This window comes from Phyllobates terribilis, unplaced genomic scaffold (genome assembly GCF_046119375.1).
Source record: "Phyllobates terribilis strain yellow unplaced genomic scaffold, ASM4611937v1 Scaffold_2__4_contigs__length_985480577, whole genome shotgun sequence".
NCBI classification, from domain to species: Eukaryota; Metazoa; Chordata; class Amphibia; order Anura; family Dendrobatidae; genus Phyllobates; species Phyllobates terribilis.
The window spans coordinates 120,858,506-121,146,863 of NW_027362762.1; the positions used below are offsets into that span (position 1 = coordinate 120,858,506).

The 288,358-nt window shown below is 45.5% G+C and overlaps 3 protein-coding genes across 4 annotated transcripts; 1 reads left to right on the plus strand and 2 right to left on the minus strand.

Annotated features, from left to right (window-relative positions):
* Positions 1 to 53,228: 53,228 nt before the first annotated feature.
* On the minus strand, positions 53,229 to 84,352 carry ALG5 (ALG5 dolichyl-phosphate beta-glucosyltransferase). The gene is made up of 10 exons (XM_073662560.1): positions 84,090 to 84,352; positions 71,831 to 72,002; positions 69,153 to 69,199; positions 67,389 to 67,457; positions 61,707 to 61,799; positions 59,665 to 59,778; positions 58,314 to 58,373; positions 57,583 to 57,734; positions 55,884 to 55,969; positions 53,229 to 53,741 (listed from the first exon to the last, which is right to left on the minus strand). The coding sequence occupies exons 1-10, from the start codon at positions 84,153 to 84,155 to the stop codon at positions 53,626 to 53,628; spliced, it is 975 nt and encodes a 324-aa protein (XP_073518661.1). The 5' UTR covers positions 84,156 to 84,352; the 3' UTR covers positions 53,229 to 53,625.
* Positions 84,353 to 88,443: 4,091 nt separating this feature from the next.
* Positions 88,444 to 118,365, plus strand: EXOSC8 (exosome component 8). Its single transcript, XM_073662563.1, has 11 exons — positions 88,444 to 88,631; positions 95,820 to 95,856; positions 97,078 to 97,141; positions 99,234 to 99,307; positions 99,493 to 99,538; positions 106,587 to 106,692; positions 106,954 to 106,999; positions 110,213 to 110,309; positions 111,550 to 111,670; positions 113,275 to 113,381; positions 118,133 to 118,365. The coding sequence occupies exons 1-11, from the start codon at positions 88,615 to 88,617 to the stop codon at positions 118,246 to 118,248; spliced, it is 831 nt and encodes a 276-aa protein (XP_073518664.1). The 5' UTR covers positions 88,444 to 88,614; the 3' UTR covers positions 118,249 to 118,365.
* Positions 118,220 to 217,661, minus strand: SUPT20H (SPT20 homolog, SAGA complex component). 2 transcript variants are annotated; one of them, XM_073662561.1, is made up of 25 exons: positions 217,505 to 217,661; positions 202,617 to 202,707; positions 201,106 to 201,141; positions 199,078 to 199,136; positions 197,147 to 197,213; positions 194,134 to 194,260; positions 193,708 to 193,811; positions 192,361 to 192,477; positions 186,565 to 186,618; positions 179,627 to 179,766; positions 178,021 to 178,180; positions 177,878 to 177,934; positions 176,205 to 176,276; positions 154,495 to 154,652; positions 147,597 to 147,629; positions 147,303 to 147,420; positions 147,104 to 147,209; positions 142,538 to 142,693; positions 141,026 to 141,332; positions 136,687 to 136,853; positions 135,736 to 135,791; positions 130,007 to 130,132; positions 126,011 to 126,116; positions 120,421 to 120,548; positions 118,220 to 118,745 (listed from the first exon to the last, which is right to left on the minus strand). In XM_073662561.1, exons 1-25 carry the CDS (start codon positions 217,606 to 217,608, stop codon positions 118,644 to 118,646), a joined length of 2,751 nt encoding a protein of 916 aa, XP_073518662.1. In that variant the 5' UTR covers positions 217,609 to 217,661; the 3' UTR covers positions 118,220 to 118,643. The 2 variants fall into 2 exon arrangements, with proteins under 2 accessions (XP_073518662.1, XP_073518663.1); XM_073662562.1 differs by lacking the exon at positions 120,421 to 120,548.
* Between the last annotated feature and the right edge of the window lie 70,697 nt (positions 217,662 to 288,358).

Sequence of the window (288,358 nt, forward strand, 5' to 3'; positions counted from 1 at the left end):
TAGCCTTCTCCGTTTTTGTAGTTAAAAGGGCATTTAATTGTAGTTTTGTGTCTAGGATGCGTTATTTCGATGTTTGCGATTGGTTCGCTATTTCATATCTAGCTAGTTGGGTTTCTAGATTCCTTTGTATTTGGGATCTTTCTTTTTTTCTATGTGCCGCCAATTTAATTAGTGTTCCTGTTATGTATTTTTTGTGAGCCAGCCAAATGGTTCCAGGGCTAATGTCTTCCGTACAATTTGTGGAAAAATAAATATCCAGGTCTTCCTTAATTTGAGCTGCTATTATTGGGTCTGTAAGGATAGCCTCATCTAGTCTCCAAGAGAAAAGCCGTGTTGTTGGAGTATTAAGTTTGAAAACTGTTAAAACCGCATCATGATCTGACCAGGAGGAAGGGATATGTCTAGAGTATAACATTGTTGGTAGCGTACATGAGTTTGTTAGGATCAGGTCAATCCTAGAGTAGGTTTTATGCACTGGGGAGAAGAACGTATACCCTCTGTTAGAGCTATTGGATTCTCTCCAGGTATCAGTTAGTTGGTTGGATTTAATAAGGTAATTGATCCTTTTACGTTCTATTTTGGATAAATCCGCTCCGCCAATGGCGGAGCTGTCCAGGCTAGGGTTTAAGGTCAGATTAAAATCCCCGCACATATTAAATGTTTGAAGGTGAAGTTATTGAGCTTAGTAAGAATCATTCGAAGTAATGAAAGCTGTTGACCAGCTGGGGTGTAGCTATTAATTAGACATAGGTCTAAGCCCTGCAATGTTCCCACTAGGATAACAAAATGGCCCTCTGGGTCAACTAGGGTATCGCTCAGTTGGAACGGTAAGCTATTTTTAAGGAATATTGCCACTCCTCTATTTTTTTTGTCATTAGTTGCCAAATAAACCCTATTGTATGCGGAATTAAAATATGAAGGGAATGACGTGTTAGAGAAATGGGTTTCTTGGAGGCAGATAATATCAGGATTATGCTTAGCATAGTCAGTGAATGCCTTTCTTCATTTTGACGGGGAATTAAATTAAATCCCCGGACATTATGCGATAAGACCCTACACATGGTTATGGTGTGTGGGGGTGTAGAGTGGGTGTTAGAACTCTCCTGTTAGGTTTTTTCTATTTTGCTGGTCACATGACCTTATTTGCCTATTTAATCCTGCTCCGCCCTTCTGGCCATGCTGGACTTCATTGTAATTTCTACTCTTAAGCTAGCCAGGTGCTTTGTAACCTTTCTCGTTCAGTTTAGCTAGGTCTTTTGACCTCTATGTTCTATGTGGTTTGTTTGTCTTTTTACTGCTACAATTTCTGCTAGGAGGTGTCCATCTTTCTCCCAGTCCCTAGTTCTTGTAGGGATCCCTCCCTCACATCTATAGGTCTTCGTTCAGACTAGCTGAGGACTTTAGCGGGTCTGATCGCAGGATCAGGTTCCCCGTTACATCGTAGGGATCTAGCTTAGTTCTATTGTAGGGACAGATCTCCTGTCTTTCCTTAGTGCTTGTAGCCTATCATAACAGTGGGTTACCTATTACAAATCGCCTTATATTCAATGTTCGTGTCGGTGGTTCCAAATTGGCATGGTATATCAGGAAAGGATCTGTGGACATGGTCGGAGAATCTGGATCATAGGAATAAAAATACATACAGTACAGATGAAAAGTTTGGACACACCTTCTTGTTTAAAGATTTTTCTGTATTTTCATGACTATGAAAATTGTACATTCACACTGAATGCATCAAAACTATGAATTAACACATGTGGAATTATATGCTTAACAAAAAAGTGTGAAACAACTGAAAATATTTCTTATATTCTAGATTCTTCAAAGTAGCCACCTTTTGCTTTGATGACTGCTTTGCACACTCTTGGCATTCTCTTGATGAGCTTCAAGAGGTAGTCACCGGAAATGGTCTTCCAACAATCTTGAAGGAGTTCCCAGAGATGCTTAGCACTTGTTGGCCATTTTGCCTTCACTCTGCGGTCCAGCTCACCCCAAACCATCTCGATTGGGTTCAGGTCTGGTGACTCTGGAGGCCAGGTAATCTGACGTAGCACCCCATCACTCCTTCTTGGTCAAATAGCCCTTACACAGCCTGGAGGTGTGTTTGGGGTCATTGTCCTGTTGAAAAATAAATGATGGTCCAACTAAACACAAACCGGATGGAATAGCATGCCGCTGCAAGATGCTGTGGGAGCCATGCTGGTTCAGTATGCCTTCAATTTTGAATAAATCCCCAACAGTGTCACCAGCAAAGCACCCCCACACCATCACACCTCCTCCCCCATGCTTCACGGTGGGAACCAGGCATGTAGAGTCCATCCGTTCACCTTTTCTGCGTCGTACAAAGACACGGTGGTTGGAACCAAAGATCTCAAATTTGGACTCATCAGACCAAAGCACAGATTTCCACTGGTTTAATGCCAATTCCTTGTGTTCTTTAGCCAAAACAAGTCTCTTCTGCTTGTTGCCTGTCCTTAGCAGTGGTTTCCTAGCAGCTATTTTACTATGAAGGCCTGCTGCACAAAGTCTCCTCTTAATAGTTGTTGTAGAGATGTGTCTGCTGCTACAACTCTGTGTGGCATTGACCTGGTCTCTAATCTGAGCTGCTGTTAACCTGCGATTTCTGAGGCTGGTGACTCAGATAAACGTATACTCAGAAGCAGAGGTGACTCTTGGTCTTCCTTTCCTGGGGCGGTCCTCATGTGAGCCAGTTTCTTTGTAGCGCTTGATGGTTTTTGCCACTGCACTTGGGAACACTTTCAAAGTTTGACCAATTTTTCAGACTGACTGACCTTCATTTCTTAAAGTAATGATGGCCACTCGTTCTTCTTTACTTAGCTGCTTTTTTCTTGCCATAATACAAATTTTAACAGTCTATTCAGTAGGACTATCAGCTGTGTATCCACCAGACTTCTGCACAACACAACTGATGGTCCCAACCCCATTTATAAGGCAAGAAATCCCACTTATTAAACCTGACAGGGCACACCTGTGAAGTGAAAACCATTTCCGGTGACTACCTCTTGAAGCTCATCAAGAGAATGCCAAGAGTGTGCAAAGCAGTCATCAAAGCAAAAGGTGGCTACTTTGAAGAACCTAGAATATAAGACATATTTTCAGTTGTTTCACACTTTTTTGTTAAGTATATAATTCCACATGTGTTAATTCATAGTTTTGATGCCTTCAGTGTGAATGTACAATTTTCAAAGTCATGAAACTACAAAAAAATCTTTAAATGAGAAGGTGTGTCCAAACTTTTGGTCTGTACTGTATATAGGGTGAATAAGACAAAAAATAACATAAATACAAGGATTGCTTTTTTTAAATAAATATTCCTAATCTTTGCATCTACTTGGAGTGCCAAATTCTTCATCTGTATTATACTTGGGCACCTGTAGTCTACCCTTGGTATTTTATCTGAATACTGGCATCCCTCAGAGCCAAATGGAGAACCACAGAGCTTTAACGCATGGATCCTGAGATTCCAGCTTGGTAGTCTCTCCCACACTCCACACTTCTAACTAATGGCTGGGAGATTTTCAGGGGATTGCTCACCTTCCTATTAGCTTACTCACATTAGAAAACTACCATTTCAGGCACAGGATTAGCCTTGCTACCTTGTCCTCCCTCCCAGCAGCTCTGACCACTTGGGTTTACGCCCATCACCTCCTGCGGTGGTGTCAATGCAGATGGTAAATACACAGACACCATTTATCTCTCACCCACAAATAATCAGCCAAATCTGCCACTACTAAGATTTGGCAAGACGTAGCAATCTTCAGGTAGCACTCTGTAAAGGCCCCGTCACACTTAGCGACGCTGCAACGATCCCGACAACGATACGACCTGTCAGGGATCGTTGCTGCGTCGCTATGTGGTCGCTGGTGAGCTGTCAAACAGGCAGGCTCACCAACGATCAGGGGAGCAGCGACATCATGGAAAGAATCTTTCCACGATGTCCTGCTGCTGGTTACGAGCCTGCTGAAGCAGGAGCAGGCTGGTAACTATGGTAAACATCGGGTTACTAGGGGCACACGCGCACCTAGTAACCCGTTGTTTATCATGGTTACCACTCTGCTACGGTGAGCGGGAGGTTACCGCTCACTTTAGCAGGCTGGTAACCATGATAAACAACGGGTTACTAGGTGCGCGTGTGCCCCTAGTAACCCGATGTTTACCATAGTTACCAGCCTGATCACTGCTCCCGCTGGTCACACACAGCGATGTGTGCTGACCAGCGGGAGAGCAATGACCAAAAAATGGTCCAGGACACTTTGCAGCGATCAACGACCTCACAGCAGGGGCCTGATCGTTGCAAAGTGTCACACATAGCGACATCGCTGGTGAGGTCACTGTTGCGTCACCAAAACCGTGACACAGCAGCGATCTCGCTAGCGATCTCGCTATGTGAGACGGGGGCTTTACTCCCTCATTTATCTATACAGAATCAATTTTAGCACATATACAGTGGTGGCCAAAAGTATTGGCACCCCTGCAATTCTGTCAGATAATACTCAGTTTCTTCCTGAAAATGATTGCAATCACAAATTCTTTGGTATTATTATCTTCATTTAATTTGTCTTCAATGAAAAAACACAAAAAGAATTGTCCTAAAGCCAAATTGGATATAATTCCACCCCAAACCTAAAAAAAGGGGGTGGACAAAAGTATTGGCAATGTTTGAAAAATCATGTGATGCTTCTCTAATTCGTGTAATTAACAGCACCTGTAAACTTACCTGTGGCACCTAACAGGTGTTGGCAATAACTAAATCACACTTGCAGCCAGTTAACATGGATTAAAGTAGACTCAACCTCTGTCCTGAGTCCTTGTGTGTACCACATTGAGCATGGAGAAAAGAAAGAAGACCAAAGAACTGTCTGAGGACTAGAGAAACCAAATTGTGAGGAAGCATGAGCAATCTCAAGGCTACAAGTCCATCTCCAAAGACCTGAATGTTCCTCTGTCTTCCGTGCGCAGTGTCATCAAGAAGCTTAAAGCCCATGGCCTGCCATTAAATGCTGTATTCCATTCTCTCTCTATGACTACACTCCCAGGGAGTTGAAGGAAAATAACTCTCACTGTTCACTCCCTATTAAGATCCTGTTCAGGACAGTGGATTTCCAGTGCAGCTATGATTGACTCTGGTGCAGGGGGCAATTTTATGGATATTACATTTGCCAAAGAACATGGTATTGAGATACAGCGAAGAGCCTCTCCAATTACCATGGAAACAGTGGATGGGTCACCTTTAATCTCCGGGCCTGTGGATCAGGAGACTGTACCTCTTAAGATTTTGTTGGAGCCTAATCATCAGGAGCAACTTTCTTTCTTGTTAATTTCTTCTCCTCATTTCCCTGTGATTTTAGGCATCCCTTGGTTGCGTTCTCAGAACCCGACTATAAACTGGGAGACCAAGGAGATTATCTTTCCGACTAGGAGCAACCCAGCGATAACTGAAGCTGTCCGAGTCCACGGTTACAAAATCTACTGTACAGGTATTCACTTTCCCTTCAGCGTATAAAGCATTCTCTGATATCTGTGACAAGAAGAAGGTGGATCAACTTCCTCCACATAGGCATTATGACTGTCCCATTGAGCTGCTTCCTGGGGCGGCTATTCCTTTTAGCAACGTACAGTGGTGGCCAAAAGTATTGGCACCCCTGCAATTCTGTCAGATAATACTCAGTTTCTTCCTGAAAATGATTGCAATCACAAATTCTTTGGTATTATTATCTTCATTTAATTTGTCTTCAATGAAAAAACACAAAAAGAATTGTCCTAAAGCCAAATTGGATATAATTCCAGACCAAACCTAAAAAAGGGGGTGGCCAAAAGTATTGGCACTGTTTGAACAATCATGTGATGCTTCTCTAATTCGTGTAATTAACAGCACCTGTAACTTACCTGTGGCACCGAACAGGTGTTGGCAATAACTAAATCACACTTGCAGCCAGTTAACATGGATTAAAGTTGACTCAACCTCTGTCCTGTGTCCTTGTGTGTACCACATTGAGCATGGAGAAAAGAAAGAAGACCAAAGAACTGTCTGAGTACTTGAGAAACCAAATTGTGAGGAAGCATGAGCAATCTCAAGGCTACAAGTCCATCTCCAAAGACCTGAATGTTCCTGTGTCTTCCGTGTGCAGTGTCATCAAGAAGCTTAAAGCCCATGGCACTGTGGCTAACCTCCCTAGATGTGGACGGAAAAGAAAAATTGACGAGAGATTTCAACGCAAGATTGTGCGTATGGTGGATAAAGAACCTCGACTAACATCCAAGCAAGTTCAAGCTGCCCTGCAGTCCGAGGGTACAACAGTGTCAACCCGTACTATCCGTCGGCGTCTGAATGAAAAGGGACTGTATGGTAGGATACCCAGGAAGACCCCACTTCTTACCCCGAGACATAAAAAAGCCAGGCTGGAGTTTGCCAAAACTTACCTGAGAAAGCCTAAAACGTTTTGGAAGAATGTTCTCTGGTCAGATGAGACAAAAGTAGAGCGTTTTGGGAAAAAGCATCAACATAGAGTGTACAGGAAAAAAAAAAGAGGCATTCAAAGAAAAGAACACGGTCCCTACAGTCAAACATGGCGGAGGTTCCCTGATGTTTTGGGGTTGCTTTGCTGCCTCTGGCACTGGACTGCTTGACCGTGTGCATGGCATTATGAAGTCTGAAGACTACCAACAAATTTTGCAGCATAATGTAGGGCCCAGTGAGAGAAAGCTGAGTCTCCCTCAGAGGTCATTGGTCTTCCAGCAGGACAATGACCCAAAACACACTTCCAAAAGCACTATAAAATGGTTTGAGAGAAAGCACTGGAGACTTCTTAGGTGGCCAGCAATGAGTCCAGACCTGAATCCCATAGAACACCCATGGAGAGATCTCAAAATGGCAGTTTGGAGAAGGCAGCCTTCAAATATCAGGGACCTGGAGCAGTTTGCCAAAGAAGAATGGCCTACAATTCCAGCAGAGCATTGTAAGAAACTCATTGATGGTTACCGGAAGCGGTTGTTCGCAGTTATTTTGGCTAAAGGTTGTGCAACCAAGTATTAGGCTGAGGGTGCCAATACTTTTGTCTGGCCCATTTTTGGAGTTTTGTGTGAAATGATCAATGATTTGATTTGTGCTTCATTCTCTTTTGTGTTTTTTCCTTGCAAGCAAATTAAATGAAGATAATAATACCAAAGAATTTGTGATTGCAATCATTTTCAGGAAGAAACTGAGTATTATCTGACAGAATTGCAGGGGTGCCAATACTTTTGGCCACCACTGTATTTATTTTAGAATACAAGACAGAACTTATTATATTTAATTAGAACATACCACAGAAGAGTCCACATCATATAGCTAATGCACTGCCACACTGGAGGGACTTATGGACAATTAGAGACAGGGCATCGCAAGAGAAAAATGGAAACAGCAAAAGGAAAAAATCGCGACATAAAGCCCATAATTATAATTGTGAGTATAAAAATGTAAATCTTTATTAAATAAATTTCAATAAAAATCAATTAGATTACACACGGAGTATAAAGCACCAATGACCATGTACTGTACAAAATTGAAAACGGACATATCACACGACCAGCACGTATGGCCCAACAATGTAAACCATAGCTCAATTATTAAACTCCAATCTCCAATATTACTCTAAATTGCCCATACATCTTAAGATGGTTTATAAGTAGTGTTGAGCGAATATGCTCGACACTGCTCGGTACTCGCCCGAGCATCACGCTACTCGGGATGTTCGGCGAGCACCGAGCATTTCCGGGTTACTCGGGCGGGAGCTCGGGTCTCCGCCCCGCATGTTCGGCGCTCTTTACAGAGCCAATGAACATGCAGGGATTGCCAGCCAGTCACTGTAATGCCGCAGCCATGTTGTTTGTGGGCATTACAGTGATTGGCTGGCCGCACAGCGTCACCTCGAGTATTTAAAACTGGGCGCCGCCATCTTGGACACAGTCGCTCCGGATCAGACAGTGTAGGGACAGCGCTGCTGATTTAGGGAGAGATATATCCTGCAAAATAGTTAGTGTAGGGTCTGTAAAGGCTGCCAGATCAAACAAACAGTCCTTCTCAGGACTAATATCCATCCCAGGTATATCAGGCAGGCTGTATAGGAGACGCAGTGGTTATACCAGCAAACGCTGCATTACAGTCCTGTGTGCTGCTCCTGTTCCTGAAATTGCTGGACTTAGCTCCAGGTCCCGGGGGCCAGGAAAAATCCTTTTTTTTATCTAAATCCTCTTTTTTTTTTCCTCCTTCACAATGTACAAATACCCATCTTATTAACCCCCCCCAAAAAAAAGTGTGCCTCTGATTTTTCAGACACAAATATATCTGTTGAAAATAGTCTGGTGTAGGCCAGAGAGACAGAAGTGTGCTTTTGCTGTTCCACGGTAAAAAATCTCTATTATCCTGCTTTTTGCATTTTTTGCTGTAAAAAAAAAAAAATAGTGTCTCCCTGATTTTTCAGACACAAATATATCTGTTGAAAATAGTCTGGTGTAGGCCCGAGAAATACAAGTGTGGTTTTGCAGTTCCACGGTACAAACCTCTGTATTATCCACTTTTGGGCCATTTGTATCTAAAAAAAACAGTTTGAGTGTGTCGCTCACTGTTCAGCCGCAAATATATATATATTTTAAAAATCCTGGTATACACCAGTAAATTATTACTGTGGTTTTGATGTTCCACGGTAAAACATCTCTATTATCCTGTTTTTGGCATTTTTTGCTGTATAAAAATAATAATAGTGTCTCCCTGATTTTTCAGACACAAATATATCTGTTGAAAATAGTCTGGTGTAGGCCAGAGAGACAGAAGTGTGCTTTTGCTGTTCCATGGTAAAAAAATCTCTATTATCCTGCTTTTTGCATTTTTTGCTGTAGAAAAAAAAAAAAAATAGTGTCTCCCTGATTTTTCAGACACAAATATATCTGTTGAAAATAGTCTGGTGTAGGCCCGAGAAATACAAGTGTGGTTTTGCAGTTCCACGGTACAAACCTCTGTATTATCCACTTTTGGGCCATTTGTATCTAAAAAAAACAGTTTGAGTGTGTCGCTCACTGTTCAGCCGCAAATATATATATATTTTAAAAAGCCTGGTATACACCAGTAAATTATTACTGTGGTTTTGATGTTCCACGGTAAAACATCTCTATTATCCTGTTTTTGGCATTTTTTGCTGTATAAAAATAATAATAGTGTCTCCCTGATTTTTCAGACACAAATATATCTGTTGAAAATAGTCTGGTGTAGGCCAGAGAGACAGAAGTGTGCTTTTGCTGTTCCACGGTAAAAAATCTCTATTATCCTGCTTTTTGCATTTTTTGCTGTAAAAAAAAAAAAAATAGTGTCTCCCTGATTTTTCAGACACAAATATATCTGTTGAAAATAGTCTGGTGTAGGCCAGAGAGACAGAAGTGTGCTTTTGCTGTTCCACGGTAAAAAATCTCTATTATCCTGCTTTTTGCATTTTTTGCTGTAAAAAAAAAATAAAAAATAGTGTCTCCCTGATTTTTCAGACACAAATATATCTGTTGAAAATAGTCTGGTGTAGGCCCGAGAAATACAAGTGTGGTTTTGCAGTTCCACGGTACAAACCTCTGTATTATCCACTTTTGGGCCATTTGTATCTAAAAAAACAGTTTGAGTGTGTCGCTCACTGTTCAGCCGCAAATATATATACATTTTAAAAAGCCTGGTATACACCAGTAAATTATAACTGTGGTTTTGCTGTTCCACGGTAAAAAATCTCTATTATTCAGGTTTTGGTAGTTTTTTCCGTAAAGAAAAACAGTAGTGTCTCCTGACTATTGTGACACAAAAATATATCTGTTGAAAATAGTCTTGTGTAGGCCCGACATCCCAGTGTGGTTTCGCAGTTCCACGGGTCAAATCGCTGTACTATCCAGTTTTGGGCCTTTGGTATCTAAAAAAAAGCTGTTTGAGTGTGTCGCTCACTGTTCAGCCGCAAATATCTCTATTTAAAAAAGTGTGGTATACCCCAGTAAACAATAACTGTGGTTTTCCTCTTCCACGGTTCTAATCTACTCTTTATTACCCTTTTTCCATTGATAGTGCAAGTGTAAGCTATTTTACTTCATTTACAATGGGCAAGGCGCGTGGCAAGGGACGTGGAAGTGGACGTTCTGGTGATGGTTCGTGCAGAGGACGGGGCCGTGGCCAAGGTGAAAATGTGCCACAACCAACAGCCACATCTTCTCGCTCCCACTTCTTGACCGAATTACTAGGGAAGCACAGAACAACACCAGTATTGAGAACTGATCAGTGTGAACAGGTTATTAATTGGACAGCAGACAATACTTCCAGTTACCTGGGCACCACCACCTCCGGTCTGTCTTCCACACGGTCAACTCTTAGTAGCCGTGAGTCTCGACCGCATACTCCTCCTCACCCTGATGCTCCTTCCTCCCACCATGCCAAGTGTCGTCAGACAGCAAGTGATCCCACACTTGGATACTCTGAAGAGCTGTTCACTGGTCCATTTCCATATTTGGGCCCCTCGCCTGATACGCTCGAAGTGGTGGAAGAGGAGATCCCATGTTGCGATGCCCAAATATTTGAACAGCCACGGCCACAGGAAGTCGACGTTGGCAATCTGTCACAAGAGGTGGACGATGACGAGACACAATTGCCAGGAAGTGAGGAGGAGGATCGTGGTGCGCAAGTGGAAGAGGAGGAGGTGGTGGATGATCTAGTAACTGACCCAACGTGGAAGGAGGACATGCAGAGTGAGGCCAGCAGCACACAGGGGGAGGGAGGCAGAGTACCCCAACAGGCAGGAAGAAGCAGTGTGGTGGCCGCAGACAGAAGGCAGGCAACCGTTCCCCGTAACACCAACACGAGGGACGTTGCCAGAACAAGCGGTAGGTCTTCCAGAGTCTGGAATATTTTTAAAGACTCTGCTGATAACCCCAAAAAGGCCATATGTTCCACCTGCCATGCCAGCATCAGCAGGGGTGACAAAACTACCAGCCTGACCACCACCAGCATGATCAGGCACATGGCAGCAAAGCACCCGACTTTGTGGGGCGAAACCCAGGGTCCAGGAACAGTGTCAGCGGGTGTCACCACTGCTTCTTCCACTGTTGTGCGTGCAATAGAACCCTCTGTTGTGTGTGCAAGGCAATCCCCTGTCCATACTGCATGTAAAGATGCCCCCTCCTCTCAGTCTTCACTTGTTATGGCAGTTTCTCAAGAAACAGCATCAACGTCCACGTCCCACCGCAGCGTTCAATTGTCCATATCCCAGACCTTTGAACGAAAGCGGAAATTCGCAGCTAACGCCCCACAGGCCACAGTCCTAAATTGGCACATTTCACGACTGCTTGCATTGGAAATGCTGCCTTTTAGGCTGGTGGAGACGGAATCTTTCCGCAATCTTATGGCGGTGGCCGTCCCTCGGTACTCGGTCCCCAGCCGACACTATTTTGCCCGGTGTGCCATCCCCGCACTACACAAGCACGTGTCCCAAAGCATCTGCCGTGCCTTCAACAACGCAGTTACTGGGAGAGTCCACCTGACAACGGACACGTGGACTAGTGCTTGTGGCCAGGGACGGTACATCTCTCTGACGGCACACTGGGTAAACATAGTGGAAGCCGGGACCCAGTCGGACCTTGGGACGGAACACATCCTCCCCACACCGAGGATTGCGGGCCCTATGTCAGTCAGAGTTGCCCCCACAGTGTACAGCTCCTGCGCATCCTCCTCCTCCTCCTCATGTTCAGCCTCCATCTCAGATATCACCACATCAGTTACAAGCTGGAAGCATTGCAGTACTGCCTCCGCCAAGCGGCAACAGGCTGTGCTGAAACTCATAAGCTTAGGTGATAAACCTCACACTGCTTGTGAGTTGTGGACAGCTGTGAAAGAGCAGGCAGATCTGTGGCTGAGACCGCTGAACCTACATCCCGGCATGGTCGTGTGTGACAATGGCGGTAACCTGGTGGCGGCTCTGAGGCGAGGTGAGATCACACACGTACCATGCCTGGCTCATGTGCTTAACCTCGTGGTTCAGCGGTTTCTTAAATCGTACCCCGAGTTGCCAGATCTGCTCGTGAAAGTACGCCGCCTGTCAGCTCATTTTCGCAAGTCGGCTACAGCTTCCGCCGCCCTTGCTGTGTTGCAGCAGCGTTTGCAGCTTCCGGCACACCGACTGGTGTGTGATGTCCCCACAAGTTGGAACTCTACCCTCCACATGTTGCAAAGGATTTGTGAGCAGAAGAGAGCAGTTGTGGAGTACCAGCTGCAACAAGGCCGTCGATATTCAGGTCAGACTCCACACATAAGACCTCAGGAGTGGACCTGGATGTCTGACATATGTACCATCCTGACAAACTTTGAGGAGGCCACCATCATTAGTGTCAGCATCCCACTTGTCTGTCTTTTGCAACGCTCTCTGCAGAGAATTAAAGAGGAGGCATTGCAGCCAGAGTATGATGAGATGGATCAAGAAGCCGTAGCGGGCGATTACACACAGCCCAGCCTCATCTCATCCCAACGTGCATTGGGGGACAATGAGGCAGAGGAGGAGGAGGAGGAGGAAGAACAGGAGCTGCTATCATGCGTTGTAGACGGTAGTACCTGTACAAGTGTCATACCGTCGGTTCAGCGTGGGTGGCCTGAGGACAGGGGGGAGGAGGAAGAGGAGGAGGAGGAGAGCATGGTCAGTCGTCATCTTGGTGAGGACATGGAAATCTTGCCCGTTACCAGTCTGGCACGCATGGCTGACTTTATGTTACGCTGCCTTAACCGTGACCCTCGCGTTGTCAAAATGTTGGGTGCCAGTCATTACTGGTTGGTGACACTTGTAGACCCCCGCTACAAGGAGAACTTTCACTCTCTTATTCCTGAGGTGGAGACGTCTACAAAAATGGGGCAATACCAGAAGGCCCTTGCTGCAGAACTCTTAAAAAAATTCCCATCTGAACACGCTAGCGGCAGAGGTCACAGTTCGTTGCCCAACCAAGGCGTACAGGCGAGAGAGATGCAACTCCAATCCATAATAGAGGATACACTCACCAGTATAGTCACCACGGGACGCTCAAAGGGGGGGCAGTCTTGACAAAGCGAACTTGCGAAACGCGCGTCGAGGCCCGCAGGTCCCACACTGGTCTGCTCCTGCCTTGTCCCCCTGCCCCCCCTTTGAGCGTCCCGTGGTGACTATACTGGTGAGTGTATCCTCTATTATGGATTATAACTACTCTTGCCCCACTCAGTATTATTTGAATCCTTCTACATATACCTCTCCTACTTTGTCATCAACTTACATATGTTACCCTTGGGTCGCTCTTCCTTCTCCCCCTCTTTTTACTATCCTGCTACATTTTTTAGCTGTGGATACTTGTTACGTGTTTTTTTTGCATCCGTATCGCCTCCCTATCTGCATCCATCTATTATACATGTAATATTATGTATTTATACCTTTACTAATAAAGTTTTTCATATATGCCGTACACTCAGCTTTTTCTTGTGTTTTTACACTCATTTTGAGTAGGCAGTTTTTTCCTGCGATTATGGGGTGTGAGTTGCAGTTCTTCCGCATTCCATACTCATGACCTCTATTACGCTGGCCGAAGTGTTTACTACTAATCCTCGGAGGAGGTAGGATATGCGCCAAAACGTGGACCACCTCAGGCCTAGCCGCTACTACATACATGCGCTTGCATTCCAAGAAAACAAAGCTGATGCTAACTTCTATCATCATCATCATGCTCCTCACCTAGGCACTCTCAACTCCCCTGATGGAGAAGCCAGGGCCCACCGGAGGAGTCTGGTTCTCTGGTGGGCTCGTCCAATGCTGCCCTAAAGCAGGCCAGGCTAAGAAAAGTGTGGGGGAAGGTGACAGGAGAAATCAGGGCGGCTGGGGACCGAGTATGGACACCTGGCCGCCACCTGGCGGCTGGGGACCGAGCGTGGACACCCGGCCGCCGGGCGGCTGGGGACAGAGTATGGATACCTCGCTGCCGAAGCGGCCATGAGGTAGTGGTCAGCTTCGGCCTCCTGCAAACTAAAAGGCCCCATTTCAAGTGAAAGCTAGCAGTATGGTATTGCAGCCTGCGGGTGGGTGGGTGGTTGGCTGCATATTTTCGCTTGCATTGCAAGGAATGGGGGAGGTACAATTGAACACTGCCCTGGGACAAGGACTTGCACGGGGATAGTTGCAAGTCTGCATCTTCTGATGCGGCAAGGATCACTTCTGATGGGCACACTTTTAGACAGTGACCTGGGGGTCAGAGATGCTTCCAGGGGTCTTCCCCATGCTGATTCCTTGTCTTTTCAGCACTGTATGCATGTGTCACACAGCACATGGCCAGAGAAGGTTGTAAAATGTTAAAATGACATTTCCCGGTGAACGCATTTGTCACGGTTGAAAGCAATACAAAAGTGCAAAAACGCATGAAAAATGCTACTTGTGAACATAGCCCAAGGTGTGGAGGAGTATTTTTGTTTTTGGTTATTTATTTTACCTTATACACAAGTTTTTACCCTGGAAAGGAAATTCCTTAACATATTTCACAGGAAAACCGTTTCAGTTTCGTTTTTGAACGTTTTATTGTGAGCCCGCAAAAGTGGCTTAATACCTCTGACCACGTTGTTGACAGCAGTGACCTGGGGGTCAGAAATGCTTCCAGGGGCGATCCCCATGCTGCCCCCGTGTCTTTTGAGCACTGTCACTATCGTTTTGGGCACTTTTTAGGCTTTCTACAGACTGCCGGGGGTGCTGCCGCAAAAATGCTCGGGTCTCTCATAGACTAACATTGGGCTCGTTGCTCGGGTCGAGCACCCGAGTATCACGGTAAGCTCGGCCCGAGCTTCGAGCACCCGAGCATTTTAGTGATCGCTCAACACTATCAGTCGTCATCTTGGTGAGGACACGGAAGTCTTGCCCGTTACCAGTCTGGCACCCATGGCTGACTTTATGTTATGCTGCCTTAACCGTGACCCTCGCATTGTCAAAATGTTGGGTGACAGTCATTACTGGTTGATGACACTTTTAGACCCCCTCTACAAGGAGAACTTTCACTCTCTTATTCCTGAGTTGGAGAGGTCTACAAAAATGGGGCAGTACCAGAAGGCCCTTGCTGCAGAACTATTAAAAAAATTCCCATCTGAACACGGTAGCGGCAGAGGTCACTGTTCGCTGCCCAACTAAGGCATACAGGCGAGAGAGACGCAACTCCAATCCAGCAGAGGCAGGGGAACACTGTCAATGTTCTAGGACAGTTTTCTGAGACCTGCCCAGCTTACAGGCCCTGAGGCGCAGGGTACTCTCACAAGGAGTGGAAAGTTTCAAAAGATGGTGAGGGAGTACCAGCATCCTCCGTGATTCCTCTGTGCTTTTTAATTATTGGGTATCCAAGCTGGACACTTGGAATGAACTCACTCTGTATGCCTTGGAGGTCCTGGCCTGCCCTGCCGCTAGCGTGTTATCGGAGCGTGTTTTTAGTGCCGCTGGGGGAATTATAACTGATAAGCGCACTCGCCTATCAACTGACAATGCTGACAAGCTGACCCTTATCAAAATGAACAAGGGCTGGATTGGGCCAGACTTCTCATCACCACCAAATGACAGCAGAGTAACATAAAGTCAAATCCACTGTGTTATTTCGGGAGGTGTATTCCCATGCATCGCTTCACACCCACACATGGGTATACGCTTCCTCATTTCGGCTGTTTTTTGCTCTTCTCCTTATCCTCATCCTCAGCCTCCACGACCACTATACCACCAGGGTGACCGTGGTCCATGTTGCCAGCATTGCAAGTTCCACTGTCCTAATTTTTGGCAGCTTTTGCTTGGAAGGCATAGGCAAAGACTATGGGAGACCCACTCCCCAATAATGGGAATAATGTTTTTAATATGCTGTACTGCATGGCTCTTGTAAGGGGCATTAAAATCGTCTTGTTAAGCTACTGTGACCTCCACGTCTCTTCCAAGGGTCGTTACTATTGTCTTTTTATTCCACTGCGACCTCCACCACTCTTTCAAAGGGCATTAAAAGCGTCTTGTTAAGCTACTGTGACCCCCACGTCTCTTCCACAGGGCGTTGATATTGTCTTTTTATTCCACTGTAACCTCCACCACTCTTCCAAGGGGCATTGATATTGTCTTTTTATTCCACTGCGACCTCCACCACTCTTCCAAGGGGCATTAAAACCGTCTTGTTAAGCTACTGTGACCTCCACGTCTCTTCCACGGGGCATTGATATTGTCTTTTTATTCCACTGTAACCTCCACCACTCTTCCAAGGGGCATTAAAACTGTCTTGTTAAACCACTCTGAACTCCACGTCTCTTCCCAGGGATCATTAAAACCATCTTGTTAAGCTACTGTGACCTCCACATCTCTTCCAAGGGGCATTAAAACTGTCTTGTTAAACCACTCTGAACTCCACGTCTCTTCTAAGGGGCATTAAAACTGTCTTGTTAAACCACTCTGAACTCCACAGCTCTTCCAAGGGGCATTGACATGTTGTTTTTAATTACCTCTAACCTCCACGACTCTTGCAACGGGCATTGCATTTCCTCCTAATTTTTGTCAGCTTTTGCTTTTCAATGCATAGGCGAACACTAAGGGAGACCCACTCCCCAATAATGGGTAGAAGGTTTTTAATACGCTGTAATCCACGTCTGTTTCAAGGGGCATTGCAGTGCCTAATAATTTTTGGAAAGCCTTCCATTCCCTGCTTAGGCCAACAGTGTACGGAGACCCAGTTGCTATAAATGGAAAAAACGGTTTAGTAAAGGCCCTCTGACCTCCATGTCACTTTCAAGGGGCATTGGAGTGCCTCGAAATTTTTGGTAGGCATTGCATTCACTGTATGCCTTATAACTGTGTAGCTGAACCGCTCCTTTTGGTACGGAAACATATCCTACAAGACATGTGTGGTTGGCTGGCCTGATATTGATGTGAATGGTCCCTGTTCCTCCTGCTCTTTCTCCTTTGCCACCACCTCATCCATCATTCATCACCTGAAGCTTTGTTTTAACGGGAGTCATAGAACTGGGATAGTAGCAGGAAAACATCCAGCAATCCTCGAAGGAGGTAATATGTGCCAAAACGCTGACCACCTCAGGCCTAGCTGCTACTACATACATGCGCTTGCATTCCAAGGAACAGAAAGCTAAGGAGGTGGATGGCCTCATGATCATGAATAATTTACTCGTTGTGTAGGAGGCCGACCACTGCTGCTGTCTACCTTCTGAACTTTGTGTTGAAGCCTGATTGACCCAGGACCCCCAATCCTCTATGTCTGGAGGACGTGTTGCATCCCAGTGTCCAACTGTGTCCCGGCTTCCACAATATTAACCCAGTGTGAAGGCGTCAGTGAGATGGACCATTCCTGGCCACATTCACTTGTCCACGTGTTTGTGGTTAGGCTGTCCTTCCCACTAAATGCACTGGGGAGGGCACAGGTAATGTTTTGGTATGCGCGCTTGTATATAAGGCGCACCGGGACAAATAGGGGCGACTGGGGACCGTTTATGGACACCCGGCCACCCCCACGCGGCTGGGGACTGTGTGTGGGCACCCGGCCGCGGGGCGGCTGGGGACTGAGTATGGACACCCGGCCGCCCCCTGGCGGCTGGGGACCAAGCGTGGACACCCGGCCGCCGGGCGGCTGGGGACTGAGTATGAATACCAGGCTACCGACGCAGCCATGACGTGGTGGCCAGATTCCACCTCCACATGCCTAAAAGGCCCAATTTCAAGTGCAAGCAAGCTAGCAGTATGGTATTGCAGCCTGGGGGGTGGGTGGGTGGCAGGCTGCATACTTGCGCTTGTATTGCAAGTTATGGGGGAGGTACAATTGAACACTGCCCTGGGACAAGGACTTGCACGGGGATAGTTGCAAGTCTGCATCTTCTGATGTGGCAAGGATCACTTCTGATGGGCACACTTTTAGGCAGTGACCTGGGTGTCAGAGATGCTTCCAGGGGTCTTCCCCATGCTGTTCCCATGTCTTTTTAGCACTGTATGCATGTGTCACACAGCACATGGCCAGATAAGGTTGTAAAATGTTAAAATGACATTTCCCGGTGAATGCATTTGTCACGGTTGAAAGCAATACAAACGTGCAAAAATGCATAAAAAATGCTACTTGTGAACATAGCCCAAGGTGTGGAGGAGTATTTTTGTTTTTGGTTAGTTATTTTACCTTATACACAAGTCTTTACCCTGGAAAGTATGTTCCTTAACCCCTTTCCGACCTGGTCAGTAATAGTACGCACCAGGTCGGGAAGGCCGGTTCAGCGGGGGCTCCGGCGGTGAGCCCGCACTGAAGCGAGCACATGTCTGCTGATTATTGGAATCGCAATCTACCCACGGCTGTTAATATGTTAAATCTCTGACAGTGGCATTTAACTCGCGCTTCCGGGAGTCCTAAGCCCCGCCCATCAGTGACCCCGTCACGTGATCGCGGGTCACCAATGGGTGGGCATGACAACTCAGGGTCTGCAGCAGACGCCTGTGGTTGTCATGTCTCAATTGCTATGAGCGCCACCTAGTGGTCAGCGCTCATAGCAAGTGAGCATTTCTCCTGCATACAAGCGATCTGCTCATCGCTTGTATGCAGTAGAAGCAATCAGACAACTGCTGCTTCTAGTCTCCTCTGGAGACTATAGAAGCAAGCAGAAAGTGTAAAAAAAAGTTTTTAAAAAAATAAAAAAAATAAAAAATATATAAAAGTTTAAGTCACCCCCCTTTCGCCCCATTCAAAATAAAATATATATATATATAAAAAAAAAACCACATACACATATTTGGTATCGCCGCGTTCAGAATCGCCCGATCTATCAATATAAAAGAAGAATTAATACAATCAGTAAACGGCGTAACGAGAAAACAATTTTAAACGCCAGAATTAAGTTTTTTTGGTCGCTACAACTTTGCAATAAAATGCAATAACGGGCGATCAAAACATCGGATCTACCCCAAAATGGTATCAATAAAAACGTCAGCCCGGCACGCAAAAAATAAGCCCTCATCTGGCCCCAGATCCCGAAAAATGGAGAAGCTAAGGGTCTCGGAAAATGGCGTCATTTTTTTTTTTTTTTTAGCAAGTTTGGATTTTTTTTTCACCACTTAAATAGAAAAGAACCTATACATGTTTGGTGTCTATCAACTCGTAACGATCTGGAAAATAATGATGGCAGGTCAGTTTTAGCAATCTGTGAACGTGGTAAAAAAAGGACCCAAAAAACAACTGTGGAATTGCATTTTTTTTGCAGTTTCACTGCACTTGGATTTTTTTTCCCATTTTCCAGCACACGATATGGTAAAACCAGTGATGGTGTTTAAAAGTACAACTCGTCCCGCAAAAAATAAGCCCTCACATGGCCATATTGAACGAAAATTAAAAAAGTTCTGGCTCTGGGAAGAAGGGGAGCAAAAAAGGAAAACACAAAAACAGAAAGACCCATGGTCGTTAAGGGGTTAACATATTTCACAGGAAAGCACTTTCACTTTCATTTTTGAACGTTTTATTGTGAGCCTGTAAAAGTGGCTTAATACCCCTGACCACGTTGTTGACAGCAGTGACCTGGGGGTCAGAAATGCTTCCAGGGGCGATCCCCATGCTGTCCCCATGTCATTTGAGCACTGTCACTATCGTTTTGGGCACTTTTTAGGCTGTCTACTGACAGCCACCGCAAAAATGTTCGGGTCTCCCATAGACTAACATTGGGCTCGTTGCTCGGGTCGAGCACCCGAGTATCACAGTGAGCTCGGCCCGAGCTTCGAGCACCCGAGCATTTTAGTGCTCGCTCAACACTATTTATAAGTCATAATTCCAATAAAAGCAGAGTATATAACTACCTTAAGTGCAGGAAGCAGAGAATGAGCCAAGCAGAGCGTATAGCAACCCTTGGTACAGGAAGCAAAGAATGAGCCAACGGCTGGAGGGTGTACGTCCACCCCAACGCGCGTTTTGGCGAACCTTCGTCAGGGGGTATGTGTCAGTATGCGTGTGGTCCCTTTTAAATGTGCCCACGTCAATCGCGGCACGTGTCGGAAGCCGGCTACTTCCGGTCTAAACAGTTGTCTTGAGGATCTTAGATGACGCTTACCGTGTCACGATAGGCGGAGCGACCCGCGGCGTCGGCATCACGTGACGAACACGTCACAGTCAGCTGACCGCGACGCAGGTCCTCACGATAAGATGCCGAAAGCTGGGGGGCGTGCGGCCAGCATGACGCGCAAGCGTGCCCGGTCTCCAAGGCAACTGTGCAGGAGCCAATCAGATAGATTGCCATAGGTAAACCTTACCACCAACGCAATTAAATCATGATTAAATCGTACCCATCAACCTAATGAGCATAACCTATCCACAAACAGCCAAAATAAGGCCGATCATTAGACATATCTTCACATAAGTTCCCTTAGGCTGTGTGCCCACGTAGCGTTTTTCAAGCGTTTATGCTGCGGAATTTCCGCAGCGGAAACGCTTGTGAAACGCTAGGTAATCCGCACCCCATGGTCCCCAAGGGGATTCCGCATGTTCTATGCACATGCTGCCGATTTTTCCACAGCGTTTATGCTGCGTACAAAAATCCGCAGCATGTCATTTAATTTTGCGGAAGTGCAGCGGAACTCCCGCCATTGACTTGCATTGAGACGCATAGAAACCGCGACTGTACATTTTTACAAGCGGCTTCTATGCGTCTCTATGTGCGGATGGTACCCAGTTCTGGAGGAGAGGAGACTCTCATCCAGACCTGGGTACCATTGTACCTGTAAAAAAAGAATAAAATAACAAATAAAGTTTATACTCACCTGTCCGGCGTCTTCTCTCTGAATGCCAGCAGCGCTGAAGGACCTTCGGTGACGTCACAGTCATGTGACCGCAGGCCCTTCACCGCTCTGTCTCGCGATATGCCGGCAGCCGGGAACCAGACAGGAACGAGCGCTGCAGCCACGCTGGGGCCTCGGGGGTGAGTATAGCTTTATTTGTTTTAATTTTTATGGTTCACACTGTATAAATCCATGCTGTTTGCATGGATTTATACAGTGTGACCTAGTTGTCAAGCACTTTCCAAGTGATGCTATCGCCTGGAAAGTGCTTGTCAATCTGCATGCGGAAACGCATGTGAACCCGCATGTGGATCCGCATGTATTCTGCAGGAAAAACGCATGCACAATCTGCATGCGTTTTTTTCTGCCAGGGAGATGCAGAAATGCTGCAGAAATTTTCTGCTTCATTTCTGCATCGTGGGCACATAGCCTTAAAGGGAAGATATAGTGCTACATATATAGATTGTGACAAATGAGGACAAAACCATTTTTAACATTTCCAACATTACAAATCAATACACGTTAATCATTTGTCACACACATGAAACATCTTTTTCTAAAACAATACTTAACATCACATAATATGTTGCCAATTACAAATTCATCATATTACAGTTTTTACTTTTATAGCACTAATTCTTCAAAGCCTTGATGAAAGATTGTAAATACTGGTATCTTCTTGATTAAAAGTGTGGCATACGCAAAGGCAGCTCCTGCGTTAATTGCATAAGAATGATGGAACTATGCGGGCATCCAGAATAGATCAGAATCAGACATGTCGATAGACGTGTGAACATCTAGGGATAATTAAAATAAATGGCGTGAATAAAAACACTTAAAACAATACAATAATGCACATGTATTTGCAACGGGTGATCACAAAAATGGGACAAAACTCAGGTGTTCATTCAACCCCTTGGGATGGACAGTATCCAAAGTCCAAATCCAGCAGGCTTCTAATTGTGCCAAACGTTGGCTTATCTTTCCACCTCTAGTAGTATTACCAAGTTGATCTATACCTCTTACTCTAAGTTGTGTACTATCACAATCATGATAAAGTTTAAAATGACGGGGTATGGTCCTGAGCGTGGATACATCCGAGTGATATCATATGTAGTTTAATATGACAAAAAAAGTCACAATGCTTAATGAATACAAAAAAGAGATGACAAATGACATACAGTAAAAAGATGCAAACGTCTTTTAAAATAAAAGAAAATAAACCAGAAACCAACTCTTGTTTTCTGTATAGGATCCAGTGCCTGGGGGGAAACAGAAACCGGGACAAGTCTTTAATTTGATTGACACACTCACCACCCCCCTTCAAAAAAAAGTTCAACATTCAGTGTTACACACATTTTTAAAATTTGGTCCTTTGATGCCCATCCTGAGATGTCACCTACAGGTCTGGAATTTCATTGATCTCCATGACATGCGGTCCTTTGCCCACCGGTGTTCAAATGTTATAGTCTATTATAACAGTATCGCTTCAATATGCACTTATGGGTGTGACTGGGGGTAACCACTACTGTGATGTTACCTACAGACCTGGGTGAGGGTTAAGGTTAGGGTTTGGGATGTGACTTATGGGTGTGCCTGGGGGGAACCACTACTGTGATGTCACCTACAGACCTGGGTGAGGATTAGGGTTAAGGTTAGGTTTCTGACTTATGGGTGTGACTGGGGGAACCACTACTGTGATGTCTTACAGCGAGGAAAGTGAAAAACCTGCACCACCTGCAAGCAGCTGCAATAGTCAGTGCAAAGCTGAACATGTACAATGCAGACACCTAAATAGGACTTGGTAACATTTCAGGTGCAAAAGCTCATAAAAAAGTTTAAACAGTCCAAAATAACCATAAGAAATAGAAATGAGCTGCACTCACCAGTCCTTAAAAGCAGTATCTTTATTCCATGAGGATAAAAAGTCCGGCAAGCAGGGAGAGCGGGGAAGAAAAAAGCAGACAACAGTTGTTTCGCGTGAAGACACTTCAACAGGTCTGTGTTACGACCTGTTACTTGGGGTAACCACTACCGTGAAGTCACCTACAGACCTGGGTGAGGATTATGTTTAAGGTTAGGGTTTGGGATCTGACTTATGGGTGTGACTGGGAGGAACCACTACTGTGATGTCACATACAGACCTGGGTGAAGATTAGGGTTAAGGTTAGGGTTTCGGATGTGACTTATGGGTGTGACTGGGGGTAACCACTACTGTGATGTCACCTACAGACCTGAGTGAGGATAATTGCATTTTAGGACTTTTAGTTGATGTTATCCCCCACCTTTAGGCTGTGATAAGTAACTTCAAAGAAATGCAATTCCCAGACCCAATGTGAAAAATAAACAGTCCACAAGGGAACTTTTACCAATGGACATTATTGCTGACAATTATACTACATTTTCCTTGATAATGTGTTTATTTCCTCAGAAGTAGTGATGAGCAAGCATTAAAATGCTCGGGTACTCGTTGCTCGGGTCGAGCAAATTGGAATACTCGGGTGCTCGACCCGAGCAACGAGCCCAATGTAAGTCTATGGGAAACTCGAGCATTTTTCAGGCGGCTCTCCCTGGCGGTCTGCAGAGGGCCTAAAAATTGCCCAAATCGATGGTAACAGTGCTCAAATGACATGGGGAAAGCATGGGGAAGACCCCTGGAAGCATTTCTGACTCCCAGGTCACTTCTGTCAACAACGTTGTCAGAAGTATTACGAAACTTTTACGGACTCACAATAAAACGTTCAAAAACGAAACCAAAATGGATTTTCCTGGGAAATATGTTAAGGAACATCCTTTCCATGACATGTACAATGTATATAAAGCAAAATAAATAACCAAAACCAAAAATACTCCTCCACACGTTGGGCTATGTTCACACGTAGCGTTTTTGATGCTTTTTTTCACTTTTGCATTGCTTTCAACCAAGACAAATACATTCACCAGGAAATTTCATTTTAACATTTTACAACCTTATCTGGCCATGTGGTGTGTGACACATCATCAGACACATGCATATAGTGCTGAAAAGTCATGGGAACAGCATGGGGAAGACACCTGGAAGCATCTCTGACTCCCAGGTCACTGCCTAAAAGTGTGCCCATCATAAGTGATCCTTGGCGCATGCAAAGATGCCTCCTGCCATGAACCTGTTGTTGCAGACTTGCAGCAATCACCGTCCACGTCCTTATCCCACTGCAGCGTTCAGTTGTCCCTACCCCATTCCTTGGAATGCAAGCGCAAGTATACAGGCAGCCAGCCACCCACCCACAGGCTGCAATACTATACTGCCAAATTTTTGACAGCTGCTTGCATTTGAAATGTGGCCTTTTAGGCTCGTGGAGGCAGAAGCTTTTCATAACCTCATGCCGGCAGCAGCCAGGTGTCCATACTCGGTCCCCAGCTGCCACTATATTTCCCGGTATCGCCTCCGCCTTCCACAAGCACAGGTCCAACAACATTACCCATGCCCTCCCCTGTGCACTTACTGGGAAGTACCGCCTAACCACAAACACGTGGACAGGTGAATGTGGCCAGGGACAGTACGGAGCCAGTAAGTCCTGTAAAGCTGCTCTCACTTGAAATGTGGCCTTTTAGGCTTGTGGAAGCGGAAACTTTTCACAACCACATGCCCAGTGCCGTAACTATAAACTTCGGGGTCCCGGGGCAAAACTTCATAGTGGGGCCCCTCAACCTTTCAATCACTAGAGGTTGTGCGGAGCGTGGTGAAGCTGCTACGCATTGTTGTATACAACACACAGGCTTCACCACGTTCCGCAAGACCTTTAATAGATTTTGTTGTTTATGATACAAGTTTTAGAAGTTAAATATTCAGTGAATATGTTTGGAAAATTAATAAGGTGAATAATTCCAAATATTGCACAATTTTCAAATAACTGTATATGTTTATTAAATAGCAGGGCTTCTCACAGTTTGTCACAGAGCTATTTGTGTCTGCTGAGACTGTCTCCTCTCAATGATGCTGAGAGTTTGTTAGTCAGTGTGCACTGTGCCTGCCTTGCCAACTCTCTGTGATCTCCAGACTAACATATTGCTATGAGACTCTCCAGGCCAGTGCAGGTTTCCATTCATTGACAGCTGGCAGAGCTCCTGGAAATTATTGAAATGATAGTCTCTCCTGTCCTCCGGGTGACATTGTCTGACGGGAATATAGGAGCTGGGTATTTTATGAGAAATTAAAGTATTAAAATACAATTTTTTACCATCAGTTTGGGGCCCCTTGGGTGGTTGGGGCCCCTTGGGTGGTTGGGGCCCCGAGGCAGTGCCCCGGCTGTAGTTACGGCCCTGCACATGCCTCATGCCTCGTGTCCATACTTGGTCCCCAGCCGTCACTATTGCTTCCGGTGTTGTCTCCGTCTTCTACAAGCGCGGGTCCCTGAACATTACTGCTGGTACTTTTCTGTGGGAATTTGCTTGCCTCCTACCAGCCTGGAATATTTCCAGCAAACTATGGTACAACGCCATGGTATTAGCACTGCCCCTAGTACCAGTAGCAAAGCCATCCCCAATTTCCTTCTCAGGAATTTTATTTGGTAGACTGAGTGGCTGCCCAAATACATTTTCTCACAAAGGAGCTGAAGATAGAGTGGCAGTAGGTGCAAGTTTCTCCAGCCTGTTAGATATTAGAGGGTGAACGGCAGCATATTGGATCAGTGGTTAGCACTGAAGCCTTGCAGCGCTGGGATCCTGGGTTCAAATCCCAGCAAGGACAACATCTGCAAGGACTTTGTATGTTCTCCCCGTGTTTGCATGTGTTTCCTCTTCAGTAAAAAAGCAGCCATAGAGTGTTCTCTCCGGGAACCTTTACACACACTTTTCTTAGCCAGGACTGCTTTTTGGCAGGGTTGGACGGTCGCACCAGAGAATCCTCTGGTGTGCCTTGGCTTCTACCTCAGGAGAGTTCATGATAGCGCTAACTTCGCAGCTGCTATGGGGCTCTTGAGCGGGGGAGAAAGGATAGCCCTCAGAATCAAATCCTCTGGTGGGCACAATGTTTTTCAATCTGAAACAGCTTCTCAGTGGGAGTTGTATTTCACCACAGCCATATTCTTTAGCTAGGTGAAAGGACTGGCATAGAGGGAAACCGTATCTAACCCGGCTGTCATTTCTCTGTCACCAGGTTCCGCCCATTGTCACACACGACCATGCCTGGCTGTATGTTCAGCGGTGAGAGCCACAGATCAGGCTGCTGTGTTATAGCTTTCAACAACTCTGCAGAGCTGGGCGGTTTGTCAATTAAGCATTAAGCATGTTATCTTCAGCACAGCCTGTTGCCGCTTGGCCAAGGCAGTGATGCAGTGCTGTCAGCTTGTGACTTATGTGGTCATTTCGGAGATGGAGGAGGAGGTGCATGAGCTGAACAATGTGATTACATTGTTGTTAAATTGGTGACGCTGTTCTTTATGCTACAGAAAGATCCTATTGTTTTGTTTTTTTTACGTTTTTTTTTAAGACAAATGCATTTACCGGGAAATGTCATTTTAACATTTTACAACCTTATCTGGCAATGTGGTGTGTGACACATCATCAGACACATCCTGTTTTATTTATGATGGAGGGACTCTGAAAGTCATAAAGCCTATTTTTATAGGGACATCAGATGGCCCTTACTATTCTTAAAAGGCCAGCAGCCGGCCCTAGCTATTGTTAGAGAGCCATCAGCCAGCTATGCTTTGTTGTTCCCATTATTAACAAGTGGGTCTCCTATACTGTTACTGCGTATCCAGTGACTGCAAGGGCTGCCAAAAATTTGGATGCAACCCAATACCCCTTTGAAGAGACATAGAGGAGGGTCTCAGTAAAAAAAAATGTTCCCATTATAAAGGAGGGGGTCTCCCATAGTGGTAATGCCCATGCTGTGACTGCAAGGGCTGCCAAAATTTGGGAAAAACCCCACTAAGAATTTAAAGACACATAGAGCAGGCCACAGTAACAAGGTACGACATGTTCCCATTAGAAAGGAGAGGGTCTGCTATACAGTTATTGGGTATGCAGTGAGTCCAACGGCTGACAATTTTAGGAAAAACCCCACTAAGAATTTAAAGACACATGGAGCAGGGCCACAGTAACAAGGTACGACATGTTCCCATTAGAAAGGAGAGGGTCTGCTATACAGTTATAGGGTATGCAGTAAGTCCAACGGCTGACAATTTTAGAAAAACCCCCACTAAAAATTTAAAGACACACAGATCAGGGCCACAGTAACAAGGTATGACATGTTCCCATTAGAAAGGAGAGGGTCTGCTATACAGTTATAGGGTATGCAGTGAGTCCAACGGCTGACAATTTTAGGAAAAACCCCACTAAGAATTTAAAGACACACAGAGCAGGGCCACAGTAACAAGGTACGACATGTTGCCATTAGAAAGGAGAGAGTCTGCTATACAGTTATAGGGTATGCAGTGAGTCCAACGGCTGACCAATTTTAGGAAAAACCCCACCAAGAATTTAAAGACACATGGAGCAGGGCCACAGTAATGACAAATTCCCATTAGAAAGAAGAGAGTCTCCCATAGTGTTGGCCTATGCAGTAAATGCAAGGGCTGCCAAAAATTTGGAGGCACTTCAATGCCCCTTGGAAGAGACATGGAGGAGGGCCTCATCAAAAAATGTTCCCATTAGAAAGGAGTGGGCTTCCTTTACTTGTAATGCCCATGCACTAAGTGTATGGGCTGACAAACATTTACCCCTGGGGTGTATACATGAACATACTGTATACATTTTTCTTTTTACGTGCATCATGAACACACTTTAAAAAAATTAGGTGGGTGTTCACGGACCACGGTCACCCGGGTGATATGGTGGTGGAGGATGAGGAGAAGGAGGAGGACAAGAGCAAATAGCCAAAATCAGAAAGTGTATACCCATGTGTGGGTGTGAAAAGGTGCATCATTCGGTGGTGTTGAGAAGTCTGGCCCAATCCAGCCCTTGTTCATTTTTATAAGAGTCAGCCTGTCAGCATTTTCAGTTGACAGGCGGATGCGCTTATCAGTTATAATTCCACCAGCGGCACTAAAAACCCACTGTGATAAAACGCTGGTGGCAGGGCAGGCCCTCCAAGGCATAGAGAGCCAGTTCATTCCAAGTATCCAGCTTGGATACCCAATAATTATAAGGCACAGCGGAATCACGGAGGACGTTGGTATGGTCGGCAAGGTACTCCCTCAGCATCTTCCCAAACTTTGCACTCCTTGTAAGAGTACCCCGCGCCTCAGGGCCTGTCCAATGGTAGGGTCTGAGAAAACTCTCCCAGAACTTTGACAGTGTTCCCCTGCCTCTGCTGGATTGAAGTTGTGTCTCTCTCGCCTGTACTCCTTGGTTGTCCAACGAAGTGTGCCCTCTGCCACCAGCGTTTTCAGATGGGAATTTTTCTAATAGTTCCACAACAAGGGCCTTCTGGTACAGCCCCATTTTTGTAGGCCTGTCTGCCTCAGGAATAAGAGATATAAAGTTCTCCTTGTAGCGTGGGTCTAGAAGTTTCACCAACCAGTAATGACTGTCACCCAAAATTTTGAGAACGCGAGGGTCATGGGAAAGGCAGCGTAACATAAACTCGGCCATGTGTGCCAGACTACTAACAGGCAAGACTTCCGTGTCCTCACCAAGAGGATGACTGACCATACTCTCCTCCTCCTCCTCTCTGTCCTCTGGCCATCCATGCTGAACAGACGATATGTCAGTTGTGCAGGTAGTACCGTCTATAGTGTATGAAACTAGCTACTGTCCTTCCTCCTCCTCCTCCTCTTCCTCATTGTCACCCAATCCACGTTGGGATGAGATGAGGCTTGGCTGTGTGTAATCATTCTGTATGGTTCCTTGCTCCATCTCATTGTGCTCCACCTGCAATGCATCCTCTTTGATTGTTAGCAGAGAGCGTTTCAGAAGACAGAGAAGTGGGATGGTGATGCTAATTATGGCGTCATCGCCGCTCACCATTTTGGTGGAGTCCTCAAAGTTTTGGAGGATGGTACATATGTCTGACATCCATGTCCACTCCCGAGGTCTTATGTGTGTAGTCTGAACTGAATACCGACGGCCTTGTTAATGCTGGTACTCAACAACTGCCCTCTTCTGCTCACAAATCCTTCCCAACATCTGCAGTGTGGAGTTCCAACGCGTGGGGACATCACACACCAGTCTGTGAGCCGGAAGCTGCAAACGCTGCTGAAACACTGCAAGGGCGGTGGAAGCTGTAGCTGACTAAAATGGGCACACAGGCGGCGTACTTAACAAGCAGATCCGGCAGCTCTGGGTAGGATTTGAGAAACCTCTGAACCACGAGGTTAAGCACATGGGCCAGGCATGGTACTTGTGTGAGCTCGCCTCGCCTCAGAGCCGCTACCAGGTTCAGGCCATTGTCACACACAACCATGCCTGGCTGTAGGTTCAGCGGTGTGAGCCACAAATCTGCCTGCTCTTTCAGAGCTGTCCACAACTCTTCAGCATTGTGCGGTTTTTCACCTAAGCATATTAGCTTCAGCACAGCCTGTTGCCGCTTGGCCGAGGCAGTGCTGCAGTGCTTCCAGCTTGTGACTGATGTGGTCATTTTGGAGATGGAGGCTGAAGAGGAGGAGGAGGCTGAGGAAGATGAGGAGCAGGAGCTGTAGACCGTGGGGGCAGCCCTGATTGACCTAGGGCCCGCAATCCTTGGCGTCAGTAGGACGTGTTCCGTCCCAAGGTCCGACTGGGTCCCTGCTTCCACTATGTTAACCCAGTGTGCAATCAGTGAGATGTACCATCCCTGCCCACAAGCACTTGTCCACGTGTCCGTGGTTAGGTGGACTTTACCGGTAACTGCGTTGTTGAGAGCACGGCTAATGTTTTGGGACACGTGCTTGTGTAATGCGGGGACAGCACACCGGCAGAAATAGTGATGGCTGGGGACCGAGTACCGAGGGACGGCCACTGCCATCAGGTTGCGGAATGCTTCCGTCTCCATGAGCCTAAAAGGCAACATTTCGAACGCAAGCAGTCGTGAAATGTGAGAATTTAGTAGTGTGGCCTGTGGAGCATTGGCTGCATATTTGCGCTTGAGTTCCAAGGACTGGGGTTTGGACAACTGAACGCTGCGCAGGGACAAGGACATGGACGTGCTTCCTGATGCTGCTACTTGAGAGTGTGCAACGACAGGTGCAGGGCAGCAGGCATCTTCGCATGCACCCTGGACAGGGGATTGGCTTGCATGCACAACAGCGGAAGAAGCAATAGTGCCACGCGCAGACACTGGGGTTCGGCCCACAAAGTTGGGTGCTTTGCTGCCATGTGCCTGATCATGCTGGTGGTGGTCAGGCTGGTCATTTTGCCACCCCTGCTGATGCTGGCCTGGCAGGTGTTGCAAATGGCCTTTTTGGGGTTATTGGCAGAGTCTTTAAAAAACAACCAGACTCGGGAAGACCTAACAGTTGTACTGGCAACTTCCTTCGTGTTGGTGTTACGGGGAACGGTTGCCTGCCTTCTGTCTGCGGCCACCACACTGCTTCTTCCTGCTTGTTGGGGTGTTCTGCCTCCCTCCCCCTGTGTGCTCCTGTCCTCGCTCTGCATGTTCTCCTGCCAGGTTGGGTCAGTTACTATATCATCCACCACCTCGTCTTCAACTTCCGCACCCTGGTCCTCCTCCTTACTTTCTGGCAACATGTGTCTCATCATCGTCCACCTCTTGTGACACTTTCCCACCGTCGCCTTCGTGTGATCGTGGCTGCTCAAATATTTGGGCATCGCTGCACGTGATCTCCTCTTGCCCCGCTTCAAGTGGACCGGGCGAGAGGCCCGAATCTATAAATGGAAAAGTGAACAGCTCTTCAGAGTGTCCAAGTGTGGGATCAGTTGTCTCTGGGTACTCAGCATGGTGGGAGGAAGGAGGATCAGGGTGAGGAATATTCGATCCAGACTCACGGCTACTGAGACTTGACCGTGTGGAAGACAGGGTGGTGGTGGCTAAGTGACTGGAAGCATTATCCGCTATCCAACCAACAACCTTTTGACACTGCTCTGGGTTCAATAGTGGTGTGATGCGGTCCCCTAGAAATTGGGACAGGAAGGTCAGGCGAGAAGATGTGGGTGTATGTTGTGGCACAATTTCGGCTTGCCCACGGCCTTGTCCTCGGCCTCTGCATCCACCATTACCATCACGTCCAGTTCCCCATCCCTTGCCATGTGCCTTGCCCATATTAAATGGAGGACAGTATCTTCCACGCTCACTACAAATAACTGAGTTTGGAGCGAACTTATATGTGATCCGTGTGACGGAGAAAACAGAGTTTTAAATACCTGGCCTGTAGGTAAGTAGTTTGACCAGCAAACTGCTGTGAATTGCTTCAATGACACACTAAAGGAAATTTTTAATGGAGGCCAGAAATGGCAGTATTTTCTGACAACGTATATGTGATCCGTGTGACAGAGAAAACGCAGTTTTAAATACCTGACCTGTAGGTAACTATTTTGAACAGCAATCTGGTGTCAATTGCTTCACTGACACACTGAAATTTTTTTTTAATGGAGGCCAGAAATGGCAGTATTTTCTGAAAACGTATATGTAATCCGTGTGACGGAGAAAACAGAGTTTTAAATAGCTGGATTTTTAGCGCTGTAATATGGAAAGGACCTGGCTGTATTCTGCAGTGCCAACAAGCAAATGGCGCAGAAAAACCGTGTTCTCTGGATTGCTTTTTAAGCAAATAATGAGGATTAAAATGCAAAAAAAATTATTCCTGGCCCCTGAGACCTGGGCATTTGTATAGAAATATCTAACAGCAGCAGAAGGCAGAACTGGAATGGAGCCTCTTGTGCTATATGCACTGCAGCCTGCTATATACACTGCCTGCCTATATACACTGCCTGCCTGATATCTCTGCAGATGGATTAGTCCTCAAAAGGACTGTTTGTTAAGATGGATATGTGTAATGTATGTTTTTTCTCCCTACACTACCTAATACACAAAATCCTGCAATAATGTCGTATACGTGTTGTGTGATTCAAAGTTATTATTTATTATTTATTTTTACTTATTATTTATTATCATGATCATCACTATATAGCCCTATGCCAGTTGGAGAGGATATTTGAGCATTTTCCCAGTTTCTCTATTAGCTTTATTTACATATTTACACTGTATTAAATTGCATTTTTATTGCTCAATAATTATGTACCTTGGATGATTCATGATTTAGTTTGAATCACACAACATCATTGGGACATTCTTGTTTATATGATTTGCTGGGATGTATAGGGTGTACGTTTTACATCTGTATATTCTTAGGTTGACATATGACTGCCTATGTCGTCATGATAGCTTAATTGAATACCCTGTCACAATATGTGGCCGACTGGACCTGTGCGCGTGCGCGCTGCCGGCTGTCTCGGCGCTCCTGTGGTGTCGGCGTCTCCATGCAGGACCTGCGGGATCACGTGGGCCCACGTGATCTCCGCACCTCCCATTGCATGACGCTGACATCAGGGATTGGCCGGACGGCCGTGACGCTACACGCGTCATCTAAGGTCCTTGTCCCATCCCTGATTGGTTGGGCAGCATATAAAATAACACACCTCCGGAGGTGATTTATGCCCCCTGAAGAAGGCAACGCCGAAACGCGCATTGGGGTGGACGCGTGGTCCATCTGTGAGTCCCCACACGGTCCTGTCCAGAGTCCAGGTGTCACACTGTCACAGAATACTGGAGGTAGGGGGCCTAAGCTGACCCTAAGCTGGGGCCCTGACTAATCCCTCAACCTGGAGGTACTGTTAAAGGTACAGAGGTCCAGGCCGCCAGCGTAACCCCTACCTCCTGAGGATCCCTGCACCTCAGTAATCTAGTCCTGAGAAGGACCCCGATCACAACAATTGGGAACCAGAAATAATATGCCCACACACAGTATTTAGACGAACGAGACAGTACAAGGGAAAAACCAAAACCACCTTGCATACAACTTCTACACAACTACAACAGAGGGAACACCAACGGGAAAGGAGATAAATGATAAAGCGAGGAAAGGGAAAAAACACTTCCAAATACACTTATCTCAGCAACTCCAAACACCACGATCCGCTCTGTAAGTCTGAATGAAAAGCTTTCACCGACACCTCCCAAACAGACCTGCAGGAATATGAAGGAGTCTCACTAAAGAAGCATTGATTGCAGCTGGGCGAGGCTGGACCTCAGCTAGCCCAGAGAGAGAGAGAATTAACTCCTTCACTGCCGAAAAAACACAAAGCACCAACAAGTCAGCTGCGAGAAGTCAGGCTGTGTACTCGTGACGATCTTCGTGGCAACACACCCGTGACAGTACCCCCCCTTCTACGAGGGGCCTCCGGACCCTCAGGGCCAGGTTTATTCGGGTGAGTCGTGTGGAAGGCCCGAACTAATCGGTCTGCGTTAATATCCGACGCAGGAACCCACATCCTCTCCTCAGGACCATACCCCTTCCAATGAACCAAGTACTGAAGGGACCGGCGATTAAAGCGTGAATCAATGACCCTCGATACCTGGAACTCCAAGTTACCATTGACAACCACAGGAGGGGGAGGTAAAAGTGACGGTACCACCGGCGCCACATACCTCTTAAGCAATGATCTGTGAAACACGTTGTGAATTTTAAACGTAGGGGGGAGGTCAAGACGGAATGCCACCGGATTAATAATAGAACTGATTCTGTACGGCCCGATGAACCTGGGACCCAGTTTCCAGGAGGGAACCTTAAGTTTAATATTCCTGGTAGACAACCATACCTGATCGTTCACACTTAGGTCCGGACCAGACACTCTCCTCCTATCAGCCATACGTTTGTATCGGTTCCCCATAGTATTCAGATTCTTCAGCACCCCTCTCCATACTGAAGCGAGAGATGAGGAAAATCGTTCCTCCTCCGGAACCCCCGAAGAGCCCCCCCTACTGAAAGTACAAAACTGGGGGTGAAAACCATATGCCCCAAAAAACGGGGACTTACCAGTGGACTCGCTCCGCCTATTATTGAGAGCAAACTCTGCCAGAGGTAGGAAAGAAGCCCAGTCCTCCTGGTTCTCTGACACAAAACACCGAAGATATGTCTCCAAGCTCTGGTTCATACGTTCCGTCTGACCATTGGTCTGAGGATGAAAAGCCGACGAGAATGACAAATGCATCCCCCGCCGTGCACAAAACGCCTTCCAGAACTTGGACACAAACTGAGACCCCCGATCAGACACCACCTCGGAGGGTACCCCGTGAAGCCTCACAATCTCCCCAATGAACACCTGCGCAAGAGTTTTAGCATTAGGGAGAGCCGGAAGAGCGATAAAATGTGCCATCTTGCTGAACCTGTCCACTACAACGAGTATGACCGTTTTACCCGAAGACGGAGGGAGGTCCGTAATAAAGTCCATAGACAGATGAGTCCAAGGACGCTCCGGGATCTTCAAAGGTAAAAGGGCCCCAGACGGACGGGTATGTGAGGTCTTAGAGCGCGCACAAACCCCACAGGACGCGACAAAAGTTACCACCTCTTTATGTAAGTTAGGCCACCAAAACCGACGCGAGAGGAGATCCACAGTTGCTTTACTCCCCGGGTGTCCTGCAAAAACTGAGTTATGGTGTGCCTCGATCACCTTATGTCGCAACTGATCTGGAACGAACAGTCTCCCCGGAGGTCCAACAGGGGCGTCCCCCTGAGCCTCCAATATCTCCTCCTCCAGCTCAGAGCATACTGCCGAAACCACCACCCCCTCCTGAAGAATAGGAATCGGGTCGTCCGTATTCCCGGCCCCAGGGAAACTACGAGATAAGGCATCCGCCTTTACATTTTTAGACCCAGGACGATATGTAACGACGAAATTAAACCTGGTAAAAAACAATGACCACCTAGCTTGTCTGGGATTCAGACGTTTAGCGGACTCCAGATATAGCAGGTTCTTGTGATCGGTGATAACGGTGACTGGATGAACTGCCCCCTCCAAAAAATGGCGCCACTCCTCAAAAGCTAACTTAATGGCCAAGAGTTCCCTATTGCCGACATCGTAATTCCTCTCAGCGGACGACAATTTTTTAGAGAAAAAGGCGCACGGATGCCACTTACCAGGGGACGAACCCTGTGACAATACTGCTCCCACCCCTACCTCGGAAGCGTCTACCTCTACAAAGAATGGCTGAGACGCATCAGGTTGAATGAGTATGGGTGCCGAGGCAAAACATTTTTTCAAGGAGGAGAATGCTTGACAAGCCTTGTCAGACCACCTAGAAAAATCCGTCCCCTTTTTAGTCATGTCTGTGAGAGGCTTAACCATGGACGAGAAATTACGAATGAACTTCCGGTAATAGTTAGCAAACCCCAGGAAACGTTGTAGTGCCTTAAGATTCTCCGGCCGATCCCACTCAAGAACTGCCCGCACTTTCCCAGGGTCCATACGAAAACCGGACGCTGAAACCAGGAAGCCTAAAAACTGGAGTTCCTGTACGGCGAACACACACTTTTCCCACTTGGCATACAGTTTATTATCCCGCAAGATCTGTAACACCTGTCTAACGTGCTCCTGATGAGACACCAGATCCGGCGAGTAAATTAAGATATCATCCAGATATATGACAACAAACTGTCCCACCAGGTGGCGAAAAATATCATTAACAAAGTGTTGAAACACCGCCGGGGCATTAGTCAGACCGAATGGCATGACAAGGTTCTCATAATGCCCCTCCGGAGTGTTAAAAGCCGTCTTCCACTCATCCCCCTCCTTCATCCTAATCAGATTGTACGCCCCCCTGAGATCCAACTTAGAGAACCATTTGGCGCCCACGATCTGATTAAAGAGATCGGGAATAAGTGGGAGCGGATACGGATCTCGGACCGTAATCCGATTAAGTTCACGGAAATCCAGGCAAGGGCGTAGGCCTCCATCTTTCTTCTTAACAAAGAAGAACCCCGCGGCCACCGGTGAAGATGAAGGTCTAATATGCCCCTTAGCCAGACTTTCAGAAATATAATCCTTCATGGCCTGCCTCTCAGGACCAGAAAGGTTATACAACCTAGCTTTAGGTAACTTGGCCTCAGGGAGCAGTTTTACAGAACAGTCATACTCGCGATGAGGAGGTAGTTCCTGACACCCATTCTCCGAGAATACATCCTCAAAGTCCGCCAGAAATGGAGGTAAGACCCAAGGAGTAACCGCACCGATGACCGTGTTCATGCAGTTTTTATTACAGAATTTACTCCATTGGCTTATCTCTCTGGTTTGCCAATTAATAACCGGGTTATGCTTAGCTAACCAAGGAAGGCCCAACACTATAGGAGTGGGAAGACCCTCCAACACGTAGCAAGACAACAGTTCTTTATGTATTGCCCCCACTTGAAGTTTTACGCCATGCACAGCTTGCAAAAAACTTCCCTGACCGAGAGGCCTGGCATCGATCGAGAATATGGGGATGGGTTTAGCCAACTCACTCAATCGCATACCTTGAACCCGGGCAAACCGAGCATCAACCAGATTAGCCCCGGCCCCACTATCCAGAAGAACAGATATCCTCTCAGTTCTCGCACCCACCACCACCTCCGCCGGTACGAGAAACTGAGACGAACCTAGGGACGAAATACCTACTCCCAGATTGCCGTCCACCACACAACCTGGGATCAACAGTTTTTTCGACGACTCTTTACTCTGCAAGGGACGGGATGGACACCCCCCAATAAAATGTCCCTTTTTCCCGCAGAGGAAACACCTTCCTGTCTTATGGCGCTCCACCGGTCCCCTTCCCCGAAAAGATGTCCCTCCTAATTGCATAGGCTCCTCCGGACTGACCAGGGGAACCACCATATGAGGGGACCTTGAAGGAGGTGGAGACATTACAGGGGGTAGAGTTATCCCGCACCTCTCCCGAAGCCGTCTGTCAACGCGAATGGCAAGGGCCATAGCGGCTTCCAGTGACGCGGGAGAGTCATACTGTGCCAACACATCCTGTAATTTGTCGGATAAACCATGACAAAACTGGCTCCTAAGAGCCGGGTCATTCCACTGGGTGTCCGTGGCCCACCTACGGAACTCCGAACAGAATTCCTCCGCCGGACGATCTCCCTGCTGAATCCTACGTAACTTAGACTCAGCAAGGGAGATCCGATCTGGGTCATCATATACGAGTCCCAGAGCAGCGAAAAACCTATCCACTGACTGGAGAACCGGGGAGCTTGGGGGAAGAGAGAACGCCCAAGATTGTGGGTCCCCTTGTAGGAGCGAGATGACAATTCCCACCCTTTGTTCTTCGCTGCCCGATAACCGAGGCCGCAGCCGAAAGTACAATTTGCATGCCTCCCGGAAAACAAAAAACTTGTCCCGCCCCCCAGTGAACCTGTCAGGGAGAGCTACTTTAGGTTCTGGTCCGGCTTGCTCCAGAGGATGCAAAACCTTGGACCTAACGTCCGCCAGCCCCATGGACAAACTCTGCAACTGCCGAGCTAGACCGGCTACTGGATCCATGGTAGCTGGAGAAAAACTAAGTTGGTCGGTGAAAATGTCACACTGTCACAGAATACTGGAGGTAGGGGGCCTAAGCTGACCCTAAGCTGGGGCCCTGACTAATCCCTCAACCTGGAGGTACTGTTAAAGGTACAGAGGTCCAGGCCGCCAGCGTAACCCCTACCTCCTGAGGATCCCTGCACCTCAGTAATCTAGTCCTGAGAAGGACCCCGATCACAACAATTGGGAACCAGAAATAATATGCCCACACACAGTATTTAGACGAACGAGACAGTACAAGGGAAAAACCAAAACCACCTTGCATACAACTTCTACACAACTACAACAGAGGGAACACCAACGGGAAAGGAGATAAATGATAAAGCGAGGAAAGGGAAAAAACACTTCCAAATACACTTATCTCAGCAACTCCAAACACCACGATCCGCTCTGTAAGTCTGAATGAAAAGCTTTCACCGACACCTCCCAAACAGACCTGCAGGAATATGAAGGAGTCTCACTAAAGAAGCATTGATTGCAGCTGGGCGAGGCTGGACCTCAGCTAGCCCAGAGAGAGAGAGAATTAACTCCTTCACTGCCGAAAAAACACAAAGCACCAACAAGTCAGCTGCGAGAAGTCAGGCTGTGTACTCGTGACGATCTTCGTGGCAACACACCCGTGACACCAGGTATATATATTGTATACATTCCATTCCTAACTTTTTTGTCCTTTTGGTTGTGGCTGGCTGTATGCTTATTAGGCAATGAATGGTTAATGCATAGCTAGCCACAGTAGATAATCAGATTTCTTGGACATCTGTAATATAACCTCTTTTAGACTTTACCTGTGACCATGTGAGGTATTGGAGATGAATTTATGGGCCACAGTGCCATACTCTCACAGTATGAACCTAGTTGGTCCTTCATTATGATGGATTTTTTACATTGTATGTGTTTTGCACCGCCTTTGTCAGATATCTTTTATCTTATTATATTTAATAAAAGCTAATTTTTATATCAATTACCTAGTTCTTGGATTTTCCTGATCGCGTGTTTTTTCTCTATTTTGATTTTCATGTTGGGCGATTTTCCCTTACCATTATCCTAAGGTGTGAATTATTCTACTTTTGAACTTTAATTAGTATGCACCAGTTGAAAACTGTATGTATACCTAATACACAAGCTAATCTCTCCCTGACGCAGCAGCAGCTCTCCCTACACTGTCTGATCCGGAGTGACTGTGACGAGCATGGCGGCGCCAGGTCTGATATAGACCTGATGACGCAGTGCGGCCAGCCAGTCACTGTAATGCCCACAACCAACATGGCTACGGCATTACAGTGCATGGCAGGCAATCCCTGCATGTTCATTGGCTCTCTAAAGAGCGCCAAACATGCAGGGAGGGGACCCGAGTTCCCACCCGACCAACCCGGAAATACTCGCCGAGCTTGTCGAGCACCATGATGCTCGGGCGAGTACTGAGTAGTGGCGAGCACGTTCTTTCATCACTACTCAGAACATATTGATATAGTTCTGTATGCCACGTTACTCAAAAAGAGCTCTTCGATAACCACATTGTAATCCCATTTCTAGTTTATGTCCGCTGTTATTTAATATTTTCATATGTACTGTATATTTTTTATACATCTGTATATATTGAGATGAATATGTATACCTCATTTACTACTGCTCCATTTCTTTGCTCTCAACCCCTCTCCACCCGGGTATCTTTTGTTTGCACTTTAAATGGATCATGTATTTTGTACAGATTTTCTGTGAAAAAGACCAGATAGGTCGACTAAAATAAAACACAGTAAAGCATTTGAAAATAATTGTGTATCAACTTTATTTTGCTGGGATGGTAGGAGTACCCGGCAGGGTTGCCAACCGTCCAGAAATTACAGGACAGTCTAAGAAAAATATACCACTTTTATGCCCTGTTCGTAAAATAAAAATTGAGGTGTCCATGATTTTTTGAGGATGAGGAAACGTATACAGATTTTTTTTCACGGTAATTATCGTTATTTTACTGTTTACAGTGAATACAGTGAATTTCTTTATATCAGAATTATGGGCTGTTGACATAGATCACTTATAATCATGATTTATTGTGGTTTTCCAATGTGTCCATTACAAAATATTGAGTGTCCACAAAAAGTAAAAAGTCAAGTTAGCAACCGTGGCCAACGAAGAAGGTAGTCACTACTTCCAAATATATATTACAAAGAAACTAAAAACTGATCAGCACCTCTGAACGGAATGTGTAAAAAGGTCCAAGGGGCGGTGACTATTATATACAAACCAAAGAATATACAGAAGCACAGGAGGTATAACTCCCTTCTAAAGAGAGCCTAAACTGGGGTTCAAGACTGGTTCATCTTTGTTCTTTGACATAATGGTCAGTCACCAACAAAAAAGCTTTTTATATATTATAGCATGTCTAACAGCTACACCATAAAAGTCTTTGTTTGAAGAATCAGGAGGGGGATTTTCCACTTTTACAGGTTTAAGGAACAAAGTTTGGAAGAAACCAAAAAGGCAGAAGAATGAAAAAGGAATTAAAAGCCCACTTCTTCATTCAAATTAATGATAGGATAGTAGCACAGGCTTGTACTGTTAGTGACATTATTGTGAAGTAAGCAGTTCCTCTACGACAGTTTCCCAAACTCCAGTCCTCACGACCCCCCACAGGTCATGTTTTCAGGATTTCCAGTGTTGCACAGGTGAGAGAATTCCTGAGGCCTTGATGATACTTCAATCACCTGTACAAAACTAGGGAAATTCTGAAAACATGACCTGTAGGGGCCGTGAGGACTGGAGTTTGGGAAACACTGCTGTATATGGTATTATATATTACACATATTTTAGACAAAAATATTGGGACAAACTTTAATCACCAAATTCAGTTTTTACATTCACTCTCATTAGTACAGGTGTAGAAGATCCAGCCCCTCGTCATGCCATCTGCCAAAGAATGGGTCCATCTAAACAGATCTCTTATATAAGCATGGTCCTGTAATAGGTAGTCATCATTATAACAAATCAGTTTATGACTTTTCTTCCCTCTTAAATATCCCATGATCAACTATGACTTGCTTTCTTGAAAAGTGGAAGCAATAGGAACAGCAACAAAGTGGAAACCATGTAAAGAGAGTCGCCAAGTGCTAAGGGGCACAGTGCATAATAGTCACCAATGCTATGCTGACTTAGTAACTGAAGAGTCCAAACCTCCTCTGGTATTAACATCAGCAAAAGAACTGTTCTCCCTGGTGGTTTCATGGCATGAGTTTTCATGGCCAAGCAGCTGCATGCAAGCCTTACATCACCAAGCACAATGCCTAGTGCTTGGTGTAATGTACTCTGCCACTGGACGGACAGTGGAGCAGTGGAAACAAGTTTTATTGAGTGATCAATCTTCTCTATCTGGCATCTAATGGACAAGTCTAAGTTTGGCAAATGCCAGGAGAACGTTACCTGCCTGACTGCGTTGTGCCAATGGTAATGTTTAGTTTAGGAGGGATAATGCTAGGAGCTTGTTTTTCAGGGGTCTCTTGGTTCAAGTTAAGAGAAATCTTAATGCTTCAGCATGCAAGACATGTTTGGCAATTGTAGCTTCAATGTGTTCCTGCATTATTGAGCCACAGTGCACAAAGCCAGGTCTATAAAGGTATGGTGGGGGAGATAGGTGTGGAAGAACATGACAGGCCACACGGAGCCCTGACCTCAACCCCATTAAACACTTTGGGATGAAATAAAAGACATACATTAAACAATGTATGGGGCTGCTTTATTCCGCACTGTGCATTGCGTATATTTGGCAGGAGCAGATAAAAGCTAATCAGTGGGACTGCAAAGTGTCGGAAACTCACTGATCTCATATAGATGACCTATCCCACAAATAGGTCCTCAATATGTCATTTCTGAACAATCCCTTTAAGCTTAGTTCAGAAGAAAGAATATTAGCAGATACTGAGGCAGATAAGGTCACTGTAAATGTACTGTGAGACATAGACGCTGTTAAAACCAAAAATGATCTAACATTTTTAATTAAACCCTGTAGCAAATGCATTTAAATAAAAGATTGCCCCTGAGAGTGTTTATAATCTTTAAAAAAAAAAATAATAATATATATAAATATATATATATATATATATATATATATATATAGAAACCTTTACATTGGGTTGTCCTATCTGATGCTGTTGTCTTTGGACCAGATTCAACAGGAATTCTTTAGAGATCCAAGTCTTATGGCAACACAACTGTTTTGGCGGCACATGGGGAACCTACACTATACATTCCAGTATGTGTGGTGACAGTTTCCACACGTACTAGAGACACTGACACACGCAGACCCATTCTAATCTATGTGTCGGCGCACATGTCAGTGTGTTTCCACAGACCATGTGTCTGACTCGCCCCCTGGGCCGTGGGGCACTCGGAACTGGGCTTCAGGGCAATGCTGGGAGTAGTAGTGGCGACCCGGTCCCGTGGCTCAGGGTGGTCAGACCAAATGCTGTGGCAGTGTATTTGTAGGTTTTTGAAAGTCCGACTACGCCACCCGTGGATTGCGGTCAGGGATAACCGCCGCTGCAAGGCAGACCACTGAGGCTGATGTAGATATGCAGCACAGGGATAGGATAATTCCCCACGGGAGGAGTGTAGCCTCAGGGCAGTGTAATAGGATGTTGGGGGTGATGGTGCAGGCGCCGCAGTAATCACACAGAGTCCAATAATGCAGTCCAGGGTCTTTTACTGCAGATCTTATTACAGACAAACCAGGAGTACAGGGTAGGAATGGGCCTGGGTGTCTGAGAGCATTCGGGCGAGCTCCACTGGTCAGGGTGAGTGGGTAGGCCTACCGTTCTCTCTCTGCCCTTGCTGACTATCTCCCCCTTTAGTGGTATGATAGCCCACGTCCCTGAGCTTGCCGTGTACTACGCCAGTATGGCTTGCGACTCGGGCCTTAGGTACCTGTAGCTTCTCCGTGCTGTACCGGTCCCTCTGTGTGGCGGAGCCTCCAGGCTTCTTAGGCCAAGGGACCTAAAATCCCTCGCAGGTAGGTGATCTGCTGCCGGGCTTGCAACCCTGACAGCCTCGGACCCCAGTGTCCGGTTATGCAGTTCTCTCTCAGCCAGGACCGGCTCTCGTCGCCTCTGTCCCTGGCTTTCTGTTCCTCCTTTACCTCCTGGACTCCTCAGCTGCGGCTGACCTGTCCCTCTCTTCTGGGAACCCTTCTGGATGCTTCAGAAGTGGGTCCTGGTCTCTCTAACCCTGCCCTCAGTTCCAGATTTTATAGGGGCAGCCTGCTCCCCCTACTGGCCAGGGACAGGAGGTGCTGCATGCAAATGGTCCATGACCAGAGAACCTTCCTCCTGCTCTCAGACACAGCCTTACAAGTTTGTGGCATCCAGGCCTGGGGTGACACATGTCCATGTGCTCCACACACTGACATGTCCGTTTTTTGTGGATGCGGGGTCTGCAAAAGTGTCTCATGCTGAACACACACGGATGGCATCTGTGAGTCATCAGTGTGACACGTACCGGCGCCTGGTAATCAACGCTACAGTTAGCGCTGCTCCCAAGCGCCGGGATGCTGAATGCTGCCCTCATCATCGTTCCCTGCCGGTACTGCAATCAGCACCAGCAGGTACAATGATGAGGGTAGTAGTGTCTGCTCCCGCAGTGTCCACCTGTGAAAATAAGAGTAAAATAATATAATCCCTATACTCACCTGTCCTAAGTGTCCCCTGCTGTAATCCTCTGACCGCTGGGGAGCTGTGGAGAATGAGCCGCTCCAGCAAGTGGGCCCCAGAGCTGAGATCAGTAGCGGTGTCCTGTCACTCACTGAATGCAGCTCCGGAGCCGCTTGCTGGAGCGGCTCATTCTCCCCGGCGTCAGCGGTCAGACGATTACAGCGGGGGACACTTGGGACAGGTGAGTATATGGATTTTATTTTAATCTTATTTTTACACAGGGACACTGCAGTAGAAGACACTACTACCCTCATCATTGTCCCTGCTGGTGCTGATCGCAGCACCGGCAGGAACCATGATGAGGGCAGCGTTCAGCACCCAGCGCTTGGGAACAGCGCTACCTGTACCGCTGATTCCCAGGCGCCGGTCAGTGTGATCCTGATGCAGCACACTGTTGCCATACGTGTGACACATACAGGACACGGATATCTCCACTACCGGAAATATATGGACGTGTGAAACCGGCCTAAGGGTGGACTTTCTAAGCAATATATCTAGACATTATTGTTCTGCTGAGGCAGCAATTCCATTTTGAAGCAAGCTAAGCATATCAGTTTTTCTTGCCGACATTGATTAGCAATGTAAGAAAACCAATGTGTCCCTCTAGCTAAAAAAACAAATCAATTGTTTGTCTAGAAATTATTTTAGGTTATTAGATTATTTCTTGCCAATAACTGGATGTTATAGTAATGTTAACATTGTAATTTCTGGATGTGATCATACCAATCACATTTGAGCTGTACTGCTGTGAACGTCAAGAAATGTCATCATGTAGATACATATCTGAAGAATAGCTATAAATATTATAATACAGGTTTGTTCTTTCAATTATTGTAGCTACCGTAATTATTATTATTTTTTTAAAGTTCCCTATTGGTGGCCCTCCCATCCTGTATTGCCTCTATACACAGCACAGCAGGTGGCATGTGTGAATGCGCGTCAAGGGTCAGAAAAATGTCCCTAGACTTATATAGTCTCTAAAAACAGATGGAGAACAACCACCTCCAACCGAGACCAGAGAGCATCCGATGTATACATAGTCTTACATGCGAGTATAGCATTACCATCTCACCTTCAGGTGCATTTAGAGGAACTGACAGTCAGAGAACGAGCATTTGAAAAAACACTTGTTCTTGTTTATCAGACCGTGTAAACATGCTGGCGATAGCCCAACAAAAGAACAAAGTGCTTGTTCATCCAATGATTGGATCGTTTATGCTGGCATTAAATAAAAAATCACCGTTATCAGCAGCACATCACTTGGTGTAAACAGCTCATTAACAGCACTGTCCTATCAGCCCCTCATCGGACCGCACACTGGACCAAAAATCCCAGAAAGAGTCGAGGTTTAAATGATTAAAATACAAGTTACTTTGGAGCTTTTGTCACAAAACTATATATCAATCTACTCAGCTTCTCCGGCTCTGGCTCTATAGTATAACAAAGCTAACAAATGTGTTGCGTAAAACAGGAAATATCAGCCACATGTGAAAACTGGAAGATTTCAAGACATCTTTTAATATGGAAAGTCACCTTAAGAAAAGAAAAAATATGTGTGTGTGTGTGTGTGTGTGTGTGTGTTTCTACATATATTATACATACATTTTTTTTAGCTGACTTTCCATATAAAAAGAATTCTTGAAATACTTCAGTTTTCACACTCTGTTATATCTCCTGTTTTCTCTCTCTACATATACACATACAGTATATATATATATATACATATATATATGTACATATATACACACATATATCTCACATATACACATGAATATATATATATATATATACACACACACATATATCTCAAATTATTCCAGCAGTAGTTAATCTGCATTACGGTGCAGTTAGACTGCCGTATTACTCGCGAGAGGATTGCATCACGCTGCATAGACTGGCCGGCGGTTCTCCTGAACTGAGCATGACAACATGTGTTTATATGCAGCTGTCATGCTCAGGACAGAAGAGCCGATGGGTCAGTCCAAGGATTTCGATGCGATCCTCTCGCGGGTAATACGGCCAATCTGACTGCACCCATTGTCTAAGCTTCTGCCAATTAAACCTGACCTGTTGTTAATCACTAGTCCGCAATGAATAATCTCTCCCTGGTGATGTTCACCATCTATTGTGCCCATTAACTGTATATCATGGCAGAAATGGTTACAAACAGTTCAATGCGCCTTCTCGATTAGGTGTAGAATAAGTAAAGGCAGTATATATTGCATATACTATGCCTTTACGACGTTGTCCATAGCTAGCATATTAAAGTGTTGATGTAATTGCTTGGTAGGGCCGTGTCCATGTTTGTTGCCCTCACACGCATTTATGCATCAGGTCCATAGTGCGTACTACTTACATGTTAATTGAAAGTAACAAGTATCATCAGAATAGTGGGCTACTAATTATGAAACAAGAAAAAAAAATGTTGGTACTGTGTTAGCCAGTTGAAAAAGTTTTGATAGTTCTCAGTGGCAGAAACAAAATAATAATCTTGTAGTTATGATACCTTTTAATGGCTAACAAAAATAAAATAAGTGATGTTACAAAGTAAGCTTATGAGACTTCTTAGGTCTCTTTATCAGGCAAGGTATATAAAGTATCTGAAGAAACACGAATATATGCACAAAAAGAGAAGAGACATGACATAACAAATGGACATGTAAATAGCGAACAACCTGAGCTCAGAGAGTGAATCCTTAATTAACTTAGTGGAGTGGTGAGAAAATTTTATTTACAGGACACCAGGGACTTTTTGAAAAAGTCATCTACAATAGGTCCCCTCATAAAGGGTGCAATCTTAGCCACTATAATTGTGGAATCAGTATACTCTAACATCCCACATGAAGATGGACACACCGCCTGCCAAATGTTTCTTGAAGCCAATGGGATCCCTCCTGAGTCTGTATTAAGGCTCGCCAGATTTATCCTCACGCATAACTTTTTCTGTTTTAGTGAGGAGCTATAGCTACAATGCATCGGAACCTCTATGGGCAGCAAAATAGCACCTCAGTATGCCAACCTTTTCATGGCTAAACTGGAAAATGACTTTTTAGCATCCTGATCCATCAAACCCTTGGCCTATTTCCACTAAATCGATGACATCTTAATAATCTTGGCTGACTCTGAACAAGAATTTATAAAATTCCATGAAAGATTCAATACCTTTCATCCCACCACAAACTTGACATTGGACCATTCTAATACAGAAACCAACTTTCTGGATACCACCATAAGTATTCAAAATGGTTCAATCCAGACATCCATGTATATCTGAAGCCAGTTGACCTGTCCACAAACCTGAGATGGGACAGCTTCCACCCAAAACACATTAAAAGGTCCATTGTCTACAGCCAGGCCCACAGATATAATCGTATCTGTCCCAACCCAATAGACAGGGATGAACACTTAACTCATCTTAAAAAGACATTTTTAAATCAAGGCTACCAACCCACCTCCATTGATGATCAGATCATTAGAGCCACAAGGATCCCTAGAAGTCAACTACTTCAATATGGAGAAAAAGAGGAAAACAATTGTGTATCTCTGGTGGTGACCTACAATCCACAGCTTAAAGTGTTGAGAAAAACTGCTAAAATAACCTTCACCATATCCTACACAAGGATGACCGGCTAAAAATAATATTCAAAGATCATCCCTTACTGCGCTACAGAAAACATCCAAATTTAAGAAATATCATGATTAGAAGTTCAATGCCTTCTGATACACCAAGAGGAACCTATCCTTGCAATGTGAAGAGCTGCAAAACCTGCACTGATGTAATGACCACAAACCGGATACAGATCCGCAATGCAAGGCAGGACTATAAGATTTTTGGGACATTCACATGTTCTTCTTCCAATGTGGTGTACTTAATTCTGTGTACTAGATGTCTTACTGGGGGTCTCTATGTTGGAGAAACAGGACAGAAAATTAGATGAATGAGGTCTCATCGCCACATGATTACATACAAAAAAAACCACATCTACCTAGGACTAAACATTTCTGTGGTCCAGGACACAATATAAACAATATGGAAGTTGTCATATTAAAAGGCAACTTCAAATCACAAAAACACCAAAGGCTCTGGGAACAAAAAATGATGAGTCTTTGTACCCTCCACACAGGACTAAATCTGTCACAAGGATTTATGACTCACTAGAAAATCTGAGGAATCTGCTCAGAAACAGTGAGGGCATCAGGTCTTTGATGCTACATGGATATTGGGACAATAAAACGGTCACACCACTAATCTAAGCTAATTAAGGATTCACTCTCTGAGCTCAGGTTGTTCGTTATTTAAATGTCCATTTGTTATGCCATGTCTCTGATCTTTTTGTGTACATATTTGTGTTTCTTCAGATACTTTGATGTAAATACTTTTATGCCCAAAAATGACAAAAGTATTCTCAGAGTGATACCTTTATTGGCTAACCAGAAAAATAATATACATTCGCAAGCTTTAAGAGCAGAGAGGCTCCATCCTCAGGCAGATTTGTAAACCTGCCTGAGGAAGAAGCCTCTCTGCTCTGAAAGCTTGCAAATATATATTTTTTCTGGTTACTCAATAGAGGAATAACTCCGAGAATGCTTTTGTCATTTTTGGGCATAAAAGTATTTACATCGGTTTTCCTGGCTAACATTGTACAATATAACTTTTTTATTGTACATTCAGATACTTTGTTATACCTTGCCCGATGAAGAGACCTAAGCATTCTCGTAAGTTTGCTTTGTAACATCACTTATTATATTTTTGTTAGCCATTAAAACGTATCATAACTACAAGATTATTATTTTCTTTCTCCCACTGAGAACAATCAATCTAATTAGGGTACATGACACAAGGGTTGTGGACACTTGTTGTTCTCCTGGCTTCCCTCTAAGGCTCAACTCTTCTGAAAACAGACGTGTCTGGAATTTCCAAAATGTTTGCATGAATTGTCATTGTGTATGCTACTAAATTTCTTCATGTGTTTGGATTCCAAAATGATTTATGCTAGCGCCACAATATCACTGGGAGTGAGCAAAGGAATGAAGATCGTCCCAAAATATACAAGAGGCGTATTACATGGGCTAGATAGACTCTAAGATGGAAAACACATAGATGTCAAATGTATGCACTTTATTGTAAGGCTTTTATCGTACTGATGTATGCGGTAAAGAACACTCACTGGTAATTGTTTTTCTTCTTGGGCCTATTGCACCACTATAAAGGAGATCATGGATGTTCTGGGGATGCCAGGTCAGTTTCTAGCAAAATTTATGGACCTGCTTATAATTGTTAATATGGATAATGTGGAAAGATCCACCCAATTCATGACCCTAAACCAAAGCTATAAGCACCCTGTATAAGAAGGAGCAAGAGGAAATTAATGATATCTTCAGCCCAGAAGAAGTGCAGGAACTTGTGGGCTTGAGGCTTTAGTGTAGACATTAAAATTCTTGACTATTATGGCTGTCTAAAAATCGCAACCCTTTTATGACTGGGCACTTTTCCGTTTTTTCATCCCCCTTCTTCCAAGAGCCATAACTTTTTAACTTTTCCGCCTACATAGCCGTATAACGACTTTTTTTTTTACCGGACTTGTAATTTTGAATAACACCCTTCGTTTTTATCATGTGATGCATTGGAAAGCGGGAAAAAAATTCCAAGTGCATTGAAATTGCAAAAACAGTTCAATGCCACAATTGTTTTTTTATTTTTTTATTTACCATGTTCACTATATGGTAAAACTGACCTGGCAATATGATTTACTGCTGTCGGGTGTTTTCACCTGTTTCAGTATTTACTATGCATGATCATGACATTTAGTGATTGGCAGTTATACGAATTATATTCCAGTTTTATTTACTGCTTCCCACCGAAATTATTTATTGAACCATTATCATAATGGTCCTTTTGATTATAATTTGGTTATCATGTATTATGCTGCTATTTAATGTTGTGGGTGTTATATTAATTGTGTGTTACCACTACTTGATCCAATTCTTACTATATACCCCCTACATTTTGATCCACCTGTGGGATTTTTTTACTCTGATTCCATATTTTTAATTATTCTGACTCTAATATTATTATTATTATTTATTTATATAGCGCCATTGATTCCATGGTGCTGTACATGAGGAGGGGTTACATACCAAATACAGATATCACTTAGACTGGTACAGAGGGAAGAGGACCCTGCCCGCGAGGGCTCAAAATCTACAAGGGATGGGTGAGGATACAGCAGGCGAGGGTACAGCTGGTAATGCAGTGGTATGGTGGAGCGATGGTTACTGCAGGTTGTAGGCTTGACGGAAGAGGTGGGTCTTCAGGTTCCTTCTGAAGGATTCCACGGTAGGCGAGAGTCAGATATGTTGGGGTAGAGAGTTCCAGAGTAGGGGGGATGCACAGGAGAAATCTTGTACGCGATTGTAGGTAGAGGAGATAAGAGGGGAGTAGAGAAGGAGATCTTGTGAGGATCGGAGGTTGCGTGCAGGTATGTACCGGGAGACTATGTCACAGATGTATGGAGGAGACAGGTTGTGGATGGCTTTGTATGCCAGGGTTAGGGTCTTGGCTCTAATAAAGTTGTCTTTAATCTAGCATTATTGTTGTTGTGTATGTTCGTAGGTGTGACTTTTTTTTTGCGGGACAACTTGTAATTTTGAATAACACCCTTCATTTTTATCATGTGATGCATTGGAAAAGCGGGAAAAAAAATTCCACATACATTGAAATTTTTTATTTTTTTATTTACCATATTCACCGTATGGTAAAACTGACCTGGCAATAAGATTCTCCAGGTCAGTACGATTACCAACCACTTCTAGTTTTTTTTTTTGGTTTACTTAAGTGGTAAAAGAATATGTTTTCCGAGGCCTGTAACGTTTTCAATTGTCGAGATATGGGACCGGGTGAGGGATTATTTTTTGTGTCTTAAGCTGATGTTTTTACTGATATCATTTTGGGGTAGATATGATATTTTGAGTGCCTCTTATTGGATTTTATTGCAATGTTGTGGTGGTCAAAGAAAAAGTAATTTCGATTTTTTTTTCTCGTTACGCTGTTTACCAATTGGATTAATTTATTTTAGATTTTGATAGATTGGACTTTTCTGAATGTGGCAATACCAAATATGTGTATTTTCTTTTTAAGTTTTAAAGGTGCGTTTTGGCAGAGCCTTCGTCAGGGGACTGAAACGTGCGTCGGGGTGGACGCGTGTCCATCAGGGATCCCACTGTGTATGAACATCTGAATTGTAAAGCGCTGCGGAATATGTTGGCGCTATATTATTATTATTCAAGGTCACATGCACAAAGTGTATAGAGCCAGAACACCACAGCACCATACATGGTGTAGTGGTCATTCTCAGGTACTGCACTAAAAACTCTTGGTTCAGTCTAATGATATCTTTGCTGCTGTACCTGAAAATGGCCACTGCACAGTGTATGGAGCCGTCGTGTTCTGCTTTTACTCAGTGTTCATCCGACCACTGGGGGAGCTGGTGTCAGGTGTTGGACATGTACTTATTTCGATGTTGACAGGCCATCAATATCTAAATCCTGGACAAACTAACTAAGGTTAGGCATTTTATGTATTCTCTGTTGAACAGATATTATCAATCAAAGTATTTAGCACTTAATGAGTTAAGTTTTGTTAAGTCCAACTGGGAATTATCAGACAGTTCTCTGGCAGTAAATTTTCAGACAGTACTCCTTTTATGATGTACTCACACTTACAGTGGTTTGCAAAAGTATTCACTCCCCTTGGCATTTAAAGAACATGCCTACAACTGTGAACATTTGATTTTATTTTTATTGTGACGCAAACAAAAAAATAGGACAAAATTACTGAAAACTTCAGTGTGCATAACTATTCAAACCCTAAAGTCAGTACTTTGTAGAGCCTCCTTTTGCAGCAATTACAGCTGCAGTTCGCTTTGGATAGGTCTCTACGAGTTTTCCACATTTTGCCACTGGGATTTTTGCCCATTCCTCAAGGCAAAACTGCTCCAGCTCCATCAAGTTAGATGGTTTCCTCTGATGAACAGCAATCTTCAAGTCGGACCACAGATTCTCAATTGGATTAAGGTCTGGGCTTTTGACTAGGCCACTCAAAAACATTTACACGTTTCCCCTTAAACCACTCGAGTGTTGCTTTAGCAGTATACTTTGGGTCATTGTCTTGTTGGATGGTGAACCTCTGTCCCAGTCTCAAATCACTGACAAACAGGTTTTGCTCAAGAATATCCCTGTATCCCCGCACCATCCATCTTCCCTGTCGCCGAAAAACATTCCCACAGCATGATGCTGTCACCATGTTTCACTGTGGGGATGGTGTTCTTGGTGTAATGAGCTGTGTTGGTTTGGCGCCAGACATAATGTTAACTTTGGGGGCCAAAAAGTTTAACTTTGGTCTTATCTGACCACAACACCTACCTCCATACATTTGGGGGGGGGGGGGGTCTCCCACGTCTTTTGGCAAACTCAAAAGGAGCCTTACAATTTTTTGTGGGTAAATAAAGGCTTTTTTTGTGCCCACTCTTCCATAAATGCCACCTCTACGGAGTGTATAGCTTATTGTGGTCATATGGACAGATACTCCAGTCTCGGCTTGGGAACTCTGCAGCTCATTCAGGATTACCTTTGGTTTCTGTGCTGCCTCTCTGATTAATGCCCTCCTTGCCCGGGGTGAGAGTTTTGGTGGGTAGCCCACTCTTGGCAGGTTTGTTGTTGCACCATGTTCTTTCCATTTGATAACAGATTTGATGGTCTCCGGGGGATCCTCAGAGAATGGGATATTTTTTTTACATTTTTTTTTTTTTATATAACCCAACCCTGACTTGTACTTCTCAACAACTTTGTCTCTGACTTGTCTGGAGATCTCCTTGGTCCTCATGGTGATGTTTGGTTAGTGGTGTTGCAGCCTGTGTGGCCTTTCAGAAAAAGTGTGTACATACTGACAGACCATGTGAAACTTCGATTGCACATAGGTGGATTTTCACTAAGAATATGCCTTATGAAGATAATTGCTTGCACCGGAAATTTTTAGGGGCGTCATAGCAAAAGGGGTGAATACATATGCACATGACAATTTTTAGTTATTTGATCCCAGAAATGTAATTTATGCCTACATTTTTCTCACTTCACAAACTTAGACTATTTAGTGCTGAAGCATCACACACAAATCTGATTTCAACCTGTGGAAATATTTTTGGAATGTAACAAAGTAGGTAAAAAGCCAGGGGGGGGGGGTGTGAACACTTTCACAAGCCACTGTATGTCTGCTGTTCAAGCAATTTGTACTTATTCTACAATGAGATCAGGCTGTCATTACATGTCACACAGGAGAAGTCTGCTCTGGGCTACTCCTGTGTGAGATGTAACGATAGCCCTGATCTCACTGCAACGGAAGAACAAATTGCCAGAGCACAACAGAAATAAGTCTGATTACTGACACATCTCCTTACAAACAGTGTGGAAGACGGGCAGTACAGCAGAGCTGACAGTGCTATGAGAGGAGAGGTGATAGAAGGATTTGTAATATCACACCGCTAAGCTCAGCTGTTCAGCCCCTCCCCCACAGGAGCCTTATCTGAAAGGCGTTCATTTATTTTAATCACGCAGGAGGTTAGACCAGGAAATCAGGGCGGTATCATACATTTTACACACCGAGAAACCTGCTCTAAGCTAAGGTGGGGGCGTGTTCTTTTTCTGCTGTGTTGCTGGCCGCTTATGATTGCTCATCATCATACAGAGAGAAGTACACACCCCCAGTGAAAAATATCTGCTAACACCCACTTCGAATTAACAACCGTTAACGCATTAGGTGCCAAATAATTTGATTGCTAAAAATGTATTCTGCTTTGCAACCACTATTACATTGTGTGTTAAGTTCAACATATATTAAAGAGTTTATTTTTTACAACAAAGGAAATGACCAGGGAATCCAGGAATCAGCACTTCCTGCAAATTGCTGCTTTTCTGTTTGCTGCCTTGCCTGGTCAGACAAATGTAGGATTACAAGCCAGCATATTAGATGCATAGTCATCCACTTAATATATGGACCTCTTCAGCCGGCCAGTGCAGAGTCCTCTTTTACAGAACAACAATTTTTTTTTTGCCGATGGGGAATACCCTTTTATTTATGCCCTATTAATTTTATTAACTGAAGACACGACAAATTACATTTCACCATCATGCCTATTAGACCTTAAAAATAAACAATGGATAACAAATATATGTAAAAAGGGACATTTTTATTAATGTGTTTATGCCATTAGACAGAATTTAAATTATATGTTAAAAAAAACAAAACCAGAAAACAAAAACAAAAATATGACAACCATTTGAAAAAATGTCTGCCATATTTCACCTTTTTACCCGGCTTGATAAACTCGTCAAAAGTTTGGCCTGAAAAAAGTGGATTGTAAGTCAAGTGGTCCTCAAACAAGGATGCCTGCACCAGCTGTAATGATGTACGGCTGTCGGTCGGGTACGCTACCACCAGAGATTATGAAACACGAGATTATTTCAGGATACCATAAAATATAGTCCCATATCAACCCAAGACCTCCAGAGTTGTCCATGAAGTTGGACACTTATCAAATTAAAGTTTCCATAAATTATTATGAAATTTAATCCAACTTTCTAGTGGTATCCAACTTCCAGGCACCGGTGAGATAGCGCAGCCGTATAAAGAGGAGGTCTCTTCCCATCTGCAACCAGCTCCAGAAAGGCACCAGTTTAGATCCTGTATGTAGACAAACAGATTTGGAGCAATGTACTAGTTCATTCATCTTATGCACAAACATAGCAGTTTATTTTGATGAAATGGCTTTATTAACCCCTATCCATCAGAGTCATTTTTTAAAATACTTTACTGGTTCAAAACTTTGTAAAATAAATAAATAAAAATTGGTGCAGATAAACGTAGATTGCTCTTAATTGCATTATTTTTATTTTATTTTTTAATCAAGTTCTGTCTTAATGAGAGAGCAGTCTTAAAGTTCATTCACTTTTGCATGACCGTCTAATAATCCAGAATATATAATCTGACAACTAAGGGTAAATTTCTGCACAGCGAAAATGCAGCAGTTGTTCCACTGGATATTAGCAGTGTGAACCTCATAACTGAGAAGAGCTGCAGAGTTGAGAACCACAGAATGTCAATTTATGCATCGGACATCAGTGCGAAATTCCACCTTTTGCAATGCAAAGGGTGAAGTGTACGGCTTGTTTTACGATACCTATGGTGGTAAGTACTGCTGTGGATGTCACTGTGGCATCTCTGTGGGAAGTCTGCAGCAGAGAAGATACATGGGAATGTACCCTAATAGATCCACCAATCACTAGATTAAAGGAATCTGACTCATGATTAACTCTTGCACTAAATAAAGCCATTAAGAAGCCAAAATAAAGCCTTCAACAAGAGCAGTCATCAGTATTTTTCAAGGGGCAAAGAAGAAAATATGTGGCTTCCAGACTGGACTTCAGAAGTTGTTAAAATGGCCATAATCATATGTAACTTCTAGTCGAGAGAAATTTGACCTGCACTTATGAAAAAAATCCGGATTTATTCCCCCCTCCTTCCATCAACAACCTTGGTAATGTCTGGAAGTCCACATAAATATTAGTTTGCTGAAGATCCAGACATTTGGGGTTTGATGGCATAGTATAAACTCTGATTGGATGAGTTAATATATATAGTGCCTGCTGATCACATATCCCATTCACTCCTTGAGAAAGCCAAGGGCGAAACGTACGTCGGAGTTCTGGGATCTTGATTTAAATGCTGCTGTTCTCCTTTAATGGTATGTTTTCAAATCAATATGTGCAGTTTACCTATCTTATAATTAATTACCGTATTTTGCGGATTATAAGACATCCCAAATTTTGGGAAGAAAAAGGAGAATTTTTTATATTTTTTTTAAATTGTGGTGCGTCTTATAGTCAGTGCGTCTTATTGCTTACTGGGGGTGCGCTGGAGCGGGGTCCCAGGGTGACTGCTGCAGGAAGCTGGACATGGCAGGAGAGGGGCGATGCTGTGGGCCTTAGACTGGGTGGATGGGGTGTTCGGAGATGCAAGGGGATGTTTCGAATGTTAGGCGGTGTGGGGGCTCAGCCGACATTTTGTGAAAGCCCGGACCCCCCGCACTTACATGGTATACAATGTGGTGGACTCTGGGGAAAATGGCCGTCGTATGCGCAGATTGAGATCTCAGCACCAAGATCTCTGGAGACAAGATTTCAGCACCAAGATCTTGTCTCCAGCCCGCAGCGGCCCTGAGACCCCGTTCCACCACAGCTGGTAAGGTATATTCGCATAAGACGCACCCCTATTTTCCTGCCAAATCTGAGGGGAAAAAAGTTCATCTTATAAAGCGAAAAATATGGTGCTTATTTGTTAATTGGATATATATCTGCTCTATTTCACTATACATATTAATATCTTACAGAGAACATAACAGTATTTTTTGATTAACCCCTTCCACATGTGCTGTTTTGATACATTTGTCGTGAACCTTCTTATTTTACTCCCCACAATTTTAATGTTTTTTAACTTCATGTAATAAAATGTCTGACCATGAAGAGCAATCTGTTAGAGGTTCTCAACAATGGCTAGAAAAAGAGATCCCCACCTATGACGTCTATATGTCACAACAGACCCTATTAAAGAAGCTCAGACAACCCCTTTATATGTTGAAGGGTGACTTTCCTCCTCCATTTAGTAAAGTGGACACCATCATGTTTCCTGTTGTCCTCCCCCTCCCACCATCATGTCTGCAGTCACGCTCCCATTACAGTAATGGTTTCATGCCGTCCGCTTTAGGCTTATGTAGTCGGTCAGGTTTGTATGGTACAACATAAAGCAGCGGTAGAGAATTCATCTTACCTTCAATCTCTGTCCAATTTACTGCAATTTCTGCAATCGGGATCTTTAAACATTGAGCTATATATAGCAGTTCCACATCAAACGCCCTGCATAAAGCGGAGATACAGCATATTGATCCGTGCTTTACAAAAGCTACTGCAGATGTCATTACGGCCCTGTGCCGAGGCCACTTACAAATCATGTGGTTTATCCGATCACAACCATCTTCTTAGAAAAGGAAGGTTAATTACATAGATGAGAAGGTCAATGCACCCTGTGGTCTAATGGCAACTTAATCAAAACAGCCATCAGTCTGGTGGACAAATACATGCAGCCAAAACAATAGAATATACGTGAAAAGGACATTTAAAGGGGAAATTGCATAGATGGTGGGACCCACATTATGCGGAGATGGGTTAGAGCGGTGGACTGCAGCATCCAGGTGGAGAGTAAATGGAGAGATGGTTGTGATTGTGTTAGGCTCTCTCCATTCACTTCTAGCAGAGTTTGGTCGCAGTGATACGGCTGTATAAATCGGACCGAGATGCACGGACTGGCTGGCGGCTCTCCTGACCAGAGTGTGACAGTTTCATGTATTGTAATCCTATGCAGCTGTCACACTCGGGTCAGAGAGCTGCCAGCCACCGCGTTCAGATCTGCCATCTACCTGCGCTGAATCATGGCTTCTGGGCTATTACCAAAACTCTAGTAAATTAAAGAGAGAGATAATCTCTCCATCCACCTGGATGACCGCAGTCGCCTCATTAGGTGAGTTGGTGATCGAGGAACCCCTGTTGTTCACATAGGTGCAGGCATATCCCATGGGCAAGTCAAGGCAGTCCAACGTGGGATACCCATTTAAGAAAAAAAAAAAAATTCTTGACCCTATCAACTATACATACATTTAATTCCAACATCCTGGAAACAGTCAGTAAGGCTGTCAGCAGACATGTCCCTTCCTAACAGATGAATGGGGTTATATGGTATAGAAAACCGATCTCCCGATACCATATCAGAGAACTGATAGCTAGACGGGGCTTCTGTACAAGATGGGAAAATACCTGTTTAATATAGTTATTAAATGTATAGTAGATGTGATTCCCAAAGACCCGCATCAATCTTGGGAACAGGACCACGCTGTGCGCAACAGTCATTTGAGAGGTGGTCAGAATTCCCATACAGATGAATGGAGAGTGAAATGCATGGGGATTCCAACCACCTCTCCAGTAACAGTAGCGCGCGTCAGGACCCCGTTCTCACGAAACTAATGCTTTCTCCATAAAATTACTATAGATTGCCTGGTGTAAATGGTTAGCCTTCCGCAGTAAGCTAGGTGCAGACACGGTCACTAAATAGTACTCGGAGTTCAGCTCTGAAGCCTGTAGGTGATATAATCTTACTGATTATTGTGGTAACAGCTGACATCTGAATGGTGCACAGTGCAGGATGTCTGAATACATCCATGTTTAGATAAAAGGCTGCGAGTCACCTTCTGGAGACAGAAAAGTTCTTAATATTTAGAGAATACTTGCACACGATAATCCCGGGGACAAGGAATGCTAACAATTTGCTAGTAAAGATAAAAATAAATTCATGAAGCTTCAACTAGAGCCCAGTGACCCGAGCAAGATAAAGAGCCTTCATTTATGATAAGCTCCAGTGTTGGGCTGACCTTACTTAGTATATTAGGAAAAAAAATATAGAAAATGGGAGAATTTACCAGCGATCAACGTGGAGAGCGGTGAATGTGTGCGCAGCGGCTTCTCGTGTGAACAGCTTGAATCCGCACTGTGTGTCCTTAACACCCCGGACACACAGGAACCAGACGAGGGAATGAAACCCGTACATGAGGAAAGTTCTGAACAGGGAACGCTGGCAAACAAATATTGACAAGATTAAGCCTTTAACATCAAGACTAAACAATTTATGGGCCTGGAAGTTATTTATTTTTTTTTAATTCTCCAATTTTAATTCTAGGTTTAAATCTCCAAGTGTAATATTCAGGGTAAGGCCTTGTCCTAATCTCCAGTAAATAAGTATGTTCCATGCAAAATAACAATCCGACCCCATCTTTTCTTATAGCTACGTGTTGTGCCATTCCTTTGTTATTCCACCTAGAAATGTATAAATTAATAAATAAAAAAATATATAGACAACTGGGTGTTACCAACAGGGGGTGTGTCCTTTTTCAGGCCGTATGTAAAATAAAAGAAAGTGGTAAACCGCTTTAGCAAGCTTTTGAGGAGATATGTTTTATTTACTTGATACCATCTATGTAAATATTCATTTAAAAGGGTTGTCCAGATTAAATAAGAACGAGACCTCATCACTTCTTTTAGACCATTTACTTCCTTTTGGGGAATTTTTATCTTCTCGGACAACCAGTTTAAAAATTGGGTATGCTTATTAAAATGTACGTGACCAATGGCTGACGTGGAAACTAATATTTACCTTTGCTATGGATTCTTTCTCCAGATGAGCTCGTGATCCACATGATATTGCCAGATTATCCTGAAACAAGGAAACAAAAAAATAAGAACAGGCCATTATATAACTTGAGCATATTATTTACATTTCAGAAAAACAAAATGTTTAAAAAAAGTGAAATAACTACATTTAAAAGGAGCACTAGATTTAGGACTCCAATGGCATGGACCTTGTACCGCTGAGCATGGGGTTCAAGAGGGATGATATTACATATGTAACAGTATGCAGAAGAGGCTCAGTGTGGGCCATACAGTTCTAGGGGCACCGTATTGGCAATCTGTAAGACATGTACGTGTAATATATCCGTGTGCATCGGGCATTGTGCTCCCCAAGTGTAAACCCTAATATGTTAAACTTTGTTGGATGTTCATGGTGTGCTAATAAGCATCAGGTCTGGAAGTTAAAGTTGGTGGGAATTGATTTGCAGTAACTGGTCCATTGACCACGTCAGTAATCTTTGGCTACTGGACAGGAAACCTGAGAATAGCCTGAAGGCATCTGCGGCTCTTCTTTAGATTAGCCGGCCTGGCACAACATCACATGTCCATGATGTTCATCATCTCACGGCCTGATGTTGCACCAGGCCGGCGAATCAAACCAAGAGTTGTGGGTGTCGGGAGGTAAAAAGTGCTTCTCAGAGGTCCTGTTCAGGGGCCAGAAATGACTGAAGTGGTCAATGGACTTGTTCCTGCGAATCGATTTGCACCAACTCTAATAGAAGGGTACCCAAATTCTGAGACTGGAGCTTCAACTAATTATGGTGTTTAACGGGAGTTTTATAAGGCTGGGTTCACACATATAAAATACTCCTGTTGGAATCCGCCATTTAAAAAAAGTCTCTGGCAGAGTCATTCGTTGTTATAAGACCAACACAGTCAACTCGGACACTGTTTTTAAGTCAGTCACATTTTTTGTGCATGTCTGAAAAAGAAAAAACACCATTGGGATAGAGGCTGAACAGAGTCCAAAGTAACGCCTTATAGTAATGAATGGAGCCATTGGAGTTTGCGTTGGAATCCCAGAAAAACAGGATTTCGATGGAAACCCCAATGCAATGCTCAGCGGAGAGCACTGTATGTGTGTGAACACAGCCTAACAGTCTCCCCCCTAGTGGTGGCTTTATGTAATAATTGGAAAACGCAAGACAATCAGCAGAAATAGCATTACACGGCACCAACGGACTAGATGAATAAATAGGATTATCCTGTCCTGATGATATCGGCAGACTGAGCGGACAGTCCACCTTTCCTCCTCAGACCTCTGAACCACCAGCAGTGCATTAAACATACTGCTTCATAAACAGGGGACATCTTACTGGCCAGGGCTTCAGACCATCAAGTCCAGCTTCTACATGTTCTAGATCTGCAAACTTGGTAGCTCCATCTGCATCAGCCATCAATATCGTCTTTCCCCTCGATACAAGAACTCCCTGATGAAACAATACAACGGAAAAAGCAGATGTATAAAAAGTATAACTGCTGACATTCACGACATGCAGGTATGCACAGGGCAGACACAAGAACCTCGACAATATTCTTTAATTAACCCCATAAAGACGCAGAACAATTTTAATTTAAGTTTTCATTTTTTCCTCCCCTTTTTCAAAAAGCCATAAAAAATGTTTTCTTTTTCCATCGAGATAGCCGTTATGAGGGCCGAGGGCTTGTTTTTAGTGGGACAAGGTGTAGCTTTGAAAGTCTTCATTTTACTATATAGCGTACAGGAAAATGGTAAAAAAAAAAAAAAAACAACTGCAGATAAATGGCAAAAAAGATGCAATTGTTTTTTAAGGTTCCATTTTACGGCATTAATTGTGCAGTAAACACGACCTGACAACAGGATTCTCCAGGTCCGTCCAAATGTGGCGATAAACATTGGTATTTTTATTTTTACTACAATAACAAATTATATGTGGCTTGGGTCACCATTTTCCGAGACTTTTTCTATTTTGTCGTGAGATGGAGGTGTGGAGGCCTTGTCTTTTTCCATGGCGCGTTGGCTTGGTGAAAAACTCATTCCCAAGAAGACTCATGGCTGTACTAGCTCAAAAGGGTGCTTCTACCCAATACTAAGCAGAGGGTCTGAATACTTATGCCCATGTGATATTTCAGTTTTTCTTTTTTAATAAATTTGCAAAAATTTCTACATTTCTGTTTTTTTTCAGTCAAGATGGGGTGCAGAGTGTATATTAATGAGAAAAATAATGAACTTTTTAGAATTTACCAAATGGCTGCAATGAAACAAAGAGTGAAAAATTTAAAGGGGTCTGAATTCTTTCCGTACCGACCGTACGTGTATTTTTTACTACAGGCGGGGAAAAAGTGTGTGTGTGGGTCGGAGGGGTTAGAGGGGACGGGTGATTCCGATCTTTATGTATCTTTTAATTTAATTTTTTTTTATGTCCATATAAGGGATTTGAACCTGCCATTACTTGTTCACTTGCACTATATGCAGCAATACTATGGTATTCATTCATGACATGTCGCACCGGCCCAGCAGACCCCTGCTATTCTTCCATAGTAGGTACTTTGCCGTGAGTCGGTCTTTCCATGATTGCACCGTCCTCACTGGACAGCGTGAATATTTATGTGCATATTTCTTATAATGGACACTTCCTATATAAAAATACATCAAGACCAGCATTGTGGGCAGGAGATAGACGCTCCTAATTCATTAAGAGGTGCATGCCTCTCCATGAATTAGGTATGTTAGACGAGTGTTGTGCAACCCCTGTGCGCGCCTCGCCACAAATCCTACTCCAGTCCTTGCTGGAGTAAGTTTTGTGTTGCAGCAAATGCAGCCACACGTTATGAATTTGACGAGTGACGTTTGCCATGTCCCCGTCCCATCTCCTACCGCTTTCTCGGAGTAGGGCGAAAAGTCGAAAATTTTAGCGTAGTCTCAAGTTACGCCAAAATTTTGAGACTTTTCAAAGCTTTCATGCCATAAAACTGGCGCAAAAGTTTTGATGAATCTGTCAGCGCTGACCAGTGACAGATCACAGGTGGGAGAGCAGGGGGCCTGGAGAAGCAGCAGGTGGTTGTGGGAAATGTAGTTTACAGGGGTCACATAGGTAGCACTGAAGGACCTCCAAGTTCACGCAGGCACAATTATGAAGGTGCTGGAGCCAGAAAAAAAAGATGTGAGAAATTAGCCACTGAGTGTATAAGATGGTTGGGGTATTTGAAAAAAAAAAAAGAAAATCTGGGATAACCTCTTTAAAGATTAAATAGATGACAGGATGGTGCGAAAGCATTATCCTGCAGGACCAAGAATGACCCCTACAATGTCAAAGAATATAAAAATTTAAAATCTGACTTCAAATGGTTAATACATAGAAACTATACATTTGCGCACCATCCGGACGGCTCCACCTTTGCCTCGATTCTTCACCAGCGTTAACACCCGAACTTTATCACTTCCATATTTCTTGGAATAGTTCAAGGCAACCTACATGGAAAGTGAAAAATAAGATACTTTGGAGAATGTGCCAGATTTCAGAAAAGACTGACAAATCAAAGCAAATAGTGCTGTAAAACAAACATCATAAAAAGGGGACATACATCACCTTCCTAAATCAGGCCATCTAACAATGTAAGGAGACAGGTCATACGTGGATTGGAGGCTAAGGACAGGTCATCGAGTCCTCCTCTATTGTGTAGATAATGAATTGCATTCCTTACAAGTCTAATTTATTATGATCTAGTGTGAAAACAAATAATTGATCTGGATATATAGTGTTCAAACCTTCACTCAAAGGTCGACACCCGATGGTGGAGGACGCCTGTGGCGAATGCCTGACATTGGCATCTGTCACTCAGAGTCGGGTGAATATACTTAAAGGGAACCTGTCACTCTATTCATGCTGCCCAAACCACAGGCAGCAGGACTCAGAGCCTAGCTACACAATTGCAGTCAGGTATATTTTTCTCCGAAATGGTCTGGTGTTTCAGAGGAAATATAGTTTAAAGTTCCAGCCAGAAACTACAGGAAAAGACCTGAAAAGTCGGGCGCTGCCCCAGGGTGGCTTTTCCCTGGGTCCCTCCAGGTGACTGACAGATTTTTCACACATATATGTACATAAGGAGAGACCTGTCAATGACCTGGAACAATGCAAGGAGAAGCCAGCTGGGGGTGGTGACAGTCTATTCAGGTCTTTTTCTATAGCTCCCGGCCAGATCTTCAAACTCTATTTTCTCTGAAACGCCAGAACATTTCAGCGAAAATAAATAAATAAATAAATAAATAAATATATAATATATATATATATATATATATATATATATATATATATATACACACATACATACATACATACACACACACACACACACACAATATATACTGTACTTGGCCGCAATCATGCAGCCAGGCTCTGATACATGCTGCCTGTGGTTTCCTTTAATGTGTATACAGTTAACACAAGCACCTGGAGCCTGGGTTTAAATTATATTTATTTCTTTTTTAAATGTGTAGTTTACACTCTGGCCATGGAACCTAATAAGTTGATAATTCCCCTTCACTTTTCAGCAGTCTCATTATCATCAGAGGCAGGATTACAAAGACATATAACACCACTATACACTGTGTGCACAATTTTTAGGCAAATGAGTATTTTGATCACATCATCATTTTTATTACATCTGTTTTAACTGCAAGCTGTATAAATGTGAATGCTTATTGGATGAAGCAGATCAGGTGATGTGTATTTGTGTATTAATGAAGGATGTGGCCCTTTTAAAAGCTTAGGAAGCCTTTGCAGGTGTTTATTATTTTAATTTACTAAGATAATGACTTTTGTGTTTTCATTGGCTGTAAGCCATAATCCTCAACATTAACAGAAATAAACACTTGAAATAGATCACTATGTGTGTAATGACTCTATATAATATATGAGTTTCACTTTTTGGATTGAAGAACTGAAATAAATTAACTTTTTGATGATATTCTAATTTTGTAAGATGCACCTGTAGATACTGGTGTCGCAATTGACAGCGGTATTTAAGGGGTTAAGTGGCTTTGATCGGTTCCAAAACCGTCCGGGGCCGATACCACAGGATGTCACCCTTTATCAAGCTGTGCAGAATAATTAGGAACTTATTTTCCTCAGGCAAAAAAAGATTTAACTGACTCTGAAAAGTCAAAAATTGTTAAACGTCTTACAGATTAATGCAGCAGTCTTCAAATTGCTAAGATATTTGGACACGATCACAGAATTGAGATGGGAAAATTTAAAAGCCTAAAATGATGAGACAACGATGGAACAGAGACCAGACGGAGTCCAAACTGACTCCATCTGCCTCATAAGTGAGTGGTCCCGTCGGGGGCTTCGTCTGAATCGCATTTTTTTGGAATTTACATGGAAACCTCAAGTAAGTGCTCAGCGGAGAGCGCAGGATAAATGTGAGCCAAGCCTTGTTCTGATTTTTGTGAGGCAGTATGAGCAAATAAACAGCAGTACAAATATAGTTCTTAAATTTTATTTTTGCATGGTTCTTTGTGCGGTATAACTGAAAAGGCGGATTTATTCTTCGGGTCGGTGCGATTACAGCAATACCAGATTTATATTTTTTTATGTTTTGCTGCCATCACTCAGTAAAAATGCTTTTTTTTTTTTTTTTTTTTTTTTATAGAAAAAGGTTTTCGTCACCATATTCTGAGAGCAGTAACTCATTTTTTGGCGAACAGAGCAGTATGAGGGCTTATCCTTTGCACGACGAGTTGCAGATTTTTTTGGCACCATTTTGGGGCACAATGTTTTTTGATTGCTTTTTGTTCAGATTTTTAGATGCAGAATGAACAAAATCCAGCAATTACCGTTTTTTTTTTTTTTTGCGCAGTTTACTGTGCGGCAACAGTGATAAGACTGATTTGTTTGTCGGGTGGGTAAAAAATACAGCGTCCCCAGATTTATATAGTCTTTTTATGCTTTCCTACTTTTACAGAGTAATAGCAATATTTTAAAAAAATGTATTTGTTTTTGAATCGCCATATTCTGAGAGCTGGAATTTTTGTATTTTTTTGCCGAATGAGCCATATTGGGGCTTACTTTCTGCAGGACAGTTTGGAGTTTTGATTCCTACCATTTTTTTTTTTTACATATGACTTTTTGATCACTTTTCATTCATTTTTTTGCGAGTCGATATGATGAAAAAGCGCCATTTTTTGGCGAGATTTTTTTACGGTTTTCCTAGTACGGAATAAATAACGTGCCAGCTTTATAGATTGGGTCGTTCCGGACATGTCGATTCCAATTATGTGTACTTTTTTTTTTGTATTAACGTCAACGTTGCGTTTTTAGTGACAAAACTGCTTTTCGTGCGTTTTTTTAACACACATTTTATGTGATATTTTTCTTCCACTTAGTCCCAACTGTGGTCATGTATGTTTTGTACTTTGATCATTGGTCTCTGCAGTGACTGACACCTGTCAGTGTCTCACTGAGTCAGCCTGTTAGACTCTGAGTCAGTAGGGGGAGTGGGGACGATCCTGTCAGAGGGGATCTTTTAACCCACTCTTAACCACTTACAGGTGCATATCACTAAATTAGAATATCATCCAAAAGTTTATTTATTTCAGTTCTTCAATACAAAAAGTGAAACTCATATTACATAGAGTCATTACAAACAGAGTGATCTATTTCAAGTGTTTATTTCTGTTAATGTTGATGATTATGGCTTACAGCCAATGAAAACACAAAAGTCATTATCTCAGTAAATTAGAATACTTTATAACAACAGCTTGAAAAATGTTTTTTAAAATCCAAAATGTTGGCCTACTGAAATGTATGTTCAGTAAATGCCCTCAATACTTGGTCGGGCTCCTTTTGCATCAATTACTGCATCAATGCGGCATGGCATGGAGGCGATCAGCCTGTGGCACTGCTGAGGTGTTATGGAAGCCCAGGTTGCTTTGATAGCAGCCTTCAGCTCGTCTGCATTGTTGGGTCTGGTGTCTCATCTTCCTCTTGACAATACCCCATAGATTCTCTCTGGGGTTAAGGTCAGGTGAGTTTGCTGGCCAATCAAGCACAGTGATACTGTTGTTTGTAAACCAGGTATTGGTACTTTTGTCAGTGTGGACAGGTGCCAAGTCCTGCTGGAGAATGAAATTTCCATCTCCAAAAAGCTTGTCGGCAGAGGGAAGCATGAAGTGCTCTAAAATTTCCTGGTAGACGGCTGCACTGACTTTGGTCTTGATAAAACACAGTGGACCTACACCAGCAGATGACATGGCTCCCCAAACCATCACTGATTGTGGAAACTTCACACTAGACCTCAAGCAGCTTGGATTGTGGCCTCTCCACTCGTCCTCCAGACTCTGGGACCTTGATCTCAAAATGAAAATTGGAACTCTGGGACCTTGTGGAATTTGTCAATGACTGCCTTCTGGACATCTGTCAAGTCAGCAGTCTTCCCCACGTTTGTGGAGCCTACTGAAACAGACTAAGGGACCCTTTTAAAAGCTTAGGAAGCCTTTGCAGGTGTTTATTATTTTAATTTACTGAGATAATGACTTGTGTTTTCATTGGCTGTAAGCCATAATCCTCAACATTAACAGAAATAAACACTTGAAATAGATCACTCTGTGTGTAATGACTCTATATAATATATGAGTTTCACTTTTTGGATTGAAGAACTGAAATAAATTAACTTTTTGATGATATTCTAATTTTGTAAGATGCACCTGTAGATACTGGTGTCGCAATTGACAGCGGTATTTAAGGGGTTAAGTGGCCTTAATCGGTTCCAAAACCATCCGGGGCCGATACCACAGGATGTCACCTGTCATGTACAGCTGTCACCCATGGAATTTGCGCCCGTTGCGTGGTGCTATTCACTTATTTCTGACCGCCGTTTTAAGATGGCAGTAAGGGGTTAATAGTTGCCCAATATTATTATTTAATATAATTTAAATTCTCTTAAAGACAAATCTTCATTTTTACCTTGCTGAATTTTCAGGTTTATTAAACTTTTGGACTGACTGACAGCCCTGTAGTAGTTCAATGATGAAATTAATCATCAAAAATACAAATTGTCTAATAACTGTGCACACGGTGTACAGAATCAACCAACCATAATAGGTGATGGTCACAGCTCACCTCCTCCCCCTCCTTACACAGATCATACCCATGAAACAGTTTCCCAAAGAAGTCAATAAATCTCCGGTTTATTGTTTCAATGAACATGAGGCTGCCACACCAGAAACCATTGAATGCTGTGCAAGCTATGATCGGTGTAGGCAATATGGCCGGCCTCTTCTCCCTGCCTGGCTCCATTAACTGCTTGCGGTGCGGTTAATCAAGACGACCCAGAGGAGAGAAGTCAGGGGGGAGCCGGACATCAAAGTGAAGCATAATTCATTGTAATGAGTCCGTCACTGCCTTTGGTTACGGTAGCATGAATCTGCTGACTGATGCCATATAATGAGTTAAAAGGTAGAAATCCAAAAGTTTTGTATTGTTCCTCAACTTTTCCTTTTAGGGTAAAAGTTTTTTTCTTTATCCTATGTTCACACTCACTTTCTATATAATTAGGGTCAGATGTCCTGCACAGAAATAACCTCATTGTAAGAGAAGGTTCACAAGAATGTATAAAAAAAAAAAATCCTTCAATTTCATCCAGAAAAGTGGGATTATTTTTTTCTCGCACCCATAGACTTGAATGGATGGGTCTCATCTCCTTTCCAGAGGGATATCGTGCACACTGTGATTTATCTCACATAAGGGATCAGTCCGTGAAAAAAAAAAAATCGGTCATCTGCACCCATTGAATAACATTGGCCTGAGTGCGATCTGTTTTTTTAACGCACAGCACCGAGACCAAACATACGGTCATGTGAACAAGCCCTAATTGGCATGTTAGGTAATAAAGAAAAAAAAATAATGGAAATTTTAGGATTATTTCATAGCTCACAGTAAATTCTGCTAATGTGATCATATAAGTATCAGAGCTATAGACATAAATTACCCATTTAAAAAGAAAAAAATATATAAAAATAAAACAGATAATAAACTATTACCCCATGAAGTCATCTTACCTGAGTTGTTTTATCAGAACTCCCATCATCTACAACGATGACCTCGTACTTGAAAGACGACCGCTGCTTCTGTGCAACAGGAAAAAAAAAAAATGATCATTTTATTTTGTGTTTCATAAAGCACCAAAATATGAAACATCTTATTATTTATTTTTTAACCTGACACTGAAGCAAAAGATGTGCCTAGAAAAGCAAAGCGGTGCTGGGATCCTGCAGTCACAGATAGTGGAACACAAACACTATTAAATTTCTTACAGCAGTTCTACTTTATTGCAATAACATTACTGCCCCCTAGTGTTGGTTACAACAAACGCAGGCAGCACTATGGACTGAAAATTAACTTTATTCTCCCCGGCAGCATTCCAGCTTCAGTCACCACTTTGAATGAACTTAAAGGGGTTTTCCCACGAACAAAAGTTAATTTTAATCAATAGATCTTGGAATAATAATAATTTCCACAATCGGATGTGTTTAAATAAAATGTTCCTGTGCTGAGATAATCTTATAAATGTGCCCCTGCTGTGTACTGTGTAATGGCTGTGTCTGACCGTGCAGGAACATGGTCTGATCATACCACAGCTCCTGGGCAGGGGGGAGGAAAAAAGTATACAGATATTACAGCAGGGGATCACAGCTGATTCTTTCTTTGAGGTAAAACATTGTTTAAAAACAGACAGCGAAATGTTTTACCTCACAGAAAGCAGCAGCTGTGATCCCGTGCTGTAATGTCTGTATACTGTTTCCTTCCATCCCTGCCCAGGAGATCTGGTATGATCAGACCATGTTCCTGTATGGTGAGAGACACAGCCATTACACAGTACACAGCAGGGGAACATTTATAAGATTATCTCAGCACAGGAACATTTTATTTAAACACATCCAATTGTGGAACTTACTATTATGCCAAGATCTATTGATTAAACTGAACTTTCTCCCTCAGCGTTTGGCTAAGTGCAGATGCCGGGCAGGTTAGTAACGCTATTGACCTCCAGATTAACCCCATATCTGCAGGTTATTAGCATTTTTTTTATGGTGGCAGGTTCTCTTTAAAGGGAACCTGTCACCATGATAATGCAGTGCAATCTGCAGGCACCATGTGATAGAACAGGGGGTGATGAGTGGATTGATGTATAGTTTTGTGAAAAAAATATTTAGTATAACCTGTGATTTATTCAGTTAATCCTCTGCTCTTTCTGGGACTTTTGGTCTAGTGGGCGCTCCCTATCAGTGACTGACAGCCATCTCTCTTTACACACTTATAGCTGTCAGTCACTGATGGGACTGCCCACTGGACTGAAAATCCCAGGCAGGGAACACAGTGTGAGGCAGCGCCCCAATGTACGTCCAGACACATGTATACAGAACTTTTAAAATGTGATTTCTTGCTGCTGGAGCAGTGCTTGGGGGTCGTAAAGGGATCTGGCTAAAGAGTTAGACAATCATATTAATGAATTGGGAAGGATAAAAGTTTCTGACAGGTTCCTTTGAAGCTAAAAATGCAGCTAATGTTGATTGATCATTTACCCATACTGAAGATTAAGGGGATGATAAACGGTCATAGCAATGATAATCACACTTATATTTGTGCCCCATGTGAATGTGCTCGGACATGGATGGCCGTCACTTTCCCTCGGGGCACCCATGCTCTTGGGTTCCTGAGGTAATGCACACGGCACAAGCAGGTAGGAGCTTAATGAACGGCTCAGTGATAATAAATTATTAATATAATAATACAACAGATGCAGGGTTATATTTCATATATACCTGTCTCTTTTCAAGAAATTCCAATGCCTCATCCATCATAACAGGTACTGGAAGAGAGAAAAATATTGTTTTACATGATAAAATACAAACAAATTCCATGAATTATGGATTTACCTCAACCCCAATCCTTACTCATCCATTTATAAGGCAGCAGTCCGCTACGACTGGTGGAGACGAATAATACTAGTAGAGATCTACACCAAAAGGCGAGTGTATGAGACAAAAATAACAGATAGCGATCGTCTAAGGTCCTGTTCTATTACAGACAGGAACCACCATGCAGTGCCAGATCTGACACAAATCAGGCAATGACGACATCTGACAGGACCCCCGCTACAACATTGGGGCTCCCCAGGTTCAACCAGGATGTCTGTCATTTTAAGTGGAATCTAACAGTATTTGGCATCACAGTGGAACAATCAGGACCCCAATTGATTATCAAGTGGATGCAGACTGCTAGCCTTCCCAAGACTCCCTACCCTGGCTGTGTTCAGTGGTGTAGCATGGGTTGCATAGAGGCAAGGCAAGCATTAAAGGGGTTGTCCACTACTAGGACAACCCCTTCTGAATCCCTGTATTTCCCCCCCAGTGAAATAACACCTATACCCCCCTTCAATGCTGGTGCCGTTTAAGCGGTGTCGGTACTGGCTCTCTTGTGGATTGTGTGACATTACTATGTCACGCAATCCCTGTGGCAAATCAGCACTAGCTTCACTCTCTGGATGGCAATTAAGTCTGTAGGAGAGGAGAGTGAAGCCAGTGCTGATTGGTCACAGGGATTGTGTGACATAATGTCACGCGATCCATGGGAGAGCCAGTGCCAAAGGCGGCGGTGAAAATAAGTGTTATTTTACTGGGGGAAACAAGCATTGAGAAGGGGTTGTCCGAGTAGTGGAGAACCATTTTAAGTCCCCTCTAGTCACTGAATCCTTAGCACTCCTGAGTCCCTCCGATCAGTCCAGTATTGAACCCCTGATCACCCTAGAAAATGTATTTTAGGAAAATACTGACGGAATTAAATGCATTTAATGCTAGTATATTCAAATATATTTAAAAACTGCCTGCTTATAATTTTTGCAAACTTTTCAAAAACAGAATTGAAATCTATATTGAATTCCAGGGATGAAGGGGTTGCAATATTGGTCCTCCTGCATTATACCCTAAGTGCAGCAGCTGAGATGACAGTCCTCGGCAGCTCAACACGATTCAATACTTCATTATGTTAAGATCAGCCTCTGTCATCTAGTTTGCTCCTCATGCAGAGCACAGCAGTAGAGAAGACCTTCTTATTCCTTCTGTGCTCAACACAGGCTGCGACTAAGATGACAAAGTTCAGTGTAATGAAGTATTGAATGTAAAGAAATTGCACACAGTCAATGCTTCACTATACTGAGCTTTGTCATCTCACTCAGAGCACAGCAGCACAGCAGGTCATGACAAAGTCTTCTCTTCTGCTGCGCTCTGAATAGGCAGCAACAAAGATAAAGAGTCTGCTGCCTCACTCAGTCTAATCGCCAGGGGAACAAGGCACTCACTGCACCACTTTCAGTGGGTGAAAAACTGGTGCTTTCAGCTTAGTGGATTTCTCCGCCCTAAATCCTTCGACAGTGGTGGGGGCTGTAAATTTTGCACTCCCAAGAATCTGGCACACAGGGATGACCTCCACTATGTCACTGGCTGCGCTGCAGCTTCCTGCACTGTGGGTGATGTTGACAGAAGAAAAGAGAAAAATATCAGCAGATCTACTAAACTGAATTCATCATCTTTCCACCATCTCATTTATCCCCCCCCCCACCTGAGCTATCTATCAATGTCAATGGCTGTTCACTCTCCCCAGTCCCGCAAGCTCGCTGCCTTGGGGGTAACTCTGGACTCGGATCTCTCCTTCAAACCACATATCCAAGCCCTTTCCACTTCCTGCCGACTCCAACTCAAAAATATCTCCCGGATCCGCACAGTCCTCAACCACAAATCTGCAAAAACACTAGTGCACGCCCTCATCATCTCCCGCCTCGACTACTGCAACCTCCTGCTCTGTGGCCTCCCTTCTTACACTCTCGCACCCCTCCAATCTATCCTAAACTCTGCTGCCCGACTAATCCATCTGTTCCCCGGCTATTCCCAGGCCTCTCTCCTCTGTCAATCCCTTCACTGGCTCCCCATTGCCCAGAGACTCCAGTTCAAAACCCTGACCATGGCATACAAAACCATCCACAACCTGTCTCCTCGATACATCTGTGACCTAGTCTCCCGGTACCTACCTGCATGCAACCTCCGATCCTCACAAGATCTCCTTCTCTACTCCCCTCTTATCTCCTCTTCCCACAATCGCATACAAGATTTCTCCCATGCATCCCCACTACTTTGGAACGCTCTACCCCAACACATCAGACTCTGACCTACCGTGGAAATCCTTAAAAGGAACCTGAAGACCCACCTCTTAAGACAAGCCTACAACCCTGCAGTAACAACCGCTCCACCATACCGCTGCACGACCAGCTCTACCCTTACCTACTGTATCCTCACCCATCCCTTGTAGATTGTGAGCCCTCACGGGCAGGATCCTCGCTCCTCATGTACCAGTCGCTGTCACGTTTTGTTCAAGATTATTTTAATTATTTTTGTATGTATACCCCTTTTTGACATGTAAAGCGCCATGGAAGACAGAAAGCACTTACATCGCTCTTTTTCGTTGTATGCAGGGACAACAACAGACAGATCTTTTTCAGGCCGGTCGTGAATACTTGGGAAAGGCTTCTTTTCTCCATTACTGGCAACAAAGAACTTCTCTGCTTCGTGGCGATGTAGATTTGGCATTTTTCTGGCAGTCACATGTGCTATAATTGCAACCTGTTGAAAAACCCCACAAAAAATACAAACAATGTTGAAATATAATAATAGGTAAAAGGATTAATAAGCATATTATATACCGCGAGGAAGATACAGCGGGTGAAATAGAAAATTGGTGTTGTGTTCAATACTTAAGTAATTATATTTCTAAAGGTGCTATTGACATGGAATTCTCACGAGATGTCGGTAACAACCCATCCAATCCACACAGGCAAAGAAATCACAACATAGATGTCCATAAATTATGTGTAATTATGAGAAATGACACAGAAAAAAAATAGAATTAGACTTACCGGTAATTCGGTTTCTAATAACCCACCATGACAGCACACAGCAGGATGTAACCCCACCCTAATAGGGACAGGAAATAGGAAGAGGTTTAAATAGCCCCTCCCACATCCTCCCTCCATTGTTATTACAAAGGACCACAAGAGTATAGATGCTTCAAATTAATTTTTATTTCTACTGATCAAGCTGTCGTAGAAACAATAAGCGAGGGGGAGGGAATTACCCATGCTGTCGTGGAGGGTTACTAGAAACCAAATTACCGGTAAGTCTAATTCTATTTTCTCTAATAACCCCCCACGACAGCACACAGGAGGTATACCAAAGATATTCTAGGGAGGAGCAATAGCCTGAAGGACCTTCCTTCCGAAGGCTAAATCTCCAACAGACATTAGGTCTAGTCTGTAGTGTTTGGAGAAAGTATGAATTGAGGACCATGTGGCAGCTCTGCAAATCTGTTCGATGGATGCCCTGGCTTTTTCAGCCCAGGAGACAGATATCGCCTTTGTAGAATGGGCCTTGAGCTTTGCTGGAGGAGGTAGATCCTGGATCTGGTAAGCCTCCGTAATCGCCCTCTTAATCCAGTTGGCTATTGTGATTTTGCTGCTTTCTTTCCTCTGTTTGGACCTTGTGTATGAACAAATAGGTTCTTCTCTTTCCTGCCTTCTTCTGTTTCCTGAAGATAGTGCAGTACTATTCTCTGAACGTCCAGAGTGTGGAATTCCATCTCTTTTTTGTCTTTTGGGTTGTCACAAAAAGATGGAAGGATTATCTCCTGAGATCTGTGGAAATTTGAGACCACCTCAGGTAGAAATGAAGGGTCAAGTTGGAAAATTAGACGATCTTCCAGGATTCTCAGGTAGGGTTCGTTAACCGAAAGGGCGTGTAGTTCACACACTCTTCTGGCTGTAGTTATTGCCACCAGGAAAGCCGTTTTCCAGGTCAGTCTGTCCAGTCTTATGGTTGATAAGGGCTCAAAGGGTTAACCCTTTCAGAACAATGTTATGGTCCCAGGGGGGGACCAGGTCTGTTACTCTAGGGTGGATGCGGGTGGCTGCTGTCATAAATCTTCTCACGTACTAATGTTCCGCTAGTCTTTGATCGAAGTATGAACTTAACGCCGCTACCTGGACCTTAAGAGAACTAGGTCTGAGACCTTTGTCCAGACCTTCTTGTAAAAAGTCTAGAATCTGAGCCACATCAGCCCTATGAGGGTCTGGGCGAGTGGGTGCACACCATCTTAAGAAGGTTTTCCAAATCTTATGGTAAATGGTGTTCGTTACAGGTTTCCTGCTCTTCTGGAGAGTTTTGATGACTTTCTCTGAGAGGCCTCTTGTTTTTAATATCAGGAATTCAGAAGCCAGGCAGTTAGGTGTAGTCTCTCGGAATCTGGATGGTGAATCGGTCCCTGGAGAAGGAGATCCTTGATGAGAGGAAGGATTAGAGGGGTCTCCACACTATTTGACCCCCCCTGAGCCACTGCGAATCTTAGGAACCTCCGTGAAGTGGATGTATGGGGATGTGGTAATTTGCATCCTGGAGGTCGATTGTGGCCATGACATGGTCCTGTCCTATCAGGGGGACCGTCGACCTGATAGATTCCATCTTGAATCGTTGGCAGTGGATATACTGATTCAGTGGCCTTAGATTGATTATAATTCGGTGTGAGCCATTTGGTTTTTTTTATTAGGAAGAGTCTGGAATAATAACCAGGGATATCACCCCTGAGGACAATAGGTCTGAAAGACCGGATATCAGGGTGGCCTGACGACTCAAAGGAGAGCGGTGTTAACCTTATCCTGTCTGGAGGATAGGAGGAGAAATTTATTTTTACTCCGAACTCAACAACCCTCAGGACCCATGGGTCTGAGCAGATTTCTTTCCACGGAGGGAGAAAATCCGACTGTCCTGACGTCATGGTCTGTTCTGACGTTGGTTTTGGGAGAGAAAAAGATTTTTGCCTCCTCTACCTTTTGGGTAGCTCCATCTTCCTGTTTTGCCATTACCCCTATATTGAGGGGTCTGCTCTTTGGAGGGACGAAAAGGCCTCTTCCTCACATTCCTAGGTTCCGGGAGGGCCTTCTTCTTGTCTGAGGCCTTCTCTAGAAGATCATCTAGGGCTGCCCCGAACATGTATTTCCCCTTAAAGGGGGATGGAACACAACTTCATTTTTGATGCCACGTCGCCGTTCCAGGATTTCAACCATAGGGCCCTTCTTACAGAGTTTGATAGCCCAGATGCTCTTGCCGCCACTCTCATGGATTCTGCAAGGCGTCTGCTAAAAACCCTGTAGCCTTCTGTAGAAGCGGTAGTGATGCCAAGATGTCTTCTCTGGGGAGTGCCTGAAACTAGGTGTTTCTCCAGTTGATCTAGCCAACGAGCCATTGATCGAGCTACGCCCGTAGAGATTGCGTTGGTGCTTAATAGTGTTGCCGAGGTCTCCTATGATTTTCTGAGTAGTCCCTCCATTTTGCGTTTCAAGGGGTCTTTTAATTGAGAGGAATCTTCAAAGGGCAGTGTGGTTTTCTTTGCTACTCGTGCAATTTGGATATCCACTTTTGGGACTTCAGACCAGCATTCTGCCGTCTCATTGTCTACAGGAAATCGATTCCTTAACTCTGTATGGGTATTTAATCTCTTTTCTGGAGATTCCCACTCTTCTAAGACTAAGTCCCTAATACTCTGGTGTATAGGGAACACCAATTTTTTTCTGGAATGTAGCCCCCCCAAACATCTGATCCTGTACGGTTTGGGGCACTTTTTTCTTCCTCAACCTCCATAGTTCTCCTTACTGCCATGAGGAGTTCCTCCAAACTATCTGATGGAAAATAATATCTCTCTCGTTGGGAGTTATCAGGGGTTGGACTTAGTTCACCTTCCTCTGGAAGATCTTCTGAGATATATATCTTCTCTTGAGAGTCTTCCTCCCCTCCCTCAGGCGGGCTAATCTTCCTCTTTTTGGCTGCTGAGGGAGTAGATGTAGAACCCTGACTAGGTGAGGGCGTAGGGAGAGTGACCGAGGCTAAGGAGGATTTGATCTCCTGACGTACAATCCCCTTTATCTCCTCCATTAAGGAAGTTTGTTCCAGCCTGATAATCTTCTCCGTACAGTCCTAGCATAGGGGCTTTCTATGGGAGGACCATAGTTTTTTTTTGTACAGATGGGACATCTGCGTGACGGTTTAACTTTTTCTCCAGATGCAGGTTTCTTGTCCCCCTACAAGAGAGGGGAGAAGGGGAGGGGAGCTATAATCACTATTTCCTGCATCTGGGAGATGGACTACCAGTGCCATACTTACTGGGACTGCACCGGCGCTGGGCTCTACAGATGCAGAGCGAGAAGCTTCAACAGACATGGTTTTGTCCTACCTGCAGATGTCTTCCTGTCCAGGACTCCTTTTATGGGCGACCGGACCAGCGCCTCCCTCTGTTTAGAGGGCTCCTCCCCCGGTATCCAGGTGAAGATTTCTGATCACCGGCGGCATTCCGCTCTTTTTCCCCCATAGCTTTTTGATGTGGTTCACAGTGGAACGCAAACTGCCGGAAGTGATGTCATCCACCGCCCGGCGTCCGACATCACTTCCGGCACCGCGGCGTGCGCTCCACATCCGGGAGCCGGCATCGCCCACGCATCCAGAGGGGGAGGAGATGGACCGGAGAGCTCAGAGAGGCCTCCGGTCAGAAGATCCTGCAGACCTTGCCCGAGAGCGCGGACTGCAGGAGGGGGGTCCCGAATCCAGAGGAGACGGGAGCAGCGCCCTGAGGAGGAGAGGTAAAGACCGCTCGATCCTCCGCTGCCCGGCTAGTAGCTTTCCCCCAGTGCCTGTCCCCGGCCCAGCACACCGGGGATGACCTCTTCATCCCTGATAGGGACAGGAAATAACACTGGAGGGACTATTTAAACCTCTTCGTATTTCCTGTCCCTATTAGGGTCGGGTTACATCCTCCTGTGTGCTGTCGTGGGGGGTTATTAGAGAAAAGTATTGAACACATGAAGAAAGAGGTGCAAAAAGCCATGGAAAGTCATGACACCAACTGAAATCTATCAGAAATTAGAAAGCAATCCTGCCACTTAGTTAGAAATAATATCAGCTGGTTCAACTGATGGTCTATAAAAAGGTATCTCATTACCAAGGTGAAACACAAGAAACATCTCATGATGGGTAAAACCAGTGAGCTGTCTCAAGACCTTTGCAACCTTATTGTTGCAAAACATACTGATGGTATTGGTTACAGAAGAATTTACAAACTACTGAAGGTTCCAGTGAGCACTGTTGGGGCCATAATCCGGAAGCGGAAAGAACATAATTTCACCATAAACCAGCCACGACCAGGTGCTCAGTTTTCAGACAAAGGAGTGAAAAGAATTATCAGAAGAGTTGTCCAAAAGCCAAGGACCACGTGTGGAGAGCTACAGAAAGACCTGGAACCAGTAGGTACAACTGTTTCAAAGAAAACTATAAGTAATGCACTCAGCCTCCATGATCTGTATGCACACTCTCCACGCAAGACTCCAAGACGCGTTTACAGTTTGCTCAACAACATTTAGACAAGCATGTGAAATACTAAGGGAATATAGTCTGGTCACATGAGACCAAAACTGAACTCTTTGAATGCCATAATGCACACCATGTTTGGAGGCCAAAGGGCACGGCATATCACCCCAAAAAACATCATACCAACAGTGAAGTTTGGAGGTGAGAACATCTTGGTGTGGGGCTGTTTTTCAGCATACGGCACCGACAAACTTCATATGATTGAAGGAAGGATGAATGGACAAATACCGAGTCATTCTTGAAAAAAAATCTGCTGCCATCTACCAGGATGATGAAGATGAAACAAGGGTGGACATTTCAGCAAGACCATGATCTTTAACACACAGCCAAGGAAACTCTCAATTGGTATCAGAAAAAGAAAATATAGCTGCTGGAATGGCCCAGCCAATCACCTGACCTGAATCCAATAGAAAATTTATGGAAGGAACTAAAAGGTCAGAGTTCATAGAAAGAGCCCACATACCTTCAAGATTTGAAGGGTGTTTGTGTGGAAGAATCATTCACACCTGAGCAATGCCTGCGTCTAGTTTCTCCATACAGGAGGCGTCTTTAAACCAGGGCTGTGGAGTCGGAGTCGGTGTTCATTTTGGTGGAGTCGGTATAAAATGGACCGACTCCAACTCCTAAAACATATAATAAATTGGGTACAGTAGTACAATGCAGTTTGTGGGGAATATTTTTTCCAAAGAATTTGGGCAAGTTATGAAATGTGCTATAAATGTCTGTCCTATTCCTGATCTAAGGGTCTAGACCAGGGGTCTCAAACACGCGGCCCGCGGGCCGCATGCGGCCCCTGAGGCTGCTTTATGCGGCCCGCAGGCACAGACCCCTTGATGATCCCGACCTGGTCCAGGAGGAGCCGCCGACAGCAGCGCTGCATTGCCGCACAGAGACTGTTTCCCAGCACTGCATTTCCAATGCCAGCCGCTGGCCAATCAGAGGCCAGCAGCTGATATCTGCGTGTCGGCGCAGCGAGTATGACGTCATTGCCATATGCAGATGTCAGCTGCTGGCCTCTGATTGGCCGGCGGCTGACATTGAAAATGCTGTGCTGGGAGACAGTCTCTGTGCGGCAATGCAGCGCTGCTGTCGGCGGCTCCTCCTGGACCAGGTCGGGATCGTCAAGGGGTCGGACTCTGTGGTGCCTGCGGGCCACATCTGCAGGAAGGCCGCCGAGGGAACGGAGGACAGGTGAGAATCATCTTTTTTTTTTTCTATTTTATGTGTGTGAAGAACAGCACAGGGGGCACAGAGCCAAAAGAGGGGACCTGGATGGGGCACATAGCCACAAGAGGGGACCTGGATGGGGCACATAGCCACAAGAGGGGACCTGGATGGGGCACATAGCCACAAGAGGGGACCTGGATGGGGCACATAGCCACAAGAGGGGACCTGGATGGGGCACATAGCCACAAGAGGGGACCTGGATGGGGCACATAGCCACAAGAGGGGACCTGGATGGGGCACATAGCCACAAGAGGGGACCTGGATGGGGCACATAGCCACAAGAGGGGACCTGGATGGGGCACATAGCCACAAGAGGGGACCTGGATGGGGCACATAGCCACAAGAGGGGACCTGGATGGGGCACATAGCCACAAGAGGGGACCTGGATGGGGCACAGAGCCACAAGAGGGGACCTGGATGGGGCACAGAGCCACAAGAGGGGACCTGGATGGGGCACAGAGCCACAAGAGGGGACCTGGATGGGGCACAGAGCCACAAGAGGGGACCTGGATGGGGCACAGAGCCTCAAGATGTGGACCTGGATGGGGCACATAGCCACAAGATGGGGACCTGGATGGGGCACATAGCCACAAGAGGGGACCTGGATGGGGCACATAGCCACAAGAGGGGACCTGGATGGGGCACATAGCCACAGGATGGGGACCTGGATGGGGCACATAGCCACAAGAGGGGACCTGGATGGGGCACATAGCCACAAGAGGGGACCTGGATGGGGCACAGAGCCACAAGAGGGGACCTGGATGGGGCACATAGCCTCAAGATGTGGACCTGGATGGGGCACATAGCCACAAGAGGGGACCTGGATGGGGCACATAGCCACAAGAGGGGACCTGGATGGGGCACATAGCCACAGGATGGGGACCTGGATGGGGCACATAGCCACAGGATGGGGACCTGGATGGGGCACATAGCCACAGGATGGGGACCTGGATGGGGCACATAGCCACAAGATGGGGACCTGGATGGGGCACATAGCCACAAGAGGGGACCTGGATGGGGCACATAGCCACAGGATGGGGACCTGGATGGGGCACATAGCCACAAGATGGGGACCTGGATGGGGCACATAGCCACAAGATGGGGACCTGGATGGGGCACATTGCCACAGGATGGGGACCTGGATGGGGCACATAGCCCCAAGATGGGGACCTGGATGAGGCACATTAGTACAAGATGGGCGCCAGGATGGGGAACGTTGCCACAGGATGGGGACCTGGATGGGGCACATAGCCACAGGATGGGGACCTGGATGGGGCACATTAGTACAAGATGGGGACTTGGATGGGGAACATTACTACAAGATGTTTTCCATTATTACTATATGATGCTAATTGTAAGACAATATTACTGTATGTGGCCAATTGGGGGAAATAAAATTGTAAAAAAAATAAAAAATAAAATAAAGCATGAAAAAATATTGGGCACTAAAAATGCTGTTTTATATGTAAACTAAAGTAAACACAAAAAAGTGCACGTTTATTATCGCCACATCCATAACGACCCAAGCCATAAAAAAATAAACACGGCAAAAATGTTCAAAAGGTGTATACAAAAAAAATGGTATCACTAAAAATGTCACATTGAACAAAGAATGCGGCCCCCCAAATTCAAATTGTTTCCATGTGCGGCCCATATACCCAGCCGAGTTTGAGACCCCTGGTCTAGACTTTTAGTTGAGATGAATCTGTGCTACAGTAAATTTATCACTAAAACATGAGCTGTGTATGAGGGAGTCTGAGTCAGTGTCATGGAAATTGAGGAGTTGGAGTCGGAGGTTTGGCTTACCGACTCCACAGCCCTGTTTTAAACTAACATCACCAAAGACTTTTGAACGAAGCGTGCAATAAATTTCAGTAAGCGTGTTCAATACTTTTTCCCTGGGTCATTTCTCATTATTTCACATAATTTATGGACATCTATGGTGATTTCTTTACCTGTGTGGATTGGATTGGTGAGAATTTCACGTCAATGGCACCTTTAGAAATATATTTACTTATAAAATTGGTGATATGTAAAATACGGAGGAGCTGAAACAGAATAAAACAATATCCTCTAGCGCTGCACATCTGTATCAAGTGATAGACCGCACTAATGACATCGCATTCACACATCCCTACCAGGAAACGGAACCCAAGAGGTATGTGCAGACTCAATGTCATCAACATCGCTCACCTCCCGCATAGAAGTGAATGGCGCTGTGCAACTTCTGCTCGCACAGTATTAAAATAAAGGATTTACTCTTGTTTTTCCCCAGAAACAGCACCCTTATTGTACATGGGCCGTGTCAGCTATTGCCGCTCACCACACTTCACTTGGATTGAATCCTAGACACAACCCACTAACATCTCCTCACCCATTTTTATAATCTTAGACACATAATCTAACATAGAATTATCACACATACAAATGGGGTGCTGTCAGAAATTTTCCTATATATATTTATAGCGAATCTCTATATAGAAACTCAGTAGTGAAAAAGGCTCAGGGGAAAGGAGAGGGCAGAGTTAGGCAGGTGACTCGTGGTCTGTGTCAGACTCATTTCTGAGAGGCTTAGTGACGATATATCCACTGTACACCCACATTGTGCCTTAGGGAACGTACTATTAATATGACATCTGTAGGACACAATCACTATTTACTTCCTGAAACTTGATATCATAAGTATAAGCCGACACTGAGAAAAGCAAAAAGAAAAATGGTGAGAAGCGGATCTCTGCCTGCAGCGCAGCCCGACTGGCCGGGAGCAGCGACCATTTAGTCAATTGTCTGAATAATTAATATAGCGACTAACACCCCGATTCATCAAAGCTGTTCTGCCAGAACACTGGAGTAAATTGCTTTAAAAAGTCAAAATATTCTTGAATTGCCAAAGCTGCAGAAAAATTAGTCAACTTCTGGCGTTTTCAAGCCAGTTCCGACAAAGTGGGCGCAGGCGGGAAGACGCAGGGGGGAGACGACGACGACGGACGGGCTCAGGGGTCGGGGGGAGACGACGGACGGGCGCAGGGAGGGTGGGGGTGGGAGGACGACCGAGGGGCGCAGCGAGGGTGGGGGTAGGACGACCGAGGGGCGCAGCGAGGGTGGGGGTAGGACGACCGAGGGGCGCAGCGAGGGTGGGGGTAGGACGACCGAGGGGCGCAGCGAGGGTGGGGGTAGGACGACCGAGGGGCGCAGCGAGGGTGGGGGTAGGACGACCGAGGGGCGCAGCGAGGGTGGGGGTAGGACGACCGAGGGGCGCAGCGAGGGTGGGGGTAGGACGACCGAGGGGCGCAGCGAGGGTGGGGGTAGGACGACCGAGGGGCGCAGCGAGGGTGGGGGTAGGACGACCGAGGGGCGCAGCGAGGGTGGGGGTAGGACGACCGAGGGGCGCAGCGAGGGTGGGGGTAGGACGACCGAGGGGCGCAGCGAGGGTGGGGGTAGGACGACCGAGGGGCGCAGCGAGGGTGGGGGTAGGACGACCGAGGGGCGCAGCGAGGGTGGGGGTAGGACGACCGAGGGGCGCAGCGAGGGTGGGGGTAGGACGACCGAGGGGCGCAGCGAGGGTGGGGGTAGGACGACCGAGGGGCGCAGCGAGGGTGGGGGTAGGACGACCGAGGGGCGCAGCGAGGGTGGGGGTAGGACGACCGAGGGGCGCAGCGAGGGGGGGGTAGGACGACCGAGGGGCGCAGCGAGGGGGGGGGTAGGACGACCGAGGGGCGCAGCGAGGGGGGGGGTAGGACGACCGAGGGGCGCAGCGAGGGGGGGGGTAGGACGACCGAGGGGCGCAGCGAGGGGGGGGGTAGGACGACCGAGGGGCGCAGCGAGGGGGGGGGTAGGACGACCGAGGGGCGCAGCGAGGGGGGGGGTAGGACGACCGAGGGGCGCAGCGAGGGGGGGGTAGGACGACCGAGGGGCGCAGCGAGGGGGGGGGTAGGACGACCGAGGGGCGCAGCGAGGGGGGGGGTAGGACGACCGAGGGGCGCAGCGAGGGGGGGGGTAGGACGACCGAGGGGCGCAGCGAGGGGGGGGTAGGACGACCGAGGGGCGCAGCGAGGGGGGGGTAGGACGACCGAGGGGCGCAGCGAGGGGGGGGTAGGACGACCGAGGGGCGCAGCGAGGGGGGGGTAGGACGACCGAGGGGCGCAGCGAGGGGGGGGTAGGACGACCGAGGGGCGCAGCGAGGGGGGGGTAGGACGACCGAGGGGCGCAGCGAGGGGGGGGTAGGACGACCGAGGGGCGCAGCGAGGGGGGGGGTAGGACGACCGAGGGGCGCAGCGAGGGGGGGGTAGGACGACCGAGGGGCGCAGCGAGGGGGGGGGTAGGACGACCGAGGGGCGCAGCGAGGGGGGGGTAGGACGACCGAGGGGCGCAGCGAGGGGGGGGTAGGACGACCGAGGGGCGCAGCGAGGGGGGGGTAGGACGACCGAGGGGCGCAGCGAGGGGGGGGTAGGACGACCGAGGGGCGCAGCGAGGGGGGGGTAGGACGACCGAGGGGCGCAGCGAGGGGGGGGTAGGACGACCGAGGGGCGCAGCGAGGGGGGGGTAGGACGACCGAGGGGCGCAGCGAGGGGGGGGTAGGACGACCGAGGGGCGCAGCGAGGGGGGGTAGGACGACGGACGGGCGCAGCGAGGGGGGGTAGGAGGACGGACGGGCGCAGCGAGGGGGGGTAGGAGGACGGACGGGCGCAGCGAGGGGGGGTAGGAGGACGGACGGGCGCAGCGAGGGGGGGTAGGAGGACGGACGGGCGCAGCGAGGGGGGGTAGGAGGACGGACGGGCGCAGCGAGGGGGGGTAGGAGGACGGACGGGCGCAGCGAGGGGGGGTAGGAGGACGGACGGGCGCAGCGAGGGGGGGTAGGAGGACGGACGGGCGCAGCGAGGGGGGGTAGGAGGACGGACGGGCGCAGCGAGGGGGGGTAGGAGGACGGACGGGCGCAGCGAGGGGGGGTAGGAGGACGGACGGGCGCAGCGAGGGGGGGTAGGAGGACGGACGGGCGCAGCGAGGGGGGGTAGGAGGACGGACGGGCGCAGCGAGGGGGGGTAGGAGGACGGACGGGCGCAGCGAGGGGGGGTAGGAGGACGGACGGGCGCAGCGAGGGGGGGTAGGAGGACGGACGGGCGCAGCGAGGGGGGGTAGGAGGACGGACGGGCGCAGCGAGGGGGGGTAGGAGGACGGACGGGCGCAGCGAGGGGGGGTAGGAGGACGGACGGGCGCAGCGAGGGGGGTAGGGGGACGGACGGGCGCAGGGAGGGGGGTAGGGGGACGGACGGGCGCAGCGAGGGGGGGTAGGAGGACGGACGGGCGCAGCGAGGGGGGTAGGAGGACGGACGGGCGCAGGGAGGGGGGTAGGGGGACGGACGGGCGCAGGGAGGGGGGGGTAGGAGGACGGACGGGCGCAGGGAGGGGGGGGTAGGAGGACGGACGGGCGCAGGGAGGGGGGGTAGGAGGACGGACGGGCGCAGGGAGGGGGGGGTAGGAGGACGGACGGGCGCAGGGAGGGGGGGTAGGAGGACGGACGGGCGCAGGGAGGGGGGCAGGAGGACGGACGGGCGCAGGGAGGGGGGGGTAGGAGGACGGACGGGCGCAGGGAGGGGGGGTAGGAGGACGGACGGGCGCAGGGAGGGGGGCAGGAGGACGGACGGGCGCAGGGAGGGGGGGGTAGGAGGACGGACGGGCGCAGGGAGGGGGGGGGTAGGAGGACGGACGGGCGCAGGGAGGGGGGGGTAGGAGGACGGACGGGCGCAGGGAGGGGGGGGTAGGAGGACGGACGGGCGCAGGGAGGGGGGGGTAGGAGGACGGACGGGCGCAGGGAGGGGGTGACAGATGGAATTACTGCCGGCTCAGACTACACTGGCTCTGTTTCAGTTACTATGGAGACACAGTCTGCACAGGAGCTGCGTACACATTACGCTACGATATTTTTTCCCACATCTATCTGTACAGTTAGCAGCACAATATCTGAAGCCGCTGCTGTGTATGTGCCAACATCTACATGCCCAACGTGTGACCGTGACTCACCAGGACGAGCAGGACCGCGGCCAGAGCAGCCAGCAGCTGCAGCAGATCACACAGGCAGCAGAGCATGATACCCGCACCATGCCCGTCCTCACACAGCTAAAGCCGAGCGCTGTCAGCAATGTCTACAGCCCGGAACCACTGTCTTCCGGTACCCAGCAAACACCAGCGCTGCATCTGCCGGAACCTATAGCACAGTTACACCTATGCGGAAGTGAGGCTGTCAACGTTCTACTGCAGGCTCTGATTCAAGAGCGAACCGCTCATCCTCGCCGCTAGTCCAGCTGCTTGCCAGGAGCGCCACCGTGCGTCCGGAGGCAGTATAGCGGCTCCAGCATTTTCTGCTCGTGTAGCACATATGGAACACGGCGCTGTGCGGAGCTGGACATCCCCCAATAATCACTGCCAGACATGGGAGCCTCAATGTTCTGATCGCGTTCAGTAAAAGCACATGGAGTCTCAGTGTTAGGAGCGCCTCACTGGCCCCATCCTATGGGGGGATAGTGCATCATTAACCCCTTCCTGCACTTTCGTTTTTTCCTCCTAGAACTTTTTTTTGGGTTATTTTGCAGGAAGAGTTTGTAGCTGTGAATGACACCATTCACTTTACTATTATTGTACTGAAAATCAGGGGAAAACATGACAAGGGAGGGAAATTGGTGAAATAAAATGCAATTCCACCAATTATTTTTGCGTTTCGTTTTTATGTTATTTGTGCTGTAGAAATGTCTGAGAACCGTGATTCTCCGGCTCGGCGCGGTCACCGCCAGACCAGACTTTGGAGGGTTTTTTATACTTTAGTGTCTAAAAATAAAGTCAGGACTAGGAAAAGTTTCCCATCGCCATTTTCTGAGGTCTGTAACTTGTTTCTTTCTCGGGGGATGGATCTGGCGAGGGATGGTTTTGTACTCGGCGGGCTGACGTTGTTATTGGGACCATTTGGGGCATAAATGGTTTTGATCACTTTGTATTGCAATTTTTGGGAGGGGTGCGGAGACCGTAAAATGACAATTCTGGATTTTCCATTCTGTACGGGTTCATTAATGTTATATTTTCATATATCGGACGTTTAAGGATGAAAAATACCAGATATGTTTATAGTATCCGAAAAGGCAACAAAAAAACATTGTATTGCTTCTGGCTACTAGGAGCTCAGAAGGAATATACTGACTTAGGCCTTCATTCACACGTCCAGTTTTTCCATGTACGAGAACAACGGACTGATTATTCTGGTCAGAGTATGATCAGAGTATGGTCCAAGTGTCATCCCATTTTCTCATACATGGAGAAATAAAAAAAACACTTTCCACCTTCTCCTTCCTGGCAGTTCATGAAAATCAGATCTCACTCTGATGTCGTCCAAGTGCGGGCCGCTTTTCTCACGGACCCATAGACTTGCAATGCCGATTTTGATCTGACACTCGGAGCAATATCGGACATGTCTCTGTGATTTTTTCCTCACCTCTCGTGTGAATGAGGACTTATACAGAATCAGGGTTTTTGTGGGTTGCGTGCACTCTCGCTCCTCAGGGCGATGGACGACAGCTTGGGGATACGTACATATGTATATATAATGGCCGATAGATCAGCACCCCGAGGGGCTGGAGGAGGCGGGGGGATCACTTCCCTCATATATACTCTGGACTCAGTCTGCAGTATAGTCTTTCAGCCCTCGTACTACCTAAACACTAGAATACTAGCTGTTTTGGCTACTAGAAAAAATTTGAAGAAAAAAATGTGTTTATGTCGCCGTTTTCTGAGATCCGTAACATTTTTTCTTCTGTGGATGGAGCTCTGTGAGGACCTGCTCTTCTGTGGATGGAGCTCTGTGAGGACCTGCTCTTCTGTGGATGGAGCTCTGTGAGGACCTGCTCTTCTGTGGATGGAGCTCTGTGAGTACCTGCTCTTCTGTGGATGGAGCTCTGTGAGGACCTGGTCTTCTGTGGATGGAGCTCTGTGAGGATCTGCTGTTCTGTGGATGGAGCTCTGTGAGGACCTGCTCTTCTGTGGATGGAGCTCTGTGAGGACCTGCTCTTCTGTGGATGGAGCTCTGTGAGGACCTGCTCTTCTGTGGATGGAGGTCTGTGAGGACCTGCTCTTCTGTGGATGGAGCTCTGTGAGGACCTGCTCTTCTGTGGATGGAGCTCTGTGAGGATCTGCTCTTCTGTGGATGGAGCTCTGTGAGGACCTGCTCTTCTGTGGATGGAGGTCTGTGAGGACCTGCTCTTCTGTGGATGGAGGTCTGTGAGGACCTGCTCTTCTGTGGATGGAGCTCTGTGAGGACCTGCTCTTCTGTGGATGGAGCTCTGTGAGGATCTGCTCTTCTGTGGATGGAGCTCTGTGAGGACCTGCTCTTCTGTGGATGGAGGTCTGTGAGGACCTGCTCTTCTGTGGATGGAGGTCTGTGAGGACCTGCTCTTCTGTGGATGGAGCTCTGTGAGGACCTTCTCTTCTGTGGATGGAGCTCTGTGAGGACCTGCTCTTCTGTGGATGGAGCTCTGTGAGGACCTGCTCTTCTGTGGATGGAGCTCTGTGAGGACCTGCTCTTCTGTGGATGGAGCTCTGTGAGGACCTGCTCTTCTGTGGATGGAGCTCTGTGAGTACCTGCTCTTCTGTGGATGGAGCTCTGTGAGGACCTGGTCTTCTGTGGATGGAGCTCTGTGAGGATCTGCTGTTCTGTGGATGGAGCTCTGTGAGGACCTGCTCTTCTGTGAATGGAGCTCTGTGAGGACCTGCTCTTCTGTGGATGGAGCTCTGTGAGGACCTGCTCTTCTGTGGATGGAGCTCTGTGAGGACATGCTCTTCTGTGGATGGAGGTCTGTGAGGACCTGCTCTTCTGTGGATGGAGCTCTGTGAGGACCTGCTCTTCTGTGGATGGAGCTCTGTGAGGATCTGCTCTTCTGTGGATGGAGCTCTGTGAGGACCTGCTCTTCTGTGGATGGAGGTCTGTGAGGACCTGCTCTTCTGTGGATGGAGGTCTGTGAGGACCTGCTTTTCTGTGGATGGAGCTCTGTGAGGACCTGCTCTTCTGTGGATGGAGCTCTGTGAGGATCTGCTCTTCTGTGGATGGAGCTCTGTGAGGACCTGCTCTTCTGTGGATGGAGGTCTGTAAGGACCTGCTCTTCTGTGGATGGAGGTCTGTGAGGACCTGCTCTTCTGTGGATGGAGCTCTGTGAGGACCTTCTCTTCTGTGGATGGAGCTCTGTGAGGACCTGCTCTTCTGTGGATGGAGCTCTGTGAGGACCTGCTCTTCTGTGGATGGAGCTCTGTGAGGACCTGCTCTTCTGTGGATGGAGCTCTGTGAGGACCTGCTCTTCTGTGGATGGAGCTCTGTGAGGACCTGCTCTTCTGTGGATGGAGCTCTGTGAGGACCTGCTCTTCTGTGGATGGAGGTCTGTGAGGACCTGCTCTTCTGTGGATGGAGCTCTGTGACGACCTTCTCTTCTGTGGATGGAGGTCTGTGAGGACATGCTCTTCTGTGGATGGAGCTCTGTGAGGACCTTCTCTTCTGTGGATGGAGCTCTGTGAGGACCTGCTCTTCTGTGGATGGAGCTCTGTGAGGACCTGCTCTTCTGTGGATGGAGCTCTGTGAGGACCTGCTGTTCTGTGGATGGAGCTCTGTGAGGACCTGCTCTTCTGTGGATGGAGCTCTGTGAGGACCTGCTCTTCTGTGGATGGAGCTCTGTGAGGACCTGCTCTTCTGTGGATGGAGCTCTGTGAGGACCTGCTCTTCTGTGGATGGAGCTCTGTGAGGACCTGCTCTTCTGTGGAGAGCTGATGGTTTTATTAGTACCATTGTGAGCTACATATGATTGTGTGATCGCTTTTCATTGCATTTTTGGGGGACTGAAAATTGACAGTTCTGGCGATTCTGTTTTTTTTTTCTTTGCTTTATGATATTTACCGTACACGTTAAACAGTTTTTAACTTGATAGATCGGACTATAACCAGACTATTTTATGGGCGTGGCGATACCAAATATGTTTATTTTTAAACTGGGTAAAAGAGGGGGATTCAGATGATTATATGTTCTTGATAGTTCTCTTTATTTTTTAGCGTTCTTGCAAGACTTGAACTTGTGATCATATAATTGCTTGTTCTACATAGTATGTCAAGAAAATGATAGATATTGTAGATAGATAGTGTAGCTAGATATTGTAGATAGATAGATATGAGATAAATAGATACTGCTGTACAGTGTGAGAGATAGATATGATACACAGAACAGTATGTGATAGGTAGGAGATGGCTAGACAGACAGATGTATAGATGGATGATGGACAGACCTCAGACACCAGCGGATAGCATGGATTCCCTTGCACTGTGTTGTGGCGACGCAGTTCCTGCTTGTGTCCAGCAGAGGGAGCAGTGCGGCGCAGGATATGTTTCCAGGCAGCAGCACACGTGCGGTGACTTCCTGTGAGCCGCCGCGGCCGCTGTGTCTGCACAGTACATGTAGCGCCTCCACATACATGTCCTCTCCTCACCCGCATGTTCTCTGCTGCTGACACATGTTGAAAGTGAAGAGATGGCTGCCGGATACAAGTGAGTGACCACCTGCAGCGTTACACGGGGAGTCTGTGCTGGGCATGATGTGGGCGCACAGGGCAGGGTACAGCGAGAAGGGGGTCTGTGCCAGTAATGACTGATAGGTCAGAGGTAGGCAGTGCCTAACATGGCCCCTACTGACTGCAGCCCCCCCACAGTCCACATTGCTGCTGCACCCAGTGATGCCACAAATAGTAAGTTTTCAGACCCCAAATCCTCGGTCCTGGGATGATGTCTCATGTAGATCTCCAATTATAGGCTATGTGCCCATTCTGCATCTCCCTGGCAGAAAAAAAACGCATGCGGATTGTACATGCGTTTTCCTGCCAGGGACATGTGGATGTGAAGCGCTTTCCAGGCGATTTTAGCATCACTTGAAAAGTGCTTGACATCTCTGTCACACTATATAAATCCATGCAAACAGCATGGATTTATATAGTGTGACCCGAGAGAATGTCAAAAAATAAAAAATAAACCTATACTTACCCTCCGATGGCCCCCGGAGACTTGCTGCGCTCCTGTGCTGGCTGCCGGCATCTCGCGGTACACTGTACTGAAGGTCGTTCAGTCCTGCGCAATCTGTAGGCTAGCACAGAGAAGGAGTCCGGGGGCCGTCGGAAGGTGAATATAATCTTTATTTTTTATTTTATTCTTTTTTTTCACAGGTTCTATGGTACCCGGGTCCGGAGGAGAATCTCCTGTCCTCCACACCCGGGTACCATCTGCACATTAGAACGCGCCAATTACGCAAGTACAGATGCAGTCTTGCGGAATTGGCGTGTTCTAATGCAAGTCAATGGCGGCAAAAATGCAGCGCTTCCGCAAAATAATTGGTAGTGCTGTGTTTTTTTCCGCAATGATAATCCGCAGCGGAAATTTCCGCAGCATGTGCACAGCGCAGCACAGCACATGCGAATTATCATTGGGGGACATGGCAGGCCTTCTACCATGCGTTTTTTAAGCATTTCTACGGCGTTTTTGCCACTGCGGAAACGCTTAAAAAACTCATCGTGGGCACACAGCGGCAAAAACGCTGCAGAAACGCTTAAAAACGCATGGTAGAAGGCCTGCCATGTCCCCCAATGATAATCCGAATGTGCTGTGCACATGCTGCGGAAATTTCCGCTGCGGATTAGGCTGAGTGCCCACGTAGCGTTTTACAAGCGTATATGCTGCAGAATTTCACAGCATAAATGCTTGGGAAACGCTTGTTAATCCGTCCCCCATGGTCCCCAATGACAAGCCGCAATGTCAATGCCCATCCTGCAGATGTTTCCGCAGCGTTTATGCTGCGCTCAAAAATCCGCAGCATGTCCATTAATTTTGCGGACACGCAGTGTAATCGCCGCCATTGACTTGCATTGAAACGCATAATATCCGTGTCAGTAAATTTGTACACACGGATATTATGCGTTTCTATGTGCGGATGGTACCCAAGTCTGGAGGAGAGGAGACTCTCCTCCAGACCTGGGTACTATAGAAACTGTAAAAAAAAGAATTTAAAATAAAAAAATAAAGTTTATACTCACCTTCCGATGTCCTCCCGGTGTTTTGTCTGCTCCGTCCGGTCTCTTGCAATGCTCGCGCTGTTGTGAAGGACCTGCCATGACGTCAATGAGTCATGTGACCCATCACATGGCTCAATGACGTCACCGCAGGTCCTTCACAACAGCGCGAGCCGCCCAACACACCGGACGCAGCGGAGATAACACCGGGAGGACACCGGAAGGTGAGTATAAACTTTATTTTTTTATTTTTTCCCATTCTTATTCTTTTTTTTTAACTAACTTTGTCACACTACTATAAATCCATGCTGGTTGCATGAATGTATATAGTGTGAACAAGTTGTCAAGCACTTTCCAAGTGATGCTAAAATCGCTTGGAAAAGCGCTTGATAACCTGCATGCAGAAATGCATGCAAAGACGCTTGACAAACGCTTCTACCTGGCGGGAAAAACGCATGTAAAAAACGCATGCGTTTTTCCTGCCAGGGAGAAGCGTAAAAAATATGCAGCATTTCTGCATCGTGGGCACATAGCCTTATCATTGCGGAAAAAAACGCAGCACTACCAATTATTTTGCGGAAGTGCTGCGTTTTCGCCGCCATTGACTTGCATTGGAATGCGCCAATTCCACAAGACTGCATCTGTACTTGCGTAATTGGCGCGTTCTAATGTGCGGATGGTACCCGGGTGTAGTGGAGAGGAGGGGCTCATCCACACCCAGGTACCATTAAAAAAACTGTAAAAAAAGAATAAAATAAAAAATAAATGTATACCTACCTTCTGGCGGCCCGCGGTGCGCTCCTCCTTGCTTCCCGGCACTTCGCGATGGAATGAAGGACCTGCGCTGACATCAGTCATGTGACGGGTCACGCGACGCTGATGTCGGCAGGTCCTTCAGTGTACCGCTGCTGGCAGCCGGGACCGAGCGAGTCAAGACAGCGCGGGCCATCGGGGGGTAAGTATATATTTATTTTTTTACATTCTCTCGGGTCACACTATATAAATCCAAGCCGTTTGCATGGATTTATATAGTGTGACCAAGTTGTCAAGCACTTTCCAAGTGATGCTAAAATCGCTTGGAAAACGCTTGTCAACCCGCATGCGGAAATGCATGTGAAGAACGCTTAACGTCCGCTTGTCCCTGGCAGGAAAACGCATGTACGATCCGCATGTACAATCCGCATGCGTTTTTTTCTGCCAGGGAGCTGCAGAAACGCTCAGGAAAAAATCCGGAGCATTTCTGCATCGTGGGCACATAGCCTTAAGGGAACCTGTCATGTCCTGCTGTGACGAGCGGCTCCCCGCGCACGTGCTGTGTGTAGTTCCCAACTTCACTGTGCGCAGCCACTCATCACAGCGCATGCGCGGCTCCCAGATCAACAAGTGCGTCTGGCCAATATACACACTGCGCAAGCGCGGCATAGTGACGTCAGCATAAACCGGGGACAGAATTCAAATGGCGTGGGCAGCGCCAGCCCTGACTAAATGCGAGGAATCACACCTCTATGACTAAACGAGCAGGTATGATATAAACATATAAACTTCTTTTTACACATGATATTAGCACCGATTTTAATGAAAAAAGCGTGTTAGTGATGCACACTGCATCACTAACAACGCAATGGGGGCTGTGTAGATACTACAAAGGACAGGACAGGTTCCCTTCAAGTGATACAATCGTTACATGTTGTGCAGCCGCAGAGGATTTATACAGGGTGATGGAGTTGGTATAAAATGGACCGACTCCGACTCCTAAAATATATAATAAATTGAGTACAGTAGTTCAATGCAGTTTGTGGAGAATATTTTTTTCATAAGAATTTGGGAAAGTTATGAAATGTCCTATTCCTGATCTAAGGGTCTAGACTTCTATCCCTTAGACATGAGCCGTGTATGAGGGAGTCGGAGTCGTGGAGTTGATGTCATAGAAATTGAGGAGTCGGAGGTTTGGCTTACGGACTCCACAGCCCTGGATTTATATGCAGAAAATCCTTGTTGGATACAAAATGTGTCCCATATTTCAGCTTTTTTTTTTGCAGATAAGCCGTTTTGTAGTGAAATCTGCCAATATGGAGGTCACAGAGGGGCTGCCTGCTCGGGATGCTTCTCTATAGATTCCACCGGAGCTCTTCATGTATCTTAATGGCCGTCATGTATTTCCCCTACAGTGGTGACTGCAGGTTGCCACATCCCGTGGTTAAAATTGGATGTTTGTTGAAAAAACTCTTTAAACCCCTTTAAAGGGGTTGTCCAGGCTTGGGGAACACATCTGCAGTCTCTGTCTTACTGCAGATTTGTGACTCCACACACTGCACACTATGAGGATTCTCCAGTTCACGTTCGGAGTAGACGTGCCCGGCCTCGCTCAATACACTCGTATGCAAATCACATACGTGCAGTCACTTACCCACCGGCTCCTGGAGAATCCTGATACTGCTCGCTGTGAGGATTCACAAGTCTGCAGTTACATAGAGTAACTGCAGACTTAAAGGGAACCTGTCGTTTGAAAAAAAATGCTATTAACCTGCAGATATGGGATTAATAGCATTCTGAACCTGCCCAGCACCTGCACTTAGGGGGCTCCTAAATGCTGGCGCCAGGCAGGTTCAGAACACTATTAACCTGCAGATTAACTCCATATCTGCAGCGTTTTTTCACTTGACAGGTTCCCTTTGAGGACAAATTTTTCTCTTCTTCTTTTTTTTTTTTTTTCTCCCCTCACTTTCATTTTTTTTGGCATCAATCTATAGTTTTAATGATACCATTTTGGGGTACGTACAATGTTTTGATTGCTTTTTAATGCATTTTTTTAGAGGGAAAGGGAGGTGATCCAAACTAACTTAAATTCGGCCATTTAATTTTTTTTTTTTCCGTTTTGACATTCACCTTACTGATAAACATTCATATTTTATTATTTTGGGTAATTTCTCACTCGGCATGTACAACTATGTAATTGTTTTATTTTTTACATTTTATTATTTGCTATTGAGGAAAAAAGACAATTTAAAACTTATGGTATATAGTTTTTTTTTTGTATATACAGTACAGACCAAAAGTTTGGACACACCTTCTCATTTAAAGATTTTTCTGTATTTTCATGACTTTGAAAATTGGACATTCACACTGAAGGCATCAAAACTATGAATTAACACATGTGGAATTATATACTTAACAAAAAAGTGTGAAACAACTGAAAATATGTCTTATATTCTAGGTTCTTCAAAGTAGCTACCTTTTGCTTTGATGACTGCTTTGCACACTCTTGGCATTCTCTTGATGAGCTTCAAGAGGTAGTCACCGGAAATGGTCTCCCAACAATCTTGAAGGAGTTCCCAGAGACGCTTAGCACTTGTTGGCCCTTTTGCCTTCACTCTGCGGTCCAGCTCACCCAAAACCATCTCGATTGAGTTCAGGTCTGGTGACTGTGGAGGCCAGGTCATCTGGCGTAGCACCCCATCACTCTCCTTCTTGGTCAAATAGCCCTTACACAGCCTGGAGGTGTGTTTGGGGTCATTGTCCTGTTGAAAAATAAATGATGGTCCAACTAAACGCAAACCGGATGGAATAGCATGCCACTGCAAGATGCTGTGGTAGCCATGCTGGTTCAGTATGCCTTCAATTTTGAATAAATTCCCAACAGTGTCACCAGCAAAGCACCCCCACACCATCACACCTCCTCCTCCATGCTTCACGGTGGGAACCAGGCATGTAGAGTCCATCCGTTCACCTTTTCTGCGTCGCACAAAGACACAGTGGTTGAAACCAAAGATCTCAAATTTGGACTCAACAGACCAAAGCACAGATTTCCACTGGTCTAATGTCCATTCCTTGTGTTCTTTAGCCCAAACAAGTCTCGTCTGCTTGTTGCCTGTCCTTAGCAGTGGTTTCCTAGCAGCTATTTTACCATGAAGGCCTGCTGCACAAAGTCTCCTCTTAACAGTTGTTGTAGAAATGTGTCTGCTGCTAGAACTCTGTTTGGCATTGACTTGGTCTCTAATCTGAGCTGCTGTTAACCTGCGAATTCTGAGGCTGGTGACTCGGATAAACTTATCCTCAGAAGCAGAGGTGACTCTTGGTCTTCCTTTCCTGGGGCGGTCCTCATGTGAGCCAGTTTCTTTGTAGCGCTTGATGGTTTTTGCAACTGAACTTGGGGACATTTTCAAAGTTTGCCCAATTTTTCAGACTGACTGACCTTCATTTCTTAAAGTAATGATGGCCACACGTTTTTCTTTACTTAGCTTCTTTTTCTTGCCATAATACAAATTCTAACAGTCTATTCAGTAGGACTATCAGCTGTGTATCCACCAGACTTCTGCACAACACAACAGATGGTCCCAACTCCATTTATAAGGCAAGAAATCCCACTTATTAAACCTGACAGGGCACACCTGTGAAGGGAAAACCATTTCCGGTGACTACCTCTTGAAGCTCATCAAGAGAATGCCAAGAGTGTGCAAAGCAGTCATCAAAGCAAAAGGTGGCTACTTTGAAGAACCTAGAATATAAGACTTATTTTCAGTTGTTTCACACTTTTTTGTTAAGTATATAATTCCACATGTGTTAATTCATAGTTTTGATGCCATCAGTGTGAATGTACAATTTTCAAAGTCATGAAAATACAGAAAAATCTTTAAATGAGAAGGTGTGTCCAAACTTTTGGTCTGTACTTTATATATTTTTAAATATTTTTAATGCCTTTTTAATTAGTCCTCTTAGGTGATTTTATCCTGTGATCATTTGATCGCCTATAAAATACACTGCACTACTATAGTATTGTAATGTATTGTGAAGTTGCCGATTTCCTATGAACCCCAGCCACAGGCTGAACTTCTCAGGGCGTCTGACTCGGCAGTCACTGTGGCCCCCGACTTCTATGGCAGTTCATCGACACCCTGCGATTGTGTTGAACAGGGAAAGGGCAATGGTCGTCAGTAGTGAAGGTCACCATGTTAAAGCTTTTTACATTCTGCTGTGACTCTTGGCGGCAGCATTTAAAAGGTTAACCTGTTGCGACCTGAGCTGGCTCTAATCGTATCGGTTACACTTGGGGGGCCTCGATCCTGAGCCTGATCCATAGAACAATGGCAGCGGTCACCAAAAGCTAAGGGGAGTTTCACAGGGAGCAAGCCGCTACCAGACATCCCTGGCGCTGATATATCTCCCATGAGAGAAAAAACATTGGGCAAATTCCCATTTCTTTTCTCGGCTGCCATCTCCCATAGCCATTAGATAGTCAGCCCACATGCCTGATTGTGCGCTCCCACCTTTGTTTTTATATGCTTATGATGGTAATTCAGCATTAATCAGCTCAGTCATGTTGAGTTAAAGGAATTTTACCCAAGTTTAAAGTAAAGATTTCACAGCACAAACTGTTTAGATTATTAAATAGATCTTAGACCTGATGAGGCTGGTGTACTCACTTTGAAAATCCATGTCAGAATGTCTGACATCCTTTTTCGTCTTATCGCCTAAACGCCATCTGAACTTTTAAAATGTTTATTTTAATATACAGCCATTCTAACATAGATTTGCAAAGTAAGTACACCCATCTCACTGGTTCTAAGGTTTTAATAATGTGTGCAGTTTATATTGTGAAATCTGGATCTGCTATATTGCTGCGTATTCCTCCTGCAGGGATGTACATGTCATTTCTAATCTCTCATTGTCTTGTCTCCAACAGAACAGTGGAGCCGTTAGAATATTACAGGAAGTTTCTAGTAAGTACAAAGCATTTTTGTTACTGATATAGCGGCAGCATACTCCACAGCGCAGTACAGATATTGCCACCACTTCAGGCCCTGAACCATAAGGGGCTCTATGCAGAGACGGGGAGGACGGAGCTATCCCAGGCAGATGATGTCCTTGGTCGGACCCCAGCGCTGCAAGGCTGCAGTGCTGACCACAGTGGTGGAGCTCGTATATTGGGGATACGAGTTTGACACAAATTTCATCTTCTGCAAAAGGTGAAAACTACAGAATAAGTTGAAATTCTGCAGAAGCCCCTGTACTGTGCACATCCCTACATGGGTCAGGACCTGGAGCTGATCACGCTCCATGCAGCTCTGTCAGATAGCGGCCACCCGAGAGTCACTGATGCGATTGGAGCCAGCACTGACCGTTACACTTTAACCTCTTTAAAGGGAATCTGTCAGCTGTTTTTTTTATATATAATCTGAGTACTGCATGAGGTAGGGGTTAAAACACAAATGTGTCACTTATCAGGCTGTGTGCTGTTTACTTACACTGAAGGTTTTATCACCTGGTGATTATCATTGCTGGGACTACAGCAGAGGTGCATGATAGTTCACCTTCTGTGATAAGCAGCGCACTGTCTATAGACTATGTATATACGGAGGCGGGGGCAGCTTTCTGAGATCTGCTACATGTTACATCTAAAAGCTCTGATTGTATCACAACAGCTGCACCTAGTAAGTAATACATCGTTGGAATCCGGGTCTCTGTCCCTACATTATGGTGTTCTCAGATGAGGTAGCAAAAAACCTGGTGACAGATTCTATTAATGATGCTGTCAAGCATGGCAGAAGCATTTAAAATGGCAGCTATAATTTCTGACGGCCATCGCCGCCTCCACCCCTTCGCCCGTGTCTGCCCTGTTATAACTTAATACTAAATTGTCAATTTCATAATGCATTGCAATATACAGTATGGCAGTCTATTGTGTAGATGATCACACGTTCAACCTTCTTTGGGAGACTAATGACAAGTGTCAAAGACATTGCAAAATAATCGTAAAATATGAATGAAAATAAAAACTTCAAAAATATGAAAGTTTAAACAGCCCTCCCCCCATTTAGCGTTGCTGTTTATGGCAGCCTGTGTCCTGTTTATGGAGCCGCAGGTACAGAGCGGCTAAAAATGAGGCCGTCAGGAATATGCTCGATCAGAGCCTGAACTTACTCTAATGCTCTGTTTTACAGAAGCAGAATTGTCGGCCGGACGGACGGGATGTGAGTGAATTTAGGACAACCACGATAAATGTTGGTGAGTTTGGTAGGTTGTAATATGGCCGACAATATGGGTACAATAGCGAATTTAATTTCACCATTCCTGTTCTTATTATCTGATGGGAGCGCTCCTTTGGAGCATTGCTAAATGTGCTAAAAAAATGTTAAAGGGAAAAACAATATTAGATGACATACTGGCTAATCAGCGGGCAAGTCACTGGTGGTCGGACAGGCAGAGACCATCAGAACGGCAGCGCCGAAGCTGGGAAAGAAGGGCTGGGGGAGTAATGCCGTCTTTTATTGTTTTACCCCAAGGCCTATCAACAGGGAAACTTACCTATTGAGCAGAGGACCCCTTTAATGGAGAGCCTTGAGAATATCTTTACATTGCTTGTTTTTGACACATTTATTTTGAATGTTTCACCCATAAAAAAAAAGAAGTGCTGCTTAAAACATCATTGTGATGTGATCTGGTCCATATTAGGGATTTCTACCCTTCCATGCACCCTGTTTATCAGTCTACTCGTTCCTATGTTTCAGAATCCTGTCTAGACCACTTTTAAGAACGCTACAATAGAGGGGATCTATTGGGCAGTCCCAAAATTCATGGTGCTCGCGCCTGGGGATGGAGTCCCATAAGCATATAGGAAATGAAGACTGCAACTCACTTTTCACAGAACTTTCATTGTCCTTTTCATTCAAATGAATGAAGCATCATGTAATGTGACGCATTTCGACTCCACCTTAGGGCTCATTCAGACGTTCGTTTTTTCTCGTATGAGTGTTTTTCACAGCTAGCACTCTTACTGATAGTCTATGGGGCTGTTCACATGTCTGATTTTTCTCCTCGGACCGACTGGTCCATTTGAAAAAGCAGAGACCTGTTCTGATCAAAATTGTCAGTGCAAGTCTATGGGTCCGTGAAAAAAAATTGGACTGTACTTGGATGTCATCTGAGCGCAGTCCGATTTTTATGGACTGTCAAAAAGGAGAAGATGGAGACTTTTTTTTTTGCTCCATGTACGACAAAAACCGATAACACTCGGACCACACTGTGTTCAAAATTATCGGTCCGTATTTCTCGTATGCGAAAAAATATGACTTCTCAATGAGACCTTAGCTGTTTTCATGTGAAAGAAAGGCTCGAGTAGAGCCGAAAAGCGTCACATTATATGAAACCTCCTTTATTTGAATGCAAATTACAGTGAAAGTTCTGTGTCTGATATGTAAGTTACAAAGGTTGAAAAAAGACACTGGTCCATCAAGTTTGATCTTTCTCCACCAGTTATAACTCACAATGCTATTTGTTGTGTGAAAAGTTTCTGGCCCTTTTTTAAGACCTGATTGCCACTACTACCTCTTGTGGTCGGCATTCCCCACAGTCTGGCTGCTCTAACTGGAAAGAAGCCTTTCCTATTTAGCTGCCAGAATCGCCGGCCCTCCACATGTAATGAATGTCCCATGGACTTTGTAAGGTCCTTGACAATGAATAAATCATATGCCGGCCCTTTGTATTGACCACACATGTATTTATACATGTTGAAAGATTCGATAAGTTCAAACTTGTTGCAAAATAATTAAATGAGACCGTAATATATTAATCCATTGCTCGACAGTCTGGGTTTGGGTTCCAAACATCTATATCTTTGAGCTTTGACATTTCATACAGATGGTTTCTGAATGGCAGCCATAGAACCCAGCTTTGTGAAGTTTGACCTAACCTTCGTGGGACTCTTGCCTAAAAAAATTACCATCCATACACAAACGTCCTTCAATAGGTTTTAGCGCCCCCTATGTAGCAGTGCTGTGCCAGATATTCATCTTCTGGTTGCATCTACGTAGCCATGCAATATTTATGGCTAAACCATGCAACTTTTTATGCCACCATGAGCTTCAACTCCATGAACTTGAAGGCTTAATCCATAAATTCCCAGCATTATCTTGCAAACTGGTGGAACCAAAAGGTCAACCAGGATCTGTCATATCGTAGATGAAGCATTCATCCCGCTCATTTATTTGTAATATTCATGTGAATGTGAGACATCTGTGGTCACCGCAGCGTTTAGCACTTTGTGTCCTATGTAGTTTCTGGTCGCAGAAATGGGCTGATATATTTAATCTGATTACAGGCTCCATCACCACAGCAGATGGCTCAGCTCTCGTGAAGCTTGGGAACTGCACAGTAATATGCGGCATTAAAGCAGTAAGTCCTGTGAAGTGCGGAGAAGGGAGTATTCGCTCCTCGGGGACCGGCCCGAGTTGCCAGGATGTGTAATCTGCGGCATTATACTCGCTGAACAGTCATCACTGCTCCTCTTCACACCTTACTTTCCTAAGTTCTTCATAAACTTTATGAACTCATTGGATATTATTTGTTTTTCATTTTAGGAATTTACCAGCCCCCCAACAGATGCTCCCAATAAAGGATATATTGGTCAGTAAATGTTATATCTCCTAGACTTAGTAATACACAAATGCATGCACACATACACGTAACACACACTATACTGTGCAGGAGGCTGGATTCTTATGGCCATACAAAAACCTGGGCTAGTCACGTCCGCCAATTGTGGATGTGTGCCGGAATTGCCTGCTATTTACATGCATTAGTCTGGTCCGTATGTTGGACTAAAGTAGTGCATGCTGCAAAATATTTTTTTTTCCCCCATGCAGACCGTTGTTCTGAGCAGAAAATTGACCATGTGCTCTGGCACATTGGCTATAAGGAGTGCTTGCGCTCTCTGTGTGCCGTCCGTGGTGCATGTTCATATAATACGCTCGTCTGAACGAGCCCTTATGCACGTAACACACACATAATTATGTACTGTATTTATTTTACTCACTTATATAGCGCCATTAATTTCACAGTGCTTTACAGAGATCAGCATCGCTGTCTTTTGTGTAGAGCTGTCATATCTCAGAAGAGCATTGGAGAGGTCAGCAGAGGACAGAGCCTTCCTGCAGACTCCCTACCTTTACTGTCCATCCAGACAAGATCAACTTACAATAGCAAATTGCTTTTGATCCTGCGCCCCCCTCCACATCTCTACCTGAGAGCAAGTGGACCGCTATACCCACCCGTTTGGCATTGGTCCAGTAAACAGAAAATCACAGTATTTTTCTGTACTCTACAGATGAGGATTGTAAAGTATAAAACACTTCTAATAACGGTAACTGACATATTAAAGGGAACCTCTCACCTGAAAAAACGCTATTAACCTGCAGATACAGGGTTAATCTGCAGGTTAATAGTGTTCTGAATCTGCCCGGCGCCTGTACTTAGACCCATGTTACCAGGAGAAAATTAATTTTATTCCTCCTGGCACCGTTCGGGTTTAGTCACCGCTCTGAGTGTAGAGAGTGGCGGCTGTAACCATGCCCCTGGCACTGATTGACAACCACCCTAATCCTGCTGTCAGTCACTGCCGGGTGCACGGTGACACAGAGCGGTGACTGATACCACCCGGCGCCGCCCCCGTGACAAAATCGGAACGCTACTGAGAGGAATAAAGATAATTTTTTCTGTCACCCATGACTGCACAACGAGACAGGGGATCCGCCCTTCAAGGACAGAAAACCTTCAAGATAAAAAGGGCGGCGCCTCTCCCCGCTTCAGTGGTTTCCTGTCCTTGATGGGGGACCTTCCTTCTCGTCGGGCGCAAGGATGACCGCATCAGGATCATCTTACCTGGGCCGGGGTCGGTCGGGTTTGGCAGGGCACAGTCTCTGCTGCGGCCAGTCCCGTGAATCCTGGAAGCGCCGCGGGGGGCGCCTGCATGTGGTCTCCCCGCGTGCGGGCGGTGGTTTTGCGGCACCTGCACAGCATGGTGGCCGACAACCCCGCGTCCCGGATGTGACGTCACGGGGCGCAACAGGAGATGACGAAACCGGAAGTCGCGCCCCGATGACGCGCGCCGGGACCTCCTGACCCCCTTCCGGGGGCGGTACCGGAAGCTGCGGGGACGCCGGCGGTGATCTCCCTGGCACAATGGATGTACTTAAGGGTAGATCACCGGCCAGGCAGCGGCGCAGTGCAGCGTAATGGCCTCACAGCAGCCCTCCCCACCTCATCAGCAGCAAGAGCAGCAGTCCATGCTGCAGCTGCAGCAGCACGAGGAGACGGAGCAGCCACAGCAGCCTCGGCGCCAGAGGCGTACCCAGGAGCAGCGTCCAGTGCAGAGTAGAAGCAGTGGACGTTCTGGGACACGCAGCGCCAAGGATTCCAGATCCAGCCGGCATAGCTCCAACAGGGTTGATGATTCCGCGGTCTCCAGAGGAGAAGTATCGGATACCGTCCTGCCTCCCGTTCCGGTACCCTGTCGACGTATTAATGTAGACTTTTCTGTTTTGTCTCTCTCTCTGCCTCTCCTTCCTCCGGTAATGAGCAGGATGTCCCTAAGAAGTGTAAAGGGAAGTCCAAGCATAGAGTATGTGCCCTGTGTGAACGTGGCCTAACGAATGATTGGCCCAAAAGGTTATGCCAGTCCTGTATTGAAGAGACAATTGAGGAGGAAGTCCCAACTTTTTCTTCAAATTTAAAGACTCTGGTTAGGTCTGAGGTAGAGAGATCGTTAAAATCCCTTTCCCAACCATCCCAGGCCCATAGAGCAAAAACTCCACCCCCACTTTCAGGCTCTGAGTCCGACGAGGGAATGTTGGATGACTCCACTGACTCTTCTTCCTCGGATAGCGGAGCAGGGCCAGGTCATTGTTTTCCCCTGAAAAGTGTGGATGGCTTGGTAAAAGCTGTCGGGTCCACAATGGGGTTGGTTGACCAGAAAACAAAGAAGTCAGTGCAGGATATTATGTTTGGCACCTTGGATCGCAAGAAGCAACGAGTTTTTCCTGTTAATGATAAGGTGCAGGGTCTTATCAGGAAGGAGTGGGATAGGCCGGATAAAAAGGGCCCCCTTCCATCGTCCTTCAAAAGGAAATATCTATTTAGTGAGGAGGATACCGCTTCCTGGAGTAAGGCCCCGAAGCTGGATGTGGCAGTATCCAAGGCTTCTAGGAGATCTTCCCTCCCTTTTGAGGATTCGGGGATGCTGAAAGACCCGCTGGACCGGAAGGTAGATACCTTCCTTAAGGGTACTTGGGAGTCGGCAGCGGGGGCATTGAAGCCAGCCATAGCGGCAACTTGTACAGCGAGGTCCCTTATGGTATAGTTTGACAGGTTAGAGGACCAGATTAAAAGCAGTGAGTCACAGGACTCCATTCTGGCCTCTCTGCCGGTATTGAAGGGAGTGGCGGCCTTCTTATCAGACGCCTCGGCAGATTCCGCCAGACTAGCGGCAAGATCTGCGGCCCTGTCTAACGCCGGCCCTAGAGCGGTCTGGCTGAAGTGTTGCCCAGGGGACATACAGGCAAAAGGAAAACTATGCTCTCTTCCATGTGAGGGGGATTTTCTGTTTGGTACCTCTCTGGACTCAATCCTAGAAAAAGCGGGAGACAGTAAGAAAGGGTTCCCTAAGCCTTCCATCCCATCCTTCAAGCAGTCCTTTCAGAGGAAGAAATTTGGCCGCAGGAGGACGTCCGGGGAACAATCTAGATGGGAGGATCATTCCAGGAAAGGGAAAGGATTTTTGTTCGGCGGATCCTCCCAGGATAGTCGCAAGCCGCCGAAGTGACACTCTATCCCAGGTGGGGGGGAGGCTCTCTCCCTTCCAGCCTGGGAAAAGATCTCTTCCAGCAGGTGGATCCTCAACTTTGTGAAATCAGGGCTAAAGCTAGAGTTTCGGAGGAATCCACCAAACAAGTTTATTCTGACTGCCTTAAGATCCTCTCTACCGGAACAACGGGCACTAGAGGAAGAAATATCAGTTCTCCTACATAAGAATGTCCTGCTAGAGGTGTCTCCACAAGAAGAAAGAGGGGGGTTTTATTCCCCCTTATTCCTTATAAAAAAAGCCGGACAATTCATACAGAGTCATCCTCAATCTGAGAAGGCTAAATGCGTTCCTGAACATTCCATCATTCAAGATGGAGACAATAAAATCAGCTATAACCCTTCTATTTCCCGGCTGCTACATGGCAGTGTTGGACCTAAAGGACGCATACTATCATGTGCCGATCCATCACAATTTTCAGAAATACCTCAGGGTAGCCGTAAATATGCAGGGAATTATCAAGCACTTCCAATACAGAGCGCTTCCCTTCGGACTGGCAGTGGCGCCCCGCATATTCACAAAACTGATAGCGGAGGTTACAGCCCATCTCAGGGAGGAAGACAGACTGGTCATTCCGTATCTGGACGACTTCCTGATAGTGAGCAAAACATACGATCACTGTCTGGGCCAGGTCGATCAGGTATGCACCATCTTAGAAGACTTAGGATGGTGTTTAAACCTAGAAAAATCCAAATTGATCCCTCTCACTACTCAGATCTTTTTGGGCCTTACGCTGGATTCAATTCGGCAAGAATTCCGCCTCCCCGACCAAAAGAGGGAGAAAATAAAGAATCTAGTTTCGGCAGCAATAGCGGACCCAGTCATGACTCTCAGGGGGGCAATGTCTCTGTTGGGATCCCTCACCTCCTGCATCCCCCGCGGTACCCTGGGCCCAATATCATTCAAGAGAGTTCCAATGGGACGTACTAAGAAACGAAGTGATCCTGAGGGGACATCTAGAAAGCAGGCTAACTCTCCCCCAGAATGTGATTCAGTCTCTGTATTGGTGGTTGGAGACAAGCACGTTCCAGACAGGCATTTCTTGGGTTCCCCAATTCACCAGGGTGATTACTACAGACGCCAGCCCCAGGGGGTGGGGGGCGCACTTGGACAACCACCTGATACAGGGGACTTGGTCTCAGGAGGAGAGTCTGGAGTCCTCCAATTTGTGGGAGTTACGGGCGGTAGAGAAAGCACTGATCAGCTTCTTGCCCCTACTAGGAGGTCATCACGTGAAGATCCTGTCCGACAACCAGGTTGCAGTAGCTTATGTGAACCACCAGGGGGGAACCCGTTCAAGGTCACTAATGCAGGTTGCGGGGAGAATATTTTCGCTGGTGGAGGGAAAAGTTCTCTCGTTAAGGGCCCTTCATATCAGAGGAGAGGACAACATGAAGGCCGACTTTCTAAGTCGCAGGCCATTATTACAGGGAGAATGGGCTTTAAATCTCTCGATCTTCCGCCAGCTAGTAGCCATGTGGGGGTCTCCAGAGGTCGACCTGTTTGCAACCCGTCAGAACAGCAAGGCAAAGAAGTTCTGCTCACTGAATCCCTTAGAGAACCCGCTAGTAGTAGACGCCTTCCAGTGCAGGTGGGATTTCAGTCTGGCCTATGCCTTTCCCCCAACGTGCCTAATCCCAGCAGTGTTGAGGAAAATTCGGGAGGATCAGGCTCTAGTGATCCTCATAGCCCCCTTCTGGCCCAAGAGGCCGTGGTTTTTCTGGCTAAGAAACATGTCCATCACGAACCCCTGGATTCTTCCAGAGATTCCCGAACTTCTTGCTCAAGGGCCTATATTCCATCCTCAGGTGAAAGGATTGCACTTAGCGGACTGGAACTTGAGAGGTCGTTGCTAGAAGGTAGGGGTTTCTCATCAAATTTAGTCACTACTCTTCTAAAGAGTAGAAAGCCAGTCACTACCAAGATTTACAGTAGAGTCTGCAAGAAGTTTTTGTCATCATCTCAGGGAGTTTCCCTGGGGGGGGGGGGGGGGGGGTTCCCATTACAGCCATTTTAGAATTTCTTCAAAAGGGGCTAGAAAAGGGTCTAGCAGTGAGCACCTTAAAGGTCCAAATCTCTGCCTTGGGAGCCTTATACAGTTATAATCTGGCCGGTAACAAGTGGATTTCCAGGTTCGTGAGGGCATGTAGTAGAGCCAATCCAGTCCCTTCTTGGGATTTAAACTTGGTGCTAAACACATTAACAGGTTCTCCCTTTGAGCCCCTTAGCTCAGGGTCCATAAAACTACTCACCCTAAAAACAGTACTTCTGGTGGCCTTAACATCAGCACGGAGGGTTAGTGAGTTACAGGCTTTGTCGGCAGATCCACCTTTTACCCTAGTGCTAGACGATAGGGTAGTTTTGAGACCAGACCCTGCTTTCCTACCTAAAGTGGTTTCTAGGTTTCATATGTCTCAGGAGATAGCCCTACCATCCTTCTGTCCTGAACCCAAAAATAGCAAGGAGGAAAGGTTTCATACCTTGGATGTCAGGAGATGCCTTATGCATTATTTAGCATCCACAAGCTCATGGAGGAAGGATAGGTCTCTCTTTATCTCCTTCCAGGGCTCCCGAAAGGGATTAAGGGTCTCAAAAGGCACTCTGTCAAGGTGGATCCGGGAAGCCATTGTGAAGGCCTAAACGGGGTCAGGCAGAGATCCCCCTGACAATTTGAAAGCCCACTCTACTCGGGGCATGGCTGCTTCCTGGGCAGAAAGGGCGGACGTGCCCATTGAGCAAATATGTAAGGCGGCCACATGGTCATCTCCGTCCACTTTCTATAACCACTATAGACTTGACCTTTCTGCCTCCTCTGATCTCACATTTGGGAGAAGGGTTCTGCAGGCTGTGGTCCATCCCTCACATACTTGGTTCTGTGTAATTCTCTCGTTGTGCCATCATGGGTGACAGAAAAACACGTATATTACTTACCGGTAATGTGTTTTTTCGGAACCCATGACGGCACCTTTATATTCCCTCCCTGTCACTGTGGTGTAAACCTTCCGGTGGGTGGGTGTTGAGTGTTCACATGGGTGAAATTCGTTATAGTTATTAAAATTATGTGCTCTAACCGGAGAGTCCTCTCATGCTCTGTAATCCACTGAAGCGGGGAGAGGCGCCGCCCTTTTTATCTTGAAGGTTTCCTGTCCTTGAAGGGCGGATCCCCTCTCTCGTTGTGCCGTCATGGGTTCCGAAAAAGCACATTACCGGTAAGTAATATACGTGTTTCTCCTGGCAGCGGGGCTCTTAAGTGCAGGCGCCGGGCAGGTTGACAACGCTATTAACTGCAGATTAACCCCATGTCTCCAGGTTAATAGTAGTTTTCAGGTGACAGGTTCCCTTTAACATACTGTTATCTTATTAATGTGCATTCTGTGCCTTGTTTTCAAAGGCATTATACTTTGATGAGCAGTTGCAGATACTGGACCATACCAGGTTATACTTGGCGTTGTTTCCTACCACATTACTGGAGCAAAAGTGGCAAAACACCTCTATGAATCGGTTGCAGTGTGAACTCATTATTTTTCATATATTCATCATAGGTCCCAACTTTTGTTGACCCCTCAGTGTTTTAATAGGTTGCAGTATAACCAATTACTGTAGTTGCATTCATTGCTTTTAATGAACCCAGTAACCAGGGTTTAGGGATTTGGATGTCATTGTGAAACAAGTAACAAACCAGTAACATCCGGTCTAATCTTATTGTTGATGTATCAGATGAGAAGCTAATATTTCTCTGCCATGCAATAAAGTAATCCTACATTGGACCTGATGATTACGAAGCTTCTATTCAGACTTACATAATCCTATTTTTAGTACCTAATGTGGATCTCACACCGCTGTGTTCTTCACGGTTTCGTCCCGGACCGCCAGGAGAGGAGGCACAGGTCGCCAGTCAGTTCATAGCGGACGTCATCGAAACGTAAGACTCAATTCAGAATATAATGTGAAATGAACCTAATGAAGTGGTCTTATAAGTGGTGGCAGATCTGTAATTTACCCACATGGCAGAGACAGACAGACAGATAATACTCATATCTATCTATCTAGTCCCTTCCAACTCTAACATTGTATGATTCTATATTTATGTTATGTGGAGTTTGGGTAGGAGAAGATGCCAGTGCATAGACTCATGTGAAAATGGTAAAATGATCCATAATTGACCATCAATTTATGTGTTTAGTTCACAGATTATACAGAAAGAAGACCTGTGCATTGAAAGCGGCAAGGTATGGATTTTATTTTTTTGAATATTGATTTATGCAACACCAAACATAGAAATAAAGGGCAAACGAAAACCATTTTGCCCTCGCTGTTTGTCAGTGTGCAGGATTTCTTGTATGTTACTTAAAACCTGCAGAGAAAGCACAGGTTAAAACCGCATCTTGTCACCCAAAAAGTCCTTTCATATATCTCTGTTGTCGGCAAATGATTAACCCCTTCACGACCTTGTGATTTTACATTTTTGCGCTTTCGTTTTTTTCCTCTTTTTCTTCCAAGAGCCATATTTTTTTTTCAATAATATAGCCATATGAGGGTCTGTTTTTTGCAGGACAATATAAAAGTGCAATTTCACAACAGTTTTTTATCTATGTTCACTATATGGTAAATCTGATCTGCTGTTATGATTCTCCAGGTCAGTACAAGTGCGCAGATGCCAAACATGTATAGGTTTGTTTTTTTGTTTTTTATTTAAGTGGTGAAAAATCTGAAATTTGTAAAAAAAAAAAAAAAAATAAAAAAAAAAAATTTTTTTTTGCTTAATGTCGCCATTTCCTGAGACCATATTCATTTTCTTTAGCAGCGGGCACAGTGTTGGCTGCAGGAGCCGGCTCCTGTGCACCGCTCCGTGCCTCCCCCCCCGAAAAATACAATGTGTGAAAGAACAATTATAAAAATTTGCCAACTGACACTAAACCTGACTTAATTCAGTAAAAAATACCATAGTAGATGACGATTACTACAGTATATTTTTACTGTCCCTAATCTAATACTATCAGCTAATCTAAATTATTTTATTCAATTCTTTTTTTTTTTTTTTTTTTTTTTTTACAAAAAAAACAACCGGAGGTCGGTCAGTGATGTTCGTCACCGACCAGCACTCGAAGGCTGTAGGACACACGCACGGATGTGGGGTTAAAAAAAAAAAAAAAAAAAGTAGTGGAAAACAGCGAGCACGAGTGCGGATTAGTGATTTGCGTCACTGATCAACGCTCGGCAGCTGTAGGATGCACACATGGAGGTGGTGCAAAGGAGGGAGAAGAAAAATGGATGGACGCTAATCAGTGATCTGTGTCACTGATCAGCGCTCAGCGGCAGCAGGATGCACGAAAAACAAAACTGAAAAAAATCGAGCGATCAAGCATTGATCGGTGCTCAGTGGCAAAAGGGGGATTGGGGTGGATTAAGAAAGATCAGGGATCAGGAACTCTTCTTTCTACAGCAGCAGCAGTAGAAGCAGCGATGCGCAGGCAGGGGGAAAAGCACAGGGCGGTCACTGCAAGGTCTGCACTCTGATTGGTGCGATCGATCGATGACATCGATCACACCAATCAGAGCTGGCCCTGGTGACGCCAATGTTGCTAGGCTCCAGCCTGTGATTGGGGCTCTTACAGCACTTATCCTAGGCTGGACATCAGTGTTTCAGGCAATGTGATTGCCTGAAACACTGAGAAACGCTGCGATTGGCTGTTCAGAATTGAACAGCCAATCACAGCGATCTTAGTTGTGGGGGGGAGGGGCGAACCAGGACGACGACGCCATGTTCCCTGATGTGAGAAACAGCAGGGACAATCATGTGATCACCTTGCTCTTAGTCACGGTGATCTCTTGATTGACATGACGTATACATACTGCATTGGTTTAGAAGTCCGTCCCGACTATGACTTATATACTGTATACTGCAAATGTCGGAAAGGGGTTAAACAGGCAGGGAAATATTTTACTTCACAGAAAGCAGCAGCTTTGATCTTGTACTGTCCTGTCTGTATTCTCTTTTGCTTCCTCCCCCCCCAGGAGATGTGGTATGATCAGACCATGTTCCTGCACGGTCAGACACAGCCATTACACAGTACACAGCAGGGGCACATTTATAAGATTATCTCAGCACAGGAACATTTTTTTTTTTAACTCCTCTACTTGGGGATATTATATTATTATTCAAAGATCTATTAATTAAAATGTGCTTTGTTCTTGGGAAAATCCCTTTAAAGCCAAAAAGATTACATGACGGTGCTGAAAAAAAAAATACAATAAGTTGATCTAATTTGACCAGGTTAATGCTTTGGGCAAGCTTCTTTGCCTCACACTTATTTTTTATGACTTGCAGACATAAAATGTTGACTGTTCTGCCGAGCGCACAAGCTCCTCTTACTATGTTCTTTTAATCCCTTTAAACCACCTTGGTTTTTTCTGTGTTTGTTTTTTGCTCCCCTTCTTCCCAGAGCCATAACTTTTTATTTTTTTATTTTCTGTCAATATGGCCGTGTAAGGGCTTGTTTATTGCAGGACGAGTTGTACTTTTGAATGACACCATTGGTTTTACCATATTGGGTACTGGGAAACGGGAAAATAATTTTAAGTGCGGTGAAATTGCAAAAAAAAGTGCAATTTCCCTTTTTTTATTTTTTTTTTCCCACGTTCACTATATGATAAAACTGACCTGCCATTATGATTCCGCAGGTCATTACGGGTTCGTAGATACCAAACATGTATAGGTTCTTTTTTTATTTAAGTGGTGAAAAAAAAAAAAAAAAAAAGATGCAAAGTTTGCAAAAGAAAAAAAAAAAAACCTCCCCATTTTCTGAGACCTGTAGCGCCTCCATTTTTCGGGATCTCGGGCCGGGTGAGGGCTTATTTTTTTTCGTGTCGAGCTGACGTTTTTATTAATATCATTTTGGTGTAGATACAATCTTTTGATTGCCTGTTATTGCATTTTGTTGCAATGTTGCGGCGACCAAAAACCCATAATTCTGGCGTTTTGATTTTTTTTGTCGTTACACAGTTTACCGATCAGATTAACTTTTTTTGTATATTGATAGATCGGGCGATTCTGAACGCGGTAGGGCAGTGATTTAATATATATATATATATAATATATATATAATATATATATATATATATATATAATATATGGGTTGTTGTGGCAGCGGTGTCATGGCCGGCTGTAAGCTTTCTTAAAGAGATGGGATTTCAGGTTCCTTCTGAAAGTTCCGAGTGTGGTAAATAATCTGACGTGTTGGGGCTCAGAATTCCAGAGGATGGAGGAGGTCTCGGGAGGACCGGAGGTTGCGTGTTGGGAGATTAGTTCGGAGATATACAGAGGAGACAGATTACCTTCCCTTTTGTCAGAATGTGTATGTAATGATGGTTCGGAGATAAGCAGAATGACCAAACATTGCGCACGTCACTTATAACCTTGGTTGTATATTTTCTCTTTGTAGCTGGCATGGGTTTTGTATTGTGATCTCATCTGTTTGGATTATGATGGGAACCTCCTTGACGCCTGTGTATGTGCATTGGTAGCTGCCTTAAGAAATGGTAAGTTATAAATTATAATTTTTAATGTAGATCCATCATTTTACAGTTTCTTAGCTATGTATAAAGCCGAGTAACTCTAAATCTTCCTATGTAAATATGCGTTGGGCGACGTAATGGTTTATGCCGGCATAGTAATCATCGTTATCGGCAGGAGATGTGCTGTCGACAGCCCAATGCTGAATTGGGACTTGACAGTCCTTCTGCTACCATCAGGCCAGTGGAGCAGCACTGATCGACTTATACGTAGTCGATCGGCCCATCTGAAGGCATTTTACAGTTATTCTGCACAGCTGCTTGTTTAGTGTCTGTACCGAGCTAGCGCTGGTGATTTGGGTTTATGACAGTATAGCTGTCACCGGGTATTATACCTTATAGAAAACTGCTAAACCCCTGAGGACACACTCCTCTGGACCAGGATGCACCTTATCTACCAAATGGGGCCACGGGACCCTCTTTCTCCTAATGTATGGTGGTCCCAGTAAGACATTTGTCACATAACCTGTGCATATGCCAGAAATTCCTCAGATGGGAATATCTCTTTTAAAGGAATACTTTGGGTTAAACTGAAAATCTAGAGCTGGGCTGAAAGATTTAAAGGGACCCCATTCAGGCCTGTACTGGGCATAACACAGGAGCAGTTTTGCTTAGATTACTCCTCTTAAATTGCTTAAAATCAAGCTTATACGGCCCCACTGTGCTCCCCTTTATAACGCCAGATATGCAGCGGCCCACTACTACTTACCGGCCCCCGCTTCTGCGTGGCATACTGCTTCTCCTTCCCAGATTTCGATGATGCATTTTTACCACCACCAGAGGTCGCTCACATGTACCTTCTCAGATCTGCTGATATATTAGAAAATAAAGAATCTGTAGATTTCACCTGTTGTGGAGCCTTATTAGGAGGTGTCTGGCCGCATGTTATGTAACCGCAATTGTTTTATTGCTCTTTTTTATAGGAGATCTGCATAGCTTGGAAAATGGCACAAGGAGATTTGTTCTATTCATTTTTTAAAAGCATTTTATCACCTAACCAGCTGAAACTTTTACAAGAGGTTTACAGTGCAGCACATTATTTAATTTCTTGTGAAACACAGAGGTCATTCCAGAGGGTCATTTTATGTGAAACTTCCCGGCCTGCTCAGGGCAATCTTCACGCCTCAGTCATGTAGAAAGTAGTCGCGTTTAGACATAGTAAACACTATTCCTGCTTGCTGACTGTTGTTGGTCTCTCCTCGCACAGTACGATTGCCATCTGTTAAAATAAGTGAAGATACAGGCTTGGCGCAAGTCCAGTTATCGTCCAAAAGTCCCCTGAACATCCTGAAACATCCGGTGTCCACATCCTTTGCTGTGTTTGATGAGTGAGTATCTTATGCGACCGGACCTCAACTGCAAAGTTTCCATACTGTGAATGACCATCTGCAGTAACATCGGGTCTCTGTCCACATTAGTGCCACGGCTGCCATGACGGTGCTCTCATCTAGGGGATCCAAGCAGTCACTAATAGACTCCATTGACCTAACTGAGGCCCTTTAATGTTTTGGTGCTAGATTAGTGCTGCAGACTAGTGTTAATCAAGTTGTAAAAATGCCTCATGTGACACCACAATCTTTGATTTTGGAAGGTGAGGAGCAAGACGTGTTGTGATATTCCATATATCATTCACATGACCGCTGCAACCAATCACTGACCTCAGTAATGACTCTCGGATGTAAAACAGGGGGGACACTGAAGCCAATGGTTGCAAGATCACGTGAATGGTGCCTGTCACACGATTGCTGCAGGACTGTCAGGGACTAGGAGAGCAGCAGAGGATTGAATGGGTGTGTATAGGTTATTTTATTTTACCACATTTCCAACTCCTCGCCCATATTACTTATTATTTTATATTCTAGAACAACTCTTTGAAATAACTTTTTGTTGTGAAAGGCGCCATAACCAATTTGTACACCAACCTTTACATGTTCTCTGTATAAAGAGTGTATGGACAACACACAAGCAATAATACTGAAGGTCAGTTGTTCAGGTATATATCCTCATCCTTAGGATGAGCTGTTATTAGCACTAGTTGCACATATTTAATGGAGCTGACCAGCACTGCTCTGTACACTATGAAGCTCGTGCTAAGTGCAGATCAGCTCATATTCTGCAGCACTCGGCAGCGGCTGCTACACAATGTACAGCGCTGTGCTGTCAGCTCCATTCATTGTTTATATCCAGTCACTGCTGGAGCCAATAACAACTGATGAGGGGATGTTGGGTCCTGATTCATTGATTTCCATATTGATGGTTATCAATATTTAAAAAGCCTGGACATACCCTTTAAGAAACTGTAAAATCAGGTAGGTTTCCACCTTTTGAATAGGTTGCAGAGATTTGTGGGGATGGGGTTGAGGTTTGTGTGTGGGGTAACTTACAGCGTATGACCATAGCAGCACTAAAATTTTTACAAAGTTTTTGAAAAATAAAATCTGCAGCATAAATGAACCTGCAATGCGGATTGATGCTGTGGATTTTCACTGCAGTGCAAAGGATGAAACCCTGCGACAGCCCCTCAATGAAATCTGCAACAAAAATATACAATTTGCAATGGATTTTCTGCTGCATCCCACATGGTGCACCACGAGGCTTCACATTACATTGCTGCGTAGTCTAACAGCAGGTCAGCGGCTGACGAGAGTCCAGATAGTCAGATCTGGTAAAGACCCTGACTGCTGAGGTTACTAAGGTGTTAACGAGCGGATATAACGGAGGAGTCGCCATCTCTTTTGTGCGTATTCGCTCCCTAATGCCTGGAGGTGTATGTAACTTGCATCAAGGATTGGAATTACTGGTAAAATCTATTCTATACACAGCATATTCTATAATGTGAATTTTCTTAATTGTTGTGGTGGTTTTCACATATGACGCTGGCTGATGTACACCATACTATAGACCAACCTGGACTTGTTTCCTTCATTTATAGTATGTACATAATAGTGGACCCAACTGGTGAAGAAGAAAGCTTCGCCACAGGACTTCTGACTGTTGTGACAGATGAGGATGGAAAGTTGTGTACTATTCGGAAGCCAGGTAATGTGAAAGGTCGTCTTGGGGGGGTAGGGGAACCCACTCGCTCGCGCTTCACGCTGTGAAGATGTGATTTGTAACCATGCTGTAACTATATCGGATTATAGACCTTTCCGCTAACATCATCCACATGCAGCCATCAATGAATACATCCTTAAAAGGCCGGTGTCACATGCCTGTGAAATGCTGATGGTGCTTGGATTGGAAGAGCTGGCCTGACCACATCACTACCTGCCTCATAGGCATATATGGAACAGCTCAGATCAGGAGACCTGGTGGTCGGGCCGCTTCTTCCGATCCGCCAACTGCCTGTGTTTCATGAAAGTGTGAATTGCGGCCTGATACTGTAAGTTCGGTTTATTTGGTTGCCTATATATATATATCCAGAACGTAGTAATACTGAAGGCAATCGGAAAAGAGTTAAACTCCAGATTGCAAAAATGTCTCCGAAGCCATCGATATTAACTTGGCTTTGGAGACTAATAAGAAACAGATGTGTCTCCTGTAGCAAAATGACAGTCTGCATGTCAGAGGAATCCTACAGGTAAGAATCGGTCACGTGCACTCGTCCTGGCAGACTGAGCTTTTATAAGCGACGTAGAAGTGAGCGGGGCTGGGAATCTCCTATAAGAAATAGCCGCAGGTTGATTGAGGATGGTCCCGACGCCATAGTGGTTGAGCAGCAGTCGTCCCAACAAATAGGAATGGGTCACAGGGAGCTTCAAAGTAAAATGGTGAGTTATCACAGGTAGAGATGAGCAAACCAGAATTTGGGATTCGTACAGGACACCTAGTGAATGAGAATGACCGAGAACTCTGCTTTCTTTGGCCGCCCCCTTAGCCCTTACTACGACCATTTTCAGCGCCAAAGTTCGGGTCCTCATTGACTTCTCTGGGGTTCAAGTTCGGGTTGAGTTCTGGTACCTGAATTGAACTTTGGACTAAAGTTCGGTTGATCCCGAACATCCACGGGTCCGCTCATACCTAATCAGAGGCACCAATCTCATACGAAATTCAAAACTTTGTTTTTTGTTTGAAGTTGAGGAAACTCTGTCCCGTGCACAATCCCCTCACAATCCTGTAAAAGGTTGGGTAGTAAGACAGCCGACAAACGCTTCATTTGGAGAAGGTGCAGAGTTGTTTTTTTGATTAGCAGGATAATGCAATATGCTAACATTTTATTGCATCCCAACAATGTATTATCACCGCTGCTTACAATCCCTTCATATTAACCCATTTTAGAGTAGACCACAAACTTCAGGAGCTGAACTCGTGCATCACGGCGTACGTTCAATAACACCGTTATAAAACTTACTTTTGTGTTTGTGCCAGAAATCTAATCAAAGATGCAATTTTATTTTGGGCACAAATCAAATAAGCCTCTATAGATCGGTGTGTCTTACTCAACCCTTTTCCATAGTGTCTAGAAAAAGGGGACAATACTGCTGGGAGTCCAAAAATGCACAGAAGGGAAAGGGTCTGACTTCTTGCAAGATGCATCAAATCTAACATCTAGGCCCACGTTTACCAGAATTGGCATGATTTACAACAAAGCGAAAATACTCGAACTACCCCAAATGTATCGAATGCCGCACCATAATGATAAATTGGATGCAAATGATGCCAGAGTAACATTTTAAATATGGTAGTGCATTTCCCATTGTTACTTCAATCAGGAGTCCAAGGTGTCAAATGTCACAAGTCAATGAAAAGTTTTTAAGCATGTACAGGACCCAATCTTAGAATAGCAGAAGATCAGTGTGTCAAATGTCACACAATGTAGAATTTTGCAACAATTATCTATTTATGCATGTTAAAAATGATTGTGATAAATGTATTTCTTTAACAATATTTTTTTTTCTTTTTAAACCGCTATTACCTGAATAGAATATGCGAGCTTTTGATAGACAAGCAATCACAAGTATATCATACTTTACAATAAAAGGTTAACAATTCCTGCTTTTCTTATAATTTTTAAGTTTGACATGGGTACTAAAAAAATATATAAATGGTGCATAACATGGATAGATTTGGCATATGTATTTACCTCAATGAAATATCACAATTTTTTTTTTTTTTTTTATATAAATATCCCTCACCGGGTGCACCACTGTGATAAACTCGGCACATCTTGTAAGATCAAAATGATACCATCCATTAGCCGGCATTGGTAAATGTGGGTCTATGTTCTCTCTACTATGTGTCATATAATGAAAAAGTTGCAATCTGGCACCAAAAATATTAAATTTAAACTTTTATTTTAGCTTAATTTAAAAATACAAGGAATAAAAACGGGAGTTCCAAGACCTGCGACAGCTTGCGCATTTCAGACAGTAATGTCCTTACTCCGGTGAGTAAATCTTAGTTCTAAGAATAAGGACATTACTGTCCGAAACGCGTAAGGTGTTGCATGTCTTGGAACTCCCGTTTTTATTCTTTGTACAGGATGATTCACTCGCTACTTTACCCTGAAAAATTGCTGTAACTTCTAAAAGCGACTGAAATTTGTACTGTATATACTTTGGTTCATGAGAAGTGAGAGTGCAATGAACTTCACACCGGCTGAATTCTTTCATCATTTGTTAATATGCAGATTCAGTTTGGAGGAGGATGTTTTCATTGTGAAAACTGAGTCCTTAAAGAGGTGCCAAAGTGAGTTTCTAAAGAGGTTTGGAGGTCGAAATCTGCCATCCAAACAGTGTATTGAAGCCTTCTTTGATGACAGAGTAATCTCCAAGGGACTGCGACCACCAAGATAGCCTGATTTAACACCACCGAATGTTTCCCTTTGGGGCCATTTGAAGGGTTGGGTGTACAGTATCAAGCCACGAACATTACAGCCACTCCTAGAGAATTCAGGCTATGACCCCAGACGTCCCACGGAATACAATCCGGGCATGCTTGGATGAGAACGATGGACATTTTCAACACCTGCTTTTAAACATGTTTCTCATGAACCAAGGTATGTACAGTCTAAGTTTCAGTATGGTCGACCATCTCGTCTAGAAGTTAGAAATCTTTTTTTGAGTAAAGTAGCGATTGAATCACCTTGTATTTTTAATGACGCTAAAATAAAAGTTTGAATTTTTTTTTTAGATTTTTTGGTGCCTGATTGCAATTTTTGCATTGTTCACTCATGGATAACAGTACTGAAGATCCCAGCATAGATCCAAAATCAGAATTTAGGCTATATGCCCACGATGCAGAAATGCTCCAGATTTTTCCTGAGCGTTTCTGCATCGCCCTAGAAGAAAAAACGCATGCGGATTGTACATGCGGATTGTACATGCGTTTTCCTGCCAGGGACATGCGGATGTGAAGCGTTCTTCACATGCATTTCCGCATGCGGGTTGACAAGCGCTTTCCAAACGATTTTAGCATCACTTGGAAAGTGCTTGACAACTTGGTCACACTAATAAATCCATGCCGTTTGCATGGATTTATAGTGTGACCCCAAAGAATGGTTAAAAATAAAATAAATCTATACTTCCCTTCCGATGACCCCCGGAGTCTTGCTTCAATCCGTCCTGGCTGCCGGCAGATCGCGGTACACTGAAGGACCTGCCGTCAAAAGACTATGATGTCAGCGCAGGTCCTTCAGTCCATCGTGATCTGCCGGCATGGGAGGACGAGCGCAGCGTGGGCCGTCAGAGGGTAAATATAACATTTATTTTTTATTTTATTCTTTTTTTTACAGGTTCTATGGTAGCCGGGTCCGGAGGAGAGTCTCCTGTCCTCCACACCCGGGGACCATCCGCACATTGGAACGCATGGAATCCGCATGTACAGATCCAGTGATGCGGAATCCATGTGTTCCAATGCAAGTCAATGGCGGCGAAAACGCTGCGCTTCCGCAAAATTAATGGACATGCTGCGTTTTTTTTCCGCAATGATAATCTGCAGCGGAAATTTCTGCAGCATGTGCACAGCACATGCGGATTATCATTGGGGAACATGGCAGGCCTTCTACCATGCGTTTAAGCGTTTCTGACGCTACGTTAACGCTTAAAAAAAACACATCGTGGGCACACAGCCTAACAGACATTTCCTAAGATATCGTGCTTAGCTGATAGTTCCTTACTTTTTATGTATCATGTAGGCAATGAGGGACATTTGGAAATAGTGGTGGAATTGCGCTTGCCTTTAGGTCAGGTTCAGAGGGCCAAAAAAAAAAAAATTCTGTAGTCTCAAGCAAGTCATCAACATGACTAAAGCAGAGTTCAGACGGCAATATGTCACAAGCTATGTACGAACCACATTATCTAGATTGATTGCGAGTCTTCTTACCAAAACTAAGTCTCAAGCATATATGAGACTGTTTGGTTCAGGTCAGGAGCTCCGCGCCCGGTCCCAGCATTGTGGTCCATACATGGCTCGTGAAATGTCGTCTAAACTCTGCTTGTTGCTGCTTTCATTGACCAACTTGTTTGAGAATACAGAATGGTTAACATTGTATTTTTTTTGTTTTTTTTTATAAAAAAAAAGTCCCTCGCTTCCGTGTGGTTCCTGATTTAGTTAATGTCTTACCTAGTGCAACCATTATGTGGTGGCTTGTAGTCAGTGGATCCTAAGTTATCGGCCTTTTACGTCCTGGAAAATAGGCTCATCTAATTGTACTGCTGTAGTTCTGGCGTGGTAACCCTACCTCTGAGCGGAGGGTAACCCTACCTCTGAGCGGAGGGTAACCCTACCTCAGGGGATCAGCACAATAACCACCTTGTTCCTGCTGCATCTAACATTTCCTCTCTGCTCAGGCGGAAGCTCACTTTCTGCAGAAAAGCTTCAGGAGTGCATCAGTCGGGCGGTCTCCAGACATAAAGAAGTGCGAGCTCTGTTGGATGAAATTCTGCTTAGCGTGAAGACACAGTAAAGAAACTTTTTTTTTTTTTCATTAATGACCATGTAAAAAGTTGTATTTGTTAGAGATGGACACATTTTGTACTAAATAAAGCAATCCCTCTATGTGTAGGGACTTTCTATACATTCATTATTGTTGGATGCCTTACAGTCCTTTTACTGCATCTAAGAAAACACTTTTAAAAACCTCCTCGGCTGTGAAATCTCTATGATCACTTTTATAATGAAAAGTTCGAGTTCATCTTTTCATAAACTTTTTTTTTTCTAAAAATCTGTCATTTATATTAAAACACATTTAAAATTATTGTAGAAAAGGCAATTTTTGGCTGAGTCCATTCAGTGTCTCTGATAGTCAGGAGTGGCCGACGTCCAGGCTGTTTTGGATCCAGGTTTGTCGGAGCGTCCTCTTCACTTATTTTTTGACCTGCTGTCTGAATGAGGCGGAGGGTGCGCTGGAGCTTGTGCTGCTGCCGTAGCCATTTGGTGCATTTGATGTTGCAAGAATTGCAACTGTGAACATTTTGATGGAGAAAAGAAAAGACAAAATAGTCAGCCAAATGTCTATGTACAATTTTTTTTTCCGTAAACAAACTGAATATGGATGCGATGCACAACAAAGACACATGAATGAGCAGTCATGCAGCATCAGTGGTACCAAAGCAAGGCAGGTTGAGGCTACAGGGTCAGGCATTAGACCTGCTAAAAGGCGCAGTACACACTGGTTATGTAGCCCACGTATCCGTCTAATCACCCCTTTGTCAACTTTCCGATTGCCTCTTCTGTTGTTGTAAAGTTTGGTGATACCGTGTTTTATTAAAAAGGTCATCCCATTTAGCTTCTACAGCCTCTATTTATCACAATACATAGAATGCAGATATATTGATTTATTATGCTCGCTTATATAGCGGCAACATATTTACCAGCACGTTGTAGACGTCAACACTGTCAGCTCACAATCTACATTCCCTATCATTAAGTCTTCCATGCAAACTCCTTCATATGTTGTCTGTGGTGGGATTTGAACCCAGGACCCCAGCGCTGCAAAGCAACCGTGCTGCCTTACATTAAGGTAACTTGGGAATCGGTGAACTCATCTGACAGTCAGTAACTTTTCTCTTTCCCTTTTGAGTTTCAAATGTCACCATGGATGTGGTCAGAGATACGTGCTACAGATCTTGCCATCAAGTTGAGCTCACTGACAGATTTACAGTATTCCCATCTCATACATTGAAATGTATCTGCCACCAGTTTTTTTTTTGCCATGTAAGCTGAGAGCAGTATGATGTAGGGACAGAGACCGATTCTACAATCTGTCACTTACTGGTCTGCGTAGTGTAGTTTTGATAAAATCACTGTTTTATCTGCTGCAGATTTAGCAGTTCTATGTACAACCCCACCACAGATTAACAGCTTTCTGCCCGTGCACAGTGTACACAAAAAGCTGCCAATCAGTGGTGTGGACAGAGTTAAAAAGAGCAGGATAACTACATGGCACAAGACAACTAGTCCTAAAATGATAATCACCTGCTCATAAAACACTAATTTTATTGAAACTACAAAAAGCAGCCCAGTAATTGATACATCGCTGGAATCAGAGTCTCTGCTACTAAATCATGCGGTTCTCAGATTAAATAGCAAAAAATCTGCTGCCAGATTCCCTTTAATGGCATATCCACAATGAATAGTAGATGAGGATCCTTCTGATGGGAGCAGTATCTGCAGTCTATATACTGTGATACATAAAGACTAGAAGGTACATTTTTAATGAAGCATGCATTTAAAAACAAAAAAAAGTCTCCTTTTAAGGTTTACATGTATTTCCATCAATCTCTATACACCATAGTTAGGTTTACGTCTATCACATCCATAAGGTTACTCCAACAGCGTCTTTTCCAGGCATGGTCCATTATAACAGTAGCAGGAGTTGGCGCACATCTGCTGCGCTATATTGTATGCAGTGCAGCGGCCACCCCCAGCTCTACAACCCTGCTGTGGTATTTCACATGCAGCACTTTACATGCATGATCTTTCTTTACCATGAAAGCTCAAGTCTGATTTTGGCCATTTTTAATAATATGCTTTCAGAAGTCTCCCTGAACACATGAAATTCTACCTTTTTTTTTTCTCATACAAGTTTTGGAAGCAGTAATTTATATTTCCTATTTATGTACACGTGTTTGATTACTTGTATGGGTGGATGCTGCTGTGGCAAGGCTTGCTGCTTTTGCAGTGGTAAGGCAGGAGATAGACGCATATTCTTGTGGGGCCGTTTACGCCCAGGTCTGTTCACAGCAGAGCCGAGCTGAGATAACACTATAGAGAGGAGAAGGGAAGAGCAGGTACGTAAATTTGGAGCAGTGAATGTCAAAGGGTAAAAAAAACAAAACAAAGGGCCACCTCTAATCTGTAGGGTACCTGTCTGCAAGGCTTCTTTTAGATTAGGGGAGTGGACCCCATCCGTTGCAAAATTAAAATACCCAGTAGATCTGTAGACCACTGGATTAAAGGAATTGTCCACTACTAGGATAGGATAACCCCGATAATATATATTAAAAAAAACAAACAAAAAAACAACTTATATTCTCCTCCCAAGCCAGCGGTGTCTGAACACAGTCCCAGGACTCTGGTGCGGTTCTTATGACACGCGAGTCTGGCGCCCAATCAGCGCTGGTGTCACTGGCCCCGCCTTCACATAAATCGAACGTCAAGTGGAAATCCGGGCTGCGGCTGATCTCACTTCCTCTTGATGTTTGATTTGTCTGAAGGCGGAGCCAGTGACACCAGTGCTGATTGGGCGCCAGGCTCACGTGTCATAACCACACAAGGGCCCCAGGACCGTTAGTGCCCACACCGCTGGAACAGCGCCGGGAGGCGAGTATAAGCTTTTTATTTTATCAGCACCAAACATTTAGATCAAAAAGGGGTTGTCCTAGTAATCGACAACCCCTTTAAGGTATCTATATAGGGAAGCGCCTTGGCAAATAAACACTTTTCTTCCCTTCAACGACTGTAGGGATTTTTTTTTTTATAAAACCCCTTTTAATATCACTTAAAGGGAATGTGTCTTCAGAAAATTATTTAAAATCAGGTTGTTTTTTCTTCTTGTATTTTTGTTCATGAAGTGGGAAAAAAAATCAAACAAAACATTATCTATATCAGGGGTTAAAAAAATTTATAGATCGTGTACATTTTACATGGGCCACAGGGCCTTATGTCATATTGTGAGTCTAGACTAACTATAGGAAAATACAATGTATCGCACATCTATGCATTGATCTGTTCCGACTAAGCAAGATCTCCAAACTGAAGATGAGGTTCTTACTTAAAGGGGTTGTCCCATCTTAGGGTACAAGTCTGCAATCACTGACTGCAAAGTTGTGAATCCAATCCTCACATTGTGCCAACTGGATGGCTGCGCTCAATACACTAGTATTGAGCGAGGCCACAGCCGTCTAGTTGGTATGTGGCCGGAAGCATGCAAATCGAATACTTGCGAACACACGACCGGCCTCTCCTAATGAATAACCACAGCACACCGTGCACGCAATAAGGATTCACAAGTCTGCAGTCAATACTGCCTGTAGACTTGTACCCCAAGCCCGGACATCCTTTACCATTTTGTTCAGAATGTATATGCCCGGTAATGTTTTGATCAAAATATGAACCAAGAACTTAATGTTCAGTTTCAGAAAGTTTGCTCGGCCACAAAATTCTATGGATGTGCGGTCCATGTCTTTTACGACAGACATGTTATATTGCATAGTCTGTCCCCTGTGTGGTGTGGATGCAGCAGTGGTCACCACCTGGCACTATGGCAGACAGGTTAGGGAGCTACAGAAGGTTTGCCATGACTGTGCAGTGGACTTATAAATTCTGATCAAAATGTTAAAGGGCTACTGATTGATCTCCAGTCCATAATGAAGATGTGTGGCGAGCCGACAGGTTACAAATGCTGTATGTGGTACCGGCGCGGCACTGAGAACTGCGGAAGATGGCAACTCACAAGTGTTTCTACACAAATATTGATAACTAAGAACCTCATGTTTAGTTTTGTAAATATTGTTCAGCTGCAGTAGATCAATGCATAATACTTGGATATGCTGCACAGATAACTATTCAGCAGTCTCATTATCAGAACAGACAGGATGACAATGAAAGGTAACGGCTCTATATACAGTCGATATTTTAGTGTGAATGATGTATCCAGTGTTGTAACAAGAAGGAAAAGTCGTGGACTTACGGAAATCACAGGATATATAGGGCTTGTTAACCTCTTCCTGAAATCCGCCGTATATGTTCGGCACAAGTAGAGAGCAGGTATATGAGCCAGCTCACAGGCGGAGCCCACCCCATACCCAGCAGATAATGACTGTGTGGCACAGCCAGCATCTGCTTATGACCACTGCGGCTGTGAACCTGTTAAATGCCGCTATTAATTTCTGACAGATTAACAGCGTGTCGGCACTGGGTCACAGTCTACGTGCTTATCATCAATGTGATCAAGGGACACCGATAAGTTGTTATGACAGCTGGGGGTCTATTAAAGACCCCCGGGCCTGCCATCACAGAGCTCTGATAAAACCCAGTGTATGGCTGTGCTTCAAGAAGAGACTGATTTTTGCTATACACAGCAATACTGTAGTATTGCAGCACAGGGTATAAGCGATCAAGACGGTTCCAGGGTTAAGTCCTCTAAGCGACAAAACAATACAGTGAAAAGTTACAAAGTTTTAAATATAAACACCTTTAACGCTCTTTAAAAATAAAGATAAAAACAAATGTTCCATAAAAGAATGATCAAAATATAAAGTTAATGAGTATGATCAGTAAACAGAAAAAAAAAAATGCCAAAATTACTTTCATTCTGACTCTCATAGACTTCTATTGAATTGTGACTTCCGGATCGCTCCAGTAGGTCAAACCTGCTGGAGACCGACCGGAGCGGAGCTGATAACAGATGAGGACTGTGGCTGGTGAGTATATCTCTAGGAGCAGGGAACTTAGATTAGTAGTATCACTCCGGCGCTGCAATAAGTAAAGAAACAAACGCTGGAACGCTGCATTAAATGTACCAGAATTCTGGTGCAATCTGCTCCCAAAAACTGTTTTTTGGGACTTCCGTCACATCTTATGTTTTTTTTTGATACTTCCTGCGTTTTTCCCCCGACAAGGGGACGTGGCCTCAGTGCAAAGGCGCATAGTCTAATGTGCAATACCATATGCTAAAAACTGAACCAAAATTGTGGTGCACATTTCTGGCACAAAGCAAGTCAACTAATTGGTGTATGCCTAAATTACAGTCAAAAAGTTCTCCAAATTTATTAAATTACTATCATAAATGTGGTGCATTTAGGGTCCTCTTTCCTGTACCAGTTGCATTTTTGTTCAAGATTATTGTAATTGTTTTTGCTATATATACCCCCTTTTTCACATGTAAAGCAACATGGAATAAATGGAGCTAGAATAATAAATAACAATAATTTAAGTTGGTCTAGTCCAAGTTTGCACTAATAAGAAACATTACCCCTTGGATACCGGTCAGACACCTCTCACCCCCCCAAACTTTGCACTCACAGGCGGCAGTACCCTGAAACACAGTGTCTGCAAATTGAGATTTTGGCTATTATCCTAAGTCGTGTGACAAGGTTTGCTGCAGAGTCAATACTGACTTTTAGGATTGCCACTTCCTATAGGTGGCGCTAGAGTTCTCATTCTCGTCCTCTCTGAAGAGGCAGTTTGCACTAATTAGATTAGTATTTAGAATTCTGTCCCTATATTTTGAAAGAGTTAAAATAACTTTCTATATCCGTAAGAAAAGTGATGGAAAACTATAACTAAATGCGCCTACCTAACATCCTATTAGAGCAAATAAGTTGGTTGCTGTGGAAAGCTAAAATCCACTAAAGGAGAAAAGTGTCAGTAGCACATCAAGTTCTACATAAAGTTTCGATAAGTTATGTCTTTAAGCCCATAAATGTACTTTTATCTATTCACACATCAGTGTTTGCATGCCAAAACCAGGAGTGGAACTTATATTTTTTATCTACAAGGCCACGGCCCCACTATCAGTATTTTTTCTCAGGAGTGGGAGCCAAAACCAGGTGAGGAACAATCAGAGAAAAGGTATAATAGGAACAAGTCACCAATTCTGCATTTATCTCCCACTCCTGGTTTTGACTCCCACTCCTGAGAAAAAATACTGACCGTGGAGCCGTGGCCTAACACAGGTCTATAAGGTTTTTTGAATGGATTTAGGGTATTTTGAGAGCACAGAAATAAAAAATCCTATTAATTTTGTTGAACTGGTTTTAGCTTTTGAGATAATTCATCATTGAAAATAATGTATTCCCCCAATACGACTTGTGTGTGATCACAGACTCAAAGCTATTGCATTTTTTAACTAACAGTGTTTTTGAAATATGGGATATTTAATGACCTAGAATTAATTTCTATTTGTAGGCTTACAAGGCTATGAAAGCTACTTTTTGAAGCCAGAATTCTACTGTAATTAAAATCACTGTATACACAAGTATAATTAATGGAAAACCAAACAGTGTAAAACCAATATCACTGTAGACCAGTGTAATTCATCACTGAAAGATTGACACTTGGTCTGTGTTCTGGAGACACTCCTGGTTTTGGCAAATAATCAAAAATACTGATGTGTGAATAAAAATAAAAGCGGAAGGCTATGTTCACACGTTGCATTTTTGGTGTTTTTTTTATGCAAATTAAAAGCTGCTTTTTACAGAACCAGCAAAAGCTAGGAGATTTCAGAAAATCTCATGCACACACAGTTTTTTTTCCGTACTGAATTGGAAAAAAAACTGCAGCTTCTTTTCACCCATTGAAAGAAAAGAGTAAGTGCAAAACAGCAGCAAAAAACGTTGCTATCAGTTTTTGCAGCGTTTCAGTGAAAAAAAAAAAACGTGCGGCAAGATGTGAAAATCCATTTATTTCTGTAATTTTCCCAAAATCAAGATGTCTTGGTTTCCTCACCTTAGCGTTGCTGTTACTATTTTAATTCAACTATAGTGATACTAACATGTGTGAAAGTAAACAATGCCTGACCATGTCAATGGCCGACCAATGTATGAAATAGAACAAAGCCTTAGGTAAACTATGCCTGACCAATTAATCTCCCCCTGCTTTTCATGAACTCAACCTTTTTTTGTTCAGAATTAACACTATTTTTTCAGACATAAAAAAAACAACACTTTTTCCACTAAATAATTTGATCAAATTGCCCTTTTTTCCAAAAATGTTTTATGGTGTCACATAGATCTTGCATTGGTGGCCTAACACCTTGCATTGTGCATGCTTGTGTGGTGGAAGTAAAGCTGAACTTTGGGATCCTGAAAAATGCAAGAAAAGCAGCAAAACCTGCTTTTTGGCTGCAGCTTTTTTTTTTTTTTTTTTTTTTTTTACTGCCTGGAGATTATGTTTTGGCTGCAGAAATGAAGCAGCAAAAAAGCAACATGTGAACATAACAAGTCACATGAACAAATTGCACCATTTACCACAACCTTTTCCCAATGCTAGAACAATTCCAGGCCTTCACAACGTCAGCAATCCTGTAAGGTAATATATTCTTCAAAATCTTACTGAAGAACTGCAGTAGCTGATAAGAGTGCACCGTTACAATCAGGTGGTGATTGTTCCTTGGAATGGATTCCCACTTTTGCTGCATGACTATAGTCTGAGCCCAGTTTCATGGAGAGGAGATGAGATGTTTAGGGGTATACACTGAGGAGATGGGGTGTATGGATACATACCAGCTGTCTGTTGAGGCATGAAACCACCTACTCCGGTCAGGTTAATAACTGCTGCTTGCTGAGACGTTAATGTCTGCTCCTGACCGTTAGGGCCTTGCTCCATTCCCTGCGAAGAACACACGAGCAGAGCAGAAGACTGAAGTGAAGAAGACAACGGATAGCATGTATGCATCTCATATTTTGTAAGCTAGTCCTAACAAACAAAAAATGTAGATCGAGTCACCATTGGAAACGAGGGGCTTCTGGCAGGGTTAGGCCACGTGTACAGCCACTTTCCATAAGAATGATGGGACCTTCGGAGAGCGCTGAATGCTCACATTTGGCTAGGTTTGAGCAGCTGACTCTGAGCGCCCGTTTCTCACAGTCCCTTGGAAAAGGAACTTATGGACCCTAACTCTCAGTGACTGTCATGGTGCTCCTTATACTTTCCAATGCATGTCTAATTCATACGTCATACACTTAGTGCGGATGGTTCACAACAAAACCTGCAAAAAATCTCTGGTTACTACAGCGTTCCTTCCATATCAAGGCAGGTACAGCTGTCCTACATTGTGAAGACCCCTCTAAAAGGCTCATCTTCTGGACACTGGTGAGGGGGTAACTTTAGTCACAGAAATGCAGCGTGCACGTCTAGTATAAATGTATCCTTGATAATCCCACGTCAAAACAATCTATGCTGCCCATTCAGGGGTCCGGATTTTAGGAAAGCCAGTCTGAACATGCCACGTAGACCATAATTCTGGTGACGGGAGATTAATGCTGGTGTTATAAATATATACCATACTAGACTAATGGCCCATGTACACGGGCCAATGTCCGGCTTGTAATAAGCGCAGATCGACTAGTCGATCACCAATGATGGGGACAGAACAATTACCAATACAATCGTTCTGTTCTCATAGACAATATATGTCATCAGCAGCCCATCACAAGGGGCGCAGGGCTGCCGACAATGAATCGCCTAATGAACGAGCGTTTTTATAATTCGTTGGTTGCACACTAGCAAAATTACACTAATAGATAATCAGGAACAAAATTTCTTACAAAACGCTCATTTGCTGACTATCGACTCATGTTAAAAGGCCTTAAGTGCCTGTCTGATGATCTATATCAGTGTTTCCCAAACCCCATCCTCACGGCCCCCCACAGGTCATGTTTTCAGGATCTCATTAGTATTGCACAGGTGAGAGAATTCCTGAGGCCTTGATGATACTTCAATCACCTGTGTAATACTAAGGAGATCCTGAAAACATGACCTGTGGGGGGCCGTGAGGATGGGGTTTGGGAAACACTGATCTATATCATACTAATCACACTAAAAAGGTTTTTTCAAAAGTGGAATTTGGATAAGCAAAAAAATAAGCAAACCACGTGATGTTGTGAATTATGCTGCAGATCTGACTTGTATGCATCTCATTTGGATTTTGCTGCATTTGGCACCAGATTTATTGCAAAGGGTGAAATCTGCAAAAAAAATATTATGTACCGTATTTTCTTCGAACTATAAGACGCACTTTTTTCCTCCAAAATTTTGGAGGAAAATGGGGGGTGCGTCTTATAGTCCGAATGTTGGGGGCGGTGTATATTTGTGTGGTGTGGGGGGAGCGGTATCGGTGGAGGAGCGGGGCACAGGAGGCAGCAGCCGCCCGCTGCAGCCTACACTGTCCCCGCTGCTAAAGAAAATGAATATTCACTGCTCCCCACGCCCATGGACCAGGCGTGGGGAGCAGTGACTTCCGGCAGATCTCTCCTTGTGAGTCGTGCATGGCAGTGACGTCATGCGCGGCTCACATGGTGAGATCAGTGCAGGCAGACAGGACGCAGCGCTGGAGGAGAGAAGAAAGGTGAGTAGGAGTGTTTATTTTTTTTTAATGTGCAGCCTGATGGGGATTAGGGGGACTATGCATACTAGGACAGGGATTAGGGGTGCCATGCATACCAGGACAGGGATTAGGGGTGCCAAGCATACCAGGACAGGGATTAGGGGTGCCATGCATACCAGGACAGGGATTAGGGGTGCCAAGCATACCAGGACAGGGATTAGGGGTGCCAAGCATACCAGGACAGGGATTAGGGGTGCCAAGCATACCAGGACAGGGATGAGGTGTGCCAAGCATACCAGGACAGGGATGAGGTGTGCCATGCATACCAGGACAGGGATGAGGGGTGCCAAGCATACCAGGATAGGGATTAGGGGTGCCAAGCATACCAGGATAGGGGGATGAGGGGTGCCATGCATACCAGTGCAGGCAGACAGGACGCAGCGCTGGAGGAGAGAAGAAAGGTGAGTAGGAGTGTTTATTTTTTTTTTAATGTGCAGCCTGATGGGGATTAGGGGGACCATGCATACTAGGACAGGGATTAGGGGTGCCATGCATACCAGGACAGGGATTAGGGGTAACATGCATACCAGGACAGGGATGAGGTGTGCCATGCATACCAGGACAGGGATGAGGGGTGCCATGCATACCAGGATGGAGGGATGCCAGGCATACCAGGATGGGGATGGGGACCACATATAAAAGGAAGGGGGGGGGGCATATATACCAGGATGGGGGATATTGTCAGAATTGGGGGACATTACCTCTATACCAGTGTCAGCAGAGGACCCCCTCCCCCTTAAAAGTGCATCATGACCACATTTTTTGCTTTCATTTTTATTTTTTTTATTTTCCTCCTCTAAAACCTAGGTGCGTCTTATGGTCCGGTGCATCTTCTAGTCCGAAAAATACGGTACATGCAGTGGAATTAAAATTAAAGGGGTTGTCCAGTCTTCTCGTAAAAGTCTGCAGTCACTCCATGTGCCTGCAGACTGATGAACCCATACAGTGCTCACAGTCAGGATTCTCCAGTGTCGCCAGCAGTTGTATGAGTGCAAGTATATGATTTGTATACATGCTGCAGACTACACGTACTTGGCTTCGCCCAATAGAAGCGAATTGAGCCAAGCCGTGCACATCTAGTTGGAATGTGGCCCGAGTATGCAAAGTGCACACCTGCAGTCACATGACCGCCACTCTCACCGGCAATACCAGGGAATCCTGACAGCATACAGTGCAAGCGCTGTAAGGATTCACAAGTTTGTCACACAGGACGACTGCAGACATTTAGCAGACGACTGGACAACCCCTTCTAGACCATGTTCCCACATAATGTAAACCCTACACTTTTTCTGCTACATTTTATTGTGCACAAGATCTGCTGGATTAACAATTTAAGCAGTGGAGGTAATTTCATAAAAACAGTGCATTTTTTCTGCTTCATTGGGGTGCCTGCAAAAATGCAAATAGTGTAAATGTAGAACACCAAGATTTCTGCACTAAGTAAAAACTTTAAGAGGACCTTTCACTAAACTTTTCATGTTGAGCTGGACACAAAATATAATAGTGGCTGCAGAGCAGAATACAATTTTTTTTTTTTTTAACTTTGCGTCTTCGTTGCAAAGATATTATCAAATATTTGGCACCGAAAGAATTAACTTTAGTTAAATCCAAGTGGGTATTACTAGATATTTTTCAATGGGGGTGTGTTCTTTTGCATCCTTTATGATACTGACCAATCATAAACAGGCAGCAACATAGAAGTGCAGAAGAACCTGTGATGTCATCAGGGTCACATGACGCGAGTCCACAAATCCTGTCAGCAGGAGTGTGCAGCCTAAATAAGCACTGAAGATATATATTACACAGCACATAAGTTCTGGAAGTATTAACGGGAGAGCTGCACACTTCTGTGCTGTGTAATTCAATTTTGCAGCAAAGACTATGAAAAAAAATGCAATAATTAGAGACGGAAAAAGGAGAGTGGTACCATGGCTTTAAATCATATCCTCTTTTATCCTCTTTACCGCTGTTGTCCACTGGCAAATTCATATGGAAGATTTGCAACGTACAAGTTCTAAGAATCTGAACGTGCGGCTGAGAACCAGAACAATTTCCTAATTTATATTTAGCAAATCATGAAATAATGAGTATCTAGAAATGAAGAAATTCTTACCGATGGCATCAGCCCCAGCTGGTCGCTTTGCTGGGGGCTGGAGGTGGCCGTCTGCTGCGGAGAATACTGGGACAGTTGCGGCTGCTGTTGTTGCATCGGATTGAATATGAGTGAAGCACCAGGAAGCTGTTTTAAAGATGACATCCAGTTTCAGAAAAGTGCAGCGGATTTCAATAAGTGTAATAGGATGGGAAACACGCTTAGGTCTTAACAATGTCACAATTTTTTCTTTATCATTTCTTTTTACCAAGTGAAGCTGCACTCAAGAACAAAGGTTTGTCCTAACCAAAACTTTATAGTAAGCTCTGAGCAGTACCGATAGCCGGGTACCCCAGGTAATATAGTAAGCTCTGAGCAGTACCGATAGCTGGGTACCCCAGGTAATATAGTAAGCTCTGAGCAGTACCGATAGCTGGGTACCCCAGGTAATATAGTAAGCTCTGAGCAGTACCGATAGCCAGGTACCCCAGGTAATATAGTAAGCTCTGAACAGTACTGATAGCCGGGTACCCCAGGTAATCTAGTAAGCTCTGAACAGTACTGATAGCCGGGTACCCCAGGTAATATAGTAAGCTCTGAGTGGTACCCCAGGTAATCTAGTAAGCTTTGAGCAGTACCGATAGCCGGGTACCCCAGGTAATATAGTAAGCTCTCAGTGGTATCCCGGGTAATCTAGTAAGCTCTGAGCAGTACCGATACTATATTACCTGGGGTACCTGGCTATCGGTACTGCTCAGAGCTTACTAGATTACCTGGGGCACCTGGCTAAGCTCTGAGTGGTACCCCAGGTAAATCTAGTAAGCTCTGAGCAGTACCGATAGCCAGGTACCCCAGGTAATATAGTAAGCTCTGAGCAGTACCGATAGCCGGGTACCCCAGGTAATATAGTAAGCTCTGAGCAGTACCGATAGCCGGGTACCCCAGGTAATATAGTAAGCTCTGAGCAGTACCGATAGCCGGGTACCCCAGGTAATATAGTAAGCTCTGAGCAGTACCGATAGCCGGGTACCCCAGGTAATATAGTAAGCTCTGAGTGGTACCCCAAGTAATCTAGTAAGCTTTGAGCAGTACCGATAGCCGGGTACCCCAGGTAATATAGTAAGCTCTGAGCAGTACCGATAGCCGGGTACCCCAGGTAATATAGTAAGCTCTGAGCAGTACCGATAGCTGGGTACCCCAGGTAATATAGTAAGCTCTGAGCAGTACCGATAGCCGGGTACCCCAGGTAATATAGTAAGCTCTGAACAGTACTGATAGCCGGGTACCCCAGGTAATCTAGTAAGCTCTGAGTGGTACCCCAGGTAATCTAGTAAGCTTTGAGCAGTACTGATAGCCGGGTACCCCAGGTAATATAGTAAGCTCTCAGTGGTATCCCAGGTAATCTAGTAAGCTCTGAGCAGTACCGATACTATATTACCTGGGGTACCTGGCCATCGGTACTGCTCAGAGCTTACTAGATTACCTGGGGCACCTGGCTAAGCTCTGAGTGGTACCCCAGATAAATCTAGTAAGCTCTGAGCAGTACCGATAGCCGGGTACCCCAGGTAATATAGTAAGCTCTGAGCAGTACCGATAGCCGGGTACCCCAGGTAATATAGTAAGCTCTGAGCAGTACCGATAGCCGGGTACCCCAGGTAATATAGTAAGCTTTGAGCAGTACCGATAGCCGGGTACCCCAGGTAATATAGTAAGCTCTGAGCAGTACCGATAGCCGGGTACCCCAGGTAATATAGTAAGCTCTGAGTGGTACCCCAAGTAATCTAGTAAGCTTTGAGCAGTACCGATAGCCGGGTACCCCAGGTAATATAGTAAGCTCTGAGCAGTACCGATAGCCGGGTACCCCAGGTAATATAGTAAGCTCTGAGCAGTACCGATAGCTGGGTACCCCAGGTAATATAGTAAGCTCTGAGCAGTACCGATAGCCGGGTACCCCAGGTAATATAGTAAGCTCTGAACAGTACTGATAGCCGGGTACCCCAGGTAATCTAGTAAGCTCTGAACAGTACTGATAGCCGGGTACCCCAGGTAATATAGTAAGCTCTGAGTGGTACCCCAGGTAATCTAGTAAGCTTTGAGCAGTACCGATAGCCGGGTACCCCAGGTAATATAGTAAGCTCTCAGTGGTATCCCAGGTAATCTAGTAAGCTCTGAGCAGTACCGATACTATATTACCTGGGGTACCTGGCTATCGGTACTGCTCAGAGCTTACTATATTACCTGGGGTACCCGGCTATCAGTACTGCTCAGAGCTTACTATATTACCTGGGGTACCTGGCTATCGGTACTGCTCAGAGCTTACTAGATTACCTGGGGTACCTGGCTAAGCTCTGAGTGGTACCCCAGGTAAATCTAGTAAGCTCTGAGCAGTACCGATAGCCAGGTACCCCAGGTAATATAGTAAGCTCTGAGCAGTACTGATAGCCGGGTACCCCAGGTAATATAGTAAGCTCTGAGCAGTACCGATAGCCGGGTACCCCAGGTAATATAGTAAGCTCTGAGCAGTACCGATAGCCGGGTACCCCAGGTAATATAGTAAGCTCTGAGCAGTACCGATAGCCGGGTACCCCAGGTAATATAGTAAGCTCTGAGTGGTACCCCAAGTAATCTAGTAAGCTTTGAGCAGTACCGATAGCCGGGTACCCCAGGTAATATAGTAAGCTCTCAGTGGTATCCCAGGTAATCTAGTAAGCTCTGAGCAGTACCGATACTATATTACCTGGGGTACCTGGCTATCGGTACTGCTCAGAGCTTACTAGATTACCTGGGGTACCTGGCTAAGCTCTGAGTGGTACCCCAGGTAAATCTAGTAAGCTCTGAGCAGTACCGATAGCCGGGTACCCCAGGTAATATAATAAGCTCTGAGTGGTACCCCAGGTAATCTAGTAAGCTCTGAGCAGTACCGATAGCCAGGTAATATAGTAAGCTCTGAGCAGTACCGATAGCCGGGTACCCCAGGTAATATAGTAAGCTCTGAGCAGTACCGATAGCCAGGTACCCCAGGTAATATAGTAAGCTCTGAGCAGTACCGATAGCCGGGTACCCCAAGTAATATAGTAAGCTCTGAACAGTACCGATAGCCGGGTACCCCAGGTAATATAGTAAGCTCTGAGCAGTACAGATAGCCGGGTACCCCAGGTAATATAGTAAGCTCTGAGCAGTACAGATAGCTGGGTACCCCAGGTAATATAGTAAGCTCTGAGCAGTACAGATAGCTGGGTACCCCAGGTAATATAGTAAGCTCTAAGCAGTACCGATAGCCGGGTACCCAAGGTAATATAGTAAGCTCTGAACAGTACCAATAACCGGGTACCCCAGGAAATCTAGTAAGCTCTGAAGGGGTAATATAGTAAGCTCTGAGCAGTACCGATAGTCGGGTACCCCAGGTAATATAGTAAGCTCTGAGTAGTACCCCAGGTAATCTAGTAAGCTTTGAGCAGTACCGATAGCCGGGTACCCCAGGTAATATAGTAAGCTCTGAGTGGTACCCCAGGTAATCTAGTAAGCTTTGAGCAGTACCGATTGCCGGGTACCCCAGGTAATATAGCAAGCTTTGAGCAGTACCGATAGCCGGGTACCCCAGGTAATATAGTAAGCTCTGAACAGTACCGATAGCCGGGTACCCCAGGTAATATAGTAAGCTCTGAACAGTACCGATAGCCGGGTACCCCAGGTAATCTAGTAAGCTCTGAACAGTACTGATAGCCGGGTACCCCAGGTAATCTAGTAAGCTCTGAACAGTACCGATAGCCGGATACCCTACGTAATATATAAGGAAAACTATCAAACGCATGCAGCTTTTGCCTATATCAGCAATGCAACATCAATTGGGCATGTTTTTTTTTTCTAGGACGAGTTGTAGTTTTGAACGACACCATTCATTTTGCCATAATGTACTCAAAAGTAGGATAAAATGTCCAAGCTCTGCGAAATTTAAGAAAAAAAAGATTCCCACAATGCCACCATTGCTTTTTGGGGCTTTGATTTAACTGCGTTGTAGGGAAAAAAAAATTGACCCAGCAACAAGATTCTCCAAGTGAGCAGAGTTATGGTGATACCAAGTTCCTTGATATTTTAGTGGTGAAAAGAAGATGTGGAAGTTTTTTGTTTGTTTTTTTTTTACAAACAAATTTTGGTATGTGTCACCTTATTCTTACATCCGTTACTTTTTCAATTGTCCATCAATGGAGCTATTTGAGCTCTTATTTTTCTTGCCCCGAGCTGATGCTTTCATTGATACAATTTTGGTTTAAATATGACATTTGATTGCTTTATTCCCCCCATTTTTTTGAGAAGCGCAGAGACTGAAAAACGGTAGATTGAAAGCTTACGAGCAGGGACCGCAATCCTTTTGGTATCTGTTAATTTAATGTGATTATTGTTATTCTGTAATTTCTTTTATTGTCTGTACAAGTCCCTACTAAACTGTAAAGTGCTGCAGAATATGTTGAAGCTTTAGAAAAAAATTATTAATTCTAGTATTCTGATACTTTAAACATCGTAAAGAAGAAAAAATAAGGCTTAAATAATTTTGTGTTTTGATAGACTGTATTCTTGGAGATTGTTTAGAGATGATCTTATAACCTTTACCTTTAACATGCTTGTCTATAGTTTTCTTTCTAATCTCCTGAGACAACTCTTTCCTTTGCTTCCTCTGGCCCATGTTGAGTGTGGTACACACCATGTCACCAAACAGCACAGTGAGTATCTGTAGCCCTATACACAGGCCCACTGACTGATTACAAGATTGTAGACCCATGTGATGCTAATTAGTGAACACAACTTGATTAAACATGTCCCTTTTGTCACATTATTTTCAGGGGTACCATCATTTCTGTCCAGGCCTATTTCATGAGTTACATTTTTTTAAAAATTCTGTGGAAGCAGGATTGAAAAGCAATGTCCGACTTTCATTTGTTCATTTTCATAGATTTTTAATTTATTATTACTTTTGTCAGATTCAAGTTATTTCTGTGACCATTGTGGGTTTTTCTTTCATTAAACGAGGGCTACCAACAATTTTGACCACGTGTGTATATACAGCTCTGCCAAAAATTAAGAGACCACTGAACAGTTTTCTATTGGAAAGCATGGAAAGACTGGTGGAAAGCATGGAAGCTGTGATTAAAAATCATGGTTAGTCACCAAATACTGATTTCTGAACTCTTCCGGAGTAAAAAACATGAGTAATTTGAGGTCTGTTTCTTTTTTAGTATTTTGATAATTTCTCATTTGCTGCAAATAAATACAACATTTTTAGCTTTGAATTTCGGAGACATGTTTATAGACTAAAACCATGTATATTTTCCTCAAAAATATACCTATAAAGAGAAAAATCAGAGAAACTGAAAATTTTGCAGTGGTCTCTTAATTTTTGCCAGAGCTGTATATAATCTCAAGCTTGAATGTAGGTGCAAAGACCCTGATTCCAGAGATGTGTCACTTACTGGACTGCTTGTCTGAGTGTTGATAAGAGTGTTTTTTTTTTATTTTTTTTTAAAATCAGCAAGAGATCACCACTAGAGGAATACTGGAAATCGCTGGATTCAGGGTCTCAGATTGTTTAACAAGAACCTGGTGATAATATTCCAACACATTTTTTAAAGGAAATCTCAAATTTTCATTTTACCTTTTAAAAGAAAAATTGGAGTGACCTCCATCATAAAAAAAATCAAAGAAAAAAAAATACAAATAAAAATGCAAAAAGAAAGAAAAAACATGTCTGTAATTACCTGTAGCAGATTTAATGGTCTCAAGTTGGGATTGTTTTTTATACCAAAAGGACCACCTGTTGAAGAAAAGTTTTTGTTTAAAAATGCAGCAGAAAAGCTGAGAAAAAGCAAAGCTTTCTAGTAGCATTCTAAACAACGAGAGCGCAAGATTCCAGAATGTCACAATGTGTCAGTGTCAATACTGCGCCATTACTTCTAGAATGGCTATGGTCAAAAGGACAATAGCTTGTTATTTTTTTCAGTGTAGAATATGCTTTTATATTGTATTCTGGTAGATTTTCTATTATTCATTCTAAACCATGTTACAACATGATATTTTTTGTCATGAAGGGCTAAAATAGAAAATAACTTTTTTCTCCTTCCTGTAGTCTGACAAACATACTTTTTATGTAAATGTGTGAAATTTAATTTTACTAGAAAATTATATAATCCCTAACACATTAATCGTATTTTCTTTGGGTGGGAGGTGCAGATAATCGGGAAAAAAATGATACCCCCGTTGTGTTTTTTTTCCCCCAACGTATGCCACTGAAATTATTTTACATATTACAGTGAATAAAAAAAAAAATAAAAAAAAATGAAAAAATCTAATGTGTTTTAATTTTATTTTTTCTTTAAAGGAAGAAGATAAAATTTTTGATATTCCAACATTTAGAAAATAAAAACTAGAAATGCGATTAGTACTAAAAAGGTAATAACCCACAATGTGATAGCAGAATTTTGACTTTATGAAAAATTCCCATATTAACTCAGGTCGTGTGGTACTTCAAGGAAAAGCTAAAATTAAAATTCAAAGAAAAAACTAAAATGAAAAAAATAAAAATAAATTAAAAAAAATAAATCACAATTTTGCTGTCAAGGAATGTTTATGTTAAAGTGATATATTTATATATATTTTTGCTTTTAAAAAATTAATCACCAAACCTCCACCAAAAACTAAGTGATACTGACCTGCCTGAGAGGCAGACTGCATGGTAGCTGGCAATGTGCCTGGCATTGTACCTGGCACCAGGCCTCCTGATGGTAACATGCCGCTCAGATTTATCCCTGCAGGGGTAATGGCACCAGTACTACACCCCAGCATGGTATTTGAGCCACTCATCAATGCCTGTGGGCCACTGCGGAACAGGAAAGAAAGTGAATTAATATCTATAGAATTCCAAAATGTTCTATTTTTTTTTTTTTTAATAAAAGCTCTGCTATATAATGTGTACTGTAGTCTGTGCTAGACGTGTGGCTACTGGTGAAGGACCTCTTGCTAGTCGCACCACTGGAGTTAGATTGAAGACAATGTCACGTACTGTATATGTTATTCTATATGTAACATACAGATACAAATACACCAGCAATACTGGGTGAACTAAGTACTAAAATGTGCTTTGAGATTCTACAATTGTCTTGGTACAATACACTTAAATCTCAATTCCACAGATTTAATATCCGTAAAAAGGGAAAAATAAAAAAGGGAAAAATTTAAATCTGAAAAACAAACATTTCTACTATTTTTAGTTTTTATTTTTTTCTTTCAAAAAATAGAAAAAAACCTAAGTACACATTTTGAAGAGATCTATAAAAATGAGACCAGAAATGCAAAACTGCATTTGCAGAGGGACAAAAATAGAAGAAAAAAGTCATACCGTTGACACCAACATATCTAATTTGCAAACACACATTTTTTTGGTTTTTAAAGGTCAAACATAGCCACTTTTTCCCCTTTTTATATTCTCCCGGGTATTTAAGTTTTTTTTGTAAATCCGCCATATGGTTCCAGAGATATGGGACTTTTGTAACGTGTATAAAAAGTAGCACTAATTAAAGTGGGCGTGGCTCTCAGATTCTCTGGGGGCGTGTCTTTAGGCTGCTCTATCTTATGAGCAACGCCCACTTGGAAAAGGTCATAAAAACTAGCACTAAATAAAAAGTGCCCATATCTTTGGAATTGTATGGTGGATAATAATAATAATAATAAAAAAAAGAAAACAAAATACTTGAGGGAGCAGAGAGAATAAAATAAGAGCAAAAATGGGTCACTTTGGCCTGGTGACAGTATTAATTTGATATTTTATACTGATCAACCCCAAAGGCAGCTTTAAAGTGAATCGGTCAGCAGGTTTTTGCTACCTCGTCTGAGAGCAGCATGATGTAGGGAGAGAAGCTGAATCCAAGGATGTATCACTTAGATTACTGGGTGCAGCCGTTCTGACACAATCAGAGCTTTTAGATTTAGCAATGAAGCAGAGCTGAGGGAGCTGCCCCCGCCCACATGACAGCTAACCCCGCTCACACCAGGCTCTTTGTGTACAAAGACAGTGAGCTGCCTATCACAGGAGGGGGCGTTGCCGGACTAGTGTAATCCGGCAATGTTAATCTCTTAGTGATAAATCCTTCACAGTTAATAAACTACAGCACGCACTGTAACAAGTGACACATCACTGAATTCTGTGTTTCAGCCTCTATCTCCTGCTGTCTTCAGATTACATGGCAAAAACCTGCTGACAGTTCCTTTCAAAATGGCAATTCGGAGATAACCTTTGAAGAAATATAGTAATACATGCTTCTAGACTAGAACACCTCCATACCATGGCATCTAATGCTTTGATTTTCACAAGAAAAAGTATCAGGAGCTGCCATGAGAGAGCCACATGGTATAAATAAATCCCCTATGGTGTAAATTAAAAAAAATGTACTATAGACTTTTCTTTCCTCACTGAATCCTGCCGAATTTTATGAACTTAAATTGCATTTGACTAAGAACACATTTTTTCTGGAAAATTACAACAGTTAAGATAACTCTTCAGCAGCGTTTTGGAGGGGTAACCAGAGGGAACGATGTAAAGTCACTCACTGTTTAACAATTAAAACACCTATATTTTCCAGATTCCCAGCTGATGGGATAGAAATCTGTACGTTCCATATAAAAATTAGACTGACAGACTAAAGGCTCGTTCATACATCCACGCACAATGGTCCAAGCACGGACCAGCAATGCAGGGACTGGTCGTGGCTCTCCTAACCCAAGCGTGACAGCTTCATGTATTTCAAGAAGGCCTTGGGTTGGGCCAGTCTGTGCATTGCGGTCCGTTTTGCACGGATGTTTGAATGAGCCTTAAGAGATCCATATGTAAATTAGACTACAAGTGCACTGGGCGTTGCAAGTGCACTTTCAGCCCAGAACTCTTCTTCAGTCCTCCCCTCCCAGCAAAGCCCCATGCTGCTTGACAGACAGCAGAGACAAAGGCTGTTGACTGACATGATCTATAGACAGCAACCTCTGCTGCCAATCAATCAGCCAAGAGCGGCCCAGTGCACTTGCAGCCTAATTTACATATGGGTAAAAGTCTGGATTTCTCTGTAATGGATCAGGACAATATAGGTATCGTTTAAACTGTTAATGATGTTTAGGTCACTGGTTGCCCCCTAAAATACTGTCGACCGGTTCCCTTTAAATAACACTACATAAATAATTAGTTTGTACTATTTATATCCAATACCTACTGGAATATGACTAAAAGGATTTATATATGCTACTTTAGATTATATCGCAGTCTGGACTCTCAACTTGTCTATTTTTATGGTGCTTGCTAATATTTAACAGATTCTCCTCACAGAATGCACAGCTCAGCTGTTCTCAATATGGCCGCTAGTGGAGGAGCATGTGACCGGATATTCTCCAATTGAAAGACACTGCACACTGGTAGAACGGCTTTTCATTGGAGGAGGCTGATTGACAGCACTCGTCACATCCTCCACTACCGGCCGTATTGAAATCAAGAGATCTGACCAGTCTGTGACAAACAAAGTACAGGAGAAGAACCTGTAATATATTATTAAGTGCCACAAAATCAGGTCCACATATGGACATTTTAGATATTATGATAAAGTGGACAACCCCTTTAAAAATGTAAACCACACACACATGTACACATTTTAATGCATTTGACCAAAGCAGATGAATAAGGAAATCAAATTTATCTAAAAAATATAAAAAGTTGTATCTTCTCCTCAAATTTACTCTAAAAAGCAAGAAGCAGTAAAAGAAGTGACGCAAAGAGCAGAATAAAAAGGAAGACGAAGGGCAGACGGCAGAGATCCGTGATGAGACAGGTCAAGGCCAGGCATACACTACCATGGTGAAGGAACCAGAAAGCCAACATATAAGTGCAGAGATGTAAATGAAATGCAAGGATAAAAGGAAACACTAGCAGAAGGAAGGCTTGTTTTATTATGAGAGAATGCAGTAAGAGTCCTAAAAGTCTGAGAAAATAAGACAAGAAGAGAGACAATGGCAATTTTATTGATGGAAATGTATTTCTGCAGGACACACAACGGCCGTAGAGGATTATGTAATGTGTAGTGAACCGATCAGTAAAAGTGCTCTATATAACACCCACCTGTTGGAGGACTTAGATAAGATTAAAAAAAAACAAAAACACAACATTGTTGAGCATGCGTATCGAACAGTTTGTGGGAAAAGATATAACTCAAATTTTATTCATTGAAACCCCCTGCTTATTCTGGGTTTAGGAGTCCAGTGGGTGGTTCTAATCAATGATTGACAGCCTTCCTTGTACAAGTGTGCATACAGATTGCTGATTAGGACCGCCCACTGGACTCCTAAACCCAGAATGAGCAATGTATAAAAGACAAGCCATACAGAATCTTTTCCCACAACATCCTATAATCGCCCTGCTGAGCTTATCCTACCGCATAGCTACACAACCTCACACTAGTCTTGTTAGTATTGTGGTTGCTTTCTATAACAAAACTACCCAACCTTGAAAATATTTTATTTTTTTAATACATATTTGAAGAGGGTATTTTTCTGATACAGGGTTTCAGATATCTTTGATAGACCTAGACTTGAATAGATCTTAAACGCTTTATATGTTATCAGCCTTTGTAAAGTTATGACTCTTTGTAATTACTCCATTGCCTTATTTTGCTTCTCTCTGCCATGCTAAAAGTGCTGCTTTAGCTGCCTAGTTCATGCTCTTTCAGAAGATGCTTTGAACTGCTGCTCTAGAAAAAAAAAAAAAAAAACACCATTTACAACCACTCTCCCCGAGTATGGATTTTCGCTAGAGCAGCAGTTCATGTTATTTTAGAAGCTGCTTTGAACTGCTGCTCTAGTAAAATTCCATACTCAAGGAGAGTGGTTGTAAATTGTGTGATTATATATATATTTATTTTAAGTATAGGTAAAAAAAAAAAATTGAACCATCCATCCCCAATAAAACATTAAATCCAGTCAAACAAAAACCACTGGAGTCCAGAAATACAAAGAACTTACCATCCAACTACATTGATGATATTAAGTCCTGCAGGGTTTGTCATTACTTGGGTGGAGGCTGTTCCAGTTGTTATAGATGTTACCATGGTGGACAGTGGAATGGTCATTACAGGTAACCCCTGACTCAGAGACATTTGCTGTTGAGCAAACGGTGCTATCAAAGTAGGCTGGGAATTAAAACTTGGATCTTGGGGTGTGGGGGTTACAGAAGGAGTGAGAGAAGTGGAGCTCAAAACATCGGGTGGGTGCGGTGTCGATGAAGGGGTGTTGGTTGGTGTAGGAGTAGATGGTTTGGGAGTTCCAGATCCTGCTCATTGAGAGAAATAAAAGAGCACTAGTACAAAAACACAATGTTAAAAGTGGAGAAAAAAAAACAATAGAGTCTTCTTCAATTATGTGTCTTATAGGATATATTCTAAGTTATTCTAGAAGACTTACTATTTATTGTTTTTTTTGTCTTAGGTATTTTTTATGTGACATCACTGAATTTTGCTGAACAAATAGACAAAGAAAACACCTTGTTAACAGATTGTAAATGCTTCAAACCCATTTAATGGCAAAACAAATCATAGGAATATAATGTTTTGTTAGTAAAGGCCACTTACTGGCAGCTGAAGCAAACATTTCAGTTTCCAAAACAAAAAAGTAAATTTTTGTTCATTTTTTTTTTTTTTTTTTAAATGTGACATTTTTCCAAAAATTTTTTTTTCACACAATGCATGCAACTTTAAAAAAAAAAATCAGAGATACAACCATGAAATCACTTCAATCTTGTCATAATTAAAAGCCAGTCTTGCCTGCAACATACAGCATTACAAACGCTTGGCTGACTTCAATGCAACCAAAGTATATTTATATATATATAAAAAAAAATGTTTATATGGAATAGTAAAATTTTACAATGACAGAGTCATTTTTTTGCACATGTCCAGCAGCTTTCATGCACTCGTATAATACTTTTGAGGCAATTTAAAAGAATATATTAAAGACATTTTTAAAGTGACAGCGTTCAAAAAGTCATAATGAAGGATGATGCTGCACCACCCAGGTTACACATGTATAAAACAGCAAAGCTGGAAAAGCTTAGTCCGAGAGCTCTTTAAAAACAGCAGCATCTAAATATGAAATTATCATACAAAAAGGAGTAAATGGCACGCTTCATTTTGTCATGTAGAATACCTGGTTTGCATTGCATTATTTTTAAAAGCATGAAAACACAAGTCATTCTGGGGTCACACTGTTATAAATACGTACACACAAAGGGTGCATACAGAAAAAGAAAAAATATATATATATGTATATATAAAACATGACGACAATTACATTAAACACAAATACATACAGTTCACAAGAACACATTGCTAGAAAGTCTACGCGGCTTTTACAAGCATTGGAGCGCACACAAGCACACACGATGGCGTCACCAATCCATTAGACAGAAGAGCTTAATCTTGAGGACCTCTACCCCAAAGGCCTATGGAGATTTAATGGAGAATTTAGGTCGTGACTCACTTTGTGATGAGCCTGCGGGTGACATGGCGGCGGGGGAGAGCATGCCGACTTGGTTAAGGTCCACCGACTGTTTACGAGAGATGCTGGGAGGTTTAGATGGCGGAGGAGTTGTGGATTTCAGGTGACCACTTGACTGCTGGGGACTAAAAATATTACCTGAAAATATTTAAGAATATTATATATGAGTGATGGTCTTAAATCGCCATAAGCCTAAATTACTGTAGGCGGTATTGTAATGCCTAGCTTCGACATCCTATAGTATCGCAGGAAGGACCATGCAAGAGAGGTGGGTTGTCCTGCCAATGATGCAACAAAGCTTAAAGAGCTGTTAAAGAGAACCTGTCACCTAGGAAAAGGTTTTTATTACCTGCATTAATCTGCAGGTAAATAGCGTTACAATGATGTCTGACCATTTTCTTGAAAGTGCAGCTACCAGGAGAAAAAAAAAAAAAAAAAAAAATCAACTAATTTCCTCCCAGGTGCCGCCGGCTTTCAGTCATGGGGGAGAGCACTGAGTGGTAACAGTCACCACTCACTGTACGGCGAGCAGCAGTTTGCTCCGGCACCGACTGCTCACTCTGCACCGATGTGTTGCATGTGCTTACATTGTAGGGAGAGTTGATGTGAGCGGCAACCGTAACCCCTCCGTGCACGCCCCAATGACTGAAAGACATCGGCTCATGGGAGAAAAGGAGTTCAGTATGGTGGTTGGGCAGCATTGTAATGCTATTTAAAAGCAGATTACACCTCATCTCTGAATAAATACCATTTTTTTAGGTGACAAGTTCACTTTATATCCACCAAGACCATATGGATTTTGCAAGATATGAACATAGTCCAACATATCAGAAAGTGGTGAGGTGTCAAACAGACACAAGCACGGTGATCACAGATTGGCCTGAGATTTAGATGCCTTCAGGATGGTAAACTTTTTTATATTTAAATGGTAGTATTTAGGCGAGGTTTCTGTTGGGGGTTCCTCCTGAATCCCCCTAAAAATGAGGTTCAGACCCCCCCATTGAGTCCATAAACTGCAATGACACAAACAAGTTCAAGTGAGCTGAGTTTGTGTTTTTTTCCTGAAAGTGTCCATCTTTTCAGACGGGCACAGAAACAAAGTCTAGCCTCAAACACACTGCACTGAAAAGCATCGTGAACAGGGTCTAACAGAAAACTCCTTGGAAAATAAACTACCAGTACCATTTATTATCTAGCAGATATTTTATTAGGTGAGGGCTTGCATGTTTTCGAGAGTCATACAACATTCCTGCATTAGCATAGGACATGGGTGCACAACCTTCTCTGGTCCGAGGGCCACATTCTCATGCCCCATCACTCCCAAGGGCCACAACAAAACTCACGTCGGAAATGTCTAATATGGTAACACCCCCTTTATCAAAATGATATGCCATAAATGCTTGATAGCTAGCGGTTCAGAAAGTGGAGCCTGCAACTATGGGAATAATAAAGGTCCACTTTGCCCCCAGTTAGCACTAAGGAGAGGGGATAGGCCATGCGTGAATTTGGCTCTCCCCATTGTAAACTTAAAATGCCAAACTACAATGTAGAAGGCAGAAACAGAGATGGCCACCTGCAAACCATGTACATCTTTCTGGAGTAAGAGGGGTAAGGGAGTCCATTCTCCTAAAATGTACGGGGGACACAGGAGACGGTGTACCACCCTCTCTTTTGTTTGATATGGAAGCTACAAGCAAACAGACACACAGGCAATCACTTGTGACTAAATGATTGGGGGCTACACAAAATGGCACAACGGCCACATGTGGCCCCCTGGTCATGGCCCCCTGGTATAGGGCATATCAGCAGATCTACACTGGAGACCACTGCCGTAAAGCTGGAACTGATAATCTAGCACTGATGCAGAATAAAGAGGTCTTACTGAAGTGAAAAGACAACATGATAGTTGCACATATGTACAGTTCGGTCCATATATATTTGGACAGAGAGAACATTTTTCTAATTTTGGTTCTAGACATTACCACAATGAATTTTAAACAAAACAATTCAGATGCAGTTGAAGTTCAGACTTTCAGCTTTCATTTGAGGGTATCCACATTAAAACTGGATGAAGGGTATAGGAGTTTCAGCTCCTTAACATGTGCCACCCTGTTTTTAAAAGGACCAAAAGTAATTGGACAATTGACTCCAAGGCTATTTCATGGACAGGTGTGGGCAATCCCTTCATTATGCCATTCTCAATTAAGCAGATAAAAGGCCTGGTGCTTGCATTTAGAAGGTTTTGCTGTGAAGTAAACATGCGGTCAAAGGAGCTCTCCATGCAGGTGAAACAAGCCATCCTTAAGCTGCAAAAACAGAAAAAACCCATCCGAGAAATTGCTACAATATTAGGAGTGGCAAAATCTACAGTTTGGTACATCCTGAGAAAGAAAGAAAGCACTGGTGAACTCATCAATGCAAAAAGACCTGGGCGCCCACGGAAGACAACAGTGGTGGATGATCGCAGAATAATCTCCATGGTGAAGAGAAACGCCTTCACAACAGCCAACCAAGTGAACAACACTCTCCAGGAGGTAGGCGTATCAATATCCAAATCTACCATAAAGAGAAGACTGCATGAAAGTAAATACAGAGGGTTCACTGCACGGTGCAAGCCACTCATAAGCATCAAGAAGAAAAAGGCTAGACTGGACTTTGCTAAAAAAACATTTAAAAAAGCAAACACAGTTCTGGAAGAACATTCTTTGGACAGATGAAACCAAGATCAACCTCTACCAGAATGATGGAAAGAGAAAAGTATGGCGAAGGTGTGGTACAGCTCATGATCCAAAGCATACCACATCATCTGTAAAACACGGCAGAGGCAATGTGATGGCTTGGGCATGCATGGCTGCCAGTGGCACTGGGTCACTAGTGTTTATTGATGATGTGACACAGGACAGAAGCAGCCGAATGAATTCTGATGTATTCAGAGCCATACTGTGTGCTCAGATCCAGCCAAATGCAGCCAAACTGATTGGTCGTCGTTTCATACTACAGATGGACAATGACCCAAAACATAAAGCCAAAGCAACCCAGGAGTTTATTAAAGCAAAGAAGTGGAATATTCTTGAATGGCCAAGTCAATCACCTGATCTCAACCCAATTGAGCATGCATTTCACTTGTTAAAGACTAAACTTCAGACAGAAAGGCCCACAAACAAACAACAACTGAAAACAACCACAGTGAAGGCCTGGCAGAGCATCAAAAAGGAGGAAACACAGCGTCTGGTGATGTCCATCAGTTCAAGACTTTAGGCAGTCATTGCCAACCAAGGGTTTTCAACCGAGTACTAGAAATGAACATTTTATTTACAATTATTTAATCTGTCCAATTACTTTTGGTCCCTTTAAAAACAGGGTGGCACATGTTAAGGAGCTGAAACTCCTAAACCCTTCGTCCAATTTTAATGTGGATACCCTCAAATGAAAGCTGAAAGTCTGAACTTCAACTGCATCAGAATTGTTTTGTTTAAAATTCATTGTGGTAACGTCTAGAACCAAAATTAGAAAAATGTTGTTTCTGTCCAAATATATATGGACCTAACTATATATGTAGTATAATTATCCACATGCAAGTTTTACTAACTGGTGTAAATTTAAAGGGAACCTGTCATGTCACTAAATGCTATTACCCTGCGAATATACGGTAAATCTGCAGGTCAATAGGATTACCATCCTGTCCGGACGCCTTACTGAGAGCCCCACTAGCAAGAGGAATGAACTTTATTCCTCCCGCGACTTTCAGTCATATACCGGCATGGCTATAGTCATTGCTCAGTACACAGTGAGTGGCGACTGAAAGCACGCCCCCCCCCCCCCCCCAGATGAGCTGCAGAGTGAGCTGTCAATCAAGGTTACAGGGTGTGCTTTGTTCAGTCGCCACTCACTGTGAACTGAGCGATGACTACAGCCATGCAGACAGAGCTTCTATAACAAAGTCGGTGGCAGTCGGGAGGAATAAAGATAATTTCCTTCCAGTAAGGCGGCCAGACGACACAAACGCTACATCTGCATGTAAATAATATCTTGACAAGAGAGTTTCCCTTTAATAATTGCATACACACCTGCGTGCATGTCTTTCACTCTATATAATCCTGGCATCTATTTCCATTACATAATTCATCAGATTAAAGCCTCATTCAGACTTTCATTTTCCAAATAGAATATGTTCATTCTTCACATTTCCATTTTTTTTTTTTTTTTTTTTATCGAGTCACGTTATCAAACTCGCCCATTCATATGAATGGGTCTGTGAATAAATAAAAAAAAAAAAAAAAAAAGGACACCGATTCCATCCATGTGACATCTGAATGCAGCTTTTCAACAGGAAGGAAAATCTTGCAAATTTTCTTTTTTGCATATGAGAAAAACCAATGACACGCTGATGAAAAATGGATGAAAATTGGATTCTGCGTACTGATGAAAAGCAATCAGGTATGAGAAAAATAAGCAGTGTCTGAATGAGACCATCATTGTGGATAGGGGCGAATAACTAAGCCAACATATCATTTCATAAATCAATGATCAAAGTAAAGAACATTTTACCGGAAGAATTGCTCCCAGAGTTGGAGGGAAGTTTGATGGGGGGTGGTCTGTGCTTCACACCTTTTCCCAGCATAGAGGACTGGATGGAGCCGGCGATGCCATCCGACTAAACAAAGACGGGCATAAAAACATCACTGCTGGTATATTATTGATAAAGGGCACGTATAAGTGCAAATCATAGTATACACCTGACACGTACCTCCATCTCCTTGCCTGGGGACAGAGGATTGTGGCTGGACACCCCTCCTGCGTTGTAAGTCATCTTCACAAGCCCTTTGGATTCATTTTTAAATAAATCCTGGTACTGACTGACGACTCTGGAAGGAGAGAAATAGAGATTTTAGCGAATGCAGATTGAACGTGATTGCGATCATTAAGGATTCCAGTGGAAAATGTTTTTTTAATTAACAGAAAAGGAGGTTTTCAGCAGCATCCACTACGAATCCTAAATACATGGAGTTACTCACAAGGATCACAATAAGCCACTACTCACCGATCAATATCATTTTTAGATCCAATAAGAAATCTGAGTAGGGAAAAAGAAAAATCAGCGGCTCAGTTATTTTTGTACACGTGCAAACAAAATTTCCTACGCAGAATAATAAATGTGTATAATTACATCACAGACAGTGAGATGAGAAAACTAATATTTGACAAAGTGAAGACATGTGGCTAGCCATCCCTCTTTAATCTGTGGAGGTCTGAAATCTGGGACCCCCACCAATTCTGAAAATGAAATGGAAGCAGGAGTGGTGTAGTGTCGAGTCTCCTAATCTTTCCTCCACAGCAGCGCTCTCGTCCAACATACTCTGCAGCACTTAGAAGGATAGGTGGGAGAGGAAAACATTGAAAGGGAACCAGGCGATGCGTTTACTCCATTCTCAGGATTAGTGGAGGTCCCAGAAGTCAGACCCCTCACCAATCATAAAACGCCTTTAAAAGAGGACCGGTCACATATCTCAAATTAAAAACTAATTAGCTACCTTGCCAATATCCCCGTACTTCCCTGATCCTGCCGCTGTTTTCCGTTTTGTCTCGCAAGATCACGCTGCCCAATCAGGTTCAGATGCTGCAAAGTGGTGATTGGACAGCGGCATAGAGGGGAAGGACTACACGCCCCCTGAGAAAACTCTGGTGGACCACAAGCATATCTGGCGTAAAAAAAAAAAAAAAAAAAAAAAAAAGCTCATCTCTGCAATGGAGGGAAAAGAGGGATTTTTGGTACTCACCGTAAAATCTCTTTCTTGGAGCCTTCATTGGGGGACACAGGACCATGGGTGTATGCTGTTGTCGCTAGGAGGTTGACACTAGGCAAAAAAAGGAAAATAGCTCCTCCTCTGCAGTATGCACCCGTCTACAGGCACCAAGCTCACCAGTTAGTGGCTAAAGCAGTAGGAGAAGCATAAAACAAACAACTATGCAATGCCCAAACGGGGCACAACCGTGAAAACTGAATGAGATGCCCAACAGGGCCAATTGGACACATGCCCAAAATCAGGGAGGGTGCTGTGTCCCCCAATGAAGGCTCCAAGAAAGATTTTACAGTGAGTACCAAAAATCCCTCTTTATCACTTCATTGGGGGACACAGGACCATGGGACGTCCCAAAGCAGTCGATTGGGTGGGAGAACAGAAGATAGTCACAGACTAGGTCAGACTGCGGCAACTGCCGCCTGCAGGACCTTCCGTCCAAGACTGGCATCAGCCGAAGAATAAGTGTGGACCTTGTAAAACCTTGAAAAGGTGTGGAGTGAAGACCACGTTGCGACCGAAGCCTGATGGCGGACCGCCCAAGAGCCCTTACTCCGGGAGGGGGAGGTTTGTCCGAGATGCGATATGCCTCCAAAATGGTCGAACGTATCCAACGGGCGATGGTTGACTTGAAAACAGGAAGATCCTTGCGATGGCCCTCAGGGATGACAAAAAGGGCATCCGAGCGCCTAAGGAAGGCCGTTCTAGAAAGGTACACACATAGAGCTCTGACCTGGTCCAGTTTGTGCAGGGACTTCTCCCGTGGATGCACTGGAGTCGGGCAAAAGGAAGGCAAAACAATGTCCTCATTAATGTGAAGAGCGGAAATCACCTTTGGCAAAAAGGAAGGCACCGGCCTGAGCACTACTTTGTCTTGATGGAATACCAGAAAAGGCGACCGACAAGAGAGGGCCGCGAGTTCTGCAACCCTTCTAATAGAGGTATCAGCCACCAGAAAAACCACCTTCCAGGAAAGAAGAGAGTCACGAATGTCCTGATTGGGTTCAAACGGAGACTGTTGTAGGACGCTTAGGACCATATTAAGGTCCCATGGTTCCACTGGAGGGCGATAGGGAGGCGTCAGGTGGGCCACCCCTTGTAGAAACGTCTTGACCTGAGGACGGCTAGCTAAGTTACGTTGGAATAGAATGGACAAGGCCGAAACTTGGCCTTTGAGAGTGCTGAGAGAGAGTCCCGCCTCTAGGCCAGACTGAAGAAAAGCCAAAATGACTGGCAAAGAAAAAGACATAGGAGCCAGCTGATCCTGTTTGCAGTGACGAAAAAAAGGCTCTCCAAGTTCTGTGGTATATGCGCGAGGTAGCGGGTTTTCTGGCGTTAATTAGGGTCTGAATGACATTGTCAGTAAAGGCCGCCCTCTGCAACACCGCGGCCTCAAAGGCCATACCATTAAATTCAGAGAACGAGAACTCTGATGAAGAATAGGACCCTGAGAGAGGAGGTCCAGACGGTCTGGTAGTCTCCAGGGGGAGTCGACGAACAGATTTACCAGATCTGCGTACTAGACGCGTCTGGGCCAATCTGGGGCTACTAGGAGAACTGGTACTCCCTCTGTCTTGATCTTTTTGATGACTCGAGGGATCAAAGGTAGAGGTGGAAAGAGATAGGGCAGTTGGAACTGTGACCATGATATGACTAGCGCGTCCAGGGCGATTGCTAGCGGATCGCGGAACCGAGCTACAAAGGACGGAACCTTGTGGTTTAACCGGGACGCCATGAGGTCGACGTCCGGCGTGCCCCACCGTAAGTAGATTTGGTGAAACACCTCGGGATGGAGAGACCATTCTCCTGAGGCGAGGCCCTGCCGACTGAGGAAGTCGGCCGCCCAATTGTCGACCCCTGGAATATGGACTCCTGAGATTGATGGAACCGTCTTCTCAGCCTAAAAGTAGCACTCTTGCCACCTCTTTTAAAAAAACGGGCTTGCTGCGCGTTCCGCCCTGATGGTTTATGTATGCCACGGCCATGGCATTGTCCGATTGTACACGGACTGGGAACCCTGCCAGGATCTTCTGCCAGTGACGCAACGCCAGGTAAATCGCCCTTATCGCCAGAATGTTGATGGATAGGAAGACTTTGTGGGGACTCCACCGGCCCTGGACTGTGTGTTGCGGAAAAAAAAAAACTGCCCCCCAACCGATGAGACTGGCATCGGTCGTGACGACCTGCCAGCGAAGCGGAAGGAATGACCTCCCGGGTCTGAAGGGAGAAGGGCGGGACCACCAGGTTAGCGACCGTCTTACTTGACGAGGTAACCTGATGCGTCGATCTAGAGATGACGGATTCTTGTGCCAAGCTGAGAGAAGGGCTAGTTGAAGGGGCCGGTATTGGAACTGGGCAAACGGAACTGCCTCCATGGCTGCTACCATTTTTCCCAGGACACTCATGCATAGGCGAAGGGAGTGTGGATTGGAGAGGATGTGGATCCCCTGCAGTGGAGAGTTTATCTTTTCCCTCAGAAGGAGGACCCGGGCACGAGTCGTGTCAAACTGCATCCCTAGGAAGGTTAAGCGTTGGGATGGGACCAGGGAGGATTTGTCTGTGTTGATCAGCCAGCCTTGTGATGCGCAGATTGGGAAGTGAAGGTACGCATCCTGAATGTCCACTGAACATAGATATTCCTCGGTTTCCATCGAGGCTATTACCGACCTGAAGGACTCCATCCTGAACTGTTGGATGCGCACATGTCGGTTTAGCGGTTTGAGGTCCAGAATCGGACGTAGTGAGCCGTCCTTTTTTGGGACGACGAAGAGGTTTGAGTAAAAACCGGAAAATCTTTCCTGAAAGGAAACCGGGACTATGACTCCTGAGCGCAGAAGGGAGGCGATGGCTTGAAGGAAACCGGGAAGCAGAGATGGTTGAGGGGGGCGGGACCTGAGAAAATGCGATCGTGGGCTGGAGTTGAACTCGATCTTGTAGCCGGAATTAAAAATCTCCTTGACCCAGGCATCCTCTATTGCCAAGAATCTCGGAACAGAAGGAGACGGCCGCCCACCCTGGGAGAGGTCCCAGGTGGGAGTGACCCGTCATGCTGAGGAAAACCTGTTGGATTGTGATCGTGATCCAGAGGACTTGGAGGAGCGACCCTTTGGGCGCCAGTTAGGTATGGGCCTAAAGGAGGGCTTACGACTGTCCCGCCGTGCTTGAGTACGGTCCTGTTGAGAGGAGGGGTTCGGTTGAGCGAACTGACGAAAGGACCGGAACTGAAGGGGGCGTCTCCTAGGAAAAGGGTGTTTGGGTCTGGGCTGGGGGAGAGAGGTGCTCTTACCCCCAGTAGCATCAGAGATGATCTGGTGTAGCATGGATCCAAACAGCCTGGAGCCTTGAAAAGGAAGATTAGTTAGAGATCTTTTGGAAGCCGGGTCGGCACTTCAAGCCTTAAGCCAAAGAATTCTACGTAAGGCAACGAGATTGCTGGAAACCCGGGCTGAGCATGCAGCGGAGTCGAGGGACGCCGTAAGTAGATATTTCCCTGCTTGTCGATTTGATCTGCTAAGTCGGCCAGATCGTCCGGGGAGGCCCCTGCTAGGATGCCCTGTCTGAGCTGTTTGGCCCATGCGGACACCGCTTTTGATACCCAAGTTGAGGCAAAGGAAGGGCAAAGGGAGGTGCCCGCAGCCTCAAAGGCTGACTTAGTGAGGGCCTCAACCTGTCTATCCGTGGTATCCTTAAGGGAGGAACCGTCCGGAAGAGACAGTACCGTCTTGGCCGAAAGGCGAGAGACGGGAGGGTCCACATATGGGGACTCCGTCCATTTGCTGACAAGGTCACGGTTAATGTTTAACTGTTTCTTTCCTGTAAAGCGCTTTTCTGGATGCTCCCACTGCTTCTGAAAGACACTGTCAAATTCTGCATGGTTAGAAAAAGTGCGTGTGGGGCGCATAATTTTTTATTTTTTTTTTGAACGGAACTGAGTAGTCCTGAGAAGGGGTCTCGTCTTCTCTAACATGCAGAGTCTGATTGACGGCCGTAATAAGGCTGTCAATCATGTCCTAGATCCTTGAATACTGGTCTGAGTCGGAACCAGAGTCTGAATCCGATGCAGAGTTAGATCCCAGGGCGACCTCCGGGGAATAGGTGTGAGACGCAGGGAGCATCTTGGAGTCTGGAGAGCTGGAGGATGAGCTTGTGTGAGTCCGTTTCTGAGAACGTGTCGTCAGTCTGCCCCTGTGAGGAGGGGGCAGGGGTGCTTGCGAATTGTCTGTGGGGACATTCGGAGCACTGGTGGCCGTGGATAACATAGGCAAGCGTTCTGGCAAGCGTTCTAAGACCTGCACCAGAGATTGAGAAACCTTGGGGAGGTCAGAGACAGACTAGGACATAGCAACAGCCCACTCCGGAGGGGAGGGAGTTCCTTTGTCCTGGGCGGCGGGGGAATCTGGGGTGCCAGCATGGCGGGAGGTTTGCAGGTCGAGCAGAAGGCTGTAGTGAGACCCGCGGGCCACTTAGTACCGCAAAGAGTACAGGCGTAGTATGTGACCATGTGAGAGGGACGGACTGAGAGCTCCCTGGGTTTGGGCATATGTGCCAGGCCAGGGATAATACAGAGGGAGGACGCCTGTGGTCAGGAAAGGGTGTGGGTCGTGTCAGGACAGAGCCTACCTGATCCTGCAGAGAAGCGGTCCCGTGTCCCCCTGAAAGGCTCCGAAGGTGAGGCTGGAGCGGGTCACAGTCAGGTGCCGACGGAGTAGGGAGCTGCGTGCGCAGAGTGATGGCGTCGGTGTAGGGGAAGGAGCAGAGGACGCTGCCCTGATGAAGGGGCACGTCGAGGCTCTGATAGGTGGATGGAAAGGGGGGCGGGCTTGAAAGACCCGCCATTGATAGGTCCGCGGAAAGCTCGAGGGCGTGACGGAAGTGTCACTATGCTCCTCGGCCCTGGTTGGTGAAATAGTAGGGGGCGTATAGCGGTCGGAGGGGGACCGCCCACCGGACACGCCCCCCAGACTGAGAAGGAGGAAGTGGCCAGGGAAGCGCTGTTAAGCGCCATGTTTGGTGAGAGGAGGAGGAGGGGGGGGGCAGGTAACGCCGGGGGACTGGGACCTACAGCTGAGAGACAGAGGAAGTACCTCTCTTAGCGGGTCCGGCTGTCGTCTCTTCCTCTCTCCTTCTGAGGATGGTCTCAGGATGCCGTCCTGGTGGGATCCTGGCTCTTCCTCCTTCCCGCACTGTCCGGTCCTGGACAGTGCAGGAGACGGTGTCAACCCCAGAAAACTGGGGGAAGGTCACCAGCAGGGACCACCGTCTCCCTCCCAGGCCGCTCCGAGGAGGGGGCTGGGGTGGGGAACAGGCTAGGACTGGCCACCAAAATCACCCAGAGACACCCAAAGGTGACAGGGGATAAGTCCTGCCCAGCGGGTCCGAGAGTGGGCGATGTGGGGGTAGCCACACTGCTCTCTCGGTCGCTTGTGGGTTAACAGGGGACGCAATGTGCCCTGTTAGCCTGAAGAGCTGTATCTGAAAGAGAAAAAACAAGGATTAATAAACACAACAGGGTTGGATCTGTGAAGATCCAGGTCTACCTCCTACAGACACTAAGCTTAAACTGGTGAGCTTGGTGCCTGTAGGTGGGTGTATATTACAGGGGAGGAGCTATTTTCCTTTTTTTGCCTAGTGTCAACCTCCTAGCGACAGCAGCATACACCCATGGTCCTGTGTCCCCCAATGAAGCGATAGAGAAAAATGACGGAAGACAGCAGCAGGTTCAGGGGAGTATGGGGATTTTGGCAAGGTAACACTCATGTTTTTGGACACGTGACAGATCCTCTTTAAAGTGGAGTTTGAAAAGGTTCTTATTACCTGTAGTGTTGGAAGCAGGAACTGTAATCGCATTCATACGGTAAGGACCACCTCATGACCAGTGGCCATGCCAAAAATATCTGAGATGGGAATAGCCCTTTAAATTACAATAGAATATTCTTCACACAACAAATTGCCATATATCCATAAGGTACAGAGTAGTCAAAGTTTAGGTACTGAGCAGCTAATTCACTAAAACACAACCCGTATGGCTGTCCCCCTCCCCCCAATTCAATGTTACAAGGGAGCCTGTTTCCCAGCATTTGGCCATTTTTGCATTTCGGGTGGAAATCCTCATTATTATATTTCATAATGGGTTAGACTCACTGAGAATGAGGGCTGTGGAAAACATCGTCTTCATCACCTGTAGAGGCGTGCATTTTACCAAAGTACAAAGGATTGCCGACATTCTGAAAAACGGTTAACTTTGCCTTCTGGAAAGGAGTACTGTTCTCACATTCAAAGATGTAGTCCTCTTTAGTTTCCTGTAGAAGTGAAAACAAAACAAAAAAACTATTTAAAATACAGTCAAGCAAAAAGGTTGTCCAGGATAACAAAAAAAAAATATATATGTATATAATTATAATAAAAAAAATTAAAAGAGCAACTCTTTCTTTCCAGGAACAGCACCAACCTTGTCCGTGGGTTATGTATGGTATTGCAGCCTAGCCTCATCCCTCAATAAAGAGAGCTACAATTCAAGACAGTCCAGAGAAATAAATGCAAACTCTTTCCATTTTTATTTAAACAGTGCATGTCATTTCAGGAGACGGTTCACAATATGCTGTCGTGTGAAGAAAAACACTTTCTGGTTATTATAAGACTTTTTTAAGCCATAAAAGAAAATCCAAAACAGGCTCCTTGTCTTTTTCACATTGGGGTATTTATAGGCTGAAATGGGCACCAAGTCCACATATTCTAACACTCCATTCTCCTCGCCCAATACTTCTACTGACCATGGGATGAGAACCACCTTTTTCAACAGTTTAGTTCATATCCATTTACCCTCCTCTCCATCCCTCCATCTGTTCACATTATCTCTTATTTCTTCCCTGTCTTTTTCACAATCTTAGGCCCCCTTCACACGTCCATTTTTTTTGCTCCGTTTACGGTCAGTTTTTTTAAGTACCGAAAATAAGGACAAACGCATGCACACCCATGGTTTTCAATGGTGGTGCGTACGTGTCAGTGTTTTCAATGTGTCCGTGTGAAAAATCCGCAGACATGTCCTTTTTTTCCGTCAGCACAGAGGAAATGCGTGCCACACACGTGCACACCGATAACATCCGTGTGACACGTACCTGAATGAAATGCTTCGGCGGCTGGGAAAAGCAGTACAGTTAGCGATATTCTCAGGAGCTGGGTGCTGACTACAACTGCCATCATCCTTGCCTGGTCTCCCTGTGATCAGCGAGACCAGGCGCCCAGCTGGGAATGTCATGCATTAAATAAATAATTAAGTTTAAAAAAAAAATGGCGTGGAGTCCCCCTTATATTTTAAAACCAGCGCAAATGAAGCAGACAGCTGCGGGCTTCTATGGTTAATGATCCATCCCCAGCCAAAAGGTAGAGACCCGCAGCCACCCCAGAATTGGCGCATCACATTAGATACACCATTACGGCGATGAGCCCGCACCTCTGATCAGCTGTCATGTGACAGCCGCGGGTGGAACCGCGGAAGGACGTCACTAGTCCCGCCCATCAGCGCCTGTGTCACATGACCGCGGGTCGCCGATGGGTTGGCATGACAATCCGGGGTCTGCAGGAGATCTCTGCGGTTGTCATTGCCAGGATGCTATGGGTGCTATGAGTGCCACCGAGAGGTAGGCACTCATAGCTAGTGAGCATTTCTGATCATCAGATCAGATGATTGCAGCTTCTAGTCTCCCATGGAGACTATTGAAGAATGTAAAAATTAAAAAAAAAAAAAAAAAAAAAAAAAAGTTTTTAAAAAAATATATAAAAAAGTATAAATCACCCCCCTTTTGACCCATTCAAAATGATACAATAATAAAAAAAATCAAATATACACATATTTGGTATAGCCGGGTTCAGAATCGCCCGATCTGTCAATGTATAAAAAGAATTAATCAGATCAGTAAACAGCTTAATGAGACAAAAAATCAAAATGCCTTGCATACATTGTATCTACACCAAAATGGTATTACTAAAAACGTCAGCGTGGCGTGCAAAAAATAAGCCCTCACCTGGCCCCAGATACCAAAAAATGGAAACGCTACGGGTCTCGAAAAATGGCGTTTTATTTTTTTCCAACAAACTTTGGATCAGCCCTTCAAGGACAGGAAACCTACAGATAAAGGCAGTACCTCTCCCCCGCCTCAGTTGTTTACAGAGCACGAGAGGACCTCCAGGTTAATAACACAACATACAACATTATTATGATGCTTATCAGGAACACCACGTGACTACATATAAATAACAAAAGTAAGTGTGCACACCCACACGTGAAGGGAGGGAATGTACGGGTGCCTTCATGGGCTCTGAGAAATCCCGTTACCAGTAGGTAACTACGTCTTTCTCCTTCCCCCATGACGGCACCAAGGAGAGAATTGCAAAGAAATGTATTGGGGGGGAGACCACTGCTTCCAGAACCCTTCTATCAAAAGTAAGGTCTGAAGAAGAGGCTAGGTCCAGCCGATAATGATTGAAAAATGTAGAGGGAGATGACCACATCTACATATCTGTTCGATTGAAGCACCAGCGCTTTCCGCCCAGGAGGCTGCCACTGCTCTTGTCGAGTGAGCCTTCAGATTCACCAGAGTGGCTTCCCCACATGAAGAGTATGACAGGTGATGGTGTCTCTTATACATCTCGCTAACGTGTTTTAGAAGCTTTTTGCCCCTTTCGAGGTCCCAAAAAGCACACAAAGAGAGCCCTATCCTTCCTACACTCTTGCTTGGCAGCTAGGTACTGGATTAGGCACCATCTGACGTCTAGCGTATGCAAGTCCCTATCTCCCTTGCTCTTGGGACTGGGGCAAAAGGCAGGGAGGGTGATCAACTGAGACCTATGAAAATGTGACGCCACTTTTGGCAGGTAGGCTGGCTTGGTTTTAAGAACAACTCTATCCTCCAAGATTTGTGTGAATGGAGGGCCTGCAGATAATGCCTGGATATCACTGACTATGCGCTGACGCGGGCGCTACTACAAGTGATGTTTTAAGGGATGGCGTTCTTAGAGATGCGTCTGCCAGGGGTTCGAAAGGAGGCTTGGTCAGAGCTGTAAGGACTAAGTTTAGATCCCAAGGAGGCGAGTTTCGAGAGGGGAGAGGTCTAGATCTAGCCGATGCCTTGACGAATCTAGATATCCACCTATTTCTGGCCAGGTTGCAATTGTATAGGGCCCCTAATGCTGCGACTTGAACCTTCAAAAAAGGTGCTTGTAGCTAGGCCCTGTTCCAACTCCTTCTGCAGAAATTCTAAAATGGCTGTCAGCGGAACCCCTCCTTCTAACCTGGAACCTGAAGATGAAAGGAACTTCCTCAAAGTTTTCCCATAAAGTCTGGTGGTTACAGGTTTCCTTCTTTGTAGTAACGTGGAGATTAAATTTGGGGAAAAATATTTATCCCTCAGGAGAGCCCTTTCAAATTCCAGGCTGTCATGAATACGTTTGTTACCTGAGGATGAAAAACCGGTCCCTGGGAAAGAAGGTCCGGAAGTTCTGGAAGTACCCAGGGGTCGGAGATGGACATTATCCTCAGCCAAGAAAACCACATCCTCTTCGGCCAGAAGTGGGCTATTAAGGTGACTTTTTCTCTGTCCTCCCTGATCTTTATCAGAATTGCCGGAATCAGGGCAACTGAAGAAAAAGCATAGCCTAGAGGGTGATTCCATGGGATCGTGAAGGCGTCTAATGCTACGGGGTCTATTGAGCAGAAAGCATCTATCTTCTTGTTCTGACTGTTGGCGAATAGATCTATGGTAGGACGTCCCCACATCACTACGATCTGATTGAATACTGGGCGTTTCAGTTCCCACTCGCCCTGTCTCAGCTGGGTCCTGCTCAGGAAGTCTGCTCTGCGATTTTCTATCCCCCTTATGTGGAGGGCTGATAGGGACTTCAAATTGCTTTTGGCTAACTGAAAAATGGTCTCTGTTACGTGCATCAGAGGACGGGACCGGGTACCTCCCTGGTGATTCAGGTATGCTACTACTACCCGGTTGTCTGAGAACACTCTTACGTGGTGACCCCGCAGAGTGTCCAGGAACTCCACTGCTAGCAGTTCTTTCACGTTTGAGGAAGCTGAACTCAGGTCTTCTTTCCAAACCACCTGAGCTATCTGGTCGTCCAAGTGATCCTGTGGTCAGGATCTGATGGCCTGAAATCACCCACGGAATGCCCTGGGTTAAATTGTCTATCCTCATCCACCATCCCAGAGAAAGTGTGGTTTTTGATGACAAGGTTAGCTCACCTTCTAAATGCTCTTTTAGAGAACTTTTAGCTCCTAGGATTTCCAACTGCAACTCTCTGGAATGTATCTGAGCCCATTGAACGGCCGAAAAACAGGTGGTCATGGAACCTAGGAGGAACATAGCTTTTTGCATAGACATCGACGGGTGGTCCCTTATCCGAGAAACCGGAGCTATGATCTTTTGAATCTTTCCTGCCGGGAGGCGACATTCTTGATTCTTTGAATCTAATATGATGCCTAGATTTTCCTGTACTTGATTTGGCTCGGTTCTGGATTTTTTTTAGATTTAAAAGTCAACCTAAGCTGATCAAGGAATCCAAGACCTTTCCTAGTTGGTCTTTGCAATGTTGGAAAGCACTGCCTGTTATCAGAAAATCATCCAGGTATAGGACAATCAGTACATCTTGTTCTCTCAGGTGTGCTGTTACCTCCGCAATTATCTTGGTAAACACCCTTGGGGCTATGGCTAGACTGAATGGAAGGGCCGTATACTGATAGTGCTACCCTGAGGAATTTCTGATAATCCTTGTGGATAGGGACGTGATCATAAGCGTCCTTTAGGTCCAGAACAGTCCTGAAACAGTATTTTTACTGACGTTTTTATTGATTCCATTTTGAAGGTTGAACCTTCAACAGCTAGTTCAATTTCTTTAGGTTTACGACTGTCCTGTAAGTCCCATCCATTTTTTTCCTCAGGACAGGGGGGAGTAGAATCCTTCGCCTTTTTTCCTGGGCAGGGACTTCTTGAAGGACTGCTTTCCCTAGAATCTCCTGCTCAAAGGCTAGCTGCTCTTCATTTGAGGATCTCTTGGGAGTCGCTATGAAATTTGGATGGGGAATTGAGTGGAACTGGAATTTCAGACCTGATTTTATTATGTCTAGGATCCAGGAGCTGTTGGACATTCCTTCCCAGGTCAGGAGAAACAATGATAACCTCCCCCCCCCCATCTGGGGAAAACCTTCATTGGGAGGGCTTTCTGTTATCATTGGGGGTCTGCTGAACAAGAACCCTTTGGTTTTCCTCCTTCTATCCTCCCACTTATCCGGGTCCCTGGGGAGGGGGGGTTTCCTATGGATATATTTCTTAATCCAAAAGGACTTCCTATAGGAGTTGGAGAGGACAGGGCAGCGTTTTTTTTTATTATCCCTGGCTTTGTCCAGAATATCGTCAAGCGTAGCACCGAATAAGAATTCGCCCTCACAGGGAATGGAGCATAACCTTGACTTTGTCTAGAGATCTCCCAGCCAAGACTTACGCCAGAGGGCCTGCCGGGCTGCGTTAGAAAAGCTTGCTGCCCTAGCCGCTAGCCTAACAGTCAGCAGAGGCATCTGTCAAGAAGGCAGCTGCTCCTTTCATTACAGGGATGGAGTCTAATACAGTATCCCTAGTTTTTTCCTTCAGTTGGGTTTCTAATGGATCTAACCAGACTATCAGTGATCTGGCCGTACAAGTGGCTGCTTCCGCGGGTTTTAACCCTCCCCCGGCAGCCTCCCATGAACCCTTTAGGAAGGTGTCTGCTTTTTTGTCCATAGGTTATTTTAATACACCCATATCCTCAAATGGAAGTGAGAATTTTTGAAGGCCTTAGTTATAGCCACATCAAATTTTGGAGCCTTTTCCCATAAGAAACATACAGGGGCATCAAATAGGCATGTTCTCTTAGCGGATAAAAGGCCCTTTCTTTCTGGTCTTTTCCACTCTTTCCTAATCAAAGAGTGGACTTTTTCGTTAACAGGGAAATATCTCCTCTTTTTTTGTTCTAGTCCCCCAAACATTATGTCCTGGACAGATCTTTTGGGACGGGGGTCTATCAGCCCCATAGTTGCCCTGACGGCCTTGATGGGACTACCTGTTTCCTCTATGTCCGCTTCTATTCCTGGATGCAGATGACGATGAACTGGATATATCTGAATCTTCCTCATCATCCTCTGAACTACTGGATCCAGATTCAGGGGATACGTTTTTGTGTTTTTTCAGTTTTTTCCCCTTCCCCTGAAGGGACTTAACAGTGTCTTCTACCTGTGACTTTATTATGGACCTAAGTTCTGAATCAAACTTTGGGGTCTCTTCACAGATTGTTTGCTCTATACAAAAGCTGCAGAGTCATTTCCCCCACGTAGTGGGTAACTCTTCTGTGCAAAGTGCATAGGTCATGTGTTTGGTCTTGCCCTCACTTTTCCTTCCCTAGTATAGTAAGAGAAGAGAGAAAAGGGGGACCTCAATTATAAGGTGATCTTTCACAAAGATCACTTACCATTCTGATGGAAGAAGAGGTACCGGGTTAGGAGGAGGAACCATTTTTGTAGACAGGTTCTCTCTCTGGTTTGACGCCGCGCTTCAGTCCTTGCTGTGCTGGGACGATCTGCCGGAACGCCCACTCCCGCTGTTACCACGCTCGTGAGGACAGGAAGGGTCCTCCTGACGTCCCGTTTCCTTATCCCGCTTTTTCCTTTCTTGCTGCTGCAACTGAAGCTGCTGCGGTGGTAATGACTGGGGATGCAGAATCTGCACCTCCTGGTGCTCAAACTCGCTCATGACGGAAGGGCTAAAGAATGCCAGAGCTCTATCAGAAGCACGCTGTTAATGCTCTCTGGCGAAATATATTATAATACAGTACAGACCAAAAGTTTGGACACACCTTCTCATTTAAAGATTTTTCTGTATTTTCATGACTATGAAAATTGTACATTCACACTGAAGGCATCAAAACTATGAATTAACACATGTGGAATTATATACTTAACAAAAAAGGGTGAAACAACTGAAAATATGTCTTATATTCTAGGTTCTTCAAAGTAGCCACCTTTTGCTTTGATGACTGCTTTGCACACTTTTGGCATTCTTTTGATGAGCTTCAAGAGGTAGTCACTGGAAATGGTCTTCCAACAATCTTGAAGGAGTTCCCAGAGATGCTTAGCACTTGTTGGCCCTTTTGCCTTCACTCTGCGGTCCAGCTCACCCCAAACCATCTCGATTGGGTTTAGGTCTGGTGACTGTGGAGGCCAGGTCATCTGGCGTAGCACCCCATCACTCTCCTTCTTGGTCAAATAGCCCTTACACAGCCTGGAGGTGTGCTTGGGGTCATTGTCCTGTTGAAAAATAAATGATGGTCCAACTAAATGCAAACCGGATGGAATAGCATGCCGCTGCAAGATGCTGTGGTAGCCATACTGGTTCAGTATGCCTTCAATTTTGAATAAATCCCCAACAGTGTCACCAGCAAAGCACCATCACACCTCCTCCTCCATGCTTCACGGTGGGAACCAAACATGTAGAGTCCATCCGTTCACCTTTTCTGCGTCGCACAAAGACACGGTGGTTAGAACCAAAGATCTCAAATTTGGACTCATCAGACCAAAGCTCAGATTTCCACTGGTCTAATGTCCATTCCTTGTGTTCTTTAGCCCAAACAAGTCTCTTCTGCTTGTTGTCTGTCCTTAGCAGTGGTTTCCTAGCAGCTATTTTACCATGAAGGCCTGCTGCACAAAGTCTCCTCTTAACAGTTGTTGTAGAGATGTGTCTGCTGCTAGAACTCTGTGTGGCATTGACCTGGTCTCTAATCTGAGCTGCTGTTAACCTGCGATTTCTGAGGCTGGTGACTCGGATAAACTTATCCTCAGAAGCAGAGGTGACTCTTGGTCTTCCTTCCCTGGGGCGGTCCTCATGTGAGCCATTTTCTTTGTAGCACTTGATGGGTTTTTGCAACTGCACTTGGTGACACTTTCAAAGTTTTCCCAATTTTTCAGACTGATTGACCTAAATTTCTTAAAGTAATGATGGCCACTCGTTTTTTTTTTTACTTCTAACAGTCTATTCAGTGGGACTATCAGCTGTGTATCCACCTGACTTCTGCACAATACAACTGATGGTCCCAACCCCATTTATAAGGCAAGAAATCCCACTTATTAAACCTGACAGGGCACACCTGTGAAGTGAAAACCATTTCCGGTGACTACCTCTTGAAGCTCATCAAGAGAATGCCAAGAGTGTGCAAAGCAGTCATCATAGCAAGAGGTGGCTACTTTGAAGAACCTAGAATATAAGACATATTTTCAGTTGTTTCACACTTTTTTGTTAAGTATATAATTCCACATGTGTTAATTCATAGTTTTGATGCCTTCAGTGTGAATGTACAATTTTCTCCCCAGTCTGCAGCACTTCCGGTTCCATTCCAAATTTTTTTTTATCAATAAGGCGAATGGCGCCAGCGCGTCTCTTCTCCTAGGGACGCCTGGATCTCAGCGTCCCGGAAGGGCTCGTGCGCATGCGCCGACTGGATTCTCAGTCAGGAACATCTGCAAGGAGTTAAGAAGTTTGTATGTTCTCCTAGTGTTTGCGTGGGTTTCCTCCAGGTTCTCCGGTTTCCTCCCACACTCCAAAGACATACTGATAGGGAATTTAGATTGTGAGCCCCAATGGGAACAGTGATGATAATGTATGTAAAGCGCTGCGGAATATGTTGGCGCTATATAAAAATAAAGATTATTATTATTTGCGGTGCCGCGTCAGAATGGGGTGCGCTGTGTCATAGGGGCGTGCCGCGCCCGAGCGTGCCAACTGGAACTCGGGAGTTCCTGTGCGCGTTCTTACCAGCGCGGCCTCGGGCAGCCTGTGGCGCAGGCCATGAAGATCCAGGGAGAGGCAGCATGCCTGCTCCGTCTTCCGCTGCCTCTCCCCCCCGCACACCCTAGAGGCCCAGTGACCCCAGCAGTGGCACTTCAGGTCACCACACCAGCCGAGGCAGGGAAACCCCGCTGCTTGAGTCGGACTGGCCGGGCCTCCAACAATCATTCTTTCTTCTGGCACTCAGGCATGCCTTTCTTCTTCTACAGGTACGCTGACTGTAGGTTCCCCGTCAAGGACAGATCCCCTCTCTCCATGGTGCCGTTATGGGGGAAGGAGAAAGTACCTATGCATGTTTGGTATCTACAAAACTCGTAATGACCTGGGGAATCATATTGGCAGTTCACCTTTAGCATTTAGTGAACATGGTAAAAAAAAAAAAAAACACAAACAAACAAGAAACAGTGAAATTGCACCTTTTTTCACCGCATTTGGAATTTTTCCCCCATTTTTCCCCCATTTTCCAGTACAAGATATGGTAAAACCAATAGTGTCGTCCAAAAGTAAAATTTGTCCAGGAAAAAAATAAGCCCTCACACGGCCATATTGACAGAAAAATAAAAAAGTTACGGCTCTGGGAAGAAGGGGAGCATAAAAAAAAAAAAAAAAAAAAAAAGTGCAAAAACGGAAAATGGCCCGGGGGTGAAGGGGTAATAACCAGCAAAGGCAAAGCAGACAGCTGAGAGTTCATATTAAATAGGCTGGGAAGCTCCATGGATATTGGCCCCTTCCCCGACTAATAAGACAGCTACCTGCTGTCTGCTTTTCCTTAGCTGGGGGGGGGGGCCCCAAGCAATTTTTTTTTTTTTTTTTTTACATCGATTCCTAGAAAGCTGCCAGATAAGCTGCACAGAGCTAATTAAATATCTTGACGGCCATCTCTCGCTCTATCATCTAACATCTAAACATCTGTCATTTCTATTCCAGTACTGGTCACACTGATGGTGCACATGGACGTGTGAAGGGGGCCCTACTGTTTCACTTTTCTTCTAAACACTCTGGCTCTACCTGATAAACACCACTTTTTATACCCTTTTCTTCCACTACCATTCTCTAGTTCGCTTCCCACTCACTCTATATACGACTTTTAAACTTTTTATTCTCTCCTCTTCCTGCATTTTGTACTAACCACCTCTTCAAATGGCTCATTCACGACTTTTTATTTTTCACCAACTTGTGAATGTTTTCCATTGCTGTTTTTTTTTTTTTTTTTTTTTTTTACTACTTGAAAAAGACGCCAGTACGACGTTGAAACGCCTTGCAGCAAGAGAGACTTTTCCATCTGCGCAGCCCATCTTCAAAGTGCTTTTGTTCCCTATACAGAGATTGGTATCAGACAAGCTGCTATAATGTCACCCATGCACAGACTCAAGGGATTCCTGTGCTCCCATCTCTTTGTAGCACAAGTTCAGAAGCAGCAGCATTGAGGACATTATACAGTAGTACTGAGCTGTGCAGCTGTGAATCCAGCTCTGGGTTGATATACAGTGGAAACCAGAAGTTTACATACACTATATAAAGAGACACGTATGCATGTTTTTCCTCAATATCTGACATGAAATCAGAATAAACCTTTCCCGTTTTAGGTCAATTAGGATTGTCATAATTTTTAATATTTGTCAAATGCCAGAATAATTAGAGAGAGAAAGTTTTAAAGGGAATCTGTCACTACCTGGGAGTTATCAGACCTCTAATATGGGCATACATGTTATAGAAATGTAAATCTATACATACCTTTATGTCCCATATTAGCGGTCTGATTGCAGAGAAATGTCTTTTTATAAAAATCTGTGCAGGGGAGGGGAGGAATATGGAAATTAAGAAGATAGGCGGGGATTTCTTGGCGTCCCCCAGGATCCAAGCATATGAAAACCGATTTTATAAAAAGACATTTCTCTGCAATCAGACCACAAATATGGGACATACAGGTATGTATAGATTTACATTTCTATAACCTTCATGCCCATATTAGAGGTCTGATAACTCCCAGGGGGTGACAGATTCCCTTTAAGGCATTTTTATTACTTACTGCAAAGTCAAAAGTTTACATACACTAAGATTACTATGCCTTTAAACAATTCTGGACTGCCCATATGATGATGTCATGTGTTTGGAAGCTTCTGTTTTTTGGCAACATCTGAGTTACAGTGGGTACGGAAAGTATTCAGACTCCTTTAAATTTTTCACTCTTTGTTTCATTGCAGCCATTTGGTAAATTCTAAAAAGTTCATTTCTCATTAAAGTACACTCTGCACCCCATCTTGAATGAAAAAAACAGAAATGTAGAAATTTTTGCAAATTTATTAAAAAAGAAAAACTGAAATATCACATAATTATTCCGACCCTTTGCTCAGACACTCATCTTTAAGTCACATGCTATCCATTTCCTTGTGATCCTCCTTGAGATGGTTCTACTCCTTAATTGGAGTTCATCTGTGTTTAATTAAACTGATAGGACTTGATTTGGAAAGGCACACACCTATCTATATAAGACCTCACAGCTCACAGTGCATGTCAGACCAAATGAGAATCATGAGCTCAAAGGAACTGCCCAAGGAGCTCAGAGACAGAATTGTGGCAAGGCACAGATCTAGCCAAGCTTACAAAAGAATTTCTACATTACTCAAGGTTCCTAAGAGCACAGTGGCCTCCATAATCCTTAAATGGAATTAGTTTGGGACCACCAGAAGTCTTCCTAGACCTGGCTGTCCAGCCAAACTGAGCAATCGTGGGAGAAGAACCTTGGTGAGAGAGGTAAAGAAGAACCCCAAGATCACTGTGGCTGAGATCCAGAGATGCAGTAGGGAGATGGGAGAAAGTTCCACAAAGTCAACTATCACTGCAGCCCTCCACCAGTCGGGCCTTTATGGCAGAGTGGCCGAACGGAAGCCTCTCCTCAGTGCAAGACATATGAAAGCCCGCATAGCGTTTGCTCAAAAACACATGAAGGATTTCCAGACTATGAGAAATAAGATTCTCTGGTCTGATGAGACGAAGATAGAACTTTTGGGTAATAATTCTAAGCGGTATGTGTGGAGAAAACCAGCATACAATCCCAACAGTGAAACATGGTGGTGGCAGCATCATGTTATGGGGGTGGTTTTCAGCTGCAGGGACAGGGTGACTGGTTGCAATTGAAGGAAACATGAATGCGGCCAAGTAAAGAGATATCCCAGATGAAAACCTCTCCCAGAGTGCTCTGGACCTCAGACTTGGCTGAAGGTTCACCTTCCAACAAGACAATGACCCTAAGCACACAGCTAAAATAACAAAGGAGTGGCTTCAGAACAACTCTGTGACCATTCTTAACTGGCCCAGCCAGAGCCCTGACCTAAACCCAATTGAGCAGCTCTGGAGAGACCTGAAAATGTCTGTCCACCAACGTTCACCATCCAACCTGACGGAACTGGAGAGGATCTGCAAATTAGGATGCCAGAGGATCCCCAAATCCAGGTGTGAAAAACTTGTAGCATCATTCCCAAGAAGACTCATGGCTGTACTGGCTCAAAAGGGGGCTTCTACTCAATATTGAGCAAAGGGTCTGAATACTTATGACCATGTGATATTTCAGTTTTTCTTTTCTAATAAATTTGCAAAAATGGCTGCAATGAAACAAAGAGTGAAAAATTGAAAGGGGTCTGAATACTTTCCGTACCCACTGTAATTAGAGACATACCGGTGGATGTATTTTAATGCATATCTGTCTTTTTATCTAGTGTATGTATGTAAACTTCTGGTTTCTACTGTAAACACTTAGTAGCAGGCAGGAGCATGGGTCTGTACGTGTCAGTGCCTTTCTCGCTCAGCTCCTTTCCCCTAAAATTTAATAGGCTGCTGTAATCTGATCCCTTAGTAAGCTAGTATTCCAAATTAGATTTTAGCAGAGTGGGGGAGAAGTGGCTTATATGAGTGGGGGAGAAGTGGCTTATATGAGTGGGGGAGAAGTGGCTTATATGAGTGGGGGAGAAGTGGCTTATATGAGTGGGGGAGAAGTGGCTTATATGAGTGGGGGAGAAGTGGCTTATATGAGTGGGGGAGAAGTGGCTTATATGATTATTCAGACAAATGTGGGAGACCATTGTCAAGATTGCTCCACCCACGCTCATCTGCCAAATTTATCTGTCATGTTAAGAGGCAAGATGGTGGAGATGCACATAATCCAAAGGAAATAGTTGATCTTTTTCACTCCTATTATGAGAAATTATATAATATTAAGAACAAATTCGCAGATATGCCCCCTCTGGATGTCTCTGAAAAGATTAAAAAGAGTATATACAAGAAACCTCTCTAACCATGCTCAATAACTCGGTCCTGGAGGCACTAGAAGAGGAGATTTCTTTGGAAGAGATCGACTCCGTAATTCGGTCTACCCCATCGGGTAAATGCCCAGGATCAGACGGTTTCACACCGGCATTCTATAAAAATGTCAGGGAACAGCTCTCTCCAATATTGGAAAAGACCTTTAACTCAATAGATGATAATGTGGGCTTTGTCCCTCAATCTTTAGAGGCAAATATTAGTGTGCTTCCTAAGCCAGGTAAGGACCCTTCGATTATAGCTAATTTTAGACCAATTTCTCTAAATGTCGATCTGAAACTATTCTCAAAAATTCTGGCCGATAATTGCTTCCTTCTGTGATCAACAATGATCAGGTGGGCTTTGTCAAGGGCCCTAGAGGCTAGAGATAATGCCATAAAAATCCTACTAATTATCTCAAAGGCAAAACTTAGCTATACCCCATTAGGTCTCCTCTCTGTAGATGCAGAAAAGGCCTTCGACTGAGTCCACAGGAGGTTTATGGAGGAAGCAGTTAAACAGATAGGCTAGGTGCCCGTTTTTTACAAAAAAATGTGGCCCTATATAATGGCCCAACAGCACGAGTCAGGGTGAATGGGTTGCTGTCTACACCGTTTACAATCAGTAATGGAACTAGGCAGGGCTGCCCCCTTTCTCCATTGCTGTATGTAGTAGTAATGGGGCATTTATTTAACACCATTAGGAACAATGGGGATATCCATGGATACACATTAGGCTCTGAGTCATACAAAACGTCTCTTTACGTAGACGACTTACTTCTTTATATATCACAACCACAGATTTCCTTCCCTGTAGTTCTGAAAGAATTTGATAGCTTTGGATCACTTAGTAAGTTCAAAGTAAACTACTCTAAATCTGAAGCCTTTAATATTTCGCTCCCTCAAAATGAAATTATTCAAATTATGAATAAGTTCCCATTTAAATGGAAAGGAGAATCACTAAAATACCTAGCGGTCTTTATCCCATCAGACCTTAATAAATTATTCGAGCTCAACTACCAATCCTTACTACACAAAACGGGTAAAGACCTAATGATATACTAAGTCAAAACTATCTTGGTTTGGGAAAACCAACGCTATCAAAATGGACAATCTACCACGTTTCTTGTACATCTTCCAGACAGTCCCGATCTCTCCTCCTCATAATTTCTTTTGAAAGTTGAGAATGGCCTTAGTTAGGTTTATCTGAGGTAAATTAAAACCCCGTCGCAGTACTCAAACCCTCTCCCGACCTAAATTGTTAGGTGGTGCTGGTCTGCCAGACTTTAAAATGTATTTTCAAGCTGCCTCTTTGGCAAGGATCCTAGATTGGCATTTTCATTCGAACGATAAACAATGGGTGGGCATACAACAAGAGGGCTCAGATAGACCATTGAGATACCTGCCGTGGTGCTCAGGAGATTTCAATATCAATATATCAATAAAAAGTACTCTTAGAACATGGCTGGCTTTGAGGAGAGAGGTGTTCACCACGGGGAGCACTGAATATTCATGCTCCATAATAGCAGCACACAGTGTAGCCGCAGCGCGGCTCCTGCTGCTGCCGGAATCGCCTGTGCCCGCTGTTAAAGGGCATGAATATTCAACCTCTCTCCACACCCATGGGTGTGGGGAGGGGTGAATATACATGCCCTTTAATGAGCGGGCACACGCTATAGCAGGCAGCAGCAGGAGCCGCAGCGCGGCTACGCTGTGTGCCGGCTATGAAGGAGCATGAAGTCACTGCTCCCCGCGCACACAGTCCCGGCATGGGGAGCAGTGACTTCCGGCAGTTGATCTCTCCTTGTGAGCTGCGCATGGCAGTGACGCTATTCGCGGCTCACATGGAGAGATCAGTGCGGGCAGACCGGACGCAGCGCTGGAGGAGAGAAGAAAGGTGAGTAGGAGTGTTTATTTATTTATTTTTTTATGTGCAGCATGATGGGGATTAGGGGGACCATGCATACTAGGATAAGGATGAGGGGGCCATATATACCAGGGTAAGGATGAGGGGGGCATACATAACAGGATAAAGATGAGGGGGCTATACATACCAGGATAGGGATGAGGGGTGCCATGCATACCAGGACAGGGATGAGGGGTGCCATGCATACCAGGACAGGGATGAGGGGTGCCATGCATACCAGGACAGGGATGAGGGGTGCCATGCATACCAGGACAGGGATGAGGGGTGCCATGCATACCAGAATAAGGATGAGGGGTGCCAGGCATACCAGGATGGAGGGATGCCAGGCATACCAGGATGGAGGGATGCCAGGCATACCAGGATGGAGGGATGCCAGGCATACCAGGATGGAGGGATGCCAGGCATACCAGGATGGAGGGATGCCAGGCATACCAGGATGGAGGGATGCCAGGCATACCAGGATGGAGGGATGCCAGGCATACCAGGATGGAGGGATGCCAGGCATACCAGGATGGAGGGATGCCAGGCATACCAGGATGGGGACCACGTATAAAAGGAAGGGGGGGGGCATATATACCAGGATGGGGGATATTGTCATAATTGGGGGACATTACCCAGTGTCAGCAGAAGACTCCCCTCCCCCTTAAAAGTGCATCATGAACACATTTTTTTGCTTAATTTTTTTTTTATCTTCCTCCTCTAAAACCTAGGTGCGTCTTATGGTCCGAAAAATACGGTAAGTTTCATATTCTCTATTAAAGTTGATAATTAATCCAAATTATTGCTTATGTTTATGTATATATTAGTACAGACCAAAAGTTTGGACACACCTTCTCATTTAAAGAAATTTCTGTATTTTCATGACTTTGAAAATTGTACATTCACACTGAAGGCATCAAAACTATGAATTAACACATGTGGAATTATATACTTAACAAAAAAGTGTGAAACAACTGAAAATATATCTTATATTCTAGGTTCTTCAAAGTAGCCACCTTTCGCTTTGATGACTGCTTTGCACACTCTTGGCATTCTCTTCATGAGCTTCAAGAGGTAGTCACCGGAAATGGTTTTCACTTCACAGGTGTGCCCTGTCAGGTTTAATAAGTGGGATTTCTTGCCTTATAAATGGGGTTGGGACCATCAGTTGTGTTGTGCAGAAGTCAGGTGGATACACAGCTGATAGTCCTACTGAATAGACTGTTAGAATTTGTATTATAGCAAGAAAAAAGCAGCTAAGTAAAGAAAAACGAGTGGCCATCATTACTTTAAGAAATGAAGGTCAGTCAGTCCGAAAAATTGGGCAAACTTTGAAAGTGTCCCCAAGTGCAGTTGCAAAAACCATCAAGCGCTACAAAGAAACTGGCTCACATGAGGACCGCCCCAGGAAAGGAAGACCAAGAGTCACCTCTGCTTCTGAGGATAAGTTTATCCGAGTCACCAGCCTCAGAAATCGCAGGTTAACAGCAGCTCAGATTAGAGACCAGGTCAATGCCACACAGAGTTCTAGCAGCAGATACATCTCTACAACAAGCAGAAGAGACAAGTTTGGGCTAAAGAACACAAGGAATGGACATTAGACCAATGGAAATCTGTGCTTTGGTCTGATGAGTCCAAATTTGAGATCTTTGGTTCCAACCACCGTGTCTTTGTACGACGCGGAAAAGGTGAAAGGATGGACTCTACATGCCTGGTTCCCACCGTGAATCATGGAGGAGGAGGTGTGATGGTGTGGGGGTGCTTTGTTGGTGACACTGTTGGACATTTATTCAAAATTGAAGGCATACTGAACCAGCATGGCTACCACAGCATCTTGCAGCGGCATGCTATTCCATCCGGTTTGCCTTTAGTTGGACCATCATTTATTTTTCAACAGGACAATGACCCCAGACACACCTCCAGGCTGTGTAAGGGCTATTTGACCAAGAAGGAGAGTGATGGGGTGCCAAGCCAGATGACCTGGCCTCCACAGTCACCAGACCTGAACCCAATCGAGATGGTTTGGGGTGAGCTGGACCGCAGAGTGAAGGCAAAAGGGCCAACAAGTGCTAAGCATCTCTGGGAACTCCTTCAAGATTGTTGGAAGACCATTTCCGGTGACTACCTCTTTAAGCTCATTAAGAGAATGCCAAGAGTGTGCAAAGCAGTCATCAAAGCAAAAGGTGGCTACTTTGAAGAACCTAGAATACAAGACATATTTTCAGTTGTTTCACACTTTTTTGTTAAGTATATAATTCCACATGGTTTTGATGCCTTCAGTGTGAATGTACAATTTTCATAGTCCTGAAAATACAGAAAAATCTTTAAATGAGAAGATGTGTCCAAACTTTTGGTCTGTACTGTATACACACAGTTGTGCTCAAAAGTTTACATACCCCGGAAGAATTTTTGCTTTCTTGGCCTTGTTTCAGAGAATATGAATGATAACAAAAAACTTTTTCTCCACTCATGGTTATTGGTTGGGTGAAGCCATTTATTGTCAAACTACTGTGGTTTCTCTTTTTAAATCTTAATGACAACCAAAAACATCCAAATGACCCTGATCAAAAGTTCACATACCCTGGTGATTTCGGCCTGATAACATGCACAGAATTTGACACAAATGGGTTTGAATGGCTACTAAAGGTAGCATCCTCACCTGTGACCTGTTTGCTTGTAATCAGTGTGTGTGCGCATAAAAGCTGAGTGAGTTTCTGGGATCCAGACAGACTCCTGCATCTTTCATCCAGCCACTGACATTTCTGGATTGTGAGTCATGGGGAAAGCAAAAGAATTGTCAACGGATCTACGGGAAAAGGTAGTTGAACTGTTTAACACAGGAAAGGGATACAAAAAAAATGTCCAAGGAATTGATAATGCCAGTCAGCAGCGTTCAAACTGTGATTAACAGATGGAAAATCAGGAGCTCTGTAAAAATCAAACCACGGTCAGGTAGACCAACAAAAATTTTGGCCACAACTACCAGGAAAATTGTTTGTGATGCAAAGAAAAACCCACAAATAACATCAGCTGAAATTCAGGACTCTCTAAAAATGAGTGGTGTGGTTGTTTCAAGATGCACAATAAGGAGGCACTTGAAGAAAAATGGGCTGCATGGTCGAGTCGCCAGAAGAAAGCCATTAATACCACAAAGTATCTCGCCTACTATACGCCAAACAGCACAGTGACAAGCCTTAAAACTTCTGGAACAAGGTAATTTGGAGTGATGAGACCAAAATTGAACTTTTTGTCCACAACCATAAACGTTACATTTGGAGAGAGGTCATCAAGGCCTATGATGAAAGGAACACCATTCCTACAGTAAAGCACAGAGGTGGATCGATGATGTTTTGGGGATGTGTGAGCTACAAAGGCACAGGAAACTTGGTAAGAGTTGAGGGAAAGATGAATGCAGCACATGATCAGCAAATACTGGAGGCAAATTTGCCCTCATCAGCCCGGAAGCTGCGCATGGGACGTACTTGGATGTTCCAACATGACAACAATCCAAAACACAAGGCCAAGTCGATCTGTCATTGGCTACAGCAGAACAAAGTGAAGGTTCTGGAGTGGCCATCTCAGTCTCCTGACCTCAATATCATTGAGCCACTCTGGTGAGATATCAAGGGCGCAGTTCATGCTAGACAGCCCAGGAATTTACAGGAACTGGAGGCTTTTTGCCAAGAAGAATGGGCAGCTTTACCATCTGAGAAAATAAAGAACCTCATCCACAACTACCACAAAAGACTTCAAGCTGTCATTGATGTTAGAGTGGGCAATACACGGTATCAAGAACTAGGGTATGTGAACTTTTGATCAGGGTCATTTGGATGTTTTTGGCTGTCATTAAAGAGAAAACACAGTAGTTTGACAATAAATGGCTTCACCCAGCCAACAAAGGAAAAATTCTGTCGGGGTATGTAAACTTATATATATATATATATACATACATATACACGCACAATTGTTCAAGTATTTCAATATCAAACACTAAATAAGAAATGATGTTATTCTGTTTGTAAAACACTTTAATAAAATCAGATAGAATATAAGTGGAGAAACAAGAATATTTGTCTGATTACATAAGTCAAATTACAATCGAATATATGAAACTTTGTAAAATATTTAAAGTTGGTGGAAATGGCAGTCACTAATGATTATCACTGGTGAGAGAAGCCAAGATCCAATGTCCACTCTCTCGTTAATCCTCCCACACCGCAGCATTTAAAGGGAACTTAACAGTGCACACGTTCTGCACGATCCACATGCAGCATGTATCTGACACTGGCTGTAGGATTTCAGCAAGTTACAGTGGTGGCCAAAAGTATTGGCACCCCTGCAATTCTGTCAGATAATACTCAGTTTCTTCCTGAAAATGATTGCAATCACAAATTCTTTGGTATTATTATCTTCATATAATTTGTCTTCAATGAAAAAACACAAATAGAATTGTCCTAAAGCCAAATTGGATATAATTCCACCCCAAACCTAAAAAAGGGGGTGGACAAAAGTATTGGCACTGTTTGAAAAATCATGTGATGCTTCTCTAATTCGTGTAATTAACAGCACCTGTAACTTACCTGTGGCACCTAACAGGTGTTGGCAATAACTAAATCACACTTGCAGACAGTTAACATGGATTAAAGTTGACTCAACCTCTGTCCTGTGTCCTTGTGTGTACCACATTGAGCATGGAGAAAAGAAAGAAGACCAAAGAACTGTCTGAGGACTTGAGAAACCAAATTGTGAGGAAGCATGAGCAATCTCAAGGCTACAAGTCCATCTCCAAAGACCTGAATGTTCCTGTGTCTTCCGTGCGCAGTGTCATCAAGAAGTTTAAAGCCCATGGCACTGTGGCTAACCTCCCTAGATGTGGACGGAAAAGAAAAATTGACGAGAGATTTCAACGCAAGATTGTGCGGATGGTAGATAAAGAACCTCGACTAACATCCAAACAAGTTCAAGCTGCCCTGCAGTCCGAGGGTACAACAGTGTCAACCCATGCTATATGTCGGCGTCTGAATAAAAAGGGACTGTATGGTAGGATACCCAGGAAGACCCCACTTCTTACCCCGAGACATAAAAAAGCCAGGCTGGAGTTTGCCAAAACTTACCTGAGAAAGCCTAAAACTTTTTGGAAGAATGTTCTCTGGTCAGATGAGACAAAAGTCGAGCTTTTTGGGAAAAAGCATCAACATAGAGTGTACAGGAAAAAAAAGAGGCATTCAAAGAAAAGAACACGGTCCCTACAGTCAAACATGGTGGAGGTTCCCTGATGTTTTGGGGTTGCTTTGCTGCCTCTGGCACTGGACTGCTTGACCGTGTGCATAGCATTATGAAGTCTGAAGACTACCAACAAATTTTGCAGCATAATGTAGGGCCCAGTGTGAGAAAGCTGGGTCTCCCTCAGAGGTCATGGGTCTTCCAGCAGGGCAATGACCCAAAACACACTTCCAAAAGCACTATAAAATGGTTTGAGAGAAAGCACTGGAGACTTCTAAGGTGGCCAGCAATGAGTCCAGACCTGAATCCCATAGAACACCTGTGGAGAGATCTCAAAATGGCAGTTTGGAGAAGGCAGCCTTCAAATATCAGGGACCTGGAGCAGTTTGCCAAAGAAGAATGGTCTATAATTCCAGCAGAGCATTGTAAGAAACTCATTGATGGTTACCGGAAGCGGTTGTTCGCAGTTATTTTGGCTAAAGGTTGTGCAACCAAGTATTAGGCTGAGGGTGCCAATACTTTTGTCTGGCCCATTTTTGGAGTTGTGTGTGAAATGATCAAAGATTTGATTTTTGCTTCATTCTCTTTTGTGTTTTTTTCCTTGCAAGCAAATTAAATGAAGATAATACCAAAGAATTTGTGATTGCAATCATTTTCAGGAAGAAACTGAGTATTATCTGACAGAATTGCAGGGGTGCCAATACTTTTGGCCACCACTGTATGTTTGACTGCAGCATTTCAGAGAAGAGCCTACTATAAAAACAGATGGGCTAGTGAGCCACACAGGAGTCTAGTCAGAGAGGCGGGTACTCGGCAGCTTCTCCCTGCCTGCTCCCCTTGAGTGACAGGTCTCTCCCTGTGTGCATGTATAGGAAGAGACCTATCACTTGGAGAAGCTGCTGGGACCCGCCTGTCTGACTAGTCCCCATGCTGCTTTCAAAGTAGGTTTTTCTCAAACTCACCCGGCTGAAATCATACAGCTGGTGCCTGATGCATTCTGCAGGATCCACGATTAGCAAATATCAGCTGTCGGGTCTATATATATTAAAAAAAAAAAAAAAGAAAAAAAAAAGAAAGATGGCCACTGGTACGTATAACTGGTGCATTAATCCGGAGGGTCAACATGGCCTCCAATTTTATTTATCCATTCAAGTTAATGTCAGGTTTTCAGTGACAGCAATCTCTGAGCAGTGTCAAAGGGCCTTTATCTCTCAATGTAGCCTTTTCATTCTGGAAATCAGTGGCAGTCTGAGATTCAGGCGTCACTAATGTGATCTCCTCAGCCAAACGGTCATTTTAACAGGATCTCACCTTTAAATTGTAACAATCTTCACAGGCCTTTTGCATCATCCCATAAAACCTGCGACTGAACCGATTACAACATATAAATTGTCGTGCTTACACAGCAACTACCACCGCCAGAAGCACCGACCATATCAATTAGGTGACGTAAACCGGGAGAAAACGTGTCCGCTCAACGCAGAAGCCTCACAGTGCACAGAAGCCCTCCACTAACACCAGGAAGAGGGTGGTACGAAAAGGCACCGGATTACTCACATCTGCCGGCCACACAGTAGGTTGCGAGTCATCAAGTTTGATAGATTTTTCCACTTTTGCATATTTTTCAACCTAAAAGAAGAAAAGTAAAAAAAAAAAAAAGGAGATGAGCCAATTAGCCTGTGAATGTAAGGGCCGGCTGAACATTCAGAACGATGATCTGGTCATATAGATACAAAGCTACTTTGGATGTTGAAATATGTAACATTCTTTCAAATATTACACATTAAAGGAAACCTGTCAAGTGAAAAAACGCACGGGTTCAGTCACCGCTCTGTGTATAGAGAGGCGGCTGTAACTTTTTCCCCCGCACTGACTGACAGCAGGCTCAGCATTAGGATGGCTGTCAGTCAGTGCCGGGGGCGCAGTTATAGCCACCGCACTCTGTACACAGAGCGGCGACTGAAACACAAACACTAGCGGGAGGAATAAAGTTAATTTCCTCCCGGCAGCAGGGGGTCTAAGTTGTGACGCAGAACGCTATTAAACTGTAGATTAACCCCATATTTGCAGGGGTTTTTTTCACATGATTTTTTAAAAAGGATCTATGTAGGAATGTAGAAGTAGTTCTTACAGCAGATCCTCACACCTATTCATATGTCCTGTTAGGGGCATATGGATGTGGTAGAGGGGGCCTCCCTTTTTGGGATTCCTCTTTACGAGCTAGGTAATCTTTGCCCCATCGGACTTGATGTGGCACTCTTCTAAAAGAGGTTGGACGCGAGAAGAAAATACTTGAAACAACTTGCATGTGTATACATCTATAGACTGCAATTAATAAGTGTTCTTTGTAAACACATAGCATTAAATTATGCTGTGCTGGCTCTTAGGTTGCATTCTAGTCCAGAGACGAGCACTATACTGGTTTCTACAGGAAACCACAAACAAGTTGGTCGACAGTCACACCTGAATGAAGAAAAACAGTGGAGAGTCATGATGCACAGACTGGCTGAGAATCGCTTGTCCTTGATTATCAGCCCGTGTAAACATGCGGGTGATCACCCAGCAAAAGTGGAAAATGCTCGTTCATCAGGTGATAATTTTTATGCCGGCATAAAAATTATCACTATTGGCAGCACATTACCCCAAGTAAAGAGGAAATATGCTGACGATAATAGGATTGTTCTCTTCAAATAGAGCATCCTGTTAATTATTCCCTTCCCATAAGTACTCATAGGCATGTGGAAACAGAATAGAAAAGGAGTGCCAATAAACTTTTATACAGTCGATCAACACTTGTTACCAGGACTAGATTAGCCCATCTGCATGCACCTTTAGGTTTTCCTACGTTAGATCACTATACACCCCCTGATGTAAAAATGGACATATGCCAGAATGCAAATCGCCAGAGCAAACTGTTGAAACCTTGAGTCAGCATAGACCATGGGAGATTTCAGCTCTGAAGCCTACAGAATTCTAAATAGCAGACTGGTCTGGATTAAGGACCTACACAACCCCTTAGGTGAACCTGCTGATACACAAATGATATAGAGCAAAGCTTACTGAATGTGCTAGCCCTACAGTTGTACTATGCCATATATTCCTATATTACAGGTAGAGATAATAGCACATGACAGACAAGGAACCCGCAATCTGAAATCTGCTGTAATAAAAAACTTGAATACTACAGCAAGTCCACATGGGTGAAGCTGATCAGTCCAGGTCATACTCACATCCACTTCAGAGGGCACGGCCAGGGAGCAAGGATTTTGTTTCCATAAATCGACGTACTAAAAAAAAGAGAATATATCCATAAAAAGGGTCAGTGAAATCACAGACTGGTTATTGATATCAAAGATAAATCCCAGCGACTTACGTTTCCAGTTTTGGATATTTTTAGGTCAAACTGAGGTTGTGTGCTTTTCCTCTCCTTCCTCTTGTGTAGATAATCGAGAAGTTTGAGCTGTGGTGGGATGGGGCAATTGGATAATTCTTGCTGCCTGTTCAGGGCTGGTCTGGAGTAGCGCTTCAGACACCTGAAATATAAGACTATTGTAAGCAATAGAGACTGGCAGCAATGATCATGGGTGAGTGCTGCTCGCTTGGACGTTGTTCAGAGCGCACTACTTACCCTGACTGCTGAAGCCTGTACAAAATGATTACCATGTCCTACTTTTATATTTTTATGCTACTTTAGTCATCTTGTGTGTTTGTGTTTTTTTTCTAATTACCGGGCAGTTAACATATGAGAAATAGTAATAAAAAAAGGAAAACTGACATTTTTTAAGAAGATACTATTTTTTTTTATTATTTACAAAAAGGAACCGAAAATAAAATGTTTATTAGTACCGGCTATTGTTGGATGTCCGATAATCTAACAAGGTTAACTGCATATTATATTAGCAGGGGCTATTAATTTAAAAAAAAAAAAAAAAGCATTGCCAATAATTAAAGGTGTTCTTTGGTCATGTGATATTAGTGACCCCTTATCCCAATATAGGTGGAGGGGCGGCACCTAGCACCCTCACTGATCAGTGCCTAGCAGCTCTGGCAGTGGCTGGATGTAGACAGAGTGGAACGCAGCCCCTCTCACACCCTCCAGCCCCTCTCACAGCACAGAGAACACTTTTCAATATCACATGCTTGGGAACCCCTTTAAAAGGAGTTACATTTTTGTAAGCCATGTACGCATCATGGTTAAGTCATGAGTTTAATGCATATGCTAGGACGACAACATTATTCCAAATACCGTTATACACAGAAAAGGAAGGGGGCGCTCAGAAAACTGCCACAAAGCACTTGGAAAAGTCGCAGAATTTTTACACAATGGCGGAGCTGGGGATTGAGTAACATTCCTGCTGAGGAGAATGCCACTAATAAGATGAATCAAATTCATTAAGTGGTGTGCGGCTTTTAAAGGTTTTTTTGGGGACTTTAACATTAATGGCCTATCCTTAGGATAGGTCAATATCTGATCGGTGGGGGTGTGGCACCTGACACCCCCGCTGATCAGCTGTTTCCGGTGTCTGCGGCTGGAAGTACTCAGTTATGTAGCAGCATAGCGCAGCTCCGTCAAAGGAATAGTGGTCAATTCCGGACACTGTACATCCACCCACTATTGATTTGAATAGGAGGCGGAAGTGCAGTACCCGGCAGCGGCACCCCACCGATCAAACATTGATGACCCATCCTAAGAATAGGCCATCAATGTTAAAGTCCCTTACAACCCCTTTAATTAATTTGGCGCATCTTATTCTTGCACACCCCTCATTAACACTGGCGTTCAGAATGCCAGTCTTAATGAATTGGGGACCATCATCTGTTTTCACAATAGATTTCCATCGTGTGCATTCACTTGAAGCATCAGTTTAACTTCGATGATTGAGCGTATCCATTATATCTATCCATAAAATGTAATGTGCATGTAACACAGTACAAGACATATATAGGACGCCGCTAAATGTCAGCAGAGCAGGTCTCACCGTTTCATGGGCCACGTGTTCAGCTTCTGCTTGTTGTACAGCAGGCGGTTTGTAGTGCAGGCAACGGATACTGACGGGTCAAGGCATAATGGTTCGGCAGTGGCCAAGATAAGCTGGCTCTCCAACTGCAGCTTGTCCTCCTAGAGGTGGAGAACAATGGAGCAAATAATAATAATAATTACACCCTCCTAAACGCCCCATCTCTCCAGCCCTACCCATACCTCTCCCGCCACCGGTCATCCGATTAGCTCCACTGTATATCCCCTTCTTTTGGGGCGCTACCGTTCTTCACCAGGCCCCGCGGCATCACATGGGACTCAATGCATAGACTAATGTCATTGACGTAAAGTCCCCACGTGACAAAGAAAGGCAGCGCTGGAGGTCCGGAGAAGAGATGGACAGGGGAGTGGATGAGAGGACGGGCGACGGTAGCAGCAGAGATACGGCGAGGGTTGAGGAGAAGAGTTTTTAACCATTTCCAGTCCTCATAATGAAGAATAATGGTGGCCAGTAGATCGCCATTCTGCTGTAATTTTCTCAGATCGAATAGCAAAGAGTGTGCAAGGAATTGGATTGGCTACAAATTGGTTCGCTCATCTCTATGCCCATACCTAAAGAAAGCCATTGCAATAATAAAATTATATTGGAAATGTCTGCGATTCCCTGAACACATCGGGGCAGATTCATAAAAACATGGCCTTGTTGCCTATAGCAACACAATCAAAATTAAAGCAGCTCTGTGATTGGCTGCTGTTGTCAATGAAATACAGTTTCACATCCAAAAGGAAAACCTGCTCTTGTTTCTCACAGCAACCAATCACAGCGCGGCTTTCGTTTCGTATTCCGCTCTTGAAAAATGAAAGCTGCACAGTGATTGGTTGCTATGGGTAGGACAGTTTTCTGTTTTACATGCAGTTTGATAAATCTTTGCCATTTATCAAATGTTCTAGACGTAGAGAGAAACTTTCCGGCTCCATTAGAACAGGAGCAGCTAGCTGATTATTCCCCTCAGTGTCTTAGTCCTCTCAGAGGCGCTGCCCATTCAGAAAGGCTTTTTTCCGTGCAGAGCTCTGGCATAAATCTACTGTCAAAGCACCGGCACAGTAATTGCTGCGGACAGACGCCTCATGTCTGAGTGTCCGCCTGTCTGGAGCACATGTGCCACAGAGGGCTCCTCTCCAAATAAAATAAACCGGTCATCATCATATACCATGAAGTGAACATGGAAAACCTGACAAGGCAGAGACTGCTATAGTAACAAGTCCCCCCCATAATAATGGTACTGTACTTCAGGTTCTTAAACTGTCTTACGGTGTAAAAATGTATTAGGTGGCAACTCAAATGGGTTGGTAGCCATAAGGACTAGTCACAGATCCATAGTATAGGTGATTGGGTGCCGAATGTCAGGGATCCAACCACTGGGACCCTTAACGTCTTAAAAACTGATGCCTGGAGCATTGGTCTCATGTGCGCACTACAGCGCCATTAAAGGGAACCTGTCACCAGGTTTTTGCTGCCTCATCTGAGAGCAGTGTAATGTAGGTATCATTTAGATTACTGGGTGCAGCCGTTCTCACACAATCAGAGCTTTTAGATTTAGAATGAAGCAGAGCTGAGGAAGCTAACCCCGCCCACACCAGGCTCTGTATGCACAATGTCCATAGACCGTGAGCTGCTTATCACAGGAGGGGGCGGAGTTGGACTAGTACAGCAATGTTAATCTCTTAGTGATAAATCTTTCAGTTCGTAAACTACAGCTCGCACTGTGACAAGTGACACATCCCTGAATTCTGTGTTTCAGCCTCTATCTCCAGCTGTCTTCAGATTGCACAGCAAAAACCTGCTGACAGATTCCATTTAAAGCAGTGGGCAGACAATTTATTGCCGATCTTGAAGACAAGTGCCAAGTTGTTTTGTTGTACCAACCTCTTCTTGATGAGTCAACCGCAGTCATGTATCGCAACCAAAGATGGCACTATACCGCTGCCAGATCACAGTATGGTGCCACTGAATGTATGCGACCCACAAGTTACCGCAACAAAAAAGTCACAAAAAGTCAAGATTCATTTGGATTTATAGTGATTTGCTTGTCATGGTACCTGGCAAGTCACAATACCTCCCCCTCCGCTTGCACGGTGTTGCAATGTAGCAGCGACATAACGTGATCTTTGGCTGTGCGACGCGTTTCTCAGCCTTAGGTTAGGATCACACGACAGTTTTCTCTCCATCAGAGAAAAATCTGTCTGATTATGGTAATCATAATCTGATCAGTTTGATATTTTTCAGAGGGAAAAAAAAAAATTTTCTCCACCTTTTCTATTAATTATGTCAATCCGTGAAAATAGGACCGCATTTGGATGTCAAATGGTTTTCAGAGACCCATAGGCATGAATGGGCGAGTGGCGGCTGATTCTTGGAGGTAAATTGCACAGCCTCATTGAATAACATGGGTACGAGTGTAATCTTTCAAAACTCGGGATAGCACTCATCCGATTTATACGGTCGCCTGCACAAGCCCTGACCATAAACGTTAGAATTCAGGCTAACGTCTATAGGAGCTCCAGGACATCTACCTTTGGAAAAAGCAAAGATCCAACAGGTAGGAACTCCTGTTTCATCTTATTGCCCTACTACCACAAGATAACCAGTGCCAGATTACAGCAGATACACCACGTGCACCACCCGCACATTTTGACAATTCAAGCCCTTTCAGCCAAGCAATCATGGAGATGAAGAGTGCCCAACAATGTAATATCTATGGCTAGTGTGATAACTGAGGCCATCTCCTGATATCTTAATAATCCATGAGCCTCATCTTACAATGTATAAACTATAGAAGGAAAATAATTGAAAATGAGACTTATGTTTTATTGCATTTTTTTTTATTTTATGGGCAACAAGGACCCTTTATTCCCCAAGGTGCATAGTGTCAACAGAATGATGCACATGTATTTTACATTGTGTTCTTCTTTCAAAGAAGTTATTTTTATATATTGGACACGTCTTATTTCAGGAGGGGCAGTGCTAGAAAAAAAAAACAATTCAGACTAGCAAAGGCCATTTTTTCCAATTTTTTTTTTTATTTACTGATTAATTTATTTTCCACACATTATAACCCCCATTAAGTCAGTAAAACATTTGGGGGGTATTTCAACATTTAAATCAGGGCTCGACAAACCCAGGCGCCTGGTCGCCAGTGGCGCCTAGAAAATGTTGCCTGGTGCTTGAGGAGTTGAGAAGAAAAAAAATACTCTCAATCCAATCCCACCTCCTGCACGGAGTCATCCAATCGGAGGAAGCAGGGACAGTATCGCTCAGGCCGCCTTCTCCACTTTGCTCCGCCCCCCTTATGCTCCGGGACTGGACAGGGAGAGTTGGGTTACGGGGGAAGGATCGCTGTGGCCGGGGGCCCGTTCTCATCTCCCACTACCTGTGTAAGTACATACAAAGGCCGTGCTCCCCGGGGAGATGCCGTGTGTGAGGGGGTCTATATGTACAGTTTGTCAACAAAAAAACGGAACAGGCATTTTTTTAAAAAAAATTAGTTTCTTTGATTTTTCTGAGAAAAAAACTGAGAATATAAAAAATTTATAAATGTAATGACATCTATTTATTTTTTTTTAAAAAGCAATTTTTAAAGCAGTCGTAAAAATTTTAAAAAAAATGTCAAGAAAAAAACGGAACAACAATTTATCTTTACTTTTCCCTCCAAAAAACATTTAAGGTGAGTATGTTGTTTCATTGATTTAGAAAAGTGTTGTTCCTACAAAAAAGGATTTGAAACTTCTTATGGTTAGAAAATAAAATATATGGATAATAAGGCAGATTGATTTTTAATCTTCTCTAGAAGTGCTGAGAGACCCTATCCTGCTGGACCACCACTGAATGGAGTTTCCTACATTGCTAAATCTTTTTGTAAGTAGGGTATAGCAGTATATACACAGTATATGCTGTAATTATATGGTTACTATATGGCAGTATATTCACAGTGTATCCCATTATTATATGGGTACTATATGGCGGACTGCGGAGTGCTGCTGGAAGAACAAAGTCGGGTGCCGCCGGGAGAACGAAGCCGGAGTACTGCCTCGTCCACTCGGACAAAGAAGGGTAAAGAGATCATGTGTAAGTTATAATTGGCATAGCAGAGCAAAGTGCACATTTTTTTTTCTTTTCTGGGTTCAGGAAAAAAATGAAGCGCAGAGCAACAGAGAGAATACCAGAAAATGAAAAGCAACTGAAAATGACACAGTTCTTTACAAAGACCTCTCTTGAAAGCGCAGTGCAACAGGTAGAAAGTGCCGGGCAACAGGTAACTGAAGAAACAAGAGTTGACCCACCAGCAGAGGAGTCCCCATCAACAAGCCGTTGTCAAACTGCTGGACCCAGGAGATTTAGGCAAGAGTGGTGTAAAGAACTCGCATGGCTTAAATTTGACCATACAACTGGTATAACTATATGCGAGATTTGTGCTTCCTTCCCTGGCATTGCTGACCAAGCATCTAGGATCGTAAAAGGATTTTCAGGACCCTTTAAACTTGAAACCTTCAAAAAGCAGCAAAGTCTCTCCAGCATCTAAATTGTGTGGAGGCTAAACATGCAGCGTTGGCTCCAGAAGCTACTCCACTGGCTGCTTGTATAAGGAAAATGGATGAAGACATTTTTAAACATATGACCATTCTATTTAATGTGGCCTATTATATTGCCAAAAACAACAGACCTTTCACAGATTTTGAAGGGTTGCTAGAGTTGACGGAGAAATTAGGGAGTGCTGTGCGACAGGAATATGCAAACGATAAAAGATGCAAAGAATTCATTTCCCATATTGCAGAAATAATCAGGAAAAACCTAATCAGTGAGCTCAAAGAGGCAAAATATGTCAGCTTGATGCTAGATGGCTCAACTGACAAAGCAGGGGTTGAACAACTGATTCTGTATGTCAGGTACATCAAGGACAACAGGGTCAAAGAAGTATTTCTTTCTGTTTCTCCTCTTGAAATGGCTACTGCAGATGGATATTTAGAAGCGCTCACAGAAGAACTTAGAACACTTGGTCTTGTAGGCTGGCTTTCTTCAAGTCACTTGATTGCCATTGGTACAGATGGTGCTGCCAGCATGATTGGGACCGAAAATGGCTTGGTGCAGAAAATACGCCAAAACATCAGTCATTTAATTGGCATTCACTGTGTTGCACACCGATTGAACTTAAGTGTATTAAGTTCAGTAAAACAAGCTAAATTAATTGATGATTTTGACTCTATTTTAAAGAAACTCTACCAATTTTATCAATACTCACCTAAGAGAATGCGACAGCTGAAGCAAGTAGCAGAAAACCTGCAGCTTACAATTCTGAAATTCCAATACTTGCATAATGTCAGATGGGTAGCAAGCAAAGTCGGTGCTCTGTCTGCACTTGTCAAAGACTGGAAATGCGTGACAATCCACCTAGAAAGTGTGGCTGCGGAAAAAGACAGTGCCTCTGCAGTTGCCCATGGTTTACTGAGAAAGCTCACAGATTTTAAATTTGTTCACATGCTCCATTTTCTACTGGACTATCTGGAAATTCTTAAAAACTTGTCACTTATATTTCAAAGGGAAGAGCTTTTTTTAAGCACAATTGAGTTGCATGTGAAAAGCACAATTTCAACAATCAATTCACTTAGAGATGCACCAAAACAACATGAGGCCAGATTTGTCTCAGGAACATCTCTTCAAGGACTGTTTCAAAATGTACAGCTACATGGACTGAGCAACACTGTAGCTGCATCAATTCAGCAGGAAAAAGCTAATTTAATTAATCATGCAGTTAAATACTTGACAGTGCGATTTCTAAGTGATATAAATATTGAAAGATCCACCGCAGTGTTTGACACCTTTGCCTGGCCAGCAGGAACAACATTGCAAGACTACGGTGTGGTTGAGATTACTGCATTGGCTCATCATTTTCGTAAACAGCTATCTCCACCTGAAAGTGATGACCAATGCATTCACTCACTCCTCAATGAGTGGTATGAGTTTAAGGTCCTTGGAAAAGGAAAGAAACTGTGTGAGCTTCTGGATTTGGCACTCTCCAACACCGAGAGATTTCCAGTTCTGGGAAACCTGTTGTCGATTGTGGCGGTGCTCCCTGTCTCAACCTCATGTTGTGAAAGAGGATTTAGTTTGATGAACATGGTCAAAAATAAATTCAGATCAAGGATGCAAGAAGAAAGTTTAAGTGACTTGTTTATGATCACCATGAATGGGCCATCTGTGAAGGCGTTTGATCCTGCCAAGGCTGTGGACCACTGGTACTTCAGCTCTAAAATCACAAGGCATGTTCATGGCCACAAAAAGCAAAGTGAAAAACACTAGAATGTTGCCTAAAATCTAAAATATCAAAATATAATATTTATTATCTTTAAAAGTAAAATGTTGTTTATAACGTTTGTAATGTTTTTTTTGTTAAATTAAAAACCAAGTTTGCTTAAAAAAAATTCTGGCTCCTAAATTTTTTGGCTGGCTCCTAGATTCTGAACAACTTTGTCGACCCCTGATTTAAATACATTTTTATATTGCCAATTTTTCCTGTAACTTAGACGGATATTTTAGCCTCCTGCTTGCAGAGCTTATCTGGGTTTGTTAGGACCTAGCGATCACATGATCGCTAGGTCTAGGAGAAGGAAGCACTGCCAGTGCTTCCTGTACCGTATACACAGCTTCAGTTCTTCATCAGTAGTAAATTACCGCCGACTGCTAAAAGGATCAGGACTGGTAAATTGGTGCTGGTGCAGGCGGCCTCAGTCACAAAGAGAATGGTGCAGTCTAAATAAAATTACACTTTCCAGAACAATCTTCATACACATTCAAGAGTTAGTGAACAGAGCACAAAGTTATCACTGTACTTGCCTAGAGACACAATATGCTATAATGTCAGATTCAGAAAGGGAAACATTTACCTGTGTCCATTTATGATTGTCACTGGTGATGGCATGTATGTCAGAAACTAGAGTCTGGGGAGCAAAAAAATAAAAAATCAAGTTTACATTAGCAAAAAAGGATCCCAGTTTTATTTTTTGCACATCTTATGTCTTTTTCTGTACGTTACTATTGAGGTTAAAAGGGTTTTTCCAGACCAGGGGAAAATTTTGGCAAGCACTGTTGCATGCCGAATCCCAACAATGTGCAATGTTCACACTATTAGGATTCTGCTCCATTTGCTATCTGGAGCATTTGTCTCATTACCGCTCATATGCAATTTGTATACTGGCAGTCACATGCCACATAGCTTATTTTCCTGCTTCTCTCAATGATCCGACAAATGAAGCAGAGAAGCTAATCCACCCGTGACTGCAACTATGCAAATCGCATATGACGACAAATAACAGGCCAACATTGAGGAATCCTGACAGCGTAAATATTACACACAGTTATAATTCAGCATGCTACATTGTTGCTGAAATTTTATCCTGGCAAACCGCTTTAACATTTCCAAAATGCATTATAATTGGTTAATCCATTCTATAAAGAAAAATCTAATAGGATCTTCCTTCCAAAGAACAAACACAGAACCCAGCAAACCCACCAGTCGCTATCAATATTATGTCATCAGGATGTCGGCACTGGACACCCAGGAGAGAGGGCATTTTTCATGAGGCTACAACTTGCGTAAATGCTAGTGTTGATTACGACTGATTACAGTAGATTTATTGTACCCCAGAATGATAGCAATAAAAAGAAATGTTGATTGCATAGTTACAAATCTCGAAAAAAAAGTGACAAAAAAAAAAAAATTATAAATAAATTTGGCTTACAACAAAGTTCTGAATGTTTTTCACGCAACAAAAAAAACAAAAACCCAACATACTATAGACGTATGGTATTGGCAATCACCACGATGAAAATTGGTTATGGTCTTAAGGAGTTAAAGGGATTATCTAGTTTAGAAAATGCATTATTAGATATACTAGAAAGGGATTCAAAGTTAAAGGTGCCGTATAAACTTAGCAAATAATCACAGGATTGGGTAATTAGTTTCTGATTGCAGGAAGACCTCAGTGTCCTGCATGGCCACCACCACCACTTTATACATTGTGAAGGGGACCGCCAGAGATAGATATATAATGAACTGGAGACGTCCTACAACCAAAGGATCATCCAAAGAAAACAGATAATGTTGATCAATGGGTGTCATGGGGTCAATGCAAAAAAAAAAAATTATATACAGTGGGGAAAATACGTATTTGATACACTGCCGATTTTTCAAGTTTTCCCACCTACAAAGAATGGAGAGGTCTGTAATTTTTATCATAGATACACTTCACCTGTGAGGGACAGAATTTAAAAATAAAAAGCAGAAAATCGGATTGTATGGTTTTTAAATAATTAATTTGCATTTTATTGCATGAAATAAGTATTTGATCACCTACCAACCAGAAATTATTCTGGCTCTCACAGACCTGTTAGTTCTTCTTTAAGAAGACCTCCTCCTCTGTACTCATTACCTGTATTAATTGCACCTGTTTGAACTCGTTACCTGTATAAAAGACACCTGTCCACATACTCAATCACACTCCAGCCTCTCCACCATGGCTAAAACCAAAGAGCTGTATAAGGACACCAGGGACAAAATTGTAGACTTGCACAAGGCTGGGATGGGCTACAGGACAATAGGCAAGCAGCTTGGTGAGAAGGCAACAACTGTTGGCATAATTATTAGAAAATGGAAGAAACACAAAATGACTATCAATCTTCCTCTGTCTGGGGCTCCATGCCAGATCTCGCCTCATGGGGTAAGGATGATTCTGAGAAAGGTCAGGAATCAGCCCAGAATTACATGGGAGGACCTGGTCAACATGAAGAGAGCTGGGACAACAGTCTCACACATTACCGTTAGTAACACACTACACCTTCATGGATTAAAATCTTGCAGGACACGCATGGTCCCCCTGGTCATGGCAGCACATATCCAGGACCGTTTGAAGTTCGCCAATGACCATCTGGATGATCCAGAGGAGGCATAGGAGAAAGTCATGTGGTCAGATGAGACCAAAATAGAACTTTTTGGTATCAACTCCACTCGCCATGTTTGGAGGAAGAAGAAGGATGAGTACAACTCAAAGAACAGTCCCAACCATGAAGCACGGTGGGAGAAACATACTTTGGGGGTGCTTTTCTGCAAAGGGGACAGGACGACTGCACCGTATTGAAGGGAGGATGGATGGGGCCATGGATCGCAAGATTTTGGCCAACAACCTCCTTCCCTCAGTAAGAGCATTGAAGATGGGTTGTGGCTGGGTCTTCCAGCATGACAATGACTCGAAACTCATAGCCAGGACAACTAAGGAGTGGCTCCGTAAGAAGCATTTCAAGGTCCTGGAGTGGCCTAGCCAGTCTCCAGACCTGAACCCAATAGAAAATCTTTGAAGGGAGCTGAAACTCAATGTTGCCCAGCGACAGCCCCAAAACCTGAAAGATCTGGAGAAGATCTGTATGGAGGAGTGGGCCAAAATCCCTGCTGCAGTGTGTGCAAACGTGGTCAAGAACTACAGGAAACGTCTGACCTCTGTAATTGCAAACAAAGGTTTCTGTACCAAATATTAAGTTCTGTTTTCCTATTGTATCAAATACTTATTTCATGCAATAAAATGCAAATTATGTAATAATCATACAATGTGATTTTCTGGATTTACTTTTAGTTTCGGTCTCCCACAGGTGAAGTGTACCTAAGGTAAAAATTACAGACCTCTCCATTCTTTGTAGGTGGGAAAACTTGGAAAGTCGACAGTGTATCAAATACTTGTTTTCCCCACAGTATATACACACACATACAGTACAGACCAAAAGTTTGGACACACCTTCTCATTTAAAGATTTTTTTTGTATTTTCATGACTATGAAAATTGTACATTCACACTGAAGGCATCAAAACTATGAATTAACACATGTGGAATTATATACTTAACAAAAAAGTGTGAAACAACTGAAAATATGTCTTATATTCTAGGTTCTTCAAAGTAGCCACCTTTTGCTTTGATGACTGCTTTGCACACTCTTGGCATTCTCTTGATAAACATCAAGAGGTAGTCACCGGAAATGGTTTTCACTTCACAGGTGTGCCCTGTCAGGTTTAATAAGTGGGATTTCTTGCCTTATAAATGGGGTTGGGACCATCAGTTGTGTTGTGCAGAAGTCTGGTGGATACACAGCTGATAGTCCTACTGAATAGACTGTTAGAATTTGTATTATGGCAAGAAAAAAGCAGCTAAGTAAAGAAAAACGAGTGGCCATCATTACTTTAAGAAATGAAGGTCAGTCAGTGCGAAAAATTGGGAAAACTTTGAAAGTGTCCCCAAATGCAGTTGCAAAAACCATCAAGCGCTACAAAGAAACTGTCTCACATGAGGTCCGCCCCAGGGAAGGAAGACCAAGAGTCACTTTTGCTTCTGAGGATAAGTTTATCCGAGTCACCAGCCTCAGAAATCGCAGGTTAACAGCAGCTCAGATTAGAGACCAGGTCAATGCCACACAGAGTTCTAGCAGCAGACACATCTCTACAACAACTGTTAAGAGGAGACGTTGTGCAGCAGGCCTTCATGGTAAAATAGCTGCTAGGAAACCACTGCTAAGGACAGGCAACATGCAGAAGAGACTTGTTTGGCCTGAAGAACACAAGGAATGGACATTAGACCAGTGGAAATCTGTGCTTTGGTCTGATGAGTCCAAATTTGAGATCTCTGGTTCCAACCACCGTGTCTTTGTGCGACGCAGAAAAGGTGAACGGATGGACTCTACCTGCCTGGTTCCCACCGTGAAGCACGGAGGAGAAGGTGTGATGGTGTGGGGGTGCTTTGCTGTTGACCCTGTAGGGGATTTATTAAAAATTGAAGGCATACTGAACAAGCATGGCTACCACAGCATCTTGCAGCGGCATGCTATTCCATCCGGTTTGCGTTTAGTTGGACCATCATTTATTTTTCAACAGGACAATGACCCCAAACACACCTCCAGGCTGTGTAAGGGCTAATTGACCAAGACAGAGAGTGATGGGGTGCTATGCCAGATGACCTGGCCTCCACAGTCACCAGACCTGAACCCAATCGAGATGGTTTGGGGTGAGCTGGACCGCAGAGTGAAGGCAAAAGGTCCAATAAGTGCTAAGCATCTCTGGGAACTCCTTCAAGATTGTTTGAAGACCATTTCCAGTGACTACCTCTTGAAGCTCATCAAGAGAATGCCAAGAGTGTGCAAAGCAGTCATCAAAGCAAAAGGTGGCTACTTTGAAGAACCTAGAATATAAGACTTATTTTCAGTTGTTTCACACTTTTTTGTTAAGTATATAATTCCACATGTGTTAATTCATAGTTTTGATGCCTTCAGTGTGAATGTACAATTTTCATAGTCAAGAAAATACAGAAAAATCTTTAAATGAGAAGGTGTGTCCAAACTTTTGGTCTGTACTGTATATTATAATATATAAATTATATCTTGCTATGGGGTAAACCTCTCACTACTGGAACATAATTAGGACTTTTCCCACCTCCACTCACAAGTAACACTAAAGTCTGTACATTCTCATAATGACTCACTTTCTTCCCTTCCACAACTACTGCCCCAAGCTTCAGAGCAGTAAATCATACATCGCATGGAACATTCCTCAGGGCCAGCACAGGGCCTTATAATCCCTACTGAAAACGAAAAAATCCATACTAAGGAAATATTTTCATTTTTAAATATTGGCACCATCCTTCAATGCCGCCTCCCGTCCAGAAAGAATATAAGTTAAATGGATTACACAAGTGGATCTAACATTCCAAGATACATGAACTTATGGACTAATGTACGGCAACAGTCACCACTGATGGAAAAAATATGGTAGTGTTCATACTTGTTTCCTAGAACTTCATGCCTGAAGAGTCACGCAGGAAATTGATTAGAGGCTCACTGTTTCTAATAAAAATACAACGTATTGCTGATATTAGGTTTTCTATTCGACGGAAGCGGACAAAGGAGAATAAGAGACGACACCTCTTAAATCACCTTATGAAAGTCTATGAATTCACAATGCAAACTACATAGAAAACTCACATCTGTATGCATCGATACAGAAGAAGCTTTTGACTAGAAATAAAAAGGGTATTCTGGAAATAACAAATAATCAGTTATCCACTGGAAAGGCAGTGACTCCTAAACACAGCCAGACTCCTTACAGAGAAGGCAGAGATGGTTTATTACAGCCTCTGCCTTCCCAAGCACTGGCGCTAATAGTGCTTCCTTCTCTGGACCCAGTGGTCATGTGATGGCTGGGTGTAGGGAAGAGTCCCAAGAAATGCAGATCAGCTCTGCTATACAGCCAGGAAGCGGAATTTCTCCCGTAACTGGGAATATATAGGGGAAATCAGGTAAAAAAATATGTATTTAAATGTCCCTTAAAGGATAAGTCTTATGATCTGAGTGGGAAATAAAGGGAGTTGGGAGGGTGACAGGTCCTCTTTAATCAACTTCGCTATAGGTAAACTTATTACTGGTCATCTATACAGGAAAACCGTATTAATCCCAGGAGTCAACATAATCTTATTTCTCCTCATTTTTATCTATTATTAATTTATAATTTAGATTACTATGGTGTTATGGTTCCATGAACGTCAGCTCCTACCATCCCGCAGCCAGGGACTGTCAGGCGCTGCTTGTATAATATATGAGACCAGAGAACCTGTTGCTCCTTTAATATTGATCATGTGCACCTGTAACGCTCACCTGCATGGTTGGCCTCAGAAGAACGTGCCTGGTTTGATACGTTGGTGACTTTAAGTTGCCAGATTGCCTGTAGTCCCGTACTTCAGCGATTACACACCCACAGTGGAAAATATTTACCTGCATAGAAATCATTTTTTAACCTCTCAATAGGTGAATATATCTAAATATTACCAACCTCCACCCCATTGCTCTTTTTCATACTTTGGTATATTGTGACCTAAGCATCTAGTCACCTCACATGCTAAGCCTGGCATTAGGGGTGTCATACTAGGTCCTTACCAAGGTCCCACTTCCTAAGAGTTCTCAAGATCTGGAATCCCAGGAACCTGAAGTTTGCACATTTTTATTAACCCAAGCCACCAGGAGTGTTACTATTAACCCCTTCACTATGCAGCTCATTGTGTTTTTTAGTTGGGAAACATGTCACTGTTATATAGGCATTATCTGACAGTACAAAAGTTTCAAAGGCAGTTCTTGTTTTTTTTTTAGGGCTTTAGCTTTCTCTCGATCCATGGGGACTTGATGGATGAATGCTCTGTAGGAAGGTCGATCTTGTGCAAGCCTAGATAGGTCCACCAGGGTCTTTTCCACCATTTCCTTGACAGTATCAAGCCATCGGGTTGCTGGTCTTCCTCTTTGCCTTTTTTATTCTTCTGACCATGATGTCCGTCTCCAGTGATTCCTCTTTGTACAATGTGGCCAAAGTAGTCAAGTCGTAGCTTGGTGATTCTTGCTTTGAGTAACATGTCTGGCTTGATTTGTTCTTCTGGCCATCCATGGTACTGATAACATCCTTCTCCCGCACCACATTTCAATGGCATCGATTATTCTTCTGTCTTGAGTCTATCTTCCAAGTTTCACACGCGCATGTTACCACAGACCAGACTATGGACGAGCCGTGTCTTTATCGCCAGTGAAGTGTTCCTCGATTTGAAGACCTTGTCCAAGGACTTCATTGTTGATTTTCCCATAGCTATTCTCCTATTGACTTCCGGTGTTGTCGCTGCATCTTGAGTGCATCAAAAGCAGGACTCGTGAAAATATTTGGGTGCACATCTATATAACAACTGCCTAAAAAATAGTGGAGGTGGGGGAACTTAATTTCTTGGTCAGCGACCCATTCTCTAAATCTGCCTAGATAGTGATAAAAGTTGAAAAGAGATAAAAACAAAAAAAGGTCCGTTATGCAGCTAGCTAGGACCCAAAGAATTAGAAAAAAAATAAATAAAAAGACACTTTATTGAGGAACTTTTGAAATCTGGATGTCCATATCTCATTTGTGAAACTGCTATGGTGGCAGCATACAATCATAATCTGTAGCCAAAAGGATATCAAAGGATTAAAAACCTGAGCCTTTTCCAGAAGGTCTACTAAAATCGGTGGCAATTCTTCTGCATCTATGTAGTCCAACAGCTCTCCTTCCTCATAAGGCAGCTTGATGGTTTCCGAATCTGCAAAGAAAAAAAAAGATAAAAAGCAGATTAACAGGGGGGTGGGGGATAATTAGATTCTACTTTTAAAAGATTTTTGCTCTATCTCAAAAAAGACATAATGAAATAAAACCATATGCATCTTCATATTAGAGTTAATCCCAAGCTATCAGCCATTTCAGTGCTGAAAAAGTCGGCAAACTTGTGTGGTTACAATTAGTTTCAAAAATCCGACAGCTTTGTATAAAAGCTACAGGACATGATCTCTAGTTCTACGAAGTTAGAGCAAAGTGAGAGAATCAAGAAGTCAGTTGCCATTAATTGTTTTCCATAATCCGAATACCTGATCCGTTCTTGCCCCGGAGCATTAGGGAGTAGCCTTCATTTCCAGGGTAGAGATTGACCACCAAGCAGGAGAGAGACTCTTGCGCTACGAGCTTCTCCAGAAGATTCACATTTCGTCTTAGGTTCTGAAGAAAAAAAAAAAAAAAAGAGAAAAAGTACAGTCTGTAATTTTAAGGACATCACAATGAGCATATAAAAAGTCAAGCTACAGAGTTAGGGTATGTGCACACGATGCAGAAATGGTCAGGATTTTTTCCTGAGCGTTTCTGCATCTCTCTGGCAGAAAAAAACGCATGCGGATTGTACATGTGGTTTCCTGCCAGGGACATGCGGATGTGAAGCGTTCTTCACTTTCATTTCCGCATGCGGGTTGACAAGCGCTTCCCAAGCGATTTTAGCATCACTTGGAAAGTGCTTGTCAACTTTACACTATATAAATCCATGCAACCGGCATGGATTTATATAGTGTGCGAATGTCAAAAAATAAAAATAAATATATACTTTACCCTCTGATGGCCCCCAGTGTCTTGCTTCGCTCGGTCCCGGCTGCCGGCAGTGAAGACTTTAGGACCTTCTGACGTCAGCGTCACGTGACCCGTCACATGACTCTGACGTCAGCGAAGGTCCTTCTTCATTCAACCCCGAAGTGCCGCGAACCAAGCAGGAGCGCTGCGCAGGCCGTCAGAAGGTGAGAATATATATATTTTTTATTTTATTCTTTTTTTTTTAATGGTACCTAGGTCTGGATGAGAGTCCTCTCCTCCACACCCGGGTACCATCCGCACATTAGACCGCATGAAAAGCGCATCAACATATACAGTGATGCGGATTCCATGCGGTCTAATGCAAGTCAATGGCGGCAAAAGAGCAGCGTTTCCGCAAAATTAATTGACATGCTGCAGATTTTTGACCGCAGCGTTTACGCTGCGGAAAAATCCGCATCATGGGCACAGCACATGCGGATTTCAATTGGGGAACATTGCTGCCCTTCTACCATGCGTTTTTCATGCGTTTCCGCGGCGTTTCCGCAACTGCAAAAACGCCGCGGAAACGCATGAAAAACGCATCGTGTGAACTCAGCCTAAGAGCTCATGAGTCCAAGCGTATTCAGCCTCTGACCACCCACCCGGCCTGACAGCTGCAGCTTGTACTGAGCAGTGTGAGGTCTCAGCAGTAGGGAGGACATTGAGGAGCTGTCAATCAGGTTAGGGGGGGGGCAGAGATTGAGACATGTTTTCAAAGTACGCCGGCCTCATCTTGGTTATGCCCAGATGCAGGGGATGCTCAAGTTGCAGGCAATAACATGAGGACATGGAGAGGCTGACCAAAAGAAGCCCATTTGCATCTGGAAGTGTTGGGTTGGATGAAGGACAGCGGAGATCGACAGGCACAGAAGGGATGCCCCAATGAAATCATTACCTGTCAAAGCATATTTTGCCAGGTCGGAGGAAGGAATTAATAAGTGTACAAATGGCACTCTGCTCGCACAGTATGGTGATGATGCCACTACATGAGGCATCAGAGGACTGTAGAATCCAGCAACGCCAGGGCATTTACTCTCCAGCATTCAGTGAACAAAGAGCTCCCTTTACTCACAGACATGTTGTAGTCTGTATAATTACCCTAGGTATAATGTCATAGTTAAATAGGGTTATATTTATGATGGATCTTTAGTTGTGGATTATATTGGAATCCGCAGTACAGCTGGAGGTGCATTAATATATGGATGAGATTACTATATAGTGTTGTGGACAAAGTTTCAGTAGAACATGGATTTTATTCATTAAAATCCCTGTGGTTTCTTAGCTAAGGAGTCCAGTAGGACATACAAATAGCTGTCACTGATTCTGGAGTCCAGTAGGCGGTCCTTCCCTGTATAAATGTGCATACAAACAGCTGTCACTGATTAAGACCACCCACTGGACCCCAAAGCCCAGAGTGAGCAGGATTTCAGTCAATACAAGGTATTTAGTTTCCCCAAAAAAATGTACTCCGCACAAAGGCAAGGATATATATTTTTTAAATGGTTTACTGAAGGCTAAATTAAAGTTTTTAAGGCTTAAGTACGAACACATCAGGTTAGAAATAAAAGGTGTCAATTCAACGATCGACAGCCATCTCTGTATAACTGTGCTAGCAATCACTGATAAAGCCGCCTGCCGGGGCTCACAATGAACATGGGCTTAAATGAATAAAATACAAGTTATCCTAAATGCTCAGCTCCTCCTGGAAGATCAGACACCAGGTTCCTTTTATAAAAGACGTTTTGGCCTCTGTTCACACTTGCATTTGACTTCTATTCTTCTGCGCCAAGATCGCTTTGACAGATGGATCCATTTTGAAATAGATCCCAATGACTTTGATTTGGCCCGTCAACTTACGTTCTAATATTTGATAACTACTATTTTTGCATTAAAAAAAAAACAATGAAAACCAACAGAAATCAGCAAGTATTTGACCTCACAAAATGACAAAAAAAAAAGAGAAAAGAAATAAAATAGCTGCACGTTCTTACTTTTCATTTAGGCTATAATATGAACAGGAAAAAAAAAATCTAAAGACCACCCGTGGCTACCTGGAGCCATGAGGTCACTGCCTGTCTGCATGTCCAGCTAATCGGGTCCATATGTGCCTCAATTAGTACCTAGGAGACAAAGTACATGCTTGAAATATTAAATTAATCTACACGGTGAAGCAGCAGGGGTAATGGTTTCCAGCGACAAACAAGGGGGAAGCGTGAGCTAGAGGTTAGCCCGACATTGAGAGGAGATGAAATCATATTTAATGGCAGGAGGAGAGGGAATCGCGCTCCGGACAGAGGTTTCCAATCTAATGCACAGGAGAAAAAGCTCATACTCCACTTCTACATGAAGAGCGTCCTCGCCCAAAAACCACACCGACACCTTGCACCACTTGTGCTAATAAAGCAGAATACTGTCACACGGGCTGAAGGACATTTCCAAAAAGTGTTATGTTCCCTAGAGTCATCTACAATGTTCCTGCCCATTTACCTTCACTTCCGGTTCTTTTTCACATTCTTCTATGTACAGGTCATACAGCTTATGGAACAAAGATTTCCTAGGGACAAAATAAAGACGACACACAGACATTATTATATAAAGCAGATATTATTCAGAAACTGGAACATGCATTATATATCACACACATCTGATGTCGAGATGACCTAAAAGCCACTAAACTAAAAGTGCACATTGCAAGATGTGGCGATTTTGTTTTTTTTTTGCAGAAATTGAGGACCAACAGTTTGGGCCTTGGGCCAAGTTCAGAAGGCCGTATCCAAAAACGGCCAGTCACATCTGCAAACTACAGATGTGATCGGCTCTGTTTGCTCGTCCATATTCTGTATGGATTCAGGACCAGCCTTCCATTATATGCACTATTCTGGTTTGTAAGATGGACTAGAACTGTTCATGCTGCAATTTCTGTAGAAAGTGACTCATAAATGGGAAACACGGTGGCTCAGTGGTTAGCACTGCTGCTTTGCAGCGCTGGGGGTCCTGGGGTCAAATCCCACCAAGGACAACATCTGTAAGGAGTTTGTACTGTATGTTCTCCCAGTGTTTGCATGGGTTTCCTTCCACATTACAAAGACATACTGATAGGGAATCTAGATTGTGAGGTCCATTGGGGACAGTGATGATAATGTCTGTATAGAGTTGTGGAATAATAGCGCTGCGGATCCCAGGCTGGTAGGAGGAGGTATTCGGTAGTGGTGGGCTCCGCTGACATTTTGTAAAAGCCCGGAGCCCCGCACTTTCTTCTATGCGGTGGACTTCAGGAAAATGGCTGATGGCTGATCTCAATTAGGCATGCGCTGCTTCCAGCATGAAAAGCATGGAAAGTGGGGGGCTCCAGGATGTCACAAAATGTTGGTAGAGCCCACGCACTACCGAATACCTCCTCCTACCAGCCAGGGAGTCTTCAGCATCGCCCCACTCTTACCTCCACTGGACACCTTACCTTTTACCCCCCACCCCCTCAAAATTTGGGATGAGTTTTATAATCCAGTGTGTCTTATAATCCGCAAAATACGGTAAGTGAATGATAATAATATTGACTCAAAAAGCTTGATGGTTAGCAGTCATTACTTCCCTAAGATCATTGCTGAGGTTTTTCCTCCTTGGCATTGTGTTAACAACACACCCTAATGCTCCAGACCAGAAAAATGCCTAAACTTCAGCTTTTATAGAAGATGTCACACTAGCTGATGAACAATTACTCAAGGACATTTGATTAGCAACCCCTGGCTGCAAATGACACTCTTAATTCCTAACGAACCTGTAAGGGTGTACTCAATATTTAATACACTGGTTTTGCACTTAGTTTTTGTTAAATTATGACTCCATCTGAGATTGTATAATTTTAAGACATTTTAAAAAGGAGCAGATTATTTTTTTTATGTCCCAATTTGCAAAATCATAGAATTCAAAGAGGGTGTACTTAGTTTTCTTCATGACTGTATGTAAGCATCTGCAGCATGATCTTGTGGGTCAGTACAGATGCTCATACAATAGAGGAGCCATCTATTATAACACAACTCTAAGAGGTTTCCAGATGAGGCTAAGCCCCCGCAGTCAGTCCGGTGTCACATTAGCGTGTCAGTGAGCGCAGCGCTGCGCGGTGACATCTGGCCCGTACACAGCAGCTTCTTACTAACACACATCTACTGGCACTCAGCGCTCGCTTCCCTGTGAACATAATTGGATTTCCATACGAGCAGCTGAAACCAGCCATAAAAAGCAGGAAACCTGAGAACTGGTAGGCAAGAAGAAAAGAGGTTTTAGCCTGAGAACCTTGTGGACCAAACTGTGCTCAGAATGGAAATCACCCAATGTGCATGGAACGGATACTTCATTGTCTACATGACAATACCCGCCACGTCCGTCACACAAGACTAATGGCAAGGAAGACTGGAAATCACCTCGACCCGGATGAATGCTTGCGTTTTGGAGGTCTCTGTCTGGCACTCTCGATGACATACTGGAAAAAAGTAAAAAGAAGCTCTGCTATAAATTTCATTACTGTCAAGTTTTTTTTCTCTCTTGGTCGGATCAGCATATTGTAGAAACATTTTTAAAGGGAATCACACATTATTTAAGCTCTGAGAAGAATTTTCCTCTTCTACGTGTGCTGAAAGTTAATATTCTTCATTTTTCAGTATGTAAGAAAAATGGGTTAACAGATATTCTAGGCATTGAAGGGGTTGTCTCCTACTTTATATTATCATAAAAATAGGCCTATGGTGGTCCTAAATAACAGAAACACCCACTTACCAACAGGACCCTGGCTGCTCTCAGGTACTAATGCCATTGTCCCCACCAGAATCCATGGTTCATTCTCTGGGGGCATTCAGGTGACCAATGCAGCCAATCAGTGGCCTGTGACTACCTGCCATAGTCACATTACATGTGATCCACAAGAAACAGTTTCTACTCGCTCTTCTGGCTTGGACGAAACATGACTGCTGCAGGGAATCAGAGTCAGCTCATGTCATAAAACTCCCTCAACGGAAGCAGTAACGAGGAGCAACCATGATGGGATTGGTAAGTATGAATGCTTCTTTCATTATTTTTAAAGAGGTTGTCCACTCCTTTTTGATTGGTGACCCATCCTCAATGTCTGATCGGTAGGGGTCAAACACCAGGCATCCCCACCGGTCAGCTGTTATCGGTGTCAGTGGCCGCCATCCAAAAGTACTTACTTGTAGAGCTGGCAGTCTTCTGATAGCGGCCACCACAGGGTACTACCAGAAGACTGGGCAGCTCAACAAGTGAGTACTTCCAGCCAGCGGCCGCCAACACCAAGAACAGGTGATCAGCGGGGGTGCCGGTGTCAGACCCTGACCAATCAGACATTGATGACCTATCCCATGGATAGGTCATCAAATCAAAAAGTAGAGGACAACATCTTTAAATAATAAAGTAAGGGACAAGCCTTTTAACATTTATTATCTGCCCACATGATAGGTGATAAACATTAAATTGCGAGTGCAGTGTTCAACCCCCTCCACCAGGACAGATGAGCACGAGTTCTGCAACAGAGGGTGGGCCCTCACTTAACTCCACATGACCACTGCATGTGATGATCTTTCCACTTCTGGATTATGGCCCCAACAGTGCTTACTGGAGCCTTCAGTAGTTTAGAAATTCTTCTGTAACTAATGCCATCAGTATGTTTTGCAACAATAAGGTTGCAAAGGTTTTGAGACAACTCACTGGTTTTACCCATCATGAGACATTTCTTGTGTGGCACCTTGGTAATGAGACACGTTTTTATAGGCCATCAGTTGAACCAGCTGATATTATTTTTCACTGGTGGCAGGACTGATTTCTAATTACTGATAGATTTCAGCTGGTGTCATGACTTTCCATGGCTTTATGCACCTCTCTTTCTCCATGTGCTCAATACATTTTCCATGTGTCATTTCTTATTATTATCACACATAACTTAGATTTATGGACATCTGTGGTTTTATTTATTTGCCTGTGTGGATTGGATGGGCTGTTAGCAACATCTGGTGAGAATTTCATGTCAATAGCATCTTTAGAAATATATTTACTTAGAAAATTGCTGACGTGTTCAATACTTATGTCACCCGCTGTATATACCAATTCGATAGTAGAAGAAAATCCCCTCTTTGGTCAGTAGAGTGTTGTGCACTTAGCAGGACTCGGAGAGGTGAAGGACTCTATGAGCAGTCACAAGCTACTTTACACAACACTCAGATGCATGGAGTATGCATTGCTACAGGGGGAAACGCAGGTGTATTATATGAGGGAATTGCTTTATATGCAACTTACTAATATTAGATATAGACTTTCTTTATATCCTTCCAGCCCTACAATATGGGAAACGTCTCAATTCTACATTTTTACAGGTCATCTAAACTGGCCGCTGTTCATGGCTTCCTATATATACACTAAGAAGAGAGAGCACAGAAAAGAATTACCTCAGCCCGATCCAGTGCCAACTCCAACGTCTGTTGCTGGAAGCAAAACAAGATGAAGTCAGAAATACACATTTAAATAAGCTTTTTATTCTGAAAATGTCTCAATTGTGGACTTCAGAACTGATTTCAGATCCTTAATACAGGTCTCCCGTAGGGGTCAGTGCTGGGCAGTCACCAGGATTTACAATGCTGAGTAGCTACGTGTGGACGGGACGGCAGTATGATCCCACAGCGAGATGATTACTACATGCGGCCATTATCCATGTAAACCAAAACATGAACCTACAGGACACAGAAGCAAAAAATTTTCTCAACACACACACACGCACCGCCTGCCAATTTAAAGGTTGCTTCTGAAGATTGTTATGGATGGTCTATTCTTAGGTCAGACCATTAATATCATATTGGCAAGGGTCCCACTTCCGGTAACCCCTCCTGATCATCCAATTTAAGTAGTGGTGAAGACGGTCATCAAGAAGTGGCTTAAATCTGGCACAACAGTGACAATACCCAGAACTGGACGTCCCACAAAAGTTGATTGAAGACGAGAAGAAAATTGGTCTGAGAGGCTGCAAAGAGGCCAACAGCAACATTAAAGGAGCTGCAGGCAAGTAATGGTTGTGTACTGTATGAGACTACAAACACCAGTTTTCTTCTTATGTCTGGCCTGTGGGGTATGATGGCAAGACGGAAGCCTTTTCCTTACTAAGAAAAACATCCAATCCTGACTACGTTCCGCCAAACCCTACATCATGTCTGCCAAAAGCATGTGGGAAAAACGTATTAAGGTCTTAAGGCCAAAAAAAAAACCCTTGGTCCCATAATGCCAAAAGGTATGTTTGTCGCATAGCCAACACTGTGCATCACCAGAAGATGACCATACCCACAGTGAAGCAAGATGGAGGCAGCATTATACTTTGGGGCTGTTTTTTGGCAACTGGTCTTTTCAGGTCTCTGCTAAAAAGCTGAAGGTGAATTTCACCTTTCAACATGATAACGACCCTAAGCATACCTCCAAATCAACACTAGAATGGCTTCACCAGAAGAAGATTAAAGCTTTTTAATGGCCCAGCCAGAGCCTAGACCGGAATCAAAGAGAAAACCTGAGATGTCATCGCAGATATTTTTGGAGCACTACTGCAAGGAAGAGAGGGCAAAAGATTGCCAATTCTAGATGTGCCATGCTAATAGACTACTACCGAAGTAAACTGAACGTTGTCATAAATTCAAAGAGTAGTTCAACAAAGTATAAGTGTATGGGTGTGCATATTTATGTAATCACATTAGTTCAGTTCATCATTATTTTTCTTTTTCCTCCCAAAAAGATTTGTTTGTTTTTTTCTCAATGGATTTGTTCAGATTATGGGGGACATTAAAGGTGGAAAAAGTTCTGAAATTATTCTTCTTAGTATGATCTATTCACCTGAAATTAAATTGGTATTTTAAACAAGGATGTGTAGACTTTTTATATCCACGGTGAGTTCACAGAACTATACAATAGGCCTACTCACCATTGTGAATGCAAGTGGTCTGTACAAGCCAGAGGAGCAAGTCACACAGTATGTGTCATCATGGTCACCTTCATCTGTAGTGATTAATGTGCTGAAATAACAAAAGCAGAGGTAAGACCAAAGTATACAGGACATTTCTGTAGGTCACTGATTAATATATTATTTCACCAGCAGCCCGAGTTCCAAAACAAATACTGTATATACTCGAGTATATATTTTTGTGCTGAAAAAGCCCCCCTCAGCTTATACTCGGGTAAACAGTTAGGTCCATATATATTTGGACAGACACAACATTTTTCTAATTTTGGTTCTAGACATTACCACAATGAATTTTAAACAAAACAATTCAGATGCAGTTGAAGTTCAGACTTTCAGCTTTCATTTGAGGGTATCCACATTAAAATTGGATGAAGGGTTTAGGAGTTTCAGCTCCTTAACATGTGCCACCCTGTTTTTAAAAGGACCAAAAGTAATTGGACAGATTTAATAATTGTAAATAAAATGTTCATTTCTAGTACTTGGTTGAAAACCCTTTGTTGGCAATGCCTGCCTGAAGTCTTGAACTCATGGACATCACCAGACGCTGTGTTTCCTCCTTTTTGATGCTCTGCCAGGCCTTCACTGTGGTTGTTTTCAGTTGTTGTTTGTTTGTGGGCCTTTCTGTCTGAAGTTTAGTCTTTAACAAGTGAAATGCATGCTCAATTGGGTTGAGATCAGGTGATTGACTTGGCCATTCAAGAATATTCCACTTCTTTGCTTTAATAAACTCCTGCGTTGCTTTGGCTTTATGTTTTGGGTCATTGTCCATCTGTAGTATGAAACGACGACCAATCAGTTTGGCTGCATTTGGCTGGATCTGAGCACACAGTATGGCTCTGAATACATCAGAATTCATTCGGCTGCTTCTATCCTGTGTCACATCATCAATAAACACTAGTGACCCAATGCCACTGGAAGCCATGCATGCCCAAGCCATCACACTGCCTCCGCCGTATTTTACAGATGATGTGGTATGCTTTGGATCATGAGCTGTACCACGCCTTCGCCATACTTTTCTCTTTCCATCATTCTGGTAGAGGTTGATCTTGGTTTCATCTGTCCAAAGAATGTTCTTCCAGAACTGTGCTGGCTTTTTTAGATATTTTTTAGCAAAGTCCAGTGTAGCCTTTTTATTCTTAATGCTTATGAGTGGCTTGCACCGTGCAGTGAACCCTCTGTATTTACTTTCATGCAGTCTTCTCTTTATGGTAGATTTGGATATTGATACGCCTACCTCCTGGAGAGTGTTGTTCACTTGGTTGGCTGTTGTGAAGGGGTTTCTCTTCACCATGGAGATTATTCTGCTATCATCCACCACTGTTGTCTTCCGTGGGCGCCCAGGTCTTTTTGCATTGATGAGTTCACCAGTGCTTTCTTTCTTTCTCAGGATGTACCAAACTGTAGATTTTGCCACTCCTAATATTGTAGCAATTTCTCAGATGGGTTTTTTCTGTTTTTGCAGCTTAAGGATGGCTTGCTTCACCTGCATGGAGAGCTCCTTTGACCGCATGTTTACTTCACAGCAAAACCTTCCAAATGCAAGCACCATACCTCAAATCAACTCCAGGCCTTTTATCTGCTTAATTGAGAATGACATAACGAATAGATTGCCCACACCTGTCCATGAAATAGCCTTGGAGTCAATTGTCCAATTACTTTTGGTCCCTTTAAAAACAGGGTGGCACATGTTAAGGAGCTGAAACTCCTAAACCCTTCATCCAATTTTAATGTGGATACCCTCAAATGAAAGCTGAAAGTCTGAACTTCAACTGCATCTGAATTGTTTTGTTTAAAATTCATTGTGGTAATGTCTAGAACCAAAATTAGAAAAATGTTGTCTCTGTGCAAATATATATGGACCTAACTGTATACTCAAGTATATAGAAATTCCGTTGGTGGATAGTGGACGGGGGGGGTTGCGGCAGAGGAGGAGCGGGGCACACGCAGTAACCGCTGCTGCAGCTACCATGTGTGCCCGGTGCTAAAGGGAAATGAATATTCACCCCTCTCCACTCACATGGGCGTGGAGAAGAATGAATATTCATTCTCTTTAGTAGCGGGCACGGAGGAGCGCTGAGCCGCAGCTCCTGCTGACAGTTCCAGCTACTAAAGAGAATGCGTATTCACTCTTCTCAACGCACATAGTCCCGGCGTGCAGAGGAGTGAATATGCCGGCAGCTCACATCAGCGTCTGAGAGCGCATGGCTGTGACGCAGCAGAACAGGAAGCAGCGCTGGAGCAGAGGTGAGAAAGGAAGGGGAGTATAAATGTTTATTTTTTTATGTGTGCAGTGATGGGGCTATACATGCCAGGATTGGGGATGAGGGGGTCATGCATACCAGGATTGGGGAAATTTACCAGTAGCTGCTGCATTTCCCACCCTAGGCTTATACTCGAGTCAACAAGTTCTCTCAGTTTTTATGGTAAAATTAGGTACCTCGGCTTATACTCGAGTGTATATGGTAAGTTTGGGAAGCTAGAAAAGTGTGCTCTACTGGCCAAAAAAAATTTGTTTATGTGTTTTATGCTAAAGAATTAATTTGGCCGCTTGGATTTCTAGCACATGCATTATTGTATGATGGAAATCCCTTAATAATAAAACTTCATATTTCTGGAACCACTTCCAACTTAAAAAAAAAAATGTATTACATTTCTGGATTCAAAGCATTTAAATAAGTATTTCATGAGCAGGTTGATTCTGTGTTGTAGCATTAAGTTTTGAGTTAATCAGAAAAGAACAGATCAATAGAAGCTGTGTTGGTAAGTTAAAAATCTTGGACAAACTTGCTGGCCAACCTTGATATTTAGAAAAAAAAAAAAAAGTCGTCTACAATTGAGGACGTTTTTTCCTTATTACTCCATACAGAATAACAGGGCCCCACATAGCCCTCCATACAGAATAACAGGGCCCCACATAGCCCTCCATACAGAATAACAGGGCCCCACATAGCCCTCCATACAGAATAACAGGGCCCCACATAGCCCTCCATACAGAATAACAGGGCCCCACATAGCCCTCCATACAGAATAACAGGGCCCCACATAGCCCTCCATACAGAATAACAGGGCCCCACATAGCCCTCCATACAGAATAACAGGGCCCCACATAGCCCTCCATACAGAATAACAGGGCCCCACATAGCCCTCCATACAGAATAACAGGGCCCCACACAGCCCTCCATACAGAATAACAGGGCCCCACATAGCCCTCCATACAGAATAACAGGGCCCCACATAGCCCTCCATACAGAATAACAGGGCCCCACATAGCCCTCCATACAGAATAACAGGGCCCCACATAGCCCTCCATACAGAATAACAGGACCCCACATAGCCCTTCATACAGAATAACAGGGCCCCACATAGCCCTCCATACAGAATAACAGGGCCCCACATAGCCCTCCATACAGAATAACAGGGCCCCACATAGCCCTCCATACAGAATAACAGGGCCCCACATAGCCCTCCATACAGAATAACAGGGCCCCACATAGCCCTCCATACAGAATAACAGGGCCCCACATAGCCCTCCATACAGAATAACAGGGCCCCACATAGCCCTCCATAGCCCTCCATACAGAATAACAGGGCCCCACATAGCCCTCCATACAGAATAACAGGGCCCCACATAGCCCTCCATACAGAATAACAGGGCCCCACATAGCCCTCCATACAGAATAACAGGGCCCCACATAGCCCTCCATACAGAATAACAGGGCCCCACATAGCCCTCCATACAGAATAACAGGGCCCCACATAGCCCTCCATACAGAATAACAGGGCCCCACATAGCCCTCCATACAGAATAACAGGGCCCCACATAGCCCTCCATACAGAATAACAGGGCCCCACATAGCCCTCCATACAGAATAACAGGGCCCCACATAGCCCTCCATACAGAATAACAGGGCCCCACATAGCCCTCCATACAGAATAACAGGGCCCCACACAGCCCTCCATACAGAATAACAGGGCCCCACATAGCCCTCCATACAGAATAACAGGGCCCCACATAGCCCTCCATACAGAATAACAGGGCCCCACATAGCCCTCCATACAGAATAACAGGGCCCCACATAGCCCTCCATACAGAATAACAGGACCCCACATAGCCCTTCATACAGAATAACAGGGCCCCACATAGCCCTCCATACAGAATAACAGGGCCCCACATAGCCCTCCATACAGAATAACAGGGCCCCACATAGCCCTCCATACAGAATAACAGGGCCCCACATAGCCCTCCATACAGAATAACAGGGCCCCACATAGCCCTCCATACAGAATAACAGGGCCCCACATAGCCCTCCATACAGAATAACAGGGCCCCACATAGCCCTCCATACAGAATAACAGGGCCCCACATAGCCCTCCATACAGAATAACAGGGCCCCACATAGCCCTCCATACAGAATAACAGGGCCCCACATAGCCCTCCATACAGAATAACAGGGCCCCACATAGCCCTCCATACAGAATAACAGGGCCCCACATAGCCCTCCATACAGAATAACAGGGCCCCACATAGTCCTCCATACAGAATAATGGCCCCACATAGCCCTCCATACAGAATAACAGGGCCCCACATAGCCCTCCATACAGAATAACAGGGCCCCACATAGCCCTCCATAGCCCTCCATACAGAATAACAGGGCCCCACATAGCCCTCCATACAGAATAACAGGGCCCCACATAGCCCTCCATACAGAATAACAGGGCCCCACATAGCCCTCCATACAGAATAACAGGGCCCCACATAGCCCTCCATACAGAATAACAGGGCCCCACATAGCCCTCCATACAGAATAACAGGGCCCCACATAGCCCTCCATATAGAATAACAGGGCCCCACATAGCCCTCCATACAGAATAACAGGGCCCCACATAGTCCTCCATACAGAATAATGGCCCCACATAGTCCTCCATCTACAATATAACCAGGGGTGTCCGTCTGTCTGAAGCCTCTAAAGACTGCGATCTCCGGCACCATAAGCACATACCTGACCAGGAGAAGTGTTGCTGCGGCGCCTTTGTTCGGGCAGGAGGCCAGGGGAGGAGTGTGGCGTCGGATCGACGCATGTGCATAGCGCACTATCCTGTGCCATTTTAGTGAAGACACATTTGCAGTGTCTCTTCAACAAAATGGCGTCGGGCAACGCGATATGCGTACACGCGTACTCCGGCGCCATTGTGTTGAATACACTCTGCAAATGTGTCTTCACTAAAATGGAGCTGGATATCGCGCTACGCAGGCGCTGATTCCGGCTCCATTTTAGTAAAATAACACAGGCGACACGCTGCAGGGGAGTAATGGAAAGGTGTTTTTTTTTTTATTGGATGGATGGATGGATGGAGGAGCACATAATGTACAGGGGCTGCACATAACAATGGATAGGGGACCAGGGTGGGGGCTTAAATAAGAGGATGGGGGAGCAAATACCAGGAGGAAGGATCAGGATGTGGAAGCAAATACCAGGATGGGGGGGGCAGCATAGACCAGGATGGGGGGCAGCATAAACCAGGATGGGGGGCAGCATAAACCAGGATGGGGGGCAGCATAAACCAGGATGGGGGGCAGCATAAACCAGGATGGGGGGCAGCATAAACCAGGATGGGGGGCAGCATAGACCAATAAAAAATGCTCACCATTCGGGCATAGAACAGCTAGTACAGTATAATGGCCCTACATAGTCCTCTATATAGTATAATCGGCCCACATAGTCCTCCATACAGTATAATGTGCCCGACATAATCCTCCATACAATATAATGGACCCACATTAAAAAAAAAAAAAAAATAATAATAATAATAAAAAAAAAAATCTAACCGGGCTCCCGCTGCTCCGCTCAGGATTCAGAAACAGTTGAAGGTAAATTGCTGGAGGAAAGAAGGGGGTGGTGTGCTGTACCAGTGTTGCGGGCCAAATATCACCATGCGGGCCAAATTTAGCTCAGAGGCCAGAGTTTGACACGTGTGGCTTAGGGGAACCAGCCAACCAGCTGCAAGATGAGAGACCTTTCCAAATTAGGACAACTCTCCAATGCCTTGATATACACTGCTCAAAAAAATAAAGGGAACACTTAAACAACAGAATATAACTCCAAGTAAATCAAACTTCTGTGAAATCAAATTGTCCACTTAGGAAGCAACACTGATTGACAATCAATTTCACATGCTGTTGTGCAAATGGAATAGACAATAGATGGAAATTATTGGCAATTATCAAGACACCCTCAATAAAGGAGTAGTTCTGCAGGTGGGGACCACAGACCACATCTCAGTACCAATGCTTTCTGGCTGATGTTTTGGTCACTTTTTAATGTTGGTTGTGCTTTCACACTCGTGGTATCATGAGACGGACTCTAAAAGCCACAGAAGTTGCTCAGGTAGTGCAGCTCATCCAGGATGGCACATCAATGCGAGCTGTGGCAAGAAGGTTTGCTGTGTCTGTCAGTGTAGTGTCCAGAGGCTGGAGGCGCTACCAGGAGCCAGGCCAGTACACCGGGAGACTTGGAGGGGGCCGTAGGAGGACAACAACCCAGCAGCAGGACCGCTACCTCCGCTTTTGTGCAAGGAGGAACAGGAGGAGAACTGCCAGAGCCCTGCAAAATGACCTCCAGCAGGCCACAAATGTGCATGTGTCTGCACAAACGGTTAAAAACCGACTCCATGAGGGTGGTATGAGGGCCTGACGTCCACAGATGGGGGTTGTGCTCACAGCCCAACACCGTGCAGGACACTTGGCATTTGCCACAGAACACCAGGATTGGCAAAGTTGCCACTGGCGCCCTGTGCTCTTCACAGATGAAAGCAGGTTCACACTGAGCTCATGTGACAGAGTCTGGAGACGCCGTGGAGAGCGATCTGCTGCCTGCAACATCCTTCAGCATGACCGGTTTGGCAGTGGGTCAGTAATGGTGTGGGGTGGCATTTCTTTGGAGGGCCGCACAGCCCTCCATATGCTCGCCAAATGTAGCCTGACTGCCATTAGGTACCGAGATGAGATCCTCAGACCCCTTGTGAGACCTTATGCTGGTGCTGGTGGCCCTGGGTTCCTCCTAATGCCAGACCTCATGTGGATGGAGTGTGTCAGCAGTTCCTGCAGGATAAAGACATTGAAGCTATGGACTGACCCGCCCGTTCCCCAGACCTGAATCCGATTGAGCACATCTGGGACATCATGTCTCGCTCCATCCACCAACGTCACGTTGCACCACAGACTGTCCAGGAGTTGGCGGATGCTTTAGTCCAGGTCTGGGAGGAGATCCCACAGGAGACCATCCGCAACCTCATCAGGAGCATGCCCAGGCGTTGTAGGGAGGTCATACAGGCACGTGGAGGCCACACACAATACTGAGCCTCATTTTGACTTGTTTTAAAGGACATTAAATCAAAGTTCGATCAGCCTGTAGTGTGTTTTTCCCACTTTCATTTTGGGGGTGACTCCAAATCCAGGCCTCCATTGGTTAATAAATTTGATTTCCATTGATGATTTTTGTGTGATTTTGTTGTCAGCACATTCAACTTCATACAGAACAAAGTATTCAGTGAGAATATTTCATTCATTCAGATCTAGGATGTGTTATTTGAGTGTTCCCTTTATTTTTTTTGAGCAGTGTAGTTATGCAGCTATGCCAACTACAGTAGGGAAAATAAGTATATGATACACTGCCGATTTTGCAAGTTTTCCCCCCTACAAAGAATGGAGAGGTCAGTAATTTTTATCGTAGGTACACTTCACCTGTGAGACAGAATCTGAAAAAAAAAATTCAGAACATCACATTGTATGATTTTTAATTAATGTCAATTTTATTGCATGAAATAAATATTTGATACAATTAGGGCTGTGGAGTCGGAGTCGGTGTACATTTTGGTGGAGTCGGTATAAAATGGACCAACTCCGACTCCTAAAATATATAATAAATTGGGTACAGTAGTACAATGCAGTTTGTGGGGAATATTTTTTCATAAGAATTTGGGAGAGTTATGAAATGTCCTATTCCTGATCTAAGGGTCTAGACTTTTAGCTGAGATCAATCTGTGCTACAGTAAATTTATCACTTAAACATGAGCCGTGTATGAGGGAGTCGGAGTCATGGAGTGGGTGTCATGGAAATTGATGAGTCAGAGGTTTGGCTTACTGACTCAATAGCCCTGGATACAATAGGAAAACAGAACTTAATATTTGGTACAGAATCCTTTGTTTCTTTCAGGTTTCGGGGCTGTCGCTGGGCAACATGGAGTTTCACCTCCCTCCAAAGATTTTCTATTGGGTTCAGGTCTGGAGGATGGCTAGGCCACTCCAGGATCATGAAATGCTTCTTTCGGAGCCACTACTTAGTTGCCCTGGCTGTGTGTTTCGGGCCATTCTAATGCTGGAAGACCCAACCACGACACATCTTCCCTCAGTAAGAGCATTGAAGGAGGTTGTTGACCAAAATCTTGCAATACATAACCCCATCCATCCCCCCCTCAATATGGTGCAGTCGTCTCCAGTCGCCCTTGCAGAAAAGCACCCCCAGAGTATGATGTTACAATGCTTCATGGTTGGGACTGTGTTTTTGGGGTTGTACTCATCCTTTGTCTTCCTCGAAACATGAGTGGAGTTGATACCAAAAAGTTCTATTTTGGTCTTATCTGACCACATGACTTTCTCCCATGCCTCCTCTGGATCATCCAGATGGTCATTAGCAAACTTCAAACGGGCCTGGACACGTGCTGCTGTGAGCAGGGGGACCTTGCGTGCCTGGCAAGATATTAATTCATGATAGCGTAGTATGTTACTAACGGTAATGTTGAAGACTGTGGTTCCAGCTTTCTTCAGGTCATTGACCAGGTCCTCCTGTGTAGTTCTGGGCTGATTCCTGACCTCTCTCAATCATCCTTACCCCACGAGGCGAGATCTTGCATGCAGCCCCAGACCAAGATACATCGACAGTCATCTTGTGTTTTTTTCCATTTTCTAATAATTGTGCCATTAGTTGTTGCCTTCTCACCAAGCTGCTTGACTGTTGTCCTGTAGCCCATCCCAGCCTTGTTCAGGTCTACAACTTTGTCCCTGGTGTCCTTATACAGCTCTTTGGTCTTGGCCATAGTGGAGAGATTGGAGTGTGATTGCTTGTGTGGACAGGTGTCTTTTATACAGGTAACGTGTTCAAACAGGTGCAATTAATACAGGTAATGAGTGCAGAGTAGGAGGGCTTCTTAATAAAAACTAACAGGTCTGTGAGAGCCAGAATTCTTGCTGGTTGGTAGGTGATCAAATACTTATTTCATGCAATAAAATGCAATTTAATTATGTAATAATCATACAATGTGATTTTCTGGATTCTGTCTCTCACAGGTGAAGAGTACCTACTATAAAAATTACAGACCTCTTCATCCTTTGTAGGTGGGAAAATTTGCAAAATCAACAGTGTATCAAATACTTATTTTCCTCACGGTAACTAGCCAAGCAAAGACCAAACTGACCAACAAAGTCATAGGCAAAGCATAATTGCCTCTGCTTCCTTTAGTCAACCATTCATAAATCATCTAGATTAGATGCACCGGCTAATAGGACTGACTGACCTATTAACAGACGTTTTCAATACATACAATGATCCCAGGGCCGGTACCAGCGCCCGAAGTTGAGCTTTTCTGTTCGGCAAAGATATTGTGTGTGGTATACAGCTGTCTCTTTAGTCTAACTGCTCTGATCACTGCAGCTTAACCGCCTAGATGGAAATTGTGACAGCGGAATTTAAGAAATTGGAAATGGGACACCAATGGCATTGTTATGGCAGCCAGTAACTACCGAATGATCCCATGTCTTCCATATAGATGTGAATAGGGGATGACATGTAGTACCCGGTCGCGGGCACTATTTTGTTGACGGAGCAGTGCTGTGCAGCTCCGCACATCAGGCCGCCACAAGCCAATCGGTGTCGCACCTCCACTGATCGATGACCGATCCTAAAAACAGGCCATCAATACAAAAGTCCCGGACAACCCCTTTAGAAGATAGTGCAGTGTGAACAGGTTGCCTAATAGAGTTGCTGTTCTACACTAGTGACATTTCAGCAGTCTCATATTCATCACAGACAGGATTTCAATAAAAGAAAACAACTCCGTATATGGGCAGAGTCGGACGGAAGTATAAATCATAGCGAGATCGGTACGCAATGCACGGACTGGCCGGCGTCTCTCCTGACCCAAACGTGACAGCTGCATAGAAACACATGTAGCCATCATGTTTGGGAGCCGCCGGCCAGTCTGTGCACTGCGTTCCGATCTCATGATGATTTATACGTCCGTAGAGTTTTGTGTGTGGATTTCCCCCAAAGAATTTTTATTAGATGCAAAAATCCCATAGGTAAAATACGCATGTGTGTTTTTAGTACGTTTCCACAGTGGATATGCACCAAAAACTCATGTAATCCGAACATGACTGTATTAAAAAGTTGTCAGAGCCAAATACCAGTAAGTAAGTAAGTATCAAAAACAAAGCAACTTTATTTAAAACATGACATATCAAAAAGAGACAAAAACGTGATTAAAAAAAAGCAAGTAACCTAATAGGTGCAAAAAAAATATACAACATCAAAAATTCATCAAATGCTCATCCTGGGAATGAAGCCAATTAGGAAATGCCCTTTAAACCGGCCTTTGACACAACATGAAAACAGCTCCAGCATCCTCCAGTTAAGCATGCTGGGAGATAAGTGGCTAACAAAAAAAAGGTCATCTGATTACTGTCTCAGGTTGTTTTGTCCACCGATTAAATTGATGGAAAAATCGATATAACAGGACGCTGAACATACATTACTAAAAGGGTTGTCCTAAAGATCACTCTTCAGGAGTGCATCCTCCAGCTTTCCTGCTTGCTGGGGATGGTGTGCTCCTAGAGTTAATAATTTGGGCCTGAAGCATAGTTAAGACGCTTGCCCACGCAGGAGCACTAAACCCGGCCAGATCCTTCACAACAGCACCTGCAAGTGCTGCACTCACTGCCTACGAGACCGACCACCGCTGATAGACTGCAGAAGGCTGGTAACCTAGGCAACGATCAGTAACCTATAGAATTAAAAAGCCTCTGTAGGTAAAATGATCTGGGGATTCAGGTCTGGGGAACGGGCGGGTCAGTCCATAGCTTCAATGCCTTCATCTTGCTGGAACTGCTGACACACTCCATCCACATGAGGTCTGGCATTGTCCTGCATTAGGAGGAACCCAGGGCCAAAAGCACCAGCATATGGTCTCACAAGGGGTCTGAGGATCTCATCTCGGTACTTAATGGCAGTCAGGCTACGTTTGGCGAGCATATGGAGGGCTGTGCGGCCCTCCAAAGAAATGCCACCCCACACCATTACTGACCCACTGCCAAACCGGTCATGCTGAAGGATGTTGCAGGCAGCAGATCGCTCTCCACGGCGTCTCCAGACTCTGTCACATGAGCTCAGTGTGAACCTGCTGTCATCTGTGAAGAGCACAGGGCGTCAGTGGCGACTTTGCCAATCCTGGTGTTCTGTGGCAAATGCCAAGCATTCTGCACGGTGTTGGGCTGTGAGCACAACCCCCATCTGTGGACGTCAGGCCCTCATACCACCCTCACGGAGTCGGTTTCTAACATTTTGTGCAGACACATACACATTTGTGTCCTGCTTATTTTGCAGGGCTCTGGCAGTGCTCCTCCAGTTCCACCTTGCAGAAAGGCGGAGGTAGCGGTCCTCCTGCTGGGTTGTTTCCCTCCTACGGCCCCCTTCACATCTCCTGGTGTACTGGTCTGTCTCCTCGTAGCGCCTCCAGCCTCTGGACACTATGCCGACAGACACAGCAAACCTTCTGGCCACAGCTCGCATTGATGTGCCATCCTGGATGAGCTGCACTACCTGAACAACTTCTGTGGGTTGTAGAGTCCGTCTCATGCTACCAGGAGTGTGAAAGCACAACCAACATTCAAAAGTGACCAAAACATCAGCCAGAAAGCATTGGTATTGAGATGTGGTCTGTGGTGCCCACCTGCAGAAACACTCCTTTATTGAGGGTGTCTTGATAATTGCCAATAATTTCCATCTATTGTCTATTCCATTTGCACAACAGCATGTGAAATTGATTGTCAATCAGTGTTGCTTCCTAAGTGGACAGTTTGATTTCACAGAAGTTTGATTTACTTGGAGTTATATTCTGTTGTTTAAGTGTTCCCTTTATTTTTTTGAGTAGTGTATTATTCCAAAATTTTATTCTAAGATCTATTCAGTAAATTGTTTGTGGGACAACCCCTTTAACTTTGTTTCCATATGAAAATGTTCATCGTTATATTTGATGAAAAAGTTAGTCAATCGTAGACATGTTTTTAATAGATATCAAGGTTGGCAGGCGACTTTGTCCAAGCTTTTCGTTTTGGCCCTCTGTGTATTAGGCTGTGTGCCCACTATGTGTTTCGCAATTCCGCTGCAGAAATGCTTAAAAAATACTTGGTAGAAGGTCTGCCATGTTCCCCAATGATAATCAGCATGTGCTGTGCACATGCTGCGGAAAAATCTGCAGCACTATCAATTATTTTGCGGAAGCGCGGCTATCCACATCACTAGATCTGTACATGCGGATTCCATGCATTTCAATGTGCGGATGGTGCCTGGGTCTGGAGGACAGGAGACTCTCCTCTGGACCCGGGTACCATAGAACCCGTATAAAAAAAAAAAAAAAAGAAAAAAAAAAAAGAGAATAAAATAAAAAATAATTAATTATACTTACCTTCTGATGGCCCCCGGTGTCCTTAGTGATGCGTCTTGGCTTGCTGGCAGCTCGCGGTAGACTAAAAGGACCTGCGGTGACGTCATTTAGTCATGTGACGGATCGAATAAAGACACCGGGGGCCATCAGAAGGTAAGTATAGATTCATTTTTTTTATTTTTAACCATTCTTTGGGGTCACAGTATATAAATCCATGCCGCTTGCATGGATTTATATAGTGTGACCAAGTTGTCAAGCACTTTCCAAGTGATGCTAAAATCGCCAGGAAAGCGCTTGTCAACCCGCATGCGGAAATGCATGTGAAGAACGCTTCACGTCAGTAAGTCCCTGGCAGGAAAACGCATGTACAATGCGCATGTACAATCCGCATGCGTTTTTTCTGCCAGGGAGATGCAGAAACGCTCAGTAAAAAATCCGGAGCATTTCTGCATCGTGGGCACATAGCCTTAGAGTTTGACATTCCTGCTCTAGAGATGCAAAGTTTTGAAAATAAGAGACAAGGTAACAAGATTGTATTGTGATGTGATGCAACAGGAAACAAATGCTACACACAACCCAAGCCTCTAATCACAACTGTAAGCGGGCAGAGAGAGGACATCTGCATATGAACTGCATTCATCAAGACCCGAGGCGTGAATTCCAGGGACCCCATTGTGTGGCTGAAACTGAGATAAAACAATCACCCTGCAAAAAAATCCAAAAGGACTCCTGTAACACCAACAACAGGAACAATTTACATGGGGTCCAGAAAGCAGAAAATAATGAAGAGGATAAGTACATGTACACATGGGCAGATTAGTAAAGGGACTAATTCTGTCAGGCAAAAATAATAAGATAGCCAGAAAACCCGATAAAAATATAAATTAAACAATCCCTTATTTGCCTATATTCATGCAAAAAATAATAATAAAAAAAGCTATAAATACTAAATAATAAAAATAAAAATAGATGTTTGGTTTGTTGCCAATACCTACATTTCTTTAAAAAAAAAAAAAAAAAAAAAAAAAAAAGGATTCTTCTTTTCATTTAGATGATATATATAAAAATGGACAAGTTAGATATCGCTGTAATCGCACTGTCCTGGAGAATCAGGTTATCAGATTGTTATTAGCGCACAATGAACACCGGAAAAACAAAACCACAAAAAGGCAGAATTGCATTTTTTTTCCCACCATTTCACCCCACTTGGATCTACCCCCCTCCCCAATCTTCAGAATGATAAAATGAATGGTGGCATTCAAAATTACGATTCTTCCCGAAAAAAAAATATAAATTAAACAATCTCTCATTCGCCTAGATTCATGCGGGAAAAAAAAAAAAAAGTTATGGCTTTTGAAAGATGGGGAGGGAAAAAAAATTATGAAAGTTTCCTAAAGTCAGGACGACTTTGTCAATGGATTGCTTAAGCCTCCTGCGCCCCCCCAATGAGCGGTCTCCCCCCACTCTCCTGAGGAGCGCTCTGATCTGTCATTTACGAGTTTTATTTTTTAATATACGCCAAAAGCACAGAACTCCAGGCCGGCGAGACCTCCGGATTGTATCATAGAATGAGCCGGTGTCCCAGAAAATGCCAACAATTCAGAACCAAGGGACCTTACTGTGACATACGTCTGCACCCCGATAGACGGAGAAAGTCAGGGGTTAACAGGTTACCACACACTCAGGGAGCCATTGTGTGATTTTAGTAGCCAAGTAAGAATTTGCTTTAGAAAACCGTGTAAAAGTCAGGTGCGGGCGTCACAATTCTATCCGCCACAGTCCCTGGTCCTGGAAAACCATGAAATTACCACCTGGCACAATTGTACAGGAGCCGTCCCCCCATAGGAGTCAATGGGCACCAGCTATCTGCACCGATCCCAGCAATAGACAGCAGAGCCGGGGAGGACACAGCTGCTTTACCAGCCTGTGCTGGATGCTAAGGGGTTAATCGGGGTTAATTCCCCCCCGGGCTAGACCTGCTCACCCGATAGCAGAAGATGAATGAAGCCACCATTACTACCGAGGCCAAAGGAAACCAATCTACAGCACTGACCGGCCGTCTCCTGCCCATCTGTGCGGCTTTATACGATTACAGGCGGTACCGACCCGGTTGTAGAAGGTAAAAGCCCGCTTACCTTCCCACAGTGGGCAGAAACTCTGAACCCACCCGATTTCCTGATCCGTGATGTCCCGATCTACCAAGCAGAAGCGGAACAGCACAGCAGACAATACACGGCATAGACTACATATCCCGAGAGGCCTTGCGGCGAACTATTCAAACGCTGATAGCTTTATTTACAAGGAGTCAACACAAAGCTCCCTCGCTGCACATGGTGACGTGCCTCCATGTACGTAGCCGCTGACCAGTCACTGAAGAGCTGTACCAAGATAAGGCTGCTGATTTTAATCGTTTCTCTGTCATTTTATTCTGCTATAAATTATAGTAATTGTAGGGTTTTATCACAACAAAATTAAAATGAATGTTAAAAAAGCTTCACAACTACTGTTTTCTAAACATTATTTCTTTAACAAAAAGTAAAAAATTCCAAATTTTCTAATTACTCCCCTTGCATTAGGTACATCTATTCCTGGGAAATCCATGAGAAACCATTCATTTCATTGCAAGGGCTGTGACCCAGCTTTCCCAGAGTCCTGAATGGCAGCTATGTCTGCTTCCTGCATTATTCCGCAGTTAAAATGGCCACAGAGTAAGACAAAAAAAACAGTACCAGAAATATCCGTGTCCATGTGTGGTGCCCATGTGCCGCATCAGTATCACATGTACCGATGCCTGGGAATCAGGGGTACAGTTCGCGCTGTTCCCAGGCGCCGGGTGCTGGAAGCAAGTCTCATCATTGTCCCCTGCTTGTGCTGAGCTAAGTGAGTGGTGTCCTGTCACTTTGCTTTCGCTGCAACGAGACATTCTCCTTTGCTCTTCAATGTGAGCGGTCGCCTCATGTCACCACTCAAGATGATGATCAAATGCCTCACAGATAGATTACGGCGTGGGACACTATGGATTCTTTACACTTCGGATAGGTGAGGGATTGTTTTTTATTTTATCCTTATTTTTACACTTGATGTATTCCTAGGGGGCTGAATACAACTCTCAACATTGTCCCCTGCTCGTGCTGATCTCAGCACAAGCAGGGAACAATGATGAGTGATTGCTTCAGCACCCAGCGCTTGGGAGCAGCAACAACTGTACCGCTGTTTCCCAGACACTGGTATGTGTGATTCTGATGCGGCACATGGTTGCCACACATTGACACTGATATCTTCGGTACTGTTTTTTTCCCGTACCGGAAATATCAGGAATTTTTAATTTTTATTTATTTATATAGCGCCATTGATTCCATGGTGCTGTTCATAAGGAGGGGTTACATATCAATTACAGATATCACTTACAATAAACAAACTAACAATGATAGACTGGTACTGAGGGAAGAGGACCCTGCCCTTGCGGGCTTACATTCTACAGGAAAGGGGAAGGAGACAGTTGGGTGGGGGGTTGCAGTATCTCCGGTGTTGTTGAGGTGGCAGCAAGGTCATGGCAGGCTGTAAGCTTTCTTGAAAAGATGGGTTTTCAGGTTCCTTCTGAAGGATCCAAATGTGGAGGCTAATCGGACGTGTTGAGGCACAGAATTCCATAGGATGTGGGATATTCAGGAGAAATCTTGAAGGCGATTGGGTGAAGAACGAATAAGTGTGGAGGAGAGAAGTAGGTCTTGGGAGGACCAGAGGTTACGTAAGGGAATATATCGGTAGATTAGTTCAGAGATGTACGGAGGAGAAAGGTTATGGATGGCTTTGTAGGTCAGTGTTAGTAGTTTGAACTGGAAACGCTGGGCAATTGGGAGCCAGTGAAGGGATTTGCAAAGGGAGGAGTAGCGAGGTGAGAGATGAACTAGTCGCACAGCAGAGTTAAGGATGGACTGGAGGGGTGCAAGAGTGTTAGCAGGTAGACCACTGAGGACGTTGTTGCAGTAGTCAAGGTGGGAGATGATGAGGGCATGCACAAGCAGTTTAGTAGATTGAGGGTTGAGGAAAAGACTTCTGAAAGAGGCCTAAACGGGAAAGGAGTAGGGATGAGCGGAGCAGTGGAAGTTCAGCTTCTGGTACCTGACCCAAATATCTCTCTCCCTCCCCCTGCTAAAGAGGGAGAAAACATGATGCACATGGCTCTACAATAGCTCATGGGTTGTTTGCTTTGCCTACTGCCTAATATTTCAGAACTCCCATAAACTACAAATGGAGCAAATTACAGAAACGGAAGCCACCTGTCTAATTCACATACTATTTTTTGGAGTGCCAAATGGGTGAAGAGAACCCAACAGGGGGGTAACGATTGCGGTTGCAGAGTGTGCGACTGTAACTGGGCTCGTGCGGGAGGGGAGCCCGCTGACACTGGGTCTATTCTAGCTGGACGTGTATTCGAGACCCGCCAGGTCACTGCACTGCAATCGAAACTGCTGGACAATCAGAGGCCGGCATCTGAAGACGGTGTGCCCGTGACTGGGGGCGCATGGCAGTGACGTCATGCACTGAACATCGCTTGCACGCTGAAGTCAGCTGCCAGCTACAGAAGAGGCACCACCGCGCAATGTTGGAGCTTGGGCAAGGTGAGTAGAATAAGTCATTTTTTTATGTGTTAACGAACAATGGAAGAACGAGGGACATATATACCAGGATGGACTGAGGATGGGGGACATATATACCAGGATGGACCGAGGATGGGGGACATACACTGTGTTCCAAATTATTATGCAAATAATATTTTCTCAGATTTTCCCAAATTACCTATATGAATTGCAGTCATTGTAATTTTCCAGTCAAGTAACTATTAGAGTACAATTGAAAGGTTTTTGTACAAACTGCCTATGATAACAGTATATTTTTTAAAAAATAAAACACTCAAACTGCACTCAAAATGCATGTTCCAAATTATTATGCACAGCAGAGTTTTCAACCTTTTCATTTGAATAAAGAACAAAAAAATGGTCCTTTTTGAAATTATAAGCATTAGCAGGTTATTACAAACTGAAATCAAACAGTTTTCAACTCAAACCTTGATTCTAGGTGATGTCACATTTGCACATAGGACCCCTTGTCCGAAAGGAGCTTCTGAACTCTCTCGTCCATTGAATTTGTCAGGTTTTGGATGGTTTCTGCTACAATTGTTTTCCCTGAGTACAGAATACCCTCCCAGAGCTGTTGCTTAGATGTGAACTGCCTCCCGCCATCATAGACACTCCTTTTGATGATGCTCCAGAGGTTCTCAATGGGGTTGAGGTCAGGGGAGCATGGGGGCCACACCATAAGTTTGTCCCCTTTTATGCCCATAGCAGCCAGAGATGCAGATGTGTTATGTGCAGCATGAGACGGTGCATTATCATGCATGAAAATGATCTTGCTGCGGAATGCACGGTTCTTCTTCTTGAACCATGGCAGGAAGTGCTGCTTGAGAAACTCAACATACATTATGGAGTTCATCTTTACCCCTTCAGGGATCCTAAAGGGGCCGACAATTTCTCTCCCCATGATTCCAGCCCAAAACATTACTCCACCTCCTCCTTGTTGGCGCCGTAGCCGTGTTTGCATGGGGTGTCCATCAACCAGCCATCCTCCACTCCATCCATCTGGACCATCGAGCATTGCACGGCACTCATCGGTGAACAAAACAGTTCGATGGTCCAGATGGATGGAGTGGGCATAAAAGGGGACAAACTTATGGTGTGGCACCCATGCTCCCCTGACCTCAACCCCATTGAGCACCTCTGGAGCATCATCAAAAAGAGTGTTTATGATGGCGGGAGGCAGTTCACATCTAAGCAACAGCTTTGGGAGGGTATTCTGTCCTCATGCAAAACAATTGAAGCAGAAACCATCCAAAACCTGACAAATTCAATGGACGAGAGAGTTCAGAAGCTCCTTTCAAACAAGGGGTCCTATGTGCAAATATAACATCACCTAGAATAAAGTTTTGAGGTGAAAACTGTTACATACCTGGCAGCATCCTTGCATAGTGGTCCATCTCCCACTGTGCAAGAGCGTGCACTTGATCTCCAGTCCAGACTATCATTCTGGCTTCCCTCCATGCTGTCCGCTTACCTCTGTTTCTGCTGCTTAAGGGCGGCGCCCGATCACTTCCTGCTTCTTGTAGCTGCTGCAGACACACCCCTTGTGCGTCCTCAGCCTATTGCTGTCTGTCACCTGGTATTTAACCCAGCTCCTTCCTGGAATCCTTGCCTGAGCATTGTGTTCTGTCAGTTGGCTTCTGGTCGCTGACGTGCCAGGTCCTGTCTATGTTTCCTGCCTTGCGGTATCAGTTCCCATTTCTGAACTGAGTCCTGTCTGTGTTCTCTTGCTAGATGCCTTTCCTGGAGGCTGTATTTCCAGGCCCGTGTGAACAGGCTCTTAGCCTGTTCCTTCCGCCCTCTAGGGGCCGCATACCTAGATCTGTTGTCTGTGTCCTTTCCCAGTGTCTGTTCCTGCCCTAACCATCTTCCAGCCTGTTTCCCGTTTCTCTCTACGCCCATATCTTCCCTTTTTCTGCAGTCTGAACTCGTTCCTACTCCTGCTCGTTGTCACTGTACTTCCGTTTGTGAGTTTGTGGTCCACTCGCTACTTCACTGCAAGTACCCTGTGGGTATCTGGTTCTGCCTTTCCCTTCCTGTCTGTTCCGTGTGAACAGAGCCCTGTCCCCTCTGCTCTGCCTTGCTCGCCACTCCAGCGGTTCTTGCCTGCTCTGCCTTTGCTCACCGCTCCTGGCGGTCTCGCTCTGCTCTGACCCTTTGCTCGCTGCTCCGGCAGTCTCGCTCTGCTCTGACCCTTTGCTTGCTGCTCCGGCAGTCTCGCTCTGCTCTGACCCTTTGCTCGCTGCTCCGGCAGTCTCGCTCTGCTCTGACCCTTTGCTCGCTGCTCCGGCAGTCTGGCTCTGCTCTGACCCTTTGCTCGCTGCTCTGGCAGTCTCGCTCTGCTCTGACCCTTTGCTCGCTGCTCCGGCAGTCTCGCTCTGCTCTGACCCTTTGCTCGCTGCTCCGGCAGTCTTGCTCTGCTCTGACCCTTTGCTCGCTGCTCCGGCAGTCTGGCTCTGCTCTGACCCTTTGCTCGCTGCTCCGGCAGTCTCGCTCTGCTCTGACCCTTAGCTCGCTGCTCCGGCAGTCTCGCTCTGCTCTGACCCTTTGCTCGCTGCTCCAGGCGGCCTCGTCCTGCTCTCCTCTCGCTCACCGCTCCAGGCGGTCTCGTCTTGCTCTGCTCTTGCTCGCCGCTCCGGGCGGCCTCACTGTGCTGTGTTTGTCCACCGCATCTGCGGTTCTGTTCCTGAGTCCCAGTCTGTACTGGGTCCTATCCACTCTGTGCTCCAACCTGTCGTACCTGCCAGTACCTCCCTGCCTGCATACCAGTCGTGCTTACCAACATCCACCTGCCTGCATACCGGCCGTACCTGCCAGTACCTCCCTGTTTGCATACCAGTCGTGCTTGCCAGCATCCACCCGTCTGCATACCTGCCGTGTCTGCCTGTACCCATCAGTCTGTGTGCCAGCCTAACCTGCCTGTTCCTGCATTCCCCGGTGTGGGTCAACAGCCGTGTCCGGGGTCTGACCTGGGGTAGCACCTGGTCCCTCTGCTCGGTCCCTCCTTGGTGCACTGGCGTCGTATGCCGTTGTGCGACCTTGGTCGGATCGGGTGGATACTTAGTTACGCCCCTCCAGGCATTCACTCTCCGGTACAGTCCAGTGGAATCACTACATATACACGAACACGCCAGTCAGTCCGGGCATGTGCATTACAGCATGCTCAGGCCATGGTTCCTGTTGAGCCCCATGGCCTTCACTCTCTGAGACGTTTTCCAGCGAATACGTGCATCTAGAAGAAATTTTTTTTTTTTTAGCTACTAGCTGAGTTCCAGGCGAATTAAGCACCCGTCCAGATGGAGCTTTCTGCACCCGTTCCTGCGGATCCACCACGGTACTATGGGGATCCAAGACAGAGTCGTGCATTTGTGGAGCAATGCAAGCTACACTTCAAGTTCTACCCTCTTTGTTTTCCCACCGATCGGGCTAAGGTAGGATTCATGATGTCTTACCTAGCGGGTGATGCCTTGAAATGGATCACCCCCCTATGGGACACACAGGATCCTATCGTCCTGGACATAATGGCCTTCCTGGTGGCCTTTCTAATGGTCTTCGATGACCCTAATCCGGAGGCTCCTGCTGAAGCTTCACTTCCCAATATCCCGGAGCAGCCCCGATGGGTAATGTGTGTGCGTAGCGCACTAGTCCTCCTGCCCGATGAGACTACTGCCCACCCAGAATCCACACAGGATGACTACGCTCTCCGGAATACTTTTCCCAACCTCAAGAGGCAGTCCAGACGTGCTAGGCGTAGAGGCAAGCCGTCACGCCAGGGTCTGTCCTCCCAAAGACCTCCTGACCCCAACCTTGAAGTCCCTGCTGAAGCTTCACTTCCCAGTATCCCGGAGCAGCCCCGACGGGTAATGTGCGTGGGTAGCGCAACAGTTCTCCTGCCCGAAGAGACTACTGCCCACCCAGAATCCACACAGGAGGACTTCCTGCACCCGGTATCTGATACTTCACCCACTTTAACCGGTGAGCCTGTCCAAGGGTACTCCAAAGCAGTGATTACCTCCGAGTCCGTGCACCTCTACAACCTGGCGGAGGACCCCCTGTTGCCTCCTGAATCCCCCGGGATACCACTTGATGACAAATGGAGAGAGACTTCCCTATACTCGGCACCTGATACCTCGCCCGCTTCGTCCAGTGAGTCCGACCTAGTGTACTCCGAAGCAGAGGTTATCCCCGAGTCTCTACACCCCTCCGATCAGGCGGAGGATCTCCAGTTTTCTCCTGAACCCTTCGGGGTGCTACCTGATAGCGAATGGACAGAGACTTTCCTATACTCTGCACCTGATTCCTCGCCCACTTCGTCCAGTGAGTCAGACCTAGTGTACTCCGAAGCAGAGGTTACCCTCGAGTCTCTACACCCCTCCGATCAGGCGGAGGATCTCCAGTTGTCTCCTGAACCCTTCGGGGTGCTACCTGATAGCGAATGGACAGAGACTTTCCTATACTCTGCACCTGATACCTCGCCCGCTTCGTCCAGTGAGTCTGACCTAGTGTACTCCAAAGCAGAGGTTACCCCTGAGTCTCTACACCCCTCCGACCAGGCGGAGGATCTCCAGTTGTCTCCTGAACCCTTCGGGATGCTACCTGGTAGCGAATGGACAGAGACTTTCCTATACTCTGCACCTGATACCTCGCCCGCTTCATCCAGTGAGTCCGACCTAGTGTACTCCAAAGCAGAGGTTACCCCCGAGTCTCTACACCCCTCCGACCAGGCGGAGGATCTCCAGTTGTCTCCTGAACCCTTCGGGGTGCTACCTGATAGCGAATGGACAGAGACTTTCCTATACTCTGCACCTGATACCTCGCCCGCTTCGTCCAGTGAGTCTGACCTAGTGTACTCCGAAGCAGAGGTTACCCCTGAGTCTCTACACCCCTCCGACCAGGCGGAGGATCTCCAGTTGTCTCCTGAACCCTTCGGGATGCTACCTGGTAGCGAATGGACAGAGACTTTCCTATACTCTGCACCTGATACCTCGCCCGCTTCATCCAGTGAGTCCGACCTAGTGTACTCCAAAGCAGAGGTTACCCCCGAGTCTCTACACCCCTCCGACCAGGCGGAGGATCTCCAGTTGTCTCCTGAACCCTTCGGGGTGCTACCTGGTAGCGAATGGACAGAGACTTTCCTATACTCTGTATCTGATGCCTCGGCCACTTCGTCCTGTGAGTCCGACCTAGTGTTCTCCGAAGCAGAGGTTACCCCTGAGTCTCTGCCCCCCTCCATCCCGGCGGAGGACTTCCAGTTGTCTCCTGTACCCTTTGGGGTGCCACCTGAAAATATGTGGAGAGAGACTTCCTTGTGTGCTGTTCCTGGTACTCCACCCGTTTTGTCTGTTGCTGAGGATGGCTGGATAGGTAGCATCCTAGCTAACCAGATGAGACCATTTTTTTCTGTGGACAGTAGAAGTAATCTCCTTGAAGTGAAGGATTGGCCCTCGAATGCCCTGCGGAAGATTCTGGCAGGCCTGAAGAAGAGAGGACGTAAGGGGGGAGGGGTATTGTTACATACCTGGCGGCGTCCTTGCATAGTGGTCCATCTCCCACTGTGCAAGAGCGCGCACTTGATCTCCAGTCCAGACTATCACTCTGACTTCCCTCCATGCTGTCTGCTTGCCTCTGTTTCTGCTGCTTAATGGCGGCGCCCGATCACTTCCTGCTTCTTGTAGCTGCTGCAGACACAACCCTTAGGCGTCCTCAGCCTATTGCTGTCTGTCACCTGGTATTTAACCCAGCTACTTCCTGGAATCCTTGCCTGAGCATTGTGTTCTGTCAGTTGGCTTCTGGTCGCTGACGTGCCAGGTCCTGTCTATGTTTCCTGCCTTGCGGTATCAGTTCCCATTTCTGAACTGAGTCCTGTCTGTGTTCTCTTGCTAGCTGCCTTTCCTGGAGGCTGTATTTCCAGGCCCGAGTGAACACGCTCTTAGCCTGTTCCTTCCGCCCTCTAGGGGCCGCATACCTAGATCTGTTGTCTGTGTCCTTTCCCAGTGTCTGTTCCTGCCCTAACCATCTTCCAGCCTGTTTCCCGTTTCTCTCTACGCCCATATCTTCCCTTTTTCTGCAGAGTCTGAACTCGTTCCTACTCCTACTCGTTGTCACTGTACTTCCGTTTGTGAGTTTGTGGTCCTCTCGCTACTTCACTGCAAGTAACCTGTGGGTATCTGGTTCTGCCTTTCCCTTCCTGTCTGTTCCGTGTGAACAGAGCCCTGTCCCCTCTGCTCTGCCTTGCTCGCTGCTCCGGCGGTTCTTGCCTGCTCTGCCTTTGCTCACCGCTCTTGGCGGTCTCGCTCTGCTCTGACCCTTTGCTCGCTGCTCCGGCAGTCTCGCTCTGCTCTGACCCTTTGCTCGCTGCTCCGGCGGTCTCGCTCTGCTCTGACCCTTTGCTCGCTGCTCCGGCAGTCTCGCTCTGCTCTGACCCTTTGCTCGCTGCTCCGGCAGTCTCGCTCTGCTCTGACCCTTTGCTCGCTGCTCCGGCAGTCTCGCTCTGCTCTGACCCTTTGCTCGCTGCTCCGGCAGTCTCGCTCTGCTCTGACCCTTTGCTCGCTGCTCCGGCAGTCTCGCTCTGCTCTGACCCTTTGCTCGCTGCTCCAGGCGGCCTCGTCCTGCTCTCCTCTCGCTCACCGCTCCAGGCGGTCTCGTCTTGCTCTGCTCTTGCTCGCCGCTCCAGGCGGCCTCACTCTGCTGTTAGTCCACCGCATCTGCGGTTCTGTTCCTGAGTCCCAGTCTGTACTGTGTCCTATCCACTCTGTGCTCTAACCTGTCGTACCTCCCAGTACCTCCCTGCCTGCATACCAGTCGTGCTTACCAACATCCACCTGCCTGCATACCGGCCGTACCTGCCAGTACCTCCCTGTTTGCATACCAGTCGTGCTTGCCAGCATCCACCCGTCTGCATACCTGCCGTGTCTGCCTGTACCCATCAGTCTGTGTGCCAGCCTAACCTGCCTGTTCCTGTATTCCCCGGTGTGGGTCAACAGCCGTGTCCGGGGTCTGACCTGGAGTAGCACCTGGTCCCTCTGCTCGGTCCCTCCTTGGTGCACTGGCGTCGTATGCCGTCGTGCGACCTTGGTCGGATCGGGTGGATACTTAGTTACGCCCCTCCAGGCATTCACTCTCCGGTACGGTCCAGTGGAATCACTACATATACACGCACACGCCAGTCAGTCCGGGCGTGTGCATTGCAAAAACTGTTTGATTTCAGTTTGTAATAACCTGCTAATGCTTATAATTGCAAAAATTACCATTTTTTTGTTCTTTATTAAAATGAAAAGGTTGAAAACTCTGCTGTGCATAATAATTTGAAACATGCATTTTGAGTGCAGTTTGAGTGTTTTATTTTTTTAAAAATATACTGTTATCATAGGCAGTTTGTACAAAAACCTTTCAATTGTACTCTAATAGTTATTTGACTGGAAAATTACAATGACTGCAATTCATATAGGTAATTTGGGAAAATCTGAGAAAATATTATTTGCATAATCATTTGGAACACAGTGTATATACCAGGATGCAAATATCAAAAGACTGACCGTCACTTCCAAAGCAAGAAATAGGTGTGTACAGGTGCTTACTAGGAGCAGCCATATATGGAGATGGCTACTCCTAGTAAGCACCTGTACACACCTATTTCTTGTTTTGGAAGTGACGGTCAGTCTTTTGATATTTGTATACGTGGGCTTTCTAACTGAGCACTCCACCTCTAAGCCATTTAATATACTAAATGTGGGGAAAGGTCCTCTTTAAGCAGTGGTTGTCCAGTAGTGGGCAACCTCTTTTTTGCCTCTATGTACTTTCATGTAAAGCTGGTATAAAGTTATACATCTTTATGGAGCACAGTTAGTGTAGTTTACTTGTCCATAAGAAAAATATATTTTTGGCATACAATAATTCACTCTAAAAACATGTATTTATATCTCAACTGGTGCTGAGAGAAATAGAAGGTGAGCCATGCTTTTTCTCATTATGGTCAATCCCGTTAAAGGCGCATTCAAATGTCTGATTTTTCCAAGTACGAGAAAAAAAAGATTATTCTGATCAGAGTTTGACCAGAGTGTTGTCCGAATGTCATCCGTTTTTCTTGTACATGAGAAATAAAAAAAAAAGTTTCTCCACCTTCTCCATTCTGACAGTCAGTGAAAATCTAACGTTATCCGAGTGCGGTGTAATGCAGCAGCTTGCTAGCATTACTGTAAATGGTCCAGGATGTGTTTTACCTGACCATGTACCTTCCCCTTTAACTGACTGGTCACATGACTGTGACATCACACAGGTCCTGTATGCACAGTAAAGGTCTGTACACATGACTGGGACAGCACACAGGACCTATACACACAGCTGACTGATCACATGACTGTGACATCAGCAAGGTCCTGTCAGTATGCGTGTATGTGTGCACAGGATATATAAACCCCGGTAATTGGAGACAGGTGTGTTCGGTGTGAGAGACATGAGGCCTGTTCCCCATGTGTGTGGGACACCGTTCTGCCTAGTGAGGGTGAGTGAAGCCTGGCAGCCTGAAAGGCTGAGACTGGATCCTGTGAGTGGATGCTAGTGGCCTTGGAAGGCAGAGGCTTGGTGAAGAGTCCGGAAAGGCGCAGACTGGATGTGTGTGAGTGAAACATTCCAGTAGCCTTAGACGGGACCACGGCTAGAGACCCCTACCTGGGAAGCCACAAAGCCACAGTGGTGGCGGATTAAAGGGGCTGTAGCAACTAAACCCCGCAAAGGTAATACACTTTGTTACATGGACTGTGTTATGGATATTGCTATAGTATTACCTTGCTGAAGGCTGTGTCCTGGGCCAATTGGGCCTGTCTGCTATTTGAGAGACTCCCGGATGTTAAGTGTGTAAACATGCCGGTGACAAACTAAGATGGACATTATGTGTGTGAACAGCGGTTTATGATAACATAATAAACTGCTGTATTGAGAAAATACCGGAAGGACATTGCACGTGTGCTTAATTTACCCGGTGCAGCGAGTATGCCCCAGTATGATGACTAGCGCTGCCTTACATATGGTTCGAGGATGCGGGCAACTGCAGTCCGGTTGCTAGCGGCAACTGCAGTCCGGTTGCTAGCGGCAACGACAGCCCGGTTGCTAGCGGCAACGGCACAGGACGACGCGTGTGGATAAAGCATCTTGCGGCAACTCGGCGGGGTTGCGAAGATTGGCGTCGCACTCAAACCTGGTTTGCTGTGGCTCGGCGGGGCTCACGAAGTTTAAAGCATCTTGCGGCAACTCGGCGGGGTTGCGAAGATTATCGTCGCACTCAAACCTGGTTTGCGGTGGCTCGGCGGGGCCACGAATATTTTTTCCGGGAGAGCGGTGAAGTGCTAGTGTGAACAGCTTACCGCGATGTCTGTGAGCAAAGCAGCAGATCTGTCTGGAGCTATTGAGCGGTTGAAGGGCCGGTTGGGACCGGAGCAGGTATTTGGGAAACTTTTACTGGACATGGTGCAGGAACCGCAGGAGCTGTGGGCACCATATGGAATGGCGGCAGTGGACCATTCTATGGACTCTCCGGGGGCGCCATTGTTGTCCCAGAGTGCCCGGGGAGGTGGTAAGAGATGTTGTGAACTGAGTCCTAAGACTACTGCTGATTTTTTGTGTAAAAATTACCCTGCCGGTGTGGTTGTTAAAAAGGGGGCGGAGTCTAAAAAAGGGGCGAATTTTCACAAGAGTGTGGAGTGTAGAAAACTGAAAATTGTTACTGGTTGTGGGTTGGTACCTCCTAAAAATGACAATGTGACCGTTGATAACGGGGTAACTCCAGTAGAAGGGGGTGACGTCAAAGTGGGAGGTGACCTGTTAGTCCACAACACCATGGGGAGTGACACAGACCCCGTAGCTGACTGTGACACTATGAAAGTAAAAAGTAAGTTCAGTCAGGAGGGGCTAGACGAGGGGAGAGAGTCCCCCTCCCGTCGTCGACGGCGCAAGGGCCACAAAAAGGTTGCTCCGGTAGTACTCCCTGAAAATGAAAATAAAGAGAATGTAGTACTGTGTGCCTATGCTTCAAGTGTGGATCCTCCTTTAGAGGTAGAAGAGAAGATGACTTTGCCAGTAGCAACCTCCGGTACGGTACTGAGACTGACGGATCAGGATCCGACAGCCCTGAAAGGGGAGGCGGCCAGTCATGACCAAGAGCTGGAGCCTATCAGGCCACAGTGTCAGATTGACGTGCAGCAGTTATGTGAAAACCTGGGGAACGTGTCCTCAGACCAGCTGAACCTGGAGTCTGAGCAGCAGAAAATATACCAGGTTATGAGGAACTGACAGCGAGACATGGAGGGAAGCAACGCGGAAATTAACCATTGGAAGGAAATGTTCTACGGAATTAAGGAGGACCGCCGCAAAATCAAGGAGGAGGTTTTTCAATTAGAGATTGACAAAGCGGTGTGTGAAGATGAGTTATGCGAGGTGAAAGATCGCTTCTCCCTGGTACAGTTAGAGCTGTCTGCCCTCAAAGAGGCGCTGCAGCATGAAGTTGATGGGCGTGAACAAAACCTAGAACGATTGCGTGAACAGTTCAACCAGGAGCTGTGTGACTCCAAGAAGGAGTGTGATGAAAAGTTCGATATGGAACTGCAACAACTTAAGAGAGATTATGAGGATCTCCTCAAGGTTAAAGAAAAACTAGAGGAGGATAAGGCGGGTGCAGAGCAAGTGCGCCAAGTGGTTGAGACCACTCTGCAAGACACCCGTGAGGAGAATGATGGTCTCCGGGGAAAGACCCTAGATCTGGAAGCTCAGGTGAAGGAGCTACAGATGTCCTGTGATACTCTCCAGAAGGCGGAGACGTACCTTAAGGAAACAGTCAGCAAGATGGAAGCTGAGCGAGAGAGGATGGAGGAGTCCATCGGAAAAGCCACAGACCAGGGCCAGGAGTTGACCGCTGGTGATGGGAGGTATGAAGCAGATACCTCCTCGAGTGATGCGAGCTTGGATGATTCGGTGGAAGTTAGAGCCGAGATCAGGAAGCTCAAGGAATTGCTTCAGGCCCATTTGAGGCAAGAGAGGTCTGAGAGAACTCTACTGTTAAAAGAGCAGTTGAAGCAGGAAGAGCTTCAGAGACGGGCCGCTGAGAGGCGAGTGACGGAACTAGAGGAAGAGGTTTCCGGGCTCAAAAGTTGCATGACAAAGTATCACTCAGTGAACGAGGCCTCCTTGGAGAAGGAAAAGGGCAAACACGTTGCACTCACTCCCTTATACCAAGAGAAGGTGGACCTGAGGAGAGCTAAGAGCATAATAACAGAAGATAAATATGAAGTGGAAGTGGTCAAGATGAAAATTCGTGAATTTGTAGCTGTGAGTCAGCTCAGGGTAAGCATACAGGGGGAAGAAGCTGAAAGTCAGTTGTCCCTGAACCCTGAACTGGTTGATCGTCTGGAAACCACTGGTGAGACCGAAACGTCTTGGTACAAATGCCTCGTAGATGTACCCGAGGATTTGAGGGAAGAATGCACCCGTGAGTCCGTGCATGAAGAGTTTAAGAAGGCTGTGGGAGCCTGTAAGGTGTACTTGACCTCCGAAGCTAAACAGCTGGTGGTTCTGTCCATGACCGAAGTCACAGTGAAGAGGGTGGCGATCCTAAGTGATATGCATTGGCGATGTATTCGCACGAAGCGGTTTCTCCGGTTGAAGACGGAACAAGCCGTTAGACAACTGGAACGGATGAGGAAAGCTCACAGTATGCGTGAAGAGGTCATCCAGGTGCCTCATGTTCTGGTGAGAAAGCTCATTGGGAGAAGCGGTCGAGCCATGCAGATGATGGTCAAGAAGTCTGGTGTGGTGAAAGTAAGCAGTTCACGTGATCGTCAGGACTGGATACCAGACGAAGACGGCATGGTATCATTCTCCGCTGTAGGAACAGAAGAAAGCCTAGAATATATACGCATGCTGTTGGAGTACCGAGTGACCTACCTGCGAGAGGTAGAACAGTTGAATCTCGCTAGACTGCGAGTGGATAGACAGCATCATCTGAGTAACAGAAGATGGCAGCAGTCTAGAAATTACGAGACCAGACAGAGAAAGGGCCCCCTAAATAACAGAACAGCTATAGCTGGAGTTAGGGACCTTTCAAGATGTCCTGAGAGTAGTGGGTGTGGGTTTAGAGGTAGTGAGACCTCCAGTAACTCAGGTTTGAGCAGCCCATACAAACGACCCAATAGAGGACGGGACATTACAGAGTCGAACCGGACCTTAGATACCAGGGCATGTGAGTCACAACGCGGTATGACTGACCGCTGGGAGCGGGGAAGACCTGACAAGGTTACGACTGACCGCTGGGAGCGGGGGAGGTCTGACAAGATTATGACTGACCGCTGGGAGCGTGGAAGACCTGACAAGGTTACGACCTGGAAAGGTGACCTCACGAAGTCAGTGACAAAGACAAATGGTAGGTCCCTAAGGAATGGGCTAATGTCATTGACTAAGGTTCCAGGGGCTGAGTAGCACAATTGTAAAGTACATGGTCTCTATGTGAGCTGGGGGTTATAATGTTATTGTGTATATTATGTGTTCAACCCCACAAGTTTGAACAGAGGGGGGGGTATGTAATGCAGCAGCTTGCTAGCATTACTGTAAATGGTCCAGGATGTGTTTTATCTGACCATGTACCTTCCCCTTTAACTGACTGGTCACATGACTGTGACATCACACAGGTCCTGTATGCACAGTAAAGGTCTGTACACATGACTGGGACAGCACACAGGACCTATACACACAGCTGACTGATCACATGACTGTGACATCAGCAAGGTCCTGTCAGTATGCGTGTATGTGTGCACAGGATATATAAACCCCGGTAATTGGAGACAGGTGTGTTCGGTGTGAGAGACATGAGGCCTGTTCCCCATGTGTGTGGGACACCGTTCTGCCTAGTGAGGCTGAGTGAAGCCTGGCAGCCTGAAAGGCTGAGACTGGATCCTGTGAGTGGATGCTAGTGGCCTTGGAAGGCAGAGGCTTGGTGAAGAGTCCGGAAAGGCGCAGACTGGATGTGTGTGAGTGAAACATTCCAGTAGCCTTAGACGGGACGACGGCTAGAGACCCCTACCTGGGAAGCCACAAAGCCACAGTGGTGGCGGATTAAAGGGGCTGCAGCAACTAAACCCGGCAAAGGTAATACACTTTGTTACATGGACTGTGTTATGGACATTGCTATAGTATTACCTTGCTGAAGGCTGTGTCCTGGGCCAATTGGGCCTGTCTGCTATTTGAGAGACTCCCGGATGTTAAGTGTGTAAACATGCCGGTGACAAACTAAGATGGACATTATGTGTGTGAACAGCGGTTTATGATAATATAATAAACTGCTGTATTGAGAAAATACCGGAAGGACATTGCACGTGTGCTTAATTTACCCGGCGCAGCGAGTATCCCCCAGTATGATGACTAGCGCTGCCTTACAGCGGTCTGATTATTTCATGGACCCATTGACTTGCATTGCCGATTTTGATCTGACCCTCGGATCAAAAAAACAGACATGTCTCCGTGATTTTCCGCAACCTCTCGGTCCACGAAAAATCTCGTACATGTGAATGGCCCCACAAACTATCACAGGTATGGTATGCTGAAAAAAACGTAGATATCACTTGTATGTGAAAATCGGACATCTGAATTAGCCCCTATGCTTACACTGGATAAGATTGGGTTTTACCATACTGGTGCAAATTTACTAAGGCAAATGCACCAGAATGCTGCCTTAATTTGCACCAAACACTGTCTTACATGCCTTGCACCACATTTTTTGTGTGATTTAGACACGTGTTCCAACATGCTTGACAAGGAGGTGAAGACTATTGAAAAGGGGCGTTGTTTTGCAATAAAGGGGTGTGGCTTAAATTGTAGCAAAATTTGGTGTAATTTATTGGCTCAAAGAAAGCCAACTAATAGATAGTATAAACTTAGTGTAGTGCCGGCGTCCCTGCCCTCTGCTAGGCAGGGACGCTGTTCCCCTCACCGCTCTGCTCCGTGCCCGGCGTCCCTCTCCCGCTCTGCTGGCAGCGCGCGCTCCTTCCCGGCCACTGTGCTTAGGGCGCGCGCGCGCGCCCTCCCTCCCTCTTAAAGGGGCCGCGCGCGCCGTCCTAAGGAGTCCCCGGCCAATGGCCGGAGGACTTTACCATATATAAGGCACCTCCTCCAAAATGGAGGTGCCCGAGCAATGTTGTTGCACTGTTCACTACTCTGCTTCAGCCCTCAGGTCCCGTTGCCAGTTACCTGCCAGTTACCTGCCAGATTCCTGCCTGATTATCTGCTACCTGCCTGCTAGTCTGAGGTCCGACGGTCTGCCTTACTACTCCTGTCAGTCTGTCTAAGGACCAGCCTGCCCGCTCACCTGGGAGCGCACATCAGCCACCTGCCTGCCTGCCTGAGGTCCGACGGTCTGCCTTCCAACTCCTGTCAGTCTGTCTATGGACCAGCTTGCCCGCTCACCTGGGAGCACACACCTGCTACCTGCCTGCTAGTCTACCTGGAGGCTCCGCCGTCACGTGCTGTGACCACCTGCCTGTCCAGTGACTCCTGCTCGCTCACCTGGGAGCGCTCATCTGCTGCCTGTCTGCTAGCCTACCTGGAGGCTCTGCCGTCACGTGCTGTGACCACCCGCCTGTCCAGAGACTTCTGCCCGCTCACCTGGGAGCGCTCATCTGCCGCCTGTCTGTTGGTCTTCCTGGAGGCTCCGCCGTCACATGCTGTGACCACCCGTTCATCCAGAGACTCTCGCCTGCTCACCTGGGAGCTCACGTCTATCATCAGCCGCCACAGGTCGTACCAACCCTTTACCTAGAGACTACCCCGGTCACTTGCCGTGACCATCTGCCCGTTCATTCAGAGACTGCCCCGGTCACTTGCCGTGACCTCCAGCCCGTTCACTCAGAGACTGTCCCGGTCACCTGCTGTGACCTCCTGCCCGTCTTCCCTGGTCGCCACCCGCTCCCTTACAAGGACTGCCCCCTTGTATAGTAGCTCAGAGGTTCCGCCTCCCAGACCCGTTACAGTTTGCTCGGGCCATGGAACCCGGTGGCACCCAAGTACCCTCGCTCTCGGACCTCTGTCATGAACTGTCCCGTCAGAGGTCCCAACAGGAGTCCATCCTGGGTCACCTGCGGAATGTCAATTCTCGCCTGGACACTCTGACTGCTTCACCAGCAACCACCGCCAGTGCCATGACTCGCAACCCGGCAGCTCCGATGCCCACCAATACCATGATATCCTACCCCGGACCCCGGCTTTCTGCACCTCCTCGCTTCGGAGGCGACTCCACTCAGGCTCGGGGCTTCATAAATCAGTGCACCCTGCACTTTGAACTATTGTCCCACCAGTTTAACTCCGACCGGGCCAAAATTGCATTCATCATGTCCCATCTCACCGGGGAGGCCTTGGCCTGGCTAAATCCTCTATGGGAGAGAGGAGACCCCCTGGTGTCCAACTTGCCTGCTTTTCTCACGGCTTTCCGGAAAGTCTTTGACGAACCCGGACGGAAGACCTCATCCGCATCATCGTTGCTACGCCTCCGTCAGGAAAGTCTCACCGTGGGCCAATATGCCATACGGTTCCGTACCCTTGCCTCGGAGCTGGCCTGGGATAACGACGCTCTGGTTTCCGTCTTCTGGGAGGGTCTGTCCGGCCGTATTAAAGATGAACTTGCCGGTCGGGACATTCCTGCCACTCTCGATGACTTAATAACTCTTGCCACCCGGATTGACCTACGGCTCCAGGAGCGTGCCAGAGAGGTCACCCGTGAGAGGAGGTTACCACGTCTAGCTCCTACTTTTCAGAAACCCGTCACTCCTTCTGTCTCTAACCAAGTACACCCTCCTGAGCCTATGCAGGTCGACCAGACCAAGATGGTCAAGACCCGTCAGGACTTACGCCGTGCCGAGGGGACCTGCTTCTACTGTGGCAGTAAGGAGCACCGGATCCGTGCCTGCCCGGAGAGGTCGGGAAACGCCTGTGTCTAGGTTCGCTCAGAGAGGTCCACCTAGACAAGAATAAATCCTCTCCATCCCTGCTGTTGTCAGTTTCAATCGTCTACGGGGAGAACCGTTATTTCGAACTAGCCCAACTGGACTCTGGAGCAGCCGGGAATCTTATTTCACAGTCCCTGGTAGAGAAATACCGCATCCCCACCAAACCTCTGGCTGTACCCTTGTCTGTTGCTGCCATGGATGGGGGGCTCTTACCACGCCCCATCCAACTCATCACCGAATCCATTACGCTGCAGGTGGGAATGCTGCATTCTGAAAGTATCTCCTTCCATGTTCTGCCTGGACTCTCTCACGCCCTCTTGCTAGGCCTACCTTGGCTCCAGAAACATGCACCCGTTCTTGACTGGCAGACCGGAGAAGTCCTTCGCTGGGGACAGGGCTGCCATAAGACCAGTCTGGTTCCCGTTCATCCCGTCCGTCCTTCTCCTACCCCAGCTAATCTACCTGGACTTCCGATTCCTTATTGGTCTTATGCTGATGTCTTTAATAAAAAGGAGGCAGAGACACTACCCCCTCATAGACCATACGACTGCCCTATCGACCTGTTACCTGGTACTTCTCCTCCCCGTGGGCGTATTTATCCATTATCCGCTGCTGAGACCCGGTCGATGTCCGAATATATTGAGGAGAATCTGGCCAGGGGATTCATCCGGAAATCTACCTCCCTGGCGGGAGCAGGCTTCTTTTTCATCAAAAAGAAGGACGGCTCTCTCCGTCCCTGTATAGACTATAGAGGCCTTAACCAGATCACGGTGAAGAATAAGTACCCCCTTCCGCTCATTCCGGAGTTATTTGATCGTCTGAGGGGGGCTAGAATCTTCACCAAACTGGACCTCCGTGGGGCGTACAACCTGGTTCGTATCCGTCAGGGGGATGAATGGAAGACGGCATTCAACACCCGGGACGGCCACTATGAATATCTGGTAATGCCCTTTGGCCTCTGTAACGCTCCTGCCGTCTTTCAAGAGTTGGTCAATGACATCTTCCGGGACCTTCTCTACTCCTGCGTAGTGGTGTACCTGGACGACATCTTGGTCTTCTCTCCGGATCTCCAGACTCACCGGAGGGATGTTCGTCAGGTCCTGCTCAGGCTCAGGCAGAACCATCTCTACGCTAAATATGAGAAGTGCCTCTTTGAGCAGACCTCGCTTCCGTTTCTGGGCTACATTATCTCTCAGACCGGCCTACAAATGGATCCTGAGAAACTGTCTGCCATCGAGAAATGGCCCCGACCAGAGGGGTTGAAGGCTATTCAACGGTTCCTGGGCTTCGCCAACTATTACCGCCTCTTCATCCCGCACTTCTCTTCCCGGACTGCCCCAATTTCCGCGCTCACCCGTAAGGGTACTAATCCCAAAGAGTGGCCGCCCGAAGCAGAGGAGGCCTTTCTTTCCCTAAAACAGGCCTTCTCTTCCGCCCCGGTGCTGCATCGCCCGGACGGCAACAAGCAGTTCTTCCTGGAAGTTGACGCCTCCTCCTCTGGAGCCGGAGCGGTACTTACTCAAAAATCATCTTCCGGGAGAATGGTAACTTGTGGCTTCTTCTCCAAACTCTTCTCCTCTTCTGAGCGCAACTATTCCATAGGAGACCGAGAGTTATTGGCCATCAAGCTGGCGTTGGAGGAGTGGCGTTACCTACTCGAGGGGGCTCTTCATCCGGTAATAATTTACACTGACCACAAGAACTTGGCTTACCTCCAGCATGCCCAGAGACTTAACCCGCGCCAAGCCCGGTGGTCCTTGTTTTTTGCTCGCTTTGATTTTGTTCTTCATTTTCGCCCGGCTGACAAAAACGTCAAAGCAGACGCCTTGTCCCGATCCTTTCTGGTGTCCGATCTCGAGGAAGAACCTAAACATATCATCGATCCCGCCAGAGTAATGCAGGTGGCTCCCGTGAGTCTAAATCGTCTCCCTCCCGGTAAGACGTTTGTTTCAGTACCTGATCGGGAGAGGATCCTACACTGGGGCCATTCGTCTAAACTAGCTGGCCACGCCGGTCAGAAAAAGACCCTCCAGCTTATTGCCCGGCACTATTGGTGGCCTACCCTGCACAAGGACATAATAGACTTTGTTTCTGCCTGTGTGTCCTGCGCCCGCAACAAAGTCCCGAGACATCTGCCAGCCGGACGCCTCCTTCCGCTTCCTGTACCTGCTGCCCCCTGGCAGCATATAGCAATGGACTTTATAACTGATCTCCCCGTCTCTGCCGGTTGTACGGTCATTTGGGTGGTCGCTGACCGCTTTTCCAAGATGGCTCACTTTATTCCCCTGCCAGGCCTTCCGTCTGCACCCGAGCTGGCTAAAGACTTTATCCGCCACATCTTCCGTCTTCATGGCCTGCCCCTCCACATCGTGTCGGATCGTGGGGTACAGTTCACCTCACGTTTCTGGAGAGCCACTTGTAAACTACTAGACGTCACCCTGGACTTCTCTTCCGCTTACCACCCACAGTCCAATGGTCAAGTGGAGCGGATCAATCAGAACCTGACCAGTTACCTCCGGCACTTCGTTAATGCCCACCATTCTGACTGGGTGGATCTCCTACCATGGGCCGAGTTCTCTTATAATAATCACGAGAGCGAATCCTCCTCCAAATCCCCGTTTTTTGTAGTCTTTGGTCAGCATCCTCGGATTCCTTTTCCTGTCTCCACCTCTGTGGACAACCCGGCTGCGGAATCTCTCGTTAGCAAATTTTCCTCCATATGGGAGAGTACCCGGTCCGCACTCCTTCTGTCATCCGAGCGTATGAAAAGACACGCTGACAAAAAACGCCTGGATCCTCCACAATTTCGTCCAGGAGATAAAGTCTGGCTCTCATCTAAATATGTTCGACTCAAGATACCTTCTTACAAGTTAGGGCCTCGGTTCATCGGTCCTCTGGAGGTCATCAGTCAGATCAACCCGGTGGCCTATAAATTGAAACTCCCGGCCAACTTACGGATCCCTAACTCCTTCCATGTATCTCTCCTCAAACCCGTGGTGCTTAACTCTTTTTCCAAGTCTACAGGTACGCCTCCTGCTCCGGTTTCTGCTGAGGACGAGTTTGAGGTAGAGAACATTCTTGCCACCAAAAGGGTAAGAGGAAAGACCTTTTTTCTGGTAGATTGGAAGGGGTTTGGTCCTGAGGAGAGAACGTGGGAGCCCCGGGAGAACATCCATGCCCCTCTCATCCTAGCTAAATTTCTTTCTGGCCTAAAAAAGGGGGGGCCTAAAGGGGGGGGTACTGTAGTGCCGGCGTCCCTGCCCTCTGCTAGGCAGGGACGCTGTTCCCCTCACCGCTCTGCTCCGTGCCCGGCGTCCCTCTCCCGCTCTGCTGGCAGCGCGCGCTCCTTCCCGGCCACTGTGCTTAGGGCGCGCGCGCGCGCCCTCCCTCCCTCTTAAAGGGGCCGCGCGCGCCGTCCTAAGGAGTCCCCGGCCAATGGCCGGAGGACTTTACCATATATAAGGCACCTCCTCCAAAATGGAGGTGCCCGAGCAATGTTGTTGCACTGTTCACTACTCTGCTTCAGCCCTCAGGTCCCGTTGCCAGTTACCTGCCAGTTACCTGCCAGATTCCTGCCTGATTATCTGCTACCTGCCTGCTAGTCTGAGGTCCGACGGTCTGCCTTACTACTCCTGTCAGTCTGTCTAAGGACCAGCCTGCCCGCTCACCTGGGAGCGCACATCAGCCACCTGCCTGCCTGCCTAAGGTCCGACGGTCTGCCTTCCAACTCCTGTCAGTCTGTCTATGGACCAGCTTGCCCGCTCACCTGGGAGCACACACCTGCTACCTGCCTGCTAGTCTACCTGGAGGCTCCGCCGTCACGTGCTGTGACCACCTGCCTGTCCAGTGACTCCTGCTCGCTCACCTGGGAGCGCTCATCTGCTGCCTGTCTGCTAGCCTACCTGGAGGCTCTGCCGTCACGTGCTGTGACCACCCGCCTGTCCAGAGACTTCTGCCCGCTCACCTGGGAGCGCTCATCTGCCGCCTGTCTGTTGGTCTTCCTGGAGGCTCCGCCGTCACATGCTGTGACCACCCGTTCATCCAGAGACTCTCGCCTGCTCACCTGGGAGCTCACGTCTATCATCAGCCGCCACAGGTCGTACCAACCCTTTACCTAGAGACTGCCCCGGTCACTTGCCGTGACCATCTGCCCGTTCATTCAGAGACTGCCCCGGTCACTTGCCGTGACCATCTGCCCGTTCATTCAGAGACTGCCCCGGTCACTTGCCGTGACCATCAGCCCGTTCATCCAGAGACTGCCCCGGTCACTTGCCGTGACCTCCAGCCCGTTCACTCAGAGACTGTCCCTTACACTTAGATTAGACAGTTTAAAGCATTCCCAGTGTATCATCCAACATGAGCCACCATGATAAATATGGCATATTTTATGTCTATTCTAAGCTTTCACTGTCTTAAAGAGGTAGTCCACTACTTTTACATTGATGGCATATTCTTAGGCACCCGGCATCCCCGTCGACCAGCTTGTATTGGTGGCGTTTGCCGCCGGCCGGAAGTACTTACCTGCGGAACTGGTCGTCTACTTGTAATGGTTATCGGAGGGTACTACACATCTGCCTCCTATTCAAATCAATAGGGGACGGATGTGCAGTAACAAGCCACGGCAAGTAGACGGCCAGCTCCACAAGTAAGCAGCTCCAGCTAGCGGCCACCGCCGCCAACACTGATAACAGCTGATCGGCGGGGGTGTGAGCCGATCAGACATTGATGACCTATCCTAAGGATAGGCCATCAATGTAAAGGTAGTGGACAACCTCCTTAAAGCTATTTTTAATAGATCATCCCAAGCAGTTAACAATATGTGATTTGTGTATGGAATATACATGGGATGGTTTGTTGATATGCGGTGGGGCGGGTACTGATTGATATGAACATCATCAATGTCTCAGAAAGAAACAAGTAGGACAGCCAAAATCTCAGAAGAGCGGCACCAAGTTCTCCACGATGAGTAGACCAACTTATAAGTTAATTTCTTTATTCAAACAGTTCACTTTTGATAGTTTATGAAATGAATCTTTAAATGTAAATTTTTCACAGATTTATATTTTTGTTATCATTGTTTGTCCATAAATTAATAAACATTTTTCTTTTTTGCAGTTTTAGGCTGAGTTCACACGATGCGTTTTTCATGCGTTTCCGCGGCGTTTTTGCAGTTGCGTAAACGCCGCGGAAAAGCATGAAAAACGCATGGTAGAAGGGCAGCAATGTTCCCCAATGGAAATCCGCATGTGCTGTGCCCATGATGCGGATTTTTCCGCAGCGTAAACGCTGCGGTCAAAAATCCACAGCATGTCAATTAATTTTGCGGAAACGCTGCTCTTTTGCCGCCATTGACTTGCATTAGACCGCATGGAATCCGCATCACTGTATATGTTGATGCGCTTTTCATGCGGTCTAATGTGCGGATGGTACCCGGGTGTGGATGAGAGGACTCTCATCCAGACCCAGGTACCATTAAAAAAAAAGAATAAAATAAAAAATATATATATTCTCACCTTCTGACGGCCCGCGCTGCGTCCTGCCGACTTCCCGCGCACTTCGCGGTTGAATGAAGGACCTTCGCTGACGTCAGAGTCATGTGACGGGTCACGTGACGCTGACGTCGGAAGGTCCTACAGTCTTCACTGCCGGCAGCCGGGACCGATGAAGCAGGACACCGGGGGCCATCAGAGGGTAAAGTATAGATTTATTTTTTATTTTTTGACATTCACACGCTATATAAATCCATGCTGTTTGCATGGATTTATATAGTGTGAAGTTGACAAGCACTTTCCAAGTGATGCTAAAATCGCTTGGGAAGCGCTTGTCAACCCGCATGCGGAAATGAAAGTGAAGACCGCTTCATTTCCGCATGTCCCTGGCAGGAAACCGCATGTACAATCCGCATGCGTTTTTTCCTGCCAGAGAGATGCAGAAACGCTCAGGAAAAAATCCTGAGCATTTCTGCATCGTGTGCACATACCCTTAATAAGATGTTTATAATAGTCATCAGGTTGTCTAGAACAAGAATAATGTGATATTCCAGCAAATATTGATAACAAGGTTTACTTTAGAGAAACTTGACACATATTTGAATGCATCCTCTTTCCAGGCTCCAGATCTGTGTATCGGGCTCGGACTTTGATCATCAGTGAACAAATGCAAGTTTTAGCCTAATATTTGGACAAGTAAAACATGCAATAATTAACCCCTTTAGCTCTGCAGCCATTCTTTTTTTCATCCATGCCTTCCAAGAGCCAATAACTTTAGTTTTTCCATCAAGATATCTGTATACATAGCATAGCTGTGTATTTTTATAAATGTCACCATTTTATTTAAACCTTCTGGCATGACCTAATAGACATTAGGAGTGTAAGGTGACTAAAGAATGCATAGTTAATAATACTAAATAATAATAATATTTTTATTTATATAGCGCCAACTTATTCTGCAGCGTTTTACAATTCAGACAATTTACAGACATGATGGGCACTGTCCCCATTGGGGCTCACAATCTACATTCCCTATCAGTATTGTCTTTGGAGTGTGGGAGGAAACCAGAGAACCCGGAGGAAACCCACGCAAACACAGGGAGAACATACAAACTCCTTGCAGATGTTGACCTTGGTGGAATTTGAACCCAAGACCCCAGCGCTGCACTGAAGTTGATGGGAGGTATGTATCACACCTCTGGGTGTGGTTAAGGTATAAAATGGAGGCCGTTGTTTGGCATATGGTCTGTGTGTTAGGAGGGAGAAGGCCTCCTGTGTGTTATGGCCTCCCGATTGAGCCAGTGGACTGGATGCTATCTTGCCTGTGTGCCCACAGGACTGGCTAACCCAAGACTTTGCCTTAAGGACTCTTTACTTTGCTTTTGCCTGAGCTAAAGGCTGTTTGTATTCTTTTTGCTTTTGCCAGGTTTATGATGTAATAAACCGACATGGACATTTAAAGGAACATGCCTCCTGTTTGCCTCCCGACGCACCTGAGTGAGTAGAACCCCCACAATTGGTGTTTGCAGTGTGGGCAGCGTTCCCAGAAGATACATGTGACTGCATGTCCTGGGTGAAGTCTGCCACACAGCCAGCAAGCGATGCCAGACAAAATGGAGGACCTGCTGAAACACCTGGTTCAGTCGCAGCAGCACCAGCAGGAGACCAACAGGCTGTTACAGCAGATCCAACAGCACCAGCAGGAGCAGCGGCAGCTTCTGGCAACCACCATCCAAGGCAGGACAAGCTCCCCAACCCCAAGTCCGGCTGATGACTCACACATCCGGAAGGAAGTAAGATGGGCCTTGCAGAAAATGACCCTTGGGAATGATGTGGAAGCCTTTTTGACTGTCTTTGAAAGGGTCGCCGAGAGGGAGAAACTTCCACCAGAGCAGTGGGTAGAGGTACTGGAGCCATACTTGACAGGGGAGCCTCAAAAGGCTTACTATGACTTAGATTTGCAGGACGCCAAAGAGTATGGCAAGCTGAAAAATAATATTCTGGCGTGCTTGGGGGTGACAATGAATATCAGGGCGCAGCAGGTCCACCGCTTGGCGTATTTCCACGACAAACCCCCTTGCTCCCATATATTTGACCTTTTGCACCTCGTCCAGAAATAGCTGCAGCCGGAGTCCTCTACGCCTACGCAGATGGTAGAGCGAGTGGTAATGGACCGGTTTGTGCATTCCCTGCCGAGGCCAATACAGACTTGGGTTGCCCAGGATGATCCCCGGAATGCCGATGAACTGATTGGTCTGGTTGAGAGATACCAGGGGGTTGAGGATCCCTTGGGAAGGCAGTCCACTCCATACTGGGGGTCCCAACAGGGGGCAGAGGCCCAAAAGGGGGTGGGGCATCCAAGGTCCAAAGGGGTGGCTGAGGTAATGCCCAAGGTCCCTACGGGTGATGTAATTTGCTGGAGGTGCCATGGCCCAGGCCATATAGCCACTCATTGTCCCCTGACCCCCGAGCAGATGGACTGCAGCATAGGATGCCGCTGTTCATACAATGCGGATCCGGCCTGCAGTGTGAACTGTCCACCCAGCAAGGGGCCATAAGCATGTCCCGTGAAGGTGAACGGTTGGCAGGAACCGGAACAGCTAAACTCCAGGAATCAGGTGACCCTTGTGAGGGCCTCACTTCCTCTCCAACTGATCCCAGGAAAAAGGTTGGCGTACAATGTATTCATGGTGATGCTAAGGAGTACCCCATGGCCAGAGTGGACATTGAAACGGCCCACGGTGCTGAGTCCCACGAGGTTGGTGTCTTCCAGGACTTGCTGCACCCCATTATTATAGGCCCAGACTTTTGTTTGTTTTGGGATCTGTGGGGGAAGGGTTCAGGGTTCGCTGACTCAGTTAAGAAACCAGTTAACCTTGAAGAGGTATCACCAAACCCAGAGTCAGACGGGTTTCCCTTTTGTGTTCTTGTGGGGGATGTGGAGGTAGTGTCCCCTGAGTCCCACATTCCGGAGTTAGGGATGACCAGTGCGAATTTTGGGTCTGCCCAACATAGGGACCTAACTCTGAGGGAAGCCTTTAACAATGTCACGGTCATAAATGGGATTGCAAAGGAGCCGGGGGCTGACACAAGATTTCCCTATTTTATGATGAGTGGGGAGTTGTTGTACCATGTTGCGAAAGTGAGGGAGGAGCTTTTGGAACAGTTATTGGTGCCGGGGCCCTATAGACGGAGGGTGTTGGACATGGCTCATTCATATGTCTTGGGAGGACATCTGGGAGTGTAAAAAACGCAGGAACGGATCGTGCAGAGGTTCTGTTGGCTCGGATGTCACTGGGAAATATTAAAGTATTGTAGGTCTTGCCCTACCTGCTAGTTAACCGCCCCACCTCCCACTTTCGAAGTCCCCTCGTGCCATTGCCCATAACTTAAGCACCATTCGAGAGAATTGCTATGGACTTGGTCGGTCCCCTGGTTAAATCTACTCTTGGGCATCAATATATATTGGTCATCTTGGACTATGTCACCCGCTACCCTGAAGCGATCCCTCTGAGAAACTCCTCCGCCAAGAGTATAGCTCGCGAGTTAGTCCATGCCTTCTCCCGGACAAGGTTACCAAGGGAGATCCTGACCGAACAGGGAACACCCTTTATGAGTAAGGTCATGAGGGAATTCTGTAAGGTCCTGCAAATCTCCCAACTGAGAACATCAGTATACCATCCTCAGACAGATGGCCTTGTGGAGAGGTTCAATAAGACTCTGAAGAGTATGCTGAGAAAGGTCATATAAAAGGACGGCAGAGACTGGGACTGTCTCCTGCCATCTCTGTTGTTCTCTATCCGAGAGGTTCCACAGGCCTCTACTGGGTTCTCACCATTTGAACTCCTGTATGGCCGACATCTGCGGGGTCTCCTGGATGTAGCAAAGGAAACCTGGGAAGCTGAGGTCACGCCCCACAGGAGCATCATCGAGCACGTCGCCCTGATGCAGGAGATGCCCGTCGTAAAATAACATCTCTTCCAGGCACAAGAGGTGCAGGCCAGGGTCTACAACCGGTCAGCCAGAGTGCGGCAGTTCAGTCCTGGTGACAGAGTCCTCGTACTGATTCCAACAGTGGAAAGTAAGTTCTTGGCCAAGTGGCAAGGGCCGTATGAGGTAGTGGAAAAGGTTGGTGAAGTGAATTATAAAATTCATCAACCAGGATGACTTAAGCCATACCAGATATACCACATAAATTTCATCAAGCCGTGGCAAGATAGAAAGGCTGTTGAAGCTCCATGCTTGCTGGTCAAATCAGAAGGCGAGGTTGAAGGAGTTGCAATATCAGAGACGCTGACCAAGGCCTAAAAACAGCAGTGTGGGTAGTTGCTGTAGAAGAACAGGGATCTGCTCTCGGAATTGCCGGGGTGCACAAAGGTCATAGAACACGAGGTTCTGACAGAGCCACATGTGCGGGTGAACTTGAAGCCCTATCGGATTCCTGAGGCCCGATGACAGTTGATCTCCAAAGAAGTGAGTCGTATATTGAAACATTGGGGTCATTGAGAAATCCAAGAGCGGTTGGTCAAGCCCGATTGTCCTGGTCCTAAAACCCGATGGCGAATGGAGATTCTGCAATTACTATTGGAAGTTGAATGAGGTCTCCAAATTCGATTCATATCCGATGCCATGTGTCGATGAGCTGATTGAGAGACTTGGGCCAGCAAGGTACATATAACCACCTTGGATTTGACTAAGGGATATTGGCAGATCCTAATGTCACAGGGAGCCAAGGAGAAGACTGCGTTTTCTACACCGGATGGATGCTTCCAGTATATCTGAATGCCGTTTGGACGGCAGGGGTCCCTGCCACCTTCCAGAGAGTCATGGATCGAATCCTTGCGCCCCATAAGGAATACGCCGTGGCATACCTGGACGATATTGTTATCTTCAGCCCAGACTGGGAAATTCATCTGGAAAAGGTCCAGGCGGTGTTTGATGCTCTAAGGAAGGCGGGGTTTTCAATAAACCCGAAAAAATGTGCCATGGGGAAAGTAGAAGCCAAATAACTAGTATATGTAGTGGGTAGAGGCAAGATCAAACCCCAAATCACTAAAGTGGAAGCAATCCAAACTTGGCCGAGACCATTGTCAAAGAAGCAGGTTACAGCTTTTTTGGCTATCGTGGGATACTACAGGAGGTTCATCCCAAACTTTTCCATGATGGCCGCACCCCTGACTGACCTCCTTAAGGGGATTAAATCAGCCATGGCCAAGTAGGTGGCAGAGGCGGAGACGGCCTTTCAAGAAATGAAAGTGGCTCTGTGTAGGCAACCGGTTCTGATTGCCCCCAACTTCAAGAAAGAGTTTTTACTCCAGATGTCGGTTTAGGAGCATTCCTTTCCCAACAGATACACAGAGAGGAGCACCCTGTTCTCTACCTGAGTAGGAAGCTGTCCTCATCCGAGAAAAATTATGCTGTTATAGAGAAGGAGTGCTTGGCCATAAATTGGGCGGTGGACACGTTACGGTACTATCTGTTAGGACGAAAGTTTAGATTGGTATCCGACCATGCCCCACTCAGATAGGGTGGAAACAAAGGGAAAAATGCTAGGATCACCCGCTGGTTTTTAGCCCTACAATATTTCAACTTCCATGTAGAACATAAAGCAGGGAAGCTACACGGTAATGTCCATGCCCTCTCGAGAATCCCCTGTCTAGTAGTAGAAGGTGCCAAGCCCCACAGCTTTAGGCAGAGGGGGGAGGTATGTAAGGTGGCCATTGGACGCATAGTTGATGGGAGGTATGTATCACAGAGATGGCTGTCCTCTGTGATGTGACCCAGAGTGTTTCTCTAGTGCACGTAAGCACTAAGAGGACTGTTTGGTGCATCTTGGACCGGGTTCCGGGTAGTTTGAGAGATGGGCGGGTCTTGCTACCCACATACCTCACCTCTGGGTGTGGTTAAGGTATAAAATGGAGGCTGTTGTCTGGCACGTGGTCTGTGTGTTTGAAGGGAGAAGGCCTCCTGTGTGTTGTGGTCTCCCGACTGAACCAGTGGACTGGATGCTACCCAGCCGGTGTGCCCACAGGAATGACTAACCAGAGACTTTGCCTTAAAGACTCTTTACTTTGTTTTTGACTGAAATAAAGACTGTTTATATTCCTTTTGCTTTTGCCGGATTTATGACGTAATAAACCGACATGGACATTTAAAGTAAAACATGCCTCCTATTTTCCTCCCAACGCACCTGAGTGAGTAGAACCCCCACAGGAGTTAAAAGGTGAAAGAAATGTATTCTTCTCCAATAGAGGTGAGCGAATCGACTAGTAGTGAATTTAATTGATTCTGAATTTTTCGCAATTCAATTTGCATTAATTAATCCAGCAGTATATAACGGCCAGCCACTGCCATTTTTCTGCATTCTGTTGAGCACTGGGAAGGGTTTAAAAAGTACAAAGCTATTAAAGTCACCTGTCGTAGACCTGCCCTTCACCTGTACTGCTGCTGCAGTTCCCCACCAGTTTTCTATCTGCTCGCTCCAATCTTTTGAACAGTCCATGGATCATCCTTCGCTAACTAAGCCTCACACGATCATGTCTTTTTTTATTTTCTAACCCTTTCCCAGCTCTTCATTATCCTTCGCAGTCTATGCTGTCTGATTTAAACGAATCTGCCCAAAACTATTTTTGGGAGATTTACTCATCTCTAGTGTCTGATGTCTGAGGCAAAGAGTAACAGTCTGGGCATCAGGATTGTACTGCAAACTGATCTGAAACTTTCAAGTGTTGCTGTAAAAACGCAGGGTGTTATGAACTGACCTGGGTTGGAGTAGTGGTATTGCAACCACTAGGGGCAGCACCGGCAGACCGCGTTGTCAGGAATTAGCCAGAAGTCAGTGCACAGGAGCGGCAGTATGGTTTGAAGAATAAGCAGGTTGCATAGTCAGAAATTAGCCAGAGGTGGGTACATGGGAGCAGCAGTATAGTTTGGACCAAGCAGCAGGTGGAAGGAGAGCTTGACTAAAGGCTGGAAGCTCAATAATCTTGCAAGGAAGGCAGTGCAATGCCAAGTTTAAGTAGGGTGTTCAATCGGAAGATTACAGGGTGGAGCCAATCAGGAACAACACAGGTACTAGTATCTAGGTTAGCAAAGAACTGTCCAGTGAGATCAATAGCTCAGAGGGAAGAGCTGCCGCCTGGTGCACAAGAGCTGCTGGGTTCGAGTCCTGCACAGGGCCTCAGAAGAAGCCTTCTTTACAGCCACCAAAAAAAGATGTTAGGGCTTTAAAGGGTTGGTCGTTAAGGGTTTCATTGATTTCTTTGGGAGCTTAAGTGTTACTGAACAGTACACGAGAAGTTTCCAAAACACTGCTCCCAATTCTTCCCCTGCAATCAAAGACAGGGCTGCAAAAACAGCTGAATTGTCTTCTTTTAGAAAACTTTTTCTGATATTCACAGTTTATTGTAAAAAAAAAAAACAAGGAAAAAAGCAGCTCACCCTTCAGGAAATGTCCAACCGATGAAGAAGCCCGTGATCACACTACTGCATGGCGTCCAATGTAAGCAAGGAGGAAAGACGATCCAGCTTCCGATCCAGGTATCATTAAACAATGTCTATTATTGTAAATAATTAAAATGTATAAAATACATGACTCACCATGGGTTTTAGTGTTTAAGGGGCATCATGATATAACCAAACGCGTTTTGAACCCACACTGCATTCTTAAACTTGGTTTTAAAAAAACCCCCAAAACAGCACTTTCCTTATCCTTCCTGGGTCGAGTGCTGCCTCTGTCTCTGTTGCTTGGCTGCAATGGTGATGTCTCGTCGACATCGCTGCAGCCAATCTCTGAGCTTAGCGGCTCGCTTCATGCTGTGTACATGGGCAGAGACAGCCAAATAACAAAGACTAGTGCAATAGCAGAGGCTCAGCGATTGACCCAGGAGCAGTGAATAAAGCACAGTTTGCTTTTTTTAATAGCGAACTGTGCATATTAGGAAATGTTTTCGGAAAGGGGACCACCCCTTTAACTCCCGTAGCAATGAATGATCCGAACCTCATTAATCTTCACTTCTCACATGTCAAAAGGACTCGTGTCCTGGAGCCCTTACTATTTGGTGAGTCTCTTTTCATATATGACATGTTCACATTTGATATCTGTATTGTATTTATTTATGCTATTTATTTATGCTATATTCTGTATATCTAGTTTGTGGATGTATACATCTTACATTACTATAATTTATCCCTTTCAGTACCATATCTTCTTATATTCAGCCATTTAATTATTATAGAGTACAATACTGACTATATGCATTAAACCCATAGCTCATGCGTTTTCCATGAACTTTCTTTTGTGTATCGCTCCACACGTTTTAAATGTAAGCTTTTAATATTTTCTGATATCAATAAAATTGAATTTGTAGTTATTTTTTTCTGTTTTTCTTGGATTTTTTGCAGGTTATGTCACAAGCCTTATCAAACAATGGCCCTGATTCATCATTTGCCGTATTTTTTTAAGTCCCTTTTTTTGTCTTGAGGTATTCGCCGACGTTTATTACACCAAATCAATCAAAATGGCGTGCGCAGTTCACGCAGTCTATGAATTTGGCACAAAGTTAAAAAAAGGGCTCTTTTTCTATCATTTTTGGGATTTTTAGAGCAAAAAGTCACATCATTTTCAAAATACGACTTTTGAAAAAGATGCATAAAACTGCACCAGTAGGGACTGGAGTAAAGTTGTGCCAAGTTTTACGACTTTTTAAAAAAGTCACAATTGATGAATTAGGCGAAAAAATGTGGAATCGCTAAACTCTACACACAATGCGGAAAACCTAAAAAAAAGTGTAAAAATTGTTTACATTGTTTTTGGACCTGGTGGGAGGCCCTGCAGCGTTAAGCACAAGTTGGACAATGGTGCATATGGATCTATTATTGAACTGACATAATAAAAACAGGTGAGAACATATAAAATAGACTTAAAGAAGGCGCAAATAGAATAATGAATTGGGTGCAAACAAAAAAAATGTGCATAAAACTAGACAAAAAACAGGCGCAAAGGAAATGATGCCTCAGTGCCATAAGGTATACTTTAAAGGGGTTGTCCACTATTTTTAATTCTACCACATACTTACTAGACCCCCAGCACTCCTTCTTACTGCTGATTCTGTTCTCCAAAGGTCTCCTGGCTTCCATGTCTTGCAGGGATTGTCATGTGACTACTGATCGGCTGCAGTGGTCGCTTTCCATTTGACACAGAAGTTTGAGCAAGAAATCAGTTTCTTCCAGTTTAGATAAAAAAGTAAAACTAGAATCCACATCTGGTGACAGTATGATGAGTGTTTTTTCTTGAATGCTCCTTCTTTCGTTTGGGGCACTAGATTTCTCGATGAGGCGTTCATGGTTTATCTGATAGGGTATGACCTCAGAGTTTTTTGAGTTATGCACATAGGATTCAGAAGGACATCAGTTTTTTACATACAGTATATGATCCCTTTTATCTTCCACAACCTTGTAATTATTCGGATTTTACTTACTTAGCCAATTTCTTTTACTCAATGACTAAAACGTCTGTGGTTAATTTAACCTCACAAGGTTTGTGACCTTAGTCTAATTGGGGTAAATAACAACTTATCATCATCATATAAACCTCTGAGACTTACCACAGATTTGTTCTATCTGGAACGTCTAGAAATAGTGTAAACTAACCTTTGCGGGGTGGTCTTTAGAGTCGCACCATCTGGTTAGATGAATATGTTTTATATTTTATTTGTGGAAAGTGTGAAGTTGTAGTCATGATATCTGATGTTTGATTATGTAACGCTTGATGCTAATGTATTGAATGATGAGATAATTTAAAACTTATGTTAATATGTTTTGTTTCATAAAACTTTGCATTGCTGACACACACAAAAGGTGTCATGCCCGGCAGCTAGAGTTCTCTCAGAATGTGTCTTCAGCGTTGCTGGCGTCTTGATGGATAAGCGCATCTGAGTGTCCCCTGAATCTGTAGACCGCTTTACTTTCATCAAGATGAGGCTTCTGTACCTGCTATTGCGACTGCTGCTGATGTTACTAAAATTTTTTCGAAATGTGGAGACTCCAAGTTGGGTCTCCATCTGGTGGGTTGCCTGTGGTGGAAGGGGTGTCAGAGCCCCATTATACTATTTCTACTATGGGGAAATTGCTAATGTCTGTAAAGCGCTGTGGAATTATTGGCGCTATATTACTGACTAAAATAAATACATAAATAGAAATTGATGCCACTTTCGTGGTATCTGCCCATAATTATTCGAAATGTGTGGTCTTCAAGTTGGATCTCCTTCATGTGTGTGTTGCCTGAATTTGCCCGAGCCGTCAGAACACCAGGCTTACACCTGTCACTCATCAACCAGTTACTGATCAAAGTTCAAGCTACAAATGCTGCTCCAAGCCCTATTCAATTCTGAAATGTGGCCAGGTTTCAGGAGAAAGTTATTAGCACAACCAATTAAGATTCTGAAATGTGGATTCCTGGCTGTAGCACAATACTAGCACAAAATAATTAGAAAATGAAACGTGGCTAGTTTCTGTAGCACGATAGTAACAGAAAAAAAATTAGAGTTTATCATGCTTGCCCCTATATGGAGAAGAATATCAGCACCAAAGAATTAAAAGCTGAGATGTGGCCTGTTGTATGTAGCACTTTAGTAAGACAACAAATTTAGATGTTATCATGTGAACCCCTGTATGGAGAACAATATCAGCACCAAAGAATTTAAAGCTAAAATGTGGCCTGTTTTATGTAGCACAGTAGGAAAACAACAAATGTAGATTTTATCATGTGAACCCCTGTGGACGAGCTCTGGATACAGCTGAATCTCACCGCAAAAAAATTGCAAGCTGAGATGCAGCCTGCTGTATGTATCATGGTAGTAGCAGAAAAAATTAGATTTTTTACTGTGGAGCCCTGGATACAGCTGAATTTCAGTGCAAAAGAATTACACGCTGAGTTGTGACCTGCTTTATGTAGCACAGTAGCAACAGAAAAAAAAATCAGTTTCAAAGGTATACTCCTGCATGGAGCACAATATCAGCAGTGCAAAACAGAGTTCTATTCTGAAATGTGGCCTGCTGTCTCTGTCTGGACCACACTATTAGCAAAAAATGATTGATCTGCTGGAAGGTTGATTTCACAGCCACACAGGATCCTATCTATCCAAACTATCTGACTTACAAGCAACCGCCTAGCTAACTATAAGCTAATCACAAAATTAAATCACATGTTGATGTGTCCACCACAATGAAATGAAGCCTACAAATATGACACAAAAAACTAATAAAATATAACATTTATTAGTATAATAAAATCACATAGAATATAAAACCAAAGGGGAAAATGGCCAGTACCAACAAACAGAGGGATGTCAGCCGTACAATAATAGTAGAAATCCCAATATAGGCCACAGATTATACTACAGAATACAGGTAAATGGAATATCACACAAAATAAATAGTGCCATAGGTAGCTATGACCTGCTAAATAAATAAATTGGATATATAGATAAATGGTAAAGTGCACAGTGTCGTGTCAAAATACTAGAACCATATGTACTGGTTCACCATATATAACCAATATGAATGTAGGTCCCACTGAACAGCATAGTCAGTACTATGCTCAAGCTGCCAGAAGAAGGAAATGACAGCCACGATCAGAGGAGAAATATGAAGTAGACAAATATACCTATATAAGCATGTGGCCAAAGGGATATATAAATAAAATGAGTGATACTGACCCTCAAAGTGTGTGGATGGATCCAACGCACGTTTCGCCGGTAGGATATCCTCGTCAAAGCTACCGGCGAAACGCGTGTTGGATCCATCCACTTTTCCTGTTTTTTCCATCTGGCCCAGACCGACATGTCAACTTCTTTAAGCCATGTGTCATCTGCAGAGTTCAGCAAAGACACATTTGACTTCTCACATCCCCAGCAAAGTCCCCATCTATACCCAACCTGCACAAACTCCTCATCCTACTTTCACCCCAATGCTGTATCCTTGTTACTGAGCTGCTGTGTGGCACAAAAACAGTGCTTCTCTAAGTGCGCTACATAATAATGCCACCACTGTACCCCTTACAAAGTAAAATACCTCCTTTGTGCTCTCTAGATGATAAAATTTACCTCTATAAAATATTAATGTCCTGTGCAAGTGCCTTACAAAACAATTAACACATTTTCCCCCATAGAAAGTAATAATGCCCCCTATGTCTCTTTGAAAGTCATAATACCCTGAGTGCCCCTATAACAATAATGCTTCTTAAGTGCCTACTTAACATTTAATAATGTCCCATGAGTCACCCAAAAGTACAGTAATAATGTCTCGAGTCCTCCACATATAGTAATAATGTCCCCTAAGTCGCATATCCCCTATACACAGTGTGATGTCCCCACATCCCTTCTGAACACAGTATGATGCCCACACAGCTCACCTATGCCCACTATGATATCCCTACATCTCTCCAATACATAGTAAGATGTCCCCACAGCTCCGCTACACGCAGTAAAATGTCCCCATTGCTCCCCTATACACATTATGAAGGCACCCATAGTTCCCCCTATACACAGTATGATAGTCCCAACAGTAGTCCTCACACAGTAAAATGCATCAAAGCCTCCTTATACACAGTATAACCCCCCCACACTATTTGATGCCCCCATAGCTTACAATACCCAGAATATCAACCCCACACAGTATGATACCCATCCACACTAGTCCTCACACAGTATAATACCCCCAAAGCCCTCTAAACACAGTATAACACTCCTAAAGGTCTCCTATACACATTGTAATGTACTCACAGCTCCCTAGAAATAATATGATAGCCCTTAAAGCCCTCTATACATAGTAAATGCTCCCCACACTGTATGATGGCCCCAACAGAAGTCCTCACACAGTATAATGCTCTCAAATCCCCTCATACACTGTATAATTCCCCAAATCTTGCCTATATACAGTATAATGCCCACAAGCCTTCCGATACACAGTATATTGTCTCCAAAAGAAGTCCTCACATAGTATAATGCTGCAAAAGTCTCCGTATACACAGTATAATGCTTTCCCACAGCTTATAATGCACAGAATAATGTCCCCATAGCCCCCTATACACAGTATAATGCCTCTTATACACAGTATGATGACCCCATAGCTCCCCTATACACAATATAATGCTCCTCTACAAGTACTGTTAAAATAAAAACAGGCCTTATATACTCACCTAACCCCGGATCCTGGCCTGTCCGCTGGCAGACAGGGAAGACGAGGGTGGACCAACGAGATGATGTCATCATGCTGAGGCATGCACAGAAGTTAGAGTTCTGGCGCGATGACTGTCGCTCTAGTCCCTCCTGGAAGTCGTCCAGAGCATTACGCTACCGTTCTGTAGGTGCAGACCTAAAGCAACCTGCGACTTTCAGAACGAGAGTGCTAATGCAGTTGGACCACGCCCTACTGTAGAGTTTAACTGTATTGGTGTGCTGTACACATTAATACATTTAAGAATGGTGATTATGTGGCGCCCAGCTGTGCTTGGTACCACAGATCCTAGGAGGGTGTATTAAAGGATTCATCCACCAGAGGGCTCTCTAAGCACACACACACCTTCACCTCCCACCTCAGACCACCAGAGGGAGGCCGTTAGGGATATAAAGAGGGGAGGTGGAGCTAGGTAGAGTCTAGGCTGGAGTGCACAAAGAGCAAGTGTACAGAGCAGAACCCAGGTTGCTGTGTGAGGTAAGCTAAGCCTCCAGCAATCCTGAGGCCCAGTCCTGACCCAAGTGGCTTTAGTTAGTTAGAGCGGTGAAGCACGGCAAGCTGCCATTAGTGAGTAGCCTAGAGAGAGCTCGAGCGTGGCCGAAGGCAAGTCGAGAGTTAGTAGCAGTGGGGGCAGAGGAGCTATACCGGCATACCCCGAAACGAATACCCGACACCGGGTCCGAAGTTACTGGGATCTCTATGACCCAGTAAAGTATAACTGGAATCCCTGGTGGACTACAGGTCCCAGGACCACTAAAGTGCTGATACGTAACAGAGCCAGGAGACACATAGGCCCCGCAAGCAGGGAGAGTGCACTCCAAGAGAAGGCCCTACCACAACGTCAGCCAGTGTAGGACAGAGACAAAGTTAGGCCTAGCTCCAGGCAGGTCAGAAACTTACCACACAAAGACAATAATCAGGAGGCCCTATCCCCGCTCCCTGGGGGAGAATCCGGCAATGCACCCTTCACCCTACAGTGCTCCGGGATGTGCCTGAATTCCATCAGTAAAAGGTATTGAAGAGAACTGTGTGTTTGCCTGTCTTTCCGTAGGCCTGGCTGGCCTCTTCATCCTGCACTCCCCTCTACATACGCTGCCCTGAGACCTAGCTCCACCTGTGGGGAGCTATACCACCGAGCTGCCTTATCATCGGCCTCAGCGGACTGCCGCAGTGCTGGTGAATCTCACCAGATACCACAGGTGGCGTCACGAACTTTTATTTAATTTGTCCACCCTTTTTTAAAAGAGAGGCCCAGAGTACGGGCCCGGGAGCCGACTACCACGACATCCCCAGTAACAAGGCCCGGGCTCCGAGTAACCCCATTCCCCTGGGCTATACAATTACTCCAGGTGGGTCCCTGGGATGACCACCCCATCTATCCCCCTGGTATCTACGACATTGTACGTGGATGTTACATGTTGGGTAGGGGTTAAGTAATTATCATTGAATTTTAAATTCTAAAAAAACACGGTGATAAAATGATGAAAATCTTTCCTTGCCTCCATATATCCAACCAATCATTTACTGATGTCACCTGGACCACAAAAACATTTCCAGAATTTTACCTTTTTTTACCAAGAAATTGCTAAAACCTTCCTGACTACTTCATTGACTGCTGCAATTCACTACTATTGGACCTCTCCCCACTGTACTCTCCCCTCTCCAATCCATCATGAATGCAACAGCCATGCTCATACTTCTATCAAGCCACTTCACCAACGCTTCCACCCTGTGCCAGTCATTGCACTAGTTGCCCATCTGTCACAGAACACAATATAAACTTTTAACACTGACCTACAAAGTTCTTAGTATCATCGTATAACTCTTCACTCATCTCTGTCTACTACCCTGCCCATGCTCTTTCTTCTTCTAAAGTCAAAAATCCAAACCTCCCATCTCCAAAACTTATCTTGTGCTATATCAATTCTCTGGAATGCACTACCCCTGGCAATCCAGTTAATTCTAACAGTTTTAAGCATTAGCTAAAATCACATCTTTTTAGTCCGGCCTATCACATCACCTCACTAATCCGTTTTCAGTTTTCTCTTCATACATTTTCCCGAGAATCTAGTTCCTAATATCATCTGTTCCCAAATACTCCATGCACTCAGTAGCAGGTTGTATCTGTACACAGATGAATACTTTTATATATTATAACATTTTTTGCACCATACAATGAAAACACTTTTTACTTTTTGTGTCTCCCCTATTTCTTGCTTGAGGTCCCTCTACTTTTTTGAATTGATGAACTATATTGTAACATACCTGGCGGCGTCCTTGCATAGTGGTCCATCTCCCACTGTGCAAGAGCGCGCACTTGATCTCCAGTCCAGAATGTCTCTCTGGCTTCCCTCCATGCTGTCTGTTTGTGTCTGTTTCTGCTGCTTAAGGGTGGCGCCCGATCACTTCCTGCTTTTTGTACCTGCTGTGGGTCACACCCCTTGTGCGTCCTCAGCCTATTGCTGTCTGTCACCTGATATATAACCCAGCTGCTCCAATCAATCCCTGCCTGAGCATTGTGTTTCATTCAGTGTGTGCTTGCACTCTGAAGGTGCCAGGTCCTGTTCTGTGTTCTCTTGTCTGCCTATCCTGGAGGCTGTATTTCCAGGCCTGTCTGTTCCTCCTGCCTTCTAGGGGCCGATTACCTAGACCCGCTCCTGTATCTTGTCTGTCCTGTCTGAACACGCTCCTAGCCTGTTCCTCCCGCCTTCTAGGGGCCGATTACCTAGACCCGCTCCTGTATCTTGTCTGTCCTGTCTGAACACGCTCCTTGCCTGTTCGTCCCGCCTCTCTGGGGGCCGTATTCCCAGACCCGCTCCTGTATCCCGCTGCAGTGTCGGTCTCTTCCGTACACTCAGTTCCAGTCTGAACTCTCTCCTATCCTTTACCTGTTTTGCCTCTATGTCCGTTCCTTTCCTTTTTCTGCAGAGTCTGAACTCGTACCTAACTCCTGTTTGTTGTCTCTGTACTCCCGTTTGTGAGTTTGTGGTCCACTCGCTACTTCACTGCAAGTACCCTGTGGGTATCTGGCTCTGCCTTTCCCTTCCTGTCTGTTCCGTGTGAACAGAGCCCTGTCCGTCCTGCTCTGCTCTTGCTCACCGCTCCAGGCGGTCTCGTCCTGCTCTGCTCTTGCTCACCGCTCCAGGCGGTCTCGTCCTGCTCTGCTCTTGCTCACCGCTCCAGGCGGTCTCGTCCTGCTCTGCTCTTGCTCACCGCTCCAGGCGGTCTCGTCCTGCTCTGCTCTTGCTCACCGCTCCAGGCGCTCTCGTCCTGCTCTGCTCTTGCTCACCGCTCCAGGCGCTCTCGTCCTGCTCTGCTCTTGCTCACCGCTCCAGGCGCTCTCGTCCTGCTCTGCTCTTGCTCACCGCTCCAGGCGGTCTCGTCCTGCTCTGCTCTTGCTCACCGCTCCTGGCGGTCTCGTCCTGCTCTGCTCTTGCTCACCGCTCCTGGCGGTCTCGTCCTGCTCTTGCTCACCGCTCCAGGCAGTCTCGTCCTGCTCTGCTCTTGCTCACCGCTCCAGGCGGTCTCATCCTGCTCTGCTCTTGCTCACCGCTCCAGGCGGTTTCGTCCTGCTCTGCTCTTGCTCACCGCTCCAGGCGGTTTCGTCCTGCTCTGCTCTTGCTCACCGCTGCAGGCGGTCTCGTTCTGCTCTGCTCTTGCTCACCGCTCCAGGCGGTCTCGTCCTGCTCTGCTCTTGCTCACCGCTCCAGGCGGCCTCGTCCTGCTCTGCTCTTGCTCACCGCTCCAGGCGGTCTCGTCCTGCTCTGCTCTTGCTCACCGCTCCAGGCGGTCTCGTCCTGCTCTGCTCTTGCTCACCGCTCCAGGCGGTCTCGTCCTGCTCTGCTCTTGCTCACCGCTCCAGGCGGCCTCGTCCTGCTCTGCTCTTGCTCACCGCTCCAGGCGGTCTCGTCCTGCCCTGCTCTTGCTCACCGCTCCAGGCGGTCTCGTCCTGCCCTGCTCTTGCTCACCGCTCCGGGCGGTCTCGTCCTGCCCTGCTCTCGCTCACCTCTCTGGGCGGCCTCACTCTGCTGTGTTTGTCCGCCACATCTGTGGTTCTGTTCCTGAGTCCCAGTGTGTACTGGGTCCTATCCCGCCTGTGTTCCTACCTGCTAGTGCCTTCCTGTCTGCACTCTAGTCGTGCTTGCCTGTACCCCCCTGCCTGCATACCCACCTGCCTGCATACCAGTCGTGCCTGCCTATTCCCACCAGCCTGTGTGCCAGCCTAACCAGTCTGTTCCTGTATTCCCCTGTGTGGGTCAACAGCCGTGACCGGGGTCTGTCCTGGAGTAGCACCTGGTCCCTCTGCTCGGTTCCTCCTTGGTGCACTGGCGTCGTATGCCGTCGTGCGACCCTGGTCGGATCGGGTGAATACCTAGTTACGCCCCTCCAGGCATTCACTCTCCGGCACGGTCCAGTGGAATCACACGCACACGCCGCTCAGCCCGGGCGTGTGCATTACATATATGTTATTCTGTAATGTCTGATATTGCTAGCACATGTACCCCATGAATTGCAAAATGCTGATGAATATGTTGGCGCTATGTAAATAAAATTATTATTATTATGAAGCACTGAAAAATTTACATTATGGAAATTAAAATATATTTGAATTTTAATTATCTAAAATTTTGCTGGCATTTATCATAGGATTTGTTTATAAAAGGCAGAAAATGGAGAATAAGGCTTTGAAGTATGAATGATATGATCACAATATGATACAATATAATGATGTGTATTGGACAGTGTGTTATTTCTGTTACTTATGGATACTGTAAAGATAGAAAAATACAGTTAGGGAAACATTTGAAATTAATATTATAAAGAATCTCTCATTTCACATCTGCAACCAGTTTATGGTGAAAAAAATAAGTTATGAGTCCTGACACATTATAGAAAACAACTATTTTAAAATCATAACAATTCACAGTAGGTAGTCCAAGGGATGATGTATAATAATGACCATGGCTCCTTCTATTATGGATTGCAGCCCCACTTCTATTATATAAAGGCCATTAGATGACAAATCAATCATATACTCCGTATAAAAGTCAAGTTCAAACCCTTATAGCGCTATATGTTCTATATAAATATCCAATGGATGACATAATCCTTTCCATCTTCTTATTTTTCCCAAGTGTTATTCTGTTCACTTATCCAAACTAATCTTGAAACAATTTCAGAAAATACCAGGTGAGTGTTTGGGGAAAAGCTCGTTATAAAAGATAGATCTGCTTTTATTTCCATCTTTTTGTATATCATTACCCCCTGCATAAAGGATGATTAGATGAGGGGTAGGATTTATAGACCTCATGGTTTTTAGTTCTTCCATATTAAACCTCAAATACAAAACCATAAAACTTTAAGCGATCAAGGATCCAGAGAAAAATGGGTGCATTGAGTTGTTCAAACAGGTCTAAGGCTATGTTCACACATTTACTTTTACCAGTGTTTTTTTTAATGCAAATTAAAAGCTGTTTTTTTTTACAGTATCAGCAAAAGTTATGAGATTTCAGAAGTCTCATACACACTCTTGTTTGTTTTTTTCCTGGCTGAATTGGAAGACTGCAACGTTTTTAAAATCTGCTCATGTCAATTCTTTCAGCATTTTTTGCAGCATTTTTTCACCAATAGAAAGCAACGAGAAAGTGCAAAAATGCTGCATAAAATGCAACTATATGTTTTTGCTGAATTTTTGGTGAATAATACTAACTTTATTAAACATGGAATGTAAATAAATGACATATAATCCGCAGCAAAAAACGCAAGATAAAAAGAAGCAAAATGCACCAAAAAAGGCAGGAAAAATGCAGCAAAGTTTGCTTTTTGTAAACAGCCTCTTTGCTGTCAAGAGAGCATTTTTTGCTTAAATGCTGTAAAAAGGCAACGTGTGAACATAGCCTAAATCACATGTATGAACTGCGACTGTTTAAAAAGTAAAAAAAAAATTTTCTGCTCTTATTTGCCAATAGGGGACTGTCATAAAAAGTGACAAAATATCCATAGGCAGAAGTGTTATATGTATACATGCACCAAATTTTTTTTGATAAATTTGGTGCAAATATCACCAAATCAGAATCCACCAAAATTGTCTTCAAAATTCCCTTCATGAAGAATTTGCCACTAAATCTTTTTGACTTCCATCTCCCTAACTAAATAATATCAACTTGTAACCCCACGTGTGCTGCTTCTGCTGCACCCCCTATGCAGAGTGTGGTAGGACGACTCACTCGGCTGGTTCCAGACTCAGGACACGGTTTCCTCTGCAGGTTTAGTGTACAGTATAAAGCCCTGCAGATTCAGTAAAATAAACACGGTCTTCCAGGTATAACGGCCAAACAAAAGGTAAACGATAACACAGTCCATGGGAGTGTGGGGTTCAACCACACAGGTTGTAGCATGGCCTTCAGCTCCTCCTGAGCTGTGGCTTTCCAGTCTGGAGACCTTGCCTCTCCAAATACACACACAGCAACAGAAAAAAAATAGTGACTGAGCATTTAACCTAGCTCAGCCACACCCTGAGGAGAGGTAGGTTGAATGACTTCCCACCCAATCTCTATGCCATTCACAGAAAACCACACCCTTCACAATGGTGATTACACATAACATGCTAGGGAAAAGTTGTAGGTTCAGTTCACACAGGCTAACAGCCATAGTGACTCATACCTCCCCTCACATATAACACCAGTGACTCAAGAGTAAATATTTGAACAAATTAAAGTTGCTAAAGCTTTTTAAGCGACTACTCAAAAATACCAAAACATTTTGGAAATGGATTTTTTTAGCCTAACCAGTGCTGTTTTGTAATTAAAAAGAGCTCCATGTTGTTTTTTTACCTTTCTTTTTTCTTAATCTTTTCTTCTTGGGATTAGGCACATATATCCTGAGGCTACATTAGGAGGTGTCCATTAAATATAGAGTACATGCCATAGCTCCAAATGCTATTTATCTTTAAAATGAGCCTCAAAACGTAATGTGCATCAGTGAACAAACAGAAACTTTCACTCTGTATAACAAATATCCAAAATTATATTAGAAACTATCTCAACCTTTCGAATAAAAAAAGGGTAAAACGTGGACAAGACGGTAACCTCTTTTGGCCAAATGTAAAAGCCTATAAAATTTTTATCCAGTTGAGATTATTCTAAACACAAATACCAATAAACCCAAAATGGATTTTCATTACTTAGTTTTCTTAGCCAGTAAAAATTTTGACAAAATTAGTTCTAGTTCTAAACAGTTTTAATTAATTCTATATGAAATTGCATTGAAAAAGTATTTAATTCCCTTTCTTTGGCTTACAGAATTGCAAAGAAGTCACAAATATTCACAAAATAAATGTAATAAATTGAAATGAACTTCAGCAGAAACACTTAAGAAGAAAAATTAATCTAAATAGTGAACTATTTTTCAATCCCCAGGAAATCACACTAAGGCAATGAATGTGGAAATGCTTTAAAATGAAAGTAAGATACATTGAATTTCATCAGGAAACATCTATCAAAATAAAACTCTCCTTAAAATTGAAAACCTATGGGTTCTTTTTTGTATTATCAGGTAACAAGGCAGATTTAACATCTGTTTTAAATAAAAAAGAATTTCTACCCTCTGCTCTAAGTAACAATAAATCTTCTGTGTATAAACAATAATGTACAATTTTTTTTTCAGGCTATGACATAAGTTTTGTCTTTGGTACTACTCTACTAGGGAATAACTGAACATTTGTAAATGGAAGTAATTGAAAAATAACATTCTATTCTATTTTCTTTTAGCTCTTCTAATAGTTTTTTTTCTAACAAATTTCCTATATATAAGGGCTAGTGCAGAGGTCCCCAACCGCCGGTCCGCGGACCAGGACCGGGCCGTTGGGGTTTTTCAGCCGGTCCGCGGGGAGAGGGGGCCCCTCCAGCCTCCAGCAGGGCCGCCATCAGGGCATGACTGCCCTGACTCCAGTATGGGGCCCGGCCGGTAGGAGCCCCCTCGGAGCCCCCCTCTTGTGCGTCTCTCTCCTCATGGGGCCCCCGGCCGCATGCTAAGCGCCGGGTCCGGGACATCTTAGCGCTGCGCTGCTGCGGCAGCACCTTCATGATTCCCCTGACTTCCGGTCATGTGACGGCGCCGTCACATGGCCGGAAGTCAGGAGAACCTGGTGTCAGCGATTTGGACGAGCGCCAGGATTCTGCAGGGATCGCATGGGGGTAAGTATAACAAGTTTTATTTTTTTTTAAATACAATTAACTAGGAGTGGGGGGAATGGGAGATGCACATGGGGGGAGGGGAGAGATGAGAGATGCACATGGGGGAGGGGAGAGATGAGAGATCCACATGGGGGGGAGGGGAGAGATGAGAGATGCACATGGGGGAGGGGAGAGATGAGAGATCCACATGGGGGGAGGGGAGAGATGAGAGATGCACATGGGAGGGAGGGGAGAGATGAGAGATGCACAGGGGGTGAGAGATGCACGGGGGGGATGAGAGATGCACGGGGGGTGGATGAGAGATGCACGGGGGGTGAGAGATGCACGGGGGGGATGAGAGATGCACGGGGGGTGGATGAGAGATGCACGGGGGGTGGATGAGAGATGCACGGAGGGGGATGAGAGATGCACGGAGGGGGATGAGAGATGCACGGGGGTGAGCTGCACATGGGGGGGTGAGAGATGCACATGGGGGGGTTATGTTTACATAACTTTGTTGCCTTATGAAGGGCGGGGGGGGCCCCCAAAAATTTCTTGCACAGAGGCCCACTACAGTCTGTGTCCGCCCCTGGGATGAAGTAAATGCAGCTGAACAGCAGCTGTCAGGACAGCTGCCCTGTCCTGCTGCAGGGCGTGATGGGGCCTCAGTGATGCGGCTCCTGGCACAGCACATTATGTGGGGCTCCTGGCATAGCTCCTGGCGGGGACCTGGTCTACACTATATGATAAGTATGCACTAAACTCCAAATCCCTCCATTACCCCGCCCCCATATGACCAAAGCCCCGCCCACCCCACCCCCTCCTTGCTGGGCCATGGAAAAATGATCTTGCTTCAAGCCGGTCCCTGGTGCAAAAAAGGTTGGGGACCACTGGGCTAGTGCACACGTTGCAGATTTGGTGCATTTTTGTCATGCATATTTGATAGCAAAACCTGAAGCAATTCAGATGCCAGCAAAGTGAATGAGAAACCTAAAGAGTCATGTACACGTTGGTTATTTGTGATTTGCAGATTTGGTGCAGAAAACAATCTGCAGCATGTCAATTCTCTGTGAGTTTTTGCCAGCGTTTTTCAACATCGACTTCACTCAAATCAGTCAAAAGTGCAGGGCAAAAACGCATCAAAAACACGGCAAAATCGCATGTTTTTCCTGCCAAGAGACGCAGAAATAGTGCAAAAATGTCTGCATCAATTTACTCAATGTGTGCACATAGCCCTAATCTACTGATTTTAGATTTTCTACCCCAAAAAATTGTTCAACATTAGAGGGGGTTCTCCGAGAATAAGCTAAAATGGCATCACTGATATAATTCAAATTGCAGCCTGTCCCAATCATGTGTCAGGATTGGCTGTAGACTGAAGACATGCAGCTCCTGAGACCTGAGTCTCAACAACAAGAGCTGTATCACACATACCTCAGTCAGCCGGGAGCAGGGTTGTGATATGTGAAGATTATCTATTCTTCACTGAGCACAATGGGGGTTACGTCCAGCAATATTTTTTATTGTTTTTCAGTTGGGCGCAGTCAGTCTCTTGCCATAAAGCTCTCAGACTGACGGAGGAGGATGAACCTGGAGATCTACTCGCCGAGCACAACATGGTTTAAGACATATTTCTTCACATAGCACAGCTGTACTCCCAGCAGCTGAGTGAGGTATGTGTAATAAAACTCTTGTCAGTTGAGACACAGTGTAGCGCTGGCGTCCCTGCCCTCTGCTAGGCAGGGACGCTGCTCCCCTCACCGCTCTGCTCCGTGCCCGGCGTCCTCTCCCCGCTCTGCTGTCAGCGCGCGCTCCTTCCCGGCGTCCTCCTCCCGCTCTGCTCTCAGCGCGCGCTCCTTCCCGGCCCCTGTGCTTAGGGCGCGCGCGCGCTCCCCTCCTCTTAAAGGGGCCGCGCGCGCCGTCCTAAGGAGTCCCCGGCCAATGGCCGGAGGACTTCATCATATATAAGGCACCTCCTCCAAAATGGAGGTGCCCGAGCAATGTTGTTTGCACCTGTGTCTCACCTGTGCTTCAGCCCTCAGGTCCCGCTGCCAGTTACCTGCCAGTTACCTGCCAGTTTCCTGCCAGTTACCTGCCAGATTCCTGCCTGAATACTTGTTACCTGTCTGCCAGTCTGAGGTCCGACGGTCTGCCTTACTACTCCTGTCAGTCTGTCTAAAGGACCAGCCTGCCCGCTCACCTGGGAGCGCACATCAGCTACCTGCCTGCTTTCCTGAGGTCCGACGGTCTGCCTTACAACTCCGGTCAGTCTGTCTATGGACCAGCTTGCCCGCTCACCTGGGAGCGCTTCTCTGTTACCTGCCTGCTTGCCTGCCCGGAGGCTCCGTTGTCACGTGCTGTGACCATCAGCTACTTCAGACTCTTGTCCGCTCACCTGGGAGCGCTTCTCCGTTACCTGCCTGCTTGCCAGCCCGGAGGTTCCGCCGTCACGTGCCGTGACCACCTGCTATTCCAGAGACTCTCGCTTGCTCACCTGGGAGCACACATCTACCATCTGCCTGCTAGCCTACCCGGAGGCTCTGCCATCACAGGTCGTACCTACCCTTTACCCAGAGACTGCCCTGATCACTTGCCGTATCTCCCTGTCCGTTCATCCAGAGACTGCCACCCGCTCCCTTACAAGGGCCGCCCCCTTCTATAGTAGCTCAGAGGTTCCGCCTCCCAGACCCGTTACACACAGGTCTCAGGAGCTGTATGTCTTCAGTCTGTTGCCAATTGTGACACATGGCCCCCTGCAATTCAGGCTCATTGGCACTTCTTGTCTAATTGTTGGCTCACACCTCTTTCCTTTTCTCATACTTTTACCAGCAGTTCCCACACAGGTCCCACATAGTCCAGCACTTCCCAAGACATTCCCCAGATCCTGCTCATACTGCCTTCAGCGAGACCCGGAGACTGTGAAGATCAGTAACGTTACTACTCGCTGAGCACAGCGTGAGTTAGCGACTCTGATGAGCGGTGATGTCTGTATCCGGCGACTGTTAAGAGCGGTGATGTCAGTAACATTACTGCTATTCACAGTCACTGTGTACCGCTGAGCGCAGCGTGAGCTGGATTCGGGGAACATCGTGGGAAGCGCTGGACTACATTGGACCTGCGTGGGAACTTTTTTTTATATAACAAATTGGTGAACTGTAACATACCTGGCGGCGTCCTTGCATAGTGGTCCATCTCCCACTGTGCAAGAGCGCGCACTTGATTTCCAGTCCAGACTGCCACTCTGGCTTCTTTCCATACTGTTTGCTTTGCTCTGCTCTGGCTGCTTAGGGCGACGCCCGCCGAACTTCCTGTTTCTTGTAGCTGCTGCAGACTGTAGCGTCGGCGTCCCTGCCTCCTGCTAGGCAGGGACGCTGTTCCCCTCACCTCTCCGCTCCGTGCCCGGCGTCTTCCTCCCGCTCTGCTAGCAGCGCGCGCTCCTTCCCGACCACAGTGCTTAGGGCGCGCGCGCTCCCCCTCTCTTAAAGGGGCCGCGCGCGCCGTCCTAAGGAGTCCCCGGCCAATGGCCGGAGGACTTCACCATATATAAGGCACCTCCTCCAAGATGGAGGTGCCCGAGCAATGTTGTAGCACAGTTCATCACTCTGCTTCAGCCCTCAGGTCCCGTTTCCAGTTACCTGCCAGTTACCTGCCAGTTTCCTGCCAGTTTCCTGTCTGATACCTGCCTGTCTCGTGTCAACCTGCTTCTATTCCTGCGGTCCGACAGTCTGCCTACCAGCCCTGCCAGTCTGTCTATGGATCCGTCTGCCCACTCACCTGGGAGCGCACATCTGCTGCCTGCCTGCTAGCCTACCTGGAGGCTCCGCCGTCACGTACTGTGACCACCAGCCTGTCCAGAGACTCTTGCCCGCTCACCTGGGAGCGCTCACCTGCTACCTGTCTGCTAGCCTACCTGGAGGCTCCGCCGTCACGTGCTGTGACCACCTGCCTGTCCAGTGACTCTTGCCCGCTCACCTGGGAGCGCTCATCTGCTATCTGCCTGTTAGCCTACCTGGAGGCCCTGCCGTCACGTGCTGTGACCACCTGCCTGTCCAGAGACTCTTGCCCGCTCACCTGGGAGCGTCCACCTGCTACCAGCCTGCTTGCCTACCTGGAGGCTCTGCCGTCACTTGCCGTAATCACCCGCCTGTCAAGAGACTGTCCCGGTCATTTGCCGTGACCACCTGCCCGTTTACCCAGAGACTGTCCCGGTCACTTGCTGTGACCACTTGCCCGTTTACCCAGAGACTGTCCCTGTCGCTTGCTGTGACTACCTGCCCGTCTTCCCTGGGCGCCACCCGCTTCCTTACGAGGGCCGCCCCCTTGTATAGTTGTTCAGAGGTTCCGCCTCCCAGACCCGTTACACAGACACACCCCTAATGCGTCCTCAGCCTATTGCTGTCTGTCACCTGGTATTTAAACCAGCTCCTCCTTGGAATCCATGCCTGAGCATCTTGTTCTGTCAGTTGGCTTCTAGTCACTGATGTGCCAGGTCCTGTCTATGTTTCCTGCCTTGCGGCATCAGTTTCCGTGTCTGAACTGTGTCCTGTCTGTGCACTCTAGCCAGCTGTCTTTCTGCCTTTCCTGGAGGCTGTAATTCCAGGCCCGTGTGAACACGCTCTTGGCCTGTTCGTTCCGCCCTCTGTCTCCTTACCTGCTTCCTGTTTTTCTCTATGTCCGTACCTTCCCTTTCTCCTGCATTGTCTGAACCAGCACTTGGCTTTACCTTGGCTCGTTCCTGTATTTGTTGCAGTAACAGTTCCTGTCTGAACTGTCTCCTAACCTGTCTCCTGTTTTTCTCTATGTCTGTACCTTCCCTTTTTCTGCAGAGTCTGAACCTGCACCTAACTCCTACTTGTTGTCGCTGTACTTCCGTTTGTTAGTTTAGAGTCCACTCGCTACTTCATTGCAAGTATCTTGTGTGTATCTGTTTCTGCCTTTCCCTTCCAGTCTGTTCCGTGTGAACAGAGCCCTGTCCCCTCTGCCCTGCCTTGCTGGCCGCTCCGGCGGTTTCTGCCTGCTCTGCCTTGTTCACCGCTCCGGCGGTTCTTGCCTGCTCTGCCTTGCTCACCGCTCTGGCGGTTCTTGCCTGCTCTGACCCTTTTCTCACTGCTCCGGCAGTCTCGCTCTGCTCTGACCCTTTGCTCACTGCTCCAGCAGTCTCGCTCTGCTCTGACCCTTTGCTCACTGCTCCGGCAGTCTCGCTCTGCTCTGACCCTTTGCTCACTGCTCCGGCAGTCTCGCTCTGCTCTGACCCTTTGCTCACTGCTCCGGCAGTCTCACTCTGCTCTGACCCTTTGCTCACTGCTCCGGCATCGCTCTGCTCTGACCCTTTGCTCACTGCTCCGGCAGTCTCGCTCTGCTCTGACCCTTTGCTTACTGCTCCGGCAGTCTCTCTCTGCTCTGACCCTTTGCTCACTGCTCCGGCAGTCTCGTCCTGCTCCATTCTTGCTCACCGCTCCAGGCGGCCTCGTCCTGCTCTACTCTCGCTCACCGCTCCAGGCGGTCTCGTCTTGCTCTGCTCTTGCTCGCCGCTCCAGGCCGCCTCACTCTGCTGTGTTTGTCCACCGCATCTGTGGTTCTGTTCCTGAGTCCCAGTCTGTACTGGGTCCTATCCACTCTGTGCTCCAACCTGTCGTACCTGCCAGTACCTCCCTGCCTGCATACCAGTCGTGCTTACCAGCATCCACCTGCCTGCATACCGGCCGTACCTGCCAGTACCTCCCTGTTTGCATACCAGTCGTGCTTGCCAGCATCCACCCGTCTGCATACCAGCCGTGTCTGCCTATACCCACCAGTCTGTGTGCCAGCCTAACCTGCCTGTTCCTGTATTCCCCGGTATGGGTCAACAGCCGTGTCCGGGGTCTGACCTGGAGTAGCACCTGGTCCCTCTGCTCAGTTCCTCCTTGGTGCACTGGCGTCGTATGCCGTCGTGCGACCTTGGTCGGATTGGGTGGATACTTAGTTACACCCCTCCAGGCATTCACTCTCCGGTACGGTCCAGTGGAATCACTACATATACACGCACACGCCAGTCAGTCCGGGCGCGTGCATTACATGAACAAGGGAGAGTGTCTTGTTTTTGTTTCTGTCTTTTTATATGTTTCAGGTTTCCATTTGTGGACTATGTTGCATTCCCTGGACTACGTCAGACCTGCGTGGGATTATTTTTTTTATAATAAATTGGTGAGCCAGGGAAAGTGTGGGGTGAGTTTGTTCAAATAAAGTATTTTTTTGTGTTTTTTATTACTGGGTTAGTAATGGGGTGCCTGATAGACATTCATGTGCATGTGTGCGGTATGTATTTTCATCTGTGCTGCTGGAAAAAAGTGGTCTTGTCTACGTGTGGGTCACACGGACACACAGACCATTTGAAAACATGGACATGTGTATATCTCCGGTAAGTGAAAAATGACACCACACATATTGGAAACATGGACGTGTGAAGGGGTCCTAACTAGTGATGAGCGAGCATGCTCGCCACTGCTCGGTACTCGCCCGAGCATCTCAGTACTCGAGATGCTCGGAGCTCGCCAAGTACTTGTGTGACGCCCAGCTGTGCTTGGTATCACAGATCCTAGAGGAGTGCATTGATGGATTCATCCACAAGAGGCCCCCATAAGCATTCACACATCTCCACCTTCCACCTCAGACCAGCAGAGGGAGCCCGTTAGGGATATAAATAGGGAAGGTGGAGCTAGGTAGTTCAGTCTGTTGAGAGAGTTCCTGCAGTAAAGAAGCCTGAGAGAGGTCAGCCTGCAGTGGAGCACAGTTCAGACTCAGTTGTAGCTCAGAATAGTGAGCTTAAGGTGTGCCGGCGCCATAAGATCGGTGAAGCGCGGCAAGCTGCCGTTAGTGTGAGTAGCCTAGTGTGGGCCCGAGTAGGCCGAAGGCGAGTGCAGAGTTAGTACATAGGGGGCAGAGGAGCTTAACCAGCTCACCCCGAAGAGTTTACCGGACACCGGGTCCGAGCTTACCGGGATCTCTATGACCCAGTAAGGCATAACCGGAATCCCTGGAGTACTACAGGTCCCAGGATCGCTAAAGTGCTGATACGTAACAGAGCCGGGAGACACATAGGCCCCACAACCTGAGGAGCGTGTATTCCAAGAAAAGGCCCTACCACAAGGTCAGCCAGCGCAGGACAGAGACAAAGTTAGGCCTAGCTCCAGGCAGGTCAGAAACTTACTACGCAGAGGAAAAAAACAGGAGGCCCTACACCTGCTCATTGGGGAGGATCCTGATATGCACCCTCACCCTACAGTGCTCCGGGATGTGCCTGATTTTCCACCAGTAAAAGGTACTGAAGTGACCACCGTGTCTGTCCCTGTTCTTGCTCTGACCTAGCTGGGTCTCGCCTGTCCTGCATCCCCCTCTCCGTATGCTGCCCTGAGGCCTAGTTCCACCTGTGGGGAGCTATACCATCGAGCTGCCTTATCACCGGCCTCAGTGGACTGCGCAGCGCTGGTGATTCTCACCAGAAACCACAGGTGGCGTCACGAACTTTCATAAAACTAAGAAACCTATTATCCCAGTATACAATCCCAGTATACAATCCCCTTTTTAAAGCTGACCCCAGGGTACGGGCTCGGGAGCCGACCACCGCGACATCCCCAAGGCCAGGCAAAGGCCCGGGTACTGAGTCATCCCCATCCCCTGGGCTAGTCATCTTTCCTGGCGTCACGAACAGGATCGCGTGCCCGCTGCTACGACGGAGTGTTATGCCCGTTGCCACCGGGTACTGTGCGCCTTTAATTAAAAACTGTGTATGTTAAACTGTGGTGAAGATTGCCGCCATTGTTGGGCCGTCGAGCGGGAAGAAGAGAGTAACCGCGGGAAACTGAGGGGCGTACCTGCAAAAGAGTGCGAAGCCCTGGATACGCCCCACGCTTCGATGTCAAACCAAGAAGCGCCAGGTCCTGTAAGGAGCGTCGCTGAACGCTCTGACGTAGGACGCAAGCGACGCAAGGTCCTGAAGACGACCGTCACCTGCGGAGCTGCGGCCTACCAGAAGAAAAGAAAAGAAGGTAGGCCACGGTTCGCTAGGGGGGCGCCAAAATGTCTGAGGAACAGCACAATGCCGGAATACTGGTTAACGGCCCTGATGTTCAACCCGCGCCCGACGCCAGGCAGGCCGAGGCGGCCACTCCACCAGCAGCGCCTGTAACCCCTGTCATTCCCATAACTTTACCGTTCCTTTCTGGAGCAAAGTGGCTCCCCCAGTACAACGGCAAACCAGATACCCTGTCTGGATTCAAACGGAAGATATGCGGTATCTTGGACATGTACTCTATGACAGGCAAGCAGTGGAAACATGCTCGGCCGCAGACCAGGAGTCAGTGTCCGCAATCTTTCAAAAGCTACAGACTGTTTTTGAGGATCATACTGAGGCGGACCTCCGGATGAGGTTCTACAACTGTTCCCAACAGCCAGAGGACAATGTTTGGGACTACGCCTGGCGTCTACAAGGGGCTCTGCGGGCTCTGAAACAGGTTAGTCCAACCAGCATCGAAAATGAGAACAAAATGCTGAAGGAACAGTTTGTCCGAGGACTGAGGTCTCCAGAGGAGAGCAGGACTGTGCGTTGGTGGTCCTTAGATCATCCAGATGTCACCTTTGACAATCTTAAGGACATGGCTATAAAAGGACTTCAGCCCCTGGAAACAAATGCCATCCAATGTTACTAGGGTGGGGCTACCCCAGTGCCTGCTACACCCACCTTTTCCCCAGTGGCTGCTTAAGCCAAGGTTCCAGCAACGTCCCCTAGAGAGCTGGACAGTCTGCGCTCTGAAGTGCGCCAGTTGAGCAAAACCCTGACCACTGTGCTGAGTGCTCTGCAGCTGCGGACGGAGCCCGAGGAAGGAGGGAAAATCCTGTTAGCCGATAGCCCTGAGGATGTCCCCTGGATGCAAAGGAGGAGGAGGCCAACACCACCCTCTACGAGGATCAGTGACCAGCGCAGTCCACAAAAGGACCCTACCTGCTACCGCTGCCGCAAGACCGGACATACCGCCCAGAATTGTCCTTTAAACGAGAAAACCCTGGGGCCGAGGGCCGACACCCAGGAGTAAATTCCCCAGGCCCTTCAGACTGGTATAACAGGTTCGTTGGAGGAAGACCTTTCCTGTCCATTGTGCTGGACGGCATCCCGATGCACGCTCTGCTGGACACAGGATCTCAGGTAACCATAATGCCTGACATCCTCTACAAGAGGTTCTGGCCAATGGACGACCTACGTCCGCCAGCTCAAAATCTTTCTGTTTATGCCTCAAATGGACTTCCCCTTAACCTAATAGGGGTTAATAATGTGACTGTAATTGTGGGGAGAGTGGAGCTGAAGGACCAGGGGCTAATTGTAGTAGAGACTAATCCTGATGACACCAATCCGTATATGGTACTTGGCACTAACATTGTTGGTAACTGTTTGGGAGAAGTTGTGTTCTTGCTCCAACAGACAGCTGACACTGCCAGACCAAGACAGAGGAGGGCACTGCAGAAGGAGATCCGAGTCCTGATGTACCAACAGCAAGTAAGGTTAACAGAAGGAGAAATCGGTAATGTGCGGGTGACGAACCCCATACCCATTGTCATTCCCCCAATGATTGAAATGCTTATCTGGTGTAGAGCTGCTATAGGTCTTAGAGGACAGAGCTACCAGGCGGTAGTAGAACCCCTTTGCTCCGAGCACAGACCCACGCTCTTAACCGCCAGAGGAGTGGTAGATGTACGCAATGGTAGGGTGCCCGTCCGTCTTCTCAACTGTGGGGAAGATGAGGTCAGATTGCCACGTTATGCCACTGTTGCCAAATTACATGCTGTAAATAACAACTGCATTCACAAGGCAGAGTCCTTAACCTCACCAGACGAAGTGGAGGATAATGACCCTGCAACCCAGGTGGAGGATTGGTGTCAGCAGCTCCATGTTGGGACAGACACCACTCCTGCCCATCAAAAACAGGGTGTACACCGGGTGGTTCAAGAATACGCGCAGGTGTTTAGTAAACATCCACTTGACTTCGGGAGGATTAAGGGGGTTCAACACCATATCCCCACAGGTGACCATCCACCCATCAAAGAACGTTACAGGCCTATACCACCAGCACACTACCAGAAGGCTAAGGAAATTCTGCACGATATGAGAAAGGCGGGGGTGGTAAGGGATAGTTGTAGTCCCTGGGCAGCTCCCCTAGTGCTAGTTAGGAAAAAGGACGGGAGCATGAGAATGTGTGTAGATTACCGACAAGTAAATCGCATTACACATAAAGATGCATACCCTTTACCACGCATAGAGGAGTCCCTAGCTGCCTTAAAGTCTGCAAATTACTTTTCCACCCTTGACCTCACTAGTGGGTACTGGCAGGTGGCTGAGGAGGATCGGGAGAAGACGGCCTTCACTACCCCGATGGGACTCTGCGAGTTCAACAGTATGCTGTTTGGACTCTGCAATGCCCATGGAACGTTCCAGAGATTGATGGAGTGCTGCCTGGGACACCGCAACTTCGAGACTGTGTTACTTTACCTGGACGACGTGATAATGTACTCCAAAACGTATGAGGACCACTTGAAACACCTGGCAGAGGTATTTGAGTCACTGTCCCGGTACGGGATGAAGTTGAAACCCTCAAAGTGCCACCTGCTCAAGAGAAAGGTACAGTACCTGAGGCACATTGTCAGTCCGGAAGGGGTAGCACCAGACCCGGAGAAGGTTACTGCCATCCAGAAGTGGCCGGAGCCGAAGAACCTCAAGGAGGTGCGTCAGTTCCTGGGACTAGTAGGATACTACCAGAGGTTTGTAAAAGACTACACTAAGAAAGCAGCTCCTCTGCAAGACCTCCTGGTAGGGCAGTCCCCCAAAGGCAGAAACCCCCCATTCCACTGGGGTAAGGAGCAAGCCGAGTCGTTTCAGGAGATGAAGGAGAACCTGACAGGTGATGAGATCCTAGCCTACCCTGACTACAGCCAACCGTTCCTACTGTATACAGACGCCAGCAACGAAGGATTGGGAGCTGTATTAAGTCAGAAGCAGAATGGCCAAGAGAAAGTGATCGCATACGCAAACAGGAAGCTCCGCCCGACCGAGAGAAACCCAGAGAACTATAGCAGCTTTAAGTTGGAGTTCCTGGCCTTGGTCTGGGCCATCACTGGAAGGTTTAAGCACTACCTGGCCTCCAGCAAGTTCACTGCCTTCACTGATAACAACCCCTTGACCCATCTTGAAACAGCTAAGCTAGGAGCACTGGAACAACGATGGATGGCTCGGCTGTCAAATTACCAATTTACAATTAAATACCAGGCGGGCCGCAAGAGCGCCAACGCCGATGCCCTGTCCAGGATGCCTCACCAGTCAGACACAGAAGAAGAAGTGGATGACCTGGAAGAGATTGAGCTACCTGCCTTTCACCGGAATGGGATGATCCTCGAGCAACGAGCCGCCAGGAGGCAGCATGGAAAGACGTTAAACCCCCTGCCTCACCACAGCTGGAAAGAGACCCAGGACAGTGACCCGGTTGTCAGCCGCATCAAGGAGCTGATAACCCAAGAAGGTTCCGCCCTGGAAAAAGACGCATCTCTGAAAGCAAAGCAGCTGTGGAACGAGAGAAGCCGGCTGTTTATCTACCGTGAGAAGCTGTGCCGGAGGTACGTCAATCTAAAAACCCATGAGATGGTATGGCAGATAGTGGTCCCCAAGACAGACATCCAAATGGTTTTGGAGGCCTACCACGATCAGGCGGGGCACTTTGGCTAGAAAAAGCTAGAGACCCTGCTGAAGTGTCAATTCTACTGGGTAGGAATGCGCAGTTCCATTGAGCGGTGGTGCCGAGACTGTGGACCCTGTGGCCTTAGAAGAAAAGACTACAGCAGCCAGAAGGCACCCCTGCAACCCATCAAGACGACTTGACCTCTGGAGATCGTGGCCCTGGACCATGTCAAGCTGTCCTCCAGCAGGTCAGGGTACTCTTATGCCCTGACCATGGTGGATCACTACTCACGTTTCCTGGTGGTCGCCCCCGTCAAAGACCTGACGGCAGAGACAGCAGCAAAGACGTTTCAAGCGTATTTCTGTAGACCCTATGGTTATCCTGAGCAGGTGCTGATGGACCAAGGCCCGGCCTTTGAGGCTGAGTTGTTCAAGGAGTTCTGCCATCTCTACGGATGTAAGAAGATAACTACACTGTACCACCCACAAACTAATGGTCTCTGTGAGAAGATGAATAACATCATCATCGACCTGCTAAAGACCATACCACTTGAGGAGTGGAACCAGTGGCCAGACCTACTACCTGACCTAGTAGATCTGTCCAATCATATACCAATAAGTTCCACCAACTGTACTCCGGCATATCTCATGCGGGCAAGGCCAGCAAAGCTGCCCATGGATCTGGAGCTTGGTGTTGTTGAGCCTGAAGCTGATATGACCACTGAGGACTGGGACACGACCAGACAGGAGCAGTACAGAAGAGTACAAGCCTGTGTCGAGGACAGTCTCACTCGGGTGAGAGAAAAGCAGGAGGCGCACTACAACACAAACACGCCCGCAGAACCCTTCACACCTGGTGAAGTAGTATTGAAAAGGAAAAGACGAAACCATAAACTTGATGACCAGTGGGAGAGAGAACCCTACACTGTGTTACAGTCAAGATTTGATAATAAGAAGACCTGCATAATTAGTCGAGATGGAGGAAGAACGTCTGCAACAGTGTCCAGGGATCACCAAAAGTTGTGTCCAGACCTACTAAAACCCCAAGAAGAAGTGTCTCTCACCAAACCGGAGGAACCTGAAGAAGCAGTGATCCACACTGACTTAGGAGATTTCCCGGCAGATTGGCCTCAACTAGGAGGAGCAGTAGTCATCCCTGTAATCACCTTCTACCCACAGCAAGAAGAACCTATAAGTGCTGCAGAAGAGCCTGCTCAAGCAGAATCCCCGGAATAAGGATCCCCGGTTGGAACAGAGCAAGAAGGCCCAGCCAATGGTATGCTTGCTAGTCCAGTAGTGAGGTCAATGCAGCCTTGTAGCCCCTCCACACCTAGTACTGACACATTGGGAGGTAGTGCACCTACTAGTACTTCACGCATCCCGGTACTACGCAGAACAACACGTAGCACGCGAGGTAAAACCCCTGCCAGATACACTCAGTAAAATAGTCAGATGTCTGAAAATGTAGATAGTTACCCCTTGGGCATTAAATTGTAAAGTACTGTATTAATTGTGTATTTTTATGCATATGTGTATTATTTTGTGCTTTGCTTTATTATTGAACAGTTCAAGTGACATGGACACTTTACCTTATTAATTCCTTTATTGTTTGCATAAAGAACTCCGTGGCTGAGGACTGTGTGCAGCCCAAAAACTATTTCTTGTAAATATTTGCACTCCCTGGAGTGCCCTTCTAGGTGACCTCAGAAGTAAAACCTGTCTGGAGTGGCTCTACTGGAGGTCCAACTCGGGATCTTCATGCCCTGCAGCCACCCCAGGGCCTACGTTGAGGGTGTGGGACAGGTCCCTCAAACTATCAAGTACTCTACCCTGTGAGATGGACATCCTGTATGGGAACCTCACCATAAGAGACTTGAACTCTGAGGACGCTTTGTATTTGTTTATATTGTTATGCAACGTTTAAGCTTGGTGCCTCCCATAAAGGGAAGATTGTTCATGTTTCTTGTTGTTGTTTTAAAATGGACTTCAGCCAGGGAGGGCTGAGCTTTGCTAGGGGGGAATGTGACGCCCAGCTGCGCTTGGTATCACAGATCCTAGAAGAGTGCATTGATGGATTCCTCCACAAGAGGCCCCCATAAACATTCACACATCTCCACCTTCCACCTCAGACCAGCAGAGGGAGCCCGTTAGGGATATAAATAGGGAAGGTGGAGCTAGGTAGTTCAGTCTGTTGAGAGAGTTCCTGCAGTAAAGAAGCATGAGAGAGGTCAGCCTGCAGTGGAGCACAGTCCAGACTCAGTTGTAGCTCAGAATAGTGAGCTTAAGATCGGTGAAGCGCGGCAAGCTGCCGTTAGTGTGAGTAGCCTAGTGAGGGCCCGAGTACGCCGAAGGCGAGTGGAGAGTTAGTACATAGGGGGCAGAGGAGCTTAACCAGCTCACCCCGAAGAGTTTACCAGACACCGGGTTCGAGCTTACCGGGATCTCTATGACCCAGTAAGGCATAACCGGAATCCCTGGAGTACTACAGGTCCCAGGATCGCTAAAGTGCTGATACGTAACAGAGCCGGGAGACACATAGGCCCCACAAGCTGAGGAGCGTGTATTCCAAGAAAAGGCCCTACCACAAGGTCAGCCAGCGCAGGACAGAGACAAAGTTAGGCCTCGCTCCAGGCAGGTCAGAAACTTACTACGCAGAGGCAAGAAACAGGAGGCCCTACACCCGCTCATTGGGGAGGATCCTGATATGCACCCTTCACCCTACAGTGCTCCGGGATATGCCTGATTTTTCACCAGTAAAAGGTACTGAAGTGACCACCGTGTCTGTCCCTGTTCTTGCTCTGACCCGACTGAGTCTCGCCTGTCCTGCATCCCCCTCTCCGTACGCTGCCCTGAGGCCTAGCTCCACCTGTGGGGAGCTATACCATCGAGCTGCCTTATCACCGGCCTCAGTGGACTGCGCAGCGCTGGTGATTCTCACCAGAACCCACAGGTGGCGTCACAAACTTTCATAAAACTAAGAAACCTATTATCCCAGTATACAATCCCCTTTTTAAAACTGACCCCAGGGTACGGGCCCGGGAGCCGACCACCGCAACATCCCCAAGGCCAGGCAAAGGCCCGGGTACCGAGTCATCCCCATCCCCTGGGCTAGTCACTTGTGCGATGCTCGGGCGGGAACTCGGGTCCCCATCCTGCATGTTTGGCGCTCTTTAGAGCGACAATCATGCAGGGATTGTCTGCCACTCACTGTAATGCCACAGCCATGGTGGTTGTGGCATTACAGTGATTGCCCAAATCGATGGGAACAGTGCTCACAGTGAAACATGAAAAGCCGGCAGTTCAGCAGCGGCATACACCGGTACCCGACAATTTAGAACAGAAATAATAGAGCATCACACATAGATTAGATAGATGGAAACATGTCAGTCACATATATAATAAGTACAGTGACAGTGTTGGTTACTGTACTTGTCATTTAGTGTTAAAATAAAGGATTTATAAAAAAAAAAAATTGGCGTGTGGTTCCCCGTAATTTTAGTCTCTAGCGGAGGTTAAGCAGATGGCTGGGGCAGATGTTTGAAGCCTGGGAAGGGGGTAATACCCATGGAGCTTCCCAGGCTACTAATATCAGCCGCCATCTGAATACCTAGCCTTTACTAGCTATTAAAATGGGGGACCCAAAGAAAAAATGAGGGCTGGGGGCTGATATTAATAGCCCAGGAAGGGTGCCATGAATATTTGCCCCCTCCCAGGATAGAAACACCAGCCCTCAGCCGCCCCAGAAATGGCGCATCCATAGGATGTGCCAATTCTGGCACTTAGCCACTCTCTTCCCACTTCCCTGTAGCGGTGGCAGTGGGGTAATAGGGCTGGGGTTGATATCAGCTTATAATGCCAGCTGACATCAAGCCCAGGTTAGTAATGGGGAGGTGTCTATAAGACACCCCATTACTAACCCCATAGTAGAAGTTAAAAAAAACACCAACACCCAGAATAAAGTCCTTTAATTGAAATAAACACACATTCCTTTAATGTTCTAAATTAAACTCTACTTACCGTATCGCCCATTCCAGCTGAAGCCAATGTCTTCTGCAATAAAAGTAAAATAATAAACCGACCTCATCCTTACCTTTCCATGGTTCCCAGGACGGCTTCAGCTCTGCTACATTGACATCACAGGCTGGATCGCAGCAGAATGCTGCCATCCAGCTTACCATGCCGCAGACAATGAGAAGCTCCTCAGTGTCTCGCTGTGACGGCATCCAGATGAGCCGAGTTCATGTCCAATAAAATCAGCTCACCTCATGCACGTCACTGACAGCGTGGGAGAATTCTCCTGCTCATGCGGTGCCGGCAAATGACGTCACCGCTTGAGTAGGAGAATTCTCCCACGCTGGGATGGCATTGAGATGGCAGGCTGGATGGTAGCAGAATGCTGCCATCCAGCTTGTCATCCTTCAGAGACACTGCGGAGTGCAGGCATTTCCTGGGAACCATGGAAAGGTAAGTATGAGGTTGGTTTATTATTTTACTTTTATTGCAGAAGACATTGGCTTCAGCTGGAATGGGCGATACGGTAAGTAGAGTTCAATTTAGAACATTAAAGGAATGTGTGTTTATTTCAATTAAAGGATTTTATTCTGGGTGTTGGTGTTTTTTTTAACTTTCACTATGGGGTTAGTAATGGGGGTGTCTTATAGACGCCTCTCCATTACTAACCTGGGCTTGATGTCAGCTGGCATTATAAGCTGACATCAACCCCAGCCCTATTACCCCACTGCCACCGCTACAGGGCAGTGGGAAGAGGATGTGCCATTTCTGGGGCGGCTGAGGGCTGGTGTTTCTAGTCTGGGAGGGGGCCAATATTCATGGCACCCTTCCTGGGCTATTAATATCAGCCCCCAGCTGTCTGCCTAGCTTTTGCTAGCTATTAAAATAGGAAGACCCCACGTCATTTTTTCTTTGGTCCCCCATTTTAATTGCTAGTAAAGGCTAGGTATTCAGCTGGGGGCTGATATTAGTAGCCTGGGAAGCTCCGTGGGTATTACCCCCTTCCCAGGCTTCAAACATCTGCCCCAGCCATCTGCTTAACCTCCGCTAGAGACTAAAATTACGGGGGATCCCACGCCAATTTTTTTTTTAATAAATCCTTTATTTTAACACTAAATGACAAGTACAGTAACCAACACTGTCACTGTACTTATTATATATGTGACTGACATGTTTCTATCTATCTAATCTATGTGTGATGCTGTATTCTTTCTGTTCTAAATTGTCGGGTACCGGTGTATGCCGCTGCTGAATTGCCGGCCGGCTTTTTGAAAGAGACGGGTGCATGAAAATCGGAGGGCACCAGTGTGTTCCAAGTGCCCTGCTATGTTTTTCATGCCCCCTCTTATATACCCTGCCTGCCTGTCAGCCTATATATTGTGCCTGCCTGACATTTAATTGAGCACTGTTCCCATCGATTTGGGCAATTTTTGACCTTCTGCAGACCACCGGGGGGGACTGCCAGAAAAATGCTTGAGTTTCCCATAGACTTACATTGGGCTCATTGCTCGGGTCGAGCACCCGAGTATTCCAATGTGCTCGACCTGAGCTTCAAGCACCTGAGCATTTTAGTGCTCGCTCATCACTAGTCCTAACATCATGTCCTCCATCGTCATGACACCGAATCTTGAACCTAAATTGTTCTGGCTGGTTCAACCATGAATCCCAAGCAGCACTCTTGCTGTATTGGAGTCATATTTGACACAGAACTTTATTCCCTATTCTCTCATGTTACTTGCGTCTTAAAAGCATCTCTAGAATCTGACCTTTTCTCACCTTTGAAACTGCAAAAACTCTTACTGTCACTCTAATTCATTCTTGTCTGGACTACTGCAACTCTTCAGTGATCAGTCTCCCTCTAACCAAACTTTATCCTCTTCAATCCATCCTGAATGTGGCAGCCAGGGTCGTATTTCTGTTCAGCCACTTCACTGACGCCTCCACCTTGTGCCAGTCATTGCACTGGTTATAATACAGAGTACAATACAGAGTACATTATAAATTTATCTCTCTCACCCAAAAAGCTCTCCACAGTTCTACAACACCCTACATCTCCTCCCTCATCTCTGTCTATCACGCTATTCATGATCTCTGTTCTGCAATTGACCTAAAACTAACATATTCCATAATTCAAACCTCCCACCTCCATCTTCAAGACTTCTCTCATGCTGCATCAGTTTTCTGGAATGCACAACTCCAGACGGTCTGATTAATACCTTAATCATCTCACGTTACTAATCTATCTCTCCCCTATTCCCTCTTTCTAAATTTTCCTCAGAATTTGGTCGCTCCAGGTTCCCTCCATGTGTCTCCATATCTTCTATGCACCCATTAGCCCACGGTAACTGCACTCAGACAGATACTGGCTGGTGACCAGAACATGCAGCTTTATTTGAATGCCCTATATATTATAGTGATGGCTGAACCATACATGACAAAAACTTTTTACCTATTGTGTCCCCCCTATTTCCTTATAGATTGTAAGCTTACGAGCATGACCCTCACACCTTCTGCAACTGTTGAATTATGTGTTACTTTGTAAAGTGCTGCGGAATATGTTGGTGCCATTGAAATAAAATTATCATTATTATCAAAATCTTCATGTATTGAAGCACAATTCCTAGAGACTATTCAATGTATAGTACTTCAAAAAATACAGCTCAGGTAAGAAGGTGGTGGGATCTTCATTGTTTCCCGAATTTGACTTTAAATCTTGTACTTAAAAAGATGTTAAATAAGGCCAGTATGCTGATGTGTATTCTGGCACCCGCTGCCAGAGGTTACGTTAGATGCACTCATCAATACACAATGTTCAAATTAACACTTTCAGCTCGTACAACGCACAGAACACTTTGTGTGTTACCTTGTTCTTGGCATATGATGAATATAAGACTCATTCGTTTGGTAATTTGTAAATGGTGTTACTTTACAAAGAATATGATGTTCAAGATAGCACAATGTTTCTGTAATACTGCATATAATGGTTGTTAATTTACTCAAACATATCAGAATAAATGACTTATGGGATTGTAATACTCGAAATTCTGACCTTTGTGGCTTTAATTAAAACAATTCAGGCTCTCTTTTGTTATTGTTTTATGTTACCGTTGACCTCACAAAGATTTTTTTTGTAAGATTTATCACAACATGCATACGGAAAAAAAATAGAAAAACCAAGTCAGGTTCATCCTTTCTATTTCCAAAAGAATCTATGTTTCTGCACTGTAATAGTGCCTTCATCTGGCCATTAAAGATACTGGTCCAGTAATGAAATGTGGAATACTATGATTTTCTGATAAACTTCATCCGTCACTGAATACTTCAATGGATAATTTTTTTTAAATCCACCTTGTGGTTCCAGAGGTGTTGTCCTTTTTATTTAGAGCAAATTTTTATGGTCTTTGTCAAGGGGGACGTGCTCATAGAATTGTCTGGGTCATGTCTTTAGGCTGGTCTTTATTATTACCCTGTGAGCACCACCCCCCTTGGTAAACACCATACAAATTAGCACTAAATAATAAGACACATATCTCTGTAACCAATTGGCCGAATTAAAAAAATTAAAAAAACCTGACTACTCATGGAAGCAACAGAAATAATAGCCCACTTTTTATCAGCTCTGCTTTGGTTTGGAAGTCCTAAGCAGGATAGCTCCATAGTTGACAGCCCCACCATTGTGAATAGTAATAGGTCACAACAAACCATCATAACACCTGGCCTTGTACATCTGGTCGGCACAGGAGAGTCCTGACAACACGCGCACTGCGCGCTGTGAGGATTCAAAAGTTTGCAGCCACATAGAGTGACTGCAGACTTGTACCTCAAGCCTGAACAACCCCTTTAAACAAGTGGTGAATGTTGTGATGTCCTTGAAGAAAACATGTTTGGAAGTGTGTTTGCCATCAATCTTTAACCCATTTAGGACCAAGCCACTTTGTAGGTTAATGACCGGGCCTCATTTTTTAAATCTGACCGGTGTCACTTTATGATGTAATAACTCTGGAATGCTTCAACGGATCCCACTGATTTTGAGACTGTTTTTAAGTGACGTATTGTACTTCAAAACTGTGCTGGTAAAATTTGTTCGATATGACTTGCATTTATTTGTGAAAATATTGGAAATTTGGCAAAAATTTTGAAAATGTTACAATTTTACAATTCTTATGCCCTTAAACCAGAGAGTTATGTCACAGAAAATAGTAATAAATAACATTTCCCACATGTCTACTTTACATCAGCACAATTTTTGAAATGCAATTTTTTTTTTGTTAGGAAGTTAGAAGGGTTAAAAATTGATCAGCAATTTCTTGTTTTATAACAAAATTTACAAAACCATTTTTTTAGGGACCACATCACATTTGAAGTGACTTTGGGGGGCCTATATGACAGACAATAGCCAAAAGTGACACCAAAACTGCACCCCTTAAACTTCTCAAAACCACATTCAAGAATTTTATTAACCCTTCAGGTGCTTTTCTGGAATTAATGGAATGTGGAAGGAAAAAATGAACATTTAACTTTTTTTCACAAAAATTTTCTTTTAGCCCCCAAATTTTTATTTTCACAAGGCTAACAACAGAAAATGGACCCCAAAACTTCTTGTGCAATTTCTCCTAAGTACGTTGATACCCCATATGTGGGTGTGAGGAGCTGGGCACGTACTAAAGGCTACTGAACCAATGGACATAGGGCGGAGTCTACGGCTCTAAGGTATTCAGACTTTTTCCAGCACGGTTCCGTTGATCTTATTATTGTGTTTTATTAGAGAATTGCTTGCTGTGTTTTATTAATGATTCTTTTGCTTGGCAGTTAAGCCTCATGAATCAATGCTTCCATTCAGTGACAGTAAGCAGAGGAAGATGTGCCGGCTGGATCTTATGCATACATAGGGCCAGACCCAAGACTGGTAATCAAGGAAAGCCATCATTCCATTAATCTCGCTAGTGTCTCAGGGGCGTCAAGCCATTGTTCTAACAGCCATTAGTCCCATTGTGTGGATGGGGAAAGTAGACCCAGCAGAACCGTCACCACAGAGGGTCTCACATGCAGTTCCAGGTGAAAGACTTCTGGAATATTCTTCATTCTTTCAGCTAAAAGCAAATGTTTAAGGGGGAGGGTGTGAACACTTCTGCCCTTTCAGAGGGCCTAGGGAGGGAGGAAGAAGCCACATGTTTAGTCAGAGAGTTGGTGGAATGATGTCGAAGGGATAGGATGTTGGTTAAGGTCCTGGAGGCATGGATGGATGGCCTATGGAGTTTGGAGATCGGTTGCTGACTGGGCTGGATAAACGTGCTACGGTTGTGGGATCTGTTGTCTGGATTTGATGAACGTTCATAAGGACTATTGCTACTGGATACCTGTGCTTCTATCCTTTTATCTGTCATCTGGAGGAGCGTGGAATGTGAATATAGACTATACTGGCTGGCGATATGAAATCTGTGGGCCAACCAAAAGTTGAGAGACAGTGAGTATTACCTGTTACAAAGGTAGTGGAACTACCGGCCCGGGGAGGGGATCTTGTGGACTGGGGGCAATGTATTTTGGCCATTTACATCCAAGACCTTTGATGTAAGGAATAAAATATTGTTTCATCGTAAACCTGCCTATGTGATTCTTGCAACCCACAACCTCAGATCCTCACAGTGGGTAAAAACTACTGTTTGGGCACATGGCAAGGCTCGCAAGGGAAGGAGCACCATTTGACTTTTTCAATGCAAAAATGGCTGGAATCGAGAACGGACGCCGTGTCGCGTTTGGAGATCCCCTGATGTGCCTAAACAGTGGAAACCCCCCAAAAGTGACCCCATTTTGGAAACTAGACCACTCAAGGAATGTATCTAGATGTGTGGTGAGCACCTTGAACCCCCAGGTACTTCACAGAAGTTTATAACGTAGGGCCATGAAAATAAAAAAAATCACATTTTTCCCACAACAATTTTCTTTTAAACCCAATTTTTTTCTTTTCACAAGGGTTACAGGAGAAAATGGACTCCAAAATGTGGGGTCCAATACTCCATATGTGGTTGAAAGCTACTTTTGAGGCACAGTGCAAAGCTCAGAAGGGAAGAAGTGCCATATTGCAGCTCAGATTTTGCTGGAATGGTTTGAGGGTGCCATGTCACACTGGCAAAGCCCCTTAGGTGCCAGAACAGAAGAACCCCCCCTTAAGTGATATCATTTAGCAAACTACCCCTCTCAATGAATTCATTTAGGGGTGCAGACAGTGAGCATGTTGGCACCATATGTGCGTCACAGAAATTTATACCATTGGGCGGTGAAGAAAGAATAATTACATTTTTTACTGCTAAAATTTTGTTTTAGCCCCAAATTTTTAATTCTTATAAACGCTAATACGAAGAAATGGACCTCACAGTTTACATGCAGGGTATTGGCGCAATGTTATCAGGAACTACTATTGAGGCTCAGAAGGTAAGGAGCGCCATATTACAGTGCAGATTTTACTGTTATGGTTTGTGGCTGCCATGACCTACTAGAAGAGCCCCTGAGGTGCCAGAAAGCAGAACTCCCCAAAAGTGACCCCAAAGTAAAAGAGCGTCCAGAATGTCTCCATCTGCCTCATTATAGGGAATCTTCCGCCGGGGGTTCCATCTGAATCACGTATTTCAGAGATTTACACGGAAACCCTGGTGTAAGCGCTCAGCAGAGTGCAGGATAAGTGTGGGCCAAACCTTACTGCAATCTTTGGGAGGCAGAATGAACAAATCAGCAGCAGGTGAAAAATTGTTTTTATTTATTTTTTACGCCGTTCGTGCGGTATAAGTGATTAGATTACATTATTCTTCGAGTTGGTGTGATTACAGCGATACCATATTTATATCGGGTTTTATCTGTTTTGCTACTGTCACACACTAAAAAACATTTTTTTTCAAAAACTAGATTTTGCATCGCTATATTTTGAGAGCTATAATAATTTTTCCATATTTCAGCCAACAGAGTCATGTGAGGGATTGTTGTTTTTTGCAGGACGAGTTGACATTTTTATTGGTACCATTTTCACACACATAACACTTTTCTATCGCTTTCTATTCTGATTTTTGGAAAGCACAATGAACAAAAACCAGCAATTCAAGAATTGTTTTTTTTCATGCTGTTTCGTATGTTGTAAAATTGATAAGGCAGCTTTATTCTTTGGGTCAGTACAATTACAGTGATACCTCATTTATGTCATTTTTGAATGTTTTTGCGCTTTTATACAATAAAAACATTTATAGAAAAAAATAATTATTTTTGCATGGCTATATTCTGAAAGCTACAACTTTAAAATTTTTCTGCTGATGGAGCTATATGGCAGCTTGTTTTTTTTTGTGTGGGATAAAATTACATTTTCAAGTTTACCACTTTTAGTTACATTCATTCGTCTTTTTGATTGCGTTTTATTCCACTTTTTTTTCCAGCGGTATGATGAAAAAGGATAGTTTGCCACTTTTTTTTTTTGCGGCGCTCACTGAAGGGGTTAACTAGTGTGACACTTTTATAGATCGGGTCGTCTAGACGCAATAATAGCACATATGTGTACTTTTTTGTTTATTTTAATTTTTTTTTACATAAAAATGTGTATTTATTAGTGCAATTTTTTTATTTTCATGTTTTATCATTTTGTACTTTTTTTTTTTTTACAGTTGTTTTTACATTTTTTTAAACTTTTTTTACTTAGTCCTTCTATGGGACTTTTACTTCTTTCACTTTGATTGCAGGTATAATGCATTGCAATTCAGCAGCATTGCAATTCACCAGCATTGCAATGCATTATACCTGTACAGAAAGCTTCTGAGCATGGTCTCAGAAGCTTTCTGTAGCTTGGTGACCCGGGGGTCGTCATGATGACCTCAGGCCACCATGGCAATAACTAGACATCATCGCAGGGGCGCCGATCTGAAGACAGAGCTCCCGTCCATCTGCCTGCCTCCTAAATGTTGCGATCGGGGTGGGGGGGTTTAACCTGGTTGTTAGTGCAGGAGCTCGGCCACTAGCAGCTCTGATCGGGCAGGAGGTGCCGATATTTCAGCACCTTCTTTGCGACCATGCTGTGATCGGTCAGTCAGATTGATTGACCAATCATGGCATTCTGAGTGCAGGGACCAACGACATGGGTCCCCGCACCTCCTCCCATGCCGCTCAGCTGTCACTAATAGTTGTCGACAATGACAGTTCAAAGTTCAGTCGCAGGGACAGTACAAAGTCATGACGGGCATAACACTTCATGGTGCAAGAACTGACACCCGCTCATGACGTGCTATGTCCGTCATTGGACATAAGTAGGTTAAAGGGAACACGTCACCAGGTTTTCCCCATATAAAGTACAGTCAGCATGTTTAAGCCCTCTTTTACAGCATATTAGTATGCTGTATGTTTGCACAAAGGGAAAAAAATCTCCAGCGAAGAGAAGTTAAAAACTTGGAACTTCCTTTATTGGGCAAAGATTAAAAATAGTTCCAAAACATGTACTGTAGAATTAACCACCACCTAGTATTTCCAGTAACTGGGTGTTGACAGTCCGATCTTGTTGACTTATTGAGTCGAAACGCGTTGATCGGACTGTCAACACCCAGTAACTGGAAATACTAGCTGGTGGTTAATTCTACATGTTTTGTCAACTATTTTTTAATCTTTGTCCAATAAAGGAAGATCCAAGTTTTTAACTTCTCTTCGCTGGAGATTTTTTCCCTTTGTGCTGCTATCTGATCGACCTGAACCAGGGCGGCTTCCTGTGAGGATTTTCTGGGGAAGGAACAATCATTCTATTACTGGTGAGCTGACTCTCCCTTTCTTTTTCCCTCGTTATACATTTATGCTGTATGTTTGTCCCCAATCCTCTATGCAAGACCCAGAAAAGACCATATAGTATACTCACAAATGGCATGATTCAGTCCAATGGGCGTCTCTGGTCTTGATCCAGCGTCACTTCTCTTCCTACAATCACCGTCCTCCTTCCCTGCTTCATGGGGATGACACATCCTACATCACCCACACAGTATCCCTTAATCGCACTCATGCATAGGCGCACTTCTTTCTGCCCTGCCGAGAGCAGAGCAAAGTACTGTAGTGCACATGCGATGGGAAAGACCAACGTGAGCACATGACCCGTAGGTAAAGCCAGTGCAGGAGCGCGATGGTGACATTGTGTGAATGATGTAGGATGCATCAACCACATGAAGAAGGGAAGGAGGACGGCGATCGTAAGAAGAGAGGAGGCGCCGGATCAAGACCAGAGATGCCCATTAGACTGGACTGCGCCGTCTGTGAGTATAATAAAAGTTTTTTTTTGTGCCTTGCAGAGGAGATTGGGGACATGTATACAGCATATCAGAATGGTGTAATAGAGGTACTGGCCATACTTTATATGGGGAAATCCTGGTGACAGTTTACCTTTAATATTATTATTATTTATTATTATAGCGCCAGCCATTCCATGGCGCTTTACATGTGAAAAAAGGGGTATACATACTGCACATGAACAATTACAATGATCTTTAACAAAATGTGATGGCGACTGGTACAGGAGGAGCGAGGACCCTGCCCGCGAGAGCTCACAATCTACAGAATATATGCAAGACTCACCTTGGGAACCTGAATCTATCTGAAGCACTGGTCCATCTCACACATTTCGGGAGGAGATTAGGTTCTGTGCTTGTTCTTATATGCCATAAATGTCTGAGTTAGGAAACACTCATTGGTAAGTCATACATGTGTATAGGCCTTTGAATATTTAGACATTGCCTGACCTTCAAGTCCCCCCAGATTTCCAGCAT

Bases quoted from the DNA above. Each gene is read 5' to 3' on its own strand.
- ALG5 (XM_073662560.1), bottom strand. From the start codon at position 84,155: ATGCTCTGCTGCCTGTGTGATCTGCTGCAGCTGCTGGCTGCTCTGGCC. The intron at 61,800-67,388 runs GTAAGATGACTT...CTTTCCATGTAG, and splicing joins GTTCTGATAAAACAACTCAG to GTTGCCTTGAACTATTCCAA. The intron at 58,374-59,664 runs GTAAGATGTCCC...TCCTTGTTTCAG, and splicing joins ATGGTCTGAAGCCCTGGCCA to GATAATCTGGCAATATCATG.
- SUPT20H (XM_073662561.1), bottom strand. From the start codon at position 217,608: ATGCCGTGTATTGTCTGCTGTGCTGTTCCGCTTCTGCTTGGTAGATCG. The intron at 194,261-197,146 runs GTAAATGGGCAG...TTTTTTCTTCAG, and splicing joins AAAAAGAACCGGAAGTGAAG to AACCTAAGACGAAATGTGAA. The intron at 154,653-176,204 runs GTGAGTAATCCG...TCACTTCTACAG, and splicing joins CTACTGTGTGGCCGGCAGAT to GAAACTAAAGAGGACTACAT.
- EXOSC8 (XM_073662563.1), top strand. The intron at 106,693-106,953 runs GTAAGACTCAAT...TTATGTGTTTAG, and splicing joins ATAGCGGACGTCATCGAAAC to TTCACAGATTATACAGAAAG. The intron at 107,000-110,212 runs GTATGGATTTTA...TTCTCTTTGTAG, and splicing joins TGTGCATTGAAAGCGGCAAG to CTGGCATGGGTTTTGTATTG.